Source organism: Oncorhynchus keta, chromosome 35 (genome assembly GCF_023373465.1).
Source record: "Oncorhynchus keta strain PuntledgeMale-10-30-2019 chromosome 35, Oket_V2, whole genome shotgun sequence".
Lineage (NCBI taxonomy): Eukaryota > Metazoa > Chordata > Actinopteri > Salmoniformes > Salmonidae > Oncorhynchus > Oncorhynchus keta.
Genome location: NC_068455.1, coordinates 26,468,953 through 26,698,328, shown reverse-complemented (window position 1 = coordinate 26,698,328; position 229,376 = coordinate 26,468,953). Strand labels below are relative to the sequence as shown.

The following is a 229,376-nucleotide window of genomic DNA, read 5'->3' as shown; positions in this document are numbered from 1 at the left end:
GGACCTGGGGATGTCTCTGGCCTCTGTGAGTCTGTGCTCCGGCTACAGATGTCTGGTCTCTAGGAATAATGCTCCATCCGCTGCTATTGGGCTGCTACCCTATTGGGGAATGGACAAACAGAAGGGGAGGGCATACTAACCTCGCAGGCTCGCTGTCTGATACTCTCAGTCCTGCATTTTAACCCCACCCTCCGCCTCTCTGCATACACAGGCACACATACACAGGCACACAGTCACATACACCAGATCAGACTATACCTACCTGACACGCACATGCACGGTGCACAAACACACACACACTCCATATAAAGCAACACCAATAAAGGATCACATTTCTATGGAATTTTGTTCTTACTTTTATTTTATGCTATTTTTAATAACACTATTATTATAGTTGTATATATTGTTGATTAACTTCCACCCTTGTTAAATCAAAGAGTTAGTAGATCGGCCATGTTGTGCGCTGAAGATGGGGAGCGGGAGTAGACGTGACAGTACCTCTCCACAACATGCAGCTCCAGCCGCAGGATGACGCCGGCCATTAGTACTGGCCCGAGGGCAAGGAGCGGGCCGTTCCGGATGGCTGAGATAGAAATCCGGGACGATGTTGGGGTCCAGGATGTCAGCCACCGGGACCCAACAGCTCTCCTTCTTGACCGTACCCCTCCCAGTCCACCAGGTACTGAAGCCGACCCCCATGACATCAGGGGTCCAGTAGGGACTAGACGGAATAGGCGGGGGTCGCATCGATGTCCAGGGGAAGCGGAGGGGTGTCATGGGGGATGGCATCAGCCAGGGGACCAGGAACCACCAGCCTGAGGAGGGAAACATGAAAAGATTGTGAGGTCCGGTAGTTGGTGGGGAGTTGTAACCGACATGTTACCTTGTTGGCCCTCTGGAGGACCTTGAAGGGCCCCACAAACCTGGGGACTCAGCTTCCGGCAGGGCAGGTGGAGCGAGAGGTTCTTGGTAGAGCCAGACACAATGACCAGGATGGAACACGGGAGCCTCATTGCGGTGGCGATCCACCTGCACCTTCTGGTAGCAGACAGCGCGCTGGAGCCTCACGTGGGCAGCGTTCCAAACTTCCTTTGAATGCCGGAACCACTTGTCCATCGCAGGGGCTTTGGTCTGGCTCGGGGTCCACAAGGCCAGGGCTGGCTGATATCCCAGGACGCACTGGAAGGGAGTCAGCCCGGTGGAGGAGTGATGAAGGGAGTTCTGGGCGTACTCCGCCCAGTGAAGGAAACCTGCCGCTCCTGGCAGTGACTCCTAAGGAACCTCCCCAGCTCCTGGTTGGTCCTCTCCACCTGCCAGTTGGACTAAGGCCAGTACCCGAATGTGAGGCTGGCCGTGGCCCCAGCTTCTCCACGAAGGCTCTCCAGACCCGCGACGTGAATTTGGGTCCACGTTCGGAGACGATGTCCTCCGGAAGGCCATAATGCTGGAAGACCTACTGGAACAGTGCCTCAGCAACCTGGAGGGCGGTAGGGAGACAAGAGAGAGGGATAAAACAGGAGGATTTAGAGAATCTGTCCACAACAACCATAATAGTGGTGAATCCATCAGACGGAGGGAGATCAGTTACGAATTCTATGGACAAATGGTACCAAGCCCGCCTAGGCACGGGAAGGGTAAGAAGTTTCCATGCTTGAGCATGCTGGGGAGATTTGGTTTGGGCACATACAGAGCAGGAGTTGACATAGTGGGCGACGTCCTGTGCCATGGTGGGCCACCAATACTTTGCGGAGATGGATTGAATGGTGTGGGTGATTCCTGGGTGTCCAGCGGCGAGAGATGTGTGCGCCCAGGTCAACAGTCGTCTCGTAACCCTGTGGGGATGTAGATGCACTCAGGATGGCAGGTAGCAGGTGTGGGTTCCCTCTCCAAAGCCTGGCGGATGTCCATATCTACTTCCCAAAACACGGGGCCAACAATTTTGCCTGCCTCAATAACAACGCCTTTTGCCTATACTTTAGCCTCAGATTTCCTGTTATCTACCTATTGCCAGATCTCCCGGACTAAGTTACTAGCTTTTAGCCTTCCTGTACTGTTGCCCTTTTGGACCCCCTGCGTATGACCTTCTGCCTGCCCCTGGACCCAGCTACCTGCCTCCTCCTGTGGTACTTTGCAATAAACACCTGCTGCGCCCTGCGCTTGAAACCAGCTCTCTGTCTCCCTTCGTGTTCATTACAGACAGGTGATCACTGGCCCGCCTCTCTGCCCCAGTGCATCCTGGGTTGGGATGCATCGGACACCGCTGAAGCTGGTGCCCCTCCTGGCCGCAATAGGAACACAGTCCCATGTCTCCGGCGACACCGCTCTGCAAAAGATAGGTGTTTGGCCCCTACCTCCATGGGTTCACGCTCTGCCGCAGGATGGCCAAAGGAGAAGGGCGAGGAGAGATGGGCGAAATAGAGGGAGCACTGGAGTAGGTAGCCACGGCATTTGGATGGAGTCCTGTCATACTTGCCCGGGAGGGACATTCGGGCATCGCCTCCCTGGGCAGACTGCTGGGTAGGCTAGGGGGCTGGCTTGCTGAGACTACTCGTGGTAGGAGGCCCTCCGCTAGTTGGAGGCGAAAACTCTCGGGTGGTGTTGAGGCAGTGGAGGACCTCATCCATAGCCGCACTCAGCGTCAGCTGATCGTGGTATTGGCAAGGTAGGTATCCCTATTCACTGACAGTCTGGGAGATCTCTTTATCTTCTGCTGGTTCCATAATTATTGAGGCAGTATTCTGTAACATATGAGCTTGGAGTCAGGAAGCAGGTGCAGAAGGTGAGTTTAATAAACATGAACAAGCCAAATAATCAAAAAGGGAGAAGAGTACTGAATGTGAACAAAACCAATACTGCCTGATGACTGAGGCTACTGAGGGCTAAGGGAGAGTAATCAAGGTGATGAAGTCCAGATGTGCGTAATGATGGTGCCTGGACCGGTGGTTAGTAGACCAGCGACATTGTGCGCTGGAGAGGGGGAGCGGGAGTAGGTGTGACAGACTGCATGAATGTCAACTTACCTCTTGAGTTTCTGTGTTGTACCATTTAATGTTTCCTATTGTTACAATCAACATTATAAAAATGCATTCTATTCCATGAGCCACATCAGAATAATATAAATATATAACTGAGTATTTTCTTTGAGACGTCAGACATAAAGATCCTATAAATCACATGTAATTCTGTGACTATGCCAATGGCTGTACAGTATATACTATATACAGTATGAAGCTCTACCATCTGTATAATCATAGATAGAACAATGAGTCAGATATTTAACCAGATGTATAAATGTGAAGCATCGCATTGGCGTTTCTACTCACTACCAAATATTGTGATGAGAGGAAGCCCAGTGTCCGGCAGTGAGAGAAGATGGAGCGAGATAGAATTTGGCCGAAATTCTGCAAATTTCGATAAGACATTTGATCACCATACAGTTTTCTGTTTCCACAGCAAGAATCTGTAACAAACCGAGTGGACTTCGTTTTCTAGAATGCACACTCACACTTCACAGAGTAGGCGTTCCCTAACAGAAATATGCTAATAAATGCTAGAATGCGCCAATAGGATCTCACTAGCTTGTGCTTGGCTCTGCCCAACTCCTTGCTTGTTCTGCCCTCTATGATTAATTTGGAGGTCAAAGAGAGAGACGGAGGAAGAGGGTGAGCTTGAGTATTGGAAAAATTGTGGGAAAAAGAGAGATGGTTTGTTGAAGAAGAATGTTAGAAAGTAGGAGCAGAGTGAGTCGTAAGCCATATCGAGGTCTGGAGGAGAAATGGAAGTTAATGAGGGCAATTTATTGGAGGAGGCAGGGTCGGTGAAGTCCTCAGAGCCCGATACTTGCACCAATGGTCAGGATAAAGATGAGTCTGTGACAGTAGGAGTGACATTTCTGGAGAAAGTGGACCCTGCCTTTTGGCTGATCCATTTGTGGTTTCAGGGTGGGTGAAAAAGTAGTTTGGTGCTGTGGAATCGGTGAAGGTAACTAGAAGTAGTCTTGTGATTGTTTGTATTTCTGCTGGTCAGAGGGAGTAGGCGCTTTGGGCCAAACTAATTGGGACAAGCGATGTGACTTGTGATTACTGGGGTAACGGTAAATGTGAAAGTGGACCAACTGAAGGGAAAGATTCTTGGTGTTTGTGACACTTGTCGTTTGGTGCAGACAGTGTGGCGTGAGTGGTGAAACAGAAGAAAAAGTGACGTTAGGATATGTCAGTCATCCTGTACGAGCTTATGTGCCAAATACATTAGGTTTTTACAGGTGCCAAGCTTATGTGAGTACCCAGTTAGCAATGAGCAATCGGGAGGCTGGCTTCCCTTCAGAGTGGTCGCACACCCTGCAACAGCTTTTTTTACCCATCATTCACAGGGCGCCTGTCAAGCGGCTGCTGTGCTCCTGCCGTTCATGTGCCATTTTCCTCACACAGCCCACCCACCCATGACCCGCCCTTCTCCCGACTGGCGACACTACTGCTGCTAGCGGAAGGCAAGAAGATTGTTCAACATAATGCCAGCGGCATGCCTTCTCCCTTTCGCCACTTATTTTTATAAATATTTATTGCTTTTTATTAATCAAGGTACATTGGATGCCATGTTAATTTGGAAAATTACTGTAAAATAAAATGTGTGCAAAATACTGTATATCTGTCACGCCCTGACCTTAGAGATCCTTTTTATGTCTCTCTTTTGGTTTGGTCAGGGTGTGAGTTGGAGTGGGCATTCTATGTTTTGTGTTTCTATGATTTTCTATTTCTATGTTTTGGCCGGGTATGGTAATCAATCAGGGACAGCTGTCTATCGTTGTCTGGGAACAATACTTAGGTACCCTTTTTCCCCACCTGTGTTTGTGGGAGGTTAACTTAGTTAACCCACGTATTATTTTGTCGGGGTCATTCTGAATAAAAGAGAAAATGTACGCTAACCACGCTGCACCTTGGTCCAGTTCTTTTAACGGCCGTGACAAAATCTCCCACCACCAAAGGACCAAGCAGCGTGGTAAAGAGGACTCCTGGACATGGGAGGAGCTCCTGGATGGTAAGGGACCCTGGAGGCAGGCTGGGGAGTATCGCCGTCCACGGGAGGAACTGGAGGCAGCTAAGGTGGAGAGGCAACATTATGAGGGAACACGGCAGGCAAGAAAGCCCGAGAGGCAGCCCTCCCCAAAAAAATGGGAGGGGGCACATGGTGAGGGTGGCTGAGTCAGGTTGGAGACCTGAGCCAACTCCCCGTGCTTACCATGGCGAGCATGTGGCTGGTCAGGCCCCGTGCTATGGGGTGATGCGCACTGTGTCGAGACTGAGAATTCACAGGCCGGTGTGCTCGGTGCCAGCGTCCCGCATTTGCCGGGTGGAAGCGGGCATCCAGCCAGAACGGTGGTGCCAGCTCTGCACTCGAGACCGCCAGTGTGCCTCCACAGCCCAGTGTATCCAGTGCCTCGGCCAAGGAATAGGCCTCCTGTATGTCTCCCAGACCCAGGTCTCCTGTGTGTCTCCCCAGCCCGGTGAGTCCTGTGCCTGCGCCCAGCCCGGCGCCTCCAGAGTCGCCCTCCAGCCAGGCGCCTCCAGTCGGCCTCCAGTCCGTGGCCCGCGGCGAAGATCCCCGCACCAGAGGTGCCACCAAAGTGGGGTGAGCCAGCGGTGGAGCGGGGTCTGCATCCCGCACCTGATCCGCCGCTGAAAGTATATACGTAGAGTATAAAACTTTAAGAACACCTTCCTAATATTGAGTTGCAGCTTCAATTTGTCAGGGCATGGCCTCTACAAGGTGTCGAAAGCATTCCACAGGGATACTGGTCCATGTTGACGCCAATACTTCCCACAGTTAAGTCAAGTTGTCTGGATGTCTTTTGGGTGGTGGACCATTCTTGATGTGTACAGAATATGAATAAATGGTAAGTGTGTGGTGCAGTAGTCAGTCCAGGGTTCAGTTGTTGGATTAGTCTTATGGCTTGGGGAAAGGGGCTGGCTTTGACACAGGGTGGTCCGAGACTTGATGTTGACCTTCCCTGCAGTGGATCCATCTCCCCTGTGCACTGCCAACACAATCAGAGTCCCCTTTCAGGTAACGGGTGATCTGAATCTGGACCCCATCATCCGTGGCATCCCGGGTTGCAGGTTTCTTCCGAATGGCTCCTATACACAAAGAAAGAACATGGAGTTACAGTTGAATCCCACATGGTCTTAAACACGTTTAAGAATTTACTTAAGTACACAAAACAAATGTAACACATTTAATATCAAATCTTACTGTGAAGAATGGTCATCAGAAACAAGTTCCTGAAACAGGTCTCATCCCCTGCCCAGGCGGCGGTGATGGCAAGACTGTTTGACAGAATGCAAGGTACCATCTGCCACACTGTCGACTTCAGGTCCTTGGCACCCATTACAGCCAGAAACCTAAGATACAAAATGCAAGAGAAATATTTGTGGTGACAGTTGAAAGACTGATTGCAGATATTTTCAATAAGTATTTACATTTAAGTTGGTAACAGTTATGTTCTTTCCTTCATGTCTGCCGCCCAAACTTGGCACGTTTGGCCCGTTGTCCAACCTGCACAAGACAAGGTCCTATCTGGCCAACCGGTCCTTTCTGGCCAGTTCAACTTCCTGTGTATTCGTCTGCTCATAGTGAACCACAAAGGCCAGCATCCACAGCGAATGCAGAAACCACTCCAGTAGGTAGATGGGACGTGCCCATGAATTTGGTTCATGGTATTGTTTACTTCAAACGACCAACACATAGTAATCTGAGAAATGTTTTCTTGCACTTTTTAAAAAACGTTTGTTTTTCCACTAACGTTTGTCATCATGTCCGTGTGGTGTTCTGTGTTACTTACAAACAAGCGCGAAATTGAGTTATTTTTCACCATTCTACCTACCAGGGTTTTATCCAGATGCTGCCTGTGGTCTGCGGCTATCAAGAATTATGTTTATGGTGACCAAAGATTAGAAGGATTTTCAGGCTGAACGGATTTTCGACGACAACTGAGAAGTGATGTGATACCTTCACAACAAAACAGGAATATTCTTGATTAGAAGTAACGTAATATTATCTGGACTAAGTAAATAACCTACGTTAGCTAATTTACAGTTCTGGCAGTCACTGGTAAACTGGTAACGTTAGTTACCTTCAGCAGAGTAAACGTGTTTGTCTAGTTTTGACTAACGTTAGCAAATAAAAATAACTCAATATAGTATCCATCTATTCTACCCTTGTATGGAAAACATTCTGTTACTAAAAATATAATTGTCGATATAGCTAACTCACCCTTGGTGTGTTGGTAGTAATGATGAATGTGTATAAATTGTCTATAGTTGGTTACAGAGTATGTGAGCGGAGTTGATTTGTCGGAAATCCCACTCATGGAGCACTGCGCTCCCATGTCCTTTCCAAACGCTCTGTTAAAAACCGCTCCACACTCACAGGGAAAACAACTGCCGTTCCAAATGAATTGAAAACCCCCAATTTAACCAACACCCATCTATTTTTGTGACTACCTTGACCTACGTTTTGGTTTTGAATTATTCAAACCAAACCATGGGATTTGAATTAAGTATTTTAATAAACATGAAAAGGTGAATGTATGAAGTGGTCATTTTAAATAACCTAAATGTCATATTAAACAGCAAATAAACACTAAATAGGTCAGGAGCCAGACAGGGAGCCAAAATACATTAATTTTGGTTATATTATTTCAATTTTAAACTGGGTGGTTCAAGCCCTGAATGCTGACTGACTGACAGCTGTGGTATATGTATACCACGGTATGACAAAACATGTATTTTTACTGCTCTAATTACGTTGGTAACCAGTTTATAATAGCAATAAGGTACCTCAGGGGTTTGTGATATATGGCCAATATACCACGGCTATGTCCAGGCAATGCCTTGTGCCTAAGAACAGCCCTTAGCCGTGGTATATTAGCCATATACCACACCCCCTCCTGCCTTATTGCTTAATTATATCAATGCTTATAGCCTACAAAGAAATACATTGTAAAGCATTTGCGAGTGCGCCAACTGGATGCTTCACATTTATACATCCGGTGAAACATCTGTCTCCTTGTTCTGTGTATTTATTGTTCTATTTGTGACAATATAAAGTCGAATTGAGTTCATGCGCACTTCAGAGTAGCCATCCACTATGGAAATATGTCTGCTAGAATGCGCCAATAAAATCTTGCTATCTCGTGCTTGACTCTGCCCACTGACTATTTATAGATCGGCAGGTAAGGGTGCTCTGGTCAGATGTTCTTTACTTTTTTTAAAGATTTATTTTGAAATGTAACCTTTTTAACTAGGCAAATAAAGTTTTATTGGTCTCAAATACATGGTTAGCAGATGTTATTGCTAGTGTAGCGAAATGCAACGATGGCCTAACTCGGATGACGCTGGGCCAATTGTGTGCTGCACTATGGGACTCCCAATCCTGTCCGGTTGTGATACAGCCTGGAATCGAATCAGGGTCTGTAGTGACGTCTAGAGCACTGAGATGCAGTGCCCTGGACCGCTGCGCCACTCGGGAGTCCATTTACCATTCGGCCATCAGATTTGTAAACGGGTCATCTTTGTATACCCGTTGCAAGACCTTCTAGTTTATGCTTATTTATAAAACCCTCCTAGGCCTCACTCCCCCCTATCTGAGATACCTACTGCAATCAAATTGTATTTGTCACATGCACAGAATACAGCAGATGTAGTAGACCTTACAGTGAAATGCTTAATTAAAAATCCCTTAACCAAAAATGCAGTTTTAAGACAATACCAAAAAAGAAAAGTAAGAGATAAGAATAATAAATGGTTACAACACTCATTCTGCCAGTCACATTCTGTTAAAGGTCCCCAAAGCACACACATCCCTGGGTCACTCTTTTCATTTCGCTGCGACTGGAACAAGCTGCAAAAAAACACTAAAACTGGACAGTTTTATCTCTACCTCTTCATTCAAAGACTAAATCATGGACACTCTTACTGACCTTTGTGGCTGCTTCACGTGATGTACAGCTGAGGTCGGAAGTTTACATACACCTCAGCCAAATACATTTAAACTCAGTTTTTCACAATTCCTGGCATTTAATCCTAGTAAAAATTCCCTGTCTTAGGTCAGTTTGGATCACCACTTTATTTTAAGAATGTGAAATGTCACAAGAGTAGAGAGTGATTTATTTCAGCTTTTATTTCTTTCATCACATTCCCAGTGGGTCAGACGTTTACATACACTTAATTAGTATTTGGTAGCATTGCCTTTAAATTGTTAAACTTGGGTCAAATGTTTCAGGTAGCCTTCCACAAACATCCCACAATAAGTTGGGTGAATTTTGGCCCATTCCTCCTGACAGAGCTGGTGTAACTGAGTCAGGTTTGTAGGCCTCCTTGCTCATACACGCTTTTTCACTTCTGCCCACAAATGTTCTATAGGATTGAGGTAAGGGCTTTGTGATGGCCACTGCAATAACTTGACTTTGTCGTCCTTAAGCCATTTTGCCACAACTTTGGAAGTATGCTTGGGGTCAATGTCCATTTGGAAGACCCATTTGCAACCAAGCTTTAACTGATGTCTTAAGAAATTGCTTCAATATATCCACACACCTTTCCTGCCTCATGATGCCATCTATTTTGTGAAGTGCACCAGTCCCTCCTGCAGCAAAGCAACCCCACAACGTGATGCTGCCACCCCCGTGCTTCACGGTTGGGATGGTGTTCATCAGCTTGCAATTCTCCCCCTTTTTCCTCCAAACATAACGATGGTCATTATGGCCAAACAGTTATATTTGTTTCATCAGACCAGAGGATATTAATCCAAAAAGTACAATCTTTGTCCCCATGTGCAGTTGCAAACTGTAGTCTGGCTATTTCAATACACGTTTGGAGCAGTGGCTTCTTCCTTGCTGAGCGGCCTTTCAGGTTGTCGATATAGGACTCGTTTTACTGTGGATATAGATACTTTTGCACCTGTTTCCTCCAGCATCTTCACAAGGTCCTTTGCTGTTGTTCTGGGATTGTGTTGCACTTTTCGCACCACAGTACTTTCATCTCTAGGAGACAGAACGCGCCTCTTTCCTGAGTGGTATGACGGCTGCGTGGTCCCGGTCCCATGGTGTTTATACTTGTGTACTATTGTTTGTACAGATTAACATGATACCTTCAGGCATTTGGAAATTGCTCCCAAGGAACCAGACTTGTGGAGGTCTACAATTATTTTCTGAGGTCTTTGCTGATTTCTTTTGATTTTCCCATGATGTCAACCAAAGAGGCACTGAGTTTGGCCTTGAAGTTAAGCCTTGAAACACATCCTCAGGTACACCTCCAATTGACTCAAATGATGTCAATTATCCTAGCAGACGCTTCTATTGCCATGACATAATTTTCTGAAATTTTCCAAGCTGTTCAAAGGCACAGTCAACCGAGTCTATGTAAACTTCTGACCCACTGGAATTGTGATTAAGTGAACTAACTAAACAATTGTTGGAAAAATTACTTGTCATGCACAAAGTAGATGTCCTTATTTCACTTGCAGGCTTGTTTTCGAGTTGCTGTGCGTTTTGTTGCCAACCTATTTTGCTACCTAACAACTTTACGGTTTTCACTTTTTAATTACCGTTCATATATTTATTTATTTTTTCCTCAACTTCTTCACTCCGGACGCTTTATCTGGACACGATTCGTCAGGACCTCCAACAGCCGAAGCGAAGTAGTAACATTAACATGATGCCTTCTAATTGTAGTCGCTGTACTCGCCTTACGGCGAGGATAGCTGTGCTACAAGCCCAGCTTCAGACGCAATCATTAGGCAAGGGTAATTTCAGTGCAGGAAAATATGAAACAGCGTCTGTGCCACCAGTAAGTACAGATAGTAGTATAAATCCCCTGGCACAGTCCCCGCAGCCGGACAACTTTCTCACGGTTTCTGGAAGGAAATGCTGTAGGAAAGCTCAACCGGTGTCGCTCATTCAGCCGAAAGAAACTTTCAACCGGTTTTCCCCATTAAGCAGCCGGTTGGAGTCAGAGGCCGAGTCTTCTCTGGTCTCTACTCCCGTTACGGGGTCTGAGACGCCGAAGCTTCCCACCATTAGCTCTGACAAATTGAAAACTCTAGTCATTGGCGACTCCATTACCCGCAGTATTAGACTTAAAACGAATCATCCAGCGATCATACACTGTTTACCAGGGGGCAGGGCTACCGACGTTAAGGCTAATCTGAAGATGGTGCTGGCTAAAGCTAAAAATGGCGAGTGTAGAGAGTATAGAGATATTGTTATCCACGTCGGCACCAACGATGTTAGGATGAAACAGTCAAGAGATCACCAAGCGCAACATAACTTCTGCGTGCATATCAGCTAGAAAGATGTGTCGGCATCGAGTAATTGTCTCTGGCCCCCTCCCAGTTAGGGGGGAGTGATGAGCTCTACAGCAGTCTCACAACTCAATCGCTGGTTGAAAACTGTTTTCTGCCCCTCCCAAAAGAATGAATTTGTAGATAATTGGCCCCCTTTCTGGGACTCACCCACAAACAGGACCAAGCCTGACCTGCTGAGGAGTGACGGACGCCATCCTAGCTGGAGGGGTGCTCTCATCTTATCTACCAACATAGACAGGGCTCTAACTCCTCTAGCTCCACAATTAAATAGGGTGCAGGCCAGGCAGAAGGCTGTTAGCCAGCCTGCCAGCTTAGTGGAGTCTGCCACTAGCACAGTTAGTGTAGTCATCTCAGCTATCCCCATCGAGACCGTGTCTGTGCCTCGACCTAGGTTGGGCAAAACTAAACATGGCGGTGTTCGCCTTAGCAATCTCACTAGGATAAAGACCACCTCCATTCCTGTCATTACTGAAAGAGATCATGATACCTCACATCTCAAAATAGGGCTACTTAATGTTAGATCCCTTACTTCAAAGGCAATTATAGTCAATGAACTAATCACTGATCATAATCTTGATGTGATTGGCCTGACTGAAACATGGCTTAAGCCTGATGAATTTACTGTTTTAAATGAGGCCTCACCTCCTGGCTACACTAGTGACCATATCCCCCGTGCATCCCGCAGAGGCGGAGGTATTGCTAACATTTACGATATCAAATTTCAATTTACAAAAAAAAAATGACGTTTTCGTCTTTTGAGCTTCTAGTCATGAAATCTATGCAGCCGACTCAATCACTTTTTATAGCTACTGTTTACAGGCCTCCTGGGCCATATACAGCGTTTCTCACTGAGTTCCCTGAATTCCTATCGGACCTTGAAATCATAGCAGATAATATTCTAATCTTTGGTGACTTTAATATTCACATGGAAAAGTCCACAGACCCACTCCAAAAGGCTTTCGGAGCCATCATCGAATGGTGGTCCAACATGTCTCTGGACACACTCACTGTCACAGTCATACGCTGGACCTAGTTTTGTCCCATGGAATAAATGTTGTGGATCTTAATGTTTTTCCTCATAATCATGGACTATCGGACCACCATTTTATTACGTTTGCAATTGCAACAAATAATCTGCTCAGACCCCAACCAAGAACCATCAAAGGTCGTGCTATAAATTCACAGACAACACAAAGATTCCTTGATGCCCTTCCAGACTCCCTCTGCCTACCCAAGGACGCCAGAGGACAAAAATCAGTTAACCACCTAACTGAGGATCTCGATTTAACCTTGCGCAATACCCTAGATGCAGTTGCACCCCTAAAAACTAAAAACATTTCTCATAAGAAACTAGCTCCTGTCAGGACCCGGTTACGAACCCAAGTCTCCGGAGTGAGAAACAGTCACTTAACCAACTGAGCCACGAATAGTTGGCAGAACCCAGAAGATGAGGCAGACACAGCAGTACTTGAGACGGTGTATTTAATGAAGTAAAAAGTGAAGTTCTTCAGGAAAACATGTAACTCCACAACCTCAAAAGGAATTCCACAAGAACAAAGGTAATCCTCCAAGACAAAAAGGTAAATCCACAAGGTGGAAGGTATAGCACAAAAGCCTAAAAAAATACTCAAAAACAAACAAACAAGAACAAAAAACAGAATTCCACAAGAGAGACCACCGGGATCAACAAGAGTTCACAGAGTACTAGGGCTGGGTGCTAACATACAAACACAGAGCAAAGGACTGAGGAAAACAAAGGGTTTAAATACAATCAGGGGAAACGAGGCACAGGTGCAAATAATAATGGGGATCAAGGGAAAACAAAAGGTCAAAAGGCACAATGAGGGCATCTAGTGACCAAAAACCGGAACAACCCTGGCCAAATCCTGACAGCTCCCTGGTACACAGAAAATACCCGAGCTCTGAAGCAAGCTTCCAGAAAATTGGAACGGAAATGGCGCCACACCAAACTGGAAGTCTTCCGACTAGCTTTGAAAGACGGTACCGAGCAGTACCGAAGAGCCCTTACTGCTGTGCGATCATCCTATTTTTCTAACTTAATTGAGGAAAATAAGAACAATCCAAAATTCCTTTTTGATACTGTCGCAAAGCTAACTAAAAAGCAGCATTCCCCAAGAGAGGATGACTTTCACTTTAGCAGTGATAAATTAATGAACTTCTTTGAGGAAAAGATTATGATTATTAGAAAGCAAATTACGGACTCCTCTTTAAACCTGAGTATTCCTCCAAACCTCAGTTGTCCTGAGTCTGCACAACTCTGCCAGGACCTAGGATCAAGAGAGACGCTCAAGTGTTTTAGTACTATATCTCTTGACACAATGATGAAAATAATCATGGCCTCTAAACTTTCAAGCTGCATACTGGACCCTATTCCAACTAAACTACTGAAAGAGCTGCTTCCTGTGCTTGGCCCTCCTATGTTGAACATAATAAACGGCTCTCTATCCACTGGATGTGTACCAAACTCACTAAAAGTGGCAGCAATAAAGCCTCTCTTGAAAAAGCCAAACCTTGACCCAGAAAATATAAAAAACTATCGGCCTATATCGAATCTTCCATTCCTCTCAAAGATTTTTGAAAAGGCTGTTGCGCAGCAACTCACTGCCTTCCTGAAGACAAACAATGTATACGAAATGCTTCAGTCTGGTTTTAGACCCCATCATAGCACTGAGACGGCACTTGTGAAGGTGGTAAATGACATTTTAATGGCATCGGACCGAGGCTCTGCATCTGTCCTCGTGCTCCTAGACCTTAGTGCTGCTTTTGATACCATCGATCACCACATTCTTTTGGAGAGATTAGAAACCCAAATTGGTCTACACGAACATGTTCTGGCCTTTAGATCTTATCTGTCGGAAAGATATCAGTTTGTCTCTGTGAATGGTTTGTCCTCTGACAAATCAACTGTAAATTTCGGTGTTCCTCAAGGTTCTGTTTTAGGACCACTATTGTTTTCACTATACATTTTACCTCTTGGGGATGTTATTCGAAAACATAATGTTAACTTTCACTGCTATGCGGATGACACACAGCTGTACATTTCAATGAAACATGGTGAAGCCCCAAAATTGCCCTCGCTAGAAGCATGTGTTTCAGACATAAGGAAGTGGATGGCTGCAAACTTTCTACTATTAAACTCGGACAAAACAGAGATGCTTGTTCTAGGTCCCAAGAAACAAAGAGATCTTCTGTTGAATCTGACAATTAATCTTAATGGTTGTACAGTCGTCTCAAATAAAACTGTGAAGGACCTCGGCGTTACTCTGGACCCTGATCTCTCTTTTGAAGAACATATCAAGACCATTTCGAGGACAGCTTTTTCCATCTACATAATATTGCAAAAATCAGAAACTTTCTGTCCAAAAATGATGCAGAAAAATTAATCCATGCTTTTGTCACTTCTAGGTTAGACTACTGCAATGCTCTACTTTCCGGCTACCCAGATAAAGCACTAAATAAACTTCAGTTAGTGCTAAATACGGCTGCTAGAATCCTGACTAGAACCAAAAATTTGATCATATTACTCCAGTGCTAGCCTCTCTACACTGGCTTCCTGTCAAAGCAAGGGCTGATTTCAAGGTTTTACTGCTAACCTACAAAGCATTACATGGGCTTGCTCCTACCTATCTCTCTGATTTGGTCCTGCCGTACATACCTACACGTACGCTACGGTCACAAGACGCAGGCCTCCTAATTGTCCCTAGAATTTCTAAGCAAACAGCTGGAGGCAGGGCTTTCTCCTATAGAGCTCCATTTTTATGGAACGGTCTGCCTACCCATGTCAGAGACGCAAACTCGGTCTCAACCTTTAAGTCTTTACTGAAGACTCATCTCTTCAGTGGGTCATATGATTGAGTGTAGTCTGGCCCAGGAGTGGGAAGGTGAACGGAAAGGCTCTGGAGCAACGAACCACCCTTGCTGTCTCTGCCTGGCCAGTTCCCCTCTTTCCACTGGGATTCTCTGCCTCTAACCCTATTACAGGGGCTGAGTCACTGGCTTACTGGGGCTCTCTCATGCCGTCCCTGCAGGGGGTGCCTCACCTGAGTGGGTTGATTCACTGTTGTGGTCATCCTGTCTGGGTTGGCGCCCCCCCTTGGGTTGTGCCGTGGCGGAGATCTTTGTGGGCTATACGCAGCCTTGTCTCAGGATGGTAAGTTGGTGGTTGAAGATATCCCTCTAGTGGTGTGGGGGCTGTGCTTTGGCAAAGTGGGTGGGGTTATATCCTTCCTGTTTGGCCCTGTCTGGGGGTGTCCTCGGATGGGGCCACAGTGTCTCCTGACCCCTCCTGTCTCAGCCTCCAGTATTTATGCTGCAGTAGTTTGTGTCGGGGGGCTAGGGTCAGTTTGTTATATCTGGAGTACTTCTCCTGTCCTATTCGGTGTCCTGTGTGAATCTAAGTGTGCGTTCTCTAATTCTCTCCTTCTTTCTTTCTCTCTCTCGGAGGACCTGAGCCCTAGGACCATGCCCCAGGACTACCTGACATGATGACTCCTTGCTGTCCCCAGTACACCTGGCCATGCTGCTGCTCCAGTTTCAACTGACCTGAGCCCTAGGACCATGCCCCAGGACTACCTGACATGACGACTCCTTGCTGTCCCCAGTCCACCTGGCCATGCTGCTGCTCCAGTTTCAACTGTTCTGCCTTACTATTATTTGACCATGCTGGTCATTTATGAACATTTGAACATCTTGGCCATGTTCTGTTATAATCTCCACCCGGCACAGCCAGAAGAGGACTGGCCACCCCACATATGCTCTCTAATTCTCTCTTTCTTTCTCTCTCTCGGAGGACCTGAGCCCAAGGACCGTGCCCCAGGACGACCTGACATGATGACTCCTTGCTGTCCCCAGTCCACCTGACTGTGCTGCTGCTCCAGTTTCAACTGTTCTGCCTTGTTATTATTCGACCATGCTGGTCATTTATGAACATTTGAACATCTTGGCCATGTTCTGTTGTAATCTCCACCCGGCACAGCCAGAAGAGGACTGGCCACCCCACATAGCCTGGTTCCTCTCTAGGTTTCTTCCTAGGTTTTGGCCTTTCTAGGGAGTTTTTCCTAGCCACCGTGCTTCTACACCTGCATTGCTTGCTGTTTGGGGTTTTAGGCTGGGTTTCTGTACAGCACTTTGAGATATCAGCTGATGTACGAAGGGCTATATAAATACAATTTGATATGATTTGAAATTTGATGTCCTAACCGACTAGCCAAAACTATAGTTTGTTAACAACAAAATTGTGCAGTGGTTGAAAAACGAGTTTTCATGACTCCAACCTAAGTGTGTGTAAACTTCCGTCTTCAACTGTTTTGTGGTCTCTACCTTCTTGCCTTTGTGCTGTTGTCTGTGCCAAATAATGTTTGTACCATGTTTTGTGCTGCCACCATGTTATTGTGCTACCATGTTATTGTCATGTGGTGTTGCTACTATGCTGTGTTGTCATTTGTTGCTGCCATGCTATGTTGTTGTCTTAGGTCTCTCTTTATGTTGTGTTGTGGTGTCTCTTGTCATGATGTGTTTTGTCCTGTATTTTAATTTTTAACCCCAGCCCCCGTCCTCCTTTTGGTAGGTCGTCATTGTAAATAAGAATTTGCTCTTAATTGGCTTGCCTGACCTGCTTTTTTAATAATTACTCATTTGTTTGCATGTGAAACGACGGGCTATGGTCTATCTTGGATAAGTTATAAAGATCTTATAAAGATACTTTGCGCACTTCCGGTGGCCGCCATATTGATTTTTTTGTGGATGTTGATAACACACGTTCTTAAATCGTTGTTCAATTTTATGTCCAACTTTTCGTATTATTGTTTTATATTGTGGTATCTGGTTATTTATTTATAGTTACTACCTGAAGGGTAGCAACACAACAGCCAAGATGCCGCGTATCATGATCAAGGGGGGTGTATGGCGAAACACTGAGGTAAATTGTTGTAGCTAACGCTAGTAACTTACGTCTGCTGCTAACTAGCTTCCAACTAATATACAACATTTTAGTTAACTAAGTCAACTCCAGGTTAATGAACTACCATGTAAATGTATTCACTGAATTAGCTACTCGACACTGCATCACTTTAGCTAACATTAGCTGGCTAGTTAGCTAACCACATTAACGTTAGTCGTAATAGTTCACTAGCTGAACTTCAATGCAACGTTAGCTAGTTGACATTAGTTAACTAGTAATATCTACTAGTTAACGCCGTCTTTAAATTATAGTTGTCTGCAGTTGAAACTGAATTTTCCTCGGGGATCAGTGAACAATAAAATATGACATCCTCCCTCTTTCTCCCAGGATGAAATACTGAAGGCAGCGGTGATGAAATATGGGAAGAACCAGTGGTCTCGTATTGCCTCCCTGCTGCACCGCAAGTCTGCCAAACAGTGCAAGGCCCGCTGGTGTGTGTGTCATGCATGATAAGCTGAGCCCCAAAGGAGACAGAGTGGTTTTTGTGAGTGTGTGTGGATACAGTTCTGTTTGTATCTAATGTGCTGTTTTTGTGTGTAGGTATGAGTGGCTGGATCCCAGCATTAAGAAAACCGAGTGGTCCAGAGAAGAAGAGGAGAAGCTGCTCCATCTGGCCAAGCTTATGCCCACCCAGTGGAGGACCATTGCTCCTATCATAGGACGCACCGCTGCCCAGTGTCTGGAGCACTACGAGTTTCTACTGTAAGACCCACGCAAAAACACTTTCTCTCTGAGTTCAGTGAAGACCTCTTGGCATCCATGTTCTTATGCATTTTCTTGGTGTGTGTGTGTGTGTGTGTGTGTATAGAGACAAAGCAGCCCAGAGGGATAATGAGGAGGATACAGCTGATGATCCCAGGAAACTGAAGCCTGGAGAGATCGACCCCAACCCTGAAACCAAGCCCGCTAGGCCTGACCCTGTGGACATGGACGAAGGTACATATATTTATTTATTTTTTATTTAACCAGGTAGGCTAGTTGAGAACAAGTTCTCATTTGCAACTGCGACTTGGCCAAGATAAAGCAAAGCAGTTCGACACATACAACAACACAGTTACACATGGGACAAACAAACATACCATCAATGATACAGTAGAAAAATGATAGACAGCATGTGCAAATGAGGTAGGATAAGAGAGGTAAGGCAATAAATAGGTAATGGTGGCAAAGTAATTACAATATAGCAATTAAACACTGGAATGGTAGGATGTGCAGAAGATGAATGTGCAAGTTGGGATACTGGGGTGCAAAGGAGCAAGATAAATACAGTATTGGATGGGCTATTTACAGATAAGCTATGTACAGATGCAGTGATCTGTGAGCTGCTCTGACAGCTGGTGCTTAAAGCTAGTGAGGGAGGTAGGTAGGAGTCTCCAGCTTCAGAGATTTGTGCAGTTCGTTCCAGTCATTGGCAGCAGAGAACTGGAAGGACAGGCGGCCAAAGGAAGAATTGGTGCAATGCTTCTTCGGCTTGTTGCTGTTCAGTCAACTTTCATGGTTTATTCAAATTAAATAAATAAGATCAAACAAGCTATTCCTGACTTTGTGTGTGTGTGTGTGTGTGTGTGTGTGTGTGTGTGTGTGTGTGTGTAGATGAGCTGGAGATGCTGTCTGAGGCCAGAGCTCGTCTGGCCAACACTCAGGGGAAGAAAGCCAAGAGGAAGGCCAGAGAGAAACAGCTGGAGGAGGCCAGGTATATACACACCAGCACAAATGTGTCTTTCAAATAAGAGCTGTGTTATGTAAATACAACAAATGCAGGATTTGTGAACTGCATAACGTTCAGGATAAATTTCAGACCAGACATTTCTGAGTTTGCTCTCATAGTGAGGGTACTCTATTAAGCTGGCTTGGTGCCTAGTGGGTGTAGTTTGCACCGGGTGAAAAGTGATTGCATTCATTTTGGAACTGGGCTGCCTCCAGGCGTGAGCCACATGCCCCGTTCTGGCTGACGGCAGCGTTGTCTCAAAACAAAAGTGATGTAGGTTAAGCACGTGGAGTAATGAGTAGGATTCTGTTTTCACATGCAAAAGTGGTTTATTTTGGTAAAACTATTTTGCCTTCCCAATGAAAACGTGTTTGAAAATTCAAACGTTTATTTGATGGAATAGAGATATGTTTCTGAACGATGCATCATTCTGCCTTGTTGACAACAGGACCGAGTGGCGCAGATTACTGTTCAATTTGAGCAGGGCGTGTGTCCATCACCGGTTTTGCACGTTCATAGCCCGTTGCAACCCGGTCCATCTTAATCGAATCCCCTCAATACCTACCAACAAATCAAGAAAACGTTCAACCCTGACAAACATACACGCCCTCTCTTTCTCCTCACTCCCAGACGACTGGCTGCTCTACAGAAGCGCAGGGAGTTGAGGGCAGCAGGCATCGACGCTCAGAAGAAGAGGAAGAAGAAGAGAGGAGTGGACTACAATGCTGAGATTCCCTTTGAGAAGAAACCTTCTCAGGTATCACATTACACACACATACATCAACGTGTGTGTGACGTGTGTATTATCAGGGCTAAGTGTTAATATATTATGATTCTAGGGTTTCTATGACACCAGCATGGAGCTCTATGAAGGTCTGGAACCAAACTTCAAACGCCTGAGACAACAACACCTGGATGGAGAGCTACGCAAGTCAGTCACACACACACACACACCCAACTTGTCGAATGCCACTAGTATGATCTGATTGGGCCATTTATAGATGGGATAATTTGACAGTTTGAATGTGAGGAGGAGAGAGCTGTGTGTGCCTGACTTTGTGTGTGTCCTCAGTGAGAAGGAGGAGAGGGAGAGGAAGAGGGATAGACAGAAGATCAAGAAGAAGAAGGAAAGTGATCTTCCGTCAGCCATCCTCCAGACCAGCGGAGTAGCGGAGTTCACCAAGAAACGCAGCAAACTGGTGCTGCCTGCACCACAGGTAACAACGCTATGACTGTGTGTGTGTGTGCGCATCTCTGATGCATAGCTACGGGAAGTAGTGAAGTTTTGTCAGGCCAGGGAAGTTTGACTGCGTGTCTGGTGTTGTCTGGCGTGTTTAGATCTCTGATGCGGAGCTGGAGGAGGTGGTTAAGCTGGGTCAGGCCAGTGAAGTGGCTCGTCAGACCGCTGAGGAATCTGGGATCACTAACTCCGCCTCCTCAGCCCTACTGTCAGAATACAGCCTTTCCAACAGCGCCATGACAACTGGGCTACGCACCCCCAAGACCCCTGCCGCGCAGGACAAGATACTACAGGTACACCCAGTTACTCTCCCCTTTTCTCTGTCTCAGGGTATATGAGGAAAGCTGTCCACGGTACATATTACCATACAATGTAAATTATAACATAAAATGAATGCCAATACAATACCTCTGACATCTCTCTCTCTCCAGGAGGCCCAGAACCTGATGGCTCTAACTAACGTAGACACTCCTCTGAAAGGAGGTCTGAACACTCCTCTCCACCAGAGTGACTTCTCAGGAGTCACACCCCAAAGACAGGCAGTACAGACACCGAATACTGTACTGACCACACCTTTCAGGTACACACGCACGCCATTCACACACACCACCTTGCATCCCACTGGTGGCTTGCCTCTGAAGCTAAGCAGGGTTGGTCCTGGTCGGTCCCTGGATGTTGGAGGGCCAGTAGGAGGCACTCTTTCCTCTGGTCTAAAATAAATATCTCAATGCTCCAGGGCAGTGATATGGGACATTGCCTTGTGTAGGGTGCCGTCTTTTGGATGGGACATTAAACGCGTGTCCTGACTCCCTGTGGTCACTAAAGATTCCATGGCACTTATCACAAGAGTCGGGTTGTTAACCCTGGTGTCCTGGCTAAATTCCCAATCTAGCCCTCATATCTTCATGGCCACCTAATCATCCCCAGCCTCCAATTGGTTCATTCATCCCCCCTTCTCTCCCCTGTAACTATTCCCCAGGTCATTGCTGTAAATGAGAATGTGTTCAGTCAATTTACCTAGTACAATAAATAAACATGGAAGCCATTCTCCCGCAAACCTAATTCTGTACTGACTAGTGACACACACTATTGCTGTTGTAGAACCCCGGGTCCAGGGTCTGAGGGCGGTATGACCCCCCAGGGAGCGTTAACCCCTAAAGGACCGGGTACTGTGACCCCTGGAGTAACCCCTGGGCGCACCCCTCTACGAGACAAACTCAACATCAATAGTGAGGAACAACTAGCAGACCCTGCCTACGCTAGACATCTGGTAACAAACTACTATTGAAATGGCTACTGTTTCGAATTAGTTTGTGTGTGTGTAACTTTTATTTTGTGTGTATGTGCGTAGCAACGAGAGTCGAGGGAGCAGCTGAAGCTGGGTCTGATGTCGCTGCCGATCCCCAAGAACGACTTTGAGATCGTTCTGCCAGAAAACGCAGAGACTGAACTGGAGGAAATGGAGACGGAGACCGGATACATGGAGGACGCCTCAGAGATAGAGCTACGCAATCGGGTAACACTCAGTCACACAGACCCACATGCATACAACTCACATAAAGCTCTACTCTTGACTATCCATTTTGTAACTGTGTGTGTGTTGCAGGCTGCCCGGGATGCAGAGCAGGAGAAAGAGCTGAAGCTGAGACACACTGCTGTACAGAGGATTCTACCCAGACCATCAGAGGTAAGCACACACAGTGTGACTCTCTCTCACACACAAGAGTTCAAGTGCTGCATCACCTCCCCTTCCCAGCTACAGCATTAGTGACAAAACTAATGCAAAATTGTGTAGGTGAATGAGTCTATCCTGCGTCCGTTGGGAACAGATCCTCTGTCAGAACTGCAGCAGGCTGAGGAGATTATCAAGAAGGAGATGATCACTATGCTGCACTTTGACTGTCTGCACCACCCACCAGCCAACCAACAGGTAGGTGTATACACCTACATAAACACACACAGGGCTGCGTTTGGAGCAGAACTAAAGTACTTTGTTTATCCAACCACAGCGCAGCAAACAACGAGGGCCTGCCTCCACCTCCAACAACGCAGAACACATTGCCCACCTGGACAGACACCCCTACAAGCCAATCAGCAATGAGGAGCTGGCACATGTAAAACACACACACACACCCCTACTAGCCATTGTTTCCCAAGATTTAATGTAGATCAGTGTTTCCCAACCTGTTTCCCCTGCAATGTCATGGTCTCCATCTGCTGTGTTTTAGTATGCCTCAATCCTAAAAATGAATAGGAAAACTGTCTAAAAAAAATAGGAAAGCTGGACACTGTCTAGATGGAGTGTTAGGGATGGGTACGGTTAATCGAATATCCGAACGGACGTTAGTATTGGCTTACTTGAGTTCATTTTCAGATTTAAAAAATATTTTTTAGGCCTTTTTAAAACAATGAAAAATCTTTGTCTAAATTACATATTAAATTATCCTTGTGATATTGTTACCTACAAGGATATACCATGACATTTAAAATTCTTAATATAATGAAACCACTAACTTTTGAATGTATACTGAACAAAAATATAAACGCAACATGCAACAATTTCAAAGATTATACTGGGTTACAGTTCATATAAGGAAATCGGTCAATTGAAATACATAAATCAAATCGAATCAAATTTTATTTGTCACATACACATGGTTAGCAGATGTTAATGCGAGTGTAGCGAAATGCTTGTGCTTCTAGTTCCGACAATGCAGTGATAATCAACAAGTAATCTAACTAACAATTCCAAAACTACTGTCTTATACACAGTGTAAGGGGATAAGGAATATGTACATAAGGATATATGAATGAGTGATGGTACAGAGCAGCATACAGTAGATGGTATCGAGTACAGTATATACATATGAGATGAGTGTGTAGACAAAGTAAACAAAGTGGCATAGTTAAAGTGGCTAGTGATACATGTATTACATAAGGATGCAGTCGATGATGTAGAGTACAGTATATACATATGCATATGAGATGAATAATGTAGGGTAAGTAGCATTGTTTAAAGTGGCTAGTGATATATTTACATCATTTCCCATCAATTCCCATTATTAAAATGGCTGGAGTTGGGTCAGTGTCAATGACAGTGTGTTGGCAGCAGCCACTCAATGTTAGTGGTGGCTGTTTAACAGTCTGATGGCCTTGAGATAGAAGCTGTTTTTCAGTCTCTCGGTCCCAGCTTTGATACACCTGTACTGACCTCGCCTTCTGGATGATAGCGGGGTGAACAGGCAGTGGTTCGGGTGGTAGATGTCCTTGATGATCTTTATGGCCTTCCTGTAACAACGGGTGGTGTAGGTGTCCTGGAGGGCAGGTAGTTTGCCCCCGGTGATGCGTTGTGCAGTCCTCACTACCCTCTGGAGAGCCTTACGGTTGAGGGCGGAGCAGTTGCCGTACCAGGCGGTGATACAGCCCGCCAGGATGCTCTCGATTGTGCATCTGTAGAAGTTTGTGAGTGCTTTTGGTGACAAGACAAATTTCTTCAGCCTCCTGAGGTTGAATAGGCGCTGCTGCGCCTTCTTCACGACGCTGTCAGTGTGAGTGGACCAATTCAGTTTGTCTGTGATGTGTATGCCGAGGAACTTAAAACTAGCTACCCTCTCCACTACTGTTCCATCGATGTGGATAGGGGGGTGTTCCCTCTGCTGTTTCCTGAAGTCCACAATCATCTCCTTAGTTTTGTTGACGTTGAGTGTGAGGTTATTTTCCTGACACCACACTCCGAGGGCCCTCACCTCCTCCCTGTAGGCCGTCTCGTCGTTGTTGGTAATCAAGCCTACCACTGTTGTGTCGTCCGCAAACTTGATGATTGAGTTGGAGGCGTGCGTGGCCACGCAGTCGTGGGTGAACAGGGAGTACAGGAGAGGGCTCAGAACGCACCCTTGTGGGGCCCCCGTGTTGAGGATCAGCGGGGAGGAGATGTTGTTGCCTACCCTCACCACCTGGGGGCGGCCCGTCAGGAAGTCCAGTACCTAGTTGCACAGGGCGGGGTCGAGACCCAGGGTCTCGAGCTTGATGACGAGCTTGGAGGGTACTATGGTGTTGAATGCCGAGCTGTAGTCGATGAACAGCATTCTCACATAGGTATTCCTCTTGTCCAGGTGGGTTAGGGCAGTGTGCAGTGTGGTTGAGATTGCATCGTCTGTGGACCTATTTGGGCGGTAAGCAAATTAGAGTGGGTCTAGGGTGTCAGGTAGGGTGGAGGTGATATGGTCCTTCACTAGTCTCTCAAAGCACTTCATGATGACGGAAGTGAGTGCTACGGGGCGGTAGTCGTTTAGCTCAGTTACCTTAGCTTTCTTGGGAACAGGAACAATGGTGGCCCTCTTGAAGCATGTGGGAACAGCAGACTGGTATAGGGATTGATTGAATATGTCCGTAAACACACCGGCCAGCTGGTCTGCGCATGCTCTGAGGGCGCGGCTGGGGATGCCGTCTGGGCCTGCAGCCTTGCGAGGGTTAACACGTTTAAATGTCTTACTCACCTCGGCTGCAGTGAAGGAGAGACCGCATGTTTTCGTTGCAGGCCGTGTCAGTGGCACTGTATTGTCCTCAAAGCGGGCAAAAAAGTTATTTAGTCTGCCTGACCCCGACTCTGGATTTCACATGACTGGGAATACAGATATGCATCTGTTAGTCACAGATACCTTAAGGGGAAAAAAGGTAGGGGTGTGACTCAGAAAACCGGTCAGTATCTGGTGTGCACCAAATTTGAGAGAAATAAAGCTTTTTGTGCATATGGAACATTTCTGGGATGTTTAATTTCAGCTCATGAAACATTGGACCAACACTTTACATGTTGTTTTTATATTTTTGTTATCAATGTAGTTTTTATAATGGTGCATTGAGTTACAGCTGCCCATTTGGCCCTCCAGGCTGCCCAGACATCAGTATGCTGTTTTTCCCCACTTCAAATGGCAATTAAAGGCGTCAACATAATGGAGTTTCTACAAATCAAATTTGATTAGTCACATGCACTGAATACAACAGTTGTAGACCTTACAGTGAAATGCTTACTTACAAGTCCCTAACCAACAATGCAGCTTTAAAAAATACAGATAAGAAATAAAAGTAACAAGTAATTAAAGAGCAGCAGTAAAATAACAAACTATATACATGGGGTTACCGGTACAGAGTCAATGTGCGGGAGCACCGGTTAGTTGAGGTAATATGTACATGTAGGTAGAGTTACAAGACCTGAGATCAATGCAAAATACTCACCAGAAAACAGTGTTGGATCAGAATCAGTTCTAAAATCATAATTTTCTTTCACTGTTGCTGTTCGCCAAAACTACAGAGAAAAGCAGTCTGCATTTTACCTCTGCCATGTGCATTTTTGGTCATTTTGATTGGTCAAGAGTGTAAAAATTAATAGGATTTACACTATGGTCCATGCTATCTGGGATCCTAGAGATCGTCCCTACCCCATTGAAGTTGAAATTTAAAATGGTAAGGGTTATTTATGGTTGGGTTTAGGGTAGGGACATCCCAAGGTCCCCGGATTGCATTGACCTTTCGACTATCCAGATACACGTTTAAAAATTAAAAATCCCTACAGAGTAGAGTAACTTTGTCCACGCAATGTGAACATTTGTGTGAGATGCGTAAATAATAGTGTGTGTGACTTCTCCCCTCAGGCCAGTGAGTTGCTGAGCCAGGAGATGGAGGTGGTGAGGGCAGGTATGGGTCACGGGGACCTGTCCATGGAGGCCTACAGCCAGGTGTGGGAGGAGTGTTACGGCCAGGTGCTGTACCTCTCCGCCCAGAGCCGCTATACCAGGGCCAACCTGGCCTCCAAGAAGGACCGCATAGACTCCCTGGAGAAGAAACTAGAGGTGAGACCACATACACACCCTATCATGTCCTTTTTACACTAGAAGCTGCTGGGCCGTAGGTAACTCATGATGTATACCACATGTTTATGATGTGTGTATTCCTAGATCAACCGAGGCCACATGACGTGTGAGGCCCGTCGCGCTGCTCGTCTGGAGCGTCGTCTCAAGGTGACTAAACACTTACCTATACTCTTTCTGTATGTCTCTCAAACTGTTTCTAGACGGTACCATTGCTGTGCTGTAAGGCCTACTGAAGCAGCATGGTGAACTGTGGGAGCAGTGATCTGTCTGTATGTGTGTAGGTGTTACTAGGAGGGTACCAGTCCCGTGCTGTAGGTCTACTGAAGCAGCATTGTGAACTGTGGGAACAGTGATATGTCTATGTGTGTAGGTGTTACTAGGAGGGTACCAGTCCCGTGCTGTAGGTCTACTGAAGCAGCATGGTGAACTGTGGGAGCAGTGATATGTGTGTAGGTGTTACTAGGAGGGTACCAGTCCCGTGCTGTAGGTCTACTGAAGCAGCATGGTGAACTGTGGGAGCAGTGATATGTCTGTATGTGTGTAGGTGTTACTAGGAGGGTACCAGTCCCGTGCTGTAGGTCTACTGAAGCAGCATGGTGAACTGTGGGAGCAGTGATATGTCTGTATGTGTGTAGGTGTTACTAGGAGGGTACCAGTCCCGTGCTGTAGGTCTACTGAAGCAGCATGGTGAACTGTGGGAGCAGTGATATGTGTGTAGGTGTTACTAGGAGGGTACCAGTCCCGTGCTGTAGGTCTACTGAAGCAGCATGGTGAACTGTGGGAACAGTGATATGTCTGTATGTGTGTAGGTGTTTCTAGGAGGGTACCAGTCCCGTGCTGTAGGTCTACTGAAGCAGCATGGTGAACTGTGGGAGCAGTGATATGTGTGTAGGTGTTACTAGGAGGGTACCAGTCCCGTGCTGTAGGTCTACTGAAGCAGCATGGTGAACTGTGGGAGCAGTGATATGTCTGTATGTGTGTAGGTGTTACTAGGAGGGTACCAGTCCCGTGCTGTAGGTCTACTGAAGCAGCATGGTGAACTGTGGGAGCAGTGATATGTCTGTATGTGTGTAGGTGTTACTAGGAGGGTACCAGTCCCGTGCTGTAGGTCTACTGAAGCAGCATGGTGAACTGTGGGAACAGTGATATGTCTGTATGTGTGTAGGTGTTACTAGGAGGGTACCAGTCCCGTGCTGTAGGTCTACTGAAGCAGCATGGTGAACTGTGAGAACAGTGATATGTATGTGTGTAGGTGTTACTAGGAGGGTACCAGTCCCGTGCTGTAGGTCTACTAAAGCAGCATGGTGAACTGTGGGAGCAGGTTGAGCAGGCAGCTACGGAGCTCCACACCTTCACTGAGCTGAAGAAACAAGAAGACACAGCGATACCCCGCAGACAAGAGGTACACATACTTTCACACACCCTGCCATATCACACACACACCATATATCTACACACACAATCGGCTGACAAAAACTGCAGCCTGTGTTTATTGGACTTCATTTTCTCTTTAGGCTCTAAGGGAGGATGTGGAGAGACAGCAGGAGAGAGAAAAGGAGCTTCAGCAGAGATATGGAGACTTGCTGCTGGAGAAAGAAGCTCTGCTGTCTGCTAAATACTAACACACACCCCTACTAGAAACCCCATATATGCTTTCTATACACACACACACACACACACACACACACACGTTAAGCAAATGCACAAATACTGGAGAAAATGTCTGCTCAAACACAGGATCATAGCAACCCTCGTCTTACCCTCTAATTGTGTGTTGATAGGTAAACATATTTACAAGTGAATGATCTATTGGAGCTCTGCCTCATGTCATATTGATGTCATGGTCCAGTGCTTAGAGCATGCCCAGTAGTTGCCTAGTGTTGGTCTTTCCTCTGGTGAATCAGTGTCTTTTCAAATTATCAATACAAATCTGATTTCTCCCTAAGACCTGTATGTGGTGTTTGTCTGCCCCTAGGATTTTCTACCTGCAGCAAACCTAGTGGATAATGCTGGAAATACCAGTAAAAGCAAAGTGCCTCTCAAAGCATGGCCTATGAAATGTATAGAGAAACATGTTCTTAGCAGTGTTGTCAGGGCTATTGGATGATAATCTGTTTTCCTACAGTTCCGTCAAGATTCCATATTGACGGAAAGCTAGCTTTTCATGCAAATATTCTGGAATCAGCATGAAAATATGCACATTTTTCCCACCAGTGTTGTTTCCTCCAAGTTAACTTGTTGCGGATTTTTTTTAAATAGTGCTTGATGACACAATGTACTTTTTTATTTAAGTTTTCATGTACAGAATAAAAATCTAAATTTAAATGTTTCCATTGCATTTAACTCTACTGATAGTTTTTTCAAACGTACCTACTCTGGTCTTGACACGTGCTCTAGCCAACATGAGATTGTTGTGGATAAGAGCGAGAATATTTTAATTTGTGAAACAGCAGTCAAGCATCGATCACATCACTAGAATAAGACCCTCAATATTTATTGGAATGGAGCATCAAGATCACTGCACTTTCACAACTTATTTCAGCTGTAGCTTAATAAACTGCATGGTTTTCCAAGTCGTAGTGGGAGGATCACACACCATGTTCACATGACTTCGATATGGTTTTAATATTATTTGCCACCATATCTCGCATAATTCATTGTACTGAGAAAAAGATTCCACCATGTCGAACGAACAAATTGTCAGCATTTATGAAAGACCTTAATTCCATCACTGCTGTCATTTTTATTCAGTATGGCATAAAAACTGGATGGAAATGTGGTTAGTGTTGAATAACTGAGTCAGTCTAATCAAATAGCTTTATTAAAGACTACTTTTTATATAAACCAAGGATGCATAATCAATGTGAGTGAATGTGGACAAAAAAAAATGAACCGGACACTAAAGCTGCATTTACAAAGGCAGCCCAATTGATTTTTTTTCACTAATTGGTCTTCTAACCAACCAGATCTGGAAAAAAGATCTGAATTGGGCTGCCTGTGTAAACGCAGAGTAAGTGATACATCATGACATGAAGTTGTCTGGACTTCAACAGAAATAACTTCCTGTCTGTCTTTATGGTAAGAATCTCAAATCATAAATTTATTTTTTATCTTCTGTCGAACCATTTCTCTTCTGTCTTTAGCAGGCCAGGAACGCCATCCCATTCCCCCTATTAGCACTCTGGAAGAGGAGAGATGGGCCGTGTCTGTTATATTGATTACTTCCAACCAGTTGTTTTGTGAGAGGACAGTCCTACAGTGCATATAGGAAGTTAGGGAGGGAAGAGGAATAAAAGGGAGATGAGTGTACCGTGTGTCTGTAACTGTAGCGTCTGATGGCCTCTCTGATGTGGCACGGCTGAATGGCTCCACTGGGAGGCTCCACCTCACTCACTGCTGAGCTCTGAAACACACACACACACCTTAACACATGGTATAACAGTGAGTGGCTGCTGCCAACACAGTGTCATTGACACTGACCCAACTCCAGCCATTTTAATAATGGGAATTGATGGGAATTATGTAAATATATCACTAGCCACTTTAAACAATGCTACCTTATATAATGTTACTTACCCTACATTATTCATCTCATATGCATATGTATATACTGTACTCTACATCATCGACTGCATCCTTATGTATCACTAGCCACTTTAACTATGCCACTTTGTTTACTTTGTCTACACACTCATCTCATATGTATATACTGTACTCGATACCATCTACTGTATGCTGCTCTGTACCATCACTCATTCATATATCCTTATGTACATGTTCCTTATCCCCTTACACTGTGTATAAGACAGTAGTTTTGGAATTGTTAGTTAGATTACTTGTTGGTTATCACTGCATTGTCGGAACTAGAAGCACAAGCATTTCGCTACACTCGCATTTAACATCTGCTAACCATGTGTATGTGACAAATAAAATTTGATTTGATTTATACACACACAATCTTAACAGACCTTCTTGCGTTTCCTTTGCCTGGTTTTACTGTCCAATCCCAAGCCTCCATTCGAGGGCTTAGAGGAGTGGGATGAGCCAGGAGTGGAGGGGGGCGTGGTCTCTGGAGATTCTGGATCTTTCTTTACCTGAGAGAGAGATAGAGGTGGGGAAGGGAGAGAGAGGGGGAAGGTAGAGAGGTGGGGAAGGTAGAGAGGTGGAAGGGAGAGAACACGTTTTAAATGAGAGGCCAGTAGGAATAGCAAGTTAGCTAGCTGCTACTCCTGTTAGCTGGCTAACAGAGGGGTGTGTGTTTTAACTTACCTCTGTATTGCTGTGGTAGTGTATGAAGCTGGCAGACACAACATGGCTGAAGGGATCTGCCTTTGGAGTCATATCCTGTTTCACTAACAGAGACAGATCTACCAGCTAGAGAGAGAAAGAGAGAGAGTGAATATTGTAATCCAAACAGCAACGATACACTTAAAAAATACTACAGTTTACTATAGAACACTATAGTACCTACTATAGAATTCTGCAGTAAACTGTAGTATACTGTAGAATCCCATACTCCACACTGTAGTATCTCTCGATCATTTAGTACTTACTATAGAATGTTCTAGTATACTGTACTATACATTAGTATCCCTCGCTTGTTTAGTGGTTACTTTCATATTTTGTATTATACTATAGAATACTTTACTACACACTGTAGTATCAAATACAATTGAATTTGTCACATGCACCGAATACAACAATTCTAGACCTTACCGTGAAATGCTTACTTACTCTGCATTGCTGGTTAAGAGCTTGTATGAAAATATTTGCTAAATAAACTAAAGTAACACAATAACAAGGCTAAATACAAAAAATAAATAAACTAAAGTTTAAAAAATAACGAGGCAATATACAAGGGGTACCGATACAGAATCAATGTGCAGGGGTACAGGTTAGTCGAGGTAATTGAGGTAATATGTACATGTAGGTAGAGATAAAGTGACTATGCATAGATAATAAACAGAGACTAGCAGCAGCGTACAAATGAGGGTCAATGCAAATAGTCCAAATAGCATTTTGATGAACTGTTCAGAAGTCTTATAGCTTGGGGGTAGAAGCTGTTAAGTAGCCGTTTGGACCTAGACTTAGTGCTCCAGTACTGCTTGCCATGCGGTAGCAGTGAGAACAGTCTATGACTTGGATGGCTGGAGTCTTGACAATTTTTAGGGGCTTTCTCTGACACCTTTTAGGGGCTTTCTCTGACACCTTTTAGGGGCTTTCTCGATCGTGTCGTCCTTACTATAGAATTTTGTAGTATACTGTGAAGAATAATATACATCAGACTGTAGTATCCCTCGATCAAGTAGTGCTGACTAGAATATTTTAATCAATTGGACTTCTAGCTATGTTTATGGGTAGCTGTTAGCTTTGTCTACTTTGTTTTTATTTTAACGTGCTGTCCTTGGGGACCTCATGGCAGGGATTTCCTCTGAGGTTCCCCCTCGACCGTGTAGTGCTTACTAAACTCAGGGTCCCTTTTTCAGGACCCTGTCTTTCAAAGATAATTCGTAAAAATCCAAATAACTTCACAGATCTTCATTGTAAAGGGTTTAAACACTGTTTCCCATGCTTGTTTAATGAACCACAAACAATTAATGAACATGCACCTGTGGAACGGTCATTAAGACACTAACAGATTACAGAAGGTAGGCAATTAAGGCCACAGTTATGAAAACTTAGGACACTAAAGAGGCCTTTCTACTGACTCTGAAAAACACCAAAAGAAAGATGCACAGGGTCCCTGCTCATCTGCGTGAATGTGCCTTAGGCATGCTGCAAGGGGGCATGAGGTACTGCAGATGTGGCCAGGGCAATAAATTGCAATGTCTGTACTGTGAGACGCCTAAGACAGCGCTACAGGGAGGCAGGACGGACAGTTCATCGTCCTTGCAGTGGCAGACCACGTGTAACAACACATGCACATCACAAACATCACACCTGCGGGACAGGTACAACAATTGCCAGAGCTACACCAGAAACGCACAATCCCTCCATCAGTGCTCAGACTGTCCACAATAGGCCTAGAGAGGCTGGACTGTTGTAAGGCAGGTCCTCACCAAACATCAACCGGCAACAACGTCGCCTATGGGCACAAACCCACCGTCGCTGGACCAGACAGGACTGGCAAAAAGTGCTCTTCACTGACGAGTCGCGGTTTTGTCTCACCAGGGGGGATGGTCAGATTTGCGTGTATCGTCGAAGGAATGAGTGTTACACCGAGGCCTGTACTCTGGAGTGGGATCGATTTGGAGGTAGATGGTCCATCATGGTCTGGGGCGGTATGTCACAGCATCATCGGACTGAGATTGTTGTCATTGCAGGCAATCTCAATGCTGTGCGTTACAGAGAAGACATTCTCCTCCCTCATGTGGTATCCTCCTACAGGCTCATCCGGAAATGACCCTCCAGCATGACAATGCCAACAGCCATACTGCTCGTTCTGTGCGTGATTTCCTGCAAGACAGGAATGTCAGTGTTCTGCCATGGTCAGTGAAGAGCCCAGATCTCAATCCCATTGAGCACTTCTGGGACCTGTTGGATCGGAGGGTGAGGGCTAAGGGCCATTCCCCCCAGAAATGTCCGGGAACTTGCAGGTGCCTTGGTGGAAGAGTAGGGTAACATCTCACAGCAAGAACTTGCAAATCTGGTGCAGTCCATGAGGAGGAGACGCACTGCAGTACTTATTGCAGCTGGTGGCCACACCAAAAACTGACTGTTACTTTTGATTTTGAGCCCCCCCCTTTGTTCAGGGACACATTATTCCATCTCTGTTAGTCACATGTCTGTGGAACATGTTCAGTTTGTCTCAGTTGTTGAATCTTGATATGTTCATACAAATATTCACACATGTTAAATTTGCTGAAAATAAACACAGTTGACAGTGAGAGGGCGTTTCTTTTTTTGCTGAGATTATATAAATGTGTAGTATAGTGTAGAATACTACAGTGCCTTGCGAAAGTATTCGCCCCCCTTGAACTTTGCGACCTTTTGCCACATTTCAGGCTTCAAACAAAGATATAAAACTGTATTTTTTTGTGAAGAATCAACAACAAGTGGGACACAATCATGAAGTGGAACGACATTTATTGGATATTTCAAACTTTTTTAACAAATCAAAAATGGAAAAATTGGGCGTGCAAAATGATTCAGCCCCCTTAAGTTAATACTTTGTAGCGCCACCTTTTGTAGCGTCTATCAGTTTTGCACATCGAGAGACTGATTTTTTTCCCCATTCCTCCTTGCAAAACAGCTCGAGCTCAGTGAGGTTGGATGGAGAGCATTTGTGAACAGCAGTTTTCAGTTCTTTCCACAGATTCTCGATTGGATTCAGGTCTGGACTTTGACTTGGCAATTCTAACACCTGGATATGTTTATTTTTGAACCATTCCATTGTAGATTTTGCTTTGTTTTGGATCATTGTCTTGTTGGAAGACAAATCTCCGTCCCAGTCTCAGGTCTTTTGCAGACTCCATCAGGTTTTCTTCCAGAATGGTCCTGTATTTGGCTCCATCCATCTTCCCATCAATTATAACCATCTTCCCTGTCCCTGCTGAAGAAAAGCAGGCCCAAACCATGATGCTGCCACCACCATGTTTGACAGTGGGGATGGTGTGTTGCTTTTACGCCAAACATAACGTTTTGCATTGTTGCCAAAAAGTTCAATTTTGGTTTCATCTGACCAGAGCACCTTCTTCCACATGTTTGGTGTGTCTCCCAGGTGGCTTGTGGCAAACTTTAAACAACACTTTTTATGGATATCTTTAAGAAATGGCTTTCTTCTTGCCACTCTTCCATAAAGGCCAGATTTGTGCACATGATTGTTGTCCTAATGGACAGAAAGCCAGTCAGCTGTAGATCTCTGCAGTTCATTGATCACGCTGCTTCCTCTTCTCCTTGGAGCTGAAAGTTTAGAAACACCTATTTCGCCTGCTTTGAGGAAAACACAGAGCCTGCCAGATGTTCTTCGGGCCTCCGCCTCTAGCAAGGAGTGTGAGCTTGATTATCCAGGTGGATTGTATTTTCATCAACAAGGAGGCTGAGCTCATCCGAGAGTTTTAACAAGGATTTCAGTTTTTGATTTGAGAAATATCCGCGTTCTAACAAGGAGTGTGAGCTGATTCTTCCAGTTTTATACCTTTATGTTTGAAGCCTAACAAGGAGTTGTGAGCAAATATCCGCAAGGCACTAACAACGGTAGAGTGATTTATTTGATTTGCTATTTAAAAACACAATACCAACACTCTGGATATGGATAACAAGAAATTTGAGAATAACACAAGAAAGTGATTTCCATCCGTTAAAACATATTAACAACAGCTAACCCACATGAGCTATCAGTCCATGCAAATGCTGAACTTATTTTAACAAGGGGAGTATTGAGCTATCCGCATTTTTAACAAGTAAAAAGTGTGAGCATAATTCCGCTTTGACATTTGAGAACAACAAAGTGTGAGCTATCCGCCTGTGGGACTAACAAGGAGTGTGAGCTATCCGCCCTTTAACAAGGAGATGTGAGCTATCCGCCTTAACAAGGAGTGTGAGCTATCCGCCTCTAACAAGGAGTGTGAGCTATCCGCCTCTAACAAGGAGTGTGAGCTATCCGCCTCTAACAAGGAGTGTGAGCTATCCAAGGAGTGTGAGCTATCCGCCTCTAACAAGGAGTGTGAGCTATCCGCCTCTAACAAGGAGTGTGAGCTATCCGCCTTTAACAAGGAGTGTGAGCTATCCGCCTCTAACAAGGAGTGTGAGCTATCTGCCTTTAACAAGGAGTGTGAGCTATCCGCCTCTAACAAGGAGTGTGAGCTATCCGCCTCTAACAAGGAGTGTGAGCTATCCGCCTCTAACAAGGAGTGTGAGCTATCCGCCTCTAACAAGGAGTGTGAGCTATCCGCCTCTAACAAGGAGTGTGAGCTATCCGCCTCTAACAAGGAGTGTGAGCTATCCGCCTCTAACAAGGAGTGTGAGCTATCCGCCTTTAACAAGGAGTGTGAGCTATCCGCCTTTAACAAGGAGTGTGAGCTATCCGCCTCTAACAAGGAGTGTGAGCTATCCGCCTCTAACAAGGAGTGTGAGCTATCCGCCTCTAACAAGGAGTGTGAGCTATCTGCCTTTAACAAGGAGTGTGAGCTATCTGCCTTTAACAAGGAGTGTGAGCTATCTGCCTTTAACAAGGAGTGTGAGCTATCTGCCTTTAACAAGGAGTGTGAGCTATCTGCCTTTAACAAGGAGTGTGAGCTATCCGCCTCTAACAAGGAGTGTGAGCTATCCGCCTCTAACAAGGAGTGTGAGCTATCCGCCTCTAACAAGGAGTGTGAGCTATTGTTCTCGTTAAACCTCGCAAGGCTGTCGCCCCAGACGGCATCCCAAACTGCATCCTTAGGGCATGTGCAGACCAGCTGGCTGGAGTGTTTCCGGACATATTCAATCTCTCCCTATCCCAGTCTGTTGTCCCCACTTGCTGTGGACCAATAACCTTTGATTTGATTTGTCCACAAAAATATTACAGTGAATACTAGTATGCAGCAGTAAAGTCAGCAATAACACAGGTAAAAACTACAGTACACTAGTCATGTCCGCACAAACACTAGTGAATACTATAGTATTCTAAAGTCATGTCTGCTACAAAAATACAGTGAATACTTTATAGTCATATCCGCAAAAACACTACAGTGAATCATATAGTGTTCTACAATCATGTTTGCAAAAATACTACAGTGAATACTTTAGTATACTACAGTCATTTATGCAAAAACCCTACAGTGAATATTATAGTATACTACAGTCATGTCTGCAAAAACACTACAGTGAAGAAATACTACAGTAAAGTCGGCGTGAATACTATAGTATAATACAGTTATGTCCGCAAAAACTATACAGTGAATCATATAGTATACTATAATCATGCCTGCAAAAACACTACACTGAATACTTCAGTAAAGTCTGCAAAAACACTACAGTGAATAATATAGTATACTACAGTCATGTCTGCAAAAACACTACAGGTGAATACTATGGTATACTACAGTCATGTCCACAAAATAAACACTACAGTGAATATGATAGTATATATTACAGTCATGTCTGTAAAAGAAATGACACTAAATTCTACAGTATACTACATTAATGTCCGCAAAAACACGACATTAAATACTATAGTATGCTAGAGAAACACTACAGCGAATACTACAGTAAAGTCCGCAGTATTTTCATTTATTGTGGGAGACTTAGTTCTTTAACTAGCAGTGGTCTGGTAGACACACACACACACACACATACCTGAGCAGTGGTCTCATAAGCCAGATAGGACAGGATCTCCATGGCAACAGTGTTGGGCTTCACCTCCAGATTGCTGCAGTCCAGCCAGTCTCGGAACTTAGATGCCTTCTTAGCTACACACAGACACACACACACAACATCTATCAGAGACTGAGTTAGGGGTTAAATGTTGGGAGAAGAAATGTTACTCACCAAAGCTGAGCTGCCGACTCTCACAGAACTCACTGTACTGAGCACTGTCCATCCCCCTGGTCTGTCTTTCCAACCTCTACAGAGAGGAGAGGTAATGAGAGAGGAGTTAATACTCACCGAGGGGATCTGCTACCCAGATACCACTTTAACACACTGTGTATGTGTGTCTGTTTGTGTGTTCTGACCTCCAGTCGTTCCAGTTTGACATCATCTACTTCCTGGTTGTCAGACAGGGACAGGAACTCTCCCGTCTGGTCCACCCAGGACAAGAAGTCTCCTGCTAGCCGCTGGCGCTTGTTACTCCCGGCAACAACCCACCTATCTATCAGTGTGTGAGTGAGAGGTAGATAGAGAGGGAACAATGTTAGCCCTCTAAGCTAAAGTCTAGGAGTACTGGAAGCTAACAAGTCTTCAGGCAGGGTTAAAAGCAGGATTAAAGTTATCCATCACTGGGACAGATTTCCATTAAATGGATTCTGAAGAGGTCATTTTTTGCGTGTTCTACAAAATATGTTCTCAAATATTACATTTTCTCTGTTAAGCTGTGTGCACTGAACTGATATGCACGATTGTTGATGACACGCTGATATTCAGATGAAGCAAATGACATAGTCTATAATGTGCACCACAGCAGTGCTCAACTCAAGAGTGGTGTAGCCGGCCTACTGTAGCTGCTGGCAAAATAATTCAAAGCCTATACTTTATCACTCAGGATGGAACTTTTCATTGCTACTATTTTTGCTATTTAATGTTGTTTTTAAAACAAAATCAGACAACCCCATAGAAGAATAGTTTACATAGTTGGCTTATTGTTGTGTTCTTTGCCAGGAAAATATTAATCTCGAGGCGCATTCAAGGGAAACGTAACATTATTCTGACAAGCAGTCAATGCACAACCATTCTTAATGCAATCGCGGGAAAATATTTTTAAAGCAGTTTGGCCTTAAAAAAAGAAAGAAAAAAAAAAATGAAAAATGATATGGGATCCGAGTTCTACATTGTTACCACGTTTATTTCTCTACTCCTTCAATTGTGCGTGGCATTCTTTTAAAAATGCAGCTTCAAGCTTGGTTTTAGGCACAGCTGCACAACAGAGCTCTTAAAGGGGCAATGTCATCTTAAAAGGGCAAACAGAAACAAACAACAAAAAAATATGACTTTTCGAGTAAATAAAAACAAATAATTATTTATATATTTATAATAAAATAATAATAATTAATAATAGCAATCGGGATGTTGTGTCCAATGGGGTAAATGCAGATGGACCAACCCAATGCTTCAGCCTATGTACATTTTACAGCAACTATGCTTCATCAGTTGGGCTACAGGTGATAATGCGTATTGCTAATAGCACATATGATAATATAGGCCATGCATAGGCTATATGCCTGGTCCAATATAATTTTAACAACATTTTTACCAATATGTTTTTGGGCCCACTTCTGGAGGTGGAAATTATATTTTAGATGGTGTCAGCATCGTTTTATTTTCATTAATTTGAGAATAGAATGCCCTTTTAAAAAGTCACCAGAACTGAGCTTCTCAGTCCTTCTACATAACATTTTTTCCAGGGAGGTCCCCAGACCTCCTAAGCAAAGGGAACTGAAATTGGTCAAACGTGCAGTTTAATACATATACAACATGATCCTCTTTCCTTAAAAGTATGATGGTCACAACCTTTTTACATGAAAGGGGAGGATAACTCGGCCCCAGACAATAGATCTGAGATCGACTTAAGTTTCAGTCATGGGACTTTTTTTGCTTTACATGGACTGTGTCAAGCACCTGACTCCAGTGGTTCCTCATCTTCAATGGTTTTCAGCACTTTAGACTTGTAGTCTCTGAACTGTAGATACCTTAACAACCTCCTCACCTTCTTCTGTAGGGAGAGAGAGAGAGAAGATGAAGAGAAAGTGATGACAGAGAAAAAAGGATGTAGTCTAAAATAATACTACGGGCCTCCGGTTTTCTAGTTAACGCCAGTCAGCTGAAATCAGTACTTCACAGGTATTGCAGGCGGAAAATAGTGTGAGTGTATGGTGTGTCTGTGTATGGTGTATGTAGCTGGTGTGTACCTTGTCTCTCCTCATGAGGAACAGGATGTCCTCAGCTGAGATGACCCTTGACCCTCTAAGGACCGCCCCCTCACACGCCTGCTGTAGCTTCGGACACACACACACACACACACACACACACACACACACACACACACACACACACACACACACACACACACACACACACACACACACACACACACACACACACACACAAAGAGAGGAGAGGAGTGATATGAGTTACTGTTTCATAGTTGAAAAGGTTTGTCAGTATCAGAGAGAGAACAGGGACTAAAATGTGTGTGTGTGTGTGTGTTACCAGGTTGATGAGTTGAGTGTGTACAATGTCCTCTACCAGAGCAGCAGTCTCATGTAGGGGTCTGCGAGCATCTCCCAGAGCAAACCTAGAACATGCACACACACACGAGATGGGTTAGAAACACACACACACACACAGGATGCAGGCTCTGTTCTAGTAGGTGAGGTTGAGGGATGTGGTGTATCTCTATGCAAAGGTTGGGTTGAACACCTGAGTGTCTGTGAGTGTGTGACGGCAGTGATGTCATAGTCAGATTAATGTGGTTCGTCGAATGAGGGTGGAGCAAGGGAGTATGGCGACCACGCTGTGGTCCAAACGCCATCACACACACCGCTCCAGGACCACAGAACCACAACGCAGACCGTCTTAGCGTGGCAGACCAGGACCCGACCACACAACGACCCTTCGACACTACGGTCAACCTACTGCTGAAACTAGCTGGTTACTCTGTGATACACTGTTGTCATGGCATCCAACAGCCTATTCAGCCCGAGTCAACACAACCTCTACTGGGGTAAGTGGATCTATATGTCTACCTGTGTGTGTGTGTGTGTGTGTGTGTGTGTGTGTGTGTGTGTGTGTGTTTTTGGGACAATCTGACTCAGTGTGTGTAGTTACATCATGCTCTGTATTTCGGGGATGAAGCTGGTCCGTGTGGGTGGGCGGTCCCTCGCTGAGCTGGAAGAGCCTGCCATGGGACTGCTGCTCATCACCTACACACACACCCCAGGGTCGTGTTCAGGAAGACAACATTACAACACTTTATGATAGAAATATAGGCTACTGTGTAGAACAGATATAATCGTTATGACAGTCATTGCATATCAACATGTCAACTCTATAAAATACATTTATATCGGCACATACGGTTTATTAACTGAAGTTGTTGGGTGTGTTGACTCAGTCGTAATATTTCAAGTCAGTTTCTCTATGAACTAGTAGCCTAAACACACACCACAGTTACACAAACATGTTTTTGGTAGCACCGAAAAACAGCTATACACAAACACACTGTCTACAAAAAAAAACACACACACACACACACACACACACACACACACACACACACACACACACACACACACACACACACACACACACACACACACACACACAGTGGTCTGCGGTAAACAAAAGAACAGGATGGAGTCACTCAACCAGAATTGAGCTCAGGCAAATCAGCTGTTGCTAATGTCACAATATGGATTTGACTGTTTTTGTTCGCTGCTTTTGGCATAACTCTTAACCACTGCCTTCCTCTCCCTCCCTACCTCCCCTCTCTCAGTGTTTGCATGAACGAATCCTGTAGGACAGTCGTTCCTGTATTCAAACCTGTGGCTGTAGACAGACAGAGAGAGAGGATGTATAACGCATACACACACGCACGCACACACGCTCCCATTCCCCAGCTAGTAAACAGGTCTTGTCACTTTCCCTCATAACCCAGCCAGAACCAGTCAAATTGAAGTTACGGGCAAATAGTAAAGTGGGTTAGTCGAATGTCTTTAGAAGGTGTTCGAATAATGCAATCTTACCGTGATTCAACGATTTAGTACAATATTATTTGGCCCTCGTCATGGGTTTCTTTACAAACCACTGCTGCACTTGGATAAGCTGCTTTGTCGTTTTGTCGCACAGTGAAAGACGTCAGCAATGTTGATCTTGTCACGGGCTCATTGTGCCACCTGGTGGATTGCAGCTGACAAAAATAGTTTGTCCGGTTTTATGGAGGTTGTGCGAAGTCCTGCCTGACGTGTGTGTGTGTGTGTGTGTGTGTGTGTGTGTGTGTGTGTGTGTGTGTGAGAGAGAGAGAGAGAGAGAGAGAGAGAGAGAGACTGTGTGTGTGCTGTTTAACCCTTCTTTTTACTTTTCTTTTTTTTACAGTACTGTATGTATACAATACAGTACTGTATGAATGACAAGAAATACAGTTACACGCTCTATATGCTCCCAACAATGTTATTTACTAGGCTGTTGATTGCAGCCATAGATGGGTCAGAACTGTTTTTTAGCAGATTGTACTTGTTCTATGGCCTCTGTGGCTTCAGAAGGCTTTTTGCTTGTTGGCTAATGAAGATCGAGTCTCATCATGTTACTTATTCCCCCAGATCCCCAGATCACAAGCCGTAGGTTCAGTCCACCGCTCCATGGTAAGACCAGAGATGGGACAGTGGGAGTGACAGCTCAGCATGAGGAGAGTGGCCCCCAGAGTACAGGGGACATTCCTGCTGAGTTCAGGCCCACCGACAGCCCCAACTTTCTGGTGTCAAGCCTCCCCGCACACTGGCGTTGCAACAAGACTCTGCCACGTGCCTTCACGGTAACACACACAAAGTCTGGATTCTGAGTCTTTATCACTTGACCTCATGTCAAAATAAAATTCCCCTTCTTTCAGCTTGCCAGTGTTTACAGTACACAGTGTACACATGGGAGAGGTACTGAAACGTTTAGTGAGGGGACCATTGAACATCTTTTCTCTACCTATTTAATTTGTCCTCCATCCCCCCTCCGTCCTCCCTCTCCAGGTGGTTGCCCTGGGTGATGTAAGTGACGGTGTTCTAGTCACGGTGATGGCAGGGAATGATGAGAACTGTTCAGCTGAGCTAAGGAACGCCACCACGCTGATGACATCACACACAGCACGCTTCAATGACCTCCGCTTTGTAGGACGCAGTGGGAGAGGTGTGTTTGTGTGTGTTTGTGTACAACAGAGTATGTGTGTGTGTGTGTGTGTTTAACATGTTTCTCTCTCTCTCTCTCTCTCTCTCTCTCTCTCTCTCTCTCTCTCTCTCTCTCTCTCTCTCTCTCTCTCTCGCTCTCTCTCTCTCTCTCTCTCCCTCTCTCTCTCTCTCTAGGTAAAAGCTTTAATCTGACCATAACCGTGTTCACCAGTCCTCCCCAGGTGGCCACGTACCACAGAGCTATCAAAGTTACTGTAGACGGACCTAGAGAGCCTCGCCGTGAGTACACACACACACACACACACACACACACACACACACACACACACACACACACACACACACACACACACACACAAACACACACACACACACACACACACAGACACACACACACACACACACACACACACACACACACACACACACACACACAGACACACAGACACACACACACACACACACACACACACACACACACACACACACACACACACACACACACACACACACACACACACACACACACAGACTCGGGTTTTTGAACAGGGACACTGATTGAAGAGGGCTATAACTACTTGTGTATGCTGCTCTCTGATAGGTCACAGGCAGAAGCTAGAGGTGGGTCCAAAAACAGGGCTTTTCAGGGTTGCCATGCCGATGCAGAGTCTCCGCCCCCTCAACAACATCACCAACCCTCCAACAAGAGGTGAAAACAGAGCAGTTAAACGCTTTCTGTGTATACTGATGGGCCAAAGTTTACTGATATTTTCATGAGATACTAATAACTATATGAAACACTCATTGCTCTTCTCCTTCCCTCCATCACTTTCCCTCTCTCTCTCCCTTCCTTCCCTGTCTCTCCCCTTCCTTCCCTGTCTCTCTCAATTCCATCCCTGTCTCTCTCACTTCCATCCCTGTCTCTCTCACTTCCTTCCCTGTCTCTTCTACTGCCTCCCTATCTCTCTCACTTCCTTCCCTGTCTCTCGCACTTCCTTCCCTGTCTCTTCTACTGCCTCCCTATCTCTCTCATTTCCTTCCCTGTCTATCTCACTTCCTTCCCTATCTCTCTCACGTCCTTCCCTGTCTCTTCTACTGCCTCCCTATCTCTCTCACTTCCTTCCCTGTCTATCTCACTTCCTTCCCTGTCCCTCTCACTTCCTTCCCTGTCTCTTCTACTGCCTCCCTATCTCTCTCACTTCCTTCCCTGTCTCTCTCACTTCCTTCCCTGTCTCTTCTACTGCCTCCCTATCTCTCTCATTTCCTTCACTGTCTCTCCCCTTCCTTCCCTGTCTCTCTCAATTCCATCCCTGTCTCTCTCACTTCCATCCCTGTCTATCTCACTTCCTTCCCTGTCTCTCTCATTTCCTTCCCTGTCTCTCTCACTTCCATCCCTGTCTCTCTCACTTCCATCCCTGTCTATTTCACTTCCTTCCCTGTCTCTCTCACTTCCTTCCCTGTCTCTCTCACTGCCTTCCCTATCTCTGTCATTTCCTTCCCTGTCTCTCTCACTTCCATCCCTGTCTCTCTCACTTCCACCCCTGTCTCTCTCACTTCCTTCCCTGTCTCTCTCACTTCCATCCCTGTTTCTCTCACTTCCTTCCCTGTCTCTCTCCCTCATTCTTCCTCTATCCCCTGCTCCTTTCATTATCTCTCCCTCCAGCCTTCCCTCTCTCAGACTCTAGGCCCCTTTCCTCACCCCCCTGGACCAATGATCAATCTTACCCCTTCTCATCCTCAAGAACCACTGGCCTCTCAGGTAGGCATACATGCATGCACACGCGCACACACAGTAACACAGTGATGTGCCCTCTGACCCTGTGTGCGTCTGTTTTCCAGGTGTGTGTGAGCTGGCTGCTGGGTTTGATCGCCCGTTTCCCCCCCTCTCCTCATTCTCGTCCACTCCCAGAATGCACTTCTCGTCCTTCCCTTACTCCGTCACCCCCCCTCCACCACCGTACCTCCCCCCACCTTTCCCCACGCTCACCCCCCATTCCCACAGTGGACTCTTCCAGCCCAGCAGCAGCCCCATCCTCTACTATGGAGCCTCTGCTGGGACCAACCACTACATCTCACTGCCAGAGGGGGACAGGACAAACCACTTTACCTCTGGGCCGGGAGGAGACCAGGCCCCCACTGCCGCGCTGGCCAATCAAACAGAGGGTAGGGGGGAGGAGCCTGTGTGGAGGCCATATTGACTCGGACAGGATGTTGCAATCAATCAATCACGAATCAATCAATCAAGAATCAATCAAAACCTGATGGTTAATGCTTTACGCCTGTGTCTTTACATTTATATTTGTTCCCATTAATAATACTAAGATGCACTACATAGTTCTATGTGTGTGTTTTATGAACTCGTACAAAATGTACTTTTGAGTTTTATGGTTATGTAGTGTTATTTTATGGTTATTGTTGGTTATGGGTAGGCTTATTATCGGTTATCAGGTATGTTTGGTCGATTGTGTTTTATTTTATTGTCTGATGCCAAACAGTTATCTATGAAATGACAAAAAATGATAAATGAATAGCTAATGGATTGAATAATATGTAATTATTTGAATCAAATAAAGGATAGGTTTAATGAAAACAAGTTTGATAAATTCTGTTCCAAATGAAATAAAATTGTATCGATTTGATTAGAACAGAGCCATCAAATTAATACATTCCATTGTCCATGGTGCTGAAAACTCAGAAGTCCCCTATTTACTGGTTAGGTTAGGCCTACATGTGGGAGGATTAAGTGTTTCCTTTCTAAACCCCATCACATGTTTCAAATCTTTCCATAACAATTGAGATGAATTAAGTGTACTGCACCACTGAAACTGCCTAGCACGAGGATGATTTGTTCAATGCCAGAATCATGGCACAGGAAAACAAAATTAATCACTGATTCAGTGCATGTTGTAGTGCATAAATGTAAAGTTAGGGCACTCTGTCTGCCTGTTTCTGTGTCCCCTCCTCTCCTCTCATGTCCAGTCATAACTATCATCTCATCCACATTGTAAGAACATCCTTATTTATTCAGCAGAGGGTGAGAGCATGTGGTTTCTGTATGCAAGCACCCTCCCACACTCACTTGTTTACTTTGGTATCATTCATAGAAGAGCATGTTAATTACTTGAGTAACAGTAAAGAGTCCAGCCAACTAATTTATGAGAAAATAGATTTATTATTTAAATTAGAGCAATAACACTCATTAACATTCGTTAACTTATGATCAAATTAGTATAGTTATAAGAAAACTTTGTTGTCAATTCCTGGTTTTACAATTCACACAACAACTCTGTGACCACAGGATGGTGCAGTCTGGGAAAGCACTTTCACTTCACAATCACATGCCCTATCATTCATTCATCTACGAACCAACCATTCATTGAAATCTACTGTGGTTCTTCCATTCAAATAGCACTTTCTCTTCATCCTCGGTTACTGCTCTTTGCTCCAATTTACTGTACTAAAACGGTTCAAATATTAACATATTATAAAGATCGAAGATCATATATCTTGAATTAAGTTAATCTTGCAATATTAACATCTTGATCATCTTGCTGCGCCACCCTTGCTCTGAAAATGTATTTTTGTGGGACAGCTGGAACTATATAAAAAAAAACGATTATTTGAGTAAAAGTCTAAAAGTCCAGAAGTGTGAAAGAAAGCAGGATATACTAAAATAGATTTTATATGACTGAGTCTGGGTTATTTTATTGGATTTAATGAAACCTGATTTGATTCATTTTGAAAAACTACACAGAGTAAGGATTCCAGGCATTATCACTTGGACAGCCTCTTGGCCACGTCCTGATAGGCTAGTTCTATCTCTGCATCAGCCGCGCAGGTGTTGGTAAACTCATCTCGCCTGTAGGCATTTTGAATGTAACGCCATACACCCCGCAGCTCTGCAGGGATCTCATAGTTACGGTATCTCTTAGCGACCACCTGGAGACAGAACACACACCATGGAGAGAATCACAATCACTTCTGATACAGTAACCATAACCATATAAACCTATAGGTGACTCTGGCCAAATGGGGTGCCCTGTATGGGCAGAAGGTGTTATTTGAGGTCATAAGAATTTAGGGCACAACACTAAATCCTGGAACAGACAGCCTGACACAAACAGATCTGAATGAAACACCAAAGGTAAAGAGATACTGTATCTTGATACAGCCCACTTCTGTAATTGGTTGATCATCACTTTCTGTCTGTAGTTGGATAATAACAACAGGAATAATACCTTGACGACATGTAATTTGGGCAGCAAGTTGCAGTCGGCCAGTGTTAATGTGTCTCCGTCTAGATACTTCCGTATAGACCCCCCTTCTGCCACATCTCTGCCATCCTGCAGCTCCTCTGGCAGCGGGGACAGAAGGAACTCATCCAGCTTGGCTAATGCCTTGTTGAGACTTTTCTCTAGAACTAAAGGATGCACACATACATTACTGCACACACACAAACCCAGGCAACCCACTTAGATCAGTGAAGTGTGTGTGTGTGTACCTGCGTTGTTCTCTGGCCTGATGTTTTTGATGTAGGCTGAAAACTTGGCGAAGATGTCGTTTCCTGCCGTATTAGACTCCCGGTTCTTAGCTGACAGTTTAGGGTACCTGAGGAACACCAGCGTTAACAAACACAATCTTATTTAGACTTTTTACAGTGTGTGTGCATGCACGTGTGTGTGTGTGTACCTGGGTGGAGCCAGCATATCCTCTAAGTATTCTTCTATCTTATTGATGTCCGTCTTCACCTCTCCTTCGAACGTCAGGAAGGGTGGGTGTGTGCCTGGAGCAAGGTTATGGAGGTCAGCCGGCTTTCTATAGGACAACACACACAGATGGGTTAGTGTATATCTGAGAGTGTGTGTATGTCCGTGTGTGTTTTACCTCTTCAGGTCGACTGTAGTGACGTTGAAGACGACTCCTTTTAGCCAGAGGATCATGAAGAGACGCTGAGAGAACGGACAGTTACCTATACTCTCCCCATCACTCCCTGCCTGCACACACGCACACACACACACACACACACACACACACACACACACACACACACACACACACACACACACACACACACACACACACACACACACACACACACACACACACACACACACACACACACACACACACACACACACACTGCAGACATTAGTACACATACAGTTATTTAAATATTTCTTGAGCCAGTATCATACCCTTTTCAAGTTGCACAATTTGTGCATGGATCTCAAAACAATAGGATATGACTACAGTTACCTGTAACCTTTAGGCTACTAAAATCACTGCCCTATACACTCAGACCTTGTCAGACCGGTAACACACACACACACACACACACACACACACACACACACACACACACACACACACACACACACACACACACACACACACACACACACACACACACACACACACACACACACACACACACACACACACACACACACACAATGGCGATGGCTGAAAGAGGATCCTGTAAGGGGACACCAGACACACCATGAATAATATATCAACCTTCCATTACACACCTCACTGGGCACACTGCCCTGGAACAACCATCACATTATAACTACCCTACTGTACCTCATATACCACCTAACTACCCCTAGAACTACCTCATATACCAGCTAACTACCCCTAGAACTACCTCATATACAGCTAACTACCCCTAGAAACTACCTCATACATCAGCTAACTACCCCTAGAACTACCTCATATACCAGCTAACTACCCCGAGAACTACCTCATACATCAGCTAACTACCCCTAGAATTACCTCATATACCAGCTAACTACCCCTAGAACTACCTCATATACAGCTAACTACCCCTAGAACTACCTCATATACAGCTAACTACCCCTAGAACTACCTCATATACCAGCTAACTATCCTAAGAAGTACCTCATACATCAGCTAACTACCCCTAGAATTACCTCATACATCAGCTAACTACCCCTAGAATTACCTCATATACAGCAACTACCCCTAGAACTACTTCATATACCAGCTAACTACCCCTAGAACTACCTCATACATCAGCTAACTACCCCTAGAACGACCTCATATACCAGCTAACTACCCCTAGAACTACCTCATATATCAGCTAACTACCCCTAGAACGATCTCATATATCAGCTAACTACCCCTAGAAGTACCTCATATACCAGCTAAATATCAACCTAAACCTATCTTACTACTACACACACTTCCCGGTAACTAACCACTAAAAGGCCTACTACATATAGGCTACACCACAATATAACTACCCCTACTACAACTTCCCCTCAACTACACTAACTACCCCCGAACAGTCCATTACCTACCTCAAAATGACAGGAGGCAAGGAACATGAACGCTAATGCAAATCCCTTGTTTATTTAGCATAACATATGCTCCAAATCTACCTCATACTAACTACCCCACTATACCAACTACCATTACCTCATTAGATCTGCATATCATGGAGCTATGAATAAGTATAAATGAGTCTCATAAGAATGAGTCTGGCAACACTAGAGCCACAACATGACTGAACCATTTAACCAGTTAACCTCATGCTTTCACTGCTTAGAGGACCAGAAATAATTCAGTAGATCTGATCTGTCGGACAGAGAAAGAGAGAGGGGGCAGCAGAGAATAGGAGGAGAAAGTTATAGGGGAGACAGGGGACAGGGGACAGAGAAAGCACTCGCAGGCGTGTTGGGTTACTCTGGCCCTGTGCCACGGGAAAACAACAACAACAACAACAAAACACACACACTACGCAGCAGATAATCATACAGCAGAAAGACATGATCCCCAAATACACACACACACACACACACACCCCCCACCTTGACAAAAAGTTCAATATCAGGGTCCTTCTCCTCTTCAGCTGCAGACGTGTCAGTCATCTCCACTGCTCTAACGGGTGTGTGTTATCTTCTGCAAAAGTGTGTATGTGTGTATTGTCCGTCTGTGTTCTCAGCCTGGGTTCTGGCCCAGTCACGTTTGTCCTGTTGTACCCAGCAACTCCTTGCTGTGCTGCGCGCTTGTGTGTCAGAGCTTCTGTCCTGACCGTGTCTCTTGATGTATGTGTATGTGTTTGTGTGTGTGTGTGCCCTGGTTGTTTTGATTTGTACTCTGAGTCCAGCTGTCTGAATGAGTGTGTCGGTCAAAAATAGTCAAGGGGGCGGGGGGTTGAGGTGTCAGTAAGAAGAGGGGGAGAGGAGGAAAGCAGTAGAGTGGAAAAGGAGAAGTGCTTTGGGATTGTAGTGTAGTGTAGGGAAAAGGAGGACAGGTAGGTATGGATGGATCAGGTTCCCTCCCTTATTAACATAATTAGATCTGAAATTAACCCCTTTCCCCTATATACAGTACACTCCTAGAAGAAAAGGGTTCCAAAAAGGTTCTGTGGCTGTCCCCCATAGGATAATCATTTTTGGTTCCAGGTAAAACCCTTTTTGGTTCCAGGTACAACTCTTTTGGGTTCCATGTAGAACCCTCATTGGAAAGGGTTCTACGTGGAACCCAAAAGGGTTCTACCTGGAACCAAAGGGGGTTGTTCAAAATGTTCTCCAATGGGGACAGCCAAAGAACCCTTTTTGGTTCTAGATAGCACCTTTTTTCTGTAGTGCACTGCTTTTGTCCAGAGCCTATTCCCATAGGCTAAAAGTGGTGCCCTAAAATAGGAGTAGGGGGACATTTGTGACTCACTCTTCAACTCAAACGCACCTGTGGTGTCGGGAACGGAGGGTGTGTGTGTATGTGTGAGTGTGTGTGTGTGTGTGGATGTGTTTTACTGCTGACCTTGTTGTTATTTATTGAGGTGTGTTGTCGTGTTAAATCCAATATAGATAACCTGTGAAGTGGACTTCAGAGCTCCATCAGATTGTAGGAGGATTATAAAACTATTTAAACTATAGAAAACATCAAACAGAAAATCACACCTGTATTCACACCTGCCCTAATCAATAAATCAATCAAACCTTGAGAGGAAGCAGGATGACCTTACCTGTGATATCCCTCCACAAACACACATCAAATAAACACACAGACACATACAGTAAATGCACTCACAAGGGGGATTCACATGCTACTGGAACCCTCAGTTGAGTCATTGGGGTGGGATGGAATTCCAGTCAGTTCATTTTAAATTTAGAATCTTGGCAACCCTCCCCTCCCCTCACACAAACACAAACACAGTCCACACACACACACACACACACACACACACACACACACACACACACACACACACACACACACACACACACACACACACACACACACACACACACACACACACACACACACACACACACACTGCTGACTGTGGTAATGTCACCTAAACGGTCAGAGAAGTGCAAGGCTCTCTCTAGTGGTCCGTGTGTGTGTGTGTGTGTGTGTGTGTGTGTGTGTGTGTGTGTGTGTGTGTGTGTGTGTGTGTGTGTGTGTGTGTGTGTGTGTGTGTGTGCGTGCGTGCGTGCGTGTGTGTGTGTGTGTGTGTGTGTGTGTGTAGATGTGTTTTATAGCTCACTTTATCTCAGACATGACCTTGAGAGGGCAACCTCCACTCTGATATCAGTCTACAGAGCATGATGAAACACATACACACCACACACACACATACGCACACACACAGACACACGTTATGTTCTTCTATCTTCCTTGTTTTACTACCCTTGTAGGGACATTTTCTATCCTTGTGGGGACACACAACTGAATTGGGTCTTAAACTCATACATCTTTCACAGTACGTTGTACCTTGATATCATTACCATGTTGTCTTACCCTGACGAAGAGTGAGATCACTGGCCCATCTGCTACTGGCATTGGTTCCTCAGGAGGGTTCCCCTGCTCTGACAACGATGATGAAGTAGAAATAGATGATGAAGAAGATGACAAAGAGGACCGCCGGGAAGAGGCTTCATCTGTGTTCACCTTCGCCTGCAGAACCCTCCTCTCCAACTTCCTCTTCTCCTCCTTCTCCTCCTCCACCTTCTCCTCCTCACTCTCCAGCCTCTCCTCCCCCTCACTCTCTTTCTTTTTCTCCCTTTCTCCCTCGTCTTCTGATGAGCTGGAGGACCTGAAGGAGCTGCTCTTGCTCTCCAGTTGGGGCAGTGGAACCGCAGGTGCCTCTCTCTGGCTCCCGGTGTTCTCGTACTCCACAGTTAGACCGTCTCCGTTTCCGTTCCCGGATGCCTGGGGTACTTCCACATCACAGTAAACAGAATCATTCACCACGTCACTGGGTGTCTCGTAGATACTGCTGGTCTGGGTCTGGTTCTGGTAGGTATCCTCCGTTGGGCTGTCTGAGTCTCTGTCCAGGGGAGTCTCATAAATGTTCTCACTCTGCTGCTCCATGTTCATGTTCTCACCACGATGCAACAGGTGCTTCTGACATGGAGGAGAGGGAGGGAGGGGGGAGGGAGGGGAAAATAGAGAGAGAGATGGAGGTTGATGAGATTGTAAATGACCTGGGGGCCGTGTGTGCACATGAGCGGTCTGTCCCCACCAACACTTATTGCTGTGATTATCCGGGGACTTTGAACCTGGAGGACGAGTTCACTCAAGGAGGGGAGAGCAGAGGAGAGGAGAGGAGAGGAGAGGAGAGGAGAGGAGAGGAGAGGAGGAGAGGAGAGGAGAGGAAAACATGATTGTCATAATTTTCAGATATAAATTAGCTGGACTCCCGGACCCAGATTCCCCAGGCATAAAAATAAATTGAGTATCTCCAGTAGGCTGCAGAAAGGGGAGAGGAGACCCATAGATTAGCCCTCGGTCCACTGGGCCAATCAGGAAGCATCTGTTGTGGGTGTGACGCGTCTGTCGACGTATCCTATATTACGATTGGTTTACCAAGCTGCTTGTTAAAAGGAGCGCCTCTATTTTGAGGACGTTTTAGGACATCGTCAAGATATTGAAATGACAACAGCTATTGTAGATAGCTATGGATGTGAACGCGGATCTATTTAAAACCAAATGAGAAAGCTGTGGAATTGTTGACAAACTAACAAGGTGCGTATGACGATCTTGCGCAGTCCTTCAGCTGGCTGGCTAGCTAGTAAACATCCAATGTTAGCTACCCGGCAGAGGTAGTAAGTTAGCTACCAAACTTTTAGTTTGGAAAAAAGTCGTCAGTTGTAGCTATATTTCTCTGAAGCTAGTAGGGAGCTATAACTGTCATTAAAATCATTAGCTAGCTACATGATGTGCTGTGGTGGTGGTGGTGGCAGTGCATTGGTGGCAGCAGTAGTAGTGGTAGTGGTGGTGGTGGTGGTGGTGTAGGTTGTCAATATAATGTAAGGGAAGACCCCCCTGAAATGGACAAAAATGAATGGGAACATATTGGCACCATACGAAACATATACACGATGTCCAATACCACTCAAAGGGACAGCATTTCATTCAAAGCTTATGGCAAATGTCATATGGTAAATGCCAAGTGTCACACAGCAAAAATCCAATAGATGGTGAGCGCGCTCCACAGTAAATGTTCATATTCCAAATGCACATCAACCCAAGACCCAAGGGTCAAATTTATAAAATTAGAAGAAAAAAACCCAACTTTATCACCCCCTTAAAAAAGTGCTTTCTGGACCGTTTGTCAATTATACATGTATAAGAACTGTATGAACATACTTTTGTCATATTTTATTGTCATATTTTTTTAACTTGTCCATAAGGCATGTTTTGTCCATTTGCAATATGATTTCATAGGAAGTCAAAGGTCGAAGTCAAAAGTCAGTGAACCATTGCCAAATGCCATAAGAAATGTTCAAATGCAATATGAAAGTATGGAAAATGCCAAATCAGGATGTTATGTCGATTTACCATGTACGATCATAGGAAGTAGGAACCCAAAAGTCAGTGAACCATGTCCAAATGGCATTTAAACTGCCCAAATGATATATAGCACTACGTTAAGCCATGAATCAACCTAGATGGTCTATTTGTCATGTATGATGAGGGAGAAGTGCGACTCTGCTGTTTTTAACCATTTTTAAAAAACATCCAAAATGACCAGGGGTGCCCCCTATTTGACGGGCACGGGTGGGGGTTGCTTCCTACCCAACCGTAGACCATTTTCTCCCCCTAAAGGCATTAAAAACCATTTAAAACATGTGCTCCTGGTAACCCATTCCAATCACCAGGTGCACGGCTGTCCATTTGCAATATGTTTCAATGGGCATTTACCATCACGAATTTGACATGCTCAAAAATACTGCAGGAATGCGAAATTGACTGGCCCGATGAACTCGGGATGGCTGGGCAGTGATTCTGCTTTCTCTCCATCACTTGTTTGTGTTGATTTCAGAATGTCAATTTGGTGATGGTCTATCACTGTTTAAACATATTGCAAATGGGCACAAGTTAGCCAGCAAGTCACCATCCATCAGTCAATTAAATATAATTCTGACACCAAACTGATACAAACGGACACCACACCCACTTTATCCAACTCGTTTAGAAGCCAACTATCACATATTTCAGAGCAGGCCCAAAATTCACAGCACCTTCTGTTTAATTGGTGCTGAAAATGCACATTTTCCGGGCGTTGCTACTGGGTCCTTGAATGAGCTATCGGACAGAAACGTTAGGGTCCGTCTCTATGGGTTGAGGTGGTTTCAATGCACCTAGTCTTGCGACTCTAGGACTTTTCTAAATGTTGTCATTTTTGTGAGGGTCAAAATGAATTGAAGTTTTGCAAATGTACGAGGCTGTTTCTTGGTCTGAGAACCTATCAACTTGAGCTCGAGAACAGGTTTCTAAAGTTTCAGAGCTCTAGGTCTGACGGTTCTTTGATAGATCGAACGAAGGTAACTATTGCAGGTTCTGTGTGTCTGTAAGACCCACACTCTGTCACTTTGTCCTTGCTGTGTGTGTGTGTGAGCTTTTCTTGGAAATCTGATGGGAGACACGACTGATTTACAGTTCATGAGTGTTGCCTAATCACACATGAAGTTTTGGAAAGATGTGACTATTTTAACCCTTCAAAACAGCCCCTATGACCCCAATTAAAGGCACTTCCAGTTGGCACTTCCAGTTGGCACAGGAAGCTAAAAGTAAACATATATACCCCCTCCTTGGGGTAGTCTCTTACAGAATGTTGAGTTTTAAGTCTTTACGTTAAGAACTGACTGATTTACAGAGGGTTGAATGCGTGTGTGTGATTTCAGAAAATCACAGAAATCTCGCAGCGCTCCGAAACTCACCTTAACGGAGTCCTCTGAACAACTGGATCTGTAACTTTTTTGAAAAAAAAAATAATAATTCTTTGACCATCACCAATTGTACATTGTACGATTTCTCGTCAATTACAATAGATAAATGGCTGGTTCTTTTTTTCCTGACACCGTAGGTTCATGTACTTTGACGTGAAGTGGTCAAATTAGCGCTTTATTTTTGTTTTTGACCTATAATCCCAGAAAAATGGCCTTAACTCAAAAAGCGTTGAGGCCTCGACACCATCTTGTTTCTGGGCCCATTAGTCCAAACCTATGCTCACCAAGTTTTGTCTTTTCCGTTTAGGAGAAATGGCCATGGTGGCCATTGGTGATGTTTTGTACATTTGCAATAAGATTCCAATCGCCATCTGGTGGAATTTACCCGGGACAGTGGAAAAAGGACCAAAATTAGAAAATGTTATAAAACGGAAACCAAATGTCGGTTTCCCGGAAGATCTGGCCCCGATAAACGGCCCGCCGCCGTGTTTTACAAACATTCGTGGACGTTTACTAAGGGACCGTACATTTGCAACATGGAGATTTTCATCGATCATAAAGCAAATGCAGAAAAGTGCCCTTCATGTATGTAATGACTAATTTCCTGATTTTCTAGTTAGCTCCATTAGCTTAGCAGTTGTCATTTGATTTCCATTTGAAACCCTAGCCTGCAGGCTTTGCATATGGGCGGTGTAATTCACTGGGACTTGTTTGACAAAAACCACAGGTGTGTTTGTGTGTGTGTCACAGTGTGTGTGTGTCACAGTTTCACAGTATGTTTGTGTGTCACAGTGTGTGTGTGTGTCACAGTGTGTTTGTGTCACAGTGAGTTTGTGTCACAGTGTGTGTGTGACACAGTGTGTGTGTTTGTCACAGTGACACCGTGTGTGTGTGTGTGTCCTGTGACTGTTTCGGTTTGGTCACATTTATTGTTTTTGTATTTTGTGTTCATGTTGAGTTTTTCTTATTAAAACATGGACACTTACCACGCCCCATCTTGGTCTGATCCTTGCTACACCTCTTCAGAGGAAGAAATCAGCCGTTACAGAGCGTCTCCCTCAGGGAGAGGAAGCTTTTCAGAAAATGTCATCTTGAAATACATGTATATTATACGTCTTTATAACAATATATTATAGCTAAAGGCTTTATTGGTATATACTCCACAACCATAATTTGGTATCTTTCCATCACAAAGTTTGTTTGGACTTTTAGTTGAAGCATTTGCACCTCCCCCGACTGCAGTCATCGACTTCCGTCTGCTTTCGTAAGTCACCTTGAACACGGCCATATAAAGGCTTTATTGGTTTTAAAGCTAGAATAGTTAGTTGTTACATTTTTTTTTTTTTTACTTCTAAATTAATGACAGATACCCATTGATTCTTGAAGAATATAACTTATAAATGCCTCAAGGTTAGTCAAAATGTAAACAAACACTTTATAGCTTCAAAACATTGTTAAAACTATCAGTTTGATAGTGAATTTGAATTTGAATGGTCACATTTCTCCAGGCCCATCCCTCAGCTTTATACCAAAACAGAGGTGGGGTGATCGCTTTATTTTTTTCAACTGACTCTAACCTTAGTGTGTACTCCACACTAATTTGGTCTCACTCACTCACTCACTCACTCACTCTTAGAATGTTAGCGCTGCTGTACTTCCTCTTTAGCGTCGCCTCATTGGCTGCTTCGTTGGGAAAGACAGAAAGTGGCGGCGGTGTTGTTGGTGTCGTTTGACGGTTTCAGACGGTTCCTTCTATCCAACCTAAAGCTTCTGTACTCACAGGGAGTCCTTGTGGAACAGATTACTAATGTCTTTATCACCAAGACCTACCCCATCCATTACAGCCTGGTAATATATATATATGACAGGTCTGTATGCAGAGTCTCATGGTGTCGTAGCTAGCAATGTGTTTGACTTCACCACCTTCAATGACAACGACCCCTTCTGGTGGACGAAGCCGTGGCACTCTGAGTACAAGAAGTCGCGGCACTCTGGGGAAGGTGCATCTGCGACAGCCTAAAATCAGACACTGATGTAGTTTTCCAACAGCAATGCTCAGTGCAACATGACACACACCCTTGCTTTTCATTGGAATGTCAAAATAAACTCCCCCATATCACACACTCACAAATTGTAAATATATACTGTATGTGTACATTGAACTATCAATTGGTGAGAGAGAGACTCAAATATCACATCAATTCGTACATATCCACACTGTATACTATCACGTCCAAGTTCGTTTCAGTCACGTTTTTGGTCACGTTCGCGTGGGTCAAACAAAAACACTAATGATTGGTTGACAATAGAGCCTCCCACAATGCAGGGTGATGCTGCAGGGTGAAGTTGGGGAAGATCAACTTCAAAAACTTGCAGTCGACTCATGTAATGACGTTTGATCACATGGTTATTGTAAAGCTCAGGCAGTCGTAATGTGGCACAAGTCTGACAATTTTTATCCACACAATGCAACACACTTTGAATGGCGGTGACCAACATTGGTCATCGACTCGACAAAATTGATCAACTCAAACATGGACAATATTACATTGCATTATATTGTGCTCAGTTCTGCTGATTTTTATTTTTTTTACTGTACGAGTTTGTGTGTGTTAACAGGTAGATGACAACGTGGGTCTGCTGCTGTCAGAGCTGAAGCGGTTGGGGTTGTGGGGGCGTGTCAACGTCATCGTCACCAGCGACCAGGGAATGGCCCAGTATTACACTGATCGCATCATCAGACTGGACGAATGTCATTACCCTGACAACTACTCAGTAGTAGACCTAACCCTTGCTGCTATCATACCCAATGGAGCTATACACACACACACATATACTCACTGTGAGTGAGAAGTTTATGACTAGTTAAAGGAGATTCTGGTTAATGTGTCAGCTGCTGGGGCTGCCACTGGCGCCAAACAACTGATCTCTGTCCCAGGCACGCTGCTTCCTGGATGGGGAGGGCTGTGTCAACACCTCCCTAATGGTGGGACTGGTGGTGGGGGTACTGCTGGTTCTCACCACACTCACAGGTCAGTCTGCCTTATTGTTTGTATTACATGCATTACATTATTATCATGTTTCTATTGAAATATGTTGTTTTTACTATAGCTGAAAGACAGGACATTTAAATGAGCACTACAGTCGTGGCCGAAAGTTTTGAGAATGACACAAATATTAATTTTCACAAAGTCTGCTGCCTCAGTTTGTTTGATGACAATTTGCATATACTCCAGAGTGTTATGAAGAGTGATCAGATGAATTGCAATTAATTGCAAAATCCCTCTTTGCCTTGCAAATGAACTCAATCTCAAAAAAACATTTTCACTGCATTTCAGCCCTGCCACAAAAGGACCAGCTGACATCATGTCAGTGATTCTCTCGTTTAAAAAAAAAGTTTTAAATGTTATATCCGTTATTTTACCAGGTAAGTTGACTGAGAACACGTTCTCATTTACAGCAACGACCTGGGGAATAGTTATAGGAGAAAGGAGGGGGATGAATGAGCCAATTGTAAACTGGGGATTATTAGGTGAAAGTGATGGTTTGAGTGCCAGATTGGCAATTTAGCCACAGCATGCCAGGGCGGATTGCAGAGGTCTTTAAAAAGAAGTGTCAACACTGCAAATATTGACTCTTTGCATCAACTTCATGTAATTGTCAATAAAAGCCTTTGACACTTATGAAATGCTTGTAATTATACTTCAGTGTTCCATAGTAACATCTGACAAAAATATTTAATGACACTGAAGTTGCAAACCTTGTGGAAATTAATATTTGTCATTCTCAAAACTTTTGGCCACGACTGTACTACCCTTCTCTCTCTCTCTCTCTCTCTCTCTCTCTCTCTCTCTCTCTCTCTCTCTCTCTCTCTCTCTCTCTCTCTCTCTCTCTCTCTCTCTCTCTCTCTCTCTCTCTCTCCCTCTCTCCTCTCTCTCTCCTCTCCTCTCTCCTCCCTCTCTCTCTCTCTCTCTCTCTCTCTCTCTCTCTCTCTCTCTCTCTGGTCTGTTCAAGTTGTGGAGGCCACGGCGTCAGTCTGCCTCTCGTCCGTTCCAACACATCTCGATACAGGACGATTATGTTGATGATGCTGACCCTCTGCTAGACTAAATGAATCAATCACAGCTCCTCATAACAACAAACCATGCAGCAAAACAAGCAACAAACCAAAGCTCACCACCATGCTCCCAACAACCAGTCAGAACTCAAATGGGAATAAATAGGGAATAGTGTCATTTCAGACACAGCCATAGTCTTTTACAAGAGTTACAGAGCGGTAGTCAGATTTCAGATTTATACACTCCTCATTCTCTGTGGTACAATACTTACAGTATGGAGTATTCAAATAAATATGTACACTATAAATAAACATATTGAACCATAAATAGATAAAACTAAAGAAATAAGACACTAAAGAGAAGACTGGGGTTACTTGAATTTGTCTGTATACAGAGAAACCATCTAATATGATATAACACGTGTTTATATATTTGAAGAAATGCTCTGTTAATTTTTTTGCAAGACAATCCTATAAAGAAGAATACATGTTTGCTAGGGGAGCTTCTGGTAAAGGTATGTAAATGTGTATTTTGAAGGGTTTATTTCCTAAAGAAGAAGTAGCAGTAGTAATAGTTTGAACAGCAGTGATGGGTTTTGTTAGCTACTCTGTAGACTGCTGAGCCAGGGAGTGGAGTCAGAAACATGACTGAAGCTATGTTTCTGCTGTTTGTTAGTCAGTTCATTTGATTATATTTAGAAGTGTGTGTGTCTGTGTGTGCTGAGGTAAGCTATAGCTCTGGTACTGTATGGTTTCCTGTAGTGTTAAAAGGAGACAGACAAGCTATATTGTTCGAAAGGCTGTGTGCCTGTGTGTGTGTGTGTGTGTGTCGGTGTAGAGAAGTCAAAGATCTGCTGTTACTATGGTTACTATACCATAGTAACCATAGTACTATGATTAATATGCTGTAACTATGCTGTTATTATGGTTACTGCACAGTAACTTTACTGTTACTATGTCAACCGCCCACCTCCAGGTGACTACTGAACTGGTCCTCAGGGTGTTTCTGCTCATATTGTCAGTGACTGACATATGAAGCGTAAAGTAAACCTAAATGTTGTGTCCACATTGTATCATTATTTTGCAAAGCATCTATGATTAATCATTACACTGGATATAACTGACATGTGTGTGTGTGTGTGTGTGTGTGTGTGTGTGTGTGTGTGTGTGTGTGTGTGTGTGTGTGTGTGTGTGTGTGTGTGTGTGTGTGTGTGTGTGTGTGTGTGTGTGTGTGTGTGTGGGTGTGTGAGAAAAAGAAGGGGAAAGAGTATGTGTCATTGGAACCACCAGGAAAAAAGAAAAGAACACAACCACACATGTTGGGTATGAATAGTTTATATATTTTTAATTTCAGTCACATTATAATGTATTAAAATGCAAAGATATAAAATTAAATAGATACTGACTCATGTAACATTTGTATATTTTTCTGATGAAACTACATGTTTTAAAATATGGGTTATCTTATCTCTTATTACCAATATCGCTATAGATACTACTACTATATCTGTGGTATCTTATAGTATGTCTGAATTGTCACAGGTTAATAGTCTTTTCAGGAGGTAATGTTACAGTAATAATCCATCTCACAGCATCAACTTTAGTGCAACAATCTCCAAACATTAGCATCAGAGGGGTATGTCACCAAGAAAGATCAATAAGTTAGCCTGTCAAACGTTGAACCCTCCAGAGGGGTATACTACAAAGCTAGATCAAGGAGTTAGCCGGTTAACTTGCCTGAATATTTTTTAAATACCTTTGCTGTTTTTCTTGTGGGGGGGGGGGTAAGTTTGAAATGAGGCAGACCCAGGACAACAACACAATATCAAAGTGCTATAAGACACTATTTTCATCATTCTCATTCAGTTTGGACATTCTAAATGGAAGAACATAAATCAGCAGTACATAACTAGAATCAATATTGCTAGGGGCAACAACAGATATGTCCAAGCTGAGGGACATGGACACATCAACATTAGAAAAATGTAAACCTTCACCAAATAAAAACACTAATATATTTATTTATTAAACTCCTTGAGATGAACCAACTATGTCGTTTTCAAGGGGGTCCTGTGAGTTCAAAGGAAGTAATGACTTAAGTCATAACTTCTATATCACACCTGTACAATACATCCATGTTAAGTTTGGTTAAAGGTAGATTCAACAATATGACATCATCATTTCTGTTAACTGCAGAAATTAATTTTACTGTTGATTTCTGTAAGTAGGAAGTTGACCCATATGATGATGTCATATTGCAGTGTACCTTTAACCTGCTCTGTGGTTATAAGAGCTGGCTCCAGCCCTGACTGACTTTATTTTTTATAAAACTAGTTTCTGATATGAACCTGGAACAATACAGCCTAATCTCTGAGCCGATTGCGTCTCAAACTTTGGCTACAAAGTTCAGACCCTTTACCTGCTGTTACTTTTGACCCAGAACAGAAACAGAGAGAGGTTAAAGGTCAAATGTAGAATGCTGAGTCCACTTGTGACTCCAAATGCAGATGCTCAAGTGTATTATTGCTTTTATAAATAAAGTTAATATATATTTGCACCATATGAAGTTCATATATGTTCATATATATTTGCCAAAAAAATAAGTTAATATTATGTTCATCTATATTTGCACCAAATAAAGTTCACATACATACAGTACCAGTCAAAAGTTTGGACACACCTACTCATTACAGGGTTTTTCTTTATTTTTTTAAACTATTTTCTACATTGTAGAATAATAGTGAAGACATCAAAACTATGACATAACACATGGAATCATGTAATAACCAAAAAAGTGTTAAACAAATCAAAATCCATTTTATATTTGAGATTCTTCCAAGTAGCCACCCTTTGGCTTGATTACAGCTGTGCACACTCTTGGCATTCTCTCAACCAGCTTCATGTCACCTGGAATGTTAATTTGTGGAATTTCTTTCCTTCTTAATGCATTTGAGAAAGTCAGTTGTGTTATGACAAAGTAGGGATGGTATACAGAGGATAGGCCTATTTGGTAAAACACCAAGTCCATATTATGGCAAGAACAGCTCAAATAAGCAAAGAGAAACGACATTCCTTCATTACCTTAAGACATGAAGGTCAGTCAATCTGGAAAATGTCAAGAAATTATAACGTTTCTTCAAGTGCAGTCGCAAAAACCATCAAGCACAATGATGAAACTGGCTCTCATGAGGACCGCTACAGGAAAGGAAGACCCAGTGTTACCTCTGCTACAGAGGATAAGTTAGAGTTAACTGCACCTCAGAAGTTGAAGCCCAAATAAATGCTTCACAGAGTTCAAGTAACAGACACATCTCAACATCAACTGTTCAGAGGAGACTGCGTGAATCAGGCCTTCATGGTCGAATTGCTGCAAAGAAACCACTACTAAAGGACACCAATAAGAAGAGGCTTGATTGGGCCAAGAAACACGAGCAATAGACATTAGACTGGTGGAAATTTGTCCTTTGGTCTGATGAGGTCAAATTTGAGATTTTTTGTTCCAACCGTTGTGTCTTTGTGAGACTCGATGTGGGTGAACGGATTATATCCACATTTGTGGTTCCAACCATGAAACATGGAGGAGGTGTGATGGTACTTTGCTGGTGACACTGCCAGTGATTTATTTAGAATTCAAGGCACACTTAACCAGAATGGCTACTACAGCATTCTGAAACGATAAGCCATCCCATCTGGTTTGTGCTTAGTGTGATTATCATTTGTTTTTCAACAGGACAATGACCCAACACACCTCCAGACTGTGTAAGGGCTATTTGACCAAGAAGGAAGGTGATGGATTGCTGCATCAGATGTGCCTCCACAATCACCCAACCTCAACCCAATTGAGTTGGACCGCATAGTGAAGGAAAAGCAGACAAGTGCTCAGCATATGTGGGAACTCCTTCAAGACAGTTGGAAAAGCATTCCAGGTTGAGAGAATGCCAAGAGTGTGCAAAACTGTCATCAAGGCAAAGGGTGGTTACTTTGAAGAATCTAAAATATAAACTATATTTTGATTTGTTTAACATTTTTTTTGGTTACTACATGATTCCATATGTGTTATTTCATAGTTCTGACATCTTCACCATTACTCTACAATGTAGAAAATAGTAAAAATAAAGAAAAACCCTGGAATGAGTAGGTGTGTCCAAACTTTTGACTGGTACTGTATATTCATATATATTTGCACCATATAAAGTTGATTGGTGGAAGGCTTAGTGTTGATTGGTGGAGGGATGGTCAGACTAGTCAGGTAAAGGTCTCTGTCACCATGACGACCTCAGGGATGAGTTCATCAGAAAGAGAATCACATATCCGTATTCTACATGACAGAAAATCTTATCTGTTCTACACAATTCATGTCTATCTTAACGTTCTGTAATGTTGTGCCTTCCTGAGCAAACAAACAAGCAAACATAATTTACTATGACTCACAGATCAGGCACAACACACACAGTACACACACACACATCTCTGTACATATAAATATATACACATTCAGTTAAAAACTAAAGAGATCACACACCCAGTTAACCAAATTATAGAGAATAAACATCCAGTTAACCAAACTAAAGAGAATACACACCCAGTTAACCAAACTATAGAGAATAAACACCCAGTTAACCAAACTAAAGAGAACACACACCCAGTTAACCAAACTAAAGATAATAAACTCCCAGCTAGGAGACAGCTTTCAGGCCGCTGTTTATATTACATTCACATTTTTTCTAATTTCATATTATTATCTTTTAGTATTATTCATGAAGATGTGAAAATGACATGACATGCTGTCTTCTGTCACCATCCAGTCTTCTCAGCAGAGTGAGGAATACAAAACAGAGATGAAGAGATAAAAACAGAGAGAAGAGTCACATTTGTGTGTATCAGTGTCGCTTCCGTCCCTCTCCTTGCCCCAACCTGAGCACGAACCAGGGACCCTCTGAACAGATGGACAACCATCACCCACAAAGCATCGTTACCTGTTACTCCACAAAAGCTGTGGTCTTGCATAGCAAGGGAAACAACTACTTCTAGGTCAGAGCGGATGAGGTCACCGGTTGAACACTACTAGCGAGCACCACTAAATAGCTAGCCATTTCACATCGGTTACATGTGCGCACTTGTAAATATGTGTGTTTGTCTATGTGTGTATGTGTCAGAAAGAAGACTCGTACTGCAGTAGTTCATAGAGCAGAGGTCTGTCCCTGTATCGTATGCCTGCGGCTGCAGGCGTCAGGTACTGTAGTAGGTTGATGGTCCTTCGCAGCCGTCTGTCCACGTAGTGAGCGTCCCAGGCTGGGTAACGTTTCCTGGGCATGTCAATCTTTATCAGAGGACCTTCGAAACGCCTCGAGGTGGGGGGCTCCAAACGCACCTGGAACACCGGCAGACAGCCTTCTGCGATGATGTCATCACTGTGAAACGGGGCAGCAAGGTGGGCTGGGGTGGGCGGAGCTGAAGGGGGCAAGGGGTTACCCCACAGCAGCTCATCACACCAGGTCGATGCCGGAGTGGGGTGTGTGTGTGAGGGGTGAAGAAGGCCGTAGTACAGAAGCATCACCAGTACTCCACCCGTAAAGGACAGGTAGACACCACACAACGCTGGAACCGCGTAGCTGTCTGTCTCTTCATGGTCACGATACACATACCTGTAACACATACGCACACACACACAACTGTTTTGATATCCACGCACACACATTTGTCTCTGTACAATCATGAGAGATACACCTATTCGAAGATAAAACACATACTGTAGGTGTGTGCCTGTCTGTCTATCTGTCTGTCTACATACCACAGTCCAGTAAGCAGTGTGTTCTCAGCCAGTACCACAGAGTAGTAAGCCACCATGCGTCCCCTGGTGTGTCCCTCCTTGACGTTGAACCAACAGAAGATGTAGACGATGCCCACCACCATGTTAAACAAAACCTCCTCCCAGCGAGACATACAGAAGTCTGTTCCGCCATGCACCACCCACAGGGCCATGCCACACCAGTGGAGGACCACAAAGATGCCAAAGTACAGGTGGAAGAGGGATGCGAAGAGGGCGAGAGAGAGAACGCGGGAGGAGATGGTGAGGAGGCGCCAGAGAAGGTGGAGGAGGGCACCGCGATAACTCAGACTGCGCTGGTCGTCTCTGGAGTCGCGCAGGAGCTTGTGGTACGAGGCCAACACCCAGGATAGAGACAGAAGAGAGCCTAGACTAGATATACCTAGGGACAGAGATGGAGTGACTCATCTTGATAGCTGTAATACCAGTTGACCAGTGAGTGTGTGTGTGAACTGTGTGTGTGTGTGTGAACTGTGTGTATACGTACACTGTAGAGTCTCAGCCCGGTTCTGCTGTATCATAATACAGAGCTGTAGTACTAGTTGAGGAGCTGACTCCAGGAAGGTCTCCAGTAGCCGCAGCATGTTGACGTCTGCGTACTCAAACATCATGGCCCAGTAGAACCTCCTCTGTGCCTCCTTATGCTCCTTCATACGGTGGGACTGGATACCCAGGTATAAAGTACGGATATACCTGGGGGTCAGAGGTCAATAATTATGGCAGAGAGTGAGAGAGACGGTTTGTGTAGAATGAATCAGATTAAACACTGAGTGCCCCAGGCTGTGCTTGTGGGGTGTGTGTGTGTCTGTGTTTCTCTTGTGTGTTTGTGTATGTGTGAGCATGTGCGTAGACATGCTCATACAACCATCTGGGCTGCATCATATGAGCTAATTTCATACGACATCAATAATTCACTGGTCACATACAGTCGAAACACATGCACGCACACATTTCACCAGATAAACCTGCAAGATGCCGCATCACAACAGAGAGTTTAATTGTTTAAATGTCTCTATCCATCATTCCCCTCCCCCCTTCACTTCTGTTCTGCGTGTTCAAGCTCTTTTTTTCTGTCAATTCTACTCCCTCCCTCCATCTCACAGTGATCTAACTCAATCAGACTGAACCATTCCACACACACCACTCTTTGGGAAAGACTCTATTAGGGAGATTGTTACAAACGTACACACACACTAGCTCTTAAGCCCACTCAACATCTCCCTCAGGCACCTAGGCCATGAAAGATTAGTCTGACAGAGAGAGGGAGAGAAGGAGAGAGGGGGGAGTGGGGAGGGGGTACATACAGGATATCCAAGTGGAGTGGCATGCCTTTGACCTTTGGTGTCCGGTCAGGATGTTTTGATGTAGTGTTTTTCCAGTTTGATGGCTAACTAGCCTTGTGACTATCAGCTCCGCTAGCTAGTTAGCTATCCAGCTAATTGTCTAGCTGTGTCAGACACAGACAGTGGAAGTGTAGAGAAAACACAAGAGAAGATGGAAATCGATTGAGCCCAAATAGGTTCAAACTGTTTTTACAGAATACATTTGTAAAAAGAATAATAATAAGAAGCTTTATTCAGGTCAGTGCTGGTTCTGCATATGTGCCCTTCCTTGCTAATTATATAGGCCATTAGTGTATGGTTTGAGTAGCCTAGCTAATACTTACAGCCAATCACATCCTAAATATCACCTCCTTCACTGACTTCCAGTGTGTGTGTGCATTTTTTTGTGTGTGTTTGTGTGTCAGCGGCAGATACTCTTTCTTCTTTGTTCTCCACCTGTACACACATGGTGAGGTTAACACGTGACCTAGTACATGGACTTCATTTGATAGTAGAGAATAGAGAATGGGAGAGGAGAACAGAGGAGAGAAGAGGAGAAGTGATCTCCACCAGGCACAACCAGAAGAGGACTGGCCACCGCTCACAGCCTGGTTCCTAGCCACTGTGGTTCCGCATTGCTTGCTCTTTGGAGTTTTAGGCCGGGTATCTGTATAAGCCAAGGGGAAAATTGTGGTGTAGATATTGGGGGATGAACAGTAGACGGGTGGTCCTGGTGGTCCACTCTGGATTTTCTTTTTGACATTTTAAAATGCATTCTCTGCAATTCTACACAGTTTGAAATGACTTATTATGCCTCTCTTGAGTGGTATTTTGAGGGGTATATGGAGGGGTATTTTGAAAACACAGCACAAGTGGAAGGATAAGTAGAAGGCCACCCAACCCCCCCCCCAAAATAAATATATACATATAAATATATTCTTAGGAAACCAGCTAACTTCCTGCATTTCAACACCTTTTGTCATGGGGCAGAGAGAAAAATGTGCAGTTTTATAATGCTATTTTACACATTTTCTCATGAGTCTGAGAACATTTAGCAGTTTTAAAGCAAATTTCCTGCAATTGTACAAATCCTTCCATGTGGCAGAGACAAAAATGTGCTGTTTTATAGCTTATCTCACGGTATTCTTCACATTATGACATTGTCACGCCCTGACCATAGAGAGTCTTTTTATGTCTCTATTTGCTTTGGTCAGGGTGTGATTTGGGTGGGCATTCTATGTTCTTTATTTCTTTGTTTCTGGCCGAGTGTGGTTCCCAATCAGAGGCAGCTGTCTATCGTTGTCTCTGATTGGGGATCATACTTAGGCAGCCCTTTTTCCCACCTGTGATTGTGGGTAGTTGTCTATGTGTAGTGGCCTGCGAGCACTACGTAGCTTTACGTTTGTTATTTCTTGTTTTGTTGGAGACATTATAAATAAACTAAAATGTACGCTGACCACGCTGCGCCTTGGTCCATTCATTTCGACGAGCGTGACAGACATGAGGCAGAGAATTTTGCAGTTTTAAAGTAACTGTCCAGTGTAAATCTCACTTTTAAAAGTTAATAACTCAAACCCAAATAATGATGTTGACTCATCCTATACTTGTATTTGTGGCCAAAGCATAAATTGGAGAAAAAACACTTTAAAAAACCCACATCTCAAACAATCCTTCAAAAATAATTACTATTTCCTCATAGAGGATGATGTCATCCTCCTGAGTAGGATGAGCTGGCCAATCAGCGGTCTACTTGCATGAACATTTTTAATGATTGGTATATGCCCACACCATTCTGTTGTTGGGATACACCCACACCATTCCAAAGCAGAAAAGCTGTGTTTTAACATACTTCATTTTCCTTCCAAATAAAAAAAAAACTCATATTATAATTCATTCTAGGTCATATTTCATAGAAATCTGGAAACACTGGACAGTTAGACTTCGGGCAAAAACACAAAAATAGTTCCTTTATACTGTATAACCGATCAATGCACCATCACACCAGGTCATTTAATGCTTAAAAAATAGCTGAATAAGATTTTGGATACAGAAGTGGCATTTCGTACCAATCTCTACAGCTTACGTCCAAAAACATATCCTGTGAAATGACGAGTTACTAGCTAGCTACAAGTGGCTAGCATAGCTAACTTTTTTGTGCCCCAAGTTCACAGTTAAAGCTAATTTCCTGCAATTGTACAAATTTTGACATTGCTTTTTGACATGTTCATATGCTATCTGGGGGCCCCACGACCCAATTAATAAAAATAAAAAAATAAGTATTTTAAAGAAATTATTGGGGGGAATGAATCAACCTATTCTGAATATTAGGTAGGACATATTGGGTGGCAAATGTGTCCTACCCAATATGGTATAGGCACTTTGTGACAACTGCTGATGTAAAAAGTGCTTTATAAAATACATTTGATTGATTGAAGAAGAGAGGGGAGAACAGGGGGGCATGCTCTGTCCTTACCTCCAGACCTGCCCCAGCTGTAGAATGTGTATGGTGATCTGTCCTTACCTCCAGACCTGTCCCAGCTGTAGAATGTGTATGGTGATCTGTCCTTACCTCCAGACCTGTCCCAGTTGTAGAATGTGTATGGTGATCTGCCACAGCCAGACTGAGGCCACTCTGACCCGGTCTGTTCCAGGATAAACCCCCCTGTGGCCAGTTGGCCCTTGCCTGGTCAGCTTTTCTCTCTCTCCTCCCCTGCTGCAGTCCACCGTCCCCAGCCAGGTGGTCAGACACTCTCCGCTGTAGTCCTGGATGAACCAGCGGAAGCTCAGTATCTGAACTACAATCGACGGCACCAGCACCAGGAAGAGCGTCAGGCCAAACCACAGATAGTCCTGTCTGTCATAGTAGTCTGCAGCGAGAAGCAGATCTGTTCCCACATCCCAGAAGAAGACGAGGAGAGCCAGGATCAACCAGAGACAGTCCAGCCACAGTCCCTCCTCTGGTGGGCAGCGAGTCTCCCTCAAACTCCTACCACCTCCAACTCCGGTATCCCCGATCCTTCTATAATAATGATCATAATAATAATGGTAAAAGGCTCAAGATGAGAATAGCAGACTCTCTCGCTCTCTCTCTCTCTCTCTCTCTCTCTCTCTCTCTCTCACTCTCACTCTCACTCACCCAGTAGTGTCTTTCCCCAGCAGGTTTCCCAGACAGTTGGAGCGACAGCCCCAGTAGCAGACAGCAGAGTGACAGCAGAGACAGATGTGGATAGCTGCAGAGTCCAGAGGCTGACAGTCTTCCTCTGTGTCTCCAACAAACACCCCCTCCCCCACTCCTTCCTCCATTTCTCCCCCTCCATCAGACTGCGCTGCCATGTTCCTCCCCTTTCCTCTCGTCCCGAACCAAAACACACCCTCCTCTGAACCCACGTCACTTCCAAAATACCTCCTGTCCCTCCCCAGCCGCGGTGTTTCTGTCTCTGACTCTCCCGGGGAGCCATCAGAGCCGGTCACCGCACGAAGGCGGCTGCCCCTCTCCCTCCTCCTTCTCTCCCTTCCTCCTCGCCCTCCTCTCTAGGAAACACTCTATCCCCTCTCCTACCAGGCGCTCCTTGCGACCAGTGGCAGTGGTTGAATCCGTTCCTATTCCTCTCCTCCTCCAGCCAATCTTCATCTCCCAGTCTCTCGCTCCCTCTGCATCTTCTACATGGCTGTACTCACCACGGTCATCTTGGGAGACAGTGGCTTGTTATGACGTAATGCAGCATCTCCCAGCTAAGAGACGTGTGTGTGCTGAGACATGAGTGTGTGAAAAGCCAGTGAATTAAGCCTCATCTATGCGGAACTGTGGTAGCGTTTCAGCCTTCCCCAGCCTGTCTCTCAACCTGTCACACATACACCACAGCAGCCTATGAGCTGTCCGCTCCACCTCACTGCTTGAGCCCTCTGCGCTGCTCAGCTCAGGTCAGAACGTACTCACACACACTCCGCCTCCTAGCGGCAAGACTAGACACAACATCTGCACATCTGTACATACACTCTCTCTACCAACCCCCCTCTCTTCCCTTCCTCAGCAGGCTTCAGGCCAATAGCTCAGCCAGCCTAATCACCCAGAACATATGTGTGTGTGTGTGCGTGAGCCCTGCCAGAGGAAGGAGAGGGGAGAATAGATGGAAATAGAGAGAGAGGGCGAGAGGAAGGAGAGGGGAGAAGAGATGGAGATAGAGGGAGTGAGGAAGGAAGAGGGTGTGGGAGATGGGAGAGATAGTGGGTAGGGGAGGAGCAATTATAAGGATTTAAGAAGAGGGGGAAGAGAGAGGGATAAAGCACAAACCAGCCTCTTCACTCTTTCATTCTCTCCCTCTCTCTTTCTCTGTCCACTGGAGATTAGCCTCTATGTTGCCATGACTACCATCCCAGGGTGGCTGAAGGGGAGTCTGGTAATTTGGTCTGTGAAGGAAAGAGAGATGGAGAGAGAGGTAATCAGTTGTAATTTGTTCTACAATCAATTCTCCTATTTCTCCATGTTTTTCCTAATGTGTATCAGATACAAACCACACTAGTCTGTCTACTGGCTACAGGGACTCTTATGCACGCTTTATATTAAATTGGACCAAGTGAGAGAGGAAGATGTACTGCTCACTTGAGATTAAAATAATAATTGTTTTTTAGAAGCGGGGTTGTATGTGATTTTAATTGATGTGACACTTGGTGCTCTGCTTTGAAATGTAGTCCTGTGGACTGTTAGATAACTAGTGTGTTTCTGAATGCAGACATCTTGGTTGGGTTTCCCAAATTCAACGTTGTTTTACGAAATCGTTGGTTACTAAAGTGCAGTATTAGTAACCAGTTTCAAATAAGCTGATGAAAATATATGATAACGGTGCCCCATAATAACACAAATGCGTCAGGACTGACAGTTTCAATATTGTTCATATATACTTTTTTACCAATTACATTTTTGTTTTGTTTTATTGTTATTGTTTGTGTGTGTAACCTAGGCATCTTGCCGGATTCTCTTACCTAATCTTGGGTTTGTGTGTGTGAGGCTGCAAAGGGCCAGGATTCCACTCGAGAATTATAGTTTCGACTGATCCTACAGTTTTGTTTCGGTACTGCAGTTTAACTGTTGCCCAGCTCAGAAAGACAATTTCCACAGATGGCCACATAGAAAAGTCAGATTTGAAAATTCCTAATAAGACACTTTAGTCATCACCTTTGTGCACAAAACATCAATTGAATTATTCAAATAATTGTAGCTGAGGCCAATTTTTTTTAAATCACTCAAAGATATTAACAGCCGAACATATGAACATTTTATATTCATCCAATATCTGCCATTTTTCTGGATGACGTCGTCGCTGCTCGCATCGCTGCTGAGTGCTAGTGTGCGTGTGACGTCGGTCCGTATAAACCGGATACAACCCGAATATAGACGGTCTATGAATCAGTATATGCGAACGTGAGTAAATTACATTGAAAACAACGGTCCGACATCTTGGATCTTAATATACCTCAGAATTGTGATGTCAGTGTGCATGTGTGTGAAGGCTTCCCCCGGTGGTCAGGGGTATTTGTTGCATGCTGAGCTCTAGCAGGTCATACACCAGGCTGCTCTCCTTCAGCAGACTCACCAGCAGCTGCTCTCTTTCAGCAGTCTCACCAGCAGCTGCTCTCTTTCAGCAATCCTACCAGCAGCTGCTCTCTTTCAGCAGTCTCACCAGCAGCTGCTCTCTTTCAGCAATCCTACCAGCAGCTGCTCTCTTTCAGCAGTCTCACCAGCAGCTGCTCTCTTTCAGCAATCCTACCAGCAGCTGCTCTCTTTCAGCAGTCTCACCAGCAGCTGCTCTCTTTCAGCAATCCTACCAGCAGCTGCTCTCTTTCAGCAGTCTCACCAGCAGCTGCTCTCTTTCAGCAATCCTACCAGCAGCTGCTCTCTTTCAGCAGTCTCACCAGCAGCTGCTCTCTTTCAGCAGTCTCACCAGCAGCTGCTCTCTTTCAGCAATCCTACCAGCAGCTGCTCTCTTTCAGCAGTCTCACCAGCAGCTGCTCTCCATTTATTGGACCAGGTCTCTCTTGGAAAAGAGATGTTATCTCAATGAGAAAAAACTGTATAAATAAAAGGTTTAAAAAATAAAATAATTCAGCAGTCTCACTCACTGCTCTCATCGAGCAGTTTCACCGGTGGCTGCTCTCCTTCAGCAGTCTCCGACAATGCTGAAATGTTTTGCCTGCGATACTGATGGCTATATCAAGTCTAGTAAAGGCCAAGTGCACTACTTTTGTGAAAAAAAATATTTTGATTTATATTTTATTTGGAATATTTCAGAAAAATATTGTGGTCTGTCAAAAAGCAGTGTCACTTGCCACATTTTGTCACACTTTGATTTTTGAAAGACCAGTATCTTGAAAACTTGACTGCTGACATGCAAAACATTTTTGGGACTGTATCAGAGGCTTAATAAAAAAATAATAATAATTGGTTAAAATTAGGTTGGGGTTAAGGTAAAGGGCAGTTTTAGATTTTGGTAAGCCGTTTTACAGGGCAGAAGTGTTTTTATAGCTTCTCCTGTTGCATTCCACTTAAACCGCAACATTTGGTCTCCGTCTTCTGGCCACAAACATTTGGTTCACCATAACCCAATCACATTTGGAATGGGATTTTCCCATTCGTACTGACGGTTCACACATAGTGCATAACTAGCTAAAATATATGCAGGATAGTCTGAACAGAACCCACAAGAGGTCTGGAGTATATTAACCTTCCCATTGCTCGCACACACAGCAACCAGGTTAAAGCTTTTCTTTGTTGAGAAACACACAACTGTCACTTGACTCAAATCTAGAAAATCTGATAAATAACAGTGTACAAAACATTAAGAACATCTTCCTAATATTAAGTTGCAACTCAACCTTTTGCCCTAAGAACAGCCTCAATTCGTCTGGGCATGGACTCTTCAAGGTGTTGAAAGCATTCTACAGGGGTGCTGGTCCATTTTGACTCCAATGCTTCCCACAGTTGTGTCAAGTTGGTTGGATATCCTTTGAGTGGTGGACCATTCTTGATACACATGGGAAACTGTTGAGTGTGGAAAAACCCAACAGTGTCGCAGTTCTTGACACAAACGGTGCGCCTGGCACAGACTACCTTACCCCGTTTAAACGCAGTTAAATATTTTGTCTTGCCCATTCACCCTTAATGGCACACATACACAATCCATGTCTCAATTATCTCAAGGCTTAAAAATCCTTCTTTAACCTGTCTCCTCCCCTTCATCTACACTGATGGAAGTAGATTTAACAAGTGACATCATTAAGGGATCATAGACTGACCAGGTGAAATCTATGGTCATGGAAAGAGGTGTTCATAAGGTTTTGTACACTCATTGTATATGACAACGAAGGCAGATGTAAAATTGGATGGCAATGATTTTATTATATTCAGAAATCAACACTTAAGAAATTCACAGTCATTTTATATACACTGATCTATTGCACATATTTAAAAAAACAGGCTTGACACACCCAGCTCACGTGTTTTAGACTATACATTTCTGATCCCCATTAAATTAAGATACAAAAAAAATTAACCATAGTTTAGCATTACAATACATTATATAAGTGGATTTAAACCATCCAATACTTTTTAGTTCATAGGAAATTTTTCCAAAAACGGTTGTCATTGGGATGAATTTAGAAAAACTGACACTTAAAATGAGATTCCTCATTCCAACTTTACCATTGGAAACAAAGAAAAGGCAATGATTTAGAAGTAACCCCCACACTCATCAGAAAAAATGTAATGAACCATAAAAGAAGTATCATAAATGATGACTTCAACGTGTTTGTTCTGACAACAACCATATAAAGCATGTATATCATATAATTCATGTTGGGGTTTTTCAGGGTTATTATTTTAAGCTGCCAAATAATAAGACTTACTATTTTGTTCAAAATATACATAAAAACAGTGCACATTTTTCTGTCAAAACCCATAGTGGCATGCACCACAGTAAACATCTATGCTGAAATTCACACAGCTTAGCGGTAAATGCGCCTATGACGCTATCCACTGTACAGCAAGTCAAGGAACTATCCAGTGTTTTCCAGTTATCCAGTGTTTTGTTTGTTGACGATTTACTGTCTGACCTCCAGTTTTTAAAGTGTTGAGTTAGAAGGTATGGATGTTGGTGTTAGTGCTCTTCCTTGTCTCGTCCTATCTTCTCCTTCTTCTCTTTCTCGTCCTGCAGGGCCGTGCCCAGTTTTTTGATGAGGACAGAGAGGACCTTGTCCAGGGGGTCCATCACTCCCCTCTGGAGCCATTTGGGAATTGTAGTCCTTGCGTGGTGGAAGCCTAGCTTCTGGAGAATGTAGTCCACGCCGACAGGATCGATCTTCCGTCCCGTCCAGGAGATGAGCCTGTGGAAATGAATTATTAAGACCATGTCAAGAAACCTCAGAGATGTATGACAAAAGGGTTTAGGGTTAGTGTATAGGCCTAAAAGTGGGCTTATGGAGTAGTTGACATGCTCAGGTGAGGGGTTAAGGAGTCAAACACAGGGATCATATACACATACTACAAATGTATGCACTTACTGTACTGTTAGTTTGGATAAAAGTCTCTACATAGTGGCATATATTGGGTCTGAGGGAAGGGGTCTGGTTTACCTGAGTGTGGGCTCCAGCTGCCAGGTGTTGCACATGAATTCTCTCCAGTCCACCGTAGTGTAGTTGATGCCATCCTCCTTGTCTGTGGAGTTCTCATCATTAAGGGCCGTTGGGCTCTTCTGGCCAGGCCGAGTGGCAAACATCCGGGGGTTGAAAAGGGCTTCAGACCAGGGAAGGGAGAGAGGGAGAGAAACTATAAAGAGTGCCTTGGTTCTCCTTTCTTTTGACTACTAGTTCCGAAATCCAACATCACCTTCAACTGAAATTCTATTTTAGTTGTACCTTTGTTGCTCTTATTGTCTATATAAAGTTCAGTACTATTTATCTAATGTAAAGTACAGTTAATTGTTCTAGGTTGCGCAATGTAGTGTGCTGCTGCTGTTGACATTTCAGGTACTCTCACCCTTCTCTTTCTCCTTCAGGTAGGCAGAGACCAGGTCATGCAGGAACATGATGAGCTCTGCGTCCATGGTGACACAGATGTGGTCGGTGAATTCAGTCACCAGGCTGCACTCCACCTTAGGCTTACTGTTGGAGTCTGAAACGGACGGGAAACAATAGTGTCGTTACCTTGCTTTCCAACAAAGATATATATATATATATAGATAGATATATATATACACACACACAAACGTATGTGGACACGTTCAAATTTGTGGATTCTGCAATATCAGCCACACTGGTTGCTGACATGTGTATAAAATTGAGCACACAGCCATGCAATCTCCATAGACAAACATTGACAGCAGAATGGCCTTACTGAAGAGCTCAGTGACTTTCTATGTGTCGCCGTCATAGGATACCACCTTTCCAACAAGTCAGTTTATCAAATTTCTTTTAATGCTAGAACTGCCCCGGTCAACTGTAAGTGCTGTTATTTTTGGGGAAGTGGAAACGTCAAGGAGCAACAACGGCTCAGCGGTAGGCCACACAAGCTCACAGAACTGGACCACCGGGTGCTGTCCTCGGTTGCAACACTCACTAACGAGTTCCAAACTGCCTCTGGAAGCAATGTCAGCACAACTATTGTTTGTCAGGAGCAGTTGTACACAAGCCTAAGATCACCATGCACAATGCAAAGGTTCAGCTGGAGTGGTGTAAAGCTCACTGCCATTAAACTGGAGCAGTGGAAATGCGTTCTCTGGAGTGATGAATCTCGCTTCACCATTTGGCAGTCTTGACAGATGATTATGGGTTTGGTGGATGCCAGGAGAACGCTACCTGCCCCAATGCATAGTGCCAATTGTAAAGTCTGGTGGAGGAGGAATAAAGGTCTGGGGATGTTCTTCATGGTTCTGGTTTAGTTCCAGTGAAGGAAAATCTTAACACTACAGCATACAATAACATTCTAGACAATACTTTACTTCCAACTTTGTGGCAACAGTTTGGGGAAGGCCCTTCCCTGTTTCAGCATGACAATCGAACACGTTTGGGATGAATTGGAACGCTGACTGCGAGTCAGGCCTAATCGTCCAACATTAGTGCCCGACCTCACTAATGCTTGTGGCTGAATGGAAGCAAGCCTCCGCAGCAATGTTCCAACATCTAGTTGAAAGCCTTCCCAAAAGAGTAGAGGCTGTTATAGTAGCAAATATGGGACCAACTCATTATTAATTCCCATTATTTTGGAACGTGATGTATGATGTATGATGAGCAGGTGTCCACACATACTTTTGGTCATGTAGTGTCTCTCAGATATAGGTCAGACACTTCAGAACAAACTTCCTTTCGATATTTTGGGGACTGTTGTTCCATGCAGTGAATCTGTTATTCAATATGGGCTAATAAAAGCCTAACATTGGCATCAACATTGGCCATCATCCCTGTGGAACTCTTTCGACACCTTGTAGACTCAATGCCCTGATGAATTTAGGCTGTTCTGAGGGCAAGGGGGTGGTGCAACTCAATGTTTTGTACACTCAGTGTATAACTCAACTGAGCCTACCAGTCAAGGAGGGTTCCTCAGGATCCTGAAAGTTTTTGGAGCTGAAATTCAGCTGCATCCTGGGAAGGGCGAAGATTGTCTCCGTCTCGTGGTTGTAGCTGGAAGAGCCGCTGAAGCTGCTGAGCAGGCTTGAACTCTTGGCAGCCGCCCCGCTCTCTGGGTTGTTGGCATGTACGTTGCGCAAGAGGTTCAGTTCTGGGGAACAGGATACATTAGAATGAGGCAGAGGTCTTGAATAACATTGGGTCAAAGGAAACAATAGACCTTGAATTTGACATTGGTAGTATTTAGTACCCTTTACCCTCATTCCTCATGGCAGTTACGTAGTTGAACCACTCTTTGACCGTGGCTACTCCGTGAGGCGGGTTTTCGTGCCTGCGACGGGTGATTTTGGTGATGGTGGCCATGGGGCTCTCTAGCGCCCCGCAGGGTTTGGTTTCCATAGTGTTGTGACCCAGATTAAAAGCCAACGTCTGCACGATGTAGGTGGACTCATCAGTGGAGCCTGATTGGATAGAAAATAGGTTGAGGTTAGAGGTATTTAGGGCAACTGATGTGCCACTTTGTTTGTATGCCTATATGAATGTAATGTGGTTGTTCATAATTCTTTTTAGTTTTCGATCATTAGATGTTTGATTTATTTTTACCATTGAGGACCACTTTGGAAACAAAAGTATCAATTAAAACACTTAAGTCCTATCCTCTGGGAAGACACTGTACATATTGTTATATAGTTTTTTACCCAAATAAATCCAAATTCCCCATCCCTCCTCCCAGTCTCTTGAAAGCCTTTACCGTCCTCCAATATCTTCTGAGCCTCAGTCAAAAAAGCTATGTTGGGCTCTTCCAGGTGGAATAAGGCCCAGGACTTGGAGCGGAAGTTGGGCCCATGGAAGCAGGCCAGGGTCATGTGGTTGCCATGGAGACTAATGGAGCCACCCAGTTGCACTGCGTCTTCTGGAAGAGGCATCTGGAAGAGGGAGATGTGGCACCCGGCGATCACCTTCAGAACTCCAGGCCAGTGTCGATGGTGGGCCGCATCCATGTCTAGGAGAGAGGAAGGGAGAGATCCGGAAGGTGCAATGACAATAGAGGGGGAAAGGGACGGAAAGAGTAGATGAGCATTTAGATCGAAACCAGTCCATTTATTTGATGAACCCGGGAACCCAGTCATAATGGATACTTACACAGCTCTGCAGCACCTTTCTCAATGTTGATGACCGGAGCCTTGGGGGGCAGGTAGGGGACTGGACCCCATGTGGACAATGCTCGTTTGCTTGTGTCAAACTGCTGGGTGAAAAACTCCTGCAGCTTCATCCCAATCTTGATGAGGTCGGGGGTAGTGGAGCGCGAGATGATCACCTGGAAGATATCCCACTGCAAGTCCCCTTGGACAAATATCTTACTGGAGAGAGGGAGGGATAGGTAGAAAGAGAGGTAAAAAAAGAGGAAAAAATAATGAGAAAGAGAAGAGGGGGAAGGGACAGAGGGAGAAAGGGGCCACAAATGAGAGAGAATGAGAACATAGAAGAATGTAGCTTCAAGGGGGGTTATAGCTTTACATTTTCTCTGGTAGGCTCAGCTAGCTTATTTACCTTTTCTCTGATAGGCTTGTCTCCACAGTGCACAGGTTGACCTTCCACTCATCCTTAAGCTTCAGGTCTGCGTTGCTGAAGACGCCCATGAGGATGCTGGAGCCCATGTAGTCCACACGGGCCTCCGTGGAACCCATGGTGATCTGGATGTTATGGCTGGGCTGCTGGTTGGGGTGCTCCGAGATGTGGGCTTCAACAAACATGTGTTGTTAAGATCGGCAGAGGGATTTCAAGTTCTACTCGTTTGACAGGGATATTTAAGTTAGAGGTGGATGCATTTATCATTTAAAAACACCAAGACCCGAGGCCAGAGTTCAATCTTTGACATCCATAACAATGTTTTATTTAGGAATCGCACAAAAACAGTACATGCCAGTGGCATAATACATGATTCCCCATCCCTGTACTTACAGACCATCTCCAGGGTGTTGACATCTATATTGCCCCCCACCACGCCGCCTTTAGAGTCCAGTTTGGAGCGGCCCAGACCCACGGACATGCTGATTTCTCTGTCTCTGTTACTACCCACTGACAGACGACCCTGACTCTTCAGCCCACTGGTGGTCCAACTAGAGGTAAACAAGAGCAAAGGGGGAAAAGTTAGTTCCACCCACCTCCTCATGAATAATCAACATCTGCTTTCTATGAGGCATGGTTCGTTTCAACAGAAATATTTCAATGTTTAGAATCATAGCTTTGGTAAGGGTTATATGTCAGATTGTGTTATGTTTTTATAGGTAGTCAGATATAGACATTAAGTCATATGCTGATATGAATGATAAGGAATAGACTTAAATCTGTGTCTGGGAAACTGGCTCCTAGTGTGTAGAGTATAGTGTGTTGAGTGGGAGGGGTAGTAAAAGGAACACATACGTGTTGTTGCCCATGACATTGCTCATGTTCATCTGAACGTTGAGCTGCTTCAGGTTGATGGCGAACACCACTAGTGTCTCCCACGGGGTCCCCTGGGGGCCAGCTGCCTTGCCGCTCTTATTGAACGATGGCGTGGACGTCTTGGTCACAGAATCTGCATGGGAGGGAAATACATTACCGTTCAAAAGTTTGGGGTCACTTAGACTATCCTACCGATCCTCGACTTCGGCGATGTCATCTACAAAATGGCTTCCAACACTCTACTCAGCAAACTGGATGCAGTCTATCACAGTGCCATCCGTTTTGTCACTAAAGCACCTTATACCACCCACCACTGCGACTTGTATGCTCTAGTCGGCTGGCCCTCGCTACATATTCGTCGCCAGACCCACTGGCTCCAGGTCATCTACAAGTCCATGCTAGGTAAAGCTCCGCCTTATCTCAGTTCACTGGTCACGATGGCAACACCCATCCGTAGCACGCGCTCCAGCAGGTGTATCTCACTGATCATCCCTAAAGCCAACACCTCATTTGGCCGCCTTTCGTTCCAGTACTCTGCTGCCTGTGACTGGAACGAACTGCAAAAATCGCTGAAGTTGGAGACTTTTATCTCCCTCACCAACTTCAAACATCAGCTATCTGAGCAGCTAACCGATCGCTGCAGCTGTACATAGTCTAGAGCCCACCCATTTTCACCTACCTCATTCCCATACTGTTTTTATACTGTTTTTATTTATTTACTTTTCTGCTCTTTTGCACACCAATATATCTACCTGTACATGACCATCTGATCATTTATCACTCCAGTGTTAATCTGCAAAATTGTAATTATTCGCCTACCTCATGCCTTTTGCACACATTGTATATAGACTCCCCCTTTTTTCTACTGTGTTATTGACTTGTTAATTGTTTACTCCATGTGTAACTCTGTGTTGTCTGTTCACACTGCTATGCTTTATCTTGGCCAGGTCGCAGTTGCAAATGAGAACTTGTTCTCAACTAGCCTACTTGGTTAAATAAAGGTAAAATAAAAATGTCCTTGTTTTCGAAAGAAAAGCCTTTTTTTTTACCATTAAAATAACATCAAATTGATCAGAAACCCTTTTGCAATTATGTTAGCACAGCTGAAAACTGTTGTACCGTTTAAATAAGTAATACAACTGGCCTTATTTGGACTAGTTGAGTATCTGGAGCATCAACATTTGTGGGTCCGATTACTGGCTCAAAATGGCCAGAAACAAATGACTTTCTTCTGAAACTTGTCAGTCTATTCTTGTTCTGAGAAATGAAGGCTATTCCATGCGAGAAATTGCCAAGAAACTGAAGATCTCATACAACGCTGTGTACTACTCCCTTCATAAGAACAGCGCAAACGGTCTCTAACCAGAATAGAAAGAAGAGTGGGAGGCCCCAGTGCACAACTGAGCAAGAGGACAAGTACATTAGAGTGTCTAGTTTGAGAAACAGACGCCTCAAGTCCTCAACTGAATGCTCCAGGATGCTGGCCTTCTCGGCAGATTTGCAAATAAAAAAACATATCTCAGACTGGCCAATAAAAATAAAATATTAAGATGTGCAAAAGAACACAGACACTGGACAGAGGATCTCTGCCTAGAAGGGCAGCATTCCGGAGTCGCCTCTTCAGTGTTGACGTTGAGATTGGTGTTTTGCGAGCAAAGTTATTACGGACAAGTTATTCCCAGTCTTAATGAGGGATAAAGTATTCATTCATCGTTCTAACTGCATTTTAAGTCTAGCTTGTGAAAACAATCTCCATACTAAGCTAAAATAAACGACATTAACACAGTTTTAATTAGATAGTGTTCCTTGATGATGCTGAGCACTCATTTTTGAGTTGGTACCTCTTCTGGGGGCAGAGGAATCAGAGACACTCCTGGTGCGTCCAGGGGCCGGGGATTTGAGGTGGGAGGACAGGCCCCCGGGGGACATGTTGCTCCCAGTGGAGTGGTCTGAGAACACGTTGGGGGACTGGGGAATGTGCTGCCCAGTGCTACCGTCCCAGGTCCTCCAGTAGGCTTTACGGCTGGATTCTGGTGACAGGTGTTGGGCCATGTTCTCTACAGAGTCTGGTGTGGCTGGACCCGAGGCTGGAGGAGAGAAGCAGGTTCAGGTAAAGGGCATGTTCTGAAACCAACACAGGTTTGGGGAAAACATCCCTAAGGTTTTAAAGGGACTGACATTAACAGAGTCGGAGAGTGAGAGAAAACAGAGTAACGAGGAAATAAACCCAGTCAGAAGTAAAAATGTTGATAATTTATTACACAAGGAAAATTACACTCACAGGGCGCAAAGGCCTATCGAGGAGTTGTGTTTCTACCTGTTGGCATGTTGATGGTCTGGTCTCCTAGGAAGAGGCGTCGGGCGATGCTGCGGCGGTACCAGGCTCTGGGGAAGGCCAGGATTTCACTCAGCCTCCGCATGTCATACTTGAAGGAGGCAGAGCCGATGTCACACACAGCTAAGAGAGAGAAAACATTCAAAGTTGGCCAGGAATACCAGGGTCTGTGGATTCAACCATCTTGGCAGGGGAATTGAAATGACAAAATGGATCAGCTTCATTGTCAAGATATACATGACATTCCCATTTTGAAGACCAAAGATTGAGCTCAGGTTAGACAGTGTCCAACCATTAACCCCGTTCCAAGGCACCTGAGATATTGATGAGGGTGGTGTCCATCTTGCCCCCCTTGCCAGGTATAAAACTCTCGATAAAGGTTGGTCCTCCGGTGCGTCTCATTCTGGACAGGCTGACCTTGACGAACTCCAGGTTGATGCTGAGGGAATCCTTCCTCCCAGTCACAGAGGACGGCTCTTCATCCACTGTACCTTAAAGGAAAGAACAGCTATGAGGCGAAACTTCATAGCGCTGTTTTAATGCTACACATTGAACTGATGGAAGACTGAACAAGCCTGCAGTGAAAGTACACTATCAGTATGAGGCATGCTGTACAGCGTAGTTGGTAGACTTCACTGCAATATAATGCACAGTATTAAACATAGGCTATAGAACAGGGGATAAGGCAGCCGACTGTACCTACGTCAGACAAGTCCCAAGATGTTTGTGGGGGTCGTACAGCAAAATTAACTATTGTGTTCGTGATAGTCTCATCTTTCCATAGGGTCCATAACTGTTCAGATGCTACAGACGATTTTGAGAAGACCGATTTTTGGGATGTCTCATGATCTGACAAACACTGCTCTAGCTGTCACCACAGATGCGGAAGTGCAACATCGGTGGATGCGGTGGATTGAGACACCCGTATCCAATACAAAACAAATATAGATATCTCTAGTTTAAACTGACAGATTTTTATGGGGAATTTATGATGCTAATTACAGTGTCTTCAGAAAGTATTCATATTCCTGGACTTATTCCACATTTGTTGTGTTATAGCTTGAATTTAAAAAAAAAGTTCTCACCCATCATCACACCAAAGGTTGGATAATTTATTGAAAAAGAAATACAGAAATATCTCATTCTCACCACTGAGTCAATACATGTTAGAATCACCTTTGGTGGCAACATACAGCTGAGAGTCTTTCTGGGCGAGTCTCTAAAGAGCTTTGCACACATGGATTGTACAATATTTGCTAATTATTTTTTCAAATGTATTCTTCCAGCTCTGTCAAGTTGGTTGTTGATCCTTGCTAGACAGCCATTTTCAAGTCTTGCCATTGATTTTCAAGACGATTTAAGTCAAAAATGTAACTAGGCCACAGGAAAAGTCAATGTCATCTTGGTAAGCAACTCCAATATATATTTGGCCTTGGGTTATGGGTGAATTTGGCTCCCAGTGTCTGTTGGAAAGCAGACTGAACCAGGTTTTCCTCTAGGATTTTGCTTGAGCTTAGATCTATTCCATTTCTTTTTATCTTAAACTCCCTAGTCCTTGCCAATGACAAGCATACCTATAACATGATGCAGCCACCACCATGCTTGAAAATATGAAGACTGGCACTCAGTAATGTGTTATGTTGGATTGGCCCCAAACATAAGAGTTTGTACACAGGACATAAGATTTATTAGAATGTTTTTGTTTTGCAGTTTTACTTTAACACAAACAGGATGAATGTTTTGGAATTTGTTTAATTCTGTACATGCTTCCTTCTTTTCACTCTGTCATTTAGGTTAGTATTGTAGAATAACTACAATGTTGTTGATCCATCCTCAATTTTCTCCCATCACAGCCTTTCAACTAACTGTTTTAAAGCCACCACTGGCCTCATGGTGAAATCCCTGAGCGGTTTCCTTCCTCTCCGGCAACGGAGTTAGGAAGGATGCCTGTATCTTTGTAGTGACTGTCTGTATTGATACACCATCCAAAGAGTAATTAATAACTTCACCATGCTCAAAGAGATATTTAATTTATTTTTTATTTATTTATTTTTAAACCTACGAATAAGTTCCCTCCTTTGCAAAGCATTGGAAAACCTCCCTGGTCTTTGTGGTTGAATGTGTTTGAAAGTCACTGCTTGACTGCGGGACCTTACAGATAATTGTATGTGTGGTACATAGATGCTGTAGCCAAAAAGCACATTAAACACTATTATTGCACACAGAGTGAGTAACTTACACAGAGTTTAACTTATTATGTGACTTGTTAAGCACATTTTTACTCCTGAAGTTATTTATGCTTGCCATAACAAAGGGATTCAATACTTATTGACTCAAGACATTTGTGCTTTTCATTTTTTATTCATTTGTAAAAGATTCTAAAAACATAATTCCACTTTGAAATTCTTTGGTATTGTGTGTAGGCCAGAGACACAAAATCTCAATATGATTAATTTTAAATTTAGGCTGTAACAACAAAATGTGGAAAAAGTCAAGAGGTGTGAATACTTTGAGGGCACTGTATATTTTTTTTTAGGATTTTAGTTTTAGGTAAATAAATAATAAAAATCACCAGGAATTCAGTTAAGAATAAGTTTCATTAAAAAAAAATCTGTTCCCAAGTATTACCATGAATAAATAACGAAATGTGATCGTGTCTCAATGTAATAAAGGAATGAAATAGGCTTAGTGTCAGGTCAATGTTCCGGCACCCGACCATCCACTCCGAAAAAAAACCATTCAAATTGCTAGAATATTAGAATATACATAAGAAATGTTAAAGTTGAGAAACTTTCCACTACACTTTTCCATACCTAGAGGTCCTGGGCCTGGTGCCTGCCCTGTGACAGCAGATTTCTGTTTCCCTGCCCCGTAAGGGTGGAACACGTAGAGGGAGAAGTCTGACATGCAGGCAGTGAAGCTGAGCCCTGAGGAGTTGCTGGGGGGGGCGGTGAGGTCTGACTGGCTGCTGCTGTGATGGGTCCGGCCCAGAGGGCTACCCAGAGATGGAGAGGGACCTGGAGATTAGATCAAAGAGGTTTTATTATGGACCAGATAGGCTTAGAAAACCAAATTAATCCACTCACACACCTAGAAGTTGCTTTACAGGTGCTTTGGAGTGTTGCTATCTATACCTCCTTTGCCAGGGGGTGGTTTGAGGATGTGTTGGCTCAGGGGGGTGGAGGAGGGTGTATTTAGGCCGTCGGTAGGTTGGGTGCTGGATGGGATCTCCAGTTCACCGCGATTAGAGGAGAATACCAGGTCTAGAGATGGCAGTTTCAGCATACACTCCACTCTGGACATGGGCAAGCAGCTGAAGCGGATCTGAGAGGGCTAGAGACATTGAGTCAGGTTAGAATAGAATTTGAAAACGTCATTACTTTGAGTGTGGTGTCTCAGGGATTGGACATTACTACAGCAAAACATACTCATATTGTACAATGGAGAACAGAGTTACAATAACTGAGCTATGGGGGCCACAGTAAGGCGGGCAGACAGAGGTAGGTTACCTGTACTCTGACATAAACCACCACGTCCACAGGAAAGGAGGAGTAGGCAGAGGTGGATGAGGACACCAGGGATGTGGTGGACTCCTCCAGGGGCTCCACTGGATCAAACTGGCCTAAGTCCTCCTCCTGGGAGTTCAAATCTGAGACACACAGAGACAAAAAGGGGTTAGCTTTGAGCAACGGTTTTGTAAGTTGTTGATGTTTTAGGTCCAGCAAACATTTATGGATTTTTTGCACAATTAAAATCCAAAGAGGTGAGGTGAACAGGTGATCTATTTGCAATGGAATGACCCTACATACCAGTATAGTTCCTTTCCACCGGTGTGATGGGAATGGTCTCCAAGGCTTTCTCCAGGAAGTCCAGAAGACAAGGGCTTATGACCATCTCTTCTGGGAGGGTCTGGAGGGCCACCCAGGCATACAGCTTGGCTGTCTTCACCCCACCACTGCCCTTGCCTTTGGCTGCAGGGGAGACATGATCGGAGTTTGGACAGGGTCACATATACAAGGCCTACACCCACCAACATTGGTAAGAGAGTGAAAACACAAAGTGAAACAGATATTGGGACAGATTTAACAAATGTTTTTTGCTCCCAAGGAAATGAAACAAAAAAGGTAAGAAATAAGATCTTGTGCTTTCATTTACTTTTTGGGTCTACATGTTACAGTGTCAAGAAAAAGTATGTGAACCCTTTGGAAATACCTGGATTTCTGCATAAATTGGTCATAAAATTTGATCTGATCTTCATCTAGGTCACAACAATATACAAACACAGTCTGCTTAAACTAATAAAAAACAATTATACGTTTTCATGTCTTTATTGACCACACCGTGTAAACATTCACAGTGCAGGGGGGAAAAAGTATGCGAACCCTTGGATTTAATAACTGGTTGACCCTCAATTGGCAGCAATAACCTCAACCAAACATTTCTGTAGTTGCGGATCAGACCTGCAAAACGGTCAGGGAGAATTTTGGATCATTCCTCTTTACAAAACTGTTTCAGTTCAGCAATATTCTTGGGATGTCTGGTGTGAACTGCTCTCGAGGTCATGCCACAACATCTCAAATTGGGTTGAGGTCAGAACTCTGACTGGGCCACTCCAGAAGGAGTATTTTCTTCAGTTGAAGCCATTCTGTTGTTGATTTACTTCTGTGTTTTGAGTCATTGTCCTGTTGCATCACCCAACTTCTGTTGAGCTTCAATTGGAGGACAGATAGCCTAACATCCTCCTGGAAAATGTCTCGATAAACTTGGCAATTAATTTTTCTGTTGATAATAGCAAGCTGTCCAGGCCCTGAGGCAGTAAAGCAGCCCAAACCATGATTCTCCCTCCACCTTACTTTACAGCTGGGATGATGTTTTGATGTTAGTGTGCTGTGACTTTTTTCTGTAAGTCTTTAGCTGACACTCTAGGATTAGAGATTAACCTCATTGAGCATTTTGCGCTGTGCTCTCCCAGGGAGAGTAGCAACAGTACTGAACTTTTTCCATTTATAGACAATTTGTCTTACCGTGGACTGATGAACATCAAGACTTTTAGAGATACTTTGGTAACCCTTTTCAGCTTTATGCAAGTCAACAATTCTTAAGTCTTCTGAGATCTCTTTTGTTCGAGGCATGGTTCACATCACGTCTCATTGACTGGAGTCCAGGTTAGCCGACTGCTGACTCCAATTAGCTTTGAGAAGTCATTAGCCTAGGGGTTCACATACTTTCCCCAAGCTACACGGTGAATGTTTAAACTATGTATTCAATGTAGACAAGAAAAATAAAATAATTTGTGTGTTATTAGTTTAAGCACACTACGTTTGTCTATTGTTGTGACTTAGCTGAAGATTAGATCAAATTTGATGACCAATTTACACAGAAATCCAGGTAATTCCAAAGGGTTCACATACTTTTTCTTGCCACTGGAGAATATCTTTGCAACAGCGTTTAGAAAAACAGCCACTCTGCGTCTATCCATCCACCCACTAAGTGTTTAAAAAGGGATGAAATCAAACCGGATCTTAAAACATTCCAACACAGATCAACACAACATTCACAGATCAAAGCCTTGGACAAGACAGATTGAGCATGCATTAGATTTTAATGGGTGGGTTGATTAAGGATGTCTATGGGCACGATGGAGACGTGGCGCTCTACTGCAGGTAAACACAGAAGGCGAAAGGGCATGCAGGTAATGATGAGAGCTCTCAGTACCTGATGGTAGAGGTGGGGATGGGGGAGGAAGGAGCGAGTTAGTCTTGCTTTGGCCAGCATTGGGAGGGTTGTGAGGGCCGCTATCATTCATACCATACAGCTTGGACTCTTTGGAGAGGGTGCGGGGGAGGGAGGATCCGCGTGAGGCATCAGGCGACTCGGTCTTTATGGTCTTGGAGTTGTAGTGCAACTGGGGTTGGAGGAAATTGAAAAATGGTTTTGCATCAGAATAGTTGAACTCTTAGGTCATCAACGGCAATATAGATCCTACCATTTAATGCATCCGATTGATGGGTCATCGTTTAAACTCATTATTTACACCATTCCATAGCTAGAGGGAAACAAAACAGTAATGGCCTGAAAGCAAAATAACCAACCTTGACATCTACTCCTGGAATGTAAAAGACAGTGGTCTCCAGGTCACTGGATTTGGTCTGCAGAGAGGAGGGCACCTTCTTCCCGGCCAGGAGCTGGGTGGTGGAGGTATAGGTGGGCTGGAGCTTCTTCTTTTTGGGTGGAGATTCCTGGTCCAGACTCCTGGAGCTGCGGTCACAACTCCTACAATACAGGAGTAGGAACACTTTGGTTACATAGCATTCTTTGACAAAGAAACTTTGGTAAAACTTTACTTAAAGCCTGCAGCTATAATGCTTTATAACTTGTCTAGATTATAATAAGGCATAGGTCTCTCTATATATCAAAATAGTTAGAAGATCCCTAGGGTTCAGGTGCCGTACCTTCTGAAGGAGACATCCTCGTTCTCCGGCTGCTGGGTAGTGGGGTGCAGGACACACTTGCCGCTGTCAATCTCCACGCGCACGTCCAGCTCAAAGTCGATGTTCCTCTCGGTGACCGAGCTCATGAGGCTGCGGTTGGTGGGCGTGCTGGGCCAGCGCTCGCTGAACAGCTGGCTGACGGCGGCGAAGCCAGATGGCTTCCTGTGTGGTGGTTGGCTGTGACAGAGAGGAAAGCAGGGTCATCAGCAGGCACAAAAACAGGAGGAATAAAATAATAAATAGTTTAAATTATTATTCTCCATTGAGCATGTTTTTTAGTCCAAGAGTAGGCTTAATCTGGGTCCAAGAAACAGGCCAAATAAACAGTAATGAGAGCGGACTCACACAGGCCTCCTGAAGTAGCAGGAAGGCCTCTCGCGGTCAAACTCTTCCTCCTTGTCGGAATCCTCTGAGGAAGAGGAGGAGAGCTCGTCGCGGCGCATGTCGTCGTGCTGGAAGGGAATGCCAGGTGAAAAGACAGCAGGGGTGGCAGGGGCACTGAACACTGAGTGGGGCCCTTCGCTAATGGATGGGAAATCATGAAGGTGATGAAGATGAGGATGGAGTCGCTCATCAATGGTGATAGACAACAGATCCATTTCTGTCTCCTCCGGAAACTTCAGCAGAGGACAGATGGGAGGTGTTGAGAGGGGGACAGTTAGACTCTCTCAATTAGAAAAGATCAAAAATGTTTAGTGATATAAACTCTGTAGCAGATAGCATCCTGCTCAAAGGAACTGTATGCACGTGTAGTACCAATTCATTTATCACGATTGTGGATAGAAAATTGTCATAACCAATGTGTGTGACTGACATCTATTCTAACTTAGCATATATACATACAGTACCAGTCAAAAGTTTGGACACACATACTCATTCAAGTGTTTTTCTTTATTTTGGCTATTTTCTACATTGTAGAATAATAGTGAAGACATCAAAACTAGGAAATAACACATATGGACTCATGTAGTAACCAAAAAAGTGTTAAACAAATCAATATACCTGGAGGTGTGTTTTGAGTCATTGTCCTGTTGAAAAGCAAATGATATTCCCACTAAGTGCAAATCAGGAGGGATGAAGTATCATTGCAGAATGCTGTGGTAGCCATGCTGGTTAAGTGTGCCTTGAATTTGAAATAAAAATCACTGACAGTGTCAACAGCAAAGCACCTCCATACCTCCTCCTCCATGCTTCACGGTGGGAATCACACATGCGGAGATCATCCGTTCACCTACTCTGCGTCTCACAAAGACAAGACGGTTGGAACCAAAAAACTCAAATTTGACCTTAGACAAAAGGACAGATTTCCACAGGTCTAATGTCCATTGCCTGTGGTTCTTGACCCAAGCAAGTTTCTTCTTATTATTGGTGTCCTTTCGTAGTGGTTCTTTGCATTAATTCAACCATGAAGGCCTGATTCACGCAGTCTCCTCTGAACAGTTGATGTTGAGATGCGTCTGTTACTTGAACTCTGAAGCATTTATTTGGGCTGCAATCTCAGGTGCAGTTAACTCTAATGAACTTAACTCTGGGTCTTCCTTTCCTGTGGTGGTCCTCATGAGAGCCAGTTTCTTCATAGCGCTTGATGGTTTTTGTGACTGAAGACACTTTCAAAGTTCTTGAAATTTTCCAGATTACTTTAAGACATGAAGGTCAGTCAATGATGGACTGTCATTTCTCTTTGCTTTTTTGAGCTGTTTTTGCCATAATATGGACTTGGTATTTTACCAAATAGGGCTATCTTCGGTATACCACCCTGCCTTGTCACAACACAACTGATTGGCTCAAATGCATTAGGAAAGAAAGGAAAGAAATTCCACAAATGAACTTTTAACAAGGCACACCTGTTAATTGAAATGCATTCCAGGTGACTACCTCATGAAGCTGGTTGAGAGAATGCAAAGTGTGTGCAAAGCTGTCATCAAGGCAAAGGATGGCTACTTTGAAGAACCTCAAATATACACTTTTTTGGTTACTACATTATTCCATGTGTTATTTCATAGTATTTCATGTCTTCACTATTATTCTGTAGAAAATAGTAAAAAATAAAGAAAGCCTGGAATGAGTAGGCGTGTCCAAACATTTGACACACACACACACACACACACACACACACACACACACACACACACACACACACACACACACACACACACACACACACACACACACACACACACACACACGTCATGACTATTGCTAGATATAATATATATTACTAGAGGATACAATGTCCTGTAATACAGGTTGCTATGTGCATTAAGCTTTTTTCCCCCCACAGGAGGCTCAGAGATCATGCAATGCTCTGGGAGAGGACATAGGATAGAGATACAGAGTGGGAGATAAAGAGGATGAAGAGGATGTTAGGATGAAGACACCTGGGTAGTATAGAAAGAAGCTGCAGGACAACATCTGGTTCCAGGACAGTGGATGAAACTGACAAACTCCCAAAACAGAAAACATTAAAAGCCCTCACAAAAGAGAGTATTAGTCATAAACAACCGCCAACTAAGAAAGAAAGAAAACTCAATGTCACCTCGAGTCATGGCTTTGATGCACACTTATTCTGAGGTTGGCCAACCTAAGGGTTTACAGTTTTAGGCTCAAACTATACAACCTAAGATTTTGAAGTTGGCCATGCATAGCTGCTGTGGTTAGGAAAAGACATCTGTGGTTGAAGGAAGTTGATTAAGAATTCCATAACATGGAACATGGAATTCCATAACAGGATGGGAAGGTGTGAATCAATTGTAATACTCAAATATAATTTTAACCACTTAGTACCTACATGCATAGCATACTATGCATGTATACTACAATGCACATGCATAGCCTATCCATATCTACGTAGCAGCAAAATATTGTCAATGACGTAGCAATGCAGTGAATAAATCGTTTTCTTTGTAACACATAACCAGAGGCAATGGCTGGTTGAAAGCCTTGTTATTCCGAGCATTTTATTCCCTACTCACCATATTGCAATTAGAGTTGTATTTGAATGCGTAAAATGATTAACTAGAGTGCACTTGACTAGCTCATCTATGGCAAGGAATGACTCAAACCAAGATATGACAATCAAGCATTGATTGATAGTTCTAGCCTATATCTCACCATCCTGTTTGGAATGTCCACATTTTCAGTTTTAACCAATTTATTAGAAGAGAGGAGGAAAAAAAACAACCTGGTTATTTTGGGATTTTCATTTGTTCGGGATATTTTTTGGGGTGTTTTACAAATACCTTGAAGACTTCTCCTGGACTGACCGGTCGGTTTGTAGAGTCCTGATTATTAATCTTCAATTGAACAGAAAGAGAACAATGGAATCCATCCAGAAAATGAAAGTACGGCATGTTCAGGATGGGATTTTGCGCTCAAAAATGGCACACTTAACTCTCCCTCAAGCTACAAGCAAGCGAAAAAGCTAATACTTAGCTTCCGCTGACATAGAGCGTTTCCACAATGTTTAGACACACACAGTCAAGAGGCCTGTCATAGTGATAAACAAACAAGGACATGGAAGATGAAATGATGCCATAACTCAGGGATGCACATCTCCAGTTCTCTTCAGCTGCTGTACAACTGCCATCTTGGAGAATTCAATTGTTTACAGCCCTATCTCAGGGTCTACATGGTAATAGCTACCATGAAGACTATAGTGGACTATTTCAATACACTACCATGTCCTGGATGTTGAAGGTGACTCTCGGTCCTGGGGAGGACGCATCAACTCTGATGTCCGGTAAGTCATCAACGTCTCCTATTCTGGAACTGAAAGGGAAATAAGAATAATAACAATCAAACCCATTGGAAATTCAATTCACTTCCTGAATTCCTGATTGACCCCACGACTGCTAGGTTCCGGCTGCAAGCGAGGATTCCTCTTCCAGTACCTTTGGCGTTCAATCCTTTTGAGTGGAGGCCTCCCTGCTGCTGTAGAGATGCTCTTGGAACGGTTATAGCTGGGTTTGTATCCCAGACCCCACTTGTCCTTCAGAGACGCAGCCTGGTAGAAAAGCAATGATCAGGGCTCATCAGTCATGGTGCCCTTTCCATTTCAGCTCAGGTTAATGCCATTTTACATTTTATGTAATGCCAGTTGAATAAAGGGTGGTATTAAACGCGTTGTCTCACCCTCATGCTGGAGCGTCGTAATTTCTTGCGCACGTCTCTCCTGATGTCGTTGACGGCCACAGACTCCAGCTGCTGGTAGCGCTGGATCTCCTGGTTGATTGTGCCTTCACTTGCTCCCAGTTTCCTGTTGAAGGGTGGGGAAGGGAAACCGGATACATGATAGATCCTTGTTTTAGGTGATAAAATAAACAACATGAGGTTATAATTGCATTTGACAGGAAGACCTCTTACTTGAGGTCATCAATGACTTTGGCCTGCTCGTTCAGCTCTCGGATGTCCACTATTCTTTTGTTTAACTTCCCCCTTCTGGGATCCAAGATCTGGTTGCCCACTGCCGTCTGCCGCCTGAGGTCTATGGTCTCCTGTGGAGTATAGAGGACAAATTACACCCTGTCATTCACATATTACACCACAGAACGTTTAGTTATTTAATGTTGGTAATCTAGGTTATATAAATAACCCAAATTAGATTACACCTCCACCAACCTGGGTTATTGTATTACGCCACAAAAAAAGTATTAAACCAAGCATGAATTATTACACCAAAGTTACATAGCTCACCACCTAATCCACATTTTATACTCACACCAATAATCAAGTTATACACACACATAAACAGCAGAGAAATACACAAAATGGAAGTCACCATCACCATAATCCTTGAGACCAATTGATGACCCAATTCTCAGAAAAGGAAGTAATCACAACATGTGTAACCAGGTGACAAGGGAACCAAAAGTGCTTAAACCCCACGAAGTCAATTGCTAAATGATAGAATTTTGTTTGCCCTCTGAGATTACCACATTTCATGGTGTAATTTAGCAATTGAAATCTATTCTGCAGCTTGAAACATGGACGATAGAGTCTTAATGCCACCCTAAACGTGATTGTGGGGCCCAGAAGATAGGAGACTAGAGGGTGGGGCAGTACATACACATCCCCAGGATATGGGTCTGGGAGCCCTGGCCCTGTTCCCTCTGGACTGGGGAGGAGAATAGTCGCTTAGGTAGTCGGCTGGTACCGAGACGCTCTGGACACTGGGGCTTTTCAGGCCCAGGATGCTGTTTACTAGCCGCTTCCTGAACGTCAGCCTGGGACTGAGCCTTGGGCTGCTGCACTCTCCCTCTGGGCTCCCCTGCAAGCAACGGTAAGGATACACCCAAGGCAAGGTTCAACTGGGTGCATGGACTTAGGTAGCTTGGATAGCTTTTAGCGCTGTCACAGTGGCTGGATGGGGTTGACAAGGCTTTGCATATCTGTTCAAGCCACAACACTCACAGTGGATTTTTACATTTTTGACACAGACTTAGGGTTTTCACACACAGAGCTACAATAATCTCTTACACAAACAGTCTTTTAAACCGTCTCGTGGTTGTACTGCAATAGAATCACAGGTATTAGCAAACTCTAACAGGGTATTAAACACACTCAGACTTACGCAACAATTCCAACTATTTTACAGCGTTACAGTTCATATAAGCAAATCAGTCAATTGAAATAAAAATTAAACCATGGATTTCATGATTGGAATACAGATATGCATCTGTTGGTCACAGATACACTATATATACAAAAGTATGTAGACACCCCTTCAAATTTGTGGATTTGGCCATTTCAGGCACACATGTCGCTGACAGAAGTATAATCGAGTACACAGCCATGCAATCTCCATAGACAAACATTGGCAGTAGAATGGCCTTACTGAAGAGCTCAGTGACATTCAATATGGCACTGTCATAGGATGCCACCTTTCCAACAAGTCAGTTTGTCAAATTTCTGTCCTGCTAGAGCTGCCCTGGTCACCTGTAAGTGCTTTATGGTGAAGTGGAAAAGTCTAGGAGCAACAACAGCTCAGCCGCAAAGTGGTCGGCCACGCAAGCTCACAGAACTGGACCGGCAAGTGCTGAAGTGCATACAAATCTTCTGTCCTCGGTTGCAAGACTCACTACCGAGTTCAAACTGCTTCTGGAAGGAATGTTAGGAGTTTCATGAAATGGTTTTCCATGGCCGAGCAGCCGCAAACAAGCCTAAGATCACCATGCGCAATGCCAAGCGTCGGCTGGAGTGGTGTACAGATCCCCGCCATTGGACTCTGGAACAGTGGAAATGCGTTCTCTGGAGTGATGAATCACGCTTCACCATCTGGCAGTCCGACGGACGAATCTGGGTATGGCTGATGTCAGCCAAATTCTATAAAACGATGTTGGATGAGGCTTATGGTAGTGCAATGAACTTTCAATTCTCTGGCGACAGCTCTGGTGGACATACCTGCAGTCAGCATGGAAATTGCACGCTCCCTCAAAACATCTGTGGCATTGTGTTGTGTGACAAAACTGCTTATTTTAGAGTGGCCTTTTATTGTCCCCAGCACAAGGTGTACCTATGTAATGATCGTGCTGTTTAATCAGCTTCTTGATATGCCACACCTATCAGGTAGATGGATTATCTTGGCAAAGGACAAATGCTCACGAACAGGGATGTAAAAGAAATGTGTGCGCATAATTTGAGAAATAAACTTTTTGTGTGTATAGAAAATGTCTGGCATCTTCTTTTTCAGCTCATGAAACATGGGACCAACGCTTTACATGCTGTGTTTATATTTTTGTTCAGTATACAATTCACATGTTCAAAGTGATTTATAAAAATATTCAGCATGGTTATCATGTTTAGGCAAAGACTGAAAGACTGACCATATGGATGGTGGGCGACATGGTGTCGGTCTCATCCTCATCAGAGTCCACCATGTTGATGGAGTTGAGGTCAGCGATGTCGTCCACGTCCTCCTCGCCAGTCAGCGAGGTCAGCGTGTTGCCCAGGGCATTGAGCCGCTTGCCGATGTTGGGGTCCATGTGGACATCGATACCACACATCTTCCACAGCACGTTCAGTGCCCAGGTGCCCGCACTGCTGCTTTCTGAGGGTCGTAGAGGGAGAGAGAATATTACCCGACACTAAATCCATCTATCACTCAATACAATACAAAGATCTTGTTCACAGAGAAGTAGAAAACAGCTGTGCTGTGTTATGGATAACAGCTTGACAATGTTCACACGGACCCCTTTCATTATAAACACAAGGTTCGATGCTCATTATCAGCGCAGTACTTACCTGCTGACGGCTGGCCTGTGGTTCTGGAGCAGACTTCATATGTGCCATCAGGAACAACACCTACAACAGCAAAACAAACAAAATTACATCAAAAAGGGGAGCAGCACAGTGTAGGGAACCACACTGCAAGAAGTAGGGCACAAGTAGACCTTAATTAGGGTGGAATATCAAAAGGTATTGGCCCGTTCGATACACAATATTTGGGTGAAGCCCTTCCCTATATAATTTTATCTACTTATTCTTAAACTTCAAAACTCAGCTTTCCCAGGCCCAGCTCTAAATACAGACAAGCCATGTTTTTTTCAATCCCAGTCTGCATGTAAAAGTCAACATCTCGCGGTCCAATCACTCACAGGCGTTCATGATCATGTCTCCTCGGATCTCAGGCTTCCAGTCGTCCCAGGACGTCTCAAAGCCCTCGGCGAAGCGGATGCAGAAGTTCTTGAAGTGGCCCTTGCTGACCAGCGACTCAGAGGAGCAAGCGGTGATCAGCGTGCTCTCGATGGTTAGCACCAGGGCCGAGCCTGTGTCAAAGTCAATGCTGTGGTTTGCCTGTGAGAACGGAGGTTTAAAGGTGGAGTAAGATGTTACAGTTAGGCCATCAGATAAGTCTAACACATGGATAATATTTAGGCTGAAGTGTCAGTCGTTTGTTGGAAATAGTTAATTAATGGTTACTTAATGGTAACATTTTATTTGACAGTCTGCCTATAAACACTATTAAATAGTTTCTTAACAATTAAATGAAGTCGACACACACACACACACACACCAAATAATGTAAGAGGGGCGTTGTTCGCACTACACCACTATGTAAAAAAATTAAATAAATAAAAACAAGTTACTTTATTTGTTATATTTGTTATCAAGGCCAGGCACCACACCCTAAAAATATTTTTTTGCTTTAGATTGCAGGAAATGTCAATTAAAAGGTGTTTAAAAATGCACAAACCCCCTTAATAATATAATGGTTTACAAATAGTTTAAAACAATGTAATAATTGTTTATTGGCAGACCCTCAAAAAAAGTAGGTTACTGAGAATAGGAAACGTGCCTGTGTGTAATGTTGAAAAACACATTGCTCCTTGGAAACACCCTTTTAGTTGCAGCCTGTTATGAAATTATGCAAGTGTGACATTGTGCGTGCCATACCACTCCATGATACATGAAAACAATAGAGCATCTGTTCCAATTGAAGGTAATCATTTAAGATTCTTGAAATGGTGAGAAGTTAAACCAGTCAAACCATTTCAAGCTTAAATGAAGTTATCCCAGTAGTACCAATCAAATGGTTGGTTGTAAACTGCCATAACCTGTTATGTCAGCATTGTATCAAGACTGCATCATAAACACTAATGACAGGTTGTTACAAGTAAAGCAGTAAGACCACTGAATAACATCACACAAGTGTTCAAAATAGATTGAATAGGTTGTAAGGTTACTTTTCGTGCATATTTTTTCTGGCCTACAGATCTGCCGGCCCCAGCTTCAGAGCGGATGCCTTCGAAACCTGGTATATGTCCTTTCTATGGAGATAAGGGATAAAATTATAACTTTAACTAACTTGTAGGAGAACTCACCAGGGACAGTGGATGTAGTCATCAAATTCTAACTTTGATTAATCCCCAATATCTATTTTCCTATATCAGTCAGTCATTCACCAAGTCACAAAAGCAATCTTTAGCATTTATGAAGACATTTATCTTGGATACATTTTGTAATTTGCTGCTAATACAAAGTAAGTCACTGCACTGACAAACCTTTCCCCACCATTCCTTTCTCCACCATTCCCATGTTTCCTACATTTCCAAGTTTATCAAGGTAGTTCTAATTACATAAAAACAGTAACATACTACTGCAGCGAGCTATATATTTATATATACTGAACAAAAATATAAACGCAACATGTAAAGTGTTGGTTCCATGTTTCATGAGCGGAAATAACAGACCCCAGAAAGCACAAAGAGCTTATTTCTCTGAAATGTTGGGCACTAATTTGTTTACATCCCTGTTAGTGAGAATTTCCCCTTTGCCGAGATAATCCATCCACCTGAAAGGTCACGCATATCAAGAAGCTGAATAAACAGCATGATCATTAGACAGGTGCACCGTATGGCCACTCTAAAATGTGCAGTTTTGTCACACAACACAATGCCACAGATGTCTCAAGTTTTGAGGCAGCGTGCAATTGGCTGACTGCAGGAATGTCCACCAGAGCTGTTGCAATAGAATTGAATGTTCATATCTCTACCATAAGCTGCCTCCAACATCGTTTTTGAGAATTTGGCAGTACACCCAACCAGCTTCACAACTGCACACCACCTGTAACCACACCAGCCTAGGACCACATCCGGCTTCTTCACCTGAGGGATCGTCTGAGACCAGCCACCCGTACAGCTAATGAAACTGAGGAGTATTCCCATCTGTAATAAAGCGCTTTTTTGTGGGGAAAAACTCATACTGACTGGTGTGCCAATGCCACCCATGGATGCGCCCCTGCCCAGTAATGTGAAATCCATAGGTTAGGAATTTAGGTAATGAATTTATTTAAATTGACTGATTTCCTTACATAGACTAACTCAGTAAAATCATTGAAATTGTTGCGTTTATATTTTTATTCAGTATAGCTAACTATATTTAAATAATATCAATGAAGCTCAAATGAAGCATTGTGAGAATGGTTGAGAAAAAAACAAGACAATTTGGATCAGTTCTTTAGGGAATGAAATTACCTATAATATGATGACTACTCACAGAGAGTGCCACTTTCAGACAAGAATATTTCGTTCAATTTAGCTCATATCAATATAAAAACACACAAACAGTTCCAGGACAGGATCTGAAACAGAATTGATCTAAGACTAAATGGGTCTAAGTGTATAAGACAAAATGGAGCAGTGTCAGGGTTGGGGTAAAAAATATCCCACACCATTTTAACATGCCGCATTGCAAAGGTTTTCTCCTTAAAACATATATGCAATCTTTGGTTGCAAAAATCATTGTTCAGATCATCATTCTCCTCCTACCAGTGAGGTGTTGGTGATGGGCAGACAGATTCCCAGGTCGTTGACGGTGAGCTGCAGGAACAGGGTGCTGAAGGCCTGGGCAGAGGTCTGCTGGATGCCCGGCAGCTTGTCCACCACCTCCTTGGTGGCCATGTGAATGTCTTTGTTCAGTGCCAGACGCTGCTCATTCCAGTTGTCATAGGCCGCCTTGTAGTTCAACCAGAAGAGTACAGCTGCAATGAGAAGGGAAAAAGGGATGACGTTTCACTATAGAGGTTATATAATTTAGACATTTTTATTTAGAGAATTAGAAAACGTAGTCTATTATCAAGGCCTGACCTCTGTCAAAAGCCACAGGCTGAGCAAAGACGATTGGCCGGTTGAGTGTGATGAGGACCGCCTCTTTGTCTGAGGAGCCACTAATCTCCTCCTGAAGGGCGTTCCGTAAGCCAATACGAGTGCGGAAGTAGGCCACCTGGTGAAAGTCTGAACCTGCCTCCTCATAAACCTGTGGAGAAAAAAAGGGTTATATCTAACAAAACCTGATTGCAGCAGCCAATAGAAACTAACACAACCTATATTGATTTGCTGTAGCCTACCTGGTGTTTGACTATCTGGCCCAGGGCGAGGTTCAGATCCACTTGGCACTTCCCAAACAATTTGAGATAGCTGCTGCTGCCGCCAGCCTGGGCTTGACACTGGATCCTGTTGGAGAGCTCCAGCTCTATTAGCCCTGTCTCGAAGCGCACCGCTCTCATGGACGGAGTGGTGGCCGTCATCTGGATCCCCTGCAAACCACAAGTGTTCAGGAAGGTCAATTTATTTCATTTTCAAATGATTAGGACACGTGATGATAGGTGGTTATATATGCATATTGCAGGACTTTTCTTGCTTCTCATACTGGTACCTTAAACATCAGACTGAGTGAGTAAAGCAGAATCTTGGGCTTGTCAGCGTCTGTCGAGATGTCGTGCTCATTCCATAGAGGGATGGGCTGCTCTCCTCCTGCATAGACACAAACAAGCATTTACCCAAAGTGTCTAAGCAAAATACTGAAACACAACAACTTTCAGTGTTCTTGTGTTATACAGCGGGACAGACCTGATACTTTCTGGATGACCTCGTTGACTTCCTTCATGAAAACCTTCTGCAGGAACACCAGGTGGTTCAGGAGGTCCGTTGTGAGGTTGTGCTCAAAAGAACCAATCTAGGTGAAGGGGGATTGAAATCAATGAAAATAACAAAGGCCTGCAAACTGAATATGCTCATAATTACCACATTTCAGGGCTCTACAGTGTGACCATTTTACTTGCGTATGCTCCTAAATATTTTGCTGTGTGACCTGACATTTATATTTAGAAGCACTAGTGTACCTAGAAAAATTAAGGATTATATTTTTATTAACACAAATATTTGTAATTGTTCTCCTAAATTTCTTTGTGTGGGCCTACATTCTTCAACATAGGTGCACACGTGCTCCTTGTAAAAAAGGTCAGCGTAGAGCCATGGCTGTATTGACAATGTTTCAATCCACAAGGATCTTCATCAGGTCAAACAGAGTGCTCACCACTCCAAATACACTGAGTATACAAAACATTAAGAACACCGGTGTCAAGAACTGCAACTCTGTTAGGGGATTCTTCAAAGTAGCCACCCTTTGCCTTGATGACAGCTTTACACACTTGGCATTCTCTCAACCAGCTTCACCTGGAAGGCTTTTCCAACAGTCTTGAAGGAGTTCCCACAAATGCTGAGCACTTGTTGGCTGCTTTTCCTTCACTGTGAGGTCCAACTCATCCCAAACCATCTCAATTGGGTTGAGGTCGGGTGATTGTGGAGGCCAGGTCATCTAATGCAGCACTCCATCACTCCACTTCTTGGACAAATAGCCGCTACACAACCTGGAGGTGTGTTGGGTCATTGTCCTGTTGAAAAACAAATGATAATCCCTCTAAGTACAAACCAGATGGGATGGCATATCGCTAAAGAATGCGGTGGTAGCCATGTTGTTTAAGTGTGCCTTTAAAATAAACTAAAATAAAATAAAAAAGTTAACATTTTTTGGGCGGTTTTGGAGCAGTGGCTTCTTCCTTGCTGAGCAGCCTTTCAGGTTGTGTCGATATAGGCCTAATTTTTACTGTGTATATAGATACTTTTGTACCCGTTTCCTCCAGCATCTTCACACGGTTGATTTGCACTTTTCGCACCAAAGTACGTTCATCTCTAGGAGACAGAACGCGTCTCCTTCCTGAGTGTTATGACAGCTGTATGGTCCTATGGTGTTTATACTTGCATACTATTGTTTGTACAGATGAATGTGGTACCTTCAGGCATACAGAAACTACAATTACAATTACAATTACAGAAACTACAATTATTTTTCTGAGGTCTTGGCTGATTTCTTTTGATTTTCCCATGATGTCAAGCAAAGAGGCACTGAGTTTGAAGGTAGGCCTCGAAATACATCCACAGGTACATCTCCAATTGACTCCAATTATTTCAATTAGCCTATCATGAGCTTCTAATGCCATGACATCATTTTAAAGGCACAGTCAACTTAGTGTATGTAAACTTCTGACCCACTGGAATTGTGATACAGTGAAATATAAGTGAAATAATCTGTCAGTAAAAAATTGTTGGAAAAATTACTTGTGTCATGCACAAAGTAGATGTCCTAACCAACTTTTCCCACAAATTTCTTGTTAACAAACTATATTTTTGGCATGGTTGAAAAACTAGTTTTAATGACTCCAACCTGTATGTAAACATCCGACTTCAACTGTATGTATGTCGGTATGCATGCATGTATGTATGTATGTATGTATGCATGCATGCATGTATGCATGTATGTATGTATGTATGTATTTATTAGAGGTCGACCGATTATGATTATTCAACGCCGTTTACCGATTATTGGAGGACCAAAAAAAGCTGATATCGATTAATCGGACGATTTTTTATTTTAATTGTATTTATTTGTAATAAATGACAATTACAACAACACTTATTTTAACTTAATATATCAATAAAATCAATTTAGCTTCAAAAAATAATGAAACATGTTCATTTTGGTTTAAATAATGCAAAAACAAAGTGTTGGAGAAGAAAGTAAAAGTGCAATATGTGCCATGTAAGAAAGCTCACGTTTAAGTTCCTTGCTCAGAACATGAGAACATATGAAAGCTGGTGGTTCCTTTTAACATGAGTCTTCAATATTCCCAGGTAAGAAGTTTTAGGTTGTATTTATTATAGGAATTATAGGACTATTTCTCTCTATACCATTTGTATTTCATTAACCTTTGACTATTGGATGTTCTTATAGGCACTTTAGTATTGCCAGTGTAACAGTATAGTTTCCATCCCTCTCCTCGCTCCTACCTGGGCTCGAACCAGGAACACATCGACAACAGCCACCCTCGAAGTAGCGTTACCCATGCAGAGCAAGGGGAACAACCACTCCAATTCTAAACTCCAAGAGCGAGTGACGTTTGAAACGCTATTAGCGCGCACCCCGCTAACTAGCTAGCCATTTCACATCGGTTAATCTAGCTAGCCATTTTCACACCAACCTAATCTTGATAGGGAGTTGATAGGCTTGAAGTCATAAACAGCTCAATGCTTGAAGCACAGCGACAAGCTGCTGGCAAAACGCACGAAAGTGCTGTTTGAATGAATGCTTACGAGCCTGCTGGTGCCTACCATCGCTCAGTCAGACTGCTCTATCAAATCATATACTTAGTTATAACATGATAACACACAGAAATACAAGCTTTAGGTTATTAATATGGTCGAATCCAGAAACTATAATCTCGAAAACAAGACGTTTATTCTTTCAGTGAAATACAGAACCGTTACGTATTTTATCTAACGGGTGGCATCCATAAGTCTAAATATTCCTGTTACATTGCACAACCTTCAATGTTATGTCATAATTACGTAAAATTCTGGAAAATTAGGCGGCCCAAACTGTTGCATATACACTGAGTCTGCGTGCAATGAACACAACCTGGATTTATTTTAGCTAAATATGCAGGTTTAAAAATATATACTTCTGTGTATTGATTTTAAGAAAGGCATTGATGTTTATGGTTAGGTACACATTGGAGCAAAGATATGCACTGCATCGATTATATGCAACGCAGGACACGCTAGATAAACTAGTGATATCATCAACCATGTGTAGTTAACTAGTAATTATGATTGATTGTTTTTTTATAAGTTAAGTTTAATGCTAGCTAGCAACTTACCTTGGCTTACTGCATTCGCGTAACAGGCAGTCTCCTCGTGGAGTGCAAGTGGTTAGAGCCTTGGACTAGTTAACTGTGAGGTTGCAAGATTGAATCACGGAGCTGACAAGGTAAATATCTGTTGTTCTGCCACTAAACAAGGCAGTTAACCCACCTGAAAATAAGAATGTGTTCTTAACTGACTTGCCTAGTTAAACAAAGATTAAATAAAGGTGAAAAAAGGGGGGGAAAAAAAAACGGCCAAATCGATGGCCAAAAATACAGATTTCCGATTGTTATGAAAACGGCCCGAATTAAATAGGCCATTCCGATAAAATCGGTCGACCTCTAGTATGTATGTATGTAAGCATGTATGTATGCATGTACAACATACAAAGTTGCACAGAAAAAGCCATGTGTCAGACTTGCCAATAAAAAGAAAAGATCAAGGTGGGCAAAACAGACACTGGACAGAGGAACTCTGCCTAGAAGGCCAGCATCCCAGCATCCTCTTCATTGTTGACGTTGAGACTGGTGTTTGCGGGTACTATTTAATGAATCTGCCAGTTGAGGACTTGTGAGGCGCCTGTTTCTCAAAATATACACTCTAATGTACTTGTCCTCTTGCTCAGTTGTGCACCGGGGCCTCCCACGCCTCTTTCTATTCTGGTTAGAGCAAGTTTGCGCTGTTCTGTGAAGGGAGTAATACACAGCGCTGTACGAGATCTTCAGTTCCTTGGCCATGGAATAGCCTTCATTTCTCAGAACAAGAATAGACTGACGAGTTTCAGAAGAAAGTTTTTTGTTTCTGGCCATTTTGAGCCTGTAATCAAACCCACAAATGCTGATGCTCCAGATACAACTAGTCTAAAGGCGGTCAGTTTAATTGCTTCTTTAATCAGAACGGTAATGTAATGTAATGTAATGTAATGTAATGTATGTATGTATGTATGTATGTATGTATGTATGTATGTATGTATGTATGTATGTAATGTATGTATGTATGTATGTATGCATGTAAAGTATAGTCAGGAATACTGGAGCTACTCTACTTGACTGTGGCAGCCTCACCTCAGCTACACAGCGCAGGTAATTCCCCTGGAGGTAGTTGCCCTGCTTCATGGGTATAGGGAAGTCGTCGGTGAAGTCCGAGTGGCCCTCGTGGTCCTCCATGATGTACTCTCCAGACATGGTGACTGGCGGGAGGTTGAGGCTGGCAGAGGGGGGCATGGCGGACATGGCGTCCACCGGAGACACCTTGGACTGAAAACATAGCTTGTGGTTGGGCAGCTCAAACGTGAACCTTGTCTGGGCTCCTGCACAGAGAACAAACAAGGATGAGGAAGTCCAATTGAAGTCAATAACTTTATCAATCAATGCAGAGGAAATTAAGAAAACATTGCCATATCACAAATAGTAACATCATGTACATACACAGTAATACAAATACAATATCCCATTACCTAAGTCAGGGGTTAAAGCTTGGTGCTATGCTACCTGTCATGCCGTGGCTCTTCATACGGCCCATCTTGTACTCAGCCTTGAGGGAGGGCAGCAGGGCCGCTCCTATGGTGATGCCGTCCATCATGGCACTGAACTTGAGGACGATGGGCTTCTTCTCCAGCCCCTCCGGCAGCTGGGGGAACTCGTTGGCCTCCACAGGAGTCTGGTTGATGCTGGACGCCTTGTCAGAGGGCTGAGGGGTGGGAGTATCCTCCCTGTTGGAAGGTGGCCTACAGAGAAAAGAACGTAGTTCAGAATGAAGACAAGTATTGCTTAGTCCATGAAGGAGATACAGATGATGGTTTCATCTCTAAATGTTACGACTCACGGAAGTGCTTTCCTCTCATACAAGATCCTTTTGCTGAGGACCACACTGAGCAAGCAGTTCTGCCTACTCAGCCCCAATTCATGGCAGGGGCTCTCTACCTTTTGATTTCAATGGGACTCAACCATTTCCTCCCTGAGACTCACACGTTGGATGGCTGGCGGATGAGGTCAGAGATCTGTTTGGAGAGCTGGTGGGAGCTGCGGACCATCATGCTGTGCAGCGTGGCTGGGTGCTGGGGGATGTTGATCATGATGGCGCCCACCTTGAACACAGCGGCGTTATTGTTCTTCAGGCCCCGCTGGGCGCTGTACAGGGCCTGGGACTTCGCTATGTTGCATTTCACAACTGTTCTGAAATGGTAGAGCAGAGTGTCAGTGTTCCAAATATGACTGTTTGACTACAGGTTAACACAGGACAACGTTGATAGAACAACAATGTACAAATATGATTGTTTGACTACAGGTTAACACAGGACAACGTCGAGAGAGCAACAACAATGTACAAAAATGCTTGTTTTGGTCATGTTAGACAACAAGCACACTAAACATTAACAGGCACACAACGTCATCCATGTTATGGGGGCATAAGAACTACAGGGTTCTATATGACCTTGCATTACATTGCCGAAATTATCAACAAAAAAATAAAAAAATTATAATATTGATCACGATTACAGGAGGAATCGCTGTCATATGGCTGATCTATAAAGATGATCTACCCGCCATACACGTAAAGGAAGGAACACAGAAACAGAGGAGAAACGGAGTGGGTGATTATCAGACTAACATGAAGAGGGAGAATAACAGAACTAGAGCTGTACACTGACGAAACACTGCGTTACCACAGACTCGAGACAAAATGAAAGCTGTGCCTAAACTTAGTACTACAGTACTGTGGCATTGCTATGATGTGCCAAGGTGCAGGAGTTATAAACACATACAGAAACTCTTGTTTGGCAGTGCTGGTAGGAGATGTAGGGAAATCCTCCAGTCTATTCAAGACGATGGAAGAGAAAGCCAGGGAAAGTAAAAAGAAAAAAAAAAAGAGAGCAAATGAGAGACTATTCACGCATAGATATATGGAGACAACAGACTAGATTAGAATACTTATTCACCATCCTTCAACTGCCAAAAGTACTTCCAGTGTTGCCAGCCGAATATGTGCAGTCCTTTGAATATTTCTAGGATTTGTTTAGAGTGAAGTAACTGTAGGAATTACTCACACAGTAGATTGACATGTAATCAGTAGGCAGGTTTCCATTGAACAAGATTGATTTGACAAACGCAAATGTCTCAAAAAATAAAATCACTGCGACATGTGTAATGGAAACGGCAGATATGAGACATTTCTAAAGACAGACAACATTTTTATCCATTAGATAGGGGTGAATGTGATGGGCACGTGATGTGATCACGCAACTATAAAGCGCCACTTTAATTCTACATTTTTACTTTAGGCAAAATCAAAATGTTCAACTATAAAAATTTAAAAAAAAATTCTTTGCAGGATAGGTATTGTCCTGACGGAACACTTCAAATGGCTTCTTCTCTAGTTGGCTGGGAAGTTTCAATATCCAATCGTTTTAGATCTACAGGACTTCAAGTTTCAACATGGGACAGACTGTGGCGATACATTGGCATGAGAATTATTACAATATGACATTATTGCATTCTATCCACGCTGGCTTTCGCGGGCTATTTGAGACCAGAACCAGATTGGTCTGACGTCATTACGTCCAGCTGTTTTTATTGACACAAGGGGTGCATTCGTAAATTCGCTCTGGCCATCTACTCCAATTTCAGAGCACTCGCGTCTGAATGTACAAGAGTGCAGAATGACTGATGTATTTACGAACTCTCAAAACCTGTTGAATATGGCCATATATGGTCAGTAAACATTGACAAAACAGCGTAATTAAATTGTTGCCAGCATCAGTTGCAGTCACCAACGCTCTGGATAACCAGCTCTGCTAGGGCGAGTAAAATGGTCAGTGAGGTGTTCTCTCATTTTTGTAGCGGGAAAGCTAGCCAACATTAGCCAGTTAGCTTGGGTGCATGACTGCCGTTGTTAGGTTAGAACGCTCGGATCAACCCTACTCCTCGGCCAGAGCGTCCAGTCAGTGTGTGCTCTGAACGCGCCCAGAGCGGGAACGTTCTGAATTTAAGAAAGCCCAGAGGGCACTCTGAGCTCACTCTGGCACTCCAGATTGGCTTTACGAACACACCCAAGATAGTTCAATGGAAAAGCACCCAATTGTCGCATCTATTTTCTATATTGAGACATTTACATTTAAGTCATTTAGCAGACGCTCTTATCCAGAGCGACTTACAAATTGGAGACAAATGTTAAATGTCGACAAAATTACTGGACAAGTTAAATCGAAACATAGCTACAGACACAGTGGGGTAGGAAACTCAAACGTTCATAATTAATCTTACTGGTTACCAAAATGACAGGCAAACAAATTAGAAACGGAGTGTATTTTAGGTTAATTAACAGACCTAATGCACAGTATCAAACTTCAATCCTCAATGTGGCAATTCAAATGAAACAGTTATCAACTTAAATTGGAGCAGTCCTTACTGAATGTCTGGGGTTATACCCTCCAGGAGCACAATGTTAACTCCTCCTATGTGGGCTGATGCACAAGTCTCTGTCATCTTCTGGTGCAGTATGTCTGAAAACAGATTTGGGAATTATAATCCAGATATGGCACTGAATAACGTAATACAAAGAGGCGGTGTATTGAACTAGTGACATAACCCAAGAGCTAAGAGCCTCACCCTTCATCTTCTCCTTAAGGGTGAAGCTGCCATGGATCTTCTTTAGCTCTGCCTCCATGGTCAGGCCCCCGATGTCTGCCTCCAGGTGGGTGCGGTTCACAACACCGATGCCAAACACGATGAGGGTGACGTGCTGTGGCTCACAGCTCACCAAGCTACGCCGTCGGCCCCCTGCTCCGAGCCCAGCCGGAGGCTTGTTGGTGGGGTCCTGCTGCTCGTTCTCAAACATCACCCTGCACAGGGGCTCCGAGGGGCTGCGGCCACCGTCTGTACAGCACACATATCGCGCACACACACACACACACACAAAATGATCGAACGATGAGTGTGAGGCTTTCTTAAGAGCCTAGGGGGTAGGGGTTAGAAGTGGCTAAGTGGCGGGAGAGAGAGCCTTACCCGAGAGGCAGTTTTCAGGGGAGCTCTTCTCCAGGATACCGGTGGGGTCGGAGATGAGGGAGTAAAAGTTGAGCAGCTTGTACATGTTCTGCCAGCACTCTGCAGAGGGCTCGCTCTGCTCTGACACTGTGATGGAGTCTGAGTCGTCCATCTGGATGGTCATGTGGTCCGCCACATCCCGAGAGCCCTTCCGCGACACCTTGATCAATTGGATTGATTGAATTTATTAGATACCAATTAAAACAGAGCATACATCATTTGATAGGTCACTTAGAAATATAGTCTATATGATTATTATGAAATAAAGATACATACTGGTTGGTGTACCTTGGAGGTACGGCGCTCCGAGCGACCAAGCGTGTTGCGTCCCCGGGGCTCCCTCCTGCCCAGCGTGTCCAGTCCTGACTGGGGGCCGTTGGGCAGTTGACCCCCCCCTCCACCTCCCCCCCGCTTGCTCTTCTGAGCAGTGTTCCCGCCGCCGCCAGCCCCACTCCGCCCGGCTCCATTGACGCTTCCCCGCGAGCTGCGGCTAAAGTCAGAGGAGCGGAAGTGGCGGTAGGGCCGCACCTTAAAGGTGGGTGTGGGGGAGGCAGAGCCGGCGGTGTAGCGACTCAGCTTGATGTCTGTCTGTGTGGCCTTGATGTCGTCCACCATGGTGCTGAACTGGTGGATGAGGCGCACCAGGGCCATGTCCACACGCTGGCTGATGGCCTGGCAGGCGATGGTGAAGTCGCAGTGGAAGGTGTTGTAGTGGCGACGATTCAGGTCGTGAAAGGCGAGGGGAGCAGCGGCAGCCGTGGAGTTTGGCGGGCCAGTGCTGGTAGATTTCTCCATCACCACAGCGTTCAGGCTGAACGTCTCGATCAGCAGGGCAGGCTTGAACTCCAGCAGAGGGAGGTTTGGCATGCCCTGTCTGGAGAGGGAGGGAGAGAGAAGATTACCTTTACATGGCAGGATATCTTAGAGCAGGGATCATTAACTAGATTCAGCCACGGGGCAAGTTTTTCTTTTGTCAGAACATACTAAAAAACACATTTTTAGACTGCAAATTGACTGTAATAAGCACAAAAATGTATACTATTTGTCTAAAACATAATCATTACAAAACATTGATTACATATGGGGACATTGCCCAGCGTAGGGTGCAGTCTTTTGGATGAGATGTTAAAATGGGTGTCCTGACTCTGTGGTCATTCAAAATCCCATGGCTTATTGGAAGAGTAAGGGTGTTCACCCCGGTGTCATGGCTAAATTCCCAACCTGGACACATTTCATCATGGCCACCTAATCATCCCTCTAACGGGCATATATCCCTCCTCACCTCTCTAGCTGATGTGATGAGCGGTCTGGTACAAAAATGGTCGCTGTGCATCACTGAGGTGGGTGCTACACTTTGATGGTGGATGAAGTCAGTTTCCCTCTACTACAGTATGTAAAGTGCCTTGAGAACCCCAGTTGGCAGAAAAGCCAATTATTATTAATTATTTGTATACGATCAAGTCTCTCTATAATGCAAAAAAAGAAGACCCCTTACTCAGTACTTTCTTGAAGCATCTTGGCAGCGATAACAGCCTCGAGTCATCTTTGGTATGATGCTATAAGCTTTGCAAAACTGTTTTTGGGGAGTTTCTCCCATTCTTCTCTGCATATCCTGTCAAGCTCTGTCAGGTTGGATGAGGAGCATCGCTGCACAGCTATTTTCAGGTCACTCCAGAGATGTTCGATCGGGTTCAAGTCCAGGCCACTCAAGGACATTGAGACTTGTCCCGAAGCCCCTCTTTCGTTGTCTTGGCTGTGTGCTTAGGATTGCTGCCCTGTTGGATGGTGAACCTTTGACCCAGTCTAAGGTCCTGAGCGCTCTGAAGCAGGTCTGTACTTTGCTCTGATCATCTTTCCCTCGATCCTGACTAGTAATCCGGTCCCTGCCGCTGAAACACTTACACACAGATTGCTGCCACCACCTTGCTTCACCATAGGGATTGGTGCCAGGATTCCTCCAGATGTGACGCTAGGCATTAAGAACAAAGAGTTCAACCTTGGTTCCATCAGACCAGAGAATATTGTTTCTGCCTTTTGGCAAACTCAAAGCGGGCTGTCATGTACATTTTACTGAGGAGTGGCTTCCGTTTGGCCACTCTACCATAAAGGCCTGATTGGTGGAGTGCTGCAGAGATGGTTGTCCTTCTGGGAGGTTCTCCTACCAATACAGAGGAACTCTGGGTCCTTGGTCACCTCACTGACCAAGGTGCTTCTCCCCCAATTGCTCAGTTTGGCTGGGCAGTCAGCTCTAGGAAGAGTCTTGGTGGTTCCAAATGTCCATTTAAGAATGATGGAGGCCACTGTATTCTTGGGGACCTTCAATGCTGCAGAATTGTTTTGGTACCATTCCCCAGATCTGTTGCTTGACACAATCCAGTCTCTGAGATCTACGGACAATTCCTTCTATCTCATGGATTGGTTTTTGCTCTGACATGGACTGTCAACTGTAAGACCTTATCTAGACAGGTGTGCACATTTCTAAATCACATCCAATCAATTGAATTTACCACAGGTGGACTCCAATAAAGTTGTAGAAACATCTCCGTGATGATCAATGGAAACAGGATGCACCTGAGCTCAATTTCAAGTCACATTGCAAAGGGTCTGAATACTTATGTAAATAAGGTACCTCTGTTTAAAAATAGTAATATATTTGCTAAAATGTCTAAAAACCTGTTTTTGCTTTGTCATTATGGGGTACTGTGTGAAAATGTATATGGATTTTAGAATAAGACTAACGTAACAAAATGTGGAAAAAGTCGAGGGGTCTGAAAACTTTACGAATGCACTGTATATTTTTTTCTGCTCAAAAAACTTGGTGGCCAAATAAAACCACCCATGGGCCAAATTCATCCCGAGGGCCACCAGCTGGGCAACCAGGTCTTAGATATTGCACCTTTAAGACTATTGGGACTCGCTAAACATGATTTACTTTAGATACTTGGTTTATTTACCTTTTCAACCGTTTATTTTTCCGCTCTTTGGATGTGTCAGAGTCCACAATGTCTGCTCTGAGACACTCCAAAGTGCCAGAGAAGGAGAGGTGCTCCCCGAAGTACATCTTGTAGCTGAGAGGAGTGGTGTCCTGGGCCTGGATCCCTGTGTGACTCAGTAGAGGCTTGAACACAACCTGTGTGTTGTGAGGGAGGGGAGAGAGAATCATCAGAATTATAACTCACTCACTCACTCACTCACTCACTCACTCACTCACTCACTCACTCACTCACTCACTCACTCACTAGGTTACCTGAGCGTCTGCTAGCTGAACGGCGGCGGGACACTGGTTGCCCTCCTCAATGTCGGCCATCATTATGTCATCTTGGCTGGTGCTGTGCTGAGAGTGCTGAGACTGTGTTCCATCAAGAGTGTTCTGGTCGCTGGACAGCACCGTGTTGAAGTCTGACGCTGATGGGATGGTGTGGAGGTTACAGGTGATGCCTGAGGAGCAACAGAAAGACACTTAGGGTGACCTTATTTTTTAAAATTATTTTACTGTGAGCAATCAGGGTTGGTTACATCACCAACATTTCCCCCAACATTCCCAGAATATTCTCATAACATTCCCCCTACCTGTCTGCAGGATATTGTGCTGGGAGCGGTTGACCGGGGACTCCTGGGGTACAGCATTCCCTCCGCCCCGGTTGCCCACAGCGTTGGACATCCAGTTGTAGAAGCTGACGGAGGAGGGCTCAGACAGCAGGGGGTGTTCCGTCACCACATCTGGGCCCACACTGTTACCTAAAGGGGGGAGCAAACAATGTCCTGTTGCAGTCCAATTCTATACCAATTCTCTATCATGATAGTTTGAAAAGGAATCAAAAGTATTATAAAAATACGGTGGAAATTCCCTATAACCCATGCTTTAGGAGAATGTTCACACTTTCGGGAATGAGGGTATGGAATTGGAACCCAAACCAATTCAGAACCAGGATAATGTGAGCGTACCTGTGCTTTTGGTGATGGTTTCATTCCTCTGGGGTGTGCCCTCCAGCAGGTTGTGCAGGCTGGGGAAGCTGCCTGTCAGGTAGCTCAGCAGACTCTCCTTACGGGGACTGTCCTTGGCAGTCATGCCCACGCGACTCACATGGGCAGGAGAGTCAGCCGCTGTGTCCCCGCTGGTGTAGCTGAGGGACTGGTATGGGTGGGAGCCCTGAAGAACATACACAAATATCATTAGTGTGAAAACAAATGCATTCCTATAGTACACTAATGAAAAGTGGTACCGCCCTGTCGCCCCTGTCCACCTATATAATTCATTATAATGGTACAAAGTTAAAGTAGACAATGCAGACAGACGGGTGGATAGACATAGACATAGACACCTTTATTTTGAGGGCAGATTCACTGTGAGTGTGGGACTTGGAGAGCTTCCTCATGATCTCCACCCCGCTAACTGGTCCAGATTTGTCTCCTGTGGGCAGGGGGCGGCTGCATGCTCCCTCTAGCAGCATGGTGTGTTCACTCACTGTGGCTGGACATTATAATCATTATCAAATTCATTAACACGTGGGGGGGACTTTTCAATACAATTGGTTTAAAAAAAGTATATCTGTCATGTATTAATTTACCAGAAATGTCATCTTCCCAAAAAAAACATACATTCCTACCTGCGTCAAACTCAAACTCAGCCCCATCAGCACTGGTGTCACTCTGCAGCGCAGCTCCGTTGTCCAGGCCCTGGCTCTGGTCCTGGAAGGTCTGCTGCTGGGGGGTCTCCTTGGGTTTGGGCAGCTGGTTGGGCCTCATCAGGCCAATGGCCTTGAAGCCCTGGGTCACCACAATAAACTTCATCCACTGCCGGGCCAGAGCCACCAGCCCCTTCTTCAGGGTCACCAGGGCAGGCAGCCCATCATTCTAGTGAGGACAAGATCAGATGGGTTTCATAGTTAATTAGGAGGTAGATCCATAAGAACTATTTCCAGCCCAGCACTAGCACACATGATTCAGTCAATCATGGTCCAGACTGAAGTTCTCAAGCCTCTAAACACACATCTCACCATGGTGGCCTCCTCTATCACAGTATAGTCAGCCTGCTGTAGGTAGCGATGCAGGATGTTACACAGCAGACAGGAGGGGTTCTCGTGGAGGTAGCGTGCTCGCTTGGTCACCCTGTTGTACTTGCTCCGAAAGGGGATGTGGATACTCTTTTTCTGTACAGAACAAGGGAAAGAAAAGGAAATGTGTCTCATATAGAATAAGAATCACCGTTATTTGCCAAGGACATTTACATGTACCCTCCATTTGACCTTGTGAAATGGTGCTGACAGCAACAGACAAAATATACAGACAAAATATAGCCAGAGGAATATACACAATCACCATACAGTATATACAATACATGGAAATATAGGACAATTACATTGATAAAAGGCATTGGAACCCTCAATCTGTGCAGTACTGACCTCCAAGGCTTCAGTCATGATGCAGCCCATGACAGCACATACTCTCAAAGTGCCCTCCATGTCAAGCTTACGCAGAGAAGACTTGAGCTGGTCGATGGGGACCAACCAGGCGCCAATCGCTGGCGTCGCTGTGCTTAGGAGATTCAGCTGCCTGGAGATGGCCTGTGAGGGGAGCGTACGTTGGTGGGGGCAGCGAAGCTGAACCAAATCTCCTTGATGGTGAGCTTCATGCTACTGGAGTCAGGGGGCGGTGGCATGAGGAGGAGGTCCTTCTTCAGGTCGTCAGACTCCACCCCTTCATCCTGCAAGAGCAATCCACACAGCATAAGCCAATGAGAGAACAGGAGCAAGAGAGAAGCAAGTCTATATATTTTTTGTGAATGCTTTCTGTTACTGAAACGAGGTTGTATCAAGTACTTGTACAACAGTTCAAAGTGACGGACAGTGATGAGTTACCTGATCGTCAGAGTCTGAGTTTCTGTTGGCATCAGAGTTGGGTCTTGTCGCGTCGTTAGGCAGATTGTCATCAGATACATCGGTGCTGTAGCCGCTGCCCGTCTGAGAACACGTTGAGCCGTTAGATTTGGACAAGCCAGTCTTCACGCCCGTACCCGACTGTCCCATGATGCCAAACGCACTGTACAGCACTGCACCCGACTGACGCCCACCTGCACACAGACAGGCACACAATCAGGCAGCAGTGTTCAGTGATGGGGTTAATAACATCAATTTAATAAATTCAAATTAAATTAAGTTAATTCAAAGTGAATCTAAATGCCAATGTCTATATATAGTGCCTTCAGAAAGTATTCATAACACTCGACTTAGTTCGCATTTAGTTGTGTTACAGCCTGAATTTAAAAATTATTCTCACCCATCTACACACAATACCCCAAAATGACAATGTGAAAACATGTTTGTATAAATGTTTGCACATTTTTTGAAAATTAAATACAGAAATATCTCATTTACCTAAGTATTCACACCCCTGAGTCAATCATTTGTAGAAGCACCTTTGGCAGTGATTACAGCTGGATTGTGCAACATCTTCTCATTATTTTTTTCAAAGGTCTTCAAGCTCTGTAAAATTGATTGTTGATCATTGCCAGACAACTACTCAGGTCTTGCCATTGATTTTCAAGTAGATTTAGGTCAGAACTGTAACTCGGCCACTCAGGAACATTCACTGTCTTCTTGGTAACATGATGCAGTCAGCACTATGCTTGAAAATAATGAAGAGTGAATCTCAGTAATGTGTTGTATTTGCCCCAAACATAAGAGTTTGTATTGAGGACAAAAAGTGAATTGCTTTGCAGTACTACTTTAGTGCCTTCTTGCAAACAAGATGCAAATTTTGGAATACTTTTATTCTGTACAGGCTTCCTTCTTTTCACTCTGTTAATTAGGTTTGTATTGTGGAGTAACTACAATGTTGTTGATCAATCACAGCCTTTCAACTCTAAGTGTTTTAAAGCCACCACTGGCCTCATGGTGAAATCCCGGAGCGATTTCCTTCCTCTCTGGCAACTGAGTTAGGAAGGACGCCTGTATCTTTGTAGTGACTGTCTGTATTGATACACCATCCAAAGTGTAACTAAGAACTTCAACATGCTCAAAGGGTTAAGCACCATTTCACTCCTGAACTTATTTAGGCTTGACAAAACAAAGGGGTTGAATACTTTTAGCTTTTAATTTATTTGTAAACATTTCTAAACACTGACATTATGGGGTATTGTATGTAGGCAAGTGTACATATATTTGGCAATGACACATTACCTTTGACAGTAAGGTTCTCGATGCCGCACTCAAACATGATCCAGCCCCACTTCTCCAAGGATGCGCCGGTCCGGGCCAGGTCTGCAGCCACCTGGTTCTCTGTCTCATCCACCAGGGAAAACTCATCCATTTCCTCCAGGCTGAACAGTACTTTGGACTTCTCAAAGGGTATGGCCGTGATTGCACATGTTCCTATGTCTAAACCACAGGACAGGAAAAAGGATAGGTCACAACTGTCTAACACATAATATTATATTAGGGCAGGGGTCTCCAACTCCAGTCATTGACAGTCTGCTGGGTGTGAAGGATGGTGTTCCAGCCTAGCACATGAAGAAGAAAAAAAAGAGCTGTAGAGCATAACATTGAAAATAGCAAATTCTTACCTGTGGAATCCAGGCCTCGTAGTTGGCTGTGGATGCGGTGGATGTTAAGCTTGGCGGCGATCTCCTTGCCCTTCTCGATGCCAGCGTTGGAGCGCAATGAGCCTGAGGACTGTGGCTGCATCTTGGTGGCCGATGCGTACTTTTCCAAGTTGACGGAGGGACGGCCATGCTCTGCTGTGTTGGGCGTCTCCTCCACTATGCCCCTATGAAGACCGACAGTAGGGTACGCACGTGTAATAATAATTTGGTGGGTGCTTATATTTGTCCTATTTCACTGTTAAAATAATAAACTCCTCCTAAGACACCATTGGAGTGGGGTGACGGCCAGGGTCTGCCATTATCAACAGCGACCCTGGAGCAATTAAGCAATAAAGCAGAGGGGGTGTGGTATATTGGCCATATATCACAAACCACCGAGGTGCCTTATTGCTATTATAAACTGGTTACCAACGTAATTAGAGCAGTAAAAATTAATTATTTGTCATACCTGTGGTATACGGTCTGATATACCATGGCTGTCAGCCAATCGACATTCAGGGATCGAACCACCCAGTTTATAACTAGGTTCAAGTACCTTGTTTAAAGGCACAGAGATTTTTCAGCTCAGGGATTCGAACTTGCAACCTTTCAGTTACGGACCCATGACGACTACCTGCCGCCCGCAGGTGCGGTGTAACTGTGTGTGTGTGTTTTGTGTGTGTGTCGTAAGGAGACCCGTGCAAGCTGGTGGAAGTGAGGTTACCTGTTCATGCGAAACTGTGTGGCGATCCTGTCGAAGCACAGAGCAACCAGGGAGACGTGTGTGATGTGGCTCTTACTGGAGTTGGAGGGAGAACACTCTTCTACCGAGGCCTGGAGCAGACACAGGTTCACCTGTACAGTCAGAGACAAAGATGTGTTGGACTTTTGAAAATCAACTCAGGAAAGGAGGTCAGCATCGGACTGCTGTCGACTCCTGATAAGTTCACTTCAAATTAGTGCGAACTCTGCCCAATACAATTTTCTTGGCACAATGACACAATTCCATGGCACAATTCCTACCTTGGGAATTGACACGTTAGCTTGCAGGCCCTTGATCTTCACGTTGTCTGGTTTGACCGTCAGGTCCGTTTGAGCATGGGGAGTGTTGAGGGAGCCTGTGGTACCCTCCGTCTTTGATAGCTTGTTCTCCTGCTTGGCTGAGCTCTATAGTGGGGGAAAAAATGTCAAAACAAGACAAACTTAGGGTTCATCTAAAAATCGCACTCTATTCTCTTTATAGCACTACTTCTGGACACATTTGCCGATTGGTGAGGTTCACCTACGGATTCAGTTACTGTGGACTTGCTGATCTGATAGGCTTCATTGAGGACCTTCCCATGCAGGTCATCCAGAATGGCTGCAGGGTGACGGACACTGACGTAGTGGACCATGGACTCAATGTATCTGAAAGAACATACATTGTCACTGTCTTGAGCAATATACTATTCCTGCAATATGCCAAGGAGAGTGGTTGGGCACAGTTGCAGTGGGGAGACACTGATTGCAGATGGAAAGCTAATATGGTCAGTATTTTCTATGAGGAGCTGTTCTATAACATTACCTATAATGGTATTTCCACAAAAGCCTTTGGTGGCTATGGCATACTAGAATTTAGTATTAACCCAGTAGCTGTTACCTGTCCAGAGCTTCAGCCACCAGAGGGGTAAGCACCACATTGATGGCCCCCTTCACCTCCACGATGGCGGTGGTTCTGGTCTGGGAGAGGGGCTGCTCCATGGTCCAGTCCTCAGTGGTGGTGTCATCTGTGTTCTCCATAGCCTTCTTATCCAGAGGTGTGTAGGGTTGGCTAAAGTCACATAGCGAGAGATGCAGTTACAGATGTGTGTGTGAAACACATGTCGAGCAGACCATAGAGATCCAAGTTAAGCTAAATAAATTCTAAATACTTGTTTGTGTCTCCCATCAACGAAAGGCCTCTGTCAAGTAGAGAGCTGGCAGAGAGGCCTTGTTTCACCACCTACAACATAAGATGAAGGGTTATGAATTTAGGGTACACCATGGAAGAACAAACACATACAGCAACACACAAAAACACACACACAGTCTATGAAATCTGCCATACTCAGACAGACCACAGTCCGGATCTGGACACAGAACAGGATCAATACGTACCGCGGGTCGATTTATATAGTACAAGTCAAAAGTTTGGACACACCTACTCATTCAAGGATTTTTATTTGTATTATTTTACTATCTACTACATTGTTGAATAATAGTGAAGACATCAAAACTATGAAATAACACCTACGGAATCATGCAGAAAACAAAAATAAATTGATAAACCAATCAGAATACATTTCATAATTGAGATTGTTCAAAGTAGCCACCCTTTGCTCTGATGACAGCTTTGCACACTCTTGGCATTTTCTCAACCAGCTTCATGAGGTAGTCACCTGGAATACATTTCAATTAACAGGTGTGCCTGTTAATTTAAGTTTAAGTTAATTTGTGTAATTTCTTTCCTTCTTAATGCGTTTGAGCCAATCAGTTGTGTTGTGACAAGGTAGCCCTATTTGGTAAAAGACCAAGTCCATATTAGGGCAAAAACAACTCAAATAAGCAAAGAGAAACAACAGTCCATCACTACTTTAAGACATGGTCAGTCAATACGGAAAATGTCAAGAACTTTGAAAGTTTCTTCAAATGCAGTCGCAAAAACCATCAAGCGCTACGAAGAAACTGGCTCTCATGAGGATCGCCACAGGAAAGGAAGACCCAGAGTTACCTCTGCTGCAGAGGTTAAGTTTATCAGAGTTACCAGCCTTAGAAATTGCAGCCCAAATAAATACTTCAGTGTTCAGACATCAACGGTTCAGAGGAGACTGCGTGAATCAGGCCTTCATGGTAGGATTTCTGCAAAGACACCCCTACTAAAGGACACAAATAAGAAGAAGAGACTTGCTTGAGCCAAGAAACACAAGCAATGGACATTAGACCGGTGGAAATTTGTCCTTTGGTCTGATGAGGCCAAATTTGAGATTTTTGGTTTCAACTGCCATGTCTTTGTGAGACGCAGAGTAGGTGAATGGATGATCTCTGCATGTGTGGTTCCCACCGTGAAGCATTGAGGGAGGTGTGATGTGGGGTGTTTCACTGGTGACACTGTGATTTATTTAGAATTCAAGGCACACTTAACAGCATGGCTACCACAGCATTCTGCAGCGATACACCATCCCATCTGGTTTGAGTTTAGTGAGACTCATTTGTTTTTCAACAGGACAATAACCCAACCTACCTCCAGGCTCTGTAAGGGCTATTTGACCAAGAAGGAGAGTGATGGTGCTGCATCAGATGACCTGGCCTCCACAATCACCTGACCTCAACCCAATTGAGATGATTTGGGATGAGTTGGAATGCAGAGTAAAGGAAAAGCAGCCAACACGTGCTCAGCATACATGGGAACTCCTTCAAGACATTTGGAAAAGCATTCCAGGTGAAGCTGGTTGACAGAATGCCAAGTGTGCAGAGCTCTCATCAAGGTAAATGGTGCCTACTTTGAAGAATCTAAAATCCAAAATATATTTAGATTTGTTTAACACTTTTTTGTCTCCATATGTGCTATTTCATAGTTCTGATGTCTTCAACACTATTCTACAATGTAGAAAATATTAAAAATAAAGAAAAATCCCTAAACGAGTAGGTGTCCAAACATTTGACTGGTACTGTGTGTATACAGTATATACAGTTGAAGTCGGAAGTTTACATACACCTTAGCTAAATACATTTAAATACAATTCCTGAAATGTAATCCTAGTAAGGACTCCCTGTTTTTGGCCAGTTAGGATCACCACTTTATTTAAAGAATGTGAATTGTCAGAATAAAGTAGAGAGAATTATTTATTTCAGCTTTTATTTCTTTCATCACATTCCCAGTGGGTCAGAAGTTTACATACACTCAATTAGTATTTGGTAGCATTGCCTTTAAATTGTGTAACTTGGGTCAAATGTTTCAGGTAGCCTTCCACATGCTTCCCACAATAAGTTGGGTGAATTTTGGTCCATTCCTCCTGACAGAGTTGGTGTAACTGAGTCAGGTTTGTAGGCCTCCTTGCTCATACATGCTTTTTCAGTTCTGCCCACACATTTTCTATAAATTTGAGGTCAGGGCTTTGTGATGGCCACTCCAATACCTTGACTGTGATGTCCTTAAGCCATTTTTCCATAACTTTTGAAGTATGCTTGGGTTCATTGTCCATTTGGAAAACACATTCGCAACCAAACTTCAACTTCCTGACTGATGTCTTGAGATGTTGCTTCAATATATCCACATACCTTTCCTCCCTCGTGATGCCATCTATTTTGTGAAGTGCACCAGTCCCTCCTGCAGCAAAGCACCCAGACAACATGCTGCCACCCCCGTGCTTCACGGTTGGGATGGTGTTCTTCGGCTTGCAAGCCTCCCCCTTTTTCCTCCAAACATAACAATGGTCATTATGGCCAAACAGTTGTATTTTTGTTTCATCAGACCAGAGGACATTTCTCCAAAGAGTACAATCTTTGTCCCCATTTGCAGTTGCAAACCGTAGTCTGGCTTTTTTATGGTGGTTTTGGAGCAGTGGCTTCTTCCTTGCTGAGCGGCCTTTCAGGTTATGTCAATATAAGACACGTTTTACTGTGGATATAGATACTTTTGTACCCGTTTCCTCCAGCATCTTCACAAGGTCCTTTGCTGTTCTTCTGGGATTGCTTTGCACTTTTCGCACCAAAGTATGTTAATCTCTAGGAGACAGAACATGTCTCCTTCTTGAGCGGTATGACAGCTGCTCCCAAGGATGAACCAGACTTGTGGAGGTCTACAATTCATTTTCTGAAGTTGACCGATTTCTTTTGATTTTCCCATGATGTCAAGCAAAGAGGCACTGAGTTTGAAGGTAGGCCTTGAAATACATCCACAGGTACACCTCCAATTGACTCAAATTATGTCAATTAGCCTCTCAGAAGCTTCTAAAGCCATGACATCAAATTCTGGAATTTTCCAAGCTGTTTAAAGGTACAGTCAACTTAGTGTATGTAAACCTCTGACCCACTGGAATTGTGATACAGTGAATTAAAAGGGAAATAATCTGTCTGTAAACAATTGTTGGAAAAATTAGTTGTCATGCACAAAGTAGATGTCCTAACCGATTTGCTAAAACTACAGTTTGTTAATAAGACATTTGTGGAGTGGTTGAAAAATGAGTTTTAATGACTCTAACCTAAGAACATGAATAGACTTTGTTTCTGGCCATTTTGAGCCTTGTAATCGAAACCACAAATGCTGATGCTCTCGATACAAAACTAGTCTAAAGAAGGACAGTTTTCAGCTGTGCTAACATAATTGCAAAGAGTTTTCTAATGATCCATTAGCCTTTTAAAATGATCAACTTGGATTAGCTAACAACGCGGCATTGGAACACAGGAGTGATGGAACACAGGAGTGATGGCCTCTGTAAGCCTATGTAGATATTCCATTAAAAAAAAATCAGCCGTTTCCAGCTACGATAGTCATTTACAACATTTACAATGTCTACCTTGTATTTCTGATAAATTTGATGTTATTTTAATGGACAATTTTTTTGTTGCTTTTCTTTCAATAACAAGGACATTTCTAAGTGACCCCAACCTTTTTGAACGGTAGTATGTATGTATGTATGTATGTATGTATGTAAAAAAAAATGTTTTTAAAGGAAATCAGTGAGGATTTTAACTTACTGCTCTTGATAGCTGTAAAAGTAGAATTTTCTAAATGTGGTTGAGCATGGGCTGTTTTCCTCACGTCACTCACTGATAGACCTTGTCAGAAATGTCCAGTTGAGCAACTAGAGCATGTTAGCTAGGTAGGTAAGATAGCTGGTTAGCCAATCTAAATCTTGTTGTTATCATGGCCAGATTACGTGCCCAGGGGCCTCGACCCCAAGGGGGCCCATAATGATTCTGTTGAGTCACTGTGTAGGGTTGCAGGAAATGTGCTTAAAAATCTAAAATGTTTTGTCTACCAACAAGACGGGTGTGAACAGTTTGTTGTAAAATGTTTTGAAAGGTGGGGGTTTGTTACTATGCCGAAAAATGACAATATCCATCCGGACCCTTGCAACCTAGGAAATTTGCCTGATCGAACCTTCTCAAATAGTAGTTGAATACCGCTGATCTATATAGTGTGTGTTTCTTACCTTAAAGCTGGGAACAGAGAGCTGGTCGAAGGAGGCAGAGCTCTCCTCACTGGTGGGTGTGTCCAGGTCCAGGGGGCGATGCAGTGAGGACTTGGAGGTCCTCTTATTGGTGGGCTGCTTCTGAGACCAGTTGGACACCTGGGGTGTATTCAGAAGGATAACCGGTCAGAAGGTTGAATAGAGCAGACATAATTCCCTATTCTACCTGACAGACAATCATACAGGGGTGTCACATTGCCGTACGACACATGTCTTCATTTTCTGATCAAATCATATAATAATAATTAGTTCAGGGATAATACACTATTGTGTACCAGCCTTACCTGGTAGTGGGCCAGGTAGCTCTGGTAGCAGGCCATGACATGGGGCTGTCGAGTCACCAGGCCTGGCTCGGGAGTCTTCTCCACCGAGCACTCCTCCTCCAACCCCATGGCTGATACAAAGGAGGCCTGCGACTGGTGGCCGGGGATGGGGTGGGATGGCAGCGGGGGCAGCATGGGGGGCATGGGCAGGGGCCTGGGCTCTGTGATGAGATCCCCATTCAACACATAGGTGAGAGGACCCTCCACACTGTGGTAGATGGAACTTCGGCTGGAATCAGATTCACAACAGATTGGTTTAACTACTGTAATCATGCATCGTTTCCCTTTATTTTACTAAGTAAAATGACAACACATTCTCTAAGAAAGAAAAAGGTTAGGTAAGAGGGGGAAGGGTCGGACTGGAGGGGCAGTCATTTAGCAGGTACAGGTCCAACCTGTAGTGGTCCATATGGTAGGGCTGCTGCTGGGGCTGATTCTGCATCTGCTGCTGCCTCCTCTTCTTCTTCCTACCAGGGTAGGTGCCTGGACCTTCGTCTGCACTGCTGATGGGCTCAAAGTCCTCTGTTGCTGAAAAGTAAGCCTCGCTGTCTGCCACCGACATGCTGGAGTCTGCTGAGCGATACTGGTGGAAGGTGCTGGAGTCTGCGGACGGCGTGAACGGGAAGGAGCTGTAGCTCCGGCGCTGGCGAGGAGAGTCCAGGACGTTCTCGTCGCTACGGGAGACCTCACTGCTGAACTGGACGCCAGAAAGTGGCGGTGGGGGCTTGTCGGTGAAGACTGCCGCCGACAGGCTCTTAGTGCTGCCCAGCCGGCCAGATTGCACGGAGGACTGGCGCTTGAGGGGTGAGCGGAGAGAGGAGTGCTCCTGGGCACTGTTGGGTGACACTGGGGTGCCCTCAGGGAGTTCTGTAAGAGTACTGTGAGGAGAGAAGGAGGGGTTGAGAATACCAAGATAATGCACTTTTGTCAGCTACTTCACTAGTATATGGGCTGTTGGTGAATTGTGAATGTGTGTAAACACTGTATGCATGTTGCACCCGTGCTGCATTAATCTGCTACTCACTCTGTAGTGCTCTTGCCGTTCATGGGGAGCATGCGTTCCTCAGTGCTAGGAGACGGGCTGTCCCTCTCCCCAGCCAGTAGGGGCAGTGCTGCGCTGGAGCAACTATTTTCCTCGGAAGAGGAGGCCGAACTGTGGGAGCGCAGAGGCACCTGCAGGCTCAGGTGTTGGCCCCGTATTCCGAGCTCAGGGGCCGGACTGGGGGTACAGGTGTCTCCCTTCACCCCCACACCCTTACCTACAAGAGGGAATACACAGTATGTCACAGTACTGTAGGTTGGGTGTGTTCCAGATACACAGATCAAAGCTAAAATGGAACAGACCAGCAACCCTATCATTTAACAGAACTATCAGAGTGAACCCAGATATGACCTCCGTGTCAGTCTCCAATCCCAGTGAAAATGTTTTATTTATTTAGATAAATACATTGAAACACTCCTACCGTTAGACAGCTTGGCCATCTCCTTGGTGACAATCCACTCTCCAGGCTGCAGCAGTGATTGGCCGTAGCACATGTCTGACTCAACACTGGAGGAGGAGAAGGCCAAGCTGCAGGATGGGGTCATCTCCTCCAGATGGAAGAAGTCCAGGCCAGTGTTGGTGCCCCCGTAGAAACGACAGCCCCCCAGGCAACCACACTTGTTCCTGCTGCGCTTGTTGCGACCAGTCTCATCTGGCCACAGGAACCATAGCCTGGGAGGAAAGGAAAGCGAGAGAGAGCACTCATGTCTCTGATCTGATATATGCATGTGTGTCTGTCTAGTCTATGTCTGTGATTGCTACTGGTGATGGCAAGACCAATTTTCTCTAGGGATCCATTTCTCCCAAATTTCTTTGGGATCAATAAAGTGTATTAATTCCTTCCTTCCTCCATTCTTACCTCTTGGTGTGAGCATCATGGAGCTCCAGGAATTGCCTCTGCACCTCGTACTTGGCCGGGTGGTCCGCAGCCAGTGCCACATCAGCCGTGATCAGGGCGAAGTTGACCGAGCCAGCCTCCAACCAGAAGGATCTCCGCAGTACAGCGGGATGGCCAAGCCCTAAGCCCTGACCTGGAGAGGGTCCTGGCCGGACCCCGTCTGACTGGGGCTGCTGCTGTTCGATGTACTGGTGGATATGGACATCCTGCACCACAGCACTGATCCCTTCTCCCACCGCCTGGTTGTGCAGGTTGCAGTTGGCCAGTCGGATGGCACCCGTCTAGGTAAAGGCAGAATTGGAGCAGTATTTCTCAACTCCTGTCCTCAAGCCTGAGAACGTGTGCCCTCAGGCCTGGAGGGAAGCTAAAGTAATTCCGCTACAAAAAAAAAAGTAATGCCCCCTTACTGGCTCAAATAGGCAACCAACCCTTAGTAAAGAGAAGAAATTGATGATAAAATAATTGTGGGTGTTGCCTTGTTAGACTTCAGTGCAGCATTTTACATTATTGATCATAGTCTGCTGCTGTTAAAATGTACGTGTTATGGCTTTACACCCCCTGTTACAATGTGGATAAAGAGTTACTTGTCTAATAGAACACAGAGGGTGTTCTTTAATGGAACCTTATCAATTATAATCCAGTTAGAATCAAGAATTTCCCAGGGTAGCTGTTTAGGCCCCTTGCTTTTTTCAATTTTTATTAACAACATGCCACTGACTTTCAGTAAAGCCAGAGTTTCTATGTATGCGGATGACTCAACACTATACACGTCAGCTACTACAGCGACTGAAATGACTAACACTCAAATAAAATCAAAGTTTATTGGTCACGTGCGCTGAATACAACAGGTGTAGTAGACCTTACAGTGAAATGCTTACTTACAGGCTCTAACCAATAGAGCAAAAAAGGTAGTAGGTGAACAATAGGTAATTAAAGAAATAAAACAGTAAAAAAGGCAAGCTATATACAGTAGCGAGGCTATAAAAGTAGCGAGGCTACATACAGACACCGGTTAGTCAGGCTGATTGAGGTAGTATGTACATGTAGCTATGGTTAAAGTGACTATGCATACATGATGAACAGAGAGTAGCAATAACGTAAAAGAGGGGTTGGCGGGTGGTGGGTGGCAGGACACAATGCAGATAGCCCGTTTAGCTAATGTGCGGGAGCACTGGTTGGTCGGACCAATTGAGGTAGTATGTACATGAATGTATAGTTAAAGTGACGATGCATATATGATAAACAGAGAGTAGCAGCAGTGTAAAAAGAGGGGTTGGGGGGGCACACAATGCTAATAGTCTGGGTAACCAGTTCAGGAGTCTTATGGCTTGGGGGTAAAAACTGTTGAGAAGCCTTTTTGTCCTAGACTTGGCACTCCGGTACCGCTTGCCATGCGGTAGTAGAGAGAACAGTCTATGACTGGGGTGGCTGGGGTCTTTGACAATTGTTAGGGCCTTCCTCTGACACCGCCTGGTGTAGAGGTCCTGGGTGGCAGGCAGCTTAACCCCAGTGATGTACTGGGCCGTACGCACTACCCTCTGTAGTGCCTTGCGGTCAGAGGCCGAGCAAATACCGTACCAGGCAGTGATGCAACCAGTCAGGATGCTCTCGATGTTGCAGCTGAAGAACCTTTTGAGGATCTCAGGACCCATGCCAAAACTTTTTAGTTTCCTGAGGGGGAATAGGCTTTGTCGTGCCCTCTTCACGACTGTCTTGGTGTGTTTGGATCATTCTAGTTTGTTGCTGATGTGGATACCAAGGGACTTGAAGCTCTCAACCTGCTCCACTACAGCCAATGTCGATGAGAATGGGGGCGTGCTCGGTCCTCCTTTTCCTGTAGTCCACAACCATCTCCTTAGTCTTGGTTACGTTGAGGAAAAGGTTGTTATTCTGGCACCACCCGGTAAGGTCTCTGACCTCCGCCCTATAGGCTGTCTCGTCGTCGTCGGTGATCTGGCCTACCACTGTTGTGTCATCTGCAAACTTAATGATGGTGTTGGGGTCATGCCTGGCCATGCAGTCGTGGGTGAACAGGGACTACAGAAGGGAACTGAGCATGCACCCCTGAGGAGCTCCAGTGTTGAGGATCAGCGTGTCAGATGTGTTGCTACCTACCCTCACCACCTGGGGGAGGCCCGTCAGAAAGTCCAGGATTCAGTTGCAGAGGGAGGTGTTTAGTAACAGGATCCTTAGCTTAGTGATGAGCATTGAGGGTACTATGTTGTTGAACGCTGAGCTGTAGTCAATGAATAGCATTCTCACATAGGTATTCCTTTTGTCCAGGTGGGAAAGGACAGTGTTGAGTGCAATAGAGATTGCATCAGCTGTGGATCTGTTTGGGCAGTATGCAAATTGGAGTGAGTCTAGGATTTCTGGGATAATGGTGTTGATGTGAGCAATTACCAACCTTTCAAAGCACTTCATGGCTATGGACGTGACTGCTACGGGTATGTAGTCATTTAGGCAGGTTGCCTTTGGGTACTTGGGCACAGGGACCATGGTGGTCTGCTTGAAACATGTTGGTATTATAGACTCAATCAGGGACATGTTCAAAATGTCAGTGAAGACACCTGCCAGTTGGTCAGCACATGCCCAGAGCACACGTCCTGGTAATCCGTCTGGCCCCGCAGCCTTGTGTATGTTGACCGGTTTAAAGGTCTTACTCACGTCAGCTACGGAGAGTGATTTAGCTTGTCTGGTAGGCTCATATCACTGGGCAGCTCGCGGCTGTGCTTCCCTTTGTAGTCTGTAATAGTTTGCAAGTCCTGCCAAATAAGAAAAATGTTTTTATCCCAATATACTCTACTTCCGGTGAGCAAAATCTAGAGACTTCCATAGACTTCGTGCACCAGCTGTTGTTTACAAATATGCACAGACCGCCCCCTCTCGTCTTACCGGAGTGTGCTATTCTATCTTGCCGGTGTAGCGTATATCCCGCTAGCTGAATATCCACGTCGTCATTCAGCCACGATTCCGTGAAACATAGGATATTACAGTTTTTGATGTTCCGTTGGTAGGATATTCATGATCGTACCTCGTCTAATTTATTGTCCAATGATTGCACGTTGGCGAGTAGTATTGACGGTAATGGCAGCTTACCCACTCGCCTTCTCCGGGTCCTGACCAGGCATCTGGCTCTGCGTCCTCTGTACCTGTGTAGCTTCCTCTTGCAAATAACGGGGATGTCGGCCCTTTGGGGCGTTTGGAGAATATCATGTGCGTCCTGCTTGTTGTTGAAAAAATCTCAGTCTAATCCGAGGTGAGTGATCGCTCTCCTGATATCCAGAAGATATTTTGTTGCAGTTGCAGAAACATTATGTACAAAATAAGTTACAAATAACGCAAACCCCCCCCACATAATAGCACAATTGGCTGGGAGCCTGTAAAACTGCTGCCATTTCATCCACATTTTATCCAAACACTCAACAAAGAGCTGCAGTTAGTCTCAGAGTGGGTGGCAAGGAATAAGTAAGCCCTAAATATTTATAAAACTGAAAGCATTGTATTTGGAACAAAACACTCACTAAACCCTAAACCTGAACTAAATCTTGTAATAAATAAATGTGGAAATTGAACAAGCTGAGATGACTAAACTGCTCTTGGAGTCACACTAGGTTGTAAACTGTCATGGTCAAGACATATTGATGCAGTAGTAGCTAAAATGGGGAGAAGTCTACAACACTATCAACAAGGCAGGTCCGACAGGCCCTAGTTTTGTCGCACCTAGACTACTGTTAAGTCGTGTGGTCAGGTGCACGGCTGGCCCTTGGATGTACACAGAGTGCTAATATTAATAATATGCATGTCAATCTCTCCTGGCTGAAAGTGGAGGAGAGATTGACTTCATCACTACTTTTATTTATGAGAGGTATTGACATGATGAATGCACCGAGCTGTCCGTCTCAACTACTGGCACACAGCTCGGACACCCCACAAAAGGTCTCTTCACAGTCCCCAAGTCCAGAACAGACTATGGGAGGCACACAGTACTACATAGAGCCATGACTACATGGAACTCTATTCCACATCAAGTAACTGACGCAAGCAGTAAAATTTGATATATCCTTTTTTTTAAAGATTAAAAAACACCTTATGGGACAGCAGGGACTGTGAAGCAACACAAACATTGGCACAGACACACGCCCACACACACACTTAGTACTGTAGATATGTGGTCGTGGTGGAGTAAGGGCCTGAGGGCACACAGTGTGTTGTGAAATCTGTGAATGTATTGTGAATGTATGTATCTGTGAATGTATTGTTTTAAAATTGTATAAACTGCCTTAATTTTGCTGGACCCCAGGAAGAGTAGCTGCTGCTTTGGCAGCAGCTAATGGGGATCCATAATAAATACAAACATTACACACTTTTGTTCTAGTGTGGAAGACTTGTTTTACCTTGATGTTGGCTGCACAGCTGTGCTCCACTATGAAGAGGTCAGCCCCATCCACAGCCAGACGGGTCATGGTGTACTTGAGCTCCTCAGACGTCCGACAGTGTCCAGGCAGGCAGGAATTCTACGAAAGTAGAGAACAGAATAGTTACAATGGTTAATTATTGCCTTTGGAGGTCAGACTCACATTTTTACACAAATATACAAAACCAGTAGATCTGACAAACTACAGATTTTCAAGTGTGTGATTTCCATGCGCAGAAAAAGTGGGAACGTATTACCTTGGAGTCACACACACGGCGGTCCACCCCGTGCTGGCAGATGACAGAGGGCTTGGGCTGCTCCAGCTGGAACTCCCGGGAGAAGACGTGGAACATGTACGTCTCACCCCACTCCATCACACTGGCCAGCTGAAGAACAACACATTCATCAGATATAGACAAAATAGAAAATGCTTACACACACACACACACCTGTGGCACGGTGACTCTCCCCGTGAGGGCACCAGCCTGCATGTCTATGAGCCAGGCATACTCCAGGGTGTCTGTGCCTAGAGGTAGCCCCTGGGCTGAGAACATGGCGTGGGCACGCATCTGCAGGCCAGACAGACTCAGGTGGCCATCCCTCAGAACACCATCAGACGTGGGCCGCTGTGTGGACACAGGAAATCATATTAATAACTTTTTGCAGTGTAAAGACAGATGGAATTAGCTTCAAATATGCATATATACGCATCACAGAACCTAACATTTTGTCGTTCTACATTAAGCATGCACATGTACAGGTAACAAAATAAAGGAAACACTTGAGTAAATGAGGGATACAAAGTATATTGAAAGCAGTTGTTTTCCCACTGTGGTTCCTAAGTTAATAAATAATTAACATCCCTTCATGCGCAGTTGCCAATTATTTTGCTTACCATGGCTAGAAGAGATCTAGGGGGGTTAAATGGGGTGTGTATGTGTGAGTGTATGTGTGTGTGTCTCAGTCACCAGATCTCAACCCAATTGAACACTTATGGGAGATTCTGGAGTGGTGCCTGAGACAGCGTTTTCCACCACCATCAACAACAAAACAACGATGGCATTTCTCATGGAAGAATGGTGACACATCCCTCCAATAGAATTCCAGACACCTGTAGAATCTATGCCAAGGTGCATTGAAGCTGTTCTGGTGCCCAACGCCCTATTAAGACACTATGTTGGGGTTTCCTTTATTTTGGCAGTTACCTGTACATCTATCATACACCCATCACATGCACACATCACAAAAATACCTCTTAGAATGGCTATTTTTTGCAGTTTGACTGTCAAATGGTAATATTGTGCTTCTGTGCCATTCAAATTTTTAGCCAGTTGATCGACATTCACTGTACTCTCAAAAAACTGAGCAACAACAAAACTCAGCTGTCTATTATCCTCAGCAGAAGTCAGTTCTGAAGGTCATTGCATGAGGGAAGAGATTACCAGGGCGTTTCAGGTAAAGCTCTAAGCTCTTAGCTCTGAGGCTCCTGTAATAACAAACCCAGGGCTACTGCTTAAGCATACAATCATAAACCATGATTGCGTCATATCTACACCAATCCAATGCCTTTAAATCCTTGTGAACATGAACAAGTACACCCTTTGGAGAGAAGGTGGAGGGTTACTGTATGAATCTATCCCTAAAGATGGTCCCATCGATTGTGGTCGACTCACCTGGTAGTTGTCACTGATGAAGATATGAGCCGGGGAGAGCACAAGCTGGAGCATGGTCTCCTTATAGCCCTTCTTCATCTCAAAACAGAGCCTCTCTAAGAACCCAGAGGGGCCCTCAGGACTGTCACTGCCACAGTGCTGTCCAGACAAGTGGAAAGAGTTAGAAGAATGGGTGTGTTTAGGGGCATCTCCAGTCCTAGAACTGGAGCAAAGTGGTGCTAGTAGACCCACAATGTGTTATTTGTTGATAAAAATGGGTGGTGGTGGTTGTTGGATGGGTGGGTGGAGGAGGATTTACCATGGGCAGGCGTCCGTGCACCTTGTAGAGGTTGATGAGGACGGTGATGTCCCAGGGACGCAGGGCCAGGGGGTGAAGGGTGGCAGCAACCCTCCCGTCATCGCCCAGGCCCAGTGGAGACCAGCCCAGGATGGAGGAGGTGGACAGGTAGGACAGCACAGGGCTGGACACCGCCTCCTCAAAGTCTGTGTACATGTCGTCCTCACCAAAGTAGTTCTCCTGCAGAAAGGAGGAGGGAAGGGTGGATGGATCAATCTTATGACTCATCCCTCAGATTTACTCAAATTTCCCATTTACCATTCCTGGGAAAGTTTTAGGGTGAGTCACTGGAGTCTGTGTGTTGTGTCCCTGACTTTACCTTGATGGAGACGAGGGCCTTGAGCAGGGGCCCGTAGAGGATGATCTGGGAGTCGGGGGACATCTCCATCTCCACGTGGAGCCTGTCAGGGGTCAGCTCCGAGGGGTCTGTGATCACTCTACTGTTAGGGGCAGAGCGGCGAGGCGGTTGGGGTACAGACGAGTGCTCAGGGGGGCGCAAGGACGACAGCATGGCATCCTCCATCTCCGACACTGCAGGGAAGGAGAAACACTTGCATACATAAGCACAGAGTAAGACCATATAAACTAGCAGTCACCAAACAGTGGATCGCGATTGACTGGTCTATCTCCAAGGCATTCCTAGTAGATCACAAAACATTTCTTGAAAAAAAAACTGACGATAAAGCCTTGCCATCAGCTGGACGACGGTGTCCCCTTTTGGTCAGTCTTAGCGAAGGGGGAGAGCTGAGGGACGATCAGACCGTGAGAGGCAGACCCTCTGATGCTCTCCCTCCACTGAGACTGATCAGCAAATTGATCAGCAAATTGTTTAAATTCATGCTCACTCAGCTGTGCCTCACAAGTCATACAACAAATTATGCTATATTACCAGTGTGATCATATAATTCAAATTTTGAAATATAATTTTATAATGGCCTAAGAAGATTAACATTGGCAGGGTAATTCAAGCATAGCCAATATGCAGTGATAATGAACTGGGCCTATAGCCTACTGCACAAACCTCATTGCTACAGAACTGGTTTTAATAGGTTCATGTTGCATAGGCATGTGTTTTAAGTGATGTTTTTAAAACATTCTGAGCAGTAGATCTCGGCTCAGCGGTAGACTCAGAAAATGATCTTGGTTCAGAAGAATTTGGTGACCACAGATCTAAACAGACATATACACGTATTAAATCTAAACAGACATATACAAGTAAACAGACAATACATGTATTAACACAGACATGAACTGAAAACAAAGGAGGCATCTGTTTACAGGACTGCTTGAGTTGTTCATCTGATTTCTGAGGATAGATAGGGTGCCAGGTGTAATCAATGATGAGCAGGAAGTTTGGGACAGTCCAACAGTCCACCCAGCCAGCCCTGGAGAACAAGAAACAAATTATTCACTTATTTCTCAATAAAAAAAGCATCACAAGGCACAACCACACAATTTGTTAGTAAATGATGGGTAAATACTGGTGGAATACTGTAAAATAAAAGAGCTAGTGGGTCTAACTCACTCTGCATGGGTGATGTTCCTCCAGCGGGACTTGTTGAGTTTGGGTGGGCCGCTATGGCTCTGACTCTGGCTCTCCACAGGCATGCACATGTCAGGGGACAACTTGCTGTTCTGGTAGTCCTTGGCCAGGGTGAGCAGCGGGTACCTGCTGGGGTGGCAGTCTGGCAGGGACAGCCGCAGGTCTGTATCTTCAGCCTGGGGTTTACACAGAGACGCAGACTTATGAGTGCCCACATGGGTTAAGTACAGTAATTGTGTCAGCAGGCTTCAGTTAGGCTGGTGGCTTGGCAAACCGAATGAGTGTGCTCACGGACTCCCTTAACGTGAAAAAGTGGCAATAGTACTGTTTGCCCATTTTGAGATTTTATTTAAAAACATTTATGTTTTATTTTTAAATCACCTTTATTTAACCAGGTAGGCCAGTTGAGAACAAGTTCTCATTTACAACTGCGACCTGGCCAAGATAAAGCCAAGATAAAGCAAAGCAGTGCGACAAAAAAACAATAAGAGTTACACATGGAATAAACAAAAGGACAGTCAATAACAAAATAGAAAAATATACAGTGTGTGCAAATGGAGTAAGGAGGTATGGCAATAAATAGGCCATAGTAGCGAAGTAATTACAATTTATCAAATTAACACGAGTGATATATGTGCAGATGATGATGTGCAAGTAGATTTACTAGTGTGCAAAAGAGCAAAAAAAGTAAATAAAAACAATATGGGGATGAGGTAGGTAGTTGGATGGGCTATTTACAGATGGACTGTGTACAGCTGCAGCGATCGGTAAGCTGCTCAGATTGCCGAAGCTTAAAGTCAGCGAGGGAGATAAGTCTCCCAACTTCAGTGATTTTTGAAATTCGTTCCAGTCATTGGCAGCAGAGAACTGGAAGGAAAGGCAGCCAAAGGAGGAGTTGGCTTTGGGGATGACCAGTGAGATATACCTGCTGGAGCACGTGTTACGGGTGGGTGTTATGGTGACCAGTGAGCTGAGATGAGGCAGAGCTTTACCTAGCAAAGACTTATAGATGACCTGGAGCCAGTGGGTCTGGCAACGAATATGTAGCGAGGGCCAGCCAACGAGAGCATACAGGTCACAGTGGTGGGTGGTATATGGGGCTTTGGTGACAAAACAGATGGCACTGTGAAAGACTGTATCCAATTTGTTGAGTAGAGTGTTGGATTTTGTAAATGACGTCACCGAAGTCGAGGATGGTCAGTTTTACGAGGGTATGTTTGGCAGCTTGAGAATAGGAGGCTTTGTTGCGAAATAGGAAGCCGATTCTAGATTTAATTTTGGATTGGAGATGCTTAATAGGAGTCTGGAAGGAGAGTTTACAGTCTAGCCAGACACCTAGGTATTTGTAGTTGTCCAGAACCGTCCAGAGTAGTGATGTAAGTCGGGCAGCGATCGGTTGAAGAGCATGCATTTCATTTTACTAGCGTTTAAGAGCAGTTGGACGCCACGGAAGGAGTGTTATGGCGTTGAAGCTCATTTGGAGTTTTGTTAACACAGTGTCCAAAGAAGGGCCAGAGGTATACAGAATGCTGTCATCTGCGTAGAGGTGGACCAGAGAATCACCAGATGCAAGAGTGACATCATTGATGTATACAGAGAAAAGAGTTGGCTCGAGAATTGAACCCTGTGGCACCCCCATAGAGGCTGCCATAGGTCCGCACAACAGGCCCTCCGATTTGACACACTGAACTCTGTCTGAGAAGTAGTTGGTGAACCAAGCGAGGCAGTCATTAGAGAAACCAAGGCTGTGGAGTCTGCCGATAAGAATACGGTGATGGACAGAGTCGAAAGCCTTGGCCAGGTCGTTGAAGAAGACTGCACAGTAATGTCTTTTATCAATGGCGGTTATGATATCGTTTAGGACCTTGAGAGTGGCTGAGGTGCACCCGTGACCAGCTCTGAAACCAGATTGCATAGCGGAGAAGGTACAGTGGTATTTGAAATGGTAATTTATCGGTTTGTTAACTTGGCTTTCGAAGACTTTAGAAAGGAAGGGCAGGATGGATATAGGTCTGTAACAGTTTGGGTCTAGAGTGTCTCCCCCTTTGAAGAGGGGGACGACCGCGGCAGCTTTCCAAGCTTTAGGAACCTCGGACGATACGAAAGAGGTTGAACAGAATAGTAATAGGGGTTGCAACAATGGTGGCGGATGATTTTAGAAAGAGGGTCCAGATTGTCTAGCCCAGCTGATTTGTACGGGTCCAGGTTTTGCAGCTATTTCAGAACATCTGCCATCTGGATTTGGGTGAAGGAGAAGCCTTGGGCAGGTAGCTGCAGGGGGTGCGGAGCTGTTGGCCAGGGTTGGGGTAGCCAGGAGGAAAGCATGACCAGCTGAGATGAAATGCTTATTGAAATTCTCAATTATTGTGGATTTATCGGTAGTAACAGTGTTTCCTAGCCTCAGTGCAGTGGGAGGAGGTGCTCTTATTCTCCATGGACTTTACAGTGTCCCAGAACTTTATGGAGTTAAAGCTACAGGATGCAAATTTCTGTTTGAAAAGCTAGCCTTTGCTTTCTTAACTGACTGTGTATTCGTTCCGGACTTCCCTGAAAATTAGCATATCTTGGGGACTATTTGATGCTAGTGCAGTACGCCACAGGATGTTTTTGTGCTGGTTGAGGGCAATCAGGTCTGGAGTGAACTGTTCTTAGTTCTACATTTTTTGAAAAGTGGCATGCTTATTCAAGATGGTGAGGAAATTACTTTTTTAAAAGAACACCCAGGCATCCTCTACTGACGGGATGAGGTCAATATACTTCCAGGATATCCGAGCCAGATCGATTAGAAAGGCCTGCTCGCAGAAGTGTTTTAGGGAGCGTTTGACAGTGATGAGGGATGGTCGTTTGACCGCGGACACATAACGGATACAGGCAATGATCACTGAGATCCTGATTGAAAACAGCAGAGGTGTATTTGGAGGGAAAGTTCGTCAAGAGATGCCGTAGCCATTATAGACTTACTCAAAATAGTCAGAATTAATCAAAGATGACTCAAGAAATCGGTCATTTGGCCTCCCGAGTGGTGCAGTGGTCTAAGGCACTGGGTTCGAGTCCAGGCTCTGTCGCAGTCGACCGGGAGGCCCATGTGGCGGCGCACAATTGGCCCAGCGCCGTCCGGGTTAGGGAAGGGTTTGGCCGGCAGGGATATCCTTGTCCCATCGCGCACTAGTGCCTCCTGTGGCGGGCCGGGCGCAGTGCATGTTGACACAGTCGCTAGGTATACGGTGTTTCCTCCGACACATTGGTGCAGCTGGCTTCCAGGTTAAGTAGGCATTGTGTCAAGAAGCAGTGCGGCTTGGTTGGGTTGTGTTTTGGTGGACGCATAGCTCTCGACCGTCGCCTCTCCCGAACCCATACGTTTTTTTTTAATACAAATTGTACGTCTAAGAAGTTTGTTGCAGTATTTCTCATTAAAAAAACTGCAGGAAAACGAGTCGTCTTTCATTGCATGACAAAATACTTTTTTGAAGAATCCCTACAGTCCACCAATCACAGACGAATGGGCGTAGACTTCAGCTCCCAAACTTTGGCTGAAAAAAAAAAAACTTATCGAAGTCCAAAACAAACTAAAACATTACAAAATGTTGTCATAATATATGCACAAACTCTTCCGAACGGTTTTGGCTGGGCGCATGCGGAAGCCTTAAGGCAGGGGTTCTCAAAGTGGGGTCCGCAGAGGTACTGCAGGGGGTCCGCAATCTCTGTTCTTACCCCTGTTCAACATGAGTCTGGGAGGCTCACAGGGACATTGGTATCCACAGTAGTCCTATAATCCATCAATTATACATTTTCAAACTCATTACTTCTTGTATACTGCTGTAATTTAAGCTTTAAAATGCACTATAATAAATTAAGCTTTAAAACTGCTAAGTTCTTTGCCGTATGGACAAACGTGTAGAATTGCAGAATATTGGCTTTAAAGCTGCAACAAAACATCGCGCTGCCACATAAATCTGTAGATTGCAGGACATTTGATTGAAAACTGAACAATTGTCTGTCCAATGCTAAGAGGCAGGCCTTTAAAATAATTCCCAGGGCCCCAAGACTTGGTTTGTCCGGACACGCACAGCCGAAGTCATAGCCAAACTCCTTGTATGCTATTTTTATCTCACTCGATTTGTTTTCTGATTATGAGGGGGTCCATGATATATTTGCTATCACAAAAGGGGTCCCAGGAGTGACTGATATGGCGCCAACAGAGATGGTCACCTCGCTTCGCGTTATTAGGAAACTATGCAGTATTTTGTTTTTTTTATGTATTATAAGCATTTCACTACACTCGCATTAACATCAGCTAACCATGTGACCAATAAAATTTGATGAGCCAAAAAGTTTGAGAACCCCAGCTGTAAGGGTATTCCATACTTCACATGATCAGGAAATCATGAAAAATCCCATCTGGTATTAACTACTCACCCTCAGACAGAACTTTGTATTACAGGTGGTAGGGACATACTCATTAAAAGGCAATGTGAAATCAATGATCAGAGTCTCCCCACAAGCAGCCAGGTACACTGAAAGACAAAGGGATAATATCAAAAGTGCAGCCAAAGTGTAAACGTTCACTAAATGAACTATTTTGTTTACTCCTTGCGAATTATTGAGTTTGTTCATCATTAAATTCCAACAGCTCTCTCACCATTCTCCTGTTGCTTGGTGGAGCAGTCGATCCAGTTGTGCTGGTTGGCAGCCCAAATCATCTCAAACTGATGGAAGAGGACCTTGAACTTCCAGGCGTAAGGGACAAATGAGTAGATATCTGGGGCGCTGTCGCTGGCCCAGTCCCCAATCAGGTCTGGACATGGACAGAAACAAACCAAATACATGACGTTAAAGGGATAACCCACCATAGAAATGATGGTATGGGCATACTGATTCTATATATTTAAGAAATAAGGAATTCCTCAACCACGCTCACAAATTGGGGAATACAAACATTCTATCCCATTGAACCCTATTATTAAAAAAAGCCAACCTGGCTGTAGATTTTTTGTTATACAGAAATAACAGAACTTGCTTATTTTTATTTAATTTAACTAGGCAAGTCAGTTAAGAACAAATTCTTATTTACAATGACGGCCTACCCCAGTCACACCCGGACAACGCTGGGCCAATTGTGCACCACCCTATGGAACACCCAATCACGGCCGGATGTGATACAGTCTGGATTTGAACAAAGGACTGTAGTGACGCCTCTTGCAGTGATATGCAGTGCCTTAGACCGCTGCGCCACTTGGGAACCCTTATAAGCTGCTGTGTTGTTCAATGTACATGTAACCAGGTCAAAAATCTCTACTACCTACAGTTTGTAATGTTCCTAAGTAGGTAAATAGAGCCTGCACGAAGAGCCATGTGGCTTCAGGCTACCCGGCATATGTGGGAGAGTGGGAAATGTGGGGACCCAGTGTCCAAGAATCCTACACATAGCTGTGTGTGTAAAATATTTACAGGTATGACATTTAACTTAATTTGTATAGTCCTTTTGTAACTCCACTCACTACTTGTAGCTGTATAGTCCATTTGTAACTCCACTCACTACTTGTAGCCGTATAGTCCATTTGTAACTCCACTCATTACTTGTAGCTGTATAGTCCATTTGTAACTCCACTCACTACTTGTAGCTGTATAGTCCATTTGTAACTCCACTCACTACTTGTAGCTGTATAGTCCATTTGTAACTCCACTCACTACTTGTAGCTGTATAGTCCATTTGTAACTCCACTCACTACTTGTAGCCGTATAGTCCATTTGTAACTCCACTCATTACTTGTAGCTGTATAGTCCATTTGTAACTCCACTCACTACTTGTAGCTGTATAGTCCATTTGTAACTCCACTCACTACTTGTAGCTGTATAGTCCATTTGTAACTCCACTCACTACTTGTAGCTGTATAGACGGTTTGTTCGTGTTGTTGGTCTTGGCATGAGGAAAGCCCCACAATATTTCGCATTTCTAAGTAGTTAGAACTTTTTGTTGTTGTTGCTTTGAGGAAAATGGGTAACCTAGGTAACCACAGCTTGTTTTCCCCACAGGTGTGCAGGGCCGCAACTTCTATCCAATACCGACTGCGACTGTACTGGTCTAGAACACATCCATCGGTCTGTATCGTCATAACAAAGTGTATATATATATATGTTGTTCAAATGTACTCAAAGTGCGCTGCCAAATTAATATCCTTTCTTCCTTCAAATACCATGGCGCAAAGCGTTTTTTCTCCTCCGTCTCCCTGCACGCAGGGCCCTTGCACGTTGCCAGAGCAATCTGACACACAGCTTTGAGCTAGAAACGCAATCTCTACCAGGTTGAACATGGTGAGATTCTAACTCCTAAATTGATAGTGCAGTTTGCTTCAGGGATTTTACAACTACTTCACATGCTGATATTGACTGGTATTATTGTGTGTAGCTATGTTTTCTAGCTAGCTACCTACCTACCTACCTACCTACCTAGTTAGCCAGCCAGCCACCCTTTCTAGAGAGAGAATTTGCATTGAGGCTTTTGTCGTCGACTCTGCAGATTTACACAATATTTACTTTGCTCCCTAACTTATTATAACCATGAAATGGAAAACATTTTCACAACATACAGTGGGGCAAAAAACTATTTAGTCAGCCACCAATTGTGCAAGTTCTCCCACTTAAAAAGATGAGAGGCCTGTATTTTTCATCATAGGTACACTTCATCTATGACAGACAAAATTAGAAAAAAATCCAGAAAATCACATTGTAGGATTTTTAATGAATTTATTTGCAAATTATGGTGGAAAATAAGTATTTGGTCACCTGCAAACAAGCAAGATTTCTGGCTCTCACAGACCTGTAACTTCTTCTTTAAGAGGCTCCTCGGTCCTCCACTCGTTACCTGTATTAATGGCACCTGTTTTAACTTGTTATGAATATAAACGACACCTGTCCACAACCTCAAACAGTCACACTCCAAACTCCACTATGGCAAAGACCAAAGAGCTGTCAAAGGACACCAGAAACAAAATTGTAGACCTGCACCAGGCTGGGAAGACTGAATCTGCAATAGGTAAGCAGCTTGGTTTGAAGAAATCAACTGTGGGAGCAATTATTAGGAAATGGAAGACATACAAGACCACTGATAATCTCCCTCGATCTGGGGCTCCATGCAAGATCTCACCCCGTGGGGTCAAAATGATCACAAGAACGGTGAGCAAAAATCTCAGAACCACACGGGGGGACCTAGTGAATGACCTGCAGAGAGCTGGGACCAAAGTAACAAAGCCTACCATCAGTAACACAATACGCCGCCAGGGACTCAAATCCTGCAGTGCCAGACGTGTCCCCCTGCTTAAGCCAGTACATGCCCAGGTCCGTCTGAAGTTTGCTAGAGAGCATTTGGATGATCCAGAAGAAGATTGGGAGAATGTCATATGGTCAGATGAAACCAACATAGACATTTTTGGTAAAACCTCAACTCGTTGTGTTTGGAGGACAAAGAATGCAGAGTTGCATCCAAAGAACACCATACCTACTGTGAAGCATGGGGGTGGAAACATCATGCTTTAGGGCTGTTTTTCTGCAAAGGGACCAGGACAACTGATCCGTGTGCAGGGGTGTCAAAGTCAAATGGACGGAGGGCCAAATAAAAAATTTAGCTACAAGCCGAGGGCCGGACTGTTCGAATGTTCATTGAAAATTTTTTAAATGACGCATATAGTCTAGTGAACCTAATTGAACCTACTGAAAACCTAACAAATATATTCCAATATGATCAGATAAATAAAGCAATATTTTCTTATGGCTCTGTCAGTAATCTTTAATTTTCAACAGACACAAAAGACAAATTTCCTTTATATAAAAATCCCCATAACATGAACATTAAATGAAAGAAACCGGTATTCAAGGCACCATCAGTAGCCTATATTTTCTATTTTAGCAAAAGTGGGCTAAATTTACTTCAAAGAAAAAAACAATAATAGCAATTTTCTATCATCCACTCAACTGAAATATTTTAAAAATATAATTGGATTGAAATACAATAAAATAAAGTGCAAAAATCTATTAATCAAAAACAACACTTTGTTTAAGGAGAAGTAACATAAACAAATATTAAACTTTAACTTTTAAACTTGAACTGAGTAAAAACTCTAAATATGTGATTGCACAGTAATGTTCACTTGTTTGAGGTTGAGGGTGATACTTGGTGGTGTCCCATCTTTTCCACAAGTTCATCAATGTTAGGTAGGCTCTGAGCTTCCTCTGAGTGGAGGTGTTCAGACACTTCTGTGTGATGTTTTGTTCAAGTTCATCAAAGAAAACAGTTGTTCACACAGGTATGTGAAAATAGACACATTGAGCAGCCTGGAGGAGCTTTTTAATGAACTCCGCAGCACCCACTGCCGCATATTTTGCCCTCAGTGCATCATTGCATTGGAGGTCAATCAACTCCATTTGGAGGTTTGGTGGTGAGCTTTCACCAGCAAAACAGCAGTTCCAACCTGATTTTTGTGCTTCAAAGTCAGCAAAGTCACAAGCATACCTATTTTATCAGCCAACTGTTCGGGAACGCAAGAGGCTTTCATGGTCTGGCAGCTGGGAAAGTGGCTCAAATTTTCTTTCCGCATCTGCGTCTCCCACAGAGTCAGTTTGGTTTTAAATGCCTTCACTGTACTGTACATATCAGAGATGACACGATCCCACCCTGCAGCTGCAAGTTCATTGCATTCAGATGATGAATCACACAGAAAAGCCATTTCACACAGAAACATTTCGTCTCGGAGTTGTGTTGTGTCTTTCCCTTTGCTGTCCAAGAACAGACAAATCTCCAAACAGTCGAAACATCTTCCAAGCACCTTTCCCTGGCTTAGCCAAAGCACCTCTGTGTGATAAGGCAAATCACCATGCTCCGTTTCTAAACAGAAATGCCTTGAACTGCACCAGGCGAAGTGATTCAAACCTTTGGCTCTGATAAAGTTAACTGTGCGCGTGATGATGCTCATTACATGCTCCATTTTCAAGGCTTTACCGAAACGCTTCCTGGTGTATGATACAATGATAAGCTGTCAGCTCACCTGTCGCGTTTTCCTCTTGCATCTTTTCCCGATCTTCGCCACCAGTCCGCTCCTGTGTCCACACAGCAGGTGCTCCGTCGGTTGTCAAACCCACGAGTTTTTCCCAAGGCAGCTCCATCTCATTTACACATCTTGACACCTCTTCATACAAATCATGCCCCGTAGTTGTGCCATGCATAGGACGTAAAGCCAAAAACTCCTCTGTCACGCTTAGGCTGGAGTCCACTCCGCGGATGAAAATTGACAACTGGGCAATGTCGGTGCTCTCATCCACAGCCAAGGAATATGCAATGAAATCTTTTCCCTTTTTCACAAGCTGCTCTTTTAGATTGATGGACAACTGGTCTACTCTCTCGGCAATGGTGTTTCTGCTCAGACTCACATTTAAAAAGAGTTGCCTTTTTCTGGGCAAAGTCGTCACAAACTTTAATCATGCAGTTTTTGATGAAATCCCCCTCCGTAAATGGCCGGGCTGATTTAGCGATCTCTTCTGCCAAAATAAAACTGGCCTTGACAGCAGCCTGGCCTTGTGATTTGGCTTTTTTGAACAGAGCCTGTCGAGATTTGAGGCCTCGTTTTAATTCCTCTGCCTTTTGTAGCCTTTGTTCCATGTCCATATTCTTGTTTTTGTCCGCGTGAGTTTCATAATGTGTCTCAGATTATACTCTTTCAGTACCGCCACACTTTCTCCACACAGAAGACACACAGGTTTTCCAGCTACCTCCGTGAACAAATACTCCGACTCCCACCTTGTTTGAAACCCCGGTTCTCAGTGTCCACCTTCCGTTTTGCCATTTTTGATGGGTATCTGAAAGTTAATTTTACTGTGATGCTGACAACTGCTGTGCCAATAAATATTGAAATGAAGCAGCCTATACCTACCTGCATTGTGGGAAATGTAGTATTGGTGCGTGTAAAAGACGGGCTCATGCTTTCTGCGGGCTGTTCTAATAATAAATCAAGATCATCCCAGGGACCGGGCCGGATGTGGCCTGCGGGCCTTGACTCTGACATATGTGGTGTAAAGGAAAGAATGAATGGGGCCATGTATCGTGAGATTTTGAGTGAAAACCTCCTTCCATCAGCAAGGGCATTGAAGATGAAACGTGGCTGGGTCTTTCAGCATGACAATGATCCCAAACACACCACCCGGGCAACGAAGGAGTGGCTTCGTAAGAAGCATTTCAAGGTCCTGGAGTGGCCTAGCCCGTCTCCAGATCTCAACCCCATAGAAAATCTTTGGAGGGAGTTGAAAGTCTGTGTTGCCCAGCAACGGCCCCAAAGCGTCACTGCTCTAGAGGAGATCTGCATGGAGGAATGGGCCAAAATACCAGCAACAGTGTGTGAAAACCTTGTGAAGACTTACAGAAAACACTTGACCTCTGTCATTGCCAACAAAGGGTATATAACAAAGTATTGAGATAAACTTTTGTTATTGACCAAATACTTATTTTCCACCATAATTTGCAAATAAATTCATTAAAAATCCTACAATGTGATTTTCTGGATTTTTTTCTTCTCATTTCGTCTGTCATAGTGTAAGTGTACCTATGATGAAAATTACAGGCCTCTCTCATCTTTTTAAGTAGGAGAACTTGCACAATTAGTGGCTGACTAAATACTTTTTTGCCCCACTGTATATTGTTCTCAGTTGTGTTATTTATCAAATGTAAATCACAAGGAATTGGTGGTTTTGAGTGGATTATTCCTTTTAGGGCAGATCTGTACAGTGCATTCAGAAAGTATTCAGAATGCCTTTTTCCACATTTTGTTACATTACGGACTTATTCTAAAATGTATTAAATAAATAAAAAATCCTCAATCTACACAAAATACCCCATAATGACAACGCGAAAACAGGTTTAGAAGTTCTAGAAAATTAAGGGGAAAAAAATAAATACCTTATTTACATAAGTATTTAGACCCTTTGCTATGAGACTCGAAATTGAGCTCAGGTGCATCCTGTTTTCATTGATCATCCTTAAGATGTTTCCACAACTTGGGAGTCCACCTGTGATAAATGCAATTGATTGGACATGATTCGGAAAGGCACACACCTGTCTATATAAGGTCCCACAGTTGGCAGTGCATGTCAGAGCAAAAACCACGCAATAAGGTTGAAGAAATTATCCGTAGAGCTCCAAGACAGGATTGTGTCGAGGCACAGATCTGAGGAAGGTTACTAAAAACAATCCTACCACATTGAAGGTCCCCAAAAACACCGTGGCCTCCATCATTCTTAAATGGAAGAAGTTTGGAACCGCCCGGCCAAACTGAGCAATCGGGGAGAAGGTCCTTGGTCAGGGAGGTGACCAAGAACCCGATGGTCACTGACAAAGCTCTAGAGTTCCTCTGTAAGGTTCTCCTTTCTTTGCAGTCCTTCACCAAATCAGGCCATTATGCTAGTGGCCAGACGGAAGCCACTTCTCAGTAAAATGCACATATCCTTCAGGTGCTAAAAGCCATCTGATGTAGAGGTCGACCGATTATGATTTTTCAACGCCGATGCCGATAGCGATTATTGGAGGACCAAAAAAAAAAAGCCGATACCGATTAAATCGGCCGATTTAGATTTTAAAAAATAAACGTATTTGTAATAATGACAATTACAACAATACTGAATGAACACTTATTTTAACTTACTATTATACATCAATAAAATCAATTTAGCATCAAATAAAATGAAACCTGTTCAATTTGGTTTAAATAATGCAAAAACAAAGTGTTGGAGAAGAAAGTAAAAGTGTAATATGTGCCATGTAAAAAAGCTAACGTTTAAGTTCCTTGCTCAGAACATGAGAACATATGAAAGCTGGGGGTTCCTTTTAACAGGAGTCTTCAATATTCCCAGGTAAAATGTTTTAGGTTGTAGTTATTATAGGAATTATAGGACAATTTCTCTTTATATGATTTATATTTCATATACCTTTGACTATTGGATGTTCTTATAGGCACTTTAGTATTGCCAGTGTAACAGTATAGCTTCCACTCCCCAACTACAGGTGTGCCAAGCTTTTAGCGTCATACCCAAGAAGACTCAAGGCTGTTATCGCTGCCAAGGTGCTTCAACAAAGTACGGAGTAAAGGGTCTGAATACTTATGTAAATGTGATGTTTCAGTTCTAAATTCTAAAATATATTTAGATTTGTTTAACATTGTTTTGTTACTATATGATTCCATATGTGTTATTTCATAGTTTTGATGTCTTCACTATTATTCTACAATGTAAAAAAATAGTAAAAATAATGAAAAAACCTGGAATTAGTAGGTGTGTCCAAACTTTTGACTGGTACTGTTCAGTCGTGGCCAAAAGTTGAGAATGACACAAATAATAACTTTCAAAGTTTGCTGCTTCAGTGTCTTTAGATATTTTTGTCAGATGTTACTATGGAATACTGAAGTATAATTACAAGCATTTCATAAGTGTCAAAGGCTTTTATTGACAATTACATGAAGTTGATGCAAAGAGTCAATATTTGCATTGTTGGCCCTTCTTTTTCAAGACCTCTGTAATCCGCCCTGGCATGCTGTCAATTAACTTCTGGGCCACATGGCAGCCCATTCTTGCATAATCAATGCTTGGAGTTTTTCAGAATTTGTGTGTTTTTGTTTGTCCACCCGCCTCTTCAGGATTGACCACAAGTTCTCAATGGGATTAAGGTCTGGTGAGCTTCCTGGCCATGGACCCAAAATATTGATGTTTTGTTCCCCGAGACACTTAGTTATCACTTTTGCATTATGGCAAGGTGCTCCATCATGCTGGAAAATGAATTGTTCGTCACCAAACTGTTCCTGGATGGTTGGGAGAAGTTGCTCTCGGAGCATGTGTTGGTACCATTCTTTATTCATGGCTGTGTTTAGGCAAAATTGTGAGTGAGCCCACTGAGAAGCAACACCACACATGAATGGTCTCAGGATGCTTTACTGTTGGCATGACACAGGACTGATGGTAGCTCTCACCTTGTCTTCTCCGGACAGGTTTTTTCCGGATGCCCCAAACAATCGGAAATGGGATTCATCAGAGAAAATGACTTTACCCCAGTCCTCAGCAGTCCAATCCCTGTACCTTTTGCAGAATATCGGTCTGTCCCTGATATTTTTCCTAGAGAAAAGTGGCTTCTTTGCTGCCCTTCATGACACCAGGCCATCCTCCAAAAGTCTTCCTCTAACTGTGCGTACAGATGCACTCACACCTGCCTGCTGCCATTCATGAGCAAGCTCTGTACTGGTGGTGCCCCGATCCCGCAGCTGAATCAACTTTAGGAGACGGTCCTGGCGCTTCCTTGACTTTCTTTGGTGCCCTGTAGCCTTCTTCACAACAATTGAACCGCTCTCCTTGAAGTTCTTGATGATCCGATAAATGTTTGATTTAGGTGCAATCTTACTGGCAGCAATATCATTGCCTGTCAAGCCCTTTTTGTGCAAAGCAATGATGACAGCACGTGTTTCCTTGCAGGCAACCATGGTTGACAGAGAAAGAACAATGATTCCAAGCACCACCCTTCTTCTGAAGCTTCCAGACTGTTACTCAAACTCAATCAGCATGACAGAGTGATCTCCAGCCTTGTCCTCGTCAACACTCACACCAGTGTTAACGAGAGAGTCACTGACATGATGTCAGCTGGTCCTTTTGTGGCAGGGCGGAAATGCAGTGGAAATGTTTTTTGGGGGATTCAGTTCATTTGCATGGCAAAGAGGGACTTCTTCTTCATCTGATCACTCTTCATAACATTCTGGAGTATATGCAAATTGCTATCATACAAACTGAGGCAGCAGACATTGTGAAAATTAATATTTGCGTCATTCTCAAAACTTTTGGCCACGACTATGTGTAGAATACATTTGTCTATAGACAGAGGAAAGGGTGGTCTTACCTGTGAAGAAGTTCTTCTGGGCGTAAATGAAGTGATAGGTGGCCTTGTACACCTCTATCTCACAGTTCCAGGACTGGGGCATGTTCCATACACAGGGATAGCTGGCAATCACATGGAACTGAGGGGACATGTAAAGGTAATAGTTTTTTGGATGGGCTGTGTCTGATTTATTTTTTTACTGCCTTTTTTGACATGTATGAATGTGTTATTCTATGGGATATAGTAGTAAAGGCCACATTTTTGTATATCATTTTTTATACCCAAAGGGGTCCGAAAATTCTAAATCAAATAGTGAAATGATACATGGTATGAATTTGAATCCCAAAAATCACTCTGTTGCAGTACAAAACTTGTATTGTTAATTCAGGCTATGGCTTGTGGTAGAATAGGACCCCTACAGATTCCTATTGTACAGTACTTACAGCCAGCATCTCAGCCTCCAGTAGGGTCCTGTACTGCATGCTGGTGGTGGTGTCAACATGGAGCAGCTGACCTTTGATTGTGGGAGAGTAGCCTGGGGAGAGAGAGAAGAGAACGAATGCTCACAGACAGTCCAAGTTTGAACTTTATTGATGGTAATATTGATTAATGAGTCAGGATTAATGCATGCATTCACGGCATCCCTCCTCTGTCTTACCCTGTAACCATAGACCTAATGACTAGTGGTGTGCCGAGTAGTCGGATAAAACAAGAATTGTAACGGATATGGGCAATTGTCCTGATACGATTATGATCCAAGTATTTTTTTGTTATTATCCGTGATCGGAAAGTAAGTCATTTTCGGGTGCCAGCGCGCATCTTTCAATCAAATACAAGGTGCTACGTGGTCTAAATAACTCAACTGGCTAGTTTTCCTGTCTGTAAAGAGAAGGGCTCTACGTTGATCCTGCTGCTCTGATTTTATTTATTTATTTTTTTAAATTTGACCTTTATTTAACCAGGCAAGTCAGTTAAGAACACATTCTTATTTTCAATGACGGCCTGGGAACAGTGGGTTAACTGCCTGTTCAGGGGCAGAACGACAGATTTGTACCTTGTCAGCTCGGGGGTTTGAACTCGCAACCTTCCGGTTACTAGTCCAACACTCTAACCACTAGGCTACGCTGCCGAATAGAGCGAAGCTGTATTTCACCCGACCACTTCTACTTGCATGTTTCGGTTTGATCATTTATTTATGCTGCCTTCTGTTAGCCTCCTATGGGTAGGACATTTGCTCAAGCTATCAATGTGCAGCATAGTATCTAACAAGGAGGCCGAGGGTAGGGAGAAAATATGACTGAGTGACAGCAAACTGCCTTCTGCAAGTTGAGGTCAGACACACACACTGCTCCTAATCTGCAGTTTATTTTGCAGGGAGATTGGTATTTTGACTACATCTGTCTAGGCATATTTAAACACTTCTGTGTTTTCAGATCACGAATATCATCCGATCCTAATATCAACTGTTAATTATGGATACGATTACGAATATGGTCAGGTTGGCACACCCCTACTAAAGACACACAATTTCTTCTAACCTCAGTTGTTTCTCTCAGTGTCCCACTCACCAGACTCCCCCACAGTCATGGGGATATTCACTTCCAGATAAGAGCCTGCTCCGACATTCACGTGGACAGCATTGGTTTCCTAAGAGCAAAAAAATCAACAGAGCGCATAATGTGAGAAACACATGATCCCATTGTGGAATGGATTATAATAGTTTAGAGCTATTTAGATCTGGCATTATCTAATACAAAGGGCTTTCAAAAAAATGAGAGAGGAGAGAGAGTGAGAAGCCTGGTCTCCTAGTACCCTGTTTTTGGTGAAGAGCAGGTCTATTGTGGCATCTGCGATGATGTTCATGCGCAGCTCAAAGGCTAGGATCTGTCTGGGTTTGCCAGGCTGAGCCACCTCCGTAACACCCAAGGACTGGTAGTCTGCCGGGAGGAAGAACTTCCACAGGCAGTCCCTGCATACAGAAATAGAAATATTAGTAATTATATTCCTATGGTCTCTGCACACAGGAGGGAATGCTGTTGAGTCTGGTGAACAGCCAATTGTGTTTTATGTAGTAGTATAGTTAGTTTGTGTGTGTACCTCTGCCTGTCTGCCCAGGGTCCATAGTTGAAGTCAGTTCCTTTTCCACAGACTATGTCCAGACCCCAGCAGGGAGGCAGATCTTGCAGTTTGGTGCCCTCTCCACACAGCTCTGGATCCCCACTCTCCTGCTCCTCTGGGACCAGGCCTGACAATATACACACAAGAATATGAATTACTAATGACTTAAAAAAACACTATTCAGGACTCTTCGATCCTGGCAAACAGACCAGAATTCTACACAATATGGTCGTACCTGGTTCATCCTGGTAATAGTAGATGTCCACGTCATTAGACTGCATGACCACAAATCCTTCTCCCATCAGTCTGGGCGGCCTATGGAGGACAACAGAGGTTGTATTAGGCTAGGTTTTAGGGTCGATGGTCAGCTCACTTATCGTTCAGCGGGCCTATGTAATGGGGTTTAGGGTCAAAGGTCAACTTACTCGTCGTTCTGCATGCCCAAGTAGCGTGGGCTGGGTACGAGCATGACGCGGACATTCTCCAGAGAGCCCTTGACGATGTGCATGTATTGGTCCAGGTGGCTGGAGGGGGGTTTGGTGGCGTAGGTCAGGAAGGCATCCTCAAAATTCACACATATCGTCTGTGGGAGGTGGTGGTTCCCAAATGCTAAGCGACCCTGGAGAAATGCACACGATACAATAATGAGAATTAAACATAAGTGCACTTTCAGATAACCTAACTATTGACGAGCGTGTGTGATGTCTCAGATGTAGCTAAGCTAACGGGAAACTTACTGTGCTGATGTTGACTTTGATGACGGGGATGAGGGATCTCCAAGATGACGACGGGTCAGGAGTCTCTGCTTTGATGTTAACACTGTCCAGGCTCTTTTCTCGTTCCTCTCTTCCTCTCTCCTCGTCTTTTTTGGGAGGTATGAGGGTGGGGTCCAACCCGAAGGTCTCCTGTAGCCGTGCGTAGAGGTCTGTGCGGTTGTAAACGTGGAACTCAAATCCATTCACGGTCACGTAGAGCCTGGTCTCAGCCTTGGGGTCTGGAGAAGAGAAGAACAAGATCTGTAACTTTGATACGATGGTCAAGAAGAGTACAAGCCATTTTAGTTATTGCGGCCTCCCACCACTCCTACACCTATGGACTTGTTTCCCATATCAAAACAATGTATCTTGAACAATCCACTGACCGTGCTGTTTCTGCTTAGGGTTATACATTTTCCACCAGCGGAATATAAGGAAACCATCTTGTATTCTGTAACACAAAATACATTGACGGTAGAATAAAAATAGTATTAGAATATAAGCATGTATTGTACAGAGAGCAGAATACATAACACTGTAAAAGTAAGCACCTGATGGACATGTCTTCGTTGATGAAGTACACATCTCTGAACATGACCTTCCCCGACAGCACTGAGAAGGAGAAGGAGCCTGTGGAGAGAGAGGACAGTCAGACAGTGATGCTAAAACTGATGCAAGTAGGTCACAGATTCACACTGAATTTCAGACATGCAAACATTAGATTCTTCACACTGAATTCCATAAATAAGGCACCTGGTAGCCAAGTCTGAGTCTGCAAGTCTCGGGCAAGGTTCATAATTCACGCATCTGCAAGCTTGTTTCATTACATTATTTACACTCACCAATGTGAATGTAGCCATTCTTGTAGAGTCTGTTGATGATGAGGGTTAAGATGAGGCCAATGTTACGGGAGTTGTAGTAGGTCAGGTAGATTATCCATCCACAGGACAGAATGGTGGCTGGAAGAGAAAACAGAGCAGCGTCACTGATGTCCCACCATCCTTAGTTCGGGAGGAAATGTTTGGTACTCTCGTAACGACTTCATTAAGGTTGTCACAACAGTGACACAATAGCTGGTCCACGTCCTGCCATGACTCAAGTGAAAGACGGGTTACCATTAACAATGGAATTACACCCCTGGTTACCACTGACTCAGAAGGTTTAAACGATGTCTCATATTGTTATGATAGTGTTAAATGAGGCTTCATCAACTCTAATTTGAGAAATGGGTGCGATTCACTGCAGCCAGCCCTCTCTCTAACTCAGGTGTTTTTCCACCCTCACTCTTAGTCTAGAAAATTTCCCCAACACTTACCCACAAGTAGCCACACAAAATTGGAGTCATGCTTGGTGAGGAAATCATCTAAGTCTCCAAAACTAGGGAAGGTGCTGTCGTTGGCTTTGGCATCCATGACTACAGCTGCGGCTCAGTATGACAACCAGCACTGAAACAGACCAAATGGTATCATAAGATGAGTTTACTGATTATCACAGCAGAAAGCCAAATAACTCAGTGTTTCAAAATCAATTACTCTGGGAAAAACGCCAGACATAACACATTTCTCTTCTAGCACTAACGCAGATTCTACTAGTCAATTAATCCTCAAATGCCTTTGCTTGGTTGAATTAGGTGTGCTGCTACAAAAATGAACAAATGTGTGCAATAGCTGAGGGACCCTGAGTAACGGATTGAAAAAGCCTAACTAGTTGCCAACATTGTTAAAAGAATTGCATGACGTTAGTAATGGGTCATTCCATTTGATTTCAACCACTTTTTGATTTGAATTAAACTTTCATACTTATTTGCTTATGGTAAAAATGGTCAGAAAGAGACTTTTTGGACTTCAATGCAAAAACATTTTAGGTGATAGAGGTGCTCAGGTGACCCATTTTGCATACACCACCCTGCCATGAAACATCCCAGGACTGGAAAAGATATACAGTTGAGTGTGATATAATTTAAAAGCTTACAAGCAGGGTTGTCAAACTATTTTATTATTAAAAATGTTTTATCCTTTAATTTAAATTGTAAAAAAAAAAAGAAGGTAAAATCCAAATGTTTTCATTTTCACATTATGTTGTAGTTTGACTAGAGTTGGGTGGTATCCCGATTGTCATACCATTTCGGTACTATATGGTATTACCGGAAGTGCACACAAGGGGCGCTATTTCTAAAATAATATGTATGGTTTTCTTGGACGCACAAAATAATTTAGGCAACAGGGATCTTGATCCAGGAGCGGATTGAATGTCTGTTTACCAGTCTTCTTAGCTAACATTCCACTCCATGTCATTGCCAAACACTGGCCTTTAGGCAATCTCAACGTTCAATATGCAGCTGAATTTACGACAGAGTTGCTCATTGGTTGTTGGAAATTACATAAACATTTTCCAGGACAACACATACAGCCTGAAAAATAGAATTAGAAATTATAACAAAGTCAAAAACAGCTAGGCAAGTTGTTGTATTTTGAGGCTTAAAATCAAAGCAGTTGTTTTGTGGTTGGATTTGCAATATGTATTTAGTTTGAGAACTTAGACATGAGATAGCAACTTTTGACAGACTGGTATCGTCTGGACAAAAAAACAAAATGTTTGCTTAGCAATTGGTTACAAACGTGTTCTGTTGAGAGAAAAAAAAGTATAGATTCCAAATATTTGGATAATTGTTGTGAATGGAGGATAGCTGTGAGGGTTATCGAATCAGAATCAACTCCTCTGTCCTCCTCGAGCTAATTAATGATAGAATGTTAATATTTGAAGATGGCAGAAAGGCCAGTCTCTTTGGCAATGACAAGGAGTGCAATATTAGCTAAAGAAACTGGTACTCAGCCTAGAATGTCTGCTGTCACCAAGAAGCTTGATCTAGACATATAGCCACTTAGCTAGCAAGTTAACAAACCAAATGCATAGCTGGAGCCCTGAGTTGGATTTAATTTATTTGAAACATTTTGGATTTCTCATAATTATACTTAAGTCACTGCTTATAACTAACTATGAGTTAAACACAGACCCCCACGAGGTGGTGATTTTCAAAAAACGATATTCAAATATACCATTTATACCAAGGTATTGCCCAAGCCTAAATTTGACCCTATTTTACATATTCTGAGGTGCTTGTTTTATGCCAGCCATCAGTTGAGACACAGCATACTCTTGAATACAGGGTAGGTGTAGGGCTGTGGCGTCACGAAATTTCATCAGCCGGTGATTGTCAAGCAAATAACTAACGGTCTTAACTAACATAAACACATAATCTCCTGGCTTCCACTGATGCAGACCTTTGGAACATCTACATTTTAAAGTCTAATAAATCCATGTAATCTAGTCTACACCATCACAATAAATGCATTATTTATTTTAGACAGGTCTAAAGGAACATGTGAAGAAAATGTAGTCTATATTTCAGAAGAACAGAATAGCATACTCTGAGTTGTCCTTATGTTAGGCCCTGAGCTGGCTATGCCAAATTGAACAAAGCTGAATAAAATAAAGGATATTTTCTCCAAATGATTTGAGGGAGTGCGCACATGCAGGTATTCTGTGTTGAGCGGTTCACAAAGAAACAGGTACTGAACAGGTATGTGCTTGATTTAGTATTAGTAATGTAACTTTAGTTGTGATACAATCATTGGGCTATATGTTTTGATTTTTAATACATTGTAAGGCTAACAAACAGCAAAAGCATTAGCCCATGTCACTCTACAATCCCCCATAGTACAAAGGTTGACCTACTCCATTCTATGCGAGAAATAAATATTACAAACATAGTCTGGGATAGTTGTGGGATGCGATAGAGTCCAAATTAATACAACCACTAGCTAAAAAAAACATTTTTTTTAAAGCAATTTGGCTGACGCAACAGATCAGAACGTTTAGCCTAAAATATTGATAGCCTAATAGTTTATTTCTTCACATTATAAGCACAGCAATGCACAAATGGTAGTAGGCTATATGCACAAATGTTCCATTACCAGGAAAACACCATCATCAAAAGTGACCACAAATGCAATTATGCATGCATTGCTTGTATTATAAAGGTGCATTTTTATGGTGAAAATGCTCTTCCCCAAACTTCAAACTCACACGCTGCTTATGTATGCCAGTTAGGCCCTACACCACTTGTAAAGCGGATTAATGTGCTTAAGAAGTTATTTGGCCACTTTAGTTGATACAAACCGTATCAAAATATATAGGCCTATGGACAAGGCCACATGAAGTGTGAGACTTTGTTTTGAAAAATTTGCTAAAAAAAAGTATTTGTTTATTTTTCTGGGGATCATTCACAAGCAACAATACATAATTCACAAGTGATAGGCTTATATTGTCACCCATCAGACTATTCTTGATTTCATCTTATCTTTACATACACTAAATAATAAACGTCCTCTCGCTGTCAACTGCGTTTATTTTCAACAAACTTAACATGTGTAAATATTTGTATGAACATAACAAGACTCAACAACAGACATAAACTGAACAAGTTCCACAGACATGTGGTTTCATGCATGTTAACATTAGAAGCCTCCTCCCTAAGTGTGCTTTATTCACCGCTTTAGCACATTCTGCCAACCCGGACGTCTTAGCCGTGTCTGAATCCTGGCTTAGGGAGACCACTTGAGCTTTTACTTCTAAAAATGCACCTTTCCAGAAACAAGTCTCTCACGATTGCAGGTTGCTATAGACCACCCTCTGACCCCAGCTGTGCCCTGGACACCATATGTGAATTGATTGCCCCCCCATCCTCTGAGCTTGTGCTGCTTGGTGACCTAAATTGGGACATGCTTAACACCCCAGCGATCCTACAATCTAAGCTTGATGCCCTCAATCTCACACAAATGATCAATTAACGTACCAGGTACAACCCCAAATCTGTAAACACAGGCACCCTCACAGATATCATCCGAACTAACCCGCCCTCCAAATACACCTCTGCTGTTTTCAACCAAGATCTCAGCGATCACTGCTTCATTGCCTGCATCCGTAATGGGTCTTCGGTCAAACGACCACCCCTCATCACTGTCAAATGCTCCCTAAAACACTTCAGCGAACAGGCCTTTCTAATCGACCTGGCCAGGGTATCCTGGAATGACATTGACCTCATACTGTCAGTAGAGGATCCCTGGTTATTCTTTAAAAGTGCCTTCCTCACCATCTTAAATAAGCATGCTCCATTCAAAAAAAATGTAGAACCAGGAATAGATATAGCCCTTGGTTCACTCCAGACCTGTCTGACCTTGATCAGCACAAAAACATCCTGTGGCGTTCTCAGGAGGCTGAAGAAATTAGGCTTGTCACCAAAAGCACTCAAAATTCTACAGATGCACAATCGAGAGCATCCTGTCGGGCTATATCACCGCCTGGTACGGCAACTGCTCCGCCCACAACCGTAAGGCTCTCCAGAGGGTAGTGAGGTCTGCACAACGCATCACCGGGGGCAAACTACCTGCCCTCCAGGACACCTACACCACCCGATGTTACAGGAAGGCCATAAAGATCATCAAGGACAACAACCACCCGAGCCACTGCCTGTTCACCCCGCTATCATCCAGAAGGCAAGGTCAGTACAGGTGCATCAAAGCTGGGACCGAGAGACTGAAAAACAGCTCATCTCAAGGCCATCAGACTGTTAAACAGCCAACACTAACTTTGAGTGGCTGCTGCCAACACACTGACACAACTCCATCCACTTTAATAATGGGAATTGATGGGAAATGATGTAAAATATATCACTAGCCACTTTAAACAATGCTACCTAATATAATGTTACATACCCTACATTATTCATCTCATAAGCATACGTATATACTGTACTCTATATACTGCATCCTTATGTAATACATGTATCACTAGCCACTTTAACTATGCCACTTTGTTTACATACTCATCTCATATGTATATACTGTACTCAATACCATCTACTGTATCTTGCCTATGCTGCTCTGTACCATCACTCATTCATATATCTTTATGTACATATTCTTTATCCCCTTACACTGTGTATAAGACAGTAGTTTTGGAATTGTTAGTTAGATTACTTGTTGGTTATTACTGCATTGTCGGAACTAGAAGCACAAGCATTTCGCTACACTCGCATTAACATCTGCTAACCATGTGTATGTGACAAATAAAATTTGATTTGATGGAAATTACCACCCTCATCTTTTTAAGTGGGAGAACTTGCACAATTGGTGGTTGACTAAATACTTTTTTGCCCCACTGTATTACTGATGTCACTCTCGCTGCTGGTGATTCTCTGCTCCACCTCTATGCAGACGACAGCATCCTGTATACCTCTGGCCCTTCTTTGGATGCTGTGTTAACTAAACTCCAGATGAGCTTCAATGCCATACAACTCTCCTTCTGTGGTCTCCAAATGCTCTTAAACGCTAGTAAAAACTAAATGCATGCTCTTCAACCGAATGCTGCCCGCACCTGCCCACCCGTCCAGCATCACTACTCTGGACGGTTCTGACTTAGAATATGTGGACAACTACAAATACCTAGGTGTCTGGTTAGACTGTAAACTCTCCTTCCAGACTCACATTAAACATCTCCAATCCAAAATTAAATTTAGAATCGGCTTCCTACTTCGCGACAAAACATCCTTCACTCATGCTGCCAACATACCCTCGTAAAACTGACCATCCTACAGATCCTTGACTTTGGCGATGTCATTTACAAAATAGCCTCCAATACCTTACTCAACAAATTGGATGCAGTCTATCACAGTGCAATCCGTTTGGTCACCAAAGCCCCATATACTACCCACCACTGTGACCTGTATGCCCTCGTTGGCTGGCCCTCGCTTCATACTCGTCTCCAAACACACTGGCTCCAGGTCATCTACAAGTCTCTGCTAGGTAAAGCCCCAACTTATCTCAGCTCACTGGTCACCATAGCAGCACGCGCTCCAGCAGGTATATCTTACTGGTCACCCCCAAAGCCAATTCTGCCTTAGGCTGCCTCTCCTTCCAGTTCTCTGCTGCCAATGACTGGAACGAATTGCAAAATCTCTGAAGCTGGGGACTCTTACGTCCCTCACTAGCTTTAATCACCAGCTGTCAGAGCAGCTCACAGATCACTGCACCTGTACATAGCTCATCTGTAAATAGCCCATCCAATCTACCTCATCCCCATACTGTATTTATTTATCTTGCTCCTTGGCACCCTAGTATCTCTACTTGCACATTCATATTCTGCACATCTACCATTCCAGACTTTAATTGCTATATTGTAATTACTTCGCCAACATGGCCTATTTATTGCCTTACCTCTCTTATCCTACCTCACTTGCACATGCTGTATATAGATTTTCTACTGTATTATTGATTGTGTTTGTTTATTCCATGTGTAACTCTGTGTTGTTGTATGTGTCGAACTGCTTTGCTTTATCTTGGCCAGATCGCAGTTGCAAATGAGAACTTGTTCTCAACTAGCCTACCAGGTTAAATAAAGGTTAAATAAAATAAATAAATAAATGTGACTAACAGAAATGGAATAATGTGTCCCTGAACAAAGGTGGGGTCAAACTCAAAAGTAACAGTCAGTATCTGGGGTGGCCACCAGCTGCATTAAGTACTGCAGTGCATCTCCTCACGGACTGCACCAGATTTGCCAGTTCTTGCTGTGAGATGTTACCCCACTCTTCCACCAAGGCACCTGCAAGTTCCCGGACATTTCTGGAGGGAATGGCCCTAGCCCTCACCCTCCGATCCAACAGGTCCCAGACGTGCTCAATGGGATTGAGATCTGGGCTCTCGCTGGCCATGGCAGAACACTGACATTCCTGCCCTGCAGGAAATCACGCACAGAATGAGCAGTATGGCTGGTGGCATTGTCATGCTGGAGGGTCATGTCAAGATGAGTATGCAGGAAGGGTACCACATGACGGAGGAGGTCGTCTTCCCTGTAATGCACAGCATTGAGATTGCCTGCAATGACAACAAGCTCAGTCCGATGTGACACACCGCCCCAGACCATGACGGACCCTCCACCTGCAAGTCGATCCCGCTCCAGAGAACAGGCCTCGGTGTAACGCTCATTCCTTCGACGATAAACGCAAATCCGACCATCACCCCTGGTGAGACAAAACCGCGATTCGTCATTGAAGAGCACTTTTTTCCAGTCCTGTCTGGTCCAGCGATGTTGGGTTTGTGCCCATAGGCGACATTGTTGCCGGTGATGTCTGGTGAGGACCTGCCTTACAACAGGCCTACAAGCCCTCAGTCCAGCCTCTCTCAGTCTATTGTGGACAGTCTGAGCACTGATGGAGGGATTGTGCGTTCCTGGTGTAACTCGGGCATTTGTTGTTGCCATCCTGTTCCTGTGCAGGTGCTGTTACACGTGGTCTGCCACTGCAAGGATGATCAGCTGTCCGTCCTGTCTCCCTGTAGCGCTGTCTTAGGCGTCTCACAGTATGGACATTGCAATTTATTGTTCATGGTTCATTGAACAAGCATGGGAAATAGTGTTTAAACCCTTTACAATGAAGATCTGTAAAGTTATTTGGATTTTTACGAATTATCTTTGAAAGACACGGTCCTAAAGAAGGGGTGTTTCTTTTTTTCCCCTGAGTTTATATATGTGTGACATTTGTTTTAATTTAGAATGGACCGTTATCATGCACCTGTATCGAAACAGGGGCATCGGGGAAAAAATATGTAATCTATGCACTTAAATAACGAATAGAGGACGAGGTAGGCTATACTCCTGTTGTAAATATAAGCAACTTGCTTAATATTAGGAAAGTTGAAAAATAAATATAGTAGGCCTAGCCTATAGAAAGCTGATTCTCCTCTTTTTAATAGAGGCCATCACTCTGTTCTCACCAATTGCATAGCCTATAGAAATGTTGTGCAACATAAGCTCATGGGCTCTCATGAAGTGTTTAATTTGATTTTCGATTACATTTGCATTGATGTCAGAGTGATTAGAGGGACAATCGAGTGCTGAGTACCAGGTAGTTAGCAAGTTTAGTAGGCTACTAATGACCATCAGCAGCATCAGAGATTGGAGAGAGCCTAATTAACGTGATTAAGCGGTCATGTGGAATTTGACTGCCTTCATGACTCAAGGCCGCCGGTGTGGCAGTAATACAGTCACAGCAACAGCCCTAGGTGAGTGTCATTTCAATCATAGAAATATAATTCATGTTGTGGACATATTCCTTCAGAATATTGCAATTTAACTGGTACATCATTTAAATATAATTTTAATTATAATTTTTACTTCCAATTACTACCACAAAGGTGGCTGCCGGTCCATCAACCATAGAATGTCAACTTAATAGAAATGTCTATTAATTTATATTTATGATTTCAATAAGTTATTATTCTACACTGTTCAACCAATCCAGTAAATTCCTACCATTTACACTCATGGGAATTGGCCTACATTGATAAGGATAAATTAAAATCTTTCTTACATTAGAAATATGAAATACATAACCATTGTAGCAATTGGAAGGGAACCGTTGAGATAATAGTGAAATTATTAGACCAAAGGTGAGTACACGACAGTTCACCTGACAAGACTGAATCCAAACATTACACTGTTGATTTTATGTGCATTTTACATTTACTGTACTTTTCCGCATTTGTTGATAACAAAATCTAAAAATACTCTGGATACATTCTGTAACATGATAGGACCATTCCTGGAAAAAGTGAAGTAGCTGCAACATAAGACTAAAACAGAGTTTAAGTGAGAGGACTAACATGTCTCCAACTGGCCACACACCTCTTCAAAGTGCACAGTTCCTAAGCAATTTGAATGCACTTTTATGACTCAAAGAAGAGTCTTCAACTATAAGGTACTTTTTCCCCTTAAAAAAAAAAAAACTCTCCTAGCTGTTAAAGAACTATAGCAAGGACACTTGTATTTGTTTAGTCTGGAACACAACCCTGCTTCCCCGCCATCACACAATTACTGTCGTTCTTTACTCAATACAAAAACAGCCAATTATAAATCACAATCCAGAGAAGGTGGGCATGATTTGAAAGCTTGTTTTATTGCCAACATGACTAGCTACGTTATAAAATACAAGCTTACAGTGTTAAGCTTTCACAAGGCAATTCAACTTTCTTTTTTTTCTTCTCATAGAAAGGAGTCATGAGTGCATTCATGAGCATATGCCGCAGCTCATTTTCTTCACAATAAACAAACATGCTCATTCTGTTCAGAACAACCCCAGGGTATGAAAACGTAATCTTGTAACTGTACATCAAAACAGAGATCACAAATGTTGACACTGTGTATGACATGAGTTTTTTGATTTGGAAATGTTTAGTGTACATTTCGACTCTCGTGTGGTTGGCTTACTTGTATGAGATCAAAGCGTTAATTATTATAATCCTCAACATCTGATCTTTCAAAATACATCAAGTCAGCTTAATTTCCAGCATTTCCCTCACTCAAAACAAAACATTTGCAAAAGTTGCCCAATTACTAGGAGGGATGGAGGCAACTTCTTGTCACGCGGTGCTCAAGTTCCTAACGGCTGTCAGTCAAACCTCATAATGCACTGTGAAGTGCAGAGCCAGAACGTTGATATCATGTACAGCACGTTGCTGTACAGCCACTACGTTCCAATTTAGGTGCTTACTAATGCCTAAATCTACCATTTTCAACCCGTATACGAGTGTAAAGAGTTAAAATCCAAAAGTGGAAGTAGAGTCATAGGCTCCCTTTCATTCCCCTGAAAACCAGAACATCCAGTTGCTGGGGACTCAGCTGAGTCTAAGTTACAACATATTCAAAAATGAAAAGAATGTGAGTTTAACGCTTTTAGATAATTGATGTGAACGCGGCAATTAGCAGTTGAAACAATTACAAAAGTGTCCTCACCACTGTTAAGGTAAAAAGCTGAGGGATTGGGCTGGAGAAATCTAACCATTCAGATTCATAGACAGAGCTATGGATGCAAGGACTGACCATCCATGATAACAAAATTATTAGTTTTAACCATGTTTTTATGGTATACAGTGTTTGTTTACATTTACTTTGTTTACAAGCATTGGAGTAAAACAGACTTATATTTTGGGTTCATGAGACATTCATAAGAAGTTATTTTCATAAATCAATGAATACATCATTCATATCATTCAAAAATGTAGCCATTGCAGATTGACCCTTTAAAAAAGGTAAACATATTTTATATATTTTTAAACTCTATAAATTACAAAATAGTTTGACAACCCGGTTTGTAAGCTTTTAAATGATAATCAAACTCAACCGTTTATATTTTCCAGTGTTGAAGACATGGATGTCTCATGATAGGGTGGTGTGTGCAAAATAGTTCAACTTTGTTCTCCTAAATGTTTTGGCATTCAGAACCAAAAAGTTACTTTCTGACCTCTTCTACCATGGGCAAATATGTATAAAAAGTTTTGTTCAAGAAGTGTTTGAAATCAGATGAAACGCCCCTTAAAAATGTCCAGACATAGCCTAGTCTGCAGCCCTTGTGGTTCAGGCGTAAGCTTGCTCTCCAACAATACTTGAAGAGTATTGTTTAACTTGGACACTTCCAAGTATTGATTGAATGGGGCCCAGTTTCTCAGGCAGGTCATGTTGAGTGGGGCAAGAGTGAAACCTCTTAGCTACCTGTGTGTGAGTAAGGCTCAACGCACAAGCATGGTGTGGTAGTAGTCCAGTTGTTATGCAGAAAAATAGGTCAGTAGTTGTGAACACACACAAGCAAATCCCTACCTAATCCACCTTAGATCATGCTGTGTAGAAGGGGGGGTGCACAGGACATAAGCACTGCCGTTCATAAACACTCCTGTGTGTGTGTGTGTGTGTGTGTGTGTGTGTGTGTGTGTGTGTGTGTGTTAGTCCGGTTGTATGAAACCAGAACTGTGAATCAGGCTTGTCTGATGAAGCAACAGCTTTTCCTGAAGGTTCAGAGTGATCGTACGACCTAATACTACAGTAAGTTGATGAATCAGATCTGAGGAAAGTGATACGAAACATGCCATGGTAGCAGATTATGAGCAACAGTTATGACAAAAATAGAATACTATCTAGGTCCTGTCAGGCACACTATCTGGAAATCTACTTTTTCAACCTAGGACATCACGTGACAATGTTATTTCCTTGTGTCGGTGAGGCTCATCATGTTGACCCAGTATGCTTAAGCAGTGTCATACAGACAGCAAGTCATCTCACGCAGACAGCAAAAGAGGATTCATTCTTTGAATCTTTCAAGGCATGCTCAGACATGTTGCAAGAGAAAATTGGATGTTTGATAACAGCACAATCAGTGAAGCAACCATAATGACAAATAGTTTCGTACTGACTAGCCACGTGATAGTCATACATTTGAGTATTTCTATTTGTTTGCAAGTTAGTAGGTAGGAAGTTAGTTGGAGGCAAGCTAGATAAGTGGCTTTCAAAACAACAAGTGAACCTTGCACTCTCGCTAGTGCAGCGTATCCCAAACTCGGTCCTTAGGACCCAAAGGGGTGCACGTTTTGGTATTTGCCCAAGTACTACACAGTCGATTGAAATAATGAAATCATCGAGCTTTGATTATTTGAATCAACTCTGTTGTGCTCAGGCAAAAAAACAAAACGTGGTAAGTTACCCAGGACCGAACTGGGTTCGTTTAACCTTGCACTAGCGACTTATTCCATCACCATTTTCATGGATTGCAATAAATACAGCTAGCTGCTGTTCATGACCATGTTTAGCCTGGGACCCCCAGATCGATAGTATTTAACGACCAGGTGAAGGCCCCCCGGCTAACCCTTGATGATTGTTCTGAAAACGTTTTTACTTAAATAGCTAGTAGCTAATGTTAGCTATATTTGTTTGTTGTGGGCACGATCGTTAGCTTGTACGGCCTTCCGCAAACAATTCATTTGAGATTTGCGGTATTCTCAGGTCATTAACTTAAACTATGAACAAAACGCATACATATGGGGAAATTTGATGTAAACCGACAGACAATTGCTGCGCCACGTCTGCCTCGTAACATGTTTTTGACAGCCGTGGTTCCCCACCGCTTCAGGTAAGATAATGACGTTAGCTAGCTACTGTAGTATGTTACAACAGGCCGCACCCAACGACTTGGTATTCTTTATCCTTATAGAAAGTCTAAGGACAAAAAGATAATACAAACCTTAATACGTTGTATGACATTAGATTTCATTTTGCGCCAATTCTTCGGGATTTACTATTCTTTTGTTCTTTTAGACATCCTTAGCAGCTCTCCAAAATATCTGCATGGCAGCAAACTAGTTGACAGTTCTTCCTTCCGCAGACACCAAACCCAACATTCGACCAATGGGTAAGTCGTGGGCGATAAATCAACCAATTGAGACAAGGGATTTGACAAAGTACAACCCACTTTGAAGATTGATATTAATTTCAGCGTATCAACTGTAATGTTTTTATTATTGTGCACGACCGGAGTACTATCTAATGCAGGGTTTCCCAACTGGCGGCCCACGAACCGAATTTGCCCCGTGGGTCGTTTTATTTGTCCCGCCGTGTAAGCGCAAAATAAATAAAAATACAACTTTTGTGGAATATCATTTTTGGATATAATACTGTAAAAAAAACAGAATCACCTCCAATTTATTTTTAAATTAGGAAATATGTTCCCAAATACTCCAAGGCATAAGAGACATGTGATTGTATATAAATAATAATTGATTGGAGAGGTAAGGAGTGATATATGTCATTTTGGAATTAGGGGGATGATTAGGTGGCTAGGTTGGGAATTTAGTCATGAGCCCAGGGTGAACACTCCACTATTGCAGTGGCGGGTATAATCAGGTATAACCGCTTATTTTTCAGTGTAGCCACTGATACTTATCAAAGTAGTGAAGGTAAACGCGTATCAATCAATAGGGATGATAGAACAGATCGGAATGTTTAGTTTAACATGTTGATAAACTATTGTCTTAATTAGTCGCAGAAATGTACACACGGCAGTAGGTCTAAGCGTCAACGTTCCAAAATGCAATTTGCGGGAAAATACCGTTCTAAAATTCGCACCGCACATGCAAGTGGTTTCATGGACAGAGATGGAAATATCCGTTGGAAAGAGGGGGGATTTAAAGATGCAACAACTATCATGGGTTGCTAATATGATTAGGATAATGCCTTTGGCTGCTAGACAATGAAATTAAACCAATAGAACAGGGGAAGGCAAAAAAATAATTTCCTCCACGTTTCTATGGTGGGATTTTGGCTATAGGCTATTTTGAATCTAGTTGATGATCCCTGATCTAATGCGTTTATGTATGAAATGTTTGAACTATACCCACTTCTCCAGGCACCCCTACTCTTACAATAAGTGCCATGAGATTTTGAATGACCACAGTCAGGACACCTGTTTTAACGTCCCATCCGAAAGACTGCACCCTAAGCAAGGCAATGTCCTCAAATGTAATCAAAGTTTGAAATTGTTGTTTTAGTCAAATATTACATATGTTTAGGCTTCTTGCGGTCAATCTGGCCCCCCAGCTATCTGATCAAGAAAAAATTGGGCCGCGGCTGAATCTAGTTGATGATCCCTGATCTAATGCAATTATGTATGAACTGTTTGATCTTACAATCACAATGTCTTTTTACATTGTCTTATGTAATGTACTGTTTACAGCACATTTGGAAAGTATTCAGATTCCTTGACCTTTTTCACATTTTGTTAAATTATAGCCTTATTCTAAAATTTGATTAAATTAATGTTTTTCCTCAATCTACACACAATACCCCCTAATAAGTGAAACAGGTTAAACATTTTTGCAAATGTATTAAAAATAAAAAGGATGCCTTATTTACAATAAGTAAAATCATTTAGACATTGTTTCTATGCACATTCTGTAAGACCAGTAAATGTGTAAACTAATTTGAGTAAAGATGCATACCATTTTGTATTGACACATTTATTTATCATCATCATGGATGCATTGACAAATGTTAGAATAAAATTTGAACACTGCATCAGCATGAAGGCCAGTGGGGTGAACAATATTAAGGTTTCATTGGCATACGCCATAAACCACATCTGCCAATGAAAGTTTGTGAGAAAATAAGTTAAGGCCACCTGAGTCAAAGTTGATGAGTCAAAGATGCTATACGATAAAACATTAAGATGCATTTAGAATCATGTCATCAAATGGCAACTATATGATAACAAGTATGGTAAGACATGATACCGATATGATATGGCCTGGTATATCACATTATACCTCATAAGTTAAGTTAATAATTCATTCTATACACATCAAGATGTACATGTGAAAAACAATACTAAAAATAACCTGTCTCTTGTCAACAATCAGCATGCATGCTCAGACCTACAGTACATATCCATAATTGCAATGTGCTCAAATTCAAGACTACAGACCATATCCCATGCAAATGGTTCATTATAACAAAACCAGAGGGTGTGTTGACCATACGTGCATCAGATGAAGTTGTCCCTCTTGTAATTATCATTTTGACAACCTAAAGCTCTATAATTGGCTACCATGTAAGCGTGAAGTATTGGCACTGAAAAGGGCAATTATGGTTCATAACCTAGACATGGCTGTTCTAGTCTGTCAGTCAACAGAAAGACTACATTAACTCTGGATTTCCGCCATGTAATTAAACATGTTGTACAATCAGTGTGCTAACATTGATATGAAAGGTATCCAAACATTCAAGTTTCATAAATAAAGAAGTCCCGCCAAGTGCTCCTTGTACCACATAGACACTGAAGACAACAGACTCACGCTTTCAATAAGACAGTGGAGTGTTTGGACTTTTAAATGGGACAGAGATCCTCCAAAAATTAAACATCTGAAATGTGGACCTTTGGAAATTCTGTATTGTTTTTGCACATTTCAAACACTGTTTAGTGGACAGAAAATCTCTCCCTAATAAAAGGCAGCTTTTGGACAAATCACATGTAAATGTCTTAACTATCACGTCTTGAAATGGGTAAGTTTTATTAGTTGTATGTACAGGATACACATGGTATACGTCAAGGTTATTATAGTTTTGTAATTTAATGTTATTTCTATTGTTTTTTATTTGAAATTCAGTTTAGTTTGTTAGATCAGACTTGGTTTACTAGTTTTTCTTTAGTTTGTTTGATAAAAACAGGAGCCATGTGTGTTGTAGGTCTATAGTTAGTTTGGGGGGATGTCACTTCTTGCGGGGGGGCAGTAATACATAATGTGATAGGTCTAACATCTTTGGCTTCTGTGAGAGCATGGGCAGCACCATTGAGGCCACCTCCATATTGAAATAGTACATTTTCTTCTTAACAACTAAACTTAATTGGCTGATCCCACCAGATGACCCGGCCATCATGACTCCAACCGGTTCATCAAGAGGGATCTAGTCTATGGCCCAGGACCGAGATTTGGAAACCCTACACTAGAGGACTCCATACAACTCCATGTCCAGGAGATAGGTTTGGTTAGCTTTACATTATAAATCAATCCTAATGTGACTGATTTAAAAGGATAAACACCAAGACTGGTGCAAGAATTATGGTGGAAGGAAACTCTTCCCATGTTAACACAAATCCAATGCTTTTTAAAATGTAGTAGCAGATTTAAGAATCAAGTACCTTTACCTGACAGAAAGGAAAAAACAAATGAAGTCCTGGCCCATTTGACATGTTATGTTTATGTAATATTAAACATGTATAACTGACTAAGCCCTTCAAATAGGTTAATAAAAATGGCTGCAAAAACATAAGCAACACATTCACAAATCTTTCAGTTCAAAGCCAGCCAGCTTGTGTGTGTTTCTGCTCCACCAAACAAGATTCTGTTTCATCTTCAAGAAGACTGCGTTCCAGAGGTGGTCGTTCAGTTTCTCAAGCCTGATGACAGTTGCCCACGGACAAAGAATATTCTCTCGACAAACTCTTGGGATGCAGGGGCAGAAACCAGATCCAGTGCCACAGCTTAGGCAAACAGCCATCCTTGCTAGAGGTGACTTTCTCACCCTCTCCCCCAGTAGTAGTAGTAGATTGCAAGTGAGAAGGCACGGCACCACATCAGACAGCAACTGGCTGTCAGTCTGAAGTTTGTCGTTGTAGATTGTAAACTGCTCCAACTTTACAAGCTGCTCTAGCTTAGCCCAGTCCAGCTCTGCGCTTGCCCTCAGATTTCTTCCCTGTTAGCAATGCACAAACTAAGCCTATTGAAACGTCAGCATCTACTGGCATTACTTAACCAGCATATCCAGAAGCTCAAAATCCCCATTAGAAAAAAAGGTTACATCGTATTAGATTTGTTTAGAAAGGGAAATAAACAAATAATTTATGATGGCTTCCATTTTAGTTCATTTTGCAGTCAATTATACGTTTCAGCATATGTTATTATTTGTTTACTATATTGTTTTTACAATTTTAGTTTTTATTTTACTATAATAACCTTGGTATACACCGTCCAATGAAATGCTTACTTGCAGGTTCCTTATTGACAATGCTACAATAATAAGAAATAATTAAAGATAAGAAACAAACATCAAGTCATGAGGATAACAGTAAGAGTCAAAAACTCATGAGCACGTCTCGCTCCTGTACACTGGTGTAGAATGGCTTCCCAAATACAAAGGAGTGCAGTCCAGCCCTCAGCTTCTCAGCAAAAGCCATGACAATATTCAGGTCGCCTTCCACCATCAGGTCGAGGTCTGTCTTCAAGCTGCGCAAGGAGCGGAAAGGCTTCTTTCCCTTTTGCCTGAGGGTGGAGAATTCAAACATAAAAAAAGTTGTATTACACGGTGTCCTGCTGTGCTGGGACAAAAGTCCTATTGAAACCAATTACATCTGCTTCCATAGTGGGAGGTAACTTACGTTTCATCTTCAATGTATTTGAGTAGCGTGAGAGCCTTCCTGTGAAGGATCAGCAAGAACTGGGCTAAGTAAGTACTTCGCAGATTGAGGCCTGGCTTCAGCATGAACACCTGGGAACAACACAGAGAATCAACTATTATTGTTGGCCCTGATAAGCCAACAAAAGGCCGACATATGAGGAGACCATTTTTCAGCACCACAAATATTGTTGCTTCCTTTTTTCTGGTGTCTTACCTCATCTATAAATAACTTCACCAGAGTGTCTTTATGCATAACATCCTGAAAAATATTTCTGAGAAAAGAGTGGAGCTTTTAGTGGTCACAAAAACAGAATTAACATCCACATATTTCATGAATGTTAATGTAAACAAGACATACAAATTTGATACATATGAAATAAATCAATCAATGCTGTTAAGGCATCTAAATAAAACACAGGCAATTCCAATTTAATTGGAATAACAGAACAGGAGAGAAGAAAGCATACAGGTTGGGGGTGAAGGACTCATCGGTGTGAATGACAGCGTCGGGGGCGATGTCATCCTCGCTGGCTGCCTTCCAGAGTGTGCTGAGCTCCGAGCGCATGTAGAGGCGCTGGTTGTAAGTGTGCTCATGGCAGGGTGGCATCTGCTTCACCGTGTTGATGTCCACGTCGATGTGCGTGGTCGGGTAGGGCGAGTACAGCACCTGGCGGAAGGGCAAGACGAAGCTGCCCGTGGAGTCCTTGGTTTGGAGAAAGGAGGGGGAGAGTAATGAGGGGGATCACAATGCCAAACTGGCAGTCTGTTAAGCTATGGGACCAGCATTAGAGAACTGTAATTTAGTGGCGTGGTACCTTGAGGAGGCCTTGTACAAACAGTCCTGTGTCGTACTTGAAAGAGGAGTCAGCTTTACAGAGCCGAGAGCACTTCCTCTCAGCAGGGGTGAGGAAAAGGCTCAGTGTTCGCACTATCTAGAGCACAAGAAAACACAAATCAACGTGGAATACCTCACAACACATCCGCATTTTAGTGAGGGAGAGAGGATTTGGAGGAGTGTGGGTGTATGCGCGTGTTAACCTGTAATGTCAGATTTTCTATGCTGCAATTTTTTTGTAGATACACAATAACATATGCAGACATGCCTGTGTATAGAACAGTTTTATCCAACTACTGTGTGCATGAGTGTGAATGCATATGCTGATACAGTAGCCAATGTATGTATGTATGTATGTATGTATGTATGTATGTATGTATGTATGTATGTATGTATGTATGTATGTATGTATGTGTTAAGCAGAGTATTGGCAGCCTGTCAGTACCTTGTTGACTTTGTCTGGGTTGCTTCCGACCACCATGGAGCAGCCACACGTTTGGAGATGAGAACTGATGGCCCTGAGAGACGGAGGCAATTTCATTTGTGTGTACTTTTTAAAATTAATGACAAGGAAGTCACTTGATATTAATTTAGCATAATGAGAACATGAGCAACATTAAAATGTATTCAAATGTGTCCACGTGTTTGTCATAAAAATATGACTTTAATATAAGTCTCTAAAGTGACAAGTGTTTCCTGACTACTGCAAGAACACTTAAAAGCTGAGTAAAGAAATTATGACTTGCAGTGTATTTGTCATCTCCACAGGCAGTTAAGATAATGACGTTTAGACAGATTTGTCAAGGGGTGCATAACTGCATTCCACTGATAACTACAATCTCATCACAAATATAGTGTGCAAGGTAAGCAATGTGTACCTAATGGACCTGCCCGGTTTGGATAAAAAGGAGAAAAGCTGTTAACCTGAAGGAGAGTAAAACTTTTTTTTTTTAACCCTGTGACTATCCCACAAAAAGAAAAGCAAGGACACTCAAGGTTGTATCTTGATCATGTGAAGGGTTTTCCACTTGTTGGCAACATTAGTTAATAGAGATTACTTATCAGTCTCAGAGCTCAATTTAGTCAACACTGCATTGCAGTATTTATACTTTTCCTATGGTTAAATAGTCACAGAATGGTTCTGGGTACTGTAAAAAAAAATATATATAATAAAATAAAAAAAACAGGTAGACAACTTACAGGCAGATGCTTCCAATTTTCAGAATGAAGCAGATAAGCCTACAATAACAGTGCTTACTTATGCAGGAAATCTTCATGGCAGCTGTCTCCAATGTCGTCATCATTTAGGATGGTGTCCTTGATCTAACACAGTTGGAACAAACAAGAGTTCTTTGGTGAAATAGTCCTCAATATGAAGGACAAGATAAAAATGTTTGCCTACTTTAACTGTGGTGAGACAGAGAGAGTAGTTATTGCCCGAATTTGAGTATGGTAGTCTAATCCTCAAATTATTGTGGAATTGTGTGTGACTTTGCACATCTCATTGATGAACATCAAAAAGATAATTAAAGCTTCAGTGGAGCCTCATTGGTCAGAACCTTCAGCTTTCTTTTCCACAGAAATTGTGGAGGCTTTGAAGTTTTAGTTTCATTTTCAACTGGGGTTTTTGCCTGGTAATGAAAGCTGTGCAAGACTTAACATATCAGTGAAACTAGTTGGATATCATTCTTGGATAACCATGTGGTAATGTGACAGTGAACTGCAGGCATAATAGTCTCCCTCTCATGGACATACAGTGGGGTCAGAAATGATTGACATCTTTGATAAAGATGAGCAAAAATGACTAAAAAAAATACAGTATAGCTAAAAATGTGTATGCTCAAAAAAATAAAGGGGGGGGGATTACACTGCTCAAAAAAATAAAAGGGAACACTAGAATAAGATCTGAATGAATGAAATATTTTTATTAAAAACTTTTTTCTTTACATAGTTGAATGTGCTGACAAAAAAAATTATCAATGGAAATCAAATTTATCAACCCATGGAGGTCTGGATTTGGAGTCACACAAAATTAAAGTGGAAAACCACACTACAGGCTGATCCAACCTTGATGTAATGTCCTTAAAACAAGTCCAAATGAGGCTCAGTAGTGTGTGTGGCCTCCACGTGCCTGTATGCCCTCCCTACAACGCCTGGGCATGCTCCTGATGAGGTGGCGGATGGTCTCCTGAGGGATCTCCTCCCAGACCTGGACTAAAGCATCCGTCAAATCCTGGACAGTCTGTGGTGCAATCTGGCGTTGGTGGATGGAGTGAGACATGATGTCCCAGATGTGCTCAATTGGATTCAGGTCTGTGGAACGGGCGGGCCAGTCCATAGCATCAATGTCTTCCTCTTGCAGGAACTGCTGACACACTCCAGCCACACGAGGTCTAGCATTGTCTTGCATTAGGAGGAACCCATGGCCACCCAACCGCACCAGCATATGGTCTCACAAGGGGTCTGAGGATCTCATCTCAGTACCTAATGGCAGTCAGGCTACCTCTGGCGAGCACATGGAGGGCTGTGCAGCCCCCCAAAGAAATGCCACCCCACACCATGACTGACCCACCGCCAAACCGGTCATGCTGGAGGATGTTGCAGGCAGCAGAACGTTCTCCACGGCTTCTCCAGACTCTGTCACGTCTGTCACGTGCGCAGTGTGAACCTGCTTTCATCTGTGAAGAGCACAGGGCATCAATGGCGAATTTGCCAATTTGGTGTTCTCTGGAAAATGCCAAACGTCCTGCACGGTGTTGGGCTGTAAGCGCAACCCCCACCTGTGGACGTCATGCACATTTGTGGCCTGCTGGAGGTCATTTTGCAGGGCTCTGACAGTGCTCCTCCTGCTCCTCCTTGCACAAAGGCGGAGGTAGCGGTCCTGCTGCTGGGTTGTTGCCTTCCTACGGCCTGTTGGGGAATAATCAGAATTGGTGGGTAACATAGATAAGATGTTTTATTTTCATGATATGCTTATGAGTTATTTCTCATAAGAATGTATTTTGTTGTACTATAGTGGTGGCCATTTGCAGTATCTGTTCTATGTCAAGACTAAGTTGCATGGGCCGCAGAGAGGGGAGAGGTCAAGGTGTCATGTTTACACATCTTTTGCTCCACTGTGTCTGTGTGCCAGTCACTCCCTACTTTTCCCATCGGGGAGAGGAGGATGGCAGTGTCTGGAATCATTCTATGCTCCCCGTGAGCTTGTCCAGGATTGGTTGTATTTAGAATTGGTTGTATCTAAATGACAATTTGATATATGCCTGTTGATATGGAGGATTGGTTTATGGTTCTGGGTTTGAGTAAGGAGACAAAGCTGAACGATTTATTATGTCTATGCTGTCTGACTATGTGTGTTCTTTGCTATTAAAGGATCTCAGTTGCAATGTAGAGGGGGCTCTCAGAGAATTTATTGATAGACACTGAATTGATCGGAGAGTCACAGGGTTGTGATAGAGCTCATATAATTAAAGATGGACTTTGATAACTAACTTTGACTTGTGTGTGGTTTGCGCTCATGATTTGGTAAATAGAGGAAATTTCCACGACAGGCCTCCTCCACGTCTCCTGATGTACTGGCCTGTCTCCTGGTAGCGCCTCCATGCTCTGGACACTACACTGACAGACACAGCAAACCATCTTGCCACAGCTCGCATTGATGTGTCATCCTGGATGAACTGCACTACCTGAGCCACTTGTGGGTTGTGGACTCAGTCTCATGCTACCACTAGAGTGAAAGCACCGCCAGCATTCAAAAGTGACCAAAACCTCAGCCAGGAAGCATAGGAACTGAGAAGTGGTCTGTAGTCACCACCTGCAGAACCACTCCTTTATTGGGGGTGTCTTGCTAATTGCCTATAATTTCCACCTGTTGTCTATTCCATTTGCACAACAGCATGTGAAATTAATTGTCAATCAGTGTTGCTTCCTAAGTGGACAGTTTGATTTCACAGAAGTGTGATTGACTTGGAGTTACATTGTGTTGTTTAAGTGTTCCCTTTATTTTTTTGAGTAGTGTATATTATACTAACATAATTGCTCAGAGAAGAGATTTTGTTTTACAAGTAATAATCTTTCTCAAAAAGGTTGGGGTAAAAATGATTGACACCCGTTTTCAATACCTCACCTTGCGAGGATAACAGCATGGAGCCTTTTTCTAAAATGTTTTAGGAGTTGGAGAACACATTGGGAGGGATCTTAGACTATTTCCTCCATACAGAATTCTTCCAGATGCTTAATATCCTTCGTCCATGCGTATGAACTACCTTCTTCAATTAAAAACATGGGGTTTTCAAGACCTGAGATAACAACTATAGTTTTAACTATGCTTTGTGGAAAGTCACTTTTTCCAGGGGAACAACTACTTGATTATAGATCCCAAAAAATAACTACTTTTTAAAACTATTTGAATATGCATCTCAGAAAGTATTACTTTTTTAAAACTATTTGAATACAGATTGAGAAAACTACTACTTGACATAACTACTTGGAGATTGGGTGGTGGCTGTTTTAATCTGGCTTTGGCCAGATCAGTTTTGGTCTGGAGCGGCAAGAGCTGCCGGAGCGTAGTGGTTAGAGCGTTGGGCCAGTAACCGAAAGTTTGCTGGATCGAATCCCCGAGCTGACGAGGTATATCTGTCGTTCTGCCCCTGAACAAGGCAGTTAACCCACTGTTCCTAGGCAGTCATTGAAAATAAGAATTTGTTCTTAACTGACTTGGCTCGTTAAATAAAGGTAAAAAATAAATGTAAAAAAAGCTGACATGCAGAGCCCTCCAACACTGGGAAGGATATCAAACCCACACTGGACAGGAACCTACCGGATGTTACTTGGCTGTAGACCTGACCCAAGTAAGGACAATACTGTTGGATTTCTGTTTTCTTTTGTTGGATACGCCGGTAAACAGCTTAGATGTCCAGTAGCAGACAGGGACCGGAAGACCTGTGTAGAAAGGCTCAAAGACGAGCTAGGTTTTGGTTTGGTTGTAATTGCTACCCAGCGCCATGACGCATTCTGTTGTTTCGTTCCCTGAATAAAAGTCCTGAGTCATTTCCCTGGAGAAAGGTCAATTTTGGTCTACGCTTGTGTTATTTCACACTCTCATCAGTTGTTAGCCAGCCCCCCTGCCCAGGTCTGATTGAAAACCTGTTGAAGAGGACAGTCCAGTCCATTAACCCAGATGTAGGATATCAAGGATCTGGAAGGAGAAATTGTCTAAGATCCATCCCAATGTGTTCTCCAACTCAAAGCATTTTAGAAAAAGGTTCAGTGCCGTTATCCTTGCAAGGTGAGGTATTGAAGACAGGTGTGTCAATAGTTCAAAATCTCAAAAATTGTATTAGTAAAAAATATATTTTTCCCTTTTTTTTCGCATAAAATATAGTATACAGTATTTGAATTATTCATTTTATTCAGTAATTATTGCTAATCTTCATCAATGTTGTCAATTTCAGACCCCACTAACTGTTAAAAGCAAAGTTGCAACATAAATGGGTCTGCAGAGTATAATGAGCTTTACTATATTTTTTGCACGATGGCTTCTGATACTCACATCTATGTCCTCTGGGACACTGTGTGTCTTCATGGAGGACAGCAGCTCCATGATGGGGACAATCTCTGATGTCAGCACAGAAATGATGTTGTAGCCCTGTATGTCAATGACAAATACCGGCATGGCAGGCTAGGTGATTCAGGTGATAGTACTGGGCTATAATGATAAATCATTTTCCCTAGTGATGGGTTGAGAAAAACTGCCTTAAGGGGGTGGCCTAGTAGGGGATAGACTTGGAACTTAAAATCTGAACACTTACTTTCTGCATCCAGATGCGTCCCTTGCGGATTATATGTTTGAGCCTCTCCACACAGACAGTGTGCAGGGGCAGGTAGAAGGCCAGCTCTGTCTGTGGAAGAATAATGGACAGGGCACACGTGTTCTTGTCACCCTTCAGCTCGCCATCAAAGATCAGCGAGACAATGATGACGCCCTTCTCAGCTAGGACAAAGAACTTGACGTCCACCGCTCCACACTCGGCGCTGCGCAGAATCTCCCCGTTCAGCGTGTGATTGGCCAGGAAGGTGACTTCACCGTCACTCAGCAACAGCGGCTGCTCACACCTGGGAGCCCAGATGTGGCGCACTCGCGGGCCTAGGATGTTGTCCCAGTAGGCAAAGGTGGCGGCGAGGAGAGGGCATTCTCCTTCGACAGTCACCTCTGTCTTAGCCACTGCGGGCGACTGAGGTGGGCCAGAAGACATGTTGTTACTGTACCTGGGGGTGGGTTGGAAGACCAGAAAGGTGGAACGTAGATCATGCCTGGCTGGTAGAATTATACATTATTTATTGTTCAAGCTATCTTATAGGAAGAGAAAATGGATGTCATACAAAGAATCCATCCCACAATCTAACAATATTGAACTCTTGCACCTTCATAAATACAAATCTCCATTAAAAACAGGCAAGTTTAGTCTCAGTGTATAAGTCCACACAAGACATAATACCTTTTAACTATCTAAAATATTAAACAAATTGGTGTGTATTTTCCAGTGTTGTGTTCGGGAGCAAATCGAGTCTGAGTCAAGACCATGATTGTAATTGTCAAATCACCATAATAAGAGTTCAAAATGTCCAGTATTTCTGTGTTCATATTTCAGATCATATGGATTCTATATAGTGAAACAATAGTGAAACAATGCATGCTGAGGGAAAATAGAGCCACTATGAATTATTATTAACCCAAACACAGCAGGGAACAATCATTATAATTACTTTCAATGATGTTCTGATTTAATCTCTTTAGTTTTGTTGGAAAGGTTTAACACTAAAGAGAAAAAAACATATCCAATCAGGATTTTTCTGTGCTGGTCTCTGGGGAGATAAATCTAGCTATCCAAGTCAGCCATTGGCTAAGCCATCAGAAGCTAGATAAAAGGCATCTGCCATTCAAATCAAATATTTTGTCACATATGCCAAATACAACAGTAGACCTTAAGTGAAATGCTCAACTGTATTAGGTATTTTATTTGAGTAACAGTGGAATCAACCAATCACATTTTGACTTAATAAGTGGGACCGTTCTTACAAAAACGTACAGAAACTTCTGCCTTCTTGAAGGCCAATAGGTCATTGGGCAATAGCGAGCATCAGTTTTCACAAGGTCTAGCTAGCTAGTTTGCAGCGGCTGCAGCAGGTGTTATCAAAGAGGATGTTGTTGCTAATTTGTTAGCTTTCAAAAAGAAGTTAAGTTTCAAATGATCATCATCTGGTGAGTGGAACTGGATTTTTTTTACTGCAGCATGCTTGCCGTTAGACATCTATTTGAAAATACCTTGTGTGCATGTGAAACATGGTTGCATTTAAAGTGTAACGGACAGCATTTTATCAATATGAAACCTTACTCAAATCTGTTCATATACACCTCCAGAAAGAAGGACACTTTAAAATGGTCTGACAAGCGACCACTTAGTCATTTTCATAAATTCCTAGAATGTTTGGGAAGGCATTTGTGAAAATTCTATAGCAATATAGTGGGAAAGTGGCCGTGCATTTGGACAATTAATAGACACTGCAGCAAATAAAACCGAATAAAAACACTCAGACCAGTGCGCTGTAGCCAATCAGAGTGACAGTAGACCATTACAAACAAGCCATTTGCCACCCGCGGCTGCCATCATTCACTTTGAACTGAACTGTGTGTTTACAGGAAGTTGAACAGCGCGACTTTAGATTATTAGAACGCATTAGCCAAAAGCCACAAAATACACCCAAATGGATTTCTGCACATATGTAAAACACCACAGGAGTCCTTACATTTTGGACCTTTACAGTCCTATTGACCAAACAACCATGAAAAGGTAAACTCTCTGTCCCTCTGTTATGAGCAAGATAAGCTCAAATGAAGGAACATTAGATAAACACTCAAACTTTTTCGGCTAGTTGGCCATCAAAATTGCAATGATAAACCATATGGAATTGTAACCTACTCTTCCTTCTGTAGCTTGCCTGCCAATGCATGCTTGTCCCAAACAACCACCCAAGCTAACTGGCTAAAGTTGGCTAGCTTGCTACTCCCAGACACAAATGAGAACACCTCACTCTGACCATTTTACTCGGCGCAGTAGAGCTGGTTAGGCTGCTTTCATGTTATCTACAGCGTTCTTGACTAACTATAACTTTCCCCCCCCTACGTTTACTGATATCGGTCATATTCAGCAGGTGTTCCGTTCGTAAATTCATCAGTTCTGCGCTCTGGCACACAGACGACAGTGCTCCGAAATCAAAGTAGATAGTCAGAGTGAATTTGCAAACGCAAGAGATATGCTTACTATATAATAGTTGTACAAGTTCTTGCTAAATAACCAAATGAAACCTGCTTCTCTAGCAGTGTATAACCACCAAAAAACAATAAGGGAAAAAAAGTCAGTCACTCACCCACCCACTCCTGCAATGGCATGTCATCCTCCAAGCAGCTTGCAAGCTAACATTAGGCTCTGTGTTTTTAGCGTGCTACATAAATAGATACGTTAGCCTATTAGCCACATTATGACTGGTTTGTGATCATTGCCCTTGCTAGTTTGAATGTATTGACATTCCCAACCTTGGTTACATTTGTCAGTTTTTGTCCAGAATATTGAGTCATTGAAACAGTGCATCCCGAATGTAGGCAGCAAACAATGTACCAGGCCAGATGTAATTTACAACCTGATGAAAATACTTTTTGGACTACCAAGAAATGTATTGATGAATATTAATCATGCATTGAACTGTATTAATCTATTCTGCCAACAATGCCTTAGCGTACGTCATGGAACGTTGAGTCAAATAGAACCTATTTTTAAAACCTCTTGACTGATATTATGATTGTCTGTTTGTTTCATATCTGCAAAGCAGTTAAAATACTGTCAGTTTCACTTTAAGTCACTGGTTACTTTGTGTGCCAACTGTTTCATGCAACGGGAGTAATAGTTGTACATTTTGAATGGGAAACGCCTAATGGCTGTGTTTTTGTATTCTTATGATCAGGATCTACTGGCTTATTATGTCCGAGTTCATGGACTGCTTATCATTTAAAATCATACTGTGTGTGACTGCTGTCTTTCCATCGGCCCTATACAGTGGTGTAGTGGTGCCTGGAGAAGTGGGTATACTCAAATTTAGCCAAAAAAGTTCCCAAATGGCCCACCCAGCGAAAGGCATCCTGTGTGAAAAATCAAGTTTTTGTTATGGTTTTCCAGATTTTCACCCCCCCACCCAACAACTAAAAAAGTACACTTTATTTAATAGAAAATACCATTTTGATGGTCTAAGTCCACAACAATGCTGAAACCACATAAATCTGATTGGGTGGGCCTGTCAGGGTCTGTCTCCCCATTGGGTGGGCCTCTGTCCACCCAGGCCCATCCACTGCCTCATTGCCTGCATCCGTAATGGGTCAGCGGTCAAACGACCTCCACTCATCACTGTCAAACGCTCCCTGAAACACTTCAGCGAGCAGGCCTTTCAAATCGACCTGGCCGGGGTATCCTGGAAGGATATTGATCTCATCCCGTCAGTAGAGGATGCCTGTTTTTTTTTTTAATGCCTTCCTAACCATCTTAAATAAGCATGCCCCATTCAAGAAATGTAGAACCAGGACCAGATATAGCCCTTGGTTCTCCCCAGACCTGACTGCCCTTAACCAACACAAAAACATCCTATGGCGTTCTGCATTAGCATCAAACAGCCCCCTGTGATATGCAGCTGTTCAGGGAAGCTAGAAACCATTATACACAGGCAGTTAAAGCCAAGGCTAGCTTTTTCAAGCAGAAATTTGCTCCTGAAACACTAACTCAAATCAGTTCTGGGACACTAAAGTCCATGGAGAATAAGAACACCTCCTCCCAGCTGCCCACTGCACTGAAGATAGGAAACACTGTCACCACTGATAAATCCACTATAATTGAGAATTTCAATAAGTATTTTTCTACGGCTGGCCATGCTTTCCACCTAGCTACTCCTACCCCGGTCAACAGCACTGCACCCCCCACAGCAACTCGCCCAAGCCTTCCCCATTTCTCCTTCTCCCAAATCCGTTCAGCTGATGTTCTGAAAGAGCCGCAAAATCTGGACCCCTACAAATCAGCCGGGCTAAACAATCTGGACCCTTTCTTTCTAAAATTATCTGCCGAAATTGTTGACACCCGTATTACTAGCCTGTTCAACCTCTCTTTCTTGTCGTCTGAGATTCCCAAAGATTGGAAAACAGCTGCGGTCATCCCCCTCTTCAAAGGGGGGGGGACACTCTTGACCCAAACTGCTACAGACCTAGATTTATCCTACCCTGCCTTTCTAAGGTCTTCAAAAGTCAACAAACAGATTACCGACCATTTCGAATCTCACCATACCTTCTCTGCAATGCAATCTGGTTTCAGAGCTGGTCATGGGTGCACTTCAGCCACGCTCAAGGTCCTAAACGATATCTTCACCGCCATCGATAAGAAACATTACTGTGCAGCCGTATTCATTAATCTGGCCAAGGCTTTCGACTCTGTCAATCACTACATCATCAGCAGACTCGACAGCCTTGGTTTCTCAAATGATTGCCTCACCTGGTTCACCAACTACTTGTCTGATAGAGTTCAGTGTGTCAAATCGGAGGGTCTGCTGTCCGGACCTTTGGCAGTCTCTGGGGGTGCCACAGGGTTCAATTCTTGGACCAACTCTCTTCTCTGTATACATCAATGATGTCGCTCTTGCTGCTGGTGAGTCTGATCCACCTCTGACGACACCATTCTGTATACTGCTGGCCCTTTGGACACTGTTAACAACCCTCCAGGCAAGCTTCAATGCCATACAACTCTCCTTCCGTGGCCTCCAATTGCTCTTAAATACAAGTAAAACTAAATGCATGCTCTTCAACCGATCGCTGCCTGCACCTGCCCGCCTGTCCAACATCACTACTCTGGACAGCTCTGACTTAGAATACATGGACAACTACAAATACCTACAGTGCCTTGCGAAAGTATTCGGCCCCCTTGAACTTTGCGACCTTTTGCCACATTTCAGGCTTCAAACATAAAGATATAAAACTGTATTTCTTTGTGAAGAATCAACAACAAGTGGGACACAATCATGAAGTGGAACGACATTTATTGGATATTTCAAACTTTTTTAACAAATCAAAAACTGAAAAATTGGGCGTGCAAAATTATTCAGCCCCTTTACTTTCAGTGCAGCAAACTCTCTCCAGAGGTTCAGTGAGGATCTCTGAATGATCCAATGTTGACCTAAATGACTAATGATGATAAATACAATCCACCTGTGTGTAATCAAGTCTCCGTATAAATGCACCTGCACTGTGATAGTCTTAGAGGTCCGTTAAAAGCGCAGAGAGCATCATGAAGAACAAGGAACACACCAGGCAGGTCCGAGATACTGTTGTGAAGAAGTTTAAAGCGGGATTTGGATACAAAAAGATTTCCCAAGCTTTAAACATCCCAAGGAGCACTGTGCAAGTGATAATATTGAAATGGAAGGAGCATCAGACCACTGCAAATCTACCAAGACCTGGCCGTCCCTCTAAACTTTCAGCTGATACAAGGAGAAGACTGATCAGAGATGCAGCCAAGAGGCCCATGATCACTCTGGATGAACTGCAGAGATCTACAGCTGAGGTGGGAGACTCTGTCCATAGGACAACAATCAGTCGTATATTGCACAAATCTGGCCTTTATGGAAGTGGCAAGAAGAAAGCCATTTCTTAAAGATATCCATAAAAAGTGTCATTTAAAGTTTGCCACAAGCCACCTGGGAGACACACCGCATCAAATAGCCTAACCGACACTTCAGACTAAACTTTTTCAATACCTGGTTTGCATACCCATTGTTGTCTTAGTTAGCATTTACTGGTAGATATAAATTTAAACATATTTCCTACCCTACCAGCTACAGATGTCATTCTTCTGTGAGCTGCTCCATGCAACAAAAAAACAACAACTGCTGATGCCTGCAGATGCCCCATGTGGATCAGTTGGTAGAGCATGGCGCTTGTAATGCCAGGGTGGTGGGTTTGATTCCCATGGGGGACCAGTACAAAAATATATGCACTCACTACTGTAAGTCACTCTGGATAGAGCATCTGCTAAATGCCTAAAGTGTAAATAAGATTGCCGGTGAAGGCAATTGTGTTTTTTTGTTTGTTTCTTTAACTTATTTTGTACATAATGTTGCTTCCACCGTCTATTATGACCGAAAATAACTTCTGGACATCAGAACTGCGATTACTCACCATGAACTGGCAGAATCCTTTTTTCCCCAGTTAACGAGTCCAACGAGAATGACATACTGTTTTCCCGGGAACAGGCCCAGATCCCCGTTACTTGCATGAAGAGAAGGCTGAGAAAAGGGGGGCTGAGGGCAGGCTTCTGAGAATTTGTGGGCGATCAAATAAACCCCCACTGCCTTCCATTCTGCTAGCAAACGTGCAAACTTTGGAAAATCAAATGGATAACCTAGGCAGAAGATTAAACTACTAACGGGACATTCAAAACTGTAATAGATTATTTCACGGAGTTGTGGCTGAACGACGACATTATCAACATACAGCTGGCTGGTTATACGCTGTATCAGCAGGGTAGAACAGTGGCGTCCGGTAAGACAAGGGGCGGCAGACTATGTATTTTTGTTAATTAACAGCTGGTGCAGGATATCTAAGAAAGTCCCAAGGTTTTGCTCACCTGAGGTAGAGTATTTCATGATAAGCTGTAGACCACACTATCTGTACTTTTCATAGCTGTCTACATACCACCACAGACTGAGTCTGGCACGAAGACCGCACTCAATGAGCTGTATTCTGCCATAAGCAAACAGGAAAACGCTCACGCAGAGGCGGTGCACCTAGTGGCTGGGGACTTTAATGCAGGGAAACTTAAAGCGGTCTTACCAAATTTAAATGAAGTTTTATCTTGTTATTAACACTTTATTCTAGCTAGCTATTTGTGTAGGTAGCTATCAAGTAAACTAAATGATATGGTGTCAAAGGAAGGCCCTAAAAATTGTCAGACTCCAGCCACCCTAGTCATAGACTGTTCTCTCTGCTACCGCAACACAAGCGGTACCGAAGCACCATGTCTAGTTCCAAGAGGCTTCAAAACAGCTTCTACCCCCAACCCATAAGACTCCTGAACATTTAATCAAATGGCTACCCAGGCTATTTGCATCCCCCCCTCTTTTACACCACTGCTACTCTGTTTTTTATCTATGCATAGTCACTTTAATTACCTAATGTACATATTACCTCGACTAACCACTGTCCCCGCACATTGACTCTGTACCGGTTTCCCCCTGTATATAGTGTCGCTATTGTTATTTTACTGCTGCTCTTTAATTACTTGTTATTTTTATTTCTTATTCACATATATATTTTTTTAACTGCATTGTTGATTAGGGGCGCATGTGACTAATAAAATGTGATTTGATTTATTCCGCTGAAAGTAGGCTGTGTGCGCGGCACGCATGTTAATATATTTCACATGGATTACGATTGTGTAGGCTACTTTGTGCATGATTTCTCTATTGTAATACATAATTGATATGCCCTATACCGCCACTACATGACTTTCATACGCATCAGTAGGTACTAAGTAGTGTGTATAAGCAATGTCGACTGTATTTTGGACTATTCCTAAAATTATCCACCGCCATTGTTGCAACCCCTATTACTAGTCTGTTCAACCTCTCTTTCGTATCATCTGAGATTCCAAAAGATTAGAAAGTGGTCACGGTCATCTCCCTCTTCAAAGGGGGAGACACTCTCGACCCAAACTATTACAGACGTATATCCATCCTACCCTGCCTTTCCTAAAGTCTTCGAAAGCCAAGCGAACAAACAGATCACCGACCATTTCGAATCCCACCGTAACTTCTCCGCTATGCAATCTGGTTTCTGAGCTGGTCACCAGTGCACATCAGCCACGCTCAAGGCCCTAAATGATATAACCGCCATCGATGAAAGACAGTACTGTGCAGCCGTCTTCATCGACCTAGCCAAGGCTTTCGACTCTGTCAATCACCGTATTCTTATCGGCAGAATCAACAGCCTTGGTTTCTTTCTCTAATGACTGCCTCGCCTGGTTCACTAACTAATTCTCAGACAGAGATCTGTGTGTCAAATCGGAGGGCCTGTTGTCCGGACCTCTGGCAGCCTCTATGGGGGTGCCACAGGGTTCAATTATCGGGCCGACTCTTTTCTCTGTATATATCAATGATGTCGCTCTCGCTCCAATCCAAAGTTAAATCTAGAATTGGCTTTCTATTTCACAACAAAACCTCCTTCACTCATGCTGCCAAACTTACCCTCGTAAAACTGACTATCCTACCGATCCTTGACGTTGTCATTTACAAAATAGCCTCCAACACTCTACTCAACCAATTGGATGCAGTCTGTCACCAAAGCCCCATATACTACCCACCACTGCGACCTGTATGCTCTCATTGGCTGGTCCTCGCTACATATTTGTCGCCAAACCCACTGGATCCAGGTCATCTATAAGTCTTTGCTAGGTAAAGCTCCACCTCATCTCAGCTCACTGGTCACCATAGCAACACCCTCCGCGCTCCTGCAGGTATATTTCACTGGTCATCCCCAAAGCCAACACATCCTTTGGCCGCCTTTCCTTCCAGTGCTCTGCTGCTAATGACTGGAACTAATGGCAAAAATCACTGAAGTTGGAGACTTATCTCCCTCACTAACTTTAAGCATCACCTGTCAGTGCAGCTTACCGATGCTGCAACTGTACACAGCCCATCTGTAAATAGCCCATCCAACCAACTACCTACCTCATACCCATATTTGTTTTTCTGCTCTTTTGCACACCAGTATTTATACTTGCACATCCTCATCTGCACATCTATCACTCCAGTGTAAATTGCTACATTGTAATTACTTCGCCACTATTGGCCTATTTATTGCCTTACCTCCTTACTTCATTTGCACATACTGTATACAGATTTTTCTATTCTGTAATTGAATGTACGTTTGTTTATCCCATGTGTAACTCTGTGTTTTTGTCGCACTGCTTTGCTTCATCCTGGCCAGGTCACAGTTGTAAATGAGAATTTGTTCTCAACTGGCCTACCTAGTTAAATAAAGGTGAAATAATACAAAATAAATCTGCCTTCTCCCTGGTTTTCAGCCATTAGCTTCGCCCACGACTGGCTCGTGTGAACTACAATCCCGACGCAGTGTTTTAACGTTTAGAAACGTCAATAATCATTGCTTGCGATACGGCTTTCGAAACATATGGCCCTTAACCTACATCCGCGAGAATGAATCCTTCAAATAAATGAGAAACTTACTGTAGCAGTTTTGTACAGATCCATACAGCTATGGGTGTATCCAACAAAACTACACAGCCAGGTGCATGCTAGATGGCTAACTAGCACAAGTGGTCACCTCTTGACTGCTGTCTATTTTCTGTAAAAAGGCGCTGTAACATGGAGATATAGCCTTAGTGGGAACATGAACCCTATCAAGGTGTGTATCAATGTAACCTTTGTTTTCTTCTTGCTGATATGAAAGATAAGGTCCTTCCTTATACATCCAAAACCTTACCGTGGCGTAAACTACGTCTGTTAATGTTCAGATTGAGTGTCGCGGCTCTTAACCAAACTCCCACAGAAGACGTCTTCGTCCAATGAGCTATGTTTCATGGAACTGAGAGTCATGGTGAAAGGCTCGGTTACTGTCTACAACAAGTGGTCAAGGTTAATGTTGTCTGGGGTTTAAATAATGTGAAACATAAAAGGAGAACTACACATCTGAATACAGAGCCAGTAGCTGACTCATTTCTAGTTAGTTAGGCGTATGTATGCATTACAAGCAGTAGCTAGCTAGCCAAGCTGTAACGTTAGTACATATAATGTTGGTAAACGTGCTGTAAATAGAAACTGGCATGTCCGAAAACATTTTCAATTATATCTGCATTTAAAAGAGAGGCTTTACTCACCAAAGTATCAATGTATTTTGTTTGTAGCTCGCATAAATAGTGTAGTATGACGGCACAAACATATGTTAAAAGTGCACTCTGCCACCTACTGTGTGGGGGTGCAAACGGGGGAACGTTAAGCAGAGAGGAAGAGAAAGGCCCAATTCAGCGGAAAATCTTTCTCTCTCCCATTGTTAAGGCGGAGAGACATGTATCTTGTCAGTATATCCATACTATTTGCTTTAACAGAAAAACACGAAGAAATAGAATCACTTCCTCATTCGTCAACACTACATTATATGTCGTGAAGGCACACTGCCGTCTAGCGAAATATTATGGGTATCTAAGATAGATGATGTAATTTTACATGCAAAACAAATAAATAATATTGAAGGTTGATTCATACACTGAGAATACCAAACATTAGAAACACCTTCCTAATATTGAGTTGTACCCCCCTCCCTCAGGGCATGGACTCCACAAGTTGTCGAAAGCGTTCTACAAGGATGCTGGCCCATGTTTACTCCAATCTTACCCATAGTTACGTAAAATTGTCTTGATGTCCTTTGGTGGATCATTATTGATACTCATGGGAAACTGTTGAGCTTGAAAAACCCAGTAGCGTTGCAGTTCTTAACACTAACTGGTGCGCCTGGCTCCTACTACCATACCTCATTCAAAGGCACATACATCTTTTGTCTTGCCCATTCTCATCTGAAGATGATGCATTCTCAATCGCACTCCACACTTCCCTTTCCCACCTGGACCAAAGGAACACCTATGTGAGAATGCTGTTCATTGACTACAGCTCAGCGTTCAACACCATAGTGCCCGCGAAGCTCATCACTAAGCTAAGGAACCTGGGACTAAACACCTCCCTCTGCAACTGGATCCTGACAGGCCAATCCCAGGTGTTAAGGCTAGGCAACAACACGTCTGCCACACTGATCCTCAACACTGGGGCCTGTCAGGGGTGTGTATTTAGTCCTCTCCTGTACTCCCTGTTCACCCACGACTGCGTGGCCAAACACGACTCCAACACCATCATTAAGTTTGCTGACGATGCAACAGTGGTAGGCCTGATCACCAACAACGATGAGACATCGGGAGGAGGTCAGAGAACTGGCAGTGCGGTGCCAGGACAGCAACCTCTCCCTCAATGTGAGTAAGACAAAGGAGCTGATCGTGGACTACAGGAAAAGGCGGGCCCAACAGGCCCCCATTAACGTCAATGGGGCTGTAGTGGAGCAGATCGAGAGTTTCAAGTTCCTTGGTGTCTACATCACCAACAAACTATAATGGTCCAAACACACTACGACAGTCGTGAAGAGGGCACGACAAAACCTTTTCCCCCTCAGGAGACTGAAAAGATTTGGCATGGTTCCCCAGATCCTCAAAAAGTTCTACAGCTGCACCATCCTAGAGCACCCTGGTTGCATCACCGCCTGGTATGGCAACTGCTCAGCATCTGCCGTAAGGCGCTACAAAGGGTAATGCATATGGCCCAGTACATCACTGGGACCAAGCTTCCTGAAATCCAGGACCTATATAATAGGTGGTGTCAGAGGAAAGCCCGTAAAATTGTCGGAGATCCCAGTCACCCAAGTCATAGACTGTTTTCTCTGCTACCGCACGGCCAGTGGTACCAGAGCGCCAAGTTTAGGACCAAAAGGCTCCTTAACAGCATCTACCCCCAAGCCATAAGACTGCTGAACAATTAATCAAATGGCCACCGGACTATTACATTGACCCCAACCCCTTCATTTGTTTTGTACACTGCTGCTACTCGCTGTTTATTATCTATTGATAGTCACTTCGCCCTTACCTAGATGTACAAATTACCTCAACTAACCTGTACACTGCACACTGACTCGGTATCGGTACCCCCTGTATATATCCTCGTTATTGTTATGTTATTGTGTTATTTTTTATTTTAAAAAATGTTACTTTAGTTTATTTGGTAAATATTTTCTTAACTCTTCTTGAACTGAATTGTTGGTTAAAGGGCTTGTAAGTAAGCATTTCACGGTAAGGTCTATACTTGTTGTATTCGGCGCATGTGACAAATAATGTTTGATTTGATTTTGACATACACTATCCATTTTCTCCAGGCTTAAAAATAATTATTTAACCTGTCTCCTCCCCTTTATCAACTCTGATTGAAAGGGATTTAACAAGTGACATCAGTAAGGGATCATAGCTTTCACCTGTATTCACCTGGTCAGATCTATGTCATGGAAAGAGAAGGAGTTCTTAATGTTTTGTGTAGTGCATACAGACAGTATATCAATGGGGCCAAGCTTCCTGCCACCCAGGACCTCAGTACCAGGAGGAAGGCCCGAAGAATTGTCAAAGACTCCAGCCACCCTAGTCATAGACTGTTCTCTCTGCTACCGCATGGTAAGCGGTACTGGAGCTTCTACCACCAAGCCATAAGACTCCTGAACATCTAATCAAATGGCTACCCAGACTATTTGCATTGCCCCTCCCTCCCCCACCCTCTTTTACACTACTGCTATTCTGTTTATTATCTATGCATAGTCACTTTAATAACTCTACCTACATGTACATATTACCTCAATTACCTCGACTAACCGGTGCCCCCGCATATTGACTTTGTACCAGTACCCCCTGTATATAGCCTCGCTATTGTTATTTGACTGCTGCTCTTTAATTCTTTGTTACTTTTATTTCTTTTTTTGTTGGTATTTTTATTATAACTGCATTGTTGGTTAAGGGCTTGTAAGTAAGCATTTCACTGTAAGGTCAAATTTTATTTGTTATATGCGCTGAATACAACAGGTACCTGTTGTATTCGGCGCATATAACAAATAAAATTTGATTTGATACTTTTGACTCGACTTGCACCTGATATGCAAATAATCACTGCATAGATGAGGTAAAGGAGTTGGCGCACATTAAACATATATGATCAAACAAAGTGGATATCTGTCAAATCCATCATGATTTATGTATTATGACATGCCCACAATGTGGTTGCTTAAGTCCAATTTTGATATATTTGGTTGTTTTGCTGCAAAACATGTAGAAGTGGCCCCTTTTAAGGTTTAGTAGAACTGACTGCTAAATGCTAACTCCCGTTCATATATGCTAGTTAGCATAGCTAGCATACATACATCGGTGGTGCTAGTCAGTCGTTTTTAACTGTACTAATGCAGTTGATTGGTAATGATGACATAAACATATATTAGGGTTGACATCCATGCAAGCATTATACTCAGATTTTTACCTCAACATAGTGTGACATACACGTATAAACAATGGCCTAAATGTAGGTTAATTTTGCTGTGGGACAATGAGGAGACTTGGGATCTTTCCCCACGAACCTTCCCAATGGCAATTCCATTGTATTGTTGTATGTTTTTATTTAACCTTTATTTAACTAAGCAAGTCAGTTAAGAACAAATTCATATTTACAATGACGGCCTACACCGGCCAAACCCTAACCACGACAACGCTGGGCCAATTGTGCGCTGCCCTATGGGACTCCCGATCATGGCCGGTTGGGACACAGCCCGGAATCGAAACCAGGGTCTGTAGTGACACCTCTAGCACTGTGATGCAGTGCCTTAGACTGCTATGCCTCTCGGGAGCCCCATTGTTTTGGTCTTGGCTGAGTTTTATTGACCTCTACTGCATCTATGAGCAGCAGGAATTAGGGTTGCATTGAGTGAGGCAGCGATGAGTTTGTTTTGAACAAAGGTCATTTAATTATGTCTCCAGCCAGGGCCATTTAAAATTACATTATAAATCCCTTTTAACAATGTAGGATAATCTTACCCTCCCCAATCCATTAGGGGTGGAAATGTGCAACTGACATTGTATTACTGAGTGTCTAGGGGAGCAATTCATCCACTCCTCTGCCCATGCCCTCTTTACCACCCTCTTTCTCGTAAAACAAACTACACTGGACTGTAGACCATCAACACTTTCACTTCAAATGATTGTGATTGGATTAGTTAAAACAATCTCATGGTATCCTTGATTATGTCGCAAATTGACAGATGAAATTCTAAAATGAGGCAGGCTGCACAAATCACATCAACACTTTTTCCTTCAAGTGATGATAGGCAACTTTGCTCAGACTTTTCAAGAGGGCTCAAGTGCCACATTTCAAAGGAGGAACTGTGGGTCGTAGGCACAATTATAACCCAGAGCCCTTCTCACTATGATTCCAAATGAGGCACGCACAAGCATCTCTGTAGTGGTTGGAAAAAGAGAACTTCAAAGAGTCCCGTCTCAGCTGAACTGAATCCCTTTTCGACAGCTGCACTTCGACGCCATACTGGAAAAACAAACAAGCCAATAAACTGGATTTTAGATAAGACTATCAGAGAGACAAAGATCAGTGACACACAGCAGGCCATCTCTCAGGCATCATCTTGGGTTAGAGTATTTGAAAGACCAATAACAACACCCATGAATAGACAGTTGATGAGTGGATGGCATTTATTCTGTGTTTCTCAATGTCTCAATGTATTTAATATTGGGAAATGTACTTCGTCCTCTACCAATGTACAGTAAAGCACTCACATAGGCGATGCATAGCAGCCATTACAGTATGTACCAGTATGTCGGGTATCACAGGGGAGAGATGAACTGCGAATTCTGTCAATTTTAAGTGCAGGATAATTGGAAGAGTGCATTTTAGGTACATGATAATTGAATGGCCATTGAAGCACTGAACGTGGGGCTAGATTGGGAATCATGTTGAGGGATAACAGTAACACCACTATTCCTGCAATACATGTCATGGGATCTTTATAATGAGGGCTTGAGTTTGGTCGCTCCTGAACGACAGCATATTTCACAGGGCCGTGTCTCCATCACTAGCCTGGGCCGCTGATCCCAGCATCTGTCTGATTTAGCCAGGGGGTCTCCCATCCAAGCACCGACTAGGCCCAGCCCTGCTTTAGCTTCAGCTGTGGGATGCATGGACATGAGTAAAATGGTTGTATTCAATGAAAACCTCATCCCACACAGATAAACAATTTAAATGCTAATATTTGTCTTTGACTTGAGGTAATATTAGGAGTTTTAAGGTAAAACTTTCCATTGCTGATAACTGGTGCCTTATCTCCTCTTGCATACTTTTTAATTTAGTCAGTAATTGTGTTTCGACCTAAAGGCCATAAGCATTACTTCTCGCTAATTAGCCTTCATGACACCTTTAAGTGCCTCTATGACCTCTCCATCAGCTAAAGGGCTTGACATCGACCTCACTGCCTGGACTGACAAGCAACCACTTACCAAAATAAAGGTCTAGCTGTTTTGTTTCTTCAACCTATCCTCAAAGTTATTGGCCCTCTTATTGCAACCAAAATATACTTATTTCATAAAACTGAACACATCTGTGTTTTAGCAAGAGGAATCATGTAAAGAAAAGGCTATACCAGCTCAAACAAACATCAGTAGATCAATGGGCCTATTTAAAGCACACTTTCAAGATAGATCTAAGGAGAATTAAAGCTTTAATTAATCAGAAACTTGCATTGTGATTTTCTTCCTCTATGATTTAATATCTGCAGTAGGAGAAGGGGGCAGAAAGTCACACTCGCTAATTAATCATTCATACATTAAAACTTGGAGACGAACTGCAGCGCAGCTTTAAATGATTTCATAATACATTGATATTAATTTCATAATTATGTTAATTTCGTACTCATCTCCAGTCTCTCTCTCACCCTTTGTCCTTTTAAGTAAGATATATCCTAGTGTTCTAAAAGCTGTCACACTGTGTTGCGTATCTAAATATGCACCCATTTTTCAGTTGCTTATAGGGTTATGTTATCACACAGCCAGGGCATGTTCGTATCCAAGCCCAGAGGACATCCCTAATGTGATTGTAGTCCTCTGCAATCGAGCACAAATCACATCCCTAGCCTCAGGCGCTCTCTCTCTCTCTCTCTCTGTGTGTGTGTGTGTGTGTGTGTGTGTGTGTGTGTGTGTGTGTGTGTGTGTGTGTGTGTGTGTGTGTGTGTGTGTGTGTGTGTGTGTGTGTGTGTAATGCTCAGGGGGGTCCTATACTCTTGGAGCCCAAAGTAATTAGCAAGGGGGAATGGGGAATCATCCTGATTTGAATATGCTAAAGGAGTAAGAACCAGGGCTTGATGACATCATAGTGGACTCTCCCTCCAATGCTTTCCTTGTGTGTAAATCCACATTCTGATAAACAACATCAATGTATGATGCGATGCTCTTCGATCCTTTTATTGCTCTCATCTTTCACAGTATGCATCTTACTGACACTTGCCACAAGCCTTGTTTTAATGGGGAATTGCACAGGGAAGCAGTGAGGTTTGTGATCTAGACCCTTTGTGGGGTTAAGCAGGAAGCTCAAGCTAATGGCGTGCTTGGGGTCTCATTCTAAGTAGAGCTGAGGACGTAATTCTGCCAGGCTGCATGCTATTAAACCAGTTGAATGATAGGACAGATAAAAGATTTCCCCCTAAATAGACATAACCAAACATAATTATTTTTTATGATTTCTTTCCTATTCAACAAAAGTGGGACAATAGCTATGTCTTGAAATGACTGAAAGGCTTTCTAAATACAGTACAAGTCAAAAGCTTGGACACACCTAATCATTCAAGGGTTTTTCTTTATTTTATACTATTTTTACTAATAATAGTGAAGACATCAAAACTATGAAAAAACACATACGGAATCATGTAGTAACCAACAAAGTGTTACCAAATCAAAATATATTTTATATTTGAGATTCTTCAAAGTGGCCACCCTTTGCCTTGATGACAGCTTTGCACACTCTTGGCATTCTCTCGACCAGCTTCACATGGAATGCTTTTCCAACAGTTCCCACATATGCTGAGCACTTGTTGAATCCTTTTCCTTCACTGTGGTCAAACTCATCCCAAACCATCTCAACTCGGTTGAGGTTGGGTGATTGTGGAGGCCAAGTCATCTGATGCAGCATTCCATCACTCTCTATGGTCAAAAAGCTCTTACACAGCCTGGAGGTGTGTTTTGGGGTCATTGTCTTGTTGAGAAACAAATGATAGTCCCACTAAGTGCAAACCAGATGGGATGGCGTATTGCTGCAGAATGCTGTGGTAGCCAAGTGTAGCTTGAATTCTAAATAAATCACAGATTGTGTCACCAGCAAAGCACCCCCACACCGCCTCCTCCATGCTTCACGGTGGGAACCAGACATGCAGAGATAATCCATTCACCTACTCTGTGTCTCACAAAGACAACGGTTGGAACCAAACATCTCACATTTGGACTCATCAGAACAAAGGACAGATTTCCACCAGTCTAATGTTCATTGCTCATGTTTCTTGGCCCAAGCAAGTCTCGTCCTCTTATTGGTGTCCTTTAGTAGTGGTTTCTTTGCAGAAATTCGACCCTGACGGCCTGATTTACAGTTTCCTCTGACCAGTTAATGTTGATGTGTCTGTTCCTTAAACTCTGTGAAGCATTTATTTGGGCTGCAATTTATGTGGCTGGTAACTCTAATGAACTTATCCTCTGCAAAGGAGGTAACTCTGGGTCTTCCTTTCCTGTGGCTGTCCTCATGAGAGCCAGTTTCATCATAGCACTTGATGGTTTTTGCAACTGCACTTGAAGAAACTTTCAAAGTTCTTGGAAATTTCCAGATTGACTGACCTTCATGTCTTAAAATAATGATGGACTGTCATTTCTCTTTGCTTATTGGAGCTGTTCTTGCCATAATATGGACTTGGTCTTTTACCAAGTAGGACTATCTTCTGTATACCACCCCTACCTTGTTAAAGCACAACTGATTGGCTCAAACACATTAAGAAGGAAAGAAATTCCACAAATGAACTTTTAACAAGGCATACCTGTTAATTGCAATTCATTTCTCAGCTGGTTGAGAGAATGCTAAGAGTGTGCAAAGCTGACATGAAGCAAAGGGTGGCTACTTCGAAGAATCTAAAATCAACACGTTTTTGGTTACTACATGTATTATTTCATAGTTTTGATGTCTTCACTATTATTCTTCAATGTAGAAAATAGTAAAAAATAAAGAAAAACCCTTAAATGAGTAGGTGTGTCTAAACTTTTGACAAGTACTGTATAGTAACAATGAAATGATAAAACACTTACTGTAAGATTTCAGATTTCTTACAACTGTAAATAAATAAATACATAGTGACAGTACAATTAACCAATATTGGCACTATTTGAGGGGCACAGAGACACCATTCAAATGTGTGCAGACTCATTACAATTTCAGCTTTAAGGACTAAGTGATTTCTTCCGTCTATGATCAAGAGAAAGTGTTATTGTTTCCATTCTATGAAATCATTTTTTTTTTTTTTCATGTTGAGAGCTCTAAACCCGGTTCAGAATATCACAGTGGCTGGATCCGCTAGACTGTTACCATTCATATGCCGTCTCACAGGCTGGCCTCACTCGGTCTTTACTAGTTATCACAGCCATAAACCCCGCAAATTTCTACAATGTATCTTCTTAAAATGCCTACCCCAAACCTTAATTTTAGTCCAAAAAGCAACAAAAACAAAAATCATGAATTGATTGAATCACTCCCTATGCAAATGTAGGCTGTGAAACCTGACACTTTCCATACAGCTCCAGTTGGAGAGTGAAAGGGAAGGCACAGGACCCTACGGCATTCACAGTGCGCTTTTGTACACACAGAACCGGTCCAAAAGTGCTCAAAATCTAAGAGGTTTAATAACAGCATGGATGCCATTCGTTTTGTTGGTGATAATATTTGGTCTGTCTCTTTTTAAAAAAGCTTTAAGAAGTGGTTTTGAATGTTTCCCTGCATTATTTTCTATTAAATTTCACTGCAGGCACAATATGCTCGCTATAATCAATGTAGACACCAAGTTTAATCATAGGCATAAAATAAAGCTAATAACAATGTTTCCTCCCCAGATAGCAAAGCACGCTTAGCACCAATCATTAAAGCACTGATTACCAAATCCTCTTCATCTAGAGAAATGGCCTACGGAAATTAGAGTAATATTATCCATGTGGTATTTCTTTCTCCCCATTGTTTACTGGAGCCCTCTTTCTTTCCCAAGTTGTGGAGAAACCACTGTAACAAAAGTGATAAAAGCCCATCGGTGGGACTTTGATCTTGTCTTCTTGAATATTCCCTGTGCCGACTCCAAAGATAGAACTACTTTTAGCCATCAACGTGATAGCATCAAGTGCACCCTTCACAGATCTCTGTAAAGAGAAGGGTGCTGAATGAAGACATCAGGAGCAGCTACATTTATCAGATTTTCAGGAGAGATTCAGGCTCGTTGGGTATAGTAGGTGTGGTTTAAGAAGTGTTGAATTAAACATCTGTTGGGAAATGAAAATATTCCCATTTGTCACCTTTCCTTGGCCTGCGTCATAGGCTACAACCAATCTATATCCTTGCTACAACACACCATGTTGGTTTCTAGTTCACATTTTTCTAAGGAGTCAGCACATCTGTGGTTTGCTATTACAAATGTTTGAGACATCAAGTAAAATTGTAAAAACCAAAGTAAAAAGTACTGATATGACATTGGAAATGACAAAATTACCACATAAAGCTGTATGATTACGATTTATTTCCGTTTGAAAATATACCCATAAATTTATCATATGAAAACATTTATACAACCTTTAACATGGTATCACACATGTTGACACGCACATCCCTGCATTTACAAAGAGTTGCCCTTAATACATCCTTTTATATATATATATACATTTTTTTTTTACAGTTAAAACATATCAACAAAAACACCACAACCTTCAAATGTCATCAATTAAATACCCAGAAACCCCTTTTAGCCCATGGGAGGCCTCAGGACATGCCAGCTTGAAGCATTGGGATAAAGAAATTAAGAGGGGATACAATACAACCCATAACTCAACGGGGCTGAGATTTGTCCTGTTCCAAGGGGGACATTGGTCAGTAAATCTTTGCTATTGTGTCTAGTCTTGTCACTGGCCGTTTTTTTTATGTTACATGAGGGGAATTTGCTGACAGGAAAATCTGCCATTGATTTACAAGGTAATAAAAGGGGATTTAACATACAAATTTTATCACCTGTGGTCTTTTTCCAAGCAATAACCAACATTTTCAGCTGCTACTATTTCTTCAGCAAGACGTTGTCTTGTGTTTTTCTAGTGATTTGAGCTGAAATCCCACTTAAAGTTGTAAATATCGTGTGTATAAATGTTCCTTGAGTTGAAGGTTGATTTGCAAAAATCCCTCTATGTCTATCTTGAGGTGGTACAAAGGGAAACCATGACCTAGTTGAAAATATATGCAACAGGTCTCTTGGATAATGTTTGGAGGGATTTGCATGTGCATACAAACATACGTTATTTTACTGAACAGTGACAATACTGTTGTTACAATGAATTAACAAATACAAAGGCAGGTCTAACAACTTTGGACCCTATTATCCTTGATGATTACCCTGTCACACAACAAAGGCAGTACACATACATGCACGCGCACACATACTCACACCCACACCTGCAGCTCAGATGGTTATTAGACACAATTTACTCCAGACATGGCAGAGCAATGATAGCTCCACTGTCATCTCAACTTCTCCCGTCGCTCCAAGAGACTTCCTTTCTCACCTTGGTGTCACGAGAGTCTACAACATCATTAGTCATTACATCACCAACTAGCACACGGCGGTGTATCACTGCATCCCTGTCAAATTGATATGTGGATTATATGGTATTATATCCAGTGTATTGTATGATTACATCATTTTATATAAACACGTCCACAGTATCATTGATAACGTTTCTATCAACATGTCCACTGAATCACTAGATCATCTTCATATCAACACCACTACATCGGTACATCACTTCCATTTTCACGACTCCACTGTATCAAAGAAATATTTGCAAATGAGATGCACTGTATTTTGTTTGTTACTATAATATGAGTTGGTCCGTTTGTTAAATTAAATCATTTTCATGTTGACTCGTCTGGGCCCGCTTGTCTCAGTTGCCTCAGCTGCTGTCCCGTTCGATTTGCGGGGAACGTACTCCATGTCAAAGTTGCTCTTGTGCCTTCCCTTCCCACGACTCCATGCAAACAGGAGCAGGAAACAGAAAATGACCACGCCCAGGAAGGACAGGCAGCCCATTGCTGTGGAGATGATGATGGTCTTCAGGTCTATGGGGTTTGTCATATTGTACAGGACGGTCCCGTTGGCCCAGGTCCCGTTGGAGTCTGCCAGGAGTCCAATCTTGTTGGCGTAGAGCGATGTGTCGCTAATGCCCAGGCTCTTCACCGCCAGCGAGGCCGACAGGCTGGCGTTGCCCGCCGCATTGCTGGCCACACACAGGTACACGCCACTATCGTGCAGCTCTGCAGCCTTGATCTCCAGGGTGCCGTCGGTATGGACCATCACTCTACCGGTGCTTTTCACTGTGACATACTGTCTATGTGGCGTCACCCAGGCCATGGAGGGCCGAGGAGCCCCGTCTGCAATGCAGTTGAGCCGAACAGGCTTCCCCTCATCTGCCAGCAGCAGCTGGGTGGTGTTGGGCCTAATCCGGGGCTTGGTGCAGATCACGTACCGTGTCACCAGTGGCTCCTTGAGGTCCAGCAGGGGTTTCCCACGGAGGCGCTCAGGGGCACTGCACTCGGGCTGGGGGTCAGGGAGCTGCAGAAAGGGTGGCTTCCGGCCACTCAGCAGCCATAGGAGCCGGCAGTCGCACACCAGTGGGTTCCCCCCCATGAGCAGCGTCTGCAGGCTGTCAGGGGACTTGAACACAGCTCGTTCCACTGAGTCCAGCTGGTTGTGGGACACGTCCAACATATGTAGTGCTGGGAGGCCCAGGAAGGCCAGGGGTTCAATGTAAACCAGTTGAGCTCCTCGCAGGTGCAACTCCTGCAGTCGCGGAAGCTGGTCTAGCACCCCTTGCTGGATGTGCTGGATGTGGCAGAAGGACAGGTTGAGGTGCGTGAGGTAGGGCAGGTTGCGTAGAGCATGGCCGGGGAAGGAAGACAAGTTGGTATTGGTGACAGAGAGCGTGGTGAGGTTGAGGCTGTGTAGTGACAGAGCGGGTAAGACTTCCAACCAGGGCCAGTAGTCGATCTCCAGGTGGCGAAGACGGGGAAGTCTCTTGAAGGAATAGGGCTTCAGGGTGCCGATGCCCAAGTGGCGCAGGCGGAGCTCCACCAGGCTGTGCAGGTGACCCAGGGCGTCGGTGGGCACCACAGTCAGGTTGCAGCGCTCCAGGGTGAGGCTCTGTAGGCCCAGCAGGCCCGTGAAGGCCCTCTGCGAGATGAACACCAGCTCATTGTCGCCTACCTCCAGGGACATCAGCCTTCGAAGGTCATGGAAGCCATGGTCCAGCAGCACCACCAGCCTGTTGTGGCTGAGGTCCAAACTTGTGAGGTTGGCCAGGCCGGAGAGCACGCCGGCAGGGACCAGCTGGAGGAGGTTGCTGTGGAAGTTCAGCGAGCGCAGGGAGAGCTGAAATTTGAAGGAGCCTGGTTCGACCACGCCAATCAGGTTATCGCTGAGGTCCAGATCCTCCAGTTGTAGGAAGGAGGAGAAGTTGTCTGGGGTGATGCTCCGCAGCTTGTTCTTGCTCAGGTCTAGAAGCCGGGTCTCGATGGGGATGCCCTCAGGGATGGTGGGCAGGCGCTTGCGATGGCAGCTGACTGACTTGGTCTGGGCGGAGCAATCGCAGCGGGCGGGGCAGCCCATGGCGCAGCTAGCCAGCAGTAGCAGCAGAGCCCCACCCAGAAGAGGGTGGCAGTGGTACAGGGCGGAGCGCCGCATAACTTTTACCCACGCTGCCCTCTGTTACGACACAGCTTCGTATCCATACAGACCACCATCACTGTATAGCCCTGCAACACAAAAACACACACAGGGAGGAGTGCATTAGAATATCTAACATGAATTATCCTGCAAAATAGCACTGTTAGTTATACAAAGCTTTACTGCCAACAAAGCTTTACCCTGATGCTATCTTTCCCCCACCATGCATCACTCTGTTTTCCATTTCTTGCTCTCTCTCAGTCCTTTCTTACCCTTTCTTTCCCATCACACTATCTACACTTTCCTTCTTTTATCAGCAGTATTTTTTTCTGCCAAAAGGAATTAAACTTAAATTTAAATCAAATCAAACTTAATTTAAAGTGCATTAAAACACCAATACACTTTACGGAAAATAGGCAATAACATTGAGCTGCACCAGCTGTCAGAGCAGCTCACAGATTACTGCACCTGTACATACATAGCCCATCTATAATTTAGCCCAAACAACTACCTCTTTCCCTACTGTAAATATTTTATTTATTTATTTAGCTCCTTTGCACCCCATTATTTTTATTTCTACTTTGCACATTCTTCCACTGCAAATCTACCATTCCAGTATTTTACTTGCTATATTGTATTTACTTTGCCACCATGGCCTTTTTTTTGCCTTTACCTCCCTTATCTCACCTCATTTGCTTACATCGTATATAGACTTGTTTATACTGTATTATTGACTGTATGTTTGTTTTACTCCATGTGTAACTCTGTGTCGTTGTATGTGTCAAACTGCTTTGCTTTATCTTGGCCAGGTCGCAATTGTAAATGAGAACTTGTTCTCAACTTGCCTACCTGGTTAAATAAAGGTGAAATAATTTTTAAAAATTAAAAAGTGGGACAGCTGATGCAAAATGTAAATACTAATCAATGTGTAAGCAAAAGGTTGAAGGGTATCTAGTGTGTTAAAAAACAAGGAGCAAGTTGTTCTAAGGCTTGTGGCCTAGATTGACCCTGGTCACATCATAAAGACTAGGCAGAAACCCTATTGGATGCAAATAGGTGGGTGACAGGTGTTGACCCAGGGGCAATTCTGTTCCCCCAGGAGCCGCACTTTTAAATAGAGGATGGGAAAACCCCTCCTATAGACAACAGGTTGTTGGCATAGCAGATGGTCTGAGACGTTTACCTGAATGCATCTGTTTTGTATTCTGTTAACCTTGCCTATTATGGATCATACTCTGGCTATTCTGTCCTGTTACACATTTTTTTTAAAGAATAAAGCATAGGCTATATAGCAAAACACTGTAACGCAGTTTAGGACAAATCATTGCAAACAAGCACAAAACACTGCAGAGGTGAGCAGTTGGTAAGCATAAATACAGATATACAGTGCCTTGCGAAAGTATTCGGCCCCCTTGAACTTTGCGACCTTTTGCCACATTTCAGGCTTCAAACATAAAGATATAAAACTGTATTTTTTTGTGAAGAATCAACAACAAGTGGGACACAATCATGAAGTGTAACGAAATTTATTGGATATTTCAAACTTTTTTAACAAATCAAAAACTGAAAAATTGGGCGTGCAAAATTATTCAGCCCCTTTACTTTCAGTGCAGCAAACTCTCTCCAGACGTTCAGTGAGGATCTCTGAATGATCCAATGTTGACCTAAATGACAAATGATGATAAATACAATCCACCTGTGTGTAATCAAGTCTCCGTATAAATGCACCTGCACTGTGATAGTCTCAGAGGTCCGTTAAAAGCGCAGAGAGCATCATGAAGAACAAGGAACACACCAGGCAGGTCCGAGATACTGTTGTGAAGAAGTTTAAAGCGGGATTTGGATACAAAAAGATTTCCCAAGCTTTAAACATCCCAAGGAGCACTGTGCAAGCGATAATATTGAAATGGAAGGAGTATCAGACCACTGCAAATCTACCAAGACCTGGCCATCCCTCTAAACTTTCAGCTCATACAAGGAGAAGACTGATCAGAGATGCAGCCAAGAGGCCCATGATCACTCTGGATGAACTGCAGAGATCTACAGCTGAGGTGGGAGACTCTGTCCATAGGACAACAATCAGTCGTATATTGCACAAATCTGGCCTTTATGGAAGAGTGGCAAGAAGAAAGCCATTTCTTAAAGATATCCATAAAAAGTGTTGTTTAAAGTTTGCCACAAGCCACCTGGGAGACACACCAAACATGTGGAAGAAGGTGCTCTGGTCAGATGAAACCAAAATTGAACTTTTTGGCAACAATGCAAAACGTTATGCTTGGCGTAAAAGCAACACAGCTCATCACCCTGAACACACCATCCCCACTGTCAAACATGGTGGTGGCAGCATCATGGTTTGGGCCTGCTTTTCTTCAGCAGGGACAGGGAAGATGGTTAAAATTGATGGGAAGATGGATGGAGCCAAATACAGGACCATTCTGGAAGAAAACCTGATGGAGTCTGCAAAAGACCTCAGACTGGGACGGAGATTTGTCTTCCAACAAGACAATGATCCAAAACATAAAGCAAAATCTACAATGGAATGGTTCAAAAATAAACATATCCAGGTGTTAGAATGGCCAAGTCAAAGTCCAGACCTGAATTAAAATCGAGAGTCTGTGGAAAGAACTGAAAACTGCTGTTCACAAATGCTCTCCATCCAACCTCACTGAGCTCGAGCTGTTTTGCAAGGAGGAATGGGAAAAAATTTCAGTCTCTCGATGTGCAAAACTGATAGAGACATACCCCAAGCGACTTACAGCTGTAATCGCAGCAAAAGGTGGCGCTACAAAGTATTAACTTAAGTGGGCTGAATAATTTTGCACGCCCAATTTTTCAGTTTTTGATTTGTTAAAAAAGTTTGAAATATCCAATAAATTTCGTTACACTTCATGATTGTGTCCCACTTGTTGATTCTTCACAAAAAAATACAGTTTTATATCTTTATGTTTGAAGCCTGAAATGTGGCAAAAGGTCGCAAAGTTCAAGGGGGCCGAATACTTTCGCAAGGCACTGTATGTGTATATGCTGCTGCTGAGGTGAGTAACAATTTTATTTACCTTTATTTAACTAGGCAAGTCAGTTAAGAACAAATTCTTATTTTCAATAACGGCCTAGGAAGAGTGAGTTAACTGCCTGTTCAGGGGCAGAACGGCAGATTTGTACCTTGTCAGTTTGGGATATGAACTTGCAACCTTCCGGTTACTAGTCCAATGCCCTAACCACTAGGCTACCCTGCCGCCCAATCACTAAATAGATGGGCCGAGTACATTCATACACACACACACACACACACACACACACACACACACACACACACACACACACACACACACACACACACACACACACACACACACAAACACACACACACACACATACATACATACATACATACATACATACATACATACATACATACATACATACATACATACATACATACATACATACATACATACATACATACATACATACATACATACATACATACATACATACATACATACATACATACATACATACATACATACATACATACATACATACATACATACATACATACATACATACATACGTCATACACACAGCACTCACCCCTCTCCCCGACTCTGAACAGCTGCACTCTGGTGTCTTCCCTCCCATCCTTCTCCCTTTCCCACACTATATATATGCTGCTGCTTCTCTACTGTTCTCTCATCTTCTGGTCCTAATTTTTCACACCCCTTCCTCCCTCCTTTTTTCTCTTTCTCTCTCTCGTCGTCATTGCTCGTCGTCATTGCCTGGGAGAAGCCCCATACTCTCCATTTTCCATTCCCCGCAGGCTGTGTTTTATCGATCGTGACACAGATCAGATGCCAGGAATGTATCCTTTTAACAAAGAGCAGGCTGTTGCCATAGCAACCACAAACCCTCCCTCCCATCCCCTCTTTGTGGTCTGCCAATCAAATTAATGAAAAAGAATAAAGGAAAAATATGATTTGAATATATTTAAAATAGTTGCTTCATTAACTTGCAAGCATCAAGTTGACAGTCTCTCAACTGTCAGCCTGCCTGGCTATTTGTTGAGCTGTCTGATTGCCTATCCCTCTGCTGGTCTCTGGGTATCTATCTACCTTTCTTCAAGTCTGTCTGGGTCTTCTTATTGGTCTGCCTTTACCTGTCTGTCTGTCTCTCTTGAGACTGTGTATGTGTGTGTGTCTGTCTGTGTGCCAATTAGTATTTCCGACAATCTGTCAGTGAGTCTGTCTCTGGATCTGTCCATCTACCTGTCTCTATCAGTCTATCAAGTTACCGGTCTATACATCTCACTGCTGGTGTATCTATTGGTCTGTACAGAAAGTCTTGTCAATTAGTCAGTCTTTCTAACGGGATGCCAGTGTGCTTGGTCTGGTCTGGCACATCCTGACTCCTTTGGAGCTGTGCCATACTTTTACAGCCCTTTGGACTCCAGACTTGTTAGACAGTGGAAAACATACCTGAGAAGGCAGGGTAAGAAGAGAAGGGTAAGGAGTCATTCAGTAGGGCAGACACACAGGGTATAGAGCTTTTTGGGATTATGTTTAGAATTGGATTAGAGACGCAGTGAAACTGTAGAAAATCTGACAGGCGAATGAGAGCCTAGGGGAGACGCATGAGTCACGGTGGGAGAGAGAGAGGAGAGAGAGAGAGAGAGAGAGAGAAATGCAGACAAAGATAACAGGAAATATGTAAAGAAATGGAGGCAGAGCAAAGCCTGTGGTAGATTGGATGAAAGCTTAATTTGCTTGCTGAGTTCATTGGAGTTTTATAATGTGAGTCATTCCAGCAACACAAGTATAATGAATTTTATAAGAACCTGCAGATACTTCTAGATTCTGAATTATATTACACTATATATATGTTTATATGTCACACAAAGGTATGTGGACACCCCTTCAAATTGAGGGATTTAGCTATCATAGCCAAACCCGTTGCTGACAGGTGTATAACATCGAGCACACAGTCATGCAATCTCCATAGACAAACATTGGCAGTAGAATGGCCTTACTGAAGAGCTCAGTGACTTTCAACGTGGCACTGTGCCACCTTTCCAACAAGTCCATTCATCAAATTTCTGCCCTGCTAGAGCTGCCCCGGTCAACTGTAAGGGCTGTTATTGTGAAGTTGAAACATCTAGGAGAAACAACGGCTCAACCGGGAAGTAGTAGGCCACACAAGCTCACAGAACAGCACCCCGGAGTGTTGAAGTACGTAAAAATGATCTGTCCTCGGTTGCAACACTCACTAACGAGTTCCAAACTGACCCTGAAAGCAACGTCAGCACAATAACTGTTCATCGTGAGATTCATGAAATGGGTTTGAATCACGGTTTTTCATGGTTCGGGCTAGGCACCCTAGTTCCAGTGAAGGGAAATCTTAATGCTACAGCATACAATGACATTCTAGACTATTCTGTGCTTCCAACTTTGAGGTAACAGTTTGGGGAAGCATGACAATGCCCCAGTGCACAAAACGAGGTCCATGCAGAAATGGTTTGTCGAGATCGGTGTGGAAGAACTTGACTGGCCTGCACAGATCCCTGACCTCAACCCCATTGAACACATTTGGGATGAATTGGAACGCCAACTACGAGTCAGGCCTAATCGCCATACATCAATGTCCAACCTCACTAATGCTCTTGGCTGAATGGAAGCAAGTCCCCATTGCAATGTTCCAACATCGAGTTGAAAGCCTTCCCAGAAGAGTAGTGGCTGTTATAGCAGCAAATAGGATGCCAAATTTGGAATGAGATGTTCGACAAGCAGGTGTCCACATATTTTTGTTCATGTAGATTATATGAGTGCACACTCACTGACGGTGTTATTGTACAGAGACAAATCATGCCCACTTACACTACCGGTCAAAAGTTTTTGTCTTTACTTTTTACTTTTTTCGATTTTGTAGAATAATAGTGAAGAGATCAAAACTATGAAATAACACATATGGAATCATGTAGTAACCAAAAAAAGTGTTAAACAAACCAAAATATATTTTATATTTGATATTCTTCAAATAGCCACACTTTGCCTTGATGACAGCTTTGCACACACTTGGCATTCTCTCAACCAGCTTCACCTGGAATGCTTTTCTAACAGTCTTGAAGGAGTTCCCACATATGCTGAGCACTTGTTGGCTGCTTTTCCTTCACTCTGCAGTCCAACTCATCCCAAACCATCTCAATTTGGTTGAGGTCGGGCCAGGTCATCTGATGCAGCACTCCACCACTCTCCTTATTGGTCAAATAGCCCTTACACAGCCTGTTGGGTGTGCCTTGAATTCTAAATTAATCACAGACAGTGTCACCAGCAAAGCACCCCACACCATAACACCACCCCCTGCATGCTTTACGGTGGGAAATACACATGCGGAGATCATCCGTTCACCCACACCACATCTCACAAAGACACAGCAGCTGGAACCAAAAATCTCACATTTGGACTCCAGACAAAAGGACTAATTTCCACCAGCCTAATGTCCATTGCTCGTGTTTCCTGGCCCAAGCAAGTCTCGTCTTCTTATTGGTGTCCTTTAGTAGTAGTTTCTTTGCAGCAATCGACCATGGCCTGATTCACACAGTCTCCTCTGAACAGTTGATGTTGAGAAGTGTGTTACTGGAACTCTGTGAAGCATTTGTTTGGGCTGTAATTTCTGAGGCTGGTAACTCTAATTAACTTACAGCAGCAGAGGTTACTCTGGATCTTCTATTCCTGTGGTGGTCCTCATGAGAGCCAGTTTCATCATAGCGCTTGATGGTTTTTGCAACTGCACTTGAAGAAACTTTCTAAGTTTTTGAAATGTTCCGTATTGAATGATCTTCATGTCTTAAAGTAATGATGGACTGTCGTTTCTCTTTGCTTATTTGAGCTGATCTTGCCATAATATGGACTTGGTGTTTTACCAAATAGGGCTATCTTCTGTGTACCAACCCTACATTGTCACAACACAACTGATTGGCTCAAAACACATTAAAGGAAACAAATTCCGCAAATTAACTTTTAACAATGCACACCTGTTAATTTAAATGCATTCCAGGTGACTACCTCATGAAGCTAGTTGAGAGAATGCCAAGTGTGTGCAAAGCTGTCATCAAGGCAAAGTGTGGCTATTTGAAGAATCTCAGTGTGCACTCATACAATCTACATGAACAAAAGTATTTGGACACCTGATTATCTCATTCCAAAATCATGGGCATTAATATGGAATCGGCCTCCTATTTGCTGCCACAACAGCCTCGACTCTTCTGGGAAGGCTTTGGAACATTGCGGCGGGGACTTGCTTCCATTCAGCCAAGGGTGGCTATTTGAAGAATCTCAAATATAAAATATATTTTGATTTGTTTAACACTTTTTTTGGTTACTACATGATTCCATATGTGTTATTTATTTCATAGTTTTGATGTCTTCACTATTATTATACAATGTAGTAAAATAGTAAAAATAATGAAAAAACCTTGAATGAGTAGGTGTTCTAAAACTTTTGACCGGTAGTGTAGTTACATTTTAAATGTTTGATCACAATTATTTGTTTCAATGTTCATACAGGCAGTATACGACATACTCTCAGAACTTCAACTCCATTTTCAAAGTCAACAATCCATTTCCACTCAATTCCAGATCAGTTATATGACCAGCCAATTAGTGTTGTTGTTTTTTCTTTTTCTGACACAAGTGCACAATGCATGATAGCACAGGGAGACCCAATTAGTTCATTAGAATGAATGTTCACCAGCCATGCTTAATTATTGATTTACAAGTAATTATTTTGGAGATTATTATTCATTTTATTGATGTGCCTGGGACATGCTGGAGGGTATTTATTAGACCCATGTTCTGCCTTGCGTGTAGCTACAGTTCTGGCCTCAAAGATATGCAGCAATGTGGTATCATCATACACAGTGGGGCGACTTCCTGCTTACAATAATACAATTGAAATCTGATAAGACTGACACTGTTAGCTCTTACCATTTTGGACATGCCTCAAGAGAGGGTGCAAATCTGGAGAAGCCAATAGCAACCATCTTGGCAGTTTTGAAGTTTGTTCTTGTTGCTCATCCCATTCAGTGGTGGAAAAAGTACCCAATTGTCATACTTGAGTAAAAGTAAAGATACCTTAATAGAAATTACTCAAGTAAAAGGGAAAGTCACCCAGTAAAATACAACTTGAGTAAAAGTCTAAAAGTATTTGTCTTTAAATATACTTAAGTATCAAAACTTAAAGTAAAAGTATAAATAATTTCAAATTCCTTATATTAAGCAAACTAGACAGCACCATTTTCTTGTTTTGTTTATTTTACAGGGACACGCTGCAACACTCAGACATAATTTACAAACAAAGCATGTGTGTTTAGTGAGTCCGCTAGATCAGAGGCAGTAGGGATGACCAGGATGTTCTCTTGATAAGTATGTGAATTGAACCATTTTCCTGTGCTGCTAAGCATTCAAAATGTAACGCGTACTTTTGGGTTTCAGGGAAAATGTATGGAGTAAAAAGTACATCATGTTCTTTAGGAATGTAGTGAAATAAAAAAATATATAGTTAAGTCCGACTTAATTACGGTAGTACTTTCAAGTATTTTTATTTAAGTACTTTAATCCACTGATCCCATGAATGATGTCATATCGCTAAGTCTATCTTTGACTCAGTAAAACTGATGTCCAATATATAGCTCTAGTCTCAACTGTAGCTATGAACAGCTTTCTTATTTGGTTAACCCTGGCTTTTGCTATAATTTTTTAAAATAAAATGTATTTGCCTTAAACAATTATTGTGGCCATGTACTGCAGAGCACACGATATTTATACAACAGTACTGTCTCTTAATGTTAAGTTAAGCCCAATGGTTCCGTTTAGTTAATTTCCTACCATAATTGTGGCATGTATAATGAGATTATTGCACATGAGTGAGTTCACATGTATGCATTTTAGCACAGCGACGTGAGCACAACCCATAACATGTTCTGCATGATAACACACATTCGCCTGGCTGACTTGGAGTGAGACATCATTGGGTTAGACATAATAATTGCTCGACTTTTGGGGGAGGAGACAGGTTAAAGAAGGATTTTTAAGCCTTGAGACAATTGAAACATGGATTGTGTATATGTACAATTCATTGGGTGAATGGGCCAGACAAATGATTTAAGTGCCTTTGAACGGGGTATGCTAGTGGGTGCCAGGCACACCCGTTTGTGTCAAGAACTGCAACAATGCTGGGTTTTTCACACTCAGCAGTTTTCAGCGTGTATCAAGAATGGTCCCCCCACCCAAAGGACATCCAGCCAACATGACACAACTGTGGGAAGCATTGGAGTCAACATGGGGCAGCATCCCTATGGAATGCAGTCGACACCTTGTAGAGTCCATGCTCGAAGAATCGAGGCAGTTCTAAGGGCAAAAGGGGGGGTCCTAATGTTTGGTATACTCAGTGTATATTCTTTCAGAGACAATGCATAAAAAACCCTGACAAGCATAAAAAACCCTGACTCATACAGTTATAAATATATTCTTATATATATATTCTTATATATATATATATACACACACACAGACGCAGACACACACACACACACACATGGTATATATATATATAGTCGGAAGTTTATATACGCCTTAGCCAAATACATTTAAACTCAGTTTTTCACAATTCCTGACATTTAATCCTAGTAAAAATTCCCTGTCTTAGGTCAGGTAGGATCACCACTTTATTTTAAGAATGTGAAATGTCAGAATAAAAGTAGAGAGAATGATTTATTTTAGCTTTTATTTCTTTCATCACATTCCCAGTGGGTTAGAAGTGTACATACAGTCAATTAGTATTTGATAGCATTGCCTTTAAATTGTTTAACTTGGGTCAAACGTTTCAAGTAACCTTCCACAAGCTTCCCACAATAAGTTGGGTGAATTTTGGCCCATTCCTCTTGACAGAGCTGGTGTAACTGAGTCAGGTTTGTAGGCCTCCTTGCTCGCACACACTTTTTCAGTTCTGCACACAAACTCTCCATGGGATTGAGGTCAGGGCTTTGTGATGGTCACTCCAATACCTTGACCTTGTTGTCCTTATGCCATTTTGCCACAACTGAAATCAACTGTATATATATATACAGTGCCTTGCGAAAGTATTCGGCCCCCTTGAACTTTGCGACCTTTTGCCACATTTCAGGCTTCAAACATAAAGATAAAACTGTATTTTTTTGTGAAGAATCAACAACAAGTGGGACACAATCATGAAGTGGAACAACATTTATTGGATATTTCAAACTTTAACAAATCAAAAACTGAAAAATTGGGCGTGCAAAATTATTCAGCCCCTTTACTTTCAGTGCAGCAAACTCTCTCCAGAGGTTCAGTGTGGATCTCTGAATAATCCAATGTTTACCTAAATGACTAATGATGATAAATACAATCCACCTGTGTGTAATCAAGTCTCCGTATAAATGCACCTGCACTGTGATAGTCTTAGAGGTCCGTTAAAAGCGCAGAGAGCATCATGAAGAACAAGGAACACACCAGGCAGGTCCGAGATACTGTTGTGAAGAAGTTTAAAGCGGGATTTGGATACGAAACGATTTCCCAAGCTTTAAACATCCCAAGGAACACTGTGCAAGCGACAGTATTGAAATGGAAGGAGTATCAGACCACTGCAAATCTACCAAGACCTGGCCGTCCCTCTAAACTTTCAGCTCATACAAGGAGAAGACTGATCAGAGATGCAGCCAAGAGGCCCATGATCACTCTGGATGAACTGCAGAGATCTACAGCTGAGGTGGGAGACTCTGTCCATAGGACAACAATCAGTCGTATATTGCACAAATCTGGCCTTTATGGAAGTGGCAAGAAGAAAGCCATATCTTAAAGATATCCATAAAAAGTGTTGTTTAATGTTTGCCACAAGCCACCTGGGAGACACACCAAACATGTGGAAGAAGGTGCTCTGGTCAGATGAAACCAAAATTGAACTTTTTGGCAACAATGCAAAACGTTGTGTTTGGCGTAAAAGCAACACAGCTCATCACCCTGAACACACCATCCCCACTGTCAAACATGGTGGTGGCAGCATCATGGTTTGGGCCTGCTTTTCTTCAGCAGGGACAGGGAAGATGGTTAAAATTGATGGGAAGATGGATGGAGCCAAATACAGGACCATTCTGGAAGAAAACCTGATGGAGTCTGCAAAAGACCTGAGACTGGGACGGAGATTTGTCTTCCAACAAGACAATGATCCAAAACATAAAGCAAAATCTACAATGGAATGGTTCAAAAATAAACATATCCAGGTGTTAGAATGGCCAAGTCAAAGTCCAGACCTGAATCCAATCGAGAATCTGTGGAAAGAACTGAAAACTGCTGTTCATAAATGCTCTCCATCCAACCTCACTGAGCTCGAGCTGTTTTGCAAGGAGGAATGGGAAAAAATTTCAGTCTCTCGATGTGCAAAACTGATAGAGACATACCCCAAGCGACTTACAGCTGTAATCGCAGCAAAAGGTGGCGCTACAAAGTATTAACTTAAGGGGGCTGAATCATTTTGCACGCCAAATTTTTCAGTTTTTGATTTGTTAAAAAAGTTTGAAATATCCAATAAATGTCGTTCCGCTTCATGATTGTGTCCCACTTGTTGTTGATTCTTCACAAAAAAATACAGTTTTATCTTTATGTTTGAAGCCTGAAATGTGGCAAAAGGTCGCAAAGTTCAAGGGGGCCGAATACTTTCGCAAGGCACTGTATACACTGCTCAAAAAAATAAAGGGAACACTTAAACACAATGTAACTCCAAGTCAATCACACTTCTGTGAATCAAACTGTCCACTTAGGAAGCAACACTGATTGACAATAAATTTGACATGCTGTTGTGCAAATGGAATAGACAACAGGTGGAAATTATAGGCAATTAGCAAGACACCCTCAATAAAGGAGTGGTTCTGCAGGTGGTGACCACAGACCACTTCTCAGTTCCTATGCTTCCTGGCTGATGTTTTGGTCACTTTTGAATGCTGGCTGTGCTTTCACTCTAGTGGTAGCATGAGATGGAGTCTACAACCCACACAAGTGGCTCAGGTAGTGCAGCTCATCCAGGATGGAACATCAATGTGAGCTGTGGCAAGAAGGTTTGCTGTGTCTGTCAGCGTAGTGTCCAGAGCATGGAGGCACTACCAGGAGACAGGCCAGTACATCAGGAGACGTGGAGGAGGCCGTAGGAGGGCAACAACCCAGCAGCAGGACCGCTACCTCTGCCTTTGTGCAAGGAGGAGCAGGAGGAGCACTGCCAGAGCCCTGCAAAATGACCTCCAGCAGGCCACAAATGTGCATGTGTCTGCTCAAACGGTCAGAAACAGACTCCATGAGGGTGGTATGAGGGCCCGACGTCCACAGGTGGGGGTTGTGCTTACAGCCCAACACCGTGCAGGACGTTTGGCATTTGCCAGAGAACACCAAGATTGGCAAATTCGCCACTGGCGCCCTGTGCTCTTCACAGATGAAAGCAGGTTCACACTGAGCACGTGACAGACGTGATAGAGTCTGGCGAAGCCGTGGAGAACGTTCTGCTGCCTGCAACATCCTCCAGCATGACCGTTTTGGCGGTGGGTCAGTCATGGTGTGGGGTGGCATTTCTTTGGGGGGCCACACAGCCCTCCATGTGCTCGCCAGAGGTAGCCTGACTGCCATTAGGTACTGAGATGAGATCCTCAGATGCCTTGTGAGACCATATGCTGGTGCGGTTGGGTGGCCATGGGTTCCTCCTAAATCAAGACAATGCTAGACCTCGTGTGGCTGGAGTGTGTCAGCAGTTCCTGCAAGAGGAAGGCATTGATGCTATGGACTGGCCCGCCCGTTCCACAGACCTGAATCCAATTGAGCACATCTGGGACATCATGTCTCACTCCATCCACCAACGCCAGATTGCATCACAGACTGTCCAGGATTTGACGGATGCTTTAGTCCAGGTCTGGGAGGAGATCCCTCAGGAGACCATCCGCCACCTCATCAGGAGCATGCCCAGGCGTTGTAGGGAGGTCATACAGGCACATGGAGGCCACACACACTACTGAGCCTCATTTGGACTTGTTTTAAGGACATTACATCAAAGTTGGATCAGCCTGTAGTGTGGTTTTCCACTTTAATGTTGAGTGTGACTCCAAATCCAGACCTCCATGGGTTGATAAATTTGATTTCCATTGATCATTTTTGTGTGATTTTGTTGTCAGCACATTCAACTATGTAAAGAAAAAAGTTTTTAATAAAAATATTTCATTCATTCAGATCTAGGATGTGTTATTTTAGTGTTCCCTTTATTTTTTTGAGCAGTGTATGTACAGTTGTATATGTACACAATCAGAGTGCACAATCACGTAACTAAACAAAAGAAAAAAACTATACTATGGAACAAAGAAATTATATAAAGAATGATAGTAAAAAAGCTCTGGAGTACTTTAAATAAATTCTAGGCAAGAAAGCAAACTCGGCTCCATCTTTCATTGAGGCAGATGGCTTGTTCATAACAAAACCCTTTGATATTGCCAACAACTTTAATCACTTTATTTGTTGACAAGATTAGCAAATTTAGGTATGACATACAGAAAACAAAATGTTGAGAGTTCATATTCATGCATAATGAATCAATTAATGAAAGACAAGCACTGTAGTTTTGAGTTCCACAAAGTGGGTGTGGAAGAGGTGAATTTATTTTTGCTATCTATAAATAAGGACAAACCACCTGGTACTCACAACCTGGATGGTAAATTACTGAGGTTGGTAGTGGAATATATTGTGACTCCTGTTTGCCACATCTTCAATTTAAGCCTAGAAGACATGGAGGGAGGCAAAGGTCTTTCCGGTACCCAAGAATAGCAGATTATGTTTGATGTGGACCCCAGGAAGAGAAGCTGATGCTTTTGTAGCGGCTAATGGGGATCCTAATAAATACCAAACGTCATCCTGGTTATCATAGCAATACTGCTATGCCTGCTCTAGAACAATCAACTCAACAGCCACTCTCTCTCTCCTACAGCGATGTAGATTATACAAGGTCTGTTGCAGACGGCTTACAATGATCCTAGTTTTTTAAATTCAAAAACACAAAGCAAATATGTGTCTGTTGTTGTTTTCTCGAGTGGATGGGTGAATAAGGGTTTTGAGCAAATTTCCTTAAAAGGGAACTTCATGCTCAAAAGCATGCAATGCATTAAACAGACATAAGCACTGCAAAAGTGCTCAGGGATGCTTAGTCTACCAACACATGTTGACATGGGGTATACTGTGACATAACCACCTGTATTACCTGATGCAAGTAATTATGTCATGCAGTAGATCATACAGGGAGCTTGCATGATAGTTTTGCTATTTGTATTCTCTCCAGAGAGCGATTACGATAATTATAAAATAAACCAGTCTGTGTGTAATGTATGGTTGGAAAGATTGTGTTTTTTCTTAGGTTCCAGTAACAGGAAAATAAAACATTTTCCATGGCGTGTCGACTGGCATTCCATTTTTCCGACCGATCTTGTCCGGATGTTCTGTTGAACGCCAGATTTATTTCCTTGTTTGTAAATCAAGTGTGACTTGAAGGACACTGCGTATTAGGTTTCGCTCTAATTTTAGTCTCAGGAGGTAGAACTCATCCATTTTTCATGGTGTATACCGCCACTGTTTCATAGAGCCCACTTTCTTTCTAACCCACTTGAGGCTCTTAAAAAAGACTGTCACACCAAAAGTTTTTCCACCTTCCTAAATAAAACAGAGTATTGATTCATACACTGTTAACAGAGCTATGTAGCATTAAACAGCACTATAAAGGATGTAAAAGTCCTAACATGATGGTTAGCTTTTATGAATATTGCCATTTGCAGCCTGAAACAGCAGTGAAATGTGGTAATATTTTGCCTTCTTAAAGGCTTTGTGTCAGCAACTGTCAACATAAACTGACACAGAAAGGTGTCAGAAAGGGACCATTTCAAAGGTTAAGTATAAGCCTCTATCCAGAGGCTATAACAAATAAAACAACTATTTAAAGTGCACTCTCCCCTTGTTGTAAACATTTTATGGTTCCCACAAAGCTCTGGGGAAACATTTGTATATGCCCACGTGGAAGGGTGTTGCAGTTATGTGGTGCCATATACCATATTGATCCAAAATATTGACCACCCAAGTTCTGGGTTGTGAGATTCAACAGTGGATTTCAGAGTAAATGAGAACAAGGGAAGCTTGCCGGAGCCGTAAAACAGCGGGAAATATGTCATGGCTTGTTCATCCAATATTCATTGTTCCAACTCCTCATGCGGGTTCCTTTTTTTATCAAATGTTATTCAAATGTTACCGTGCATCTGCAAAAAAGATGGCTCAGATGTGCGAGTGCCTTTCGAGTTTCCAACTCGTCATAAATGTAAAATGCCTGGCAGTGAATGTCTTGAGTGCAGTGATTCCACAAACCAAGTTATATTTGTTGATCAAAATATGACTCTCTGATGGTGAATGTAGATTTAATGAATCTGGAATGAATAAATAATTACATCCATTAAATGCATTATTCCATGTGGTCTATTTCATTGTCAAGAAGGCTTGAAAAAGCAATTATAGCATGTCATTCATGTAAAATCCATGGATATTCATCTTTTGATCAAAATGTTGGATTGAGATTCATTTAAGTTCCAATGCAGCTGTTTTTTTCTCAATATTAAATCATTTCTGGGTAACAAGGAAGTACCCTACTGTGATTATTTTTAATCAAAATGGTCAAAAATAAAGAGAATGTCTGAGAGTGGTCTGAGTGGGGAGTGGAAAACTGAAAAGTAGCTGTTAATGGCAGAAAGGTTTGGAACTCTTTCTTATTGGTCTATTAAATCATTTACCGTCTGGTGATGACACCAGGCAGGCCAAAACCATCCTAACAAAACAGGCTGATATTTCAGGCGGTCTTTTCAAACAGCTTCAAGGACATTATCATCATTTTCACAGTATTATTCCAAACTCAGTGTGGAAATATGTATAAAAACACAGGAGAATCCCATTTTTGACTGCACTGGGCCATTCAAGCATTAGTTTTCACCTGAAAGAACTACAGAAGATGCTAACAACCCTCCTTGAATTGTCACAATGGCTACCAGATAACAACAGGAAGTCCTTTGGAGCGACTGGCCCTGCTTCCCAGGATGCTCTTGTTTTATTCCTGAAGAGCCAGTTAGCATCCCTTCCTCTTCCATCAGACTCATGCCAAGGGATTAAGCAGTCCTCACTGGCACTGAATCATATAAAAGGATTAACACTCTCCCGTCATCAAATCATACCAAGGGATTAGCAGTTATTACTGTTAGTCACAGAATTTGTCCTGACTGACTTCCATTATTCTCTGTGTGAAAACCACATTGAGTGGAAAAAGACCACCACTTCTGTCATTTCTCTGTCACTGCTTGGCAAGGTAATACACAACTTTAAGATAAATGTTTCAGTTCCACTTCACTTGAAGTGGATGAATGCCCACAATATTCTGTTGTATGACCTGTAAAGCTGTTATGTAATTTGGCACAAGGATTTAGCCCTACTGTATGTTATTGGCCTACAGGTGTGACTGATGTAAAACTGAAGCAAGACGTTTAAATAAAGAATGGAAAATCCCTAAACTCTTTTCCAGGGTTGGGGAGCAACAGAATACATGTAAGGGATTACAAACAAAAACATTAACTGTAATCGGTTACCCACAAAAATATTGTAATCAGATAACAGATACTTTTGAAAAACTTGATTACTTCGATGATTAGTTTTAAATTCAGAAAGGATGTTTGCTGAAAAAGACACTTCTCTGTTCTCAATTATATTCAAAACAGCATTGAAAACAAGGTGCAAGTTTAGATTTGTCCACCTGAGCAAGTCTGACCACAAGTCAGATACCACTATGATGACACACCAAATGTGTTTGATGGATCGCGGGAAAATAGCTTTTGTAGGCTCCAGTCCAAGCTGTCTTCCAATGGTGCGACTGCTGTCAGCATCCAAAGATTACTGAACTTGAATAAACACTTGAAGTTTAGGATGACAGTGGTGTGTGTAGTCTACGGCGATACGGCTATCACTTATTATTGATATCTACATAGCGCATTGATGTGAATCACACTGCTGCTCTCTCATTTAGCTATTTGTGGTTGTTGTGGATGGCTGTTCACACATCTAAATGTGTATTTCAACCCAATAATGGTTGAATTCAAGAAGTTTAAGCTGCCTATTAATCATTGTTTTTGAAACCATTGGACAGCCAGTGAAAAATGCACTCTTGCAACAGCTGCATGGTGCGGATGCCAACCTATGGAATAAAAGTGGGGCTTTTATGAATCAATCTAATTAATGCTCATTAAAAAAATCCATAGGCCTAATGGAGACATGCTAAAACTCACACACATCCGATGGACTTAAAAGCGGCAATCTGTAGTTGCTACATCAATTTGGACGAAATTTTTGGACAAATAAATTATAAATATAGTACCCGTTAAAAGTTTGGACACAGCTACTCACTCCAGGCTTTTTCTTCATTTTTAAAAACTATTTTCTACATTGTAGAATAATAGTGGAGACATCAAAACTATAAAATAACACATATGGAATCATGTAGTAACCAAAGAAGTGTTAATCAAATCAAAATATATTGTATATCTGTGATTCTTCAAAGTAGCCACCCTTTGCTTTGATGACAGCTTTGCACACGCTTGGCATTCTCTCAACCAGCTTCATGAGGTTGGAATGCATTTCAATTAACAGGTGTGCATTGTTAAAAGTTAATTTGTGGAATTTCTTTCCCTAAATGTGTATGAGCCAATCACTTGTGTTGTGACAAGGTAGGGTTGGTATACAGAAGATAGCCCTATTTGGTAAAAGACCAAGTCCATACTTTGGCAAGATCAGCTCAAATAAGCAAAGAGAAATGACAATCCATCATTACTTCAAGACATGAAGGTCATTCAACATCAACTGTTCATAGGAGAATGGGTGAATCAGGCCTTCATTGTTGAATCGCTGCAAAGAAATGTATTTTTCCTTCAAGTAAAGTCGCAAAAACCATCAAGCTCTATGATGAAACTGGCTCTAATGAGACCACCACAGGAAATGAAGACCAATTGTTACCTCTGCTGCTGAAGATAAGTTCATTAGAGTTGACTGCACCTCAGATCGCAGCCCAAATAAATGCTTCACAGAGTTTAAGGAACAGACATCTCAACATCAACTGTTCAGAGGAGACTGCGTGAAACAGGACTTCATTGTTGAATTGCTGCAAAGAAACCACTACTAAAGGACACCAATAATAAGAAGAGACTGCTTGGGCCAAGAAACACGAGCACTGGACATTAGACCGGTGGAAATCTGTCCTTTGGTCTGAGTTCAAATGTGAGATTTTTGGTTCCAACCGCCGTGTCTTTGTGAGACACAGAGTAGGTAACGGATGATCTCCGCATGTGTGGTTCACACCGTGAAGCATGGAGGAGGTGGTGTGATGGTGTGGGGGTACTTTGCTGGTGACACTGAGTGATTTATTTCGAATTCTAGGCACTCTTAACCAGCATGGCTACCACATCATTCAGCAGCGATATGCCATCCCGTTTTCTAAAGGACAATGTCCCGAAAACACACCTCCAGGCTGTGTAAGGGCTATTTGACCAAGAAGGGGAGTGATGGTGCTGCATCAGATGACCTGGCCTCCACTATAACCTGACCTCAACCAAATTGAGATGGTTTGGGATGAGTTGGACCGGAGAGTGAAGGAAAAACAGTCAACAAGTGATCAGCATATGTGGGAACTCCTTCAAGACTGCTGAAAAAGCATTCCAGGTGAAGCTGGTTGAGAGAATGCCTTAAAGTAATGATGGACTGTCATTTCTCTTTGGTTATTTGAGCTTTTTTCTTGCCATAATATGGACTTGGTCTTTTACTAAATAGCGCTATCTTCTGTATACCACCCCTACCTTGTCACAACACAACCAATTGGCTCAAACGAGGGAAAGAAATTCCACAAATTAACAAGACACACCTGTTGCATTCCAGGTCACTACCTCAAGAAACTAATTGAGATAATGCCAAGAATGTGCAAAACTGTCAAAGCAAAGGGTAGCTACTTTGAATAATCTCAAATATAAAATATATTTTGACTTGCTTCACACTTTGTTTTAGTTACTACATGGTTCCATGTGTCATTTTTTAATGTCGTTGTCTTCACTATGATTCTACAATGTAGAAATAGTAAAAATAAAGAACATGGTTAAAACCATTTTGATATCTTAGATGGTCAGTCCTTGCATCCATAGCTATCTATTAATATGAGAGTGGTTTAATTTCTCCAGGCCCATCCCTCAACTTTTTACCAAAACAGAGGCGGGGTGTCCACTTTGTTATTGTTTCATCTGTGGATTTGTCCTTTAAACAGCTGCGTATTATCAAGATGTCAAAGTGTCACTAACAAAAAGGTAAACAATAGGCCCATAGCAAATGCAGCATATGGCATTCATTTTTCACATGTAAATAGGACTTCTCAGTCGTGCTCCAAAGCATGCCATTCCATGAGCGCAGCATTTATTTTTCAACTCGAATCAATGAGCCCAATCAGTCCTCCATGACAACAAAATCATAAACAGAGTAGGGCTGGCTAATAAGTCCTTAGTTTTGGGGTTATGCTCAGGTAAAACAATTTGGCTAATCTATATTTCCATATTTCCAAGTCCTATTCTTGAAGATCAAGGGGCATAACATTTATTGGAATTACTGGAATTCTAATAGACTTTGGTTTTGCATGTAACAATTGAATTTAATCATATTATTATATGTAGTAGAAAGCTATGGGTTAGAAGAAGCCTACATAATCAAACCATAAAGTATAATTTAACATCCATATATGGCCAGCTATGTAAACTTTAACATTGATTTATCCTGTACTAGATGTTGTTTAATTGGTAACATAAATTTCTTCTTCTAATGCCTCTTAAGGGGAAAGAAATTACGGAGTTTGGGTAATCCAAAGTTACGCTTCTGGTTTTTCAATTTTGGACAGGTAACCTGTAACCAACAGATAACATTTAGAAAGTAACCTACCCAACTCTGCCCTTTTCAACCTATTGTGCCAACCTGAATCGTAACAGTTCTGGCTCAGATCTGTTCTTTTCATATTGTCCTTTCTCGTAAGGTTTCATAAACTATTACTGCATCTGACTGTCACTGTAAATATGTGTCTTAAGATAAAGAAAAAAACACCAATTACCACAGATCCAGATTTCCACCAGCAAGCCAGAAAACAAGCCTTGTTTCACTGTGCCTGAAAAAGAACTGTTTGCTTTACAGTGAGTGCGCTGTCTGTTTCATTTACTGTAATATGATCAAATGACTTGTTGCTTGTCAAATATATCTGGTATTCACAAGATGTAGATTTGCATGGTAAATAGGATTCCTAAAAATATAATACGCATTAACTGTGGTAGCCATCTCGTTCGCCATGTACAGTATTTGTAGTCATCTTATAAAGTAATCTAGCAGCTAATTAGTTCCTCCTGATTAAGTTATGGAAGATGGTAAATTAAGTCATGTAGATGATTATTCAAAAAGTTGGCTAGGGTCCGTTATGAGTTCTATCACGTTGGTCTTCTTTTGCAATGACTCAGTCATCTCTCTCTCTCTCTCCACAGAATTGTGTTTAATGTGAATGATCCAAGAATGAGCTATTGAAAATGTTGAGGTGTGAAAAAAAAAATGGATTGAGACGTGACAGGCACAGTTGTTATACGACACCAGCTGCCACGACCATCATCTGTCATCTATTATGTAATTATTATGACAGTGTTATGTGGGCTTTATGAACCACAAATAGTGTTTTGATACATAAAAATAAAGCGTTTGTTTTTCTCCGTCTTTTTTTTCTAAACCACTACCAGCCCCAAGTTAAGTATAATTTACAAGTAAAGTGAACTATCCCTTTAAGGGTGTGCTGGGCACTATAAACCTTTAGATTGGGGAACAGTGACACAACACTGCAGTGGATACATATCAGATGCTGGTATGCTAATTAATCCCCAAAGCAGCTGACAATTCAAGTGACAAGGAATGCTAACACATTTCACAAGAATAGGGAAAAGTAACACACTTGCAACACTCCCTCTTCAAATTCTCACTGTCTCAACAGTAGCTTCCAGCTCACTTGCTCATTATTGCAATGCAATGCTCATAAATGTGTTCTGCCAAAACTCTCTCGCAAAGCATTCTCCCTATTCTTGCTTGTCAAATACTCACTTTCCACAGATTTACTATACCCCACTGTCCCCAAAGCGCGTTCTCTCTCCCAACAGTAACTCTGAATTCAGTCAACACTCCAAATATTTTATTTTCTCATAATTTTTTTCCTCAAATCTCTCTCCAGTATTCCTTGGACCCTAATTTTACCTCAGATTAATCAGTTTGTAGAATAATGATTAACATTGAATATTTATTCTGTTTGCAGAGAGTTTGGGGGGGAAAACTTCTCTCGGGCAGCACCTATATAACAGTAAACGGTGGTGATGGTGCAACAGAGAACTTGCCTCTGGACAAAAAGTGGCGAGTCAAATTTGTTTCCGTGTTATTACAACTTACTTTATCAACCTAATTGCATTACATCAACGTAGCTAGTTCAGTGAATTTACGTGGAGTTTGTCTAATTTTTATATCAACAACAAGTCAACAATAGGATTTCAAGGGTTGGTTTATAATGTATTCATCGTTACATACAGGTGGTTCAAAGAAATGTTATTTCCTGCTATGGCCCTCAGATCAAATAAACAGCAAGTAAAATGAAATAGGTCACAGGGATTATAGGGCATGAAAAGTCTCTGGAACAGACTAGTGTCGTCATTCTTTAAAAAAAACACTGAAGCTGCAGATTTGCCTGTCATCCACCCACACAGCCCATGGCAAGGACTGTGCTCTTGGACTTTATGTCAGGCCAGGCCAGTGAGTTCGCTCAACAAATGCTGTTGAGTAAAACTCGCAAGCTATGAAGGTCAAATCTTGATTTGAAATGTAGGTTATTGCCTGTAGAGCTGTCATGAATGACATAATGCCGGTCATACTGTTGCCAAACAAGCACTTGGTATGTGTGCTACCACCACAGCACAGCAGGTAAATTCTGTTGGCACTGCAGTTAGCTTCCTGCCTCGGGAACTTAATGTTGCAGGTTGAGTAACCAACAACTTACATAATTTGCTTCAATATGATGTTGAATAACAACCTACAGAACACTGCCTGTTTAGCTAACTAGGTCTTTCCTTGCCAAGCCATGCATGTTACTTAGGCGTGACAGTGAGCAAATATGGCTGGGAGGACTTCACCAAAGCCCAAACAGATTTGGACCACCATGCTATCAAGTTTATGAGAAAAATCTAGAACCTGGGAAATCATGACCTCTGGAAGCACCCTCCAGAACGTACTGTGCCTTCAGAAAGTATTTACACTCCTTGAGATGTTTTGTAACTGGCCTACACACAATATCCCATAACATCAAAGTGGAATTATGTTTTTTGAAATGTTTACAAATTAATTAAAAATGAAAAGCTGAAATGTCTCCCGTCATTAAGTATTCAACCCCTTTGATAGGGCAAGCCTAAATAAGTATAACAATATTCCAAAACATGCATCCTATTTGCAACAAGCCACTAAAGTAATACTGCAAAAATGTGGCAATGTAATACACTTTTTGTTCTGAATACAAAGTGTTGCATTTGGATTTGACATAACCTAACATAACACATTACTAAGTACAACTCTCCATATTTTCAAGCAAGGTGCCCGGCTGCACCATGTTATGGTCATGTTTGTAATCATTAAGGACTGGGGAGATTTTCAGGATAAAGAATTATCGTAATAGAAAAATCCTAGAGGAAAACCTGGTTCAGTCTGCTTTCCAACAGGCACTGGGAGATGAATTCACCATTTAGCCGGACAATAACCTAAAACACAAGGCCAAATCTACACTGGAGTTGCTTTCCAAGAAGACAGTGAATGTTCCTGAGTGGCCGAGTTACAGTTTTGGCTTAAATCTGCTTGAACATCTATGGCAAGACCTGAAAATGGTTGTCTAGCAATGATCAACAACCAATATGACAGAGCTTGAAGAATTTTGAAAATAATAAATGGGCAAATGTTGCACAATCCAGGTGGGGAAAGCTCTTACAGACTTACCCAGAAAGACTCACGGCTGTAATCACTGCCAACGGTGATTCTAACATGTATTGACTTAGGGTTGAATAATTATCTAATAAAGATACAGGACCAGCTAAAAGTTTGGACACCTACTCATTCAGGAGTTTTTATTAATTTTTTTACTATTTTCTACATTGTAGAATAATAGTGAAGAGATCAAAAGAAAAAAATGACATTATGGAATCATGTAGTAACCAAAAAAGTGTTAAACAAATCAAAATATATTTTAGGTTCTTTGAAGTAGCCACCCTTTGCCTTGATAACAGCTTTGCACACACTTGGCATTCTCTCAACAAGCCTTACCTGGAATACTTTTCCTTCAGTAGTGGTTTCTTTGCAGCAATTCGACCATGAAGGCCTGATTCACGCAGTCTCCTCTGAACAGCTTATGTTGAGATGTGTGTCACTTGAACTCTGTGAAGCATTTATTTAGGCAGCCATTTCTGAGGCTGGTAACTCTAATGAACTTATCCGCTGCAGCAGAAGTAGCTCTGGGTCTTCCTTTCCTGTGGCGGTCTTCATAAACTCAGAAGCGGTGGGTGGTGTGCAGGCCTTCGAAGTCCGACCAGGAGGCCGCTCAGTCTACCTCTTCTGCAGTGACGTTGTTTTGGGTCGGCTTCTGAGATTAGATCCAATGTCCTTGGTGGTGGTCCGAACAAAGGATCCGCTTCTTGAAAGTCGTATTCCTCATCGTAAGTTTGGTAAGTTGACGTCGCTCTTATATCCAATAGTTCTTCCCGGCTATATGTAACAACACGTAAGATTTTCTGAGCTAACAATGTAAGAAATAATACAGGAAAAAACAAAGGATACTGCATAGTTTCCTAAGGACAAAGTGAGGCGACCATCTCTGTCAGCGCCATCTTGATGTCTTCACTATTTTTCTACAATGTAGAAAATAGTAAAAAGAAAAGAAAACCTTTGAATAAGTAACTTTTGACTGGTACTGTGTGTGAGATATTATATATATATATATATATATATATATATATATATATATATATATATATATATATACATACACACACACACACACACACACACACACACACACACACACACAATACCAGTATATATATACAGTGCCTTGCGAAAGTATTCGGCCCCCTTGAAACTGAAATTGGAAGAGAAAAAAAATACTAAATATGCCTCTATTCCTTTCTGGCTTCTTCATTTTGGAAGAAATGAATTAATTCAAGACTATTACTGTCTTTCTTGCTATTTGAGTCAACAACTCACCACATTTTATACACTGCAGTGCTAGTTAGCTGGAGCCCATGCTTTCAGTGCGAGATTCATTATTTGATCCTTTGATTGGGTGGACACAACATGTCAGTTCATGCTGCAAGAGCTCTGATAGGTTGGAGGATGTCCTCTGGAAGTTGTCATAATTACTGTGTAAGTCTATTGAAGGGGGTTAGAATGATAAGCTTTCTAGGTTTTGTATTGAAGTCAATGTACCCAGAAGAAGATGGAAGCTATCGGTCTTCCGGCTACACCATGGTGTTACCCTACAGAGTGCTGTTGAGGCTACTGTAGACCTTCATTGCAAAACACTGTGTTTTAATAAATTATTTTGGTGACGTGATTATATTAAGTATAGTTTTATCTAAAAATAGTAACTTTATAAATGTTTCACCATTGACATTTTTCATGAAATTCACTGAGGAGGATGGTCCTCCTCTGAGGAGCCTCCACTGGAACACACGTGTTGGTACATCTGACTTTAATACAAACGGATGCAAACACAATCTGCCAAGTCCCTGACGAATGATCCATGTGGTGGGAAATATTAACATATTGAGCATCTAGCAGTGGGGTTACAGCAACACCATCCTAGATGGGTTATTAAAAATGAAATACGAGTGGGCCTCCCGAGTGGCGCAGCAGTCTAAGGCACTGCATTGCAGTGCTAAAGGCATTACTACAGACCAGGGTTTCATTCCCGGGTTGTGCCACAAACGGTTGTTGGCAGGGAGTCCCATAGGACAGCGTACAATTGGCCCGGCGAGTCATCAGGGTTAGGGAAGGGTTTGGCCGACTTTACTGGGCCCTTGTGGCGGGCCGGGTGCCTGCAGGCTGACCCCGGTAACCAGTTGAACGGCGTTTCCTCTGACACATTGGTGTGGCTGGCTTCCAGGTTAAGCTGGCAGGTGGTAAGGAGCGCAGTTAGGCGGGTCATGTTTCGGAGGACAGATGACTCCACCGTCGCCTCTCCTGAGGCTATTAGGGAGTTGCAGCGATGAGACAAGATCGAAAATTGGGCAGAAAATATAAACTTGAAATAAGAAATCTAAGTCTGTGAGCGATCTGCTCTGGTCCGCTCAAGGCAGAAGATTTAGCTCACTCGAAAGTATCTTCCATATTCAGTTGTGTGTGTATTCTGTACCAATTCAGGTTTCATGGCAGTCCAACTGATGTCAGTGGCACTATGGGTAGCGTACCTGCCGGTGAGAGACAAAATAGGCCCTTCGTGCGTACGAGTATGGCCTTGCTCTTGTAAATCATCCGCACAAAAGTGTTTCTGAGTCAAACTATTTACCTCAGACAGGAGAACCTTGAGTTTTTTTTAAAGAACGCCTACAGAAGACTACATCTGCAATTCTAATTATTCCAGACTAAAGACACTACAGAGAAGCCTAGTCTCCCTGTCAGAACTACAAACCCAGTCGCCAATAACAACCAAACACCTCAGCTTGCCGCAGAGGAAGGTGAGTGGCACAACTACTCCAGAGAACTGTGCCACGTAGCATGCCATCCATATTCACTGTACGAGAGAGGGAAATGCTTAAGTGTGTTGACAGATATCATTATTCTCATCAATCTGCTACTACCTTGAATACAGGTCATATCCTTTCTCTGATGTGGCTGTAGACCTTTCTCAAAAGAAATATTTTGCAAACTGCATCTCTTGAATAAATGGCTGCAAAAGAGAGGAGCATGAAAACAATGAGAGAACAATATGGACCCCCCATCCCCCCTCACAAGAGATAGTTCTTTGCTCCTCACTGCTCCCCTCCGTCTCAGGGGAACAAACACACCCGACAGGTTGCTGTGGTAACGCCTCACATACACTCTCACATCCATGCGCGGGCACTGCCTCTTTACTGGAAACTGGGCTCCTCTCCCCCTCCATTAGCAGCTCCAGCAGACAGACAGAATAGACAGATAGCAGGTCCAGGCTGGAGACCTCTTCAGTAGCATGGTGCATTTATAATTCAGATGGACACCTCACGTTGAAGGTCAGGGGAGATGTGTATAAAGTTATTGGTTTCGCGAGCACTCATCCGCAGGGCTACGTCCACAATATCTTACCTTATCCACAAGCCTACAAAAGTGTGCTCATCCACTTGGAAGAAATACATACCCTCAACTCACCTTGTCAGTACAGCTCAATAGATAAACGACAAGTCCCTGATCTATAAGTCTCATCCATTTAGTTCACCTCTTCCGCAGTTCTCATCCATGACGTGTTTCATCATGTTTCTCAACAATGCAGTACACATCTACATAAGTCATCCCAGTTCCATTCATCCCATCCAGTTCATCTCATCCACAGACCTGTCATGTCATCAACCTTATGCACACTTTATCCATTCATTTAATTTTCAATTGTGCATATACATACACTACCACAAAACTCACCTCATCCACAGAGCTATCCGCTCCTTCAACCTCATCCACACTCCTCACCCACTGATAATCTCACACAGCCTCCACCTCATCGACTAATTTCAATTCACCCAGTTTCCTCTCGCCCCTATATTCCCCATCCACAACAGAATAAGACTACGCCTTTTCATGGGGTTTTCAAACAAGAGAATGATGAAATCTACTACTCTCTACTACTGCCTACACAGTATGCGCAAGAGAAGACAGACTTTGAAGGGTCATGCCAGTGAAATCTTCCCTATGTTAGAAATGTCAGTTACAGATTTGAAACAAGTGCAGTTGGTAAGATTTCTCCCCTCTGGAAAAAAAATACAATTCATCAATAATATAGCATACTCTCAGTGACAGCTATAGTTTGAGGTGTCTCGATTCTTACCTTAAAGTGCTGCTCCTCATTTCAAAATCCATATTCCAGATTAGCTCACAGATGGGGCATGCAGCCAAGCTGACACTTACACGCAATCTAACGCACACACACACACACACTGCCTCGGAGTGCCCGCTCAATCCTCTGTGTGTCCCTTCCAATCTGCCCTTCATTGAAACAATATCCTTTTATCTCCCTCTCTCTTTGATTACTGCGCATTTCATCCCCACATTCGCACTCCTGCCTCCCACTGTTCTAACGAAGCATCTCGAAAGCCCTGTATGACACTGGACCAGGCAGGCGAATCTGGGGAGTTGAACTGAGATGAGGCTGAGAAAGGCTCTTCACCAGTGTGAGCTCCTTTGTTGAGAAGTGGCAGCGGTTCAGTTATCCCCCTCTTCACTCTACTGATCCTCCCCCCTCTTCACTCTACTGATCCTCCCCCCTCTTCACTCTACTGATCCTCCACCCTCTTCACTCTACTGATCCTCCCCCCTCTTCACTCTACTGATCCTCCCCCCTCTTCACTCTACTGATCCTCCCCCCTCTTCACTCTACTGATCCTCCCCCCTCTTCACTCTACTGATCCTCCCCCCTCTTCACTCTACTGATCCTCCCCCCTCTTCACTCTACTGATCCTCCCCCCTCTTCACTCTACTGATCCTCCCCCCTCTTCACTCTACTGATCCTCCCCCCTCTTCACTCTACTGATCCTCCCCCCTCTTCACTCTACTGATCCTCCCCCCTCTTTACTCTACTGATCCTCCCCCCTCTTCACTCTACTCTTGCACATCACCTGTAAGCAGCCTTACCTTTGCGCTCTGAATGGGTGAATAAAAACCTACAGTAGGGCTTTTACTCCTCCCCTCCCTCTTACATAGCCTCACTCTCTCTTAGCTTCTCTCTGACATCTGCTCAAACAGGTTTTCTACTCCTCTCCCTGGCTATCCCTTTCACCCCTTCCCATCTTGCGCTCTTCCATTCAATTTCTCATTATTTTCTACTTTCTCTGACATCCTCCTCTAACTATATCTCTGGGGACATTTGACTGGTATGTTCGCAGTACAAAGAGGAGTCATGCTTGCTGTGGTAATAGAGGGAGTAGGTAAGAGAGGGGTGTGCTATTAATTCAGTTTGCTTCATTAGCATGTACAGTTGAAGTCGGAAGTTTAAATACACCTTAGCCAAAAACATTTAAACTCAGTTTTTCACAATTCCTGACATTTAATCCTAGTACAAATTTCCTGGCTTAGGTCAGTTAGGATCACCATTTTATTTTAAGAATGTGAAATGTCAGAATAATAGAAGTGAGAATGACTTGTTTAAGCTTTTATTCCTGTAACTGAGTCAGGTTTGTAGGCCTCCTTGCTTGCACACGCTTTTAAGTTCTGCCCACAAATTATCTATAGAATTGAGGTCAGGGCTTTATGATGGCCACTCCAATACCTTGATTTTGTTGTCCTTAAGCTATTTTGACAAAACTTTGGAAGTATGCTTGGGGTCATTGTCCATTTGGAAGATCCATTTGAGACCAAGCTTTAACTTCCTGACTGATGTCTTGAAATGGTGCTTCAACATAGCCACATCATTTTCCATCCTCATAATGCCATCTATTTTGTGAAGCGCAACAGTACCTCTTGCAGCAAAGCACCCCCACAACATGATGCTGCCATCCCCGTGCATCACGGTTGGGAAGGTGTTCTTCGGCTTGCAAGCCTCCCCCTTTTTCCTCCAAACATAACAATGTGCAGTTGCAAACCGTAGTCTGGCTTTTTTTATGGCGGTTTTGGAGCAGTGGCTTCTTCCTTACTGAGCGGCCTTTCAAGTTATGTCGATATAGGACTCGTTTTACTGTGGATATAGATAATTTTGTACCTGTTTCCTCCAGCATCTTCACAAGGTCCTTTGCTGTTGTTCTGGGATTGATTTGCACTTTTCGCACCAAAGTACGTTCATCTCTAGGAGACAGAACGCGTCTCCTTCCTGACCGGTATGACGGCTGCGTGGTCCCATGGTGTTTATACTTGCGTACTATTGTTGTACAGATGAAAGTGATACCTTCAGGAATTTGGAAATTGCTCCCAAGGATGAACCAGACTTGTGAAGGTCTACATTTATTTTCTGAGGTCTTGGCTGATTTCTTTTGATTTTCCCATGATGTCAAGCAAAGAGGCACTGAGTTTGAAGGTAGGCCTTACAATACATTCACAGGTACAACTCCAATTGACTCAAATGATGTCAATTAGCCTATCAGAAGCTTCTAAAGCCATGACATAATTTTCTGGAATTTTCCAAGCTGTTTAAAGGCAGTGAACTTAGTGCAGTGGTTCTTAACCTTGTTGGAGGTACTGAACCCCACCAGTTTCATATGCGCATTCACTGAACCCTTCTTAATTGGAAAAATAAAATATGATTTTTTTCAAATTTAAAACATAGGTATATATTTTACTGGTGCACAAAATGAACCGTGCATCAACATCACTGTGTTCAAAGAACAAAATCATCAAAACATGATTTTCACGCAAAAACAAAAATATAATAATGAATATTTACTGCAAATCAGTGTGACTTCTGCTGTTGCCTTTCAGAGACCAGTTCAGAAATGCGCGGCTTCACCTTGGCAAGTGCCATTCTCATGTCATTTTCGCAACAGTCTGTTCCTTTTCTTCATTTTTATGTCCAGCATCCTCGAAAAGGATTGCTTGCAAAGATATGTTGTAACAAACGGTATGAAAATCTCCAGAGCTTTCTTAGCAAAAACAGGGTACGTTACCATTTGTTGACACCAAAACGTTCAAAGCGTTGTTGTTCTAAACGTGAATGGCTGTCTCACCCATGCTGGATATGACTCTCTTGTAGGGAAGTATCCGTCGAGAGACTTTGCAAGCTCATCTAAGTGTGTGGCAATTGCTTGCTTCAGTTCCGCGGGTACAGAAATGTCTCCGATTCCAGATACATCTTCGATCTTACTTATTACACAGTCGTCCAGCAGGGGAAAGTTTGCGAAGTTATTGTTCTCTGTTCGTCGTTTCCATAACGGTAGCTTTTTTTGAAAAGCCTTCAGGTTTTCCTCCGCTTCGATGATGTTGACTCCACCGCCCTGCATCTTTTGATTGAGATGATTGAGAGCTGTGAAGATATCAGCCATGTATGCTAAAATGAGAATGAACTCAGAATTTTTTAAGCAATCTGCATGACAATGTTGGTGCTCTTGCAAAAACAGGGCTAATTCCACATGCATGGCAAAAACACGAATCAGCACCTGTCCCCGTGATAACCACCGAACGTTAGAATGGTACAGAAGTACCTCGAATTCAGAGCCCATTTCTTTACACAGCTCACTGAAGATGCGGTGCCTCAGAGCACTAGTTCGCACATAGTTCACGCATTCCACTACAATTTTTAATACTTCTGCCAGTTTTGGAGGCAAGGTTTTTGTTGCCAACGCATGCCTGTGCAGAATACAATGTGTAACAATGATGTGTGGTGCATCGGCTTTCACTAGCGCACCAAAACCAGACTTTCTTCCCAGCATGACTGGAGCTCTGTCCGAACAAACTGCAGAAACCATATCCCACGAAAGATTGTTGTCTTTGAAGAAGTCATCCACAAGTTTATTCACATCGGCTGCCTTAGTTGTTGTTGTAAGGGGGCTTACAAAAGAAAAAAAATCTTCCTTTATCACGTTCTCTTTCACATAGCGCACGAATACAGCAAGCTGGCTTAGATTGGAAACGTCTGGTCTCGTCGAGTTGAAGGCTGAATTTTGCCGGGCTTGAAATCAGATGTGCAACTACTTGAGCCAAGATGTCTTTGCTCATGTCCTCTATTCTGTCGCTGATGGTGTCATTTGAAAGAGGAATTTGGGATAACTTAACGTCAGCCTCTTTTCCCAGCACGATATTCGCCATCTTCAACACAGCTGGTTTTATGAGTGTTTCACCAATGGTGTGTGGTTTTGCCCTGCTTTGCGATCAGGTAAGCAACTTCGTACGATGCTGTGAGGATCGGTTTGTTGATGGGTACAAAGCCGAGAACAGACAGAGTAGCCTTTTCATCGAATATGGCTCTCTTCACCTTGAATTCAGCGAGCGTTGTGTTCTTGTATTTTCCATCTCCATGCAGCTTAAGGAAGTGTTCTCTTAGTTTTGCCCGTGCTAGACTAGAATTGCTCAACTTGGCATTGCAAATCATGCAGTTAGGACGCTGACTCCATATTGTACATATTCGTCTGACCCCTTTCTTTTTTTGCTCGACATAGTACGTATGAACGGATTTAAATATTAAGAAAGAAATCACAAGACGTACTATCACGATAGTCACATGTCGACTACTGAGCGCATCAAATTCCCTGCAGCAGATAGGCCAAGCGATGTAGCGTGATCACCTGCAGCCAATGATTGCCAAGCGGGGCGTGTCATCACGAATCATATGAGTCGGATGTGTGTCTTGACCTCCGCCGAACCCCTGAGGCTGACTCACCGAACCCCTGGAGTTCGATCGAACCCAGGTTAAGAGCCACTGACTTAGTGTATGTAAACATCTGACCCACTGGAATTGAGATACAGTGAATTACAAGTGAAATAATCTGTAATAATAGTCTGTAAACAATTGTTGGAAAAATTACTTAGGACATCTACTTTGTGCATGACACAACAGAATTGCCAAAACTATAATTTGTTAACAAGACATTTGTGGAGTGGTTGAAAAACAAGTTTTAATTACTCCAACCTAAGTGTATGTAAACTTCCGACTTCAACTGTACCTGTGGCTTGAGCTTCTCTGTGGGTTAGCTACCCTACTGTAACTAGCTCTCTGCTTCTCCCTGAGGTGACAGACTGCCTTCGCTGCCTCCCTCTGAGCCAGCTGATACAGAGGGTTGAAAAGGGAGACCAAAATAGATGCAACACCCCACTGCCCTAGACTTAAGGAAATGGCAGAACTATGACATGACATCCATGCTGCCTTGTGAAGGAAGCATTAAAACAAATACACCATCTAAGCTATTCTAGAATTCAGGAAAATGCATGGTATGCATGATTTTCTATAAGTAGTGTATAACCTAAATTCTGTTCAGTAATTACATTTAAATATATATATTTTTTAATCAAGTAAACATTGTATCCCTACTGATTTGCAATTTTATACATAGCATACAATACCAATGCAGGTCTTCAATTAGCAGTTCAACAACAATGTACAGTTCCATAAAATAACATTCATGCCACAACATAATAAGCAATATAATTATATCCAGCTTTAATCAAGTCAGAGCACAAATCATCCATACAATTACATTACTGAGCACTGCCCTGGTGTTGCCAGCCCCATGCTCAAACCAACTGAGCTATCACAGTTCTGGTATTACCCACAGTGAACTAGTGTTGTAGTCTAGTAATTATTCTAATAAACCTAAATGGTGAGCTCTAATCCCGATGGTCCCCATTAAGATGTAATTGCTTTGCAGATGTTAGGTATTCTCCCCCACTTCTACTCTTTTGGCTCAGCACTCTCTACCCAGAGCCATAAACCTGCCTCTACCAATTGGATATTGTATATTTCCATTGTCACCTGTCTGCCCATTGCGCTGCCAGTTGGCATGAAAGATTAAATGGAAACTGTTAAATCAGTCTGTTATTTAGTAGCCCGGTGAATTGAAAACTGTGTGGATCAATACAAAATAAAGAAATGTATAGACCTATCTCTGGGAATGTGTGTTAGTCATTTACTTCCTTTGAGGAATCGTGGTCTTGTGGAGGATAGGCTAGGAGCTCTGTATGCACACATGTACAGGGCATTTGGAAAGTATTCAGACCCCTCAACTTTTTCCCACATCGTTACAGCCTTATTCTAAAATTGATACAATTATTTTCCCCCCATCATAAATCTACACACAATACCCCATAAATTACAAAGTGAAAACAGGTTTTTAGATTTTTTTTGCAAATGTATAAAAACAAAAACAAATGAAATACCTTATTTACATAACAATTCAGACCCTTTGCTATGAAACTAGAAATTGAGCTCAGGTGCATCCTGTCTCCATTGATCATCCTTGAGATGTTTCTACAACTTGCTTGGAGTCCACCTGTAGTAAATTCAATTGATTGGACATGATTTGGAAAGGCACACACCTGTCTATACAAGGTCCCACAGTTGACAGTGCATGTCAGAGCAAAAACCAAGCCATGAGGTGGAAGGAATTGTCTGTAAACCACAGAGACAAGACTTTGTTGAGGCATAGATCTGGGGAAGGGTATTAAAACAGTTCTGCAGCATTGAAGGTCTGTAGAGCGCTAAGATTGTATCGATTCACAGCTCTGGGAAACGGTAGCCAAGAAAACAGTGGCCTCCATCATTCTTAAATGGAAGACGTTTGGAACCACCAAGAAGGGAGAAGGGCCTTGGTCAGGGAGGTGACCAAGAACCCAATGGTCACTCTGACAGAGCTCCAGAGTTCCTCTGTGGAGATGGGGGAACCTTCCAGAAGGACAACCATCTCTGCAGCACTCTACCAATCAGGCCTGTATGGTAGAGCGGCCAGATGGAAGCCACTCCTCAGTAAAAGGCACATGAAAGCCCGCTTAGAGTTTGCCAAAAAGGCATCGAATGGACTCTCAGAGCATGAGAAACAACGTTCTCTGGTCTGATGAAACCAATAATGAATTATTTAGACTGAATGCCAAACATCACATCTGGAGGAAACCTAGCACCATCCCTATGGTGAAGAATGGTGGTGGCAGCATCATGGTGTGGGGATGTTTTTCAGCAGCAAGGACTGGGAGACTAGTCAGGATCGAGGGAAAGATAAACGGAACAAAGTACAGAGAGAGATCCTTGATAAAAACCTGCTCCAGAGCGCTCAAGACCTCAGACTGGGTGAAGGTTCACCTTCCAACAGGACAATGACCCTAAGCACACAGCCAAGACACCGCAGGAGTGGTTTTGGGACAAGTCTCTGAATGTCCTTGAGTGGCCCAGCTAGAGCCTAAACCTATCATCTCCGGAGAGACCTGAAAATAGCTGTGCAACGACGTTGCCCATCCAACCTGATATAGATTGAGAAGATCTGCAGAGAAGAACAGGAGAAACACCACAAATACAGGCGTGCCAAGCTTGTAGCGTCATACCCAAGACTCGAGGCTGTAATCGCTGCCAAAGGTGTTTCAACAAAATACTGAGTAAAGGGTCTGATTACTTATGTAAATGTGATCTCAGTTTTTTTATTTAAATATAAAATCACGAAAAAACGTTTTGCTTTGTCATTATGGCGCACTGTATGTAGATTGATGAGGGGAAAAAACTACTTATGAAGAAGGCTGTAACATAGAATAAATTTAGAAAAAGTCCGGAGGTCTGAATACTTTCTGATTGCACTGTATGTGGTGAGTCTATAAAGTCATTACCTATGGCATCAGGTAACTGCCAAAGGAAACAAGTAAATGAGGGATAAAGTATA

At 43.2% G+C, this 229,376-nt stretch overlaps 8 protein-coding genes across 46 annotated transcripts; 2 read left to right on the top strand and 6 right to left on the bottom strand.

The window, feature by feature from the left end:
- The first annotated feature begins 16,801 nt into the window (after positions 1-16,801).
- Positions 16,802-28,475, top strand: LOC118368199 (cell division cycle 5-like protein). Of its 34 annotated transcripts, none has more exons than XM_035752077.2 (20): positions 16,802-16,938; positions 17,215-17,293; positions 17,663-17,766; positions 17,876-18,037; positions 18,144-18,271; positions 18,929-19,028; positions 19,674-19,800; positions 19,883-19,974; positions 20,116-20,260; positions 20,382-20,576; positions 20,715-20,863; positions 21,385-21,553; positions 21,635-21,799; positions 21,890-21,970; positions 22,079-22,213; positions 22,293-22,397; positions 25,932-26,129; positions 26,235-26,297; positions 27,403-27,552; positions 27,665-28,475. In XM_035752077.2, exons 2-20 carry the CDS (start codon positions 17,249-17,251, stop codon positions 27,770-27,772), a joined length of 2,421 nt encoding a protein of 806 aa, XP_035607970.1. In that variant the 5' UTR covers positions 16,802-16,938; positions 17,215-17,248; the 3' UTR covers positions 27,773-28,475. The 34 variants fall into 34 exon arrangements, with proteins under 34 accessions (XP_035607970.1, XP_052352713.1, XP_052352715.1 ...); XM_052496753.1 differs by lacking the exons at positions 16,802-16,938; positions 27,403-27,552; positions 27,665-28,475 and adding exons at positions 26,786-26,819; positions 26,903-26,959; positions 27,225-27,368 and having other exon boundaries at positions 17,089-17,293; XM_052496755.1 differs by lacking the exons at positions 16,802-16,938; positions 27,403-27,552; positions 27,665-28,475 and adding exons at positions 26,695-26,728; positions 26,903-26,959; positions 27,225-27,368 and having other exon boundaries at positions 17,089-17,293.
- Positions 28,476-28,953: 478 nt separating this feature from the next.
- supt3h (SPT3 homolog, SAGA and STAGA complex component) lies at positions 28,954-40,699 on the bottom strand. Of its 2 annotated transcripts, none has more exons than XM_035752079.2 (12): positions 40,532-40,699; positions 39,615-39,709; positions 38,997-39,081; positions 38,696-38,782; positions 38,406-38,499; positions 36,806-36,942; positions 36,621-36,696; positions 36,429-36,541; positions 30,420-30,524; positions 30,119-30,244; positions 29,461-29,553; positions 28,954-29,331 (listed from the first exon to the last, which is right to left on the bottom strand). In XM_035752079.2, exons 2-12 carry the CDS (start codon positions 39,704-39,706, stop codon positions 29,290-29,292), a joined length of 1,050 nt encoding a protein of 349 aa, XP_035607972.1. In that variant the 5' UTR covers positions 39,707-39,709; positions 40,532-40,699; the 3' UTR covers positions 28,954-29,289. The 2 variants fall into 2 exon arrangements, with proteins under 2 accessions (XP_035607972.1, XP_035607973.1); XM_035752080.2 differs by having other exon boundaries at positions 38,696-38,776.
- Positions 40,700-40,998: 299 nt separating this feature from the next.
- On the top strand, positions 40,999-44,102 carry LOC118369073 (runt-related transcription factor 2-like). The gene is made up of 6 exons (XM_052495826.1): positions 40,999-41,316; positions 41,522-41,678; positions 41,852-41,956; positions 42,279-42,386; positions 43,341-43,436; positions 43,517-44,102. The coding sequence occupies exons 1-6, from the start codon at positions 41,086-41,088 to the stop codon at positions 43,873-43,875; spliced, it is 1,056 nt and encodes a 351-aa protein (XP_052351786.1). The 5' UTR covers positions 40,999-41,085; the 3' UTR covers positions 43,876-44,102.
- A 727-nt stretch (positions 44,103-44,829) lies between these two features.
- Positions 44,830-51,074, bottom strand: LOC118368198 (chloride intracellular channel protein 5). 2 transcript variants are annotated; one of them, XM_052496736.1, is made up of 6 exons: positions 50,453-51,074; positions 46,562-46,671; positions 46,367-46,492; positions 46,179-46,285; positions 45,916-46,097; positions 44,830-45,616 (listed from the first exon to the last, which is right to left on the bottom strand). In XM_052496736.1, the coding sequence occupies exons 1-6, from the start codon at positions 51,029-51,031 to the stop codon at positions 45,452-45,454; spliced, it is 1,269 nt and encodes a 422-aa protein (XP_052352696.1). In that variant the 5' UTR covers positions 51,032-51,074; the 3' UTR covers positions 44,830-45,451. The 2 variants fall into 2 exon arrangements, with proteins under 2 accessions (XP_052352696.1, XP_052352697.1); XM_052496737.1 differs by lacking the exon at positions 50,453-51,074 and adding an exon at positions 48,514-48,812.
- Positions 51,075-60,454: 9,380 nt separating this feature from the next.
- LOC118368197 (XK-related protein 6-like) lies at positions 60,455-69,368 on the bottom strand. The gene is made up of 5 exons (XM_035752074.2): positions 68,229-69,368; positions 67,662-68,111; positions 64,258-64,463; positions 63,735-64,152; positions 60,455-63,588 (listed from the first exon to the last, which is right to left on the bottom strand). Exons 1-5 carry the CDS (start codon positions 68,423-68,425, stop codon positions 63,096-63,098), a joined length of 1,764 nt encoding a protein of 587 aa, XP_035607967.1. The 5' UTR covers positions 68,426-69,368; the 3' UTR covers positions 60,455-63,095.
- Positions 69,369-72,460: 3,092 nt separating this feature from the next.
- LOC118368196 (transmembrane protein KIAA1109 homolog) lies at positions 72,461-160,556 on the bottom strand. The gene is given in 89 exon segments (XM_035752066.2): positions 72,461-73,468; positions 73,718-73,877; positions 74,121-74,255; positions 75,663-75,857; positions 75,964-76,167; positions 76,458-76,709; positions 76,850-77,067; positions 77,258-77,447; positions 77,669-77,826; positions 78,131-78,284; positions 79,993-80,238; positions 80,469-80,609; positions 80,801-80,977; positions 83,300-83,503; positions 83,621-83,819; positions 83,996-84,135; positions 84,296-84,457; positions 86,202-86,391; positions 86,579-86,759; positions 86,939-87,154; positions 87,323-87,594; positions 90,217-90,270; positions 90,655-90,745; positions 90,868-90,980; positions 91,109-91,232; positions 91,340-91,470; positions 92,043-92,243; positions 93,799-94,022; positions 94,217-94,276; positions 94,570-94,768; positions 97,243-97,454; positions 97,561-97,729; positions 97,821-98,009; positions 98,129-98,226; positions 98,323-98,428; positions 102,519-102,763; positions 102,945-103,180; positions 103,422-103,628; positions 104,219-104,269; positions 105,862-105,955; positions 106,062-106,328; positions 106,458-106,656; positions 106,785-107,370; positions 109,451-109,626; positions 109,744-109,934; positions 110,067-110,234; positions 110,442-110,646; positions 110,819-110,967; positions 111,104-111,350; positions 111,494-111,646; positions 111,899-112,068; positions 112,071-112,200; positions 112,355-112,566; positions 113,675-113,872; positions 114,058-114,260; positions 114,800-114,930; positions 115,099-115,242; positions 115,362-115,482; positions 115,715-115,885; positions 115,986-116,056; positions 120,249-120,386; positions 120,572-120,839; positions 121,006-121,488; positions 121,635-121,869; positions 122,074-122,324; positions 122,512-122,831; positions 126,948-127,067; positions 127,225-127,353; positions 127,417-127,593; positions 128,641-128,778; positions 128,939-129,157; positions 129,297-129,508; positions 130,256-130,362; positions 130,503-130,696; positions 134,937-135,034; positions 135,160-135,315; positions 144,433-144,550; positions 144,855-144,946; positions 145,980-146,058; positions 146,224-146,380; positions 146,509-146,656; positions 146,765-146,844; positions 146,955-147,148; positions 147,267-147,523; positions 147,671-147,735; positions 147,836-147,914; positions 148,127-148,243; positions 148,600-148,729; positions 160,408-160,556. Coding segments are annotated over 88 exon segments (15,444 nt in total). The 5' UTR covers positions 148,697-148,729; positions 160,408-160,556; the 3' UTR covers positions 72,461-73,242.
- Positions 160,557-163,896: 3,340 nt separating this feature from the next.
- c9orf72 (C9orf72-SMCR8 complex subunit) lies at positions 163,897-182,166 on the bottom strand. 3 transcript variants are annotated; one of them, XM_035752055.2, is made up of 10 exons: positions 181,929-182,166; positions 171,759-172,215; positions 171,500-171,595; positions 167,207-167,271; positions 166,394-166,466; positions 165,929-166,045; positions 165,581-165,816; positions 165,328-165,385; positions 165,094-165,203; positions 163,897-164,977 (listed from the first exon to the last, which is right to left on the bottom strand). In XM_035752055.2, exons 1-10 carry the CDS (start codon positions 181,988-181,990, stop codon positions 164,791-164,793), a joined length of 1,461 nt encoding a protein of 486 aa, XP_035607948.1. In that variant the 5' UTR covers positions 181,991-182,166; the 3' UTR covers positions 163,897-164,790. The 3 variants fall into 3 exon arrangements, with proteins under 3 accessions (XP_035607948.1, XP_035607949.1, XP_035607950.1); XM_035752056.2 differs by lacking the exon at positions 181,929-182,166 and adding an exon at positions 181,535-181,896; XM_035752057.2 differs by lacking the exon at positions 181,929-182,166 and adding an exon at positions 181,279-181,493.
- A 9,307-nt stretch (positions 182,167-191,473) lies between these two features.
- Positions 191,474-222,312, bottom strand: LOC118368194 (leucine-rich repeat and immunoglobulin-like domain-containing nogo receptor-interacting protein 2). Of its 2 annotated transcripts, none has more exons than XM_035752053.2 (2): positions 221,927-222,312; positions 191,474-194,760 (listed from the first exon to the last, which is right to left on the bottom strand). In XM_035752053.2, exon 2 carries the CDS (start codon positions 194,687-194,689, stop codon positions 192,854-192,856), a length of 1,836 nt encoding a protein of 611 aa, XP_035607946.1. In that variant the 5' UTR covers positions 194,690-194,760; positions 221,927-222,312; the 3' UTR covers positions 191,474-192,853. The 2 variants fall into 2 exon arrangements, with proteins under 2 accessions (XP_035607946.1, XP_035607947.1); XM_035752054.2 differs by lacking the exon at positions 221,927-222,312 and adding an exon at positions 221,524-221,631.
- Positions 222,313-229,376: the final 7,064 nt, after the last annotated feature.

Excerpts from the sequence above, each read along its gene's own strand:
- LOC118368199 (XM_035752077.2), top strand. The coding sequence starts at position 17,249 with ATGCCGCGTATCATGATCAAGGGGGGTGTATGGCGAAACACTGAG. Across the intron at positions 19,029-19,673 it reads AAACAGCTGGAGGAGGCCAG|ACGACTGGCTGCTCTACAGA; the intron begins GTATATACACAC and ends CCTCACTCCCAG. Across the intron at positions 21,971-22,078 it reads TTCTACCCAGACCATCAGAG|GTGAATGAGTCTATCCTGCG; the intron begins GTAAGCACACAC and ends AAAATTGTGTAG.
- supt3h (XM_035752079.2), bottom strand. The coding sequence starts at position 39,706 with ATGAGCAGCAGTCCCATGGCAGGCTCTTCCAGCTCAGCGAGGGACCGC. Across the intron at positions 38,783-38,996 it reads ACACTCAACTCATCAACCTG|CTACAGCAGGCGTGTGAGGG; the intron begins GTAACACACACA and ends GTGTGTCCGAAG. Across the intron at positions 30,245-30,419 it reads ACTACCACAGCAATACAGAG|GTAAAGAAAGATCCAGAATC; the intron begins GTAAGTTAAAAC and ends TCTCTCTCTCAG.
- LOC118369073 (XM_052495826.1), top strand. The coding sequence starts at position 41,086 with ATGTTACTTATTCCCCCAGATCCCCAGATCACAAGCCGTAGGTTCAGT. Across the intron at positions 41,679-41,851 it reads TGTAGGACGCAGTGGGAGAG|GTAAAAGCTTTAATCTGACC; the intron begins GTGTGTTTGTGT and ends CTCTCTCTCTAG. Across the intron at positions 42,387-43,340 it reads CACCAACCCTCCAACAAGAG|CCTTCCCTCTCTCAGACTCT; the intron begins GTGAAAACAGAG and ends CTCTCCCTCCAG.
- LOC118368198 (XM_052496736.1), bottom strand. The coding sequence starts at position 51,031 with ATGAACATGGAGCAGCAGAGTGAGAACATTTATGAGACTCCCCTGGAC. Across the intron at positions 46,672-50,452 it reads TGATCTCACTCTTCGTCAGG|GCAGGGAGTGATGGGGAGAG; the intron begins GTAAGACAACAT and ends GCGTGTGTGCAG. Across the intron at positions 46,098-46,178 it reads CAGGCCAGAGAACAACGCAG|TTCTAGAGAAAAGTCTCAAC; the intron begins GTACACACACAC and ends TGCATCCTTTAG.
- LOC118368197 (XM_035752074.2), bottom strand. The coding sequence starts at position 68,425 with ATGGCAGCGCAGTCTGATGGAGGGGGAGAAATGGAGGAAGGAGTGGGG. Across the intron at positions 68,112-68,228 it reads CTGGGGAAAGACACTACTGG|AAGGATCGGGGATACCGGAG; the intron begins GTGAGTGAGAGT and ends TCATTATTATAG. Across the intron at positions 63,589-63,734 it reads ACACTGCTTACTGGACTGTG|GTATGTGTATCGTGACCATG; the intron begins GTATGTAGACAG and ends TATGTGTTACAG.
- c9orf72 (XM_035752055.2), bottom strand. The coding sequence starts at position 181,990 with ATGTTTGTGCCGTCATACTACACTATTTATGCGAGCTACAAACAAAAT. Across the intron at positions 166,467-167,206 it reads CATGAAGATTTCCTGCATAA|GGCCATCAGTTCTCATCTCC; the intron begins GTAAGCACTGTT and ends TCCGTCTCTCAG. Across the intron at positions 166,046-166,393 it reads ACCCAGACAAAGTCAACAAG|ATAGTGCGAACACTGAGCCT; the intron begins GTACTGACAGGC and ends CTTGTGCTCTAG.
- LOC118368194 (XM_035752053.2), bottom strand. The coding sequence starts at position 194,689 with ATGCGGCGCTCCGCCCTGTACCACTGCCACCCTCTTCTGGGTGGGGCT.